The sequence below is a fragment of the Cnephaeus nilssonii genome (assembly GCF_951640355.1).
Source record: "Cnephaeus nilssonii genome assembly, chromosome: 3".
Lineage (NCBI taxonomy): Eukaryota > Metazoa > Chordata > Mammalia > Chiroptera > Vespertilionidae > Cnephaeus > Cnephaeus nilssonii.
The window spans coordinates 52504872-52793229 of record NC_137074.1 but is presented as its reverse complement, the minus strand read 5'-3'; the positions used below and the strand labels follow the sequence as shown (position 1 = coordinate 52793229).

The 288358-nt window shown below is 41.2% G+C and overlaps 8 protein-coding genes and 2 pseudogenes across 16 annotated transcripts; 6 read left to right on the top strand and 4 right to left on the bottom strand.

The window, feature by feature from the left end:
* Positions 1 to 13872: 13872 nt before the first annotated feature.
* NRROS (negative regulator of reactive oxygen species) lies at positions 13873 to 39972 on the top strand (the record flags this gene model as incomplete). 2 transcript variants are annotated; one of them, XM_079766607.1, is made up of 3 exons in its annotated part: positions 13943 to 13980; positions 33801 to 33921; positions 37794 to 39972. In XM_079766607.1, the coding sequence occupies 2 exons, from the start codon at positions 33814 to 33816 to the stop codon at positions 39762 to 39764; spliced, it is 2079 nt and encodes a 692-aa protein (XP_079622733.1). In that variant the 3' UTR covers positions 39765 to 39972. The 2 variants fall into 2 exon arrangements, with proteins under 2 accessions (XP_079622734.1, XP_079622733.1); XM_079766608.1 differs by lacking the exon at positions 33801 to 33921 and having other exon boundaries at positions 13873 to 13980.
* A 30568-nt stretch (positions 39973 to 70540) lies between these two features.
* Positions 70541 to 77421, bottom strand: CEP19 (centrosomal protein 19). 3 transcript variants are annotated; one of them, XM_079765125.1, is made up of 3 exons: positions 77306 to 77421; positions 72999 to 73192; positions 70541 to 71740 (listed from the first exon to the last, which is right to left on the bottom strand). In XM_079765125.1, exons 2-3 carry the CDS (start codon positions 73132 to 73134, stop codon positions 71379 to 71381), a joined length of 498 nt encoding a protein of 165 aa, XP_079621251.1. In that variant the 5' UTR covers positions 73135 to 73192; positions 77306 to 77421; the 3' UTR covers positions 70541 to 71378. The 3 variants fall into 3 exon arrangements, with proteins under 3 accessions (XP_079621251.1, XP_079621252.1, XP_079621253.1); XM_079765126.1 differs by lacking the exon at positions 77306 to 77421 and adding an exon at positions 77095 to 77294; XM_079765127.1 differs by lacking the exon at positions 77306 to 77421 and adding an exon at positions 73890 to 74199.
* LOC307097308 (large ribosomal subunit protein mL42) lies at positions 74502 to 76386 on the bottom strand. Its single transcript, XM_079767305.1, has one exon. It carries the CDS (start codon positions 75653 to 75655, stop codon positions 75335 to 75337), a length of 321 nt encoding a protein of 106 aa, XP_079623431.1. The 5' UTR covers positions 75656 to 76386; the 3' UTR covers positions 74502 to 75334.
* PIGX (phosphatidylinositol glycan anchor biosynthesis class X) lies at positions 75716 to 99857 on the top strand (the record flags this gene model as incomplete). The annotated part of the gene is made up of 7 exons (XM_079766303.1): positions 75716 to 75742; positions 77044 to 77839; positions 81359 to 81422; positions 90814 to 90955; positions 93715 to 93928; positions 97243 to 97343; positions 99653 to 99857. The coding sequence occupies 7 exons, from the start codon at positions 75716 to 75718 to the stop codon at positions 99794 to 99796; spliced, it is 1488 nt and encodes a 495-aa protein (XP_079622429.1). The 3' UTR covers positions 99797 to 99857.
* A 7107-nt stretch (positions 99858 to 106964) lies between these two features.
* Positions 106965 to 209482, top strand: PAK2 (p21 (RAC1) activated kinase 2). Of its 2 annotated transcripts, none has more exons than XM_079766521.1 (15): positions 106965 to 107252; positions 151220 to 151427; positions 173749 to 173849; positions 174596 to 174743; positions 176722 to 176753; positions 177717 to 177824; positions 179522 to 179654; positions 181288 to 181351; positions 183756 to 183804; positions 184301 to 184413; positions 186669 to 186786; positions 190386 to 190485; positions 194869 to 195065; positions 204318 to 204455; positions 207991 to 209482. In XM_079766521.1, the coding sequence occupies exons 2-15, from the start codon at positions 151241 to 151243 to the stop codon at positions 208075 to 208077; spliced, it is 1575 nt and encodes a 524-aa protein (XP_079622647.1). In that variant the 5' UTR covers positions 106965 to 107252; positions 151220 to 151240; the 3' UTR covers positions 208078 to 209482. The 2 variants fall into 2 exon arrangements, with proteins under 2 accessions (XP_079622647.1, XP_079622648.1); XM_079766522.1 differs by lacking the exon at positions 106965 to 107252 and adding an exon at positions 107337 to 107609.
* LOC307096854 (large ribosomal subunit protein eL18-like) lies at positions 185646 to 186653 on the top strand (annotated as a pseudogene). The gene has a single exon. The product of its transcript is annotated as a large ribosomal subunit protein eL18-like (transcript).
* A 13630-nt stretch (positions 209483 to 223112) lies between the features above and the next one.
* Positions 223113 to 279841, top strand: SENP5 (SUMO specific peptidase 5). 2 transcript variants are annotated; one of them, XM_079766519.1, is made up of 10 exons: positions 223113 to 223313; positions 240311 to 241848; positions 251740 to 251845; positions 251988 to 252126; positions 252389 to 252436; positions 254308 to 254385; positions 270712 to 270849; positions 274027 to 274110; positions 275749 to 275799; positions 276657 to 279841. In XM_079766519.1, the coding sequence occupies exons 2-10, from the start codon at positions 240342 to 240344 to the stop codon at positions 276765 to 276767; spliced, it is 2262 nt and encodes a 753-aa protein (XP_079622645.1). In that variant the 5' UTR covers positions 223113 to 223313; positions 240311 to 240341; the 3' UTR covers positions 276768 to 279841. The 2 variants fall into 2 exon arrangements, with proteins under 2 accessions (XP_079622645.1, XP_079622646.1); XM_079766520.1 differs by lacking the exon at positions 254308 to 254385.
* On the bottom strand, positions 260545 to 264557 carry LOC307096855 (nucleophosmin-like; annotated as a pseudogene). Its single transcript has one exon. The product of its transcript is annotated as a nucleophosmin-like (transcript).
* A 685-nt stretch (positions 279842 to 280526) lies between the features above and the next one.
* Positions 280527 to 286882, bottom strand: NCBP2 (nuclear cap binding protein subunit 2). Of its 2 annotated transcripts, none has more exons than XM_079766770.1 (4): positions 286726 to 286882; positions 285610 to 285791; positions 283128 to 283266; positions 280527 to 282569 (listed from the first exon to the last, which is right to left on the bottom strand). In XM_079766770.1, the coding sequence occupies exons 1-4, from the start codon at positions 286801 to 286803 to the stop codon at positions 282498 to 282500; spliced, it is 471 nt and encodes a 156-aa protein (XP_079622896.1). In that variant the 5' UTR covers positions 286804 to 286882; the 3' UTR covers positions 280527 to 282497. The 2 variants fall into 2 exon arrangements, with proteins under 2 accessions (XP_079622896.1, XP_079622897.1); XM_079766771.1 differs by lacking the exon at positions 286726 to 286882 and adding an exon at positions 286427 to 286715.
* A 56-nt stretch (positions 286883 to 286938) lies between these two features.
* On the top strand, positions 286939 to 288062 carry NCBP2AS2 (NCBP2 antisense 2 (head to head)). The gene has a single exon (XM_079766772.1). The coding sequence runs from the start codon at positions 287013 to 287015 to the stop codon at positions 287310 to 287312; it is 300 nt and encodes a 99-aa protein (XP_079622898.1). The 5' UTR covers positions 286939 to 287012; the 3' UTR covers positions 287313 to 288062.
* Positions 288063 to 288358: the final 296 nt, after the last annotated feature.

The following is a 288358-nucleotide window of genomic DNA, read 5'->3' as shown; positions in this document are numbered from 1 at the left end:
GATCAGGCAGGCAGGCAGAGGTGGTTAGGGGCTATCTGGCAGGCAGGCAGGCAGGCAGAGGTGGTTAGGGGTTATCAGGCAGGCAGGTGAGTAGTTAGGGGCAATCAGGCAGGCAGGCAGAGTGGTTAGGGGCAATCAGGCAGGCAGGCAGAGGTGGTTAGGGGCGATCAGGCAGGCAGGTGAGTAGTTACGGGCAATTAGGCAGGCAGGCAGAGTGGTTAGGGGCGATCAGGCAGGCAGGCAGGCAAGCAGTTAGGAGCCAGCAGTCCCAGATTGCGAGAGGGATGTCCGACTGTCAGTTTAGGCCCGATCTTGCAGGGATCCCTGCGGAATTGGGCCTAAACCAGTGGTTGGACATACCCCAAGGGGTCCCGGGTTGTGAGAGGGTGCAGGCCGAGCTGAGGGGACACCCTCCCCCATGTACAAATTTTGTGCACCGGGCCTCTAGTTTATATTTATAAAAGCCTAAGCGACCATTACAACCAAACGACTAGAACGACCAGAACAACCAGCCGACCAGAACACTGACCAGTAGGGGGCAGACGCTCAACGCAGGAGTTGACCCCTGGTGGTCAGTGTGCTCCCACAGCCAACCTCCCTGGCCCCTCCCCTCGGCCGGCCAATGTCCTGCGGCCTCGCCCCTCCCCTCAGCCAGCCAACCTCCTGCAGCCCCTCCTCCTGGCCAGCCAACCTCCCGTGGTCCCTCCCCCTGGCCAGCGGCCCCCCCAATAGGCCTCAATCACTAGCCAGGCCAAGGGACCCCACCCGTGCACAAATGTGTGCACTGGGCCTCTAGTTATATTATAATATATAAATATTATTTAATTTATATTAATAATCTCCTTAGCAACAATCTCCAACATAGAATTAAGGATAATTACATTTTAAGTAAAAAATCTGTATCTTTAAAACATTAAAAAAATTTAAACAGATGTTAAAGGGAGTCCAACAGCAGTGAAATGTTTTTACTTTGAAAATCTAAGTATATATACATGAAGCAACAGCTACAAATAGAAACTACACAAATTCAACAATAAAAATGGTGAAAATGCTATGTCATTCTGGCACTTAGTATGTTTTCAAGCATTATGACCTTGATAGTTGTTCTAATATCCCATCTGCTCTAGATTGCAATAGTTAGGACATGAGATGTTTTACATAAATGTATTTTCCAGAGAGTATCAATTTAAGCAATAACTTTTTCATTCTGACTTTTAAAAAATAGTTAAACAAATTATATACTTTCCTTTCTCACATAAGAAACCGAGTCTACAGATTCTGTTCTTTTTTCCCCCCTCTAGTTTAGGTTTATTTTTATATAGAAGCTTTGTTGAGCTGTAACTCATATTACCAAACACATATGAAGTGTATGATTCTATGTCTTTTTAAGAGCATATTCAGACTTTTGCAACATCACTATATCAATTTTAGAACCATTTCATCACTTCAAAAGGAAACTCCATACCCCTTAGCAGTCTCTTCCTAACTTTCCCCAAACCTCTAGATTAGGTAACCACTTATCTTTTTGTTTCTATTGACTTGTCCCTTCTGGATTCTTCATATAAATAGAATCATATTATATACTAGTGACCCGGTGCATGAAATTCATGCACATTAAAAGGGGATTAATTAGAGGAAATAATTTAATATTGCTATTTGCCCTTTCTCTATAATAGAAGTGTCAGAGATGAAAGAAAATTAGTAAAATGTATATGAAATCCTTCCTCCTGTCAGAGTCTGGGGCTCACCACAGGACCCAGAGTCAAGTCCCGCCCACCCACATGCACCTCAAAATCACGTAAGACCCAGACCCGGCCACCGCCCCCCCCCCCCACCGATTGGGCTAGATCTAGACCCGGCCAGTCCCACCCTTGTCAAGCCCTGCTGGGCAGGGGGCATAGCTCAGGTCCCCTGGCCCAGCGCCAGGATGGGGGGGCGTGGCCAGAGGTCCCCCAGACCGGGGGGAGGGAGGGGCATGCCTTGAGGTCCTCTGTCAAGCCCCGCCAGGTGGGGGACACGGCCTGAGATCCCCTGTCAAGCCCCGCTGGGTGGGGGGCATGGCCTGAGGTCCCCCGTCAAGCCCCGCCAGGCAGGGGGGACACAGCCTCAGGTCTTCTGGCCCAGCACCAGGAGGGGAGCGCAGCTTCAGGTCCCCTGAAAAGCCCCGCTGGGCGGGGGTGCAGCCTGAGTTCCCCCAACCCAGCACTGGGGGTGCACCTTGAGGTCCCCCGTCAAGCCCCTCTGTGTGGGGAGCACGGCCTGAGGTCCCCTGTCAAGCCCAGCCAGGCAGGGGTCGCAGCCTCAGGTCCCCTGGCCCAGTGCTGGGGCGGGGGTGTGGCCTGAAGTCCCCTGTCAAGCCCCACCTGGTTGGGGGAGCAGCCTGAGGTCCCCTAGCCCAGCACCGGGACAGGAAGCACACCTTGAGGTCCCCCATCAAGCCCCGCTGGGTGGGGGCGAGGCCTGAGGTCCCCTGTCAGGCCCTGCTGGGTGGGGGGCGCGGCCTGAAGTCCCCTGTCAAGCCCCACGGGGGTGGGGGAGGTTGTAGCCTCAGGTCCCTGCTGATTGCTTGTTAAGGCTCCTTATGGGAACTTGGTCTCAGCTGTGGGTGCAGCCATCTTTGTGACAGAGTGATGGTCAATTAGCATATCCCCTCTTTATTAGATAGGATGGTCTTTTGTCATGGATTCTTCATCCTACCTAATAAAACAGTAATATGCAAATTGACCGCACCTTCGCTACGCCCAAGCCACGCCTACCAGCCAAAGCCACACCCACCAGCAAATCAGGGCAAGTATGCAAATTACCCAACAAAGATGGCGGTTAATTTGCATACACTGAGGGATGGAGGAGTGAAGACTGAAGACAACTTAGAAGAGGGAGGAAAAGCAGAAAGCAAGGTGGCTGCCAGAGGGAAAGCCCAGGTGGGGCAGGGCGGGGCGGGGTGGGGCGGGGCAGGGCGGGAGGCAGCACCGGCCGCAACGGCGGCGGCAGCGGCAGCACATGCGGCTGCAGCGGCCGCTTGCAGGATTCTTCCTGCAAATGGGCTACTAGTATAAATATAATCATATAACATATGGTCTTTTGTCACAGACTTATTTCACTTAGAATAATGTTTTCAAGATCTCATCATGTTGTAGCATGTATCGGTACTTCATTCTTTTTATGGCTGAAAAACATTCCATTGTTATGTATTTTGTTTATCCATTCATACCCTTAATGGGTATTTGGGTTGTTTCCACTTTGGGCTATCATGAATAATGCTGCTATGAACATTCATGTACAAGTTTTTGTGTGGATATGTTTTCATTTCTTTGGGGTATCCAGGAATAGAATGTCTGGGTCACATGATACCTTCATGTTTAACCTTTTGAAATACTGCCAATACGGTTTTCCAAAGTTTCTGCACCATTTTGGATTCCTGCAATGGTGTATCAATATTTGTTATCTGTCTTTTTTATTGCAGCTGTTCTGTGGGTATGAAGAAGTATCTCACTGTGGTTTTGATTTGCATCTCCCTGATGACAAATTATGTTGAGCACCTATGTCCATTTTTTAATTGGGTTATTTGTCTTTTTACTATTGAGTTATAGGAATCTATATATAAAAACGTCTAAGCGACCTTTGGACCGGTAGCTATGATGTGCACTGACCACAAGCGGGGCAGATGCTCCAACCAGTAGGTTAGCTTGCTGCTGAGGTCCTGCTGGTCAGGACTGAGCGAGATGGGCCGGACACACCCTGGAACCCTCCTGTGGTTCCTCCCAGGCCCCAATTATGCACCAGTGCGAGGGACCCCACCGGTGCACAAATCCATGCACCAGGCTGCTAGTTCTTTATGTTAGTCTATTCTTATGAGCGTCAAGGACTGAGATTTGCTGTGCTACAGTGGAGTGCTCATGGGCTATAGACCCATGCAGGGCTGTCTGCCGTATATTAAAAGGCAACCCGAGCTGTCAGGAAGAACTAAAAAAAAAACAAAACAGTTACAAGAGCCTGTCTTCGTATATTTACATATTTCTTTTTTTCTTACTTTCCCTGCTATCACCCCTTGTTCTCACAGCTCTAAATATTATTACTCTAGGTAGAAGTGGAAGGTGACTCAGCTTACCCCATGAATGAGGTGCGTGGGCTTTGAGACAGCTTTCTGATGTGTTCTGGGTAATTATAGATGCCAGAAATCTGATTCTGAAAGAGTTAGGTGGCATTTTACATAATTAGAGGTAATAAGTTGAATAGGATGGGATTAATTGGGGTAGCTTTGGGAGGTGAGTTTTCAGTGAAATTCCCAAGTGGGAAGTGACAATAACCTGGCAGAGAAGTGGAGATTCCCGTAGAAGGGAATTTTCAAGATGTGTACGGAAATGCATCATTGATTCCACTGATCTTGGTAACTACAGGGAGAAGTGGTGAAAGGTCTAAATGCAGCCTTTGAGCTCATTGCTAGGCTGCTAATAGGTCTGAGAGGTCAATCTTCTTTTGGCTTCCTGATGTGAGAAAAAAGAAGATCACTCCACCCTGTTTCCATCTTACCAGCCTCCCCCCGCTACCGACCCCACCCTGCCCTCGGCTTGTGGCTAAACTGCCCAACTGCCAATTAAAACCCACACTTCCCAGCATGCCTTGCACCACCCAGAAGCCCAGTCCCCACCATTCAGTCTGCTCCCCAGCTGAAAGGGCTCCAGCAAATCACCTTCCAGATTCAGGGCTCCCACTGCAGGGCCCCTCGCTCTTTGGAGGCCTCTCCCCTCCACCTCCCCTGACTGTGGCTGAACTTGCTACCACTTGACAGCAAACCACACTTGACAGGAACAGGAAGGAGGATGGGCCCCACTGCCCCGGGCCTTCTACTAAATCAACAAGGTTGTGCTCACTCTCCTTCCACAGCAGGCTGCTCCGGAGTCTTCCACCCTCTCTCCTCTCTCCCAGGGTCTCAGGAGGCCCAGCAGGGGCTCCTGTGGTGGCCTTATCCTGGACATGCAGAGCTTCTGGGGGTAGATGGATGTGAAATGAACATGGGAGCTTCTGACCTGTGCTTTGTGGTAGTTTGTACCTTGCTCCAAGGCCAAGGCCTCTCTGGTCTTAGTGACCAGCAATTCCTCCTCCCCAGGCACTCCCTCACTTCTAAGGAAATGCTCCTTGTTCTACAGCTGACCTCCAGGCCTGCACCCTTCCCTGTTCAAGGAATCCCACCACTGCTGTTTTCCTTCTTTCACCTCCCTGAGCAGCCAGAATCTTGCCTTGTGGCTATGCCTTTCTGCTGCCATTCTAGACTGTCACAGCTGTTGGGAAAATGGTCAAGCAGTGGGACAAGCCAGCTTCAAGTCCTGACATGAGTCCATAATTCTGAAATCCACAAAGCTCTAAAAACCAAAGGTATTTTTGATGAGTTTGGCATAAACTCATTTGGTTACAAAACCTGACCTGAACTGACAAGAGCCTATTTTGTCCCCTTTTTCTTTTACCCGTTTAATGTGAATATTCATTATTGTTGCCAAAATATTTGTGTGTTGATTTTGGGGCGTGGTTCTAGACTTTGTTTAAGGAATTATGCAATATGGCATATGCATTATATTGCCTTTTTAAAAAAAATATTTTTTTTAATTAATTTCAGAGAGGAAGGGAGAGGAAGAGAGAGATAGAAACATCACTGATGAGAGAGAATCATGGATTGGCTGCCGCCTGCATGCCCAACACCGGTGATCGAGCCCACAACCTGGGCATGTGCCCTGACTGGGAATTGAACCATGACCTCCTGGTTCAACCACTGAGCCATGCTGGTTGGGGGTATGTTGCCTTTTAAACCATGAAAAATTATGATTTTTTAAACACTTCTGGCCCCAAAATTTTAGGGTAAGAAATTTTGGACTTGTACTATAATGCCACACAAAAGAGGACAGGAAAATTAACTATAGACATCCAAGGGACAGAATAATATGAAACTAATCAAAAGCATGTCCATGCCCTGACTGGTTTGGCTCAGTGGATAGAATGTCAGTCTGCAGACCGAAGGGTCCCAGGTTTGATTCTGGTCAAGAGCACATGTCTGGGTTGTGGGCTCGGTCCAATGTGCAGGAGGCAGCCAATCAATGATTCCCTCTCATCATTGATGTTTCTATCTCTCTCTTCCTCTCCCTTCCTCTCTAAAATCAATAAAAATATATTTTAAAAAAAGCATGTCCAAGAAAATTTGACATAGAAAAACAATTCCTATTATTGTCATAAATTATGTATGTAAATTTACAAAAGAGCATATAGAATCTAATCTCCACTTTGTTTAAAAATATATTACATATGGGCCAGCCACAAAAATATATTACATATGGGCCAGTGGTTGAGTGTTGACCTATGAACTAGGAGGTGATGGTTCGATTCCTGGTCAGGGCATATGCCCTTGTTTCAGGCTTGATCCCCAGTGTGGGGTGTACTGGAGGCAGCCAATCAATGATTCTCTCTTATCATTGATGTTCCTATCTCTCTCTCCCTCTTCCTTTCTCTCTGAAACCAAGAAAATATATTTAAATATAAATATACTAGAGGCCTGGTGCACAAATTCATGCATAGATGGGGTCCCTCGGCCTGGACAGAGATCGGGGCCAATTGGGGGGACCAGCCAGCCTGGCAGAGGGGTGGCGGGAGGTTGGCTGGCTGGCTCCCCCAATTGGGGCTGATTGGGGGCCAGTCGGTTGGAGGGAAGGACTGAGGGAGGTTGGCTGTGGGAGCACACTGACCACCAGAGGGCAGCTCCTGCATTGAGTGTCTGCCCCTGGTGGTCAGTGCGTGTCATAGCAACTGGTCATTTGGTCATTTGGTTGTGTAAGCTTTTATATATATAGATATTGCATATGTATAGAAAAAGCTTGGAAGGCAATACGCCACAGTGTTAACAGTGAGTTGTCTCCGTACTGTGGGTCTGTGGTTGATTTTCTTCTTTTTAGACCTTTCAGTGTCTATGTAATCTATATAATAAAAGCCTAAGTGACCATTACGGTGGAAGCACCAGAATGAGCAGTCACTATGATGCACACTGACCACCAGGGGGCAGACACTCAATGCAGGAGCTGTCCCCTGGTGGTCAGTGTGCTCCCACAGGGGGAGCACCGCTTAGCCAGAAGCCGGGCTCACGGTTGGTGAGTGCAGCGGCGGTGGCAGGAGCCTCTCCTGCCTCCGCAGCAGTGCTAAAGAGCAACAAGGAGCAGGTGGGTGGTAAGGAGTGAGGGGTCCCGGACTGTGATAGGGATATCTGACTGCCGGCTTAGGCCTGATCCTAAGCCGGCAGTCAGACATCCCTCAAGGGGTCCCAGACTGTGAGAGGGTGCAGGCTGGGCTGATGGACCCCCCTCCCAGTGCATGAATTTCATGCACTGGACCTCTAGTACTTTTATAATGAGAAAAACATTTTTTAAAACCAGAACTGTTGTTACTAAAAACAAATTGATATTGACACTTTCTACTGTGTGGCCTTGGGCAAAACATGTGATCAATAAGAGCCTGATTTTCTCTCCGGTAAATGGAGACTATTAGTACCTGCTTAATGGAGTTGTTGAGGGGTAATGTATGTACCGTATTTTCCGGCGTATAAGACGACTTTTTAACCCAGGAAAACTTCTCAAAAGTCGGGGGTCGTCTTATACGCCGGGTATCATCTTATAGGGCGGGTATATCCCAAACTCTATATTTTAACTGGAAAAGTTGGGGGTCGTCTTATACGCCCAGTCGTCTTATAAGCCAGAAAATACGGTACTTAGGCTTTCTCCTCTTGCAGGCCTGGCTGCCCAATGTCATACAACAGTGCAGGTCAAGTCCCACACATTCCTGTTGTATTATAAGTGGATCCTTGTAAACAAGGATGACCAACAGTCCTTTCAGCTCTGTCTTTTCCTCACCCTATCACATTGCCTTGACTTCTACCACACACAAAGAGTTTGCCGCTTTGTCAAGGCTAACCCCACGAATGAACTTGATTCCATTTCTACTTACCTCTCCCTGACCTGTTCTGCCAGGGAAAATAGATACATTTACACGGTACTTCACATTTTACAAAAGGTATTCACGTATTGATGACCTCGTGACCTTATATCCTGAACTAGCAGTTGTTTCTCCCTTTGTTTCTTTCTATACACCTGGTCACTAATTAACCAACACCTGACAACCTGACTCCTGACCCTACCACTCTACTGAAAACTGCTCTTTTTAAGATCATTCATTTACTAATGCATAGAGTCCACATAAATTTATAAGTGCCCAGGTTGTATCAGGCTCTGCTCTGGGCACTGGGATAGAGCAGTGCATAAACAAATTTCATTCCCTTAAGAGTGCACAATTTAGTTGGGGAGGCAGACAGTTAGCAAGTAAATATATCATAAGATATCAAGTAGTGACAGGAATAAAAATATTGCGAAGGAAAAGGCAAAAGAAAGTAATAGGCGTGTGCACTATTTTAGATGGTGTGGTCAGGGAAGGTCTCTTTGAGGAGGCAACATTTGAGCAGAGGCCTAAGGGAAGTTATGGAGTGGGCTGTTTCGATATCTGGGAGTTGGGAAAGCATTCTTGGCCTAGAAAAGACCAATGGCAAAAGCCTGCTTAGCTTAAATGAGGAGCTGCTGTTTAAATGAGGACTTCATGCTTTGAGTGGAGTAAGTGAGGAGGAAAGTGATAGGGTATGAAATCAGAGGGAGCAGAGCACTTGAGCTCTTGGTAAGGATTTGTGCTTATATTTGTCAGTTATGAAAAAGGATTTCTCAATGGCCAGCCATGGACTTTTCCCAAGTCCTTAACCTCTTCAATTGCTCTAGAGCAAATGACACTTTATTCATTTAAGAAGCCTTTGCTGGGCACCCTCTACTGCTGGGGATATATGCAATGTGAACAACTCTGAACAAATCATATTCCCGCCCTGCCAAGACTCACTGCCATGGAGGAAAGGCAGAACTATCACCTGTTAACAATGTTGCCCCTTTGGGCAACCTGGACAGAACCATGAACTAAGTCCTAAGGGGACACAAGGAGATGCCATCATCTCTCCCAACGTCTCTTCTCCTTGAAGTGTTTATCTCAATTCATCATCTTCCTTATCTCTTCTTCAGTCATCAACCCCACGCCCAGTCCCAACTCTGAAGATTCATATCAGATGCCACCTCTTCCTAAAAGCTCTTCTTGAAGTCTCCCACCAGTTGTGCTCTCTTCCTCCAGGACTCTCCCAGCACCTCGTTCCTGGTTTTCCAGGATTCCCTTCCATTTTCCCCTGAACGGAACCGTGCTTAGTTGTATGTGCCCCTTCCCCTGGATGTCCCACTGCCAGTCATGCCCTGGCACTGACAGGATATTTCTGTAAGCATCTTGTTATCTTTGCACAGCACCAAATCTTTGATCATATGTTGATTACTGTCAGTGTTTACAGAAAAGGAAGAGGCAGTGTCCCCACAGAGTCACTCACTGGAACTAGCTGCTGCGGGAGGCCATGGGCTCATCCTGGGTGAGCTTTGTGAGCTGCCTGGGCAACAGGGAGCAGGAGCAGCTGCCCTCCGAGACCCAGCTCTTTCCCCCCAGATGGTTAAAGAAGAGGAGTAAAGAGGGCAGGAAGGATCGTTAGCCAAGCCACTCTCACTTGCCCTGCATTCACCCCTCAGTTTTGCCAGGCCTGGCATCACGAGGGGTTGAGTGGTATCAATGTACGTGGTGGCCTCTCCTCTTTCAGTTCTTTGACTTTTGATTCTCAAAAACTACATCCCAAATGAGGGAAATGAAACTACTAAAGACTCTCCCCCAGGAGCCAGCTGACGTGGGGCAAGAGAACAATTCCCAGTTAAGGCCCCAAAGGAAATCCCCTCCCTGTCATGTGCTGAGGCTGGAGAAGTGGGGAAGGCATTAGTTCACTGCTTGGCCAGGCCCAGCCACCAAGGTGAAGGGCCAGGATGGAAGGTCTGCCCTGTCTGTGGCCAGGAACGGAGAACCCGAGGCAGAGTAAGGAACATCACAGGTGACAGTGAGAGGACCAAGATCTCAGACCTAGAGTGAGCTGCAGGTTCCAGAGGTAGACCCTGCCACTCCATTCTAGTGGGGAAGAAAAAGGGGCTACATACTACACCTGACAAGCTCAGGGGAGGCCTGCATGGTGGGCTTATAAACTCAGAGACCGAAAGTAACCACACAGGATGGTATGAACATACAAATTCCCAACTGAAAATGAATCATGGTGGGTAGACACATCTTAGACCTGTAGCTTCCTTGACAAAGGTTAATCTTTACCTTAACTGAGCCTGTCTATGGTCTTTTTGCATCTAAGATAACAAACCTTTGAAATGTCAGAGTAATCCCCTTTTTCTGGACTCCTCGGGGTACGACCTCGCCCCAGAGCATGAGACCACAGAACTCCTCATTGTAATCTTGTTGCCTGAATATCCTCTATGTGCTGTAAATATTCACCGTTAACTGTCCTGTACCCACCAATATAAAAGAAGTACATGTCTCTCTGTTTTACTCTTAATTCAGTCTCAGAGATTTTCTTGATTTGCTTTCTCCCACCCCCTTAATCTACCACCAATGTATAAAATAAGTTGTAAAACTGTTATTCTCTGGAGCATTTTCTCAATCCGTTGAGATTTTGCTTCCTGATAATTGTCATCAGTTTGACTCAAATAAACTCATAAAAGTTCTCTGCAGATTTGTAAGACAGTCCAGTAAACCATGGCTGGCTCTAGGCCAGTGGTTCTCAACCTTTCCAATGCCGCGACCCTTTAATACAGTTCCTCATGTTGTGGTGACCCCCAACCATAAAATTATTTTCGTTGCTACTTCATAACTGTAATTTTGCTACTGTTAATGAATCGTAATGTAAATATCTGTGTTTTCCGATGGTCTTAGGCTCTACAGCAGCGGTTCTCAACCTGTGGGTCACGACCCACAGGTTGAGAAATGCTAGCAGGGTCGCCTAAGACCATCACTGCTCTAGGCAGACCCACTCAGGGCCAGGTGCCCTTTCCCGTAACATCTGGACATTTCTTACATTGACACTGGGTACAGTGGACTGTATCTTCTCTCACAGACCCATCTAGAGGAAGTAAAGTGCCCCTCCCTCTCCCCCCCTCATTTCTCCTTTTGGAGCCTTTGCATACCACCTCCCCCACAACTTGAAATGTCTTCCTTCACAGTCTCTGCTGTAGGTCTCCTCACCCTTCAGTCATGAATAGTTGTTTGCTTATCATCTGAAAAAGCAGTGGGAAGGGAGACAGAAGCACAGTCCCTTTGATCTCTTTGGGAGACTGAGACCTCCTACCAGTGACAAACTATTGTAAAGCTTAGTTTACAAACAAACAAACAAACAAACAAACAAACAAACAAACATCTCAGGCAATACTTAAAGAATCATGGACAAGGTAGGTTTGCTGTCTTCCTTTCTTTTTCCTCCTCCTCCCTCCTTCCTTCTTTGCCTGAGCCCTTTGGAATAACACATGACTCCTCCCCTCAGATGTTTTTAGTGTAATTGGAGAAACCTGACAAAAGTCCTAAAAGTTAAATCACAATACAAGGGATGTCATGAAGCCCCGGCTGGAATGGCTCAGTTGGTTGAGCATCATCCCATGAACTGCAAGGTTGCTGGTTTGATTCCTGGTCAAGACACAAGCCTGGGTTGGGGGCTTGATCCCCAGTAGGGGGCATGGAGGCAGCTGATCAATGTTTCTCTCTCTCTCTCTCTCTCTCTCTCTCTCTCTCAAATCAACAAAAACATATTTTAAAAAATATATATATCATGTTAAAAGAGAGAGAGATGTCATGAAGCCAGTGGATATTGTAGACACTTGATGCTATGTGTTCAGAGGAAGAAGTAGAGGCTTTGCAGAGGTGAGGGAGCCCAAGCCATGCCTTCGGATGGAAAGGGTTGTGGTAGGCAGAAAATAGGCCACTTCAAGCAAGGGAACCCTCTGAGGGAACCCTTTGACAGAGGAAGTACAGCGTGGGGAGGTTTGTTCTGCGTTTAGGGAAACTTGAGCAGATACGAGTAGATGAAACCCACCTGTGGACCACAATGAAACGAGGCTGGAGGCAAGATCAGGCTGGATAAGGCACGTTCTCCTCTAGCTGGGGACTGCTCAACTCCTTGCTTTCACCTCAGATCTCCTCTGAGATCCTGGTGTGCTGCTTGCACTAAACTTGGCTTAAGCAGGGGATGTGTACAAATTTCCCAATACATGGAGCAAGCTCGAAAAAAGAGGGGCACAGTCCCCCAGATGTGCCTTGCAGTGTGCACCGTGGGCTATGTTCCAGAAGAAGTGCCCGCAGCTCTTTTGCCTTGAGCAGCATGGTCCGGTGAAGAAGCACAGCACCCAACCACGCTGGAAAATCCTGAACTGTGCGGCCAGGGTTACAGCCTTGCTGGCACGAGAACCGTTCTGTTTTCAGTTGTAAATCAACATTGGTTTTGGCTGCAAGTCTTAGGTCCTCCCTGCCGAGCCAGCCCGCTGTTAGCAGGCGAGCCGCCGGTGCTCTGTGCCAACAAACTGGCGCGTCCCCACACGTTCATCAAGATAACTGGTTTCCTAAGTTTTTTGTGTGGTTTTTGTTTGTTTGTTTGTTTGTTTGTTTTTTAGGGTAGCAGCTGCCTTTCTCAAAAGAAATTCTATAGAGCCCTAACTGGTTTGGCTCAGTGGATAGAGCATTGGCCTGCGGACTGAAGGGTCCCAGGTTTGATTCTGGTCAAGGGCATGTACCTTGGTTGCGGGCACATCCCCAGTGGGGAGTGTGCAGGAGGCAGCTGATCGATGTTTCCCTCTCGTTGATGTTTCTAGCTCTCTATTCCTCTCTGTAAAAAATCAATAAAATATATATTTTTTAAAAAAAGAAATTCTATAGAGAACCTCAATGAATAAACCATACAAAAGTGGAATTGCTTGTGATAAGGAGGGGATAGAGCAGACAATGTGCTGGATGTTTGGAGCAGGAAGGACTTGCTCCTCTTCTCCTAGGATGGCCATGCCAAGGGTAATAATGCAATAAAGCATCGCAAGTCAACAGGCAGCAAGAGATGCGAACCAACCCTGCAGGACACTTGGACCCCCCAGATCCGATGGGAAAGAGCAGCACTGGAGATCCCTTCTCTGCCGCTCCTAGTACCATCGTCCTCACTCAGCATGCGGCTGAGTGTCCACACGTTACCTTCTCCACTAGATTGTTAGCTCCTAGAGTGTACAAGCTAGGAGATAATGCAAATAAAGTTCTTAGCATAGTGCCTGGCAGCCTTTTTGATGGTAGCTATCATTAATTCGATTTTTTAAAAAATTCTTGGCGAGAGCTGGCAGGGGATTTTGTACACATCAGGCGCACAATTTTATGCAGTCTATGATCAATAAGCTCACGGCCCTCTGACAGTCCACCACAAAGCAGTTTCCATTTCTTTTTCTGTGTTTGGTGTGCTGGACCCATACAGGGAGATTATTAATAAAGATTGGCTGGCTAGATGGCTCTTCCAGGAGGTGGACTTTCTCCCAAGTGGAAAACCTGTGTCCTACCCATTTCCAAAGTCTGCCCCAGCTTGACGCTCGGACGTAACCTCGGAGCAGAGTTTTTTGAGTCAGCCGAGCTCACAGACAGGGGCCCTCCAGCTCACAATCGCTAAGGCAAGAAAGCCCGGGGAGCCTTGGTCAGCACTGCTGGGGGACCTTAACAATACCCGCCCTCCTTCTCCACTAACCCAGCAGGTAGTCCTGGGCCGCCGTTCCCACCGGCCGCCCTCTCTCTCCCTTCCCCCCTCACCACCCACCCGAGGGGGCAGTTCCTTCTCTGATGCCTGATCGCCCTGAGTGCTGAGTTGCAGAGCAGCGCGCTCTCCATGTGACTTCAGTTTCCGTCAGTTCCTTCCGCAAGCGCTAAAATAATCTGATGCTCCCGAGAGAGGAGGCAGCCCAGCCCGGTGTTGGGCTGCTGTCGAGGAGGCCGGAGCCCTGGGAGAGGATGCGCTCGGAGGAGCCGCCTGGGCCTGCGGGAGCCGTGAGTATTTCCTGCGTGGCGGGCTGCCACCCTTTTGGAGGTGGGCGAGCTCGGCCCACAGCTGGGGACTGTCGGGGAGGCGGTGGCTTGCTGCATCCAAGCTCCACCGCTGTTGTGCCCAGTGCAGGGGCTACAGCTCGGGGGTAGGTGGATTTGCGTCCCTAAGGAGCGCTGAGACCTGAGCCAGGTGGTGTGGTGTAGGTAGGGGAACCAACAAGGGCTTCAGGTTCCTGGTGTGAGAGTTTGATGACTGGCCTTGTGAGGAGAATTCCCAAGCCTCAGTTTCTTCATCTGCAAATGGGAGCAAGAATGCTTTCTCCTGGGTTGGATGAATGGATGCAGTAAGACTACTCTGTGAGCACTTCAGCATGTTGAGGTGCTTGGATCTTCTTTCCTGCCCCACAAGTCATAGATGAAGACACTGATACTCACTGACAGCAACACATGCTTATGGATGTCTTCCACCCACAGGCCGGCTCTAGGTGCTGAGAACAGAGCTGTGAAGGACACAGGCAAAGCCCCTTTGCCACATAGTGTTCTCGGGAAATTCACTAGCTAATAAGTCTCAGAGGGAGACCCGATCCCAGGTCTTTCTGATCTTTGCCCAGTGCTCTTCCTCACAGCCTCCATGTGGGCTGGATTCTGGAGGATTCAGCACGTATTCCCATACACTCAGGAGCCGACATACGTGAGGAGCCACTGACTCGGCCCTGGCTCTGTACCGCCTTCAGAATGGGCGCCAGCTCACTTGGCGCCTGAGAGACGGTGACCACGTGCCCAACCGTGGCTGCGACTCAAGGAGGCTGAGGCATGGTCCTGGGGATGGAGCTCACGGATAGGGCTGCTCTGGGGTGGTGCACTTCCAGGAGAAGCGAAGGGAGCCCTTGGGAGGTTTCTTCCGTGATGGGTACAGCCTGTTGGGAGCTTGGACAGTAGAAATATTTTGAATTTATGAAGCTGGTCTTCTGTGCTCCTTTCACCCACTGTCGGCACTGCACAGACTGTTTCTGTGGGTTTCACAGCCCTGAGAATTAGTTATTTGCCTCACACACCCCATAGGTTTTTACAGGTATGTCTGAGAGTTCCTAGAGGGAATTATAGAATTATGGGCCCAGAAAAACAACAACAACAACAACAACACACACACACACACACACACACACACACACACACCAAAACAAAACAAACAAACAAACAAAAACCCCAGCTCAACTCCTGCCTTTAGGTTAAAAACAAAAGAAAAAGAGCCGAAACCGGTTTGGCTCAGTGGGTAGAGCGTCGGCCTGCGGACTGAAAGGTCCCAGGTTTGATTCTGGTCAAGGGCATGTACCTAGGTTGTGGGCACATCCCCAGTAGGAGGTGTGCAGGAGGCAGCTGATCGATGTTTCTCTCTCATCGATGTTTCTAGCTCTCTATCCCTCTCCCTGTCCTTCTCCCTTCCTCTCTGTAAAAAATCAATAAAATATTAAAAAAAAGAAAAGAAAAGAAACAAAAAACCTGTTTCACGAAGAGGGTGCTTTCATCTAATGGGTAACCTCATGAAACTTCATGAAAACCCATAGAAACCTGATCCCACATAGTGTTTCAACCCATCACCCAAGAGCGCAGCCTCCCAAACAGACAGCGGCTCCTCGTGTCTTTGTCCTGGGCCGAGTGAGGAATGCACTGACCTGACTGTCTCTGATCTCTCTTTGTCATGGAAGAGTGAGGCCAGCACTGATTGTAGCCTGCATCCTGGTTACCCCTCAGATCCACATTACAACCACAGAAGTTAGGGGAGGGGAGGCTTTCAACCGTGACTGAAAAACACCGCCTTCCTCAGGGCAGGCTTGCTGTGTGCTCAGCGATGCTCACTGATGTGTCCACACACTAGTGACAAATACTTCTGCCTTTAGTAAAATTTCTTTATTATACTCACTTCCCTCCCCTCCTAAAACTATTCTTCTCAACTTCATCACCGAACAAATTGTCCTGGCTCACTGTGTGGGACGCTCTGGGTTAGGTTAAGTGATGATCTCTGAAAGCTGAGAGAGTTAAGGAGAGGAAAAAAGGACAATGATACTTTTATCTTATCAAGACTCACAAGTAATTGTAAATCTGAGTTTAGGGGTCTTTTAGTTACAAATGACAAAAACCCAATTAGCTTGGCTTCAGAAAAAAAAAAAAAAAAAAGGTAGAAAAAAGTGAACTTATTGTTCCAAATAACCAACAAGTCTGTGGAAAAAAGCTTCAGGCATGGCTAAATCCAGGTGCTTAAACATTGCTAGGAATCCATCTATCTCCATTCCTCAGCATTGCTTTCCTCTGTGTAGGCTTCATTATCAGGCAGGTACTAAAGTTGGTGGCAAAGATGGGTGCCTGCTGCTCCAGGCTTAATTGTCACCAGTTTGGCATCTGAAGTAGGAAGAGAAAGCCTTCTTTCCCAAAAGTCTAGCAACAACCCTTGGATTGCTTCTCATGGGCTTGGCTTCGTGAACCCATTATAAACCAATCACTGTGGTTAGGGAAAAGGAGGCTCTGATGGGCCCAGGCTTGTTCACAGGCCTCTCCTTGGAACCAAGAGTGAAGGTCAAACTCAACTGAACGTGAGCTTCTTCAGAAAATAAGGGGGTTGATTGCATGACAATGTAAATGCACTTAATACTACTGTGCTCTACACCTAAAGTGGTTAAGATGATAAATTTTATGTTATGTCTATTTTACCACAATTAAAAATTAAAATAATAGCCCCAGCTGGTTTGGCTCAGTAGATAGAACGTCAGCCTGCGGGCTGAAGGGTCCTGGGTTCGATTCCAGTCAGGGGCATATACCTGGGTTGCGGGCTCGATCCCCAGTGTGGGGCATTCAGGAGGCAGCTGATCAGTGATTCTCTCTCATCATTGATGTTTCTATCTCTCCCTCTTCCTTCCTCTCTGAAGTTAATAAAAATATATTTTTTAAAAATCAAAATAATAAAGAAACTGGTGATTTCCTCAAAGGGGAGTTAAGGAATTGTTACCAGAAGGAGAAATGAATGTGGGTAGGCAAAACCAACTGATTTCCAGAGCAAATGGAGTCAGGTGCTGAGAGCAGACCACATGTGTCTTCTCACTTTAATGCATGAGAAGTTTCAAGACTGAACAACGGGAATAAAGGAGGAAGTAGAGACTCTGACATGGTTCTCACCATCGAGGTGGGCAAGAAGAGCAGGGCTGGTACCAATAATGGGCTAAATGTGGCTACAAAGCCCTGAGGACACAGGGATTCCACACACAACCTAGAAGGCTGCCTTAGTCAGGTGCTGTGCCATGTGTCTACACTACTTTCTGCTGCCAAGAAAGAAAGAAAAGAATGGGCAGGGGACTTCTCTTCAGGAGATGGCATCTGGGGCTCTAGCTAGTCACCCTGGCTCTTCTCAAGCAGACAGTGAGTGAGGCAGCCCAGCACCCAAAGTGACCAGTAGAAGCTCATCTGAGAGTACACGTCGTGTTCTTCAATAACCTCATGTCACTCCATTTTAAATGTCAGGCTGGACACTGGCTCCTCCTGATCTTTCCTACTGTCCTCTCCTGGGCCAGCCACGATCCCTTAGGTCTCTCCTGCCTTTCTGTGTCTCCTCTCAATGGCCCCACCAGACGCCAAGGCTGAAGTCCCTCCCTCAGCCTGCAGGGTCAATGGCAAATGAGTCTTTCCCTGACTAGCCCTGGGCCACTACTTCAGCCTCAGACATGTTAATGGTCTCCTTATCACTGCCCAGCCTGGTACCCTGTGACGTCCTCATGGGCCTCCCCCAATGACCTTTCTCTTGTTCTAGGTTCTTGCATCCTTCCTCGGGTTCCTAAGCTTCCATTTTGCTAATAATACTGCCTTCTTATTCCCTTCTATATCCTCTGTTTTTTAGGCTTTCTGGTTTCTTTTGCAGAAGCTCTAAAGATCCTCATCTTTGTCATAAGTACAATCCATAGTGTCAATAGGTTGCCTCATCCCCACAGAGATCATGAACCCATGAACACTCAGGGGTGCTACTTAGAATATCAGACACCACATGGTAGAGGCACTGACCAATCAGAATGGACATTATCATTAGAAGCAGGGTCCTGGGTTGCTGGATCATGGTGGGAGCCATGAGAGTTCCAAGACAGTGGCTAGGCTGTTGTGGTGGGATTCATGGGGTAGCTGTTTACCAATAAATACATATCTATGCAATCCAGCCGAACATTCATTCAATGTATAGTCCTCTCAGACAGGTTCACATTGAGCACTTCCTACCTGGGTCAGAACTCAGATTTGGTTTTGGCTTCACTGTCTACAAACTATGTGACTTGAGCAATTCACTTTGGCTTTTTTGAGTCTTGGGTTTCTTATCTGTAAAACGGAGATAATAAGCAGGGACTAGAACATAGATGTTTGTACACTAATGTTCACAGCAGCATTACTTACCATGATCAAAAGGTAGAAACATGCCCAGCTGGCATGGCTCAGTGGTTGAGCGTCGACCTAAGAACCAGCAGATCACAGTTCAATTCTCAGTCAGGGCACATGCCCGGGTTGCAGGCTCGATCCCCAGGGTGGGGCTGCAGGAGGCAGCCGATCAATGATTCTCTCTCATCATTGATGTTTTTATCTCTCCCTAACCTCCCCCTTCCTCTCTGAAATCGATAAAAATAGATATATTTAAAAGGTGGAAACAACCCAACTGTCCATTGATGGAGAATGGATACACAAAATGTGGTGTATACTTACAATGGAATGTTATTCAGCCATAAAAAGGAATGAAATTCTGATACATGTTATACAATGGAGTGACCTTGAAAACATTGTGCTAAATTAAATAAGCCAGACACAAAAGGACAGATGTTACATGATTCCACTTATATGATTCTACTTACATGAGGTACCTAGAATAGGCAAATATATAGCGAAGAAAGCATAGTGGTTACCAGGAGCTGAAGGGAGGGAAGAATGGGGAGTTACATTTAACAGAATTTCAGTTTGGGATGATGAAAACTACTGGAGATGGGTAACGGTGAGGTTGAATGACAATGTGAATTTACTTAATGCTCCTGGAAAGGCATTAAATTGGTAAATTATAAGTATTTTTTACTGCAGTAAAAAAAAAATTAAAAAAAAATGGAGATAGCCTGGGCTGGTGTGGCTCAGTTAGTTGGAGCATTGTCCCATCCACCAGAAGGTGATGTATTTGATTCCTGGTCAGGCTACATACCCAGGTTTTGGGTTTGACCCCAAGTTGGGCATGTGCGGGAGGTAGCCAATCGATGTTTCCCTTTCTCCCTTCCTCTCTAAAATCAATTAAAAATTTTTTTAATGGAGGGAATAATGCCTACTTTGTAGAAGTGTTATGAGTATTACTAGAGGCCCGGTGCATGAAATTCGTGCATGGGGGGGTCCCCTCAGCCCAGCCCTGCACCCTCTCTAATCTGGGACCCCTCAGGGGATGTCCGACTGCCGGTTTAGGCCCGATCCCCGGGGATTGGACCTAAACCGACAGTCAAACATCCCTCTCACAATCCTGGACTGCTGGCTCCTAATCACTCACCTGCCTGCCTGCCTGCCTGCCTGGTCACCCCTTACTGCCCCCCCTGTTGGCCTGGTTGCCCCTAACTTCCCCCCTCTGCCGGCCTGGTCGCCCCTCACGGCCTGGTCGTCCCACATAGTCTGTTGTTCAGTCATTTGGTCGTCCCTCACTAACCCCCCTGCTGCCCTGGTTGCCCCATGCAGCCTGCTTGTTCAGTCATTTGGTTGTCCCTCACTAAACCCCCTGCCGGCCCGGTTGTAGGCAGCCATCTTGTGAGGGCATGATGGTCAATTTGCATATTACCTCTTAATTATATAGGATATGAGATCAAATGTCTGTAAGAAGCCTTTGCAACCTCAAGTGCTATTTTTATTAAGCAATAGCATTAACCTTTTGCACTCGGATGTCGAGTGTGACTCAACACGGTTAGCATTAGAATAAAGGAATCGAGAAAAAAGCAAGCGAGTGCAAAGGGTTAAGTTATAATTCAATTGCCTTGGATTCATTCAAGGATTTCCTAAAAATCATTATTTGGGGGGTAGGAAGGGATATTCCTCTGTGAATTCAAATAAGTTTAAAAAAAAAATCAGCCTTAGAATAGCCACATTGCCAGTATAATTTGAGGGATTTTTGAAAGGGCAAATTTATCTCCCCTACCGTTCTGAAACTATACCATAAAACTTTATTATTTTTCATAATTATTATATAAATAACCATTAAAGTATAATGCATGAAAGAGGATATCAGTCATTTACACTTCAGTATGAACTGCTTTCCTCCTAATTTTGGCTGAAAATAGTAAGATAGTGATTATCAAGTTCTTTTTTTTATAAGACATAAATATTTTTCCCAATAAAATACCTGACTTTGCAATCTCAATTAAGTTGAGATTAAATTAATTATATTGATCCAGAAGATTGAAAACATAGGAATTTTAAAAATTATTTTATTTTATATATATATATATATATATATATATATATATATATATATATATATTGATTTCAAAAAGGAAGGGAGAGGGAGAGAGAGATAGAAACATCAATGATGAGAGAGAATCATTAATCAGCTGCCTCCTGCATGCCCCCTACTAGGGATCAAGCCCGAAACCCAGGCATCTGCCCTTGACTAGAATTGAATCCAGGACCCTTCAATCCACAGGCCAACACTCCATCCACAGAGCCAAACCAGCTAGGGCAGGAACTTTTAAATTAAATCACTTGATATGCATTCTGAACTACTTAGAGGGAAGTGTATTGATGACTGCATTCTATTTTGAAATGCATCAAAAAATAAGATGGATTGAAGGATGGATAAAAGGATAGATGGATAGATGGATAGATATGTGATAAAAACTAGTAAAAAGTTCATAGTAGTCTTGGTTGGTGTGGCTCAGTTGGTTGGAGTATCATCCTGGACACCAAAGGGTGGCGGGTTTGGTTTCTGGTCAGGGCACATGCCTAGGCTGCAGGTTCAATCCCCGGTAGAGTCAAGTATAGGAAACAGCCGATTAATATTTCTCTCTCTCCCTCTCCATTCCTCTCTCTAAAGTCAATAAAATTCTTTTTTAAAAAAATTGAAGAGTAGAATCTAGGTGATGGGTACATGAGTGATCATTGTCAAGTTCTTTCAACTTAGCTAAATGCTAACATTTTTTATAATGAAAAGGAGGAAAGTTAAATTACTGACAGGAGCTGCTCATATTCATTTTCACAAACATAGAAATCAAATAATAATAAAAAATCTTCAAGCTGTGGCTGGGCAGCTCAGTCATCCCAATACACCAAGGTTGTGAGTTCAATCCCTGACCAGAGCACATAAAAGAAGCAATGAATGAATACATCAATAAGTGGAACAACAAATCAATGTTTCTTCCTCCCCTGCCTTTCTCTCTCTAAAAATCAATAGGAACTACATCTATAATATACTAGCATATTATATGCATTATTGAACAATTAGGATGTGATGAGGTAACATATGCACTGGGCCTTGAAGGATGAGTAGGAGTTAGACAGTTGGAGAAGACCAGGTAAAGGGCCTTTTCAACAGAGGAATCAGTGTGTGAAAATGCATGAGTTTTAGTCAAGTATAGCCAGCATCCCAGGGTGGCTGGGGCTTGTGGTATTGAGGTTGAGCTTTGCTGGACTCAACCACAGGCTAAGTTTGAATTGCTGCTTTGACATGCTCTCTAGCTCTATGGCCTAAACCAGTGGTCGGCAAACTCATTAGTCAACAGAGCCAAATATCAACAGTACAATGATTGAAATTTTTTTTGAGAGCCAATTTTTTAAAACTTAAACTTCTTCTATCGCTACTTCTTCAAAATAGACTTGCCCAGGCCGTGGTATTTTGTGGAAGAGCCACACTCAAGGGGCCAAAGAGCCGCATGTGGCTCACGAGCCGCAGTTTGCTGACCACGGGCCTAAACCTTTGCGAGACTCAATTTACCACCTGTAAGATGGGGATGATAAAAATTACCTGCTAGGGTTTTGTGAGGACCCTAATATATGTAAAGCATCGGGCATAGCACTTATCCCAAGATGAGCAGTCCATAAACATTAGCTATTATAATTACGAGCCAGGAAAGCAATCTGGGAGCTTGAATACTATCCCATTTAGCTGGTCAGTAAGCAGGAATACATATCATTTCATTTCCCAGGTGTGCTCTTCCTCAAGAGAACCAAGGTTTAGGGTGTGGGGGTGATAGATTTCCACCTGGGCAATAAGCCTCGGTTATCGCCTAAAACCCCTATCTTGCCCATAGTCTCCCACAGGCTCTGGGTGGTCTCACCCTCTCTGAACACCCCCAGGTCCACATCCTGCAGCTCTGTTTCATTTATATTTCAATACCAGCTCCCGTTTGCACAGAGGATCTCTGCCTTCCCTTTAATTCTGACACTATTTTTCTTACTAATGTAACCCACAACATTTCCTTGTACTGACAAAGCTTTTTCACACACACACCTCTTATTCAGTCTCAGCACGGCCCGGTGAGGTTGGCAAGGCCGGCGTTATTGTCACCAGTGGCCACAACCGGAGAGAAGTGACCAGAGAGAACAAGCCTGTGACACTGAAAGGAAATGACAAGTTTGAAACGAATGCATTATGGGTTGGGTGCCCACCCACAGGTGTTATGTGGGTCTCTCCTAGACAAAGGTGACACGACAGAACTGCCACCAGCCACGTAAAAGCAAGGTGTTACCTCCCCAGGGAAGCAGATGTGCACTTGTAAAGACCTGTGGCCAAATGCAGCCTGTGGCCACGGGACAGAATGAGTCGAATGACCTCTGTTGGTTCTCAGGGCTGACCCTGACCACAGAGGGAAACCAGTTGACTCATTCGGGTAGGGTGGTGCTCTACGGGACACTTCACACATTGGCTACCCAGAGTGGTAGTGGGGAGAGTCCCAGGGGAGAAGAGCTGCTGTGGCCTCCAGCCTCCCTCCAGGAAGAGGCAGCCTCCCTCCAGGAAGAGGCAGCCTCCGCCATTCCCAGATGAGACTCTCCTCATGAGCCCGGGGGGAGCCCTGGCTGACCAGGAATGCTAGGCGTGGGGTGGGAACAGCGCTTGGAGACCCCTACCCGGCGTTCCCTGTGGCACCTTGTTCCTATCATTTCATCTCTCTGGCCTGCGTATGCTCACCTCCGAAACAGTGGTGTGTAGTCCCTTCAGAAATGCTACCGTTCTTCTCAAAAGGATGGTCAGTTACTGCATTTGAATGAGAGGGCATTTGCCAGAAAAGGCATTTGCAACAGAACTGTCCTTTTCTCACACAGGTTCTCAGGGACATACGTTTAATTAGCATTCCAACAAATTTAAAATGATACAACTCCTCACTTGTTTGTCCAGGCGTAGAGGGGATCCAACTTCTAGAGGCAAATGTCAAGGGACCCAGCGGTACAACCAGCCGCTTACAAAGCAGGGAGCTCCCACCCTGGGTGTGTTGAAGCACCTGCTGGGGATGAAGGCGCTGTAATGATGACAAAAACAATTTTTTGAGTGTTGCTTTAAGCCTTATCTGAGTACAAGCTCTATGATTCCCATTTTAGTTGAGTGATGTATCCAAGGTCAGAGCCAGGCTTTGAACCTGCTCTGTCTTTTCCCTTAGCCTGGGCTCTTTCTTTACCTTTTACTGCTGCCTTTCCAGAGGCTGAGAACATGCAACCCCAAATCTAAATCCCTGGACCCTGAAAAAAAGAAAGTAATGTCTATAATAAAATTTATTTTAGTTACTAGTCAATGATATTTTTTCTTCCAATAACTCCAGACATGATCGTTTTAAGCACTCTCACAATAATTTCAACCTAAATACCTATAAGAAATTCTGTTTCAGTAATATTTATTAGGCTCTCATTATGACATATATTTTAAGTAATGAGAGATAGATTCTATTATTTTAAAACTTGTCTTAATACAGTCATTGAAGTGGGTTGTTGGAAAATTAGAAAATATTTCTGTAAAAATACTTTTACATATATTGTAATCCCTTAGGATAAATTCTAGAAGTGTAACTACTGAATCAAAAGTAGCCTATGATGTCAAGATCTTTGATAAATTATGCTAAATAGTCCTTCAGAAAAAGTGTGTAAATTTCCTCTCCCACCTGCAGGATATGAAACAGTTATTGGGAGTCAGGGACTCAAAAGCCATTCTGTTGTCTATATTTTAACAACATCATCATTAAGAGAGAAAGCCAGAGAGGCAAATCATGAGGTCTGAGTGTACACATCACAATTCTAAATGTTCACCTGGCCAGGTGGCTCAGTTGGTTGAGTGTTGTCCCATACATAAAAAAAAAAAAAAAAAAAAAAAAAAGATTGCTGGTTCGATTCCCGATCAGGGTGCATACCTAGGTTGTGGGTTTGATCCCTGGTCAGGACGGGTATGGGAGGTGACCCATCGATGTTTCTCTCATACATCAGGTGTTTCTCTCTCTAAAAATCAATAAAAATATCATCCGGTGAGGATAAATAAATAAATGCTCTGTCACCCCAATCTTCAATTTGCAAGTTCTTTTTTAATGCATCCACCATTTAAATATGATTCTTTGCAAAATATATGAATATATTACTTTGACCAAAGAATAGAACTGGTTCTTTAATTTTATAACTATTTTAAAAATTTTTCTTTTATATGTATTTCCAAAATCATAATTGAAGAAATATTTGGATTTAAATATTTGGATTATACATTTTTGACATTTCTCCAAAAATACATAGAAATGGTCAATAAACGTGAAAAATGCTCAACATTATTACTAATTAGGAAAGTGCAAATCAAAACCACAAAGAGACAGCACTTTATAACCATTAAATGGCTATAATAAACACGACAGAAAAGAGCAAGTGCTGATGAGAATGAAGGGAAATTGGAACATTGGTAATGTTGCAAACAACATGCTCCTTTTCCTCTAAAAAATTCAGTGTATATTTTCTAAGAACAAAGATAGACTCTTACATAACCACATTGCAATGATCAAAATCCAGAAATTTAACATTGACATGATATTATTATTTCATCCATTATCTGTATTCAAATTTTGCCAAATACCCTAGTAAGGCCTCTAATTTGATCATTTGGTTAAAGAGGTGTCTGCCGGTTTTTCCACTTATAAAGCTATTATTTAGAGTGTGCAAGTTTAACACACTATGTTGGCAACTCTTGGGCCAGCTGCTGGGGTGGTGATGGTGGTGAGGTGCTGTCATAAGAAAGCATGGAGCTTGGGAAATGGCCCTGGCCTGTAGAGAGCTGTCAGGAACCCCAAGAGGCCGCCTTGGCGCTTGTTCTCTCCACCCTCTCTTCCAGCTGTGTGGTCCATCCTCTTGTTATCCTTTCATCTTCTCTGATCTCTGCCTTCTGTTCACTATTTCATTATTTTCTTGGTATCTACCTCATAGCTTCTATTCCTCAAGACAAGATCCCTCAAAAATTCAATTCTACTTTCTCTGTGCCTCTTAGCTCCAATTTCCACTGCTAATTCTCTCCCTTGTCTCTATGCACTGGGATCATTCATAGGGTGCATGTAAGAATTGACTTCCCCTGGTGAGGTGCTTGCCCAAAATTCTGCCAGCCAGGTGGAGGTGGAGGTGGAGGTGGAGGTGTTGGTGAGGTCCTGTGCTTCTCCTGAGAGCTACCCCTCCAGAAGGACTGGGAGTGTGAACAGAGCAATTGACCTGGACAGTGGAAGTTACATTAATGCATCCATCATATTTCTTGAACCGCATCAGGACACACAATCTAACCCTTCTGTGCTCCTTTCGGGTATGAGAAACTCTCCAGAGGCTCTAGTTTCAATGTCAAAATGGTAAAAATTCCAGGATATTTTAAAGATTTATGTGTATATGCATTTTTAATTTGAAGTTTACTGAGAATCTTTTTGAAAAGAATATTTGAAAAATGTATATTCCTGGAAATTTTGGGACAAAAGGTTACTATAATTTCCCCTCTCCCTTTAGAAACTCCAACAATTATTTAATTTTCCTCATATTTTTTAATTTTAAAAAGTTTCAAATTTACAGGAAAAAATTAAAAAGTACAATACTAAATTTACCAGTTGGTAATATTTTACTTTTTTTACTCTCCATTTGAAAGTAGGCTACATAAATTGTAGAAATCATGAAATGTCACCCACACTTCCTAAGAATAAGGGCATATTAGTACATAACCAAAACATTATCATACTTAAGATAATTAGTGATAACCTGATAATATAATATAATCTGTACATAATACCATCTGAAAATACCATCAGGGACCACAGAGAATAGATAACAAAAAACAGAAAACACATTATTTAGTACACATGTAAATTTCTCCAATTGTCTCAAATTCTTCTTTTAGAGATTTTTTTAAAACCCCAAAATCCACTCAAGGTACATGCATTCGACTTGGTTATTATGCTTCTTGATCACCTGTAATCACACACACACACACACACACACACACACACACACACACACACACACACACCATTTAGGTTTTCTCGTTTTTTTAGGCTTCAGGGCAAACATTTTTGGCTAGGGTACTACCGAGATGGAGCTCTGTGTTACCCAAGGCATCGCACCTGGAGGCCGAGGATGCAGCTGGTCTCACCATGGGAAATGCTAAGTTTGAACATTGGTGGAGGCTGAGTTCACTTTATTTATTTATTTATTTATTTATTTATTTATTTATTTATTTATTTATTTATGCTAAGAATCAAAGAGACCAAAGCTACTTGCCTGAGGCTTTCAAATACTTCTTGGTGGTAGGGATTGTTTGATGTGGTCACAGACTGGGGTTTCTGTTTTTTGTTATCTATTCTCTGTGGTCCCTGACCAGCTGCCCTTCCCTTTCTCCCAGGGTCCGGGGTAGGATTTGCTCTTTTTCTTTTAAACAAAGCAGCCGCCCTTTCGGTGGAGCCCTCTATCTAGCACCTGTGTGTTTGGTGTCTCCGGTGTCACCCGCACACGTGCACACCCTGCTGCGTGTGGGTACTCTGCTTCTAGAGAGTCCCTCCCCCACAGCAGTGTATAAATATTTGTTTCTAACACCAAACGCCTCTGCGAGTTGCCCACTTTCTGCAAAGACCTCTTTCTTTAAAGCTTTTTCAGCTTACTTTGAGGGGAAAATTCTCAATTACATGCTAATATCTGTATCACACTCGTAACTCTTGCCAAAAAGCCTGTAGCAAAAAGGTTGCTTCCCAGCTCTGGTGGCAGCTGCTGTAGTAGCAGCTGGAGAAGGTGGGGAGGTGAGAGTGGGGAGTGCAGAGGTGATAGTAAGGGTGCCCCTGAATATTAGAAATCCAGCAACCTTTCCTGAAAATGAATCCAAAACCCTAGCAAAACCTAACCAGAACTCAGATCAGAGTTACTTCTTAGTATTCCCATAGTTTGAGTACGAGGACACCTTTTTATAGACAAAAATGCCTGAGATTGGTCCTTACAGCTGATTAAGACATTGCATCACAATAGAAATCTACTTGGAATTAATAATATTTTAAAAAGAAGTTATATTTTATTAATATAGGTAAATCTACACACATTTGGGGGAAAAATACTATGCATATGTGTTTGTCACAGGGCCTAACTGAGGTAAATGGAAGGCTACTGCACTCCTGAACTATTTTGATGGAAATTTCAGGTCTTCAGGGAGCAGAGACCAGTCAAAAGAGTTCACTTAGCTTTCTTCCCTGTCCACTGCAAAAGCTAGTACCACCCACATGTCCCCTGCACTGAAGCCACTCCTTGGCCTGTGTGTGGCCATCTTCTCCCACCCAAGCATCCTGAGCCCATGATGTCATGGGAGGGGTATGGAAGGGTGCCCCATGTTACAGCCAGGCCACCACCAGCAGGATCAGGAAGCTCTTTCCAAAAGGAGCAAATAGTCGCATCCCTTTCATTGTTCCACACAGCCCACAGGCACCAATCAGTCTTCTGTACCTTGCTTGGGTCAATGAAGCAGGAGTTTCTCCCTATTCTTTTGTGAAAATAGAAAAAGCAAACAAGCATAATTTTTAAAACAGAGGAATGTTTGCAGCCAATGTGCATTCTTCTTCCCTCTGTTAGTGTTCTCTTGTTTCAGGATACTGTCTCCATTCATGTTGTTTTTATGAGATGAATCTGTTTTCACCACTTACTTGTTATGACTAGATCTGAGAGAGAAAAGCCAGACAAAAAGCCATATAGTCTTTCTGCCTTAAAAGGGAATACTCTTTATAGATGGACGGAGGTGGGGTTGAATCTCAGGTTTCCATGATAACCAATTAGAATTCATAGTCTCAAGATTAATGGCTACATACGAGATGCAGTTAGCATTTGAGATCCTAATATTTTTAAGAACCAGCAAGAACATTTTGTGATGACTAGACACAAACAGGATAGCTAGAAGATAAACGAAAAACATAAATGATACACTAAGAGGACTTCACTTTGACATGAGGTAGGATTTATAATTTTAATATCTCCAAGTCAAAGTGTTACAGACACAGTACAGAATCTTGTCTCCTGCAGTACCTGGGTCAATGGTATCTTGTTCTTCAAAGCTTTTCACTAATTAGAAGCTCACAGTCTCTAGTGTTATTCATAATCATAATAACCACGAATGGATAAAAGATATAGAGAGGCTTTATAGAAATTGTTAACTGAAAAAAATTTAGGATTTATAGACTGTATATAAAAGAAAATGGGACTGCCTGGCCAGTTTTTCTCAGTGGTTAGAGCATCAGCCCGTGGACCAAAGAGTTGTGGGTTTGAGTCCCAGTCAAGGGCACGTATCTCGGTTGCAGGTTCCCCAGCCCTGTTAGGGGCTCCTTCGGGAGGCAAACAATCAATGTGTCTCTCTCACATCGATGTTTCTCCCTCTCTCCCACCTCACTCCCTCCCTTCCAGTCGCTCTATAAATCAATGGAAAAAGTATCTTTGGGTGAGGATTAAACAAACAAACGAGTCAATAAATGAATACAAAGAAAATGGGACTTACCATTTTCTAGCTCCGCACTTGGAAGGAACTCTTCAACTTGTTTAGCCCACGAAATAGGAACCATTAATCCAGGTCCTTTTAATTAGAATGAGGGGAGGTTCCAGGTTACCTCATTTAAAACTTTAATGCCAAGCTACTCTGTGCACCCTTCATTGTTTATCCTTTCTCCACCAAAAATGTATCTAAGATGAGCAACGCTTGGCTTAAAAAATTGATGTCTTTTTCAGAAGATGTCAGAGAAAGAGGAGTAAAGTAGGACAGGTACTTATTTGTACACTCAAGATTAGACACTCTCAAAGAGCTAGAGATACGGTTGAGTGGTCTTCACCCAACTGAGGTTGCGTGGGTAGAGGGAAGCAGTCCTGTGCACACAGGAGACAGTTCATGAAATTCCCCGAAGAGATTGGCATCCAAACTTTTATCTGAGACTCCTTGCAGTGGTGTGGCTCTAAGGAAGCCTTCTCCAGCTACACACTCCAGGAAGTGTTTCTCAAGCGAAGTGGCTATTATTTGGAGTCTTTTATTTCTTCTCAAAGTCATTCCATACCTTTTTTTGTTTTGTTTAGTACTATTTCAAGCCCATTCTCATTTATATCATTATGTCAGTCACAGTCCAACCAGGAAACAGAAACACACAGATCATCTAAAACAGAGGACATTTAACGCAGGAAATTGGCTACACATGATGGAAGAGGCTGAGATGTCAACCAGGGAACAGAAGTCACCCCAGAGAATAGGAACTTCAGAAGGCTGTGAACTCCTCTGGGTAGGATGATGATAAAGGGAGGAGGGTGTTACCAGAACCTAGGAGTCACCCAAAGAAGCTCAAGGACTTCTCTGTCCAAGGCAGAGAGGGAGAGAAAAACCCTGGATTCTCTCCTTCTTCTAACTTCCCAGTAGTGCCTTCCATTGACCAAATCTGCTGGAGGCCAACTGACACCTGAACTTGGGAAGAGAGCCTTCAAAAGTCAGCCCCTGCAAACCAGAGCAGGGTAGAGAATGGATAAACCGTGGATCTGAGGACAAACAGCTCTCAACCAGCATAGTTCCCGGGATTAGCCTTGTTCTGAAATTTATTAATGTAGAATTTTTAACCCAACCTTCCCTCATATTATTTTAAATTTATTTTATTTCCCCCTCATATTTTTCACACAGTTAATGTGACAGCCAAATTATTCATTATTTTATTTTATTTATGTATTTATTTTGTTAATCCTCACTTGAGGATATTTTTCCATTGATTTTTAGGGAGAGTGGGAAGGAGGGGGAGACAGAGACAAACATCAATGTGAGAGAGATACATTGATTCGTTGCATCCCATAACCCCCCCCCCCCCCCCCGGTAGGGATTGAGCCTGCAACCCAGGTATGTGCCCTTGACTGAAATCAAACTGGGATCCTACCAGTCTGCAGGCTGAGTAAACTCAATGGACACTATCCACTGAGCCAAACCAGCAAGGGCCAAATTATTCATTATTTTTTCTTTTTTGTGTAATTGCTGAATTACATTGGAGGTTGTATCTAGGAATAACGGCCACACACAACCAGCTCACTGGTGTTTTTAACTCATCCTATATAATAAAAGGGTAATATGCAAATTGACCCTAACAGCAGAATGACCAGTCACTATGAGGTGCACTGACCACCTCTCAGTCCCTCCCCCTGGCTGATAGGCTCCGATCATCCGATGGCGAACAGGGAACCAGGGGTGGGTGGTGAGGGATGCGGGCGGCGCCAGGCCAAGGCCCCCACCTTGCGGGTCGCCCCACACACAAAGGGCGACCTGTGACGGGGCGGGGCCGGCAAACGGGCGGGAACGGCTGACCTCTTGGTCTTTTTCCCTGACCGGCCAGCGGCTCTGATTACCTGATGGAAAATGGGGAACTGCAGGTGGGTGGCAGCAGAGGGGCAGGACCGGCTGTGGGCAGCCAGGGAAGATGGCTCTGATCGCAGGCCGGGCCTAGGGACCATACCTGTGCACGAATTGCGTGCACTGGGCCTCTAGTCAATAATAATTATGTTATATAGTTATGTTACCTTCATAGTTAACAAAGCACTTTCACATATGCTATTTGATTCTCATTGAAATCTGAATGGTTATTATTATCTGCATTTTTAGAAGGATTAGCTGAGTCTAGGAGACTGTATGTGAATTGCTCAAGGACAAATAACAAATACTGGAGCCAGAATTCAAATCCTGGTCTGTTTGGTTCTAAATTCCGTAATCTCCCCAGGCTATCTCACGATAGAAGGAGTTGCCCAGAGGGTACAAGAAAAGTTTTTCTGGGCTGTTTGATTGAGTTTAGGAAGAAGGAGAATAGATATTTTAAATTTAAAAATTGTCTTGTTGACCCAGAAATTAAAATTACACTCTGGGCATTAGTGACATGAGGCCTATCTAGCATTCCAGCCTGAGTTACATTCTCCCTGAAGAAATTCCACTCTTTCCCCGAACACCATCTAGATTCAGTATTTCAATATATGGAGCTGGTTGTTCTAGAAGGGTCAATATCACAACAAGTACCATCCCAAATCTGTTTTTTAAAAAATATATTTTCATTGATTTCAAAGAGGAAGAAAGAGAGAGAGAGAGAGAGAGAGAGAGAGAGAGAGAGAGAGAGAGAGAAGCATCAATGATGAGAGAGAATCATTGACTGGCTGCCTCCTGCACGCCCCCTACTGGGAATCGAGTCAGCTATCCAGGTATGTGCCCTGACTGGGAATCAAACTGTGACCTCCTGGTTCATAGCTCATGCTCAACCACTGAGCCACAGCGGCTGGGCTACCCATCCCAAATCTGACAGAGATGGTGAAAGAGGAGAGGAGGGAGCAGGTCCATGGTTCCCAGTCCCTGTCTCTTCTCAATGAAATACAGGACACTCATTGAAATCTGAATGTCAGCCGAAACCGGTTTGGCTCAGTGGATAGAGCGTCGGCCTGCGGACTGAAAGGTCCCGGGTTTGATTCCGGTCAAGGGCATGTACCTTGGTTGCGGGCACATCCCCGGTAGGGGTTGTGCAAGAGGCAGCTGATCGATGTTTCTCTATCATCGATGTTTCTAACTTTCTATCCCTCTCTCTTCCTCTCTGTAAAAAATCAATAAAATATATTTAAAAAAAAAAAAGAAATCTGAATGTCAGATAAACAATGAATTTTCTTTCTTTCTTTATTTCTTTAGTATAAGTATGTCCCAGATATTGCATGGGACATATTTATACGAGAAAGTTGTTTGTTTTTAGTATAATTTGCTAGGTCTAGCAACCTTATTTCAAGGTGAGCAGTGATTCCAAGGTTTCAGGGTTTCAGGTGTGTGTGTGTGTGTGTGTGTGTGTGTGTGTGTGTGTGTGTGTTGGGAAGATACTGAGAACAGGAGCCCATATGGCTCTGTGTTTGCCATCTGTGCCCTGCACACGCCAAGAGGTGATAATTCCTGCACAGGTGCAGAAGCGGAAGGAGAGTCTGGGAAGAGAATCCCCAGTTTTGGGCAAGAACTGATGAATTCTGAATTATTCTGAATTGGAGGTCTCCTCTGTGGTAAGGAGAGCTGACCTGACCTGAAGTGAAGGTTGAAGTTGATTTACCCGGTTTCACTTAGTCTTTCTGTTAGTCTGTTTTCACTAGTGAGTATTCAAATCTAACCAGGAAGTTAAAATTAGCCTTAGAGATTATGTAAACTCATTCAAAGAAAGGAAAAGAGGAAGGGGCCCTAGAGAGCTGAGATGTGTCAGGCAGAAGGGTCCATGGAACAGGTGAGGAGGTTCATGTTAGTGCTGGTGTTGCTGGCCCAAGAGAAGACCTGAGAGCAGACCAGGCGGTCTTTCCCAGGTAGAGGTCAAGGAGAGAATGGGGCAGTTGGAATGCTGGGGCCAGGCACTTGCAAATGCCGAGGTGGGAGGCGATTCCACCCACCGGTCTATAAACTCTTTCAGTTGGAGGGTTCAATCTAACAGCACCTGCAGTGAGAGTAATTAGTCTGGTTTCTCGTCCTGGAGCTCAGGGAAGAGGATCTGCCAGCTGTTACCAGCCGTGCCCTAAGTTGATCTTGAACCTTGAATAAGCCATTATTATTTCTTTGTGTGTTCACCTGTAAAAATGTGATGGTGGAGGATATATTATATTTCCATTAGGTTCCTCTTAGTTCTAAAATTCTGTTGGTATATATGTAATTTTAAGCATTCTCATGACTTCTGTTTTGTGCTCACTGGCATGATAAGAGGGCTGGCAATCATACTTCATCAATAATCCACATTATACTGAAGATTGCTTTTTCATTTTCCCCTTAGCTTTCCCCTTATCCAGGCAAAATATCAAAGTCCTATTTTCAAAGGGCTATATTCAAATGAGTTAACCAATGCGATCTACTCTTTTTTAAAGCCTCATGTCAGCAATTAGTAAGTCTATGGGACCAGAGGCAACAATTAACATTTCAATTCTAGTTCACTGTTCATTCATTCAAAACTTATTTATTGAGCTCAGGTGACACACCTGGCAGATTTGAGCTTTGGGAAGAAAACTTCAACAGAACTAAAAAACATGACAAACTCTAGGTGACCTGAAACCTGGTTCCTCAAATCCTTTGCTTCTCACTTCTGTTGCTGGACTCAGTGTTCAGCCACCTGTCCATCAGATGGTAGGGGCAAAATGCAAGTGAGTCCTTGCAGTAAAAGGTTGAAAGTATTGGTTAACTTGAGGTATGTGAAGTGTCTGTGGGTTTCCACCTGCCTGAAGCTATGGGCTTCCAAGACCAGACGCCACTGGGAACTGGCTCCTTCTCCTGAGAGTGCAAAGCAGCCCTCTGGGACGTCCTTCTCTGACTGTGTTTTCCTTGCCCTCTCTGTCCACAGTGCTGCACTTGAGATGGAGTTATTGCCTCTCTGGCTCTGCCTTGGTTTTCACTTCTTGACAGTGGAATGGAGGACCCGAAGTGGAGTAGCCACAGCTGCTTGCCAAAGGTGCTGCAAGTTGGTGAGTTTTCCTGGGAACTCTGAATTGTCTGTTGTTCCTGTGCTGACAAGGTTTGGTCCATTTGGAAAGCTGATGGATTGTCAATCATGGAGGGCAGGGAATGAATGAATCCGAATCGCTCTTTACCTGCCTAGCATGATGCCACGTGCAACCTGCTCTTTAACCAAAGGTTAAGATGATGCCTAGGAAAGGCTCTGCCCCACCTTTTTCGTACCCACTGAAGGCACGAGGCCTCAGGGACAGGCCTAAGGGAGCCACCGGGAATAAAAGCACCTTGTTAAAAGCTGGATGATTGAGCTCCACTAATGCTATTGGGATCTGATAACTGTGAGGCATATTAAAGTTGAAGAAGCCCTGCCTCAGAGTTTATGTTTGAGTTGATAGCAATTACTTTAAAAGTTGTACTGAAGCCCCGGGCAAGTGGCTCAATTGGTTGGAGTGTTGTCTCATACACCAACAGGATTGTGGGTTCGATTCTGGTCAGGACAGATACCTAAGTTGTGGGTTCAATCCTTGGTGGAGGGGTATATAGGAGGCAACTGATTGATATTTTTCTCTCACACCAATGTGTGTTTTTTTTTCTCTCTCTCTCTTCCTTCCTCTCTGTAAAAAAAAAAAAAAGAAAAGAAAAAAAATCAATAAAAAGATATCCTCAGATGAGGTTTTTAAAAAAATGCTGTACTGAAGAGCATGCTGCCCACGGGCACTGCACAGCAACACCCCTGACCATGCTTAGGTTAAGACAATCCAGGAAGTAGATACCCAAGCTTTTGCGGTCTACTCTCTTCAGGGCTTTCAGCCTGTATGTAGAAACGTAACAACTATGCACATTCCTAGAAATTTCCCCCTTTGCCTGTAACGCAGTGATGTAAAAATATGCCTGAGAAACATACATTTAATAAACATTCCTTGAACTCTATTATAACCCAGGCACTGGGAAGGCTAATTGGATGTCAGGGTTAATACTTATATTAAAAAAATGTGTTCTTAAGGCTGATTAATTTTAAAAACCCAACTGGTCATAGTTCTTAACCACTTTTGGTAACTGCTAACCACTACACCGTAGCATATTCTAGCGTGGGGTAGAGGTTATGAGCCAAATCAGGTTTAAACCCCAGTTCCACCACTTACTAGCTGGTGACATGGGGTCACTCTGCCTCAGTTTCCTCATCTGTAAAAGATGGAGGTGTTAATAATGCCAAGCAATCATACCATAACACTGGGTTGTAATGATGATTAAATGAGTTAATGTAAAGCTCTCAGAACAGTGCCTTGAATGTGGTAAGTGCTATGTATTTTATCCATTATTATTGTTGTTGTTAGTCTCTGCTACACAGACTTCCATTATTCCCTTACGGAGGCGATGAAAGATGAACTTCGCAGTAGCTAATTCAGGAGTTACCAGGCATAGAAAGAGGAGGGAATAAAGTATGAGTTCTTTGACCGTCTTTCAGGGTTCAGGCTAGACTCTCTCTAGCCTGGCGGGAAGAAGTAGGGACTCAGCTCCAGTCCCAGTGAGTTCAAGGAGTGGATTTCCTGTGGCTTTTCTGAATAGGGCTGAGGGTTTGGGAGTCCAGGTGCCCCCCCATTGCCCCTCCTTGCATTAGCCATGTGATGTTATAATAAAACGGAATGAGGAGGTTTTCTTGGGCTCTGACGACCCCGTGGGTCCTTTTGGGCCCCAGGGAATTGCAGGGGTGTGACGCCCATGGCCTCCACAGCTGGGATAAAACAGGGTCTCACACCCTTTGGAAAGCCCCTAACCACAACATTCTCCAGAGAGTCCCTGTGTGGGGGAGACCAACACTTACTCAAATAAAGAAATACATCTTGTTTCTGCATGGGGAGATTTAATTTTACAAAGATGTCAGTTCTTCTCCAAATTCCTCCATGATTGTAATGCAACTCCTATAAAAATTCCAAAGATTTTTGGGGTAAGGGGAGGTGTAGAAAGAACTTCACAAATTCATCTGGAAATGAGAAACAACTCAAATGCTCTATAAAATTAATTGATTAAATAAAACTGATCATTATAGCTAACATTTATTAAGCATTTATGTGCCAAGTTCTATGTTAAATGTTTTACATAAATAATCACAGTGAATACTCATTAAGAAAAAAAAAACCCTATGAGAAAATTACAAGTATAATTTCAATTTTACAGGTGGAGTAACGAAGGTCCCGACTGGTTAGGTAACAAGATCAAGATCATCCATTTGTTAAAAACTAGAACCAAGATGCACTGACTCTTGCTCTTAACCACTGTTCTATTCATGTAACAAACTAATAGACAGTTGCTAAACAGAAGATGATCAAATTTATTTTATTGCCAGGGCAATATGTCTATTACATATTATTGAGGAGACAGTAGATAACTAAACAGTTTGTAGAGTGCAGACTCATTTTAAAACAATTTTTTAAAAGTTTTTATTTAGTTTTTTGTTTGTTTGGTTTTTTTTTGTGTTTTTTTTTTTTAAGAAAAGGTAGATAATATCATTAGGAAAGAGTCCAGAAGGAGAGGTAACAAAAGGTTATTGGTGTTTCTTTGAGGAAGAGGCTGAGGTTACTGATGAGTTTAATTTTCTGTATTTCTATATTATATCAATTTTTAATTATTAGAAGGTTTTATTTTAATAATCAGATAAAGAACTTGGGGCTGTGAGAGGTTAATTCCTTGTCCAGGGCCCAATGCTAACACGTGGCAGAGCTGAGATTCAGACTTGAGTCTGTCATCTCTCCAAACTGGTTCTTCTTCTTCTTCTCTATCAGATTTTTCTCCTTTTTCCATTAGTCCTCTTGCCCCCTGGGATTGGGCCCACTGTTTTAGGCAACCACAGACCTTGTCCTACTGGCCAATCTGCAAAGGAAGGCCATTACTCCCCTTTCTTATCACTTAAAACTTTTTCCCTAGACACCTAATTGACATCTTGTGGCTGATAGTTTTTGCCAATCTTGTAAAACATTGGGCTGAGTTTATCCTGAGGCTTGAGTGACTTCTACAATGAGACCAGGGTCGTCCCATCCCTCCCGCCTCCTTATGCAGCACAAGGTAGAACTGCGTCCAGGAAACGCACTGAATTGGGCATTACAAGCTCTGGACTCCAGTCCCAGCTCTGCCATCGACTCTCCACTTCTCTCCAGACCCCGCTCTGCTTTTCTGTGCAGGTCAGGGTGGCGATGAGCTCTGAAGTCCTTTCAAGCTGAGACATTTATCAAGTCCGCATGTAGAGGAATGTTCAGACAAAACTTCTTTGGTTGAAATGAAGATGCCACAGCACTGCCGGTTGTTAGGCAGTGTCCCTCAGACTCACAGGTGCAATGGTATAGCGATCACAATGCAGTGGTGACAGGTGGCACTAATAGTGCCCGCTGTGTGTCAGGCCCTTGCCATCTCTTGTCTAATCTCACTGCAGTCCTCTGACATAGGTGCCCTCTTTATCTCCGTTTTTCAGAGGAAATGACAGACGTAAGTTAAATTATTTGCCCAAAGCCACATGGAAATAAATGGCAGAGGCAGGATTCAAGTCCAGGTAGAGACCTGGCTCTCAGTTCCTCTCATAGCTAACACCAAAGTGCAAATACAATTGTGACCACTCAGCACCTGATGGACAGGTGCTCAGATCTTCTCTCACATGCGGTGTGTTTTAAACGAGGCCTGGAACTCAGCTCCCAGCTGACTAGTTTAGTGTAAAGGTAAAGGACAAAGAAAAGTTCCCTTTTTTTCTACAGGGTCCGATCCCTTTTTTAAAATTATGATCTCTAGAGCCATTCCTCAAAGTTGCAGGAACAGGCTGATGACTGAACTAAGTTTATGTACCCAAACCTCTGCCTCAGAGGCCTCCTCCTGCTGACCAGTGTGTTTTTGGACCTAGGTGGATGGAGTCGCTGACTGTCGAGAGCAGAATCTGGCTTCGGTGCCCAGCAATCTCCCTCCCCACTCGCAGACGCTCATCCTAGATGCCAACCCTCTCAAGACCCTGCGGAATCATTCCCTCCAGCTTTACCCGCTCCTGGAGAACCTCAGCCTGCACAGCTGTCACCTGGAGCGCATTGGCCGTGACGCCTTCCTGGGGCAGGCCCACCTGCGCAGCCTGGCGCTGCCTGACAATTCCCTCTCGGAGAGCTACAAGGAGACGGCAGCTGCCTTCCACAGCCTGCGGGCCTTGCGGAGGCTGGACTTGTCAGGAAACTCCCTGACGGAAGACATGGCGGCCCTCATGCTCCAGAACCTCTCTTCACTGGAGTCTGTGTCCCTGGCGAGGAACACCATCATGAGGCTGGACGACTCCATCTTTGAGGGCCTGGGCCACCTCCAGGAGCTGGATTTGCAGAGGAACTACATCTTTGAGATCGAGGGTGGAGCCTTCGACGGCTTGACCGGGCTGAGACACCTCAACCTGGCCTATAACAACCTCCCTTGCATTGTGGACTTCAGCCTCACGCAGCTCCAGTCCCTCAACGTCAGCTATAATAACCTGGAGTGGTTCCTGGCATCCGGGGACGAGGCTGCTTTTGAGCTGGAGATGCTGGACCTCTCTCACAATCAGCTGCTGTTTTTCCCACTCCTGCCCCAGTCCAGCAAGCTGCACACCCTCCTGCTGAGGGACAACAACATGGGCTTCTACAGGGACTTGTACAACACCTCATCGCCAAAGGAGATGGTGGCCCAGTTCCTCCTCGTAGATGGCAACATAACCAACATCACCACAGTTAACCTCTGGGAAGAGTTTGACTTCAGTGACCTTGCAGATCTGCGCTTCCTGGATCTGAGCCAGAACCAGTTCCAATACCTGCCTGATGGCTTTCTAAGGAAAATGCCTTCCCTCTCCCACCTGAACCTCAACCAGAATTGCCTGATGACGCTCCACATCGGGGAGCACGAGCCCCCAGGAGCGCTCATGGAGCTGGACCTGAGCCAGAACCAGCTGTCGGAGCTGCACTTGGCTCCCGGGATCCCCGGCTGCCTAAGGAGCCTCCGGTCGTTCAACCTGAGCTCCAACCAGCTCCTGAGTGTCCCGACTGGCCTTTTTGCTGATGCCAGTAACATCACTACAGTTGACATGAGCCACAATCAGATCTCACTTTGCCCCCAGCCAGCTGGCTTAGACGGCGTGGGCCCTCCCAGCTGTGTGGACTTCAGGAACGTGGCATCTTTGAGGAGCCTCTCTCTGGAGGGCTGTGGGCTGGGAGCATTACAAGACTGCTCATTCCAGGGGACTGCCCTCACCCACTTAGACCTTTCTGGAAATTGGGGGGTTCTGAATGGGAGCACTACCCCCCTCCAGAATATTGCCCCCACGTTACAGGTCCTCTCTCTCAGGGATGTGGGCCTCAGTGCCAGCTTCACGGAGCTGGACTTCTCTGGGTTTAGGAATCTGAGGGACTTGGATCTGTCCGGAAATTCTTTGACCAGTTTCCCCAGGTTCAGGGGCAGCCTGGCTCTGCAGACCCTGGATCTCCGCAGGAACTCGCTCACGGCCCTTCCCCAGGGGGCCATGTCTGTGCAGCTCACCACAAGTCTTCGGACCATCTACCTCAGTCAGAATCCGTATGACTGCTGCAGGGTGGAGGGCTGGGGGGCCCTACAGCGTCTGCACACCATCTCCGACTTGGCCATGATCACTTGCAACCTGTCCTCTAAGGTCTATCGCTTGGTGGACCTGCCCAGAGGCATGCCGCAGGACTGTAAGTGGGAAAGGGTGAATATGGACCTGCTGTACCTTGTGCTCATTCTCCCCAGCTGCCTCACCCTGCTGGTGGCCTGCACTATCACCTTTTTCACTTTTAAGAAGCCTCTGCTTCAGGTAATCAAGAGCCGCTGCCACTGGTCCTCCATATACTGACCTGGCTGCGATTCAAGGTCAGAAATCTGGTCTGTGCACGGAAAGACCCATTCTCTGCCAAATTTCAAGATCTGATGCTGCAGGGGACAAGTCTGATGAACTAAGCTTTAAATTAAAGTGCAACATGTTTCCATTCCTTAGTCACTCCAAGCTCTTCCTCTGTCGTTATGATTCATCCTTATCATCCTGGTAAGATATTTATTAATTGACATGCTACACAAATAAAAAACATGTTTCATAAATATTTTTACAATCAAACACAGCTTGCGTTTTTTCTTTCTGTAACGTTTCTTGGTAGTTTCACGTAGGTTATTTTTCAGTGCCCTTTCCTTGGTGGCACCCAAGGAGCTGGTGAGAAAGGGTGGCGATTCAGTGCTACCCCATAGCAAAAATGACTTCAAGAGCATGTCCTGTGGATGGTGAGAGCCAGTGCCCTGGGAGTTCACCAAGAGACAGAATCTCAGAGCCAAGCTGGGGGGTCAGAGATGAGAACTGTCACCTCCTATCTTGGCTTGCATTGCCTCTGCAGGCAGAGCTCATACCTGGAGTTGCTGGCAGGCAAACATGACGCTTCCAAGGAAAAGCTACCAGAACAATAACTGGGCCCTGAGTTTATCTGTGCGGGAAACTGAACACCAGGCACCGTCCTTGTTCTGAGAGGAAGTGAAGAGGAACGCAGAAAGGAGTGAATTCTGTTCATGCGTGGATTACCCCCACTCTTCACACACACACACATACACACACACACACACACACACACACACACACACACAAACCACCCCCAAACAACTTCTTAGCAGTTGTCCTATTCCAGTGATGGGCAACCTTTTGAGCTTGGTGTGTCAAACTTCGCCAAAAAACTGAGCATAACTCGGGTAGTGTGTCACTTTGAGGAAAAAACTAACTCCAAGACTCTAGTCGCAAATGTTTCATCCTCAGGAGCAGCAAATGTTTCATCCTCAGCATGCGGCCGCGTGTCATCAGAAATGGCTACGTGTGTCAGTGCTGACACGCGTGTCATAGGTTCGCCATCACTGTCCTATTCTGTACTCACGACATGCCTTGTTCCCTCTCTCCTTCCCTTCCCTCAGTGAACAGTGAGCGGTTTCTGAGCTCCTCTCTGGGGAAAAGATGTGAAAGAGACGGCCCTTGCTCTTTCGGTAGTTTAGAATTTACACTGTCCTTGCACTTTTTATCCCTGCTTATTAAATCATGAGTGAATTAAAGGCAGTGGTGGTGGTGTGGGAGGAGGATAAAAATCTCACTAACTGATTGCTGTTACCATGAATACTAATGTCAGCAGAAACGTTTAGGCAAATCAAAGCGATAAAATCAATGGTTTTGCTTTGATAAAGCAGAAGCTTCCCTCGGATGCTCCCCGGGATGACAAGGCCAGGTCAGCAAGGCTCCGCACTCAGGGTCAGCCGTGTGAGCTTTGCCCTTATTGCACCTCCACCTTTCCTGTCAACGTGTCTGTCTCCACCCTGCCTTGCCCCAGCCTGGTGCCTTGGATGGCCCTCAGGTTGCTTTGAAGCCATGTCCAATACCCTGCTAGGAAAGTCCCATCAGCCACTATCCATAAGACTAGATTCTCCTTAATTCATCCCCCCATCAACAAAAACTCTTTCCTGGGGTCCTATTGTTCCCCAAGGTGACAATTAACTATTTATGAATCCATCTGCAGCTGATACATTTATGGCTTCTCTTCAGGTAACGTGTCACCTCTTGTATTAGTCGGTGTTCTTAGTTTCTTGCAGCTGAGGATGATTCTGTCTGATGTGAGCAGCATGGGGACTTAGTAAAAGGGTGTTGGGGAGCTCTAGGTTCTCAGGGAAGGCGGAGGGACTCACTTGGGAAATGGGCAGGAACGGGGCATGCTATGCAGCAGCTGGGACCACTGCACAGATCACGCCAGAAACAATAACTGTGACTGCAGACACTCCTTACTGCTGGATGCCACAGTTTGCGCTGCTGCCACTGACAGCTCGGGACAGGGCCACCGCCCCCGGCCACTGCTGCCACTGCAGCCGCCCACTGCTGAAATCAACACTCTCCCAGCTTCTGCTGTCTGACGTCACCAGCTCCCGCTGTGCAGTCTGGAGCACGTGCACCTGGTTGGTCGACCTTAGGTCACGTGCCCCTGTCCTGACTACAAGAGGGGCTGGGACAGCAAATGCTGTACCTCCTGGTGAGGTTTCTACAGTAGAAAATGGGCTCTGCTTCCTAAAAATATTCATAAGGGGTGCAGTTCTCAGAACAGGAAGGGAAGTTTGGTGCTGAGAAGACAAAAGTAAGACAAATGTGCACCACACCCTTCTAGGCAGCATGCGCATTGCAACAGAGGACTCCTCAGCATAAAGGAGTGACTCGGATGGTGGGAATCTCAGGCAGATTCTCAGGCCAGCAAGGGAGATAGTTGGGGTCAGGCAGGCCTTTCGAATCCCTTTATGTAGCTCACCACCCACTCTACCTGCTCTTAGGGCCTAGCCTTGCAGAATGGCATATTGGGAAGACTTAGGACGGAGCCCTACCCTTGCCTGTGGCAGTGACTTCAGAAGGCTGTGGGCTTTTCTTGGTTGGTTAGTCCATCGCTAGGGTCCGAAGACTATTTCCTAGGTTTCTTTCAGTATGGTGAGAAGGATGGAAGGAGCGGGTGGATTTCTGTCTCCAGTCCTGAGCTGTGGTTTCTCCAGCAAATTCTATACCTTTGTCCTGCTTTTCTCAGCCCTACCTCCACCTTCAGGAGAAAAGCACATTCTAATGTCCACTCTGAGAGCTCTGGGGGGTGGGGGGAGAGGACCCACAGAGCCTTTTCCCGAGTTCCCTGCCGGGACCAAAATGGTGTCTGCCTAAGGCTTCCCATACAGCCAGATTGAGCACCAAGCAGTTCTTCCTCATGGGTGGGAAGTGGGGGCCACCCCCGGTTGTCAAATACCAGAACATTCAAAGATAAATCAAACACAAATAATGTCAGAGATTGGACTGTTAATATGAGTAACAATAATTCAGATTTTGAAAATCTAGTTATAAAACAAAAGCTTAAAGTTTTTCTAGTGGCACAAAGTCATTAGGGGTCAACTGATTTCTTAAAGAACCCCAGTTGCAAGAAATTGGATCAATTATAATCCTTGGTTCATATCACTGGTTATCTTTGGTCATCTTAGACCTGCATGGCCCCCTTTATCTATTTAATATGCCATATATCTTCCATTTGCCCCTCTGAATTCACCTTCACCCTCCTCTGTCCTTCCCCAGGAGGTTGACCTTAGTGGGCTCCCTTGCCATCTGCCATCCTTCTGTATTTGCCTAAGGCAGTGGTCAGCAAACCGCGGCTCGCGAGCCACATGCAGCTCTTTGGCCCCTTGAGTGTGGCTCTTCCACAAAATACCACGGCCTGGGCGAGTCTATTTTGAAGAAGTGGCGTTAGAAGAAGTTTAAGTTTAAAAAATTTGGCTCTCAAAAGAAATTTCAATCGTAGTACTGTTGATATTTGGCTCTGTTGACTAATGAGTTTGCCGACCACTGGCCTAAGGAGTTTTGGCAAATCAGAGAGATGAAGGAAAGAGAGATCAGGGTATTTATTCTCCTGACTCCTCCCTGTGGACGTGTCTCAAACTGGTTGCATTACAACAAAGATCACAGTCCTCTCAAGGTGGCCCTTTCTATACAGAACCCCTGCGCCTTAGGGTTCCAGGAACCACTCACACCACAGGCCCCTCCCCTTAGGGACACTTAACAGCTCTGTCATTACCAACCCTGTGTAATTGCATTACCCCTTGTGATGTACCTTTTCCTGCCTGCCCCCCCCCCCCATTTATAAACAGTCCCTTTGTAAACCCTCTCAGTTATCCTTGTTTGAATGGTATTCCCACATTCACCTATCTGGTTCCTGCTGAAACCCCCGGTGATGCGGGGGTTATTTATTTGGTAATACTGATCCAGAGAAATCCCGATACTTGTATCAGAGTCACCGAAGGAAAAGAGTGCAGCCAGATATGAAGGCAAATCCCCTGGAGATGACTGTCCTTATGGGTGAACATGACGAAGAAGCTGGACATGAGTAAGCTGCCACATGTCATCATATTACAAATATATTCTGACTAGAGGCCCAGTGCACGAATTCGTGCACCAGTCAGGTCCAGCTGGCCCGCCCTGATGGAGGCCGATTGGGGGCGGGGCCGGCCTGGGCCAGGGACTGCGGTCGTTACGGTCATTCTGGTCATTCCACTATTCGGTTGCTGGGTTTTTATTATATAGGATGTGACTCAAATTGGAGAGGGAGAAGTTGCCAACCTTGAAGACCTTCTTTAAAAGAGTATGGGTGTTGTGATGGCATGAAGCCAAAGAAAAGACAATGGGGCTAGAAAATGTGTTATAATGAAAAAAAATGAAAAATATTCTTCACTAACTAGTCATCTTCTACTCTGTCCTCATCAAGAATTACCAAGCCCAGCCAGCGTGGCTCAGTGGTTGAGCTTCGACCTATGAACTAGGAGGTCAAGGTGCGATTTCCTGTCAGGGCATAAATCCAGGTTGTGGGCTCCATCCCCAGTGTGGGGCATTTAGAAGGCAGCCGATCAATTATTCTCTCTCATCATCGACGTTTCTATCTCTCTCCCCCTCTCCCTTTCTCTCTGAAATCAATAAAAATATATTTTAAAAAAAGAATTACCAAGAATATGACCTAGCAATCCCACTTCTGGGTACCGTATTTTCCAGCGTATAAGACCCCAGACTTTTGAGAAGATTTTCCTGGGTTAAAAAGTCGTCTTATATGCCAGAAAATACGGTATTTATCAGAGAAATAAAAAACAAACAAACATGAATTCAAAAATATATGCACAACCTTAAGTTTATTGCAGCATTAATTTACAATAGCCAAGATATGGAGGCAATCTAGGTATCCATTGATAGATGATTGGGTAAAAGAAATATAGTATATATATATAATGGAATATTACTCAGCCATAAAAGAATGAAATCTTGCCATTTGTTAGAACGTGGATGGACCTAGAAGGTATTATGCTAAGTGAAATAAGTCAAATGAAAAAAGACTTGTTTTTTTTAAATCCTCACCTGAGAATACGTTTTTCTTAATTTTAGAGAGAGATGGTAGCCAGATAGGTGGAGTTTGACATAAGGGCAAAGAAGATGAAAGGATTAAGAAGAACAAACTGCCGGTTATAAAATTAGTCACAGGGGTCTAATGTACAGCATAGGGAATATAGTCAATATTGTAATAACTATGAAGGTGCTAATGAGAATTAGACTCATTGTGGTGATTACTTCATAAGGTATGTAAATGTTTAATTACTGTGATATACACCTGAATTAAATATAATATCGTATGTCATCTATAATTTTAAATATTTTTAATTGAAAAACTACCAAGCACTCATTTTGTGCTAAGTGCTTTACATAAAAATTTTCACTTAATTCCGGAAAACTCTAGACTGAGAGCTGTTCATATTTGCTCAAGGTCATGCAGAACTGTGGTAAAGATGTTAGCATTAAGCTCTAGAAGAGAAAGGCAGCTGCAGCAACTTGATCATCATTATCAAGTCTATCAAACTGTCAAGCTGTAGGTGGCTAGGGGTTGCTGCTAAACAGCATGTTTGCTGATTAAAAGGCAAACATGAAGAGGTTCATATGGGTATAGGTCAGTGGTCGGCAAACCGCGGCTCGCGAGCCACATGCGGCTCTTTGGCCCCTTAAGTGTGGCTCTTCCACAAAATACCACGGCCTGGGCGAGTCTATTTTGAAGAAGTGACATTAGAAGAAGTTTAAGTTTAAAAAATTTGGCTCTCAAAAGAAATTTCAATCGTTGTACTGTTGATATTTGGCTCTGTTGATTAATGAGTTTGCCGACCACTATACTATAGGTGAAGTCCAGAGCATAGTAGGTCCTCGAATAACGTTGTTCCACTATAACATTGATGAGATACCATAGCAACTTAACTCTTGTTTTCATCAATTAGCCTGCGGTAAAGTTGGTTTTGTTATACATCGTTTTGCTGCAGTTTCAATAACTTATCAACGATGACCTTAAGTGAGGATTTACTGTAGTTAAAGGTCACCCTTCTTTCTGAGCTGTTCTGAAGGCAGCAGCATGGTTTGTGATAACGTGGAGGTAGTTTACAACAGAAGAATCTCTCCCAATTCCTTCCTCTGTCAGCCATGCTCAAAATCAAGACAAAAGGCTGACGCAGGAGGACTCTGATTTTCACCAGGATTTCATTGATTCACTGTGGGTGAAGGGACTGATCAGGGAAACCATCTTGTCAGAAAGGAGATTGTTTCTGGAGTAGCCATCTGACCCAAGTTTTTCAAATGCAGGACTCAACTTTTATAGATGTAATAGCTCTGAGAGGAACGATTAGGTTAACCCTGGCCGGTGTGGTTCAGTGGTTGGAGCATCATCCGGTGTACTGAAAGGTCGCAGGTTTGAATCCCAGTCAGGGCACATAACCAAGTGGTGGGTGCAGTCCCGGTTGGGGTGTGTATGGAAGGCAACCAGTCGATGTTTCTCTCTTACGTCGATCTTTCTCTCATCCCCTCCCTCCCTCTCTCTGAAATCAATAAGAACATATCCTCGCGTGAGGACTAAAAAAAAAGAAAGAAAGAAAGAAAGATTAAGCTAAACATTAATAGAAATAGCACTCACTCACTAGAAATAGACGTATGAGTTGTTAAAACACCGACCCATTCACTCCAGGACCTCTGAGAGCTCAGGCAGACCATGAATGGTAGGTAAGGGTCAGGTAAGTCCAGGAAATACTTAAAGAGGAGGATTGCAGCACACAGACTTTGGCATCCCAGAGGGAGTCTCTCTCAAACTTACTTCTCAGGTCTTTTTAAAAACTGTCATTCGTGACTGCTCCCAAGAGTTGTTTGTGACTTTCATTCATATCCTTGACACGGCTTTTATTTCAATTGTCCCATCTTCATGTCAGTGCGATAACCGTCCTCTGACTGTTCTTGGTCCGGTGGTCATTCCTCAGGCACTCAGTCCTACACTTCTGCCACCTTCAGATCTTTTAATATGAAAAAATTTGGAAAACTAGATTCCAAACTTCTGTTATATTTAAAACTCTTATCCCTGGACACAATGAGTTCGTAATCAATAATCCCTCTTTTTGCTTATTTCACGGGTGTTTAGCTTATAAAGGGCAATACCACACACCATTTTCCATATAAGAGCGTGCATAGCAATACTGATACCAATTGAGTCCAGTCACACTGATTAACCCTTAGTAACTTTAGACAACAGTATCTCACACAATGCTGAGACCAAGAGAAGTTTCTTACAGAATCTTGAAATCTTAAGAGAGGTGGAATTAGCAGATCACAGTTTGAAAACGGTCTTTCTGCACAGATCTCCAAAACACATTATGTAAGAGGAGCGCATGGGAAGGTCATGGCCCAACAAATTTTTTTTTTAATCCTCACCCAAGGATCTATTTATTAACTGAGAGAGAGAGAGAGAGAGACAGAGAGAGAGACAGAGAGAGAGAGATGAGAGAGAAACATTGTTTGGTTGCCTACTGTACATCCCCGAACCAGGATCGAACCCGCAACCTAGGTATGTGCCCTGACTGGAAATTGAACCCACAACTTTTTGGTGTATGGGACAACACTCCAACCAACTGAGCCACCCGGCTGGGGCCAAACAAATTTTAATGAGAATAAAATTGTCTTGAGTACTGGAGTGTCCTGAATTGTGCAACTCCAACAGGGCCTCGGAGGCTGCGAGGAGGAAGTCAGGCCCGCGTGGGGAGGGCAGGGAGAGTGAGGAGGGTCACGCTTTCTGGAGGGAGGGTGTGTTTCTTTTCCGTCTACTGTTATCAATGTGGTGAGCACGTCCCTTCAGCTGAATGCTCTGGAGAGGAAACCCAGCGCTTCCTGTTGTCTTACCAAATGCTGCAAAAGGCAAGTGAGAAATAAAGAAAAAAGGGGAAAAGGGGGGAAAGATGTGAAGCTGCTCTGGCTAGGTCAGGGATGCCAATCTCCAGCTCACTTTTTCCTAGAGATGTAGAGGAAAAGGCACATCCCAGAGGTCAGCTGGTTTTCAATCCATCAGGATCCAAAACATACTCTCTCCATGTAAAAAGGACATTGTTGAGAAACAGCAGAATAGACACCAAAGTTAAAGATCTTGAAAGAAAGAATAAGGGAATGTGTATAGGGACATACTGCCAAAGAAATGCATACATCCCTGCTTAATGCCCTTATTATCCTCTATTTGTGAGGTGTTACTCCACAGTTTTGCAGTGTTGGAAAGAATTCTTCTAATATCAGATTCTGTTTTGTTTTGCTGCTCTGAGCATCTTAGCTACCTGTGAGGTACTTTATGGGATTTAGCTGAAATAACATCCTGGGCCCTGAGGCTGAGTGCACAGGAGGTGCCAACAGGTCACCACATATTTATGTATTTATATATTTATAGCACCATCATCAATATAAATGTATTTATTTACTTACTAGAGGCCCGGTGCACGAAATTTGTGCACAGAGGGGGGCCCCTCAGCCCCGCCTGCACCCTCTGCAATTTGGGACCCCTATACCTTTTTCTTATCTAGCTAACCTCTTCACATTTAAAAAAATTAACTGAAATATCACCTACTCTAGGAAATCCTCTTTGAACAAATGTCTTTACAATCTGTATTAAGTATTTTCATAGTATATCATTCTTTTTCTTTAACAGCTACTTAGAGTGGATGCAATGTGGTTTTCATTCTTGCATCTGAATTTTTTCTTCTTGCTCTTGTAATAGCAAAGCTTATCCAATTTACATTTGCCCTTCAAGAGCTTATATTTGGTTCAGTTTCTAGTTGGCTCCCTGTTGTTGTTGTTTTTTAAGCAATAAATTTGGGTTGTGATAGTAAGCCTCACTTGTAATCAAGCCTGTAGGTCTCCATACCTGAATATTTCTATAATACCTATTACTTTAGCATACCAGAGATTGTGTTCATTTATAGAAAATAACAATAAATGTCACCTGATCAGTTGATCTTCTTGTAATATTTTAGAGCAAGATGTATTATTCTAGTAATTTAACTATTACAAAACTGAGGCGTACAGAAATAAATCACACTGAACAATAAAGAATGACTCAAATATCAAAGCATAGTATACTTAGGGCCTCCCTTGTCCTGTGCCTCAGATATCATAGCATAGTACACATGGAACTCAGCTTCCTTTAAAATAGGAAGGGATGCCATACTCATGAAGCAGCTACTACCACACATATTTTTTTATTTAATTCACAGCCCATACTCTTTGTAATAATGCTTGGAAAATCATCCTAGCAATTGCCTCTGTTCCTCTCTGTATTGTTGCCTTACATTCTGATGTTATTACTGCGCTTTTATCATCCACTTGCTCTAATAAGATTGGGACTTTTTTAAGGGCAGATCATGACTTCAGCTTGTGTTTCTCTGTCATGGTGCCTAGATAAATACTCAAATGCCATCCAGTCCAAATGACTGTGATGAGAGAGGCCCACCGTCGCTGGAGACCTCTGATTTTTATTTAAGGGCCTCACTTGTTCTGCGCCTTTACAGAGGGGTGAGTAGGGGCTGAGGGAATTTGAGGAAACCCAGACAGAATTCTCCTCCTAAAAGATTTTGCTAAGCTAGCACCGGGGACACTGGGCATTTGTCCAATTAAAATCCGAAAACACAGCAATAACAAAGGCACTGGTCTCCTACTGCTAATGTGTGGGAATCAAACCCTAGCCTGCAGGAACTCACCCCCGCAGTCAGGACCAGGCCGCTGGGTAGACCTGGGCTGGTGCTTCTAACTCTGGGAAGAGGGAGACTTCCCGTGGCTGCAGGCTAGAGGCCCCAGACTCCGCACCACGCGCCCCAACAGGTCCCTAGCACAGGTTGGTCAGCGGAGCGGCTTCTTCGCCTGGGATTGTGGGACAGGCCTGTTCGCCGTGTGATTGCGGGGCAGCTCGGTCTGGGCTCACTGCTTTCCACCAGCTGCAGCTTGCCAGTCTCCTATGGGCTTTGGGGAGCCAACCAGTTGAGCCCACAGCATGTGGCAGTGGCTGTGAAGGTCGCCACGGCAACCCAGAACTGACTTCCAGTTGGTCAGCCTTTGGTCGTTACAAGTTACAACCCTGGGCTTTTATTATTAGGATATCACTACATAACTTATCACTTAGCAAAATACTATCCTTGTCTTGCTTTTCAGTGGCCAACATTTTTTCTTCTATTCTTCTGAACGCCAGCTTTATCCCAATTAAAATTTGGTTTGCCCGTGAACCTTCCCGTGTCCTGCTCTCAATGTTTTTTGGAGATCTGGGGGAAAGACTTTTCAAGTTGCAACCCGTTAATGCCACCTCTCCTAAACTTTTGAGCTTCTGTAGAAAACTTCTCTTAAACTTTTCAAGCACACTTCCTTGAACTAGATTTTTTCAAACCCACAGTATCTTCCTCTGGCACCTGTGTTTCACAAGGTAGAACATCCTTCCTTTGAGAGATAACACAAACTGCACTTTGATCATAACGATTGGTTAGAAAAGGAAATTCCCTCCAATTTTATAAGTTTTCATAAATGTGACGCATTCCTCTTGAAATACAAGTAACTTTTGTGTGCTAACTCCATTTCCTGCAGTTTTTTCTAACAGGCAGATGGACTGCCTGCTGACAAAGGCAAACGGGACAAACATCTTTCGCAACAGCATCACCTCAGGTCCTTCATTTGTTATATCCGGCTTTGTTCCTAAAGATGAAGTTTTCTACTTCACTCTTCTTTACCAGACGTACCAACAGTGTTAGAATTACCTTCTGGACTGATTTTTATGAACGATTGTAAAATAATCTGCAATACGTATCGTATCCCAGAGAAAATACCTTACGTATGTGTCCTGTCACACCCTGAGTGCAGGTCTGCAGAGGCAGGTGGTCTGCTCTGCCAGCTGGCTCTTTCTGGGAGAGGGGAGCATTGTAGCATAGATTGAATTGCTTTATTTTCCTTTTTACTGTTGAAAACAACGATCATTAATTGCAAAAATGGTTACAATTCTACTACAGTACTAATCGGAACAAATACAATCCAAGTGTTCATTAAGAAATTAAAGGCTATAGATATAACCTGGGATTTGGAAGCTTAAATGATCATGATGTAAAAAGAGATTTAATATTGACCTGGCCAATGTTGTTTGATGGTTAGTGTCAGCCCGAGGACCGAAGAGTCTTGGGTTTGATTCCTGGTCGAGGGCACATACCTGGGTTGCAGGTTCGGTCCCCGGGCCTGTTTGGGGCACTTGCAGGAGACAACCAATTAATGTGTCTCTCTCAAATTGATGTTTCTTTCTCTCTCTCTCTCCCTCCCCCTCACTTCCACTCTCTCTAAAAATCAATGGGGAAAATCTCCTGGGACAGGATTAACGGGGGGAGGGGGGTGAGAAAGGGTAAGAAAGAGGGATGAGGAGGGAGAGAGAGAGATTGATTTAATATTATGTTGGGTCATCACTAAAGTTATTGGGTGGTAACAATGCAGTATGTGAGGCATGATAAATTGTTAACAAAATCAATCCATTTAATGGATCCAAAGAATGCCTCTGTTCAATGGCTCTAGAGAAGCTAATTGCCCAAGATAAGACAAAGAGACATAGTCCTTTACCTAAGTTCCAGTTTCACATGAAGTTTAATGCCATTTGAATATGTGTGTGTGAGGATAGACTAATGGAGAAATTGCACATAAAATAAAAAGTGTTCAAAAATGGATAGAGAATGAGATATCACCATTTTGTAAATATCCTATCTAATAAAAGAGTAATATGCAAATTGACATCACTCCAACACACAAGATGGCCGCCCCATGTGATCAAAGATGGCTGCCCCCATGTGGACACAAGATGGCCACCACAAGATGGCCAGCAGAGGAGGGCAGTTGGGGGCGATCAGGCTTGCAGGGGAGGACAGTTAGGGGTGACCAGACCAGCAAGGAGGGGGGCAGTTAGGGGCAATCGGGCCAGCAGAGGAGCAGTTAGGTGGCGATCAGGCTGGCAGGGGAGTGGTTAGGGGGTGATCAGGCTGGCAGGCAGAAGCGGTTAGGGGCAATCAGGCAGGCAGGCATGCGAGCGGTTGAGAGCCAGCAGTCCTGGATTGTGAGAGGGGTATCCGACTGCCCTCGAGGGGTCCCAGATTAGAGAGGGTGCAGGCTGGGCTGAGGGACACACACCCTGCCCCCGTGCACGAGTTTCATGCACTGGGCCTCTAGTTAAAGGAATAAAAGTTTAGTAGAACAGGAGAAATGTAAAATGTATAAAAACATGGACTAGTTCAGTGGAGATAATGTCCATAGGGCAAATTAATTATGGGGTGGGGAGGGGGGGAGATAAAAAGATCAAGAAAGTAAAATATTTGAATTTGTAAAGACAGCTGCATTTCAAAATGAGAGAACCATTTGCATAAAGAATGTGTTCACAAACAAGAAATTGATGAACCCTGGAATATCCTGCTCTGTGTGAAAGAAATGAAAGTACAGTCTTTTAAACATGTGCTTTATTTACCTTCAGCTGCGTGCTTTTACTGAGGTTTTCGAGATGAGAAAGGGTTCCCGCAACTACTCAGCTTTCATGGGGTTTTAGGGCTCCCACTTCCCACTCCCTCTCCCCCAGCAGGCAGAACATCTTTGTTTGTGCTTTTTAAGTTTATTCAGACCCATGGTGAAATATTTTAACAATTGGATTTTTTTTTCCTTTTTGATAGTTATTAACTTGAATACTATCCCCTCTTTGGCATTTAAGATCTTGTAAAGAGGTACAATGTTTCTCAGATTTCAAAGGAAGAATATTGCTGATACTTCTTTAATTGAGAAGCTCAGCCTCTGGTGGCATTGAATTCTGTTGGGTTGCCACTAAAGCTATCCTCTTTGATTCATTTAATCTTTTTTTCTCCCCAGTGTGCATCCATTCAGCTTCCCCCTCCTTCTTTTATTTATTAGGTGCTTTCCTTGGATGTGTTTTTGTGAGTTCATGACCAAATTTTACTAATGTGGATCTTTTTGTCCCATAAATGTAAGGCTCTGAACCCTTGCAAATGTTGGAACTTACTGTTTAGTTTTGTATTTTGTTTGTAGTCATCATGACTTAACCCAATGATGGCGAACCTATGACACGTGTGTCAGCACTAACACGCGTAGCCATTTCTGATGACACGCGGCCGCTGAGGCGGCCGCATGCCGAGGATGAAACATTTGCTGCTCCCGAGGATGAAACATTTGCCACTCCTGAGGATGAAACATTTGCGAAATAATGTTTTTTCCTCAAAGTGACACACTACCCGAGTTATGCTCAGTTTTTTGGCGAAGTTTGACACACCAAGCTCAAAAGGTTGCCCATCACTGACTTAACCATTTAGAGAGCTGTATTTCTGTTGCATGGTAACCCAGATAGCGCCTGCCATGGCTTGTTTGTTAAGAATTAACTAGTGCCTGAGCTTTCATGTCTATGAGGTTTGTTCATTCTCAGAGGACAATTTAAGTTTGAGTGGCTAGCCGAAACTACTAGGTTTTCCTATTACTGGGTTTCAATATTAAATTTTAGCGCCTGCTTTCTTTTTTGTGGTGGGTGACGGTGCTCATCGCCTCCTTTGAGATGATTGAGTGTCGCCTCTCTTGGGGGCTTGTAGCAAATGCGGGATGGTTGCTGGTTAGATGGTCCTGCTCCTTTGAGCCCTCAATGGCTAACACTTTCTGTCTTTCATGGGACGTGTTCTGCTTCCCAATTCCAAGCTGCTCCTTTTTACATGTATGATTTTTAAAAAACCACCCATTTAACACGTTTTCCCCTTGTCTGTTCCTGAGCTTTGATAGGTGGGAAGGTAGGACAGTCTTAGGTCTGGCTGTTGAATCTACTCGGAGGTTCCTCAAGGTAGAGGAGCAGCCCTAGGGCCGTGGTCGGCAAACTGCGGCTCGCGAGCCACATGCGGCTCTTTGGCCCCTTGAGTGTGGCTCTTCCACAAAATACCACGGCCTGGGTGAGTCTATTTTGAAGAAGTGGCGTTAGAAGAAGTTTAAGTTTAAAAAATTTGGCTCTCAAAAGAAATTTCAATCTTTGTACTGTCGATATTTGGCTCTGTTGACTAATGAGTTTGCCGACCACTGCGCTAGGGTAACAGAAGAGCCTTATACTGGGAGTTATAGCTGAGGTCATAGTCCCACTTGGCTTCTAACTCGACGTGTACCCTTCAACCAGACATTTGCCTTCCCCACCTACAAAATGAGCAGGTTGAACTGAATAATCTCTTCAGCATCTTGCAAATCTCACATCCCATGACTTGAAGGAACTTTCCGTTCAACTATCTGTGTAAAGTAGGCAAATATTGCAAATATTTATAAATAAGATATTAATTAAAAATAAGCGCTGGCCCATGTGGCTCAGCTGGTTGGGCACCCTCCGGTACACTGAAAAGTTGCTGGTTCGATTTCCGGTCAGGGCACATACCTGCGGAGGGAGCCTGGAGGAGGCAGCTAATCAAGGATTCCCTCCCATCATTGGTGTTTCTATCTCTCTCTCCCTCTCCCTTCCTCTCTGAAATCAATTAAACATATATAAAATTAAATAAAAGTAGGAAGGGTGGGAGGTCAGTTTAGTTAAGAAATGGAGTGACATGGAGATGCCTGGTTTGCTGATGGCCCAAAGGTAATGGTGAAGCCACCTTACCTCTTTCTTGTTACCCTATTTTATCTGATTGTGTAAACCTTGGAGCTTCCAGATTTGTGAGAACACTTACATGGATTTTTTTTTTGTTGTTTATTGTCTGTGAGAGTTATTTCATACCCATTCGTGGCCTCATAGCCCTCCAAGAACTGTGCGTTTCAGCTCTACCCTTCTCGTCAGGGTCTCAGGATCCACCTAAGGATACTGACCAGGAACCTCCCTGTTAATTTCCCTAAAATGGGCTGGAATTCCCCTCTGCCACAAACCAACTGATAGCAACTGGGGAGGATGGGGCAAGAGGAAAGTTAGAGGTTACCGAGCACGACGAGGGGTGCTCTGCTGGAGAACTGCCCACGGGTTTCTTGGTATCAGTCAACTGGAGCTTAAAAAAACAACCAAAAAAAAAAAAACAGCTTCATCATCCTACCCCAACATCCTCAAATTGATGTCATAATCAGGGAATGACAGCTCAGTGTCTTCCCTATGATTTCAACATCATAGATTTTGTTTGTTCGCTTGCTTTTTGTTCATCCTCACTAGAGGATTTTTTCCCCCATTGATTTTAAGAGGGAGTGGAAGGGAGAGTGAGGGGGAGAAAGAGACAAGAGAGATGGATGTGGTGAGTGAGACACATCAATTGGTTGCCTCCTGCTCGTACCCCAAATGGGGCTGGGGATCAAACCTGCAACCTAGATAGGTATGTGCCCTTGACCTGGACTTGAACCTGAGACCCTCTGGTCTGTGGGCTGACACTCTAACCATTGAGCAACACCGGCCAGGGCAACATCATAGATCTTTTAGGTTTAACTTAAGAATATTTATTTATTTGCTTTGAGCCCATTTCAAGTCCAAATGCACAGAAATGTCTTACTCCTTGTTTCATGCCCTTCAGTGTTCTACTGAGGGAACGGGCACAGGTCCCCAAGACAAACATTCATTCAGCAAGTATTTATTGAAACCCTTCGATAGCCCTAGCTGGCTTGGCTCAGTGGATAAAGCATCGGCCTGTGGACTGAAGGGTCCAAGGTTCGATTCCAGTCAAGGGCACATGCCCAGATTTAGGGCTTGATCCCCAGTAGGGGGTGTGCAGGAGGCAGCCGACTGATAATCCTCTCTCATCATTGATGTTTCTCTCTCTCTTCCTCTCTGAAATCAATAAAAATAAAAAAATAATAAAAAAATAAAGGAATCCAGAGAAATTTTTTAAAAAAGAAACTCTTCTAAGTGCCAGATACTAGTTAGCTCTAGGGATACATACAAAGTTAAATTTCTTCTCATAGGTTGTCACTTATAAACTATTTTTCTCCATTTCCATCACTCAGACCCTCCACTGTTCTTGACACTCCTCAGTATCCTTGAAAGCTGAGTACAGAACTACTCTGGTTAATGTAGGGCTGAGGTACTTCTTGCCATATTTGGGCAGTTACAGAAAAGGTAGCACGTGTATTATACACTCTTTTCTGTGTCTTCAGTTTTCTTAATTTAATTTGCTCTTGAGAGAGGAATCAGTTTCTGTTCCTGTGTCAACCATGCATTTGTCAGAAATCTACACAATGGCCCGTTTTCTTGGTTCCAAAGCTGGGTGACACACAACATCGATCCCTCACAGATCTAGTCATCCAAAAGACACTTTAGTCCTGGCTCTGAGCCTCAGAATCTCAAAGAAAAGAGAAAACAAGTTAAGTAATATTGACTTGAGCCCTGGTGCCAATCAACTGCCTGTTTACTTTCATATCCATTCTTTTTTAAAATCCTTACCCAAGGAATGAGGATATTTTTCCCATTGATTTTTAGAGAGAGTGGAAGGGAGGGGGAAGGAAGAGAGAAAGAGAATGAGAGAGAGAAACATGGACGTGAAAGAGACACATTGATTGGTTGCCTCCCGCTCACACCATGACCTGGGTGGGGATTGAATCTGCAATCCAGGTTCTGCCCTTGACCAAGACTCGAACCGGAGACCCTTCAGTTCTTGGGCCAACGCTCTAGCCACTGAGCAAAACTGTCCAGGGCTCATATTCAGTCTTTATACTTCCCTGTTTTGCTCTGCATCCATATAGACATAAAGAAATTACTGAATAAATAAATAGTTGGGAAAGAAGAGACAAATATTCCTTACAGAAGAATTCCAAATAATGAATGTAGATACTTCTCACTCTAGGAGGTAAGCTTAGCCTCCTCTTATCTCCATTGCTTTTTAAAAATTAATTTTTTATTGTTGACAGTATTACAGATGTCCCCCATTTCTCCCTCTTTGCCCCCCCTCGACCCCCTACCCCACTGCAGGCCTTCACCGCACTATTGTCTGAGTCCATGGGCTATGCATACATGCATATATGTTTTTTGGTTAATCTCTTCCCATCTCCCTTCCCTCTGAGGTCTGTCAGTCTTTCAATCCATCCATGCCTCTGGACCTATTTTGCTCATCAGTTTGTTTTGTTCATTAGATTGCACATATAAGTGGGATCATTTGATATTTGTCTCCCCTTTGCTTTTTGAGTGTGGGCTGAACTTAGTAGCTCACTTTCAAAGAATAGAGTATGGAGAGAGAAAAACAGCAACTTTATAGTGGAAAGAACTGGCAGATATTACTTTGACCAAATGATCAAGCTTAACATCACCAGGGGGTGGATATTATATACCCTAAAATGATGTGATGAGCATATCACCTCTGTGGTATTCTTTCTAAAAACCCATATTCCAGTCTAATAATTAGAAAAACCTAAGACAAACCCAATTTGAGGGACATTCTACAAATATCTGACCAGTACTTCTCAAAACTGGCATGAAAAATAAGGAAAGACTAACACCTAAACACAATGTAGTACCCTGGGTTGGATCCTGGAACAGATAAAGGTCATTAATTAAAAGAATCTGATGAAATGTCAGTAAAGTCTGGAGTTTAGTTAATACTAATGTAGCAATGTTGGTTTCTTAATTGTTAAATCTATTGCACAAAGATAGTTATATCATCTTATTATCTTTTTAATGTGTAGAATCTGCAGAGATATTCTTGTTTTCATTCCTGATATTGATAATTTGTGTTTTTTCCTCTTGACCAGTCTTGCTATGAAGTTTTTATTTTATCAAAGTGCAGCAAAGTACATCAATTTAAAATGTACAATTCAGCCCTAGCTGGTTTGGCTCAGTGGATAGAGCACCAGCCTGTGGACTGAAGGGTCCTGGTTTCGATTCCAGGCAAGGGCACATGCCTGGGTTGCAGGCTTGATCCCCAGTGTGGGGTGTGTAGGAGGCAGACGGTCAATGATTGTCTCTCATCATTGATGTTTCTATCTCTCTCTCTCCCTCTTCCTTCCTCTCTTAAATCAATAAAAAACAAAACAAAACAAAAATGGAGGTACATCTACACAAAGGAATACTATGCTGCTGTAAAAAAGAAAGAACTCTTACCATTTGCAAGAGCATGGATAGACATAGAGAGCATTATGCTAAGCGAAATAAGCCAGTCAGAGAAAGATAAATATCAAAAGATCACACTCATTTGTGGAATTTAATGAACAACATAAACTGATGAGCAAAAATGGAGCCAGAGACATAGAAGCATTGAACAGACCGTCAAACTTCAGAAGGAAGGCGGTGTGTGTGTGTGTGTGTGTGTGTGTGTGTGTGAGTGTGTGTGTGTAAGAGATCAACCAAAGAACTTATATGCATGCATATAAGTATAACCAATGGACACAGACACTAGGGGGGTCAGGGCATATGCTGAGGGGTGGGGATGGCCAGGGAGAGGTCAATGGGGAAAAAAGGAGACATATGTAATACTATATGTAATACTTTAAACAATAAATAATTTTTAAAAAATTAAAAAATGCGGGGGGGGACTATTAACATTGAAAAAAAATGTGGAATCATAGCTACAAACTCAGGTAATTTTTTCTTTTCTTTTTCAGGTAATTTCTAAAAGAGCCTGCCAAATGGATTACCAAAACCAGTGTTCCAATCCTACTTCTGCCACTCATATGATGCTAAGCAGCCTATTTTAAAAAAAATATATATATATATATTTTATTGATTTTTTACAAAGAGGAAGGGAGAGGGATAGAGTTAGAAACATCGATGAGAGAGAAACATCAATCAGCTGTCTCCTGCACACCCCCTACTGGGGATGTGCCTGCCACCAAGGTACATGCCCTTGACTGGAATTGAACCCGGGACCCTTCAGTCTGCAGGCCAAACGCTCTATCCACTGAGCCAAACCGGTTAGGGCTAAGCAGCCTATTTACTTCACTCTACCTTAGTTTCTTAATCTGTATAATAGGAACAGTAATTGCTCTGTAAGGAAATTCTCCCAAAGGAAATCCAAACCCAGCAGGTTCAAACATCTGACGTTGGCATACTCCTGCCCCCTGGTGGTGATTTTTAGAATTATGTGGGCAGTGGTAAAAGCAAAAATAAAATGTGGAAATTGTTCAACAAAAATCATGAGATGCCTTCTTTGTAAAGCACACTAGCTTTTTAATCGTTAATATTCTTGCCTCCTTAGTGCCTTTTCCCACCCACTACTGTCATCAGTCCAAACACACTGCAGGAAATGTCCGGAGTCATCAGTTAACCCAGAGGAACTGCAGTATGTTTGTTCTCATTTATATTTTTCCTCCAGGTCACATGGATTTGTGGAGCCTACCCATGTCTTTGTGTCGTTAGCATGACACACCTTTTTAGGAGATGTGACACAAAGTCAAAGTTGTGGGAAGTATACAAAATCCATCTGGAGGTCATTTGATATCTAAAGCTGCTGTAGCACTAGCAGATAGAGCGAATATGAAAGGAATTTAAGATTGAACGAAGCAGTAAAGAGATTAATGGGATTTAATTAAGGAGTGAAGTAATTGAGTTATGGAACTTCACCTATCCTAATTAGGTGATAAAACAGAAAGAAGTTCAAAGAATTAGTAGGGCTTTTTATTATACTCAAGGGAATAGTATGTATTTTCCTGCTTGTCATGACTGTAAATGGGAGTAGGAGTGGGATAGAGGAGCAAAGAGAGAAAGGAGTAGGAGGAAGATCCTAGAAACGTGGGTAGGGTGGGAGCAAAGTCATCGCCTATAGACGCCAAGTCAACTCTCCTTCCTCTGGCTGACTTGGTGGACCTTTTCCCCAGCCTGCGGCTGGCCTTAACATTGTGTTGCCTCTTGGTTGACCAGGGCTCCTGCTCTGTCATTGCACCTGGATACCCATCAGGGGGTCTTGGCCAGGACCCCATCACTACCCTTAACATCCAGGTCTTTCATCTGCTCCACTTTCTTCCACTGATGCTGACTCGGGCCTAACCCTGGGTAGGGTCGTGATGTGCCCGAGGTATCTGGGTGTGAGTCAAGGGTCCTAGAAAGAGAATTAGGAATTTTGGGTTCCAGCTCCAACTTGGTAATTTACTACCTTACAATCTCCTGGAGCCTTGATTTCCTTATCTGTAAAATGGGTATATCAATATTCTCTAGCTTCAAGGAAGGATCAAAGGTGTAAAATACATGAGAAAGAGCTTATAAAAGCCAAGGCTTGAATCACTGTAAAGCTGTGTTATTAAAATAGCTATTAATATGCTATGTACATGAAATATGATAGGTATATGATAATCTGCTGCCTCCACCCTCCCCATGTGAACTCTATAGTGCTCTCAGGCTCTCTCCTTCCTGCCTGTCTTTTCCCATCCCATATCATAATTTGCTCTTTGTATATAATTGCTCTTTACACCTTGGTAGTATTAAATCAGAGAGATATTTGCATATTAAACCGTATCTCTATTTCCATGGTAAAAATGTTTAGCCCTTATTCAAGAAATGTTAACCAGCAGTTTGGATAGGAGAGAGAAGCAAGGTTTTGCTTGTGTTTTGAAACAACTTTTTTCACTCCTAAATTATTTCATCTGAACTAGAATTCAGAGTGAATCTTTGGATCAATGTTTTAAAGAGATAGCTTTAGAGATAGCTTTAAAGAGATACCTTTTTTAATTGGGACCATATTACATTTACAGTTAGCATCCAATGGACCAACATAGTTCACTGAGAGACATAATCCATAATAGCGAGGAGGTTTAGTGCACAAATTCTGGAACCACCTCGGTTCAAATCCCAGCTCTTCCATTTATTACCTGTGTGTCCTCTGTGCTTCAGTTTCTTTGGCTATAAAATGGGGAAAATTGATGATACCAACTTCCATAGGTTTATTGAGAGTATTAAGTAGGTTAATAGGTCTGAAACACTTAGAACAAACAGGGTCTGGAAGTTAGTTAGGACTAGTTAGTATTTATTACAATTACATGTAAAAACTTCAAACCATTCAGAAATTTATTTTTTTAATTTAAAAACATCCCACTTAAGCTCCTCCCCTCTCACTTTAACCTCATTTCCCTCTCCACAGGCAAGTTACTTTGTGATCATCCTTCAAGAGTTTTACCATCATTTTAAATCATAAATTGTAATATACTTACTATTTGGCAACTTGTTTTTCTCACTTAACCATGTATTTAGGAGATATTTCCAGGTCACTAAGTCTACCTCCTTTTTCATATGCGTATCACAAGATACCACAGTATGAATACTCCACAATTTAACAAATGTCTTTTTGATGGATAAAATGGAGTTCTTTGGAAAGTAACCCCATAGGGTAATCTGATCATAAATTCCTAACTGGGCAGGTTGTGGTGGGTAGTCACACCCCAGGACTATAACTTCTTTACTAAAAGGTTTATCTTTACCTTAAGCCAGCCCTGTCCATTGTTTGTATGCATCTAGGTTAGTGCACCTTTGAAATAAATTGTAACCACCCTCAAGAAAGCATATAATCTTGTTGACTATCCTGTAATCCAAGTCCTGCCTTGCTTTCTCCCACCTCCATGTTTCTTTCATAATTTCAAATGCATAAAATAAGATGCAAAACAGTTATTCCCTGGAGCATTTAAATCTTGCTCCCGGGATAAGTTATCATTTTGGCTCAAACAAACTCATAAAAATGCTCTTCAGGTTTGGATGTTTCTTATATTGATAGATATCTGGGTTGTTTCCAATTTTCCACTATTGTGTTCACTTTTTACACATTCTTTTTATTTTGTAATTCCAAACAATCAAGCTGAAGCCTAACAGGGCTTCCTCATTTCACCGTCATTGCTCATTTCCTATTGAGCAAAGCTTCTTCCTCAGGTCGGCTCTTGCCACACCCTGCAGGGGCTGGGGCCTTTTCCACAGAAAGAAGAAGTGGGATTATCTACCCTGGGCCTTCGGAGCAGAGGCCCACGCTGCCTGGCCCACACAGCACTGCCCCTGTGGCTCTAGAGGAGCCGCTGAATCACCTGATGTGGCAAAATCAGCATCCCTTTGCCTCCAGTGAGGTTGACTTGCACTTAATAAGTTACAACAGTTCTGGCAACAGATGCGATGCTTTCCCTTGACATACTTCACCACCTCATTGAAGACATATGTGTTCCAGGGCGAGTCTGTTTCCTCAGGTGATTCCAATATATGTTCCTGTTGTCAGGGGGTCACAGGCAATATGGTTCTGCGGCAGGATAGTAAGAAACTAAAAAAATTCCTGGGCAAGGGGAATGGGGAAACGGAGACAAGGAAATTAAACAAGGCCAAGCAGTTTGGGCAGCTTGCAGCCAGCTTGTAAATCACAAGACCTTATCTTCCCCAACCAAGGACACTTAAGAACAAATGGTTTATAGCTCTCCTCCCTAACCAGAGAATACATAGCTTAAATCACCCTGGCCTGAGAAAATAGAGAACAAAGACCCAATTAATGCCATTTGTGCCAGCTAAACAGATGATATCTGGGGGACAAATAATAAAAACCCCAGAAGCATTTGGATGGTTTCACTTGAGGGGAGAATGTTAGCCAGGACAAATAGCTGCTATGGCAGGAGAAGGGGAAGGGAAAAAAGGAAGAGTTTATCTCACCCATTGAACAAAGAAGTCAGCAGTTTTGAGTCTTGCCAAGATAATATTGGCAGATGCTCTCATAAATTCTGGCAAAAGTCACAACAATGTAAAAAGGGAACCTTGAAATCGAGTCTATCTTTTAGGGGAACCTTGAAATCTAGAGGGAGAAAAGTATAAAACCCTTGAACCCCCACCAGGAGAGGCACTCAGACTAGCTGAGTTGCCCATTTGTGCTTTATGCCAAGTGTATTTTTAATAAATTCACTTGCTTTGCTTCAATACTGCTTTCTGTCACTCATCTGAATTTCTTCTGGTGAGTGTGACAAGAGCTGAGGGGGGAGAGTCAGCCCCCTCTGACTTGGGCGGCTTTCTGGTACAGTTTCCTTTCAGAAATGCTCTTTCCACCTGGCCGGTGTGGCTCAGTGGTTGAGTTTTGACCCATGAACCAGAAGGTCACAGTTCGATTCTCTGTCAGGGCATACATATGTCCAGGTTTTGGGCTTGATTCCTAATAGGGTGCATGCAGGAGGCAGCCAATTAATGATTCTCTCTCATCATTGATGTTTCTATTTCTCTCTCCCTTCCCCTTCCTCTCTGAAATTAATAAAAATATATATCTTTTTAAAAGTCTCAGGAGATGTAAAGCAAGTAAAGAGGGTTCCAGGTGTTGCTCATGCTTTATGTCATTGTCAGCTGCTACAATCTGGACCTGGTGATGGGAAATGGAGGCCCAAATCCAAGTGACACAGGGTCCTTCCCTTTGAGGAAAAAGGGGATACAGTGATTATACCAGATAAGGTGGGCTCAATGTCAAAGTGAGCGGTATAGACCAGAGGTTCCCAAATGGGGTCCCTTGGGGAAGCTTGTCACAACACAGGTTTCTAGATCCCTCCCTGGGAGATTCTGATTCAGGAGATCTGAGGAGAAACTGAGTCTATACCTTTTTTTTTTTTTTTACTGAGTTTATACTTTTAAAAAGCTGCTCACCTTTTTATGGCAACTATAAACATAAGCCTGGTGTGAGAAGCCCTGGTATAAATAAACAGTGGTAATGAGGTTCTGAGTAGGGAGGAGAGAACTCCTCCGTTGCGTAGCTGGAAAACCCTAGCGAGCAGGAAGGGATCCTCCTATCTGGCGAGCTCCCCTCCAGTGTCTCCTCCTACACTGGCCAGGTGTCTCCCGGGGGGCCCGCCGCAGCAGGAGGAGTACAGATGTCCAGGGCTAGAGTTCTGACTGAAACTTGGTCTCAGAGTTCTCTCCCCTTGGATGGAGGAGCAAGCCTTTGCTGTCAGAGGTTGAGAGTGAGGAGGAGGCAGAACAGGAGGAAGGGTGCATGTGAGGAAAGGCTTAAAGGCTAGTGCTATGTATCCACCAAATTGTCAGGCCTTACACGTTCAAGGGCTACTAACCGAAAGACTGACACTGCTTTTTTTGTTTGTTTGTTTTTTAAGGGAAAGGAGGGGACCATTTAGATAGCTCCAGCGGTGATTGAGCTCAGGCAAAGCTAGGACTTGCCTTGCCTGTGCTCCAGAGTGAGGAGGTGTTGGTGAGAAAGTCATCATCTTCAATGGTTTTAAATATTTAATTTTAGTAACAGAGGCCTTAAATATCTCAAGTGGAACCCCAAGAAAGAGAAAACTTAAAAACTAAGAACTGACCTGCTGTGGTTAATCAGGGGTCCGCACAAACATCATGCAGCCAAAGAGTAAGTTGGGATCATAGTACTGGTCTAGTGTTGTCACATTGGACATAATTTACCACTGGCCAGCCTCCAAATTCCCATACAGGAAAAAAAAATAGGGGTCCAGTTCCTCCTTAGTCTCCCTCCTTTCTATCCTCTGGAACAACGACCATTCCCCACCTCGACCCACCCTGGCTCCCTGGGACACCCCTCCATAGAAAGCAGTTTGGAAAACACTGCTCTGATGAACCTTTCGTGGAGTGCCTTGCTAGATTGCTTTCTGGGACAGCCAGATCGCTATTTCACAAAGTCATCTTTCCTATTTCTGGAAACTTTGATCCTCAGAAAGTTCTTCCTTTTATTGACTGAGGGTCGCTCCCTGAAGTTCCACCCACTGTGCCTAGTTTTCCCCTCTGAAAGTACGGCTATATTGTTCTACATGAAAAGTCTTTAAATAAATATTCATTAAGATTAATCTTCGCCGAAGCCGGTTTGGCTCAGTGGATGGAGCGTCGGTCTGCGGACTGGAAGGTCCCAGGTTCGATTCCGGTCAAGGGCATGTACCTTGGTTGCGGGCACATCCCCAGTGGGGAGTGTGCAGGAGGCAGCTGGTCGATGTCTCTCTCTCATCAATGTTTCTAGCTCTCTATCCCTCTTCCTTCCTCTCTGTGAAAAATCAATAAAATATATATATTTTTTAAAAAAGATCAATCTTCTCTTTTCCAGGCAAAAACCTCTTCACGTCTTCCAATAGATTCTCATGTGACATGGCCACTCTCTGCTGGACACACTCCAGTTTGTCAATGTCCCTTTTAAAATTAGGCTCCTGAAAGAGACCATGGCTCCAGACAGCATCTGGCCAAGGCAGCGTACAATGGGCCATTCCTTCTCTTGATCTGGACATTAAACCCTCAATTAGTGCAGAGTGGAATTACATTAGCTTCCTTGGCAGCCACTCCACAGTCTGTTTATAGTGAATCTGCTGTCCATTAAACCCTCTCTGTTTCACATTAATTGCTATGAAATGAATCCTTTTTAAAAAAAATGGATGAGAGAGAGGAGAGAGAGAGAGAGAGAGAGAGAGAGAGAGAGAGAGAGAGAGAGAGAGAGAGATGGACTTGGTGTACCATGTATTTATGCATTCATTGGTTAATGCTTGTATGTGCCCTGGGATCAAACTGCAACCTTGGTATACCGAGAGGATGCTCTAATTCTAACTGAGCTACCTGGCCAGGGCCATTATGAAGTGAATTCTTTTCCATCCTGTGCTCCTGCAGTTGACATTTCTTAATGTAAGTGCTGGACTTTACTTTTATCTTCCTAATATTTCATCCTGTCGGTTTTAGTCCAGTCACTCAAAACATTATAAATTGTCTAACCACTATGCTGTATGCCTGAAATTAACACAAAATAATATTGAATGTAAACTGTAATTGAAAAATAAAAATTTTAAAACATATCATAAGATCTTCAGCCATCTTAAATGGGGTATAAATTTAATAGTTACCTTGAATTTTAGTGTTACTTCTGTACATCTAAAAGACTGATAACATATATCTGGAGCTTAGAAGAGAGACATTTAAAAGGCAAGAGACATTTAAAAAATTTTTCACTTACTGAATACTAATTCCTTGCCAGATACTGTACTATGATACTTATTTAATCTCACACTGCCCTAGTGAAAACAGGTAAGAATACAGGATCTCATTTTACAAATGAGGAAACTGAGAGGAAGGAATGAAGATGAAGGTGTCCTATTCTCTGATGGATCTTTCTCAGCCATCAGTATCAGTGATGACTGAATCTACAGAAGCTCCTAAGCACACAAGCCGTGTAAGTCTTGCCACCTCCCCATGGTCCCAAAGGAAGGTTTTGGCTCACCGGTATCTAAAAGGCTTGGACCAAAAAAGAACAATCAACTACTGGCTCCTTCTCCTTAGGGTAACATCTCATCAGCCTTTTGACGAAAATGAAATCAGGCGTAGGAATGAACAAAAACTGAAAATAGCTAGAGAAAGATGAAGTTTTGGGTTATATGAATAAAGCTTAGCCCTGGCTGGGTAGCTCAGTTGGTTAGAGTGTTGTCCAGATACACCAAGGTTGCAGGTTAGATCCCCGGTCAGAGCACTTACAAGAAGCAACCAATGAATGCATAAACAAGTGGAACAACAAATCCATGTTTCTCTCTCTCTCCCTTCCTCTCTGTCTCTCTCTAAATCAATCAATTAAAAAATTTACAGAAGAAGAAAGCTTATTGGTCATAGAATGCTATAAAATGTGACTTGGTCATATAGGTGTCTTAGTTACATGATCTTGGAATTTGCATTTGTGGCTTTGTCAGGCTGATAGAACGTTTTTCTTTTCTTCCTTTTTAGATTCTACAGGAGGGAATGATGCTTAAGTGAAGGATTTACCCCATATCACTCTACTTAAATTTATCTGTACAGCATGTATGATCATATATTTTCCTCATTTACTTATTTCTCCGCACTGAAATGTGAGCTCCATGAAAGCGGGATCCCGTCTTGTTCTCCTCTGTATCCCTATTACCTAGAATAGTGCTTGGCAAAAATTAAGTGCTTACGCCCTAACCGGTTTGGCTCAGTGGATAGAGCGTCGGCCTGTGGATTGAAGGGTCCCAGGTTTGATTCCGGTCAAGGGCATGTACCTTGGTTGCGGGCACATCCCCAGTAGGAGGTGTGCAGGAGGCAGCTGATCGATGTTTCTAACTCTCTATCCGTCCCCCTTCCTCTCTGTAAAAAAATCAATAAAAAATATTTTTAAAAAATTAAGTGCTTAAAATGAATGAATCTAAGTCTGACACAAAAGACCTACCATTTATAAAGATTATTTAAAAACAATGTAAAGGCTGAGCCGGGTTTACCCCAGCACTCACCTGGATGTGGATGCAGGCACATTGTTTAAATTTTAAGAAAATATTACTAACATCCTTTTAGTGCTGAACCAGAGCTACCTTTTGATAAATTAAAAAAACAAATACTGCCCTCTGATGGTAGTGGGTTTTTTTTTCCTTTTCAATTTTAGTAGCAATAGTTGTTCATCCTCATTCCCCTAAGATCAAACTATGGCTGCAGGTAATGGAGGGACTTTAAGATGGACAATGCTTTGCATCTGCATATTCCAGACAACTTTCCTAGCTACTACCCTTAGCCCCAACCCTGCCAACTAGTTAGCTTCCCCAGCCCTCTTATTCTGGAGTCCTAGTGGTTAACTTGGCAGTGCCAGGGTGGACCTTCCCAAAGGCTTATCAGAAGATAGTGACACAGCTTGCTTGCTTGGGCCAGCTGTGACCCAAAGGGGGAGGGTGACCCCTCATATGGCAATTGTCCTTTATTTGTCTAACTTCTCAACTTGGCCTCTTTCTCTTTTGCCTCAAGCTTTCCGTTCTTTCTGGCTTCCTGTTCCCAGCTCATCTCCTAGGTGAAAATGTCAAAGGTTAAAAGTTTAAAATATGCCAGCCCATTATATCAAAAGCATGTCCCAAAATCTAAAAATATATTATTTTATCAGGGCTATCAGGTATCAAAGTTTAATTCTCAAAATTTTAAAAACATAATTTTCATACCAACATAAAATGAATACATAACTAAGACTTATTAACTCATCGATGAATTACCAATAAAATGATAACACTCGTTCAAAAAGTGGTTAATGTCTGTCCTAGCTGGTTTGGCTGGGTGGATAGATCGTCATCGGACTGAAAGGTCCCAGGTTGATTCTGGTCAAGAGCACATGCCAGGGTTGTGGGCTTGGTCCCCAGTAGGGGGCATACAGGAGGCAGCCGATCAATGATTCTCTCTCATCATTGATGTTTCTATCTCTCTCTCCCTCTGAAATCAATAAAAATATGTTTTTAAAAAAGTGGTTAATGTCTTATAGGCAAATAAACCTACAGGTTATCTTCTCTACTAGACAAAAATTTTCAAATTAACATGGAACTAAATACACAGTGTCTGGGCTCTAATCAAACAGTAAACAAGAAAGTCAAACACAAATACACTGTCCTAGAAAATTAAATAATCCTTGAGAAAATTTTAAAATAATGCTGCAATATAATGTTGAAAAGACATGTGGCCCTCATCTTTTCCCTTATTTGTAAGTTTTAGATAATTTTTCTTAACACAAGTTTAAATATATATATATATATATATATATATATATATATATATATATATATATATATTTATTTATATAAATTATATAGATATATGTTTTACATAAAATATGTATATTTATTCTGTCAGTCTTTACCTGTTTTGGAGTGTGTTAGTACTTCGCAAGTAGTTAACAGTGGACGTGAGAGAGCAAAAACATAAATCTTATTTTGTTACTAGTTGATAACTCTAATTTCAGGGTGAGAGTGTTGGTGTAGAGTGGAGAGAAAAGAGATAAAGTGAAGAAAGAGATTAAAAGATTTGGATAAAATAAACTTTGAGGGTTACATTAAAATTTTAATTTCTCCATTTTATTTCTATGGTTATCAGATATAATGGATACCTCTAAGTTTCTTGTCAGTAGAGAATGCATCTCACCAAATATGTGAAAATTATGTAGTAGCCAGTGTAATAACAGGAAAGAGGGACAATGAAATCAACAACTATTTAATAGTAGTGATGACAGATGCCTGGCTCTGGTTAAAATTTCCTTATTAGTATTGAGGCATGTGGTAATTTTGCTCTCCTAAGTACATAAGGCTACTATTAACAAGGTCAAGATCAAGAAGGAAACCCTAATAGAATTTGTTAACCCAATAGTTTCTACCAGAAACTGAAAAGTTCCTACATCAGGATGGTCATATTGAGGTTGGGAACAAAGAGCATTCATTCAATTTATTTATTTTAATATATTTTATTGATTTTTTACAGAGAGGAAGGGAGAGGGATAGAGAGTTAGAAACATCGATCAGCTGCCTCCTGCACACTCCCTACTGGGGATATGCACGCAACCAAGGTACATGCCCTTGACCGGAATCGAACCTGGGACCCTTCAGTCCGCAGGCCAATGCTCTATCCACTGAGCCAAACCGGCTAGGGCGCATTCATTCAATTTAAAGAATATCCTGTCTGTCTTCAACATGTACTACCAATTTTGTTCGTTGTTTTGCTTTGTTTTTGTTTTTCTTCTTTTGATGGAACATATAAGAACTTTTTTCTGCCCTAGCTGGGTTGTTCAGTGGTTAGAGCACTGGCCTGGAGACTGAAGGGTCTTGGGTTCAATTCCAGTCAAGGGCATGTACCTTGGTTGCAGGCTCGATTGCAGGAGGCAACCAATCAATGTGTCTCTCTCATATCAATGTTTCTCTCCCACATCAATGTTTCTCTCCATATGAAGTGGGAGGGGGATAGAGAAATATTGATGTGAGAAACATCCATCAGTGCCTCCTGTAAGCACCCCAATTGGGGATGGAACTGACAATCTAGACATAAGCCTTGATAGGGAATCAAACTCACAACCTTTTAGTGTACAGGGCAATGTTCCAACTGAGCCGCCTCGCCAGGGCTAAACATCTATTAATTCCATCCCTCTACATTTTCTTCTTCAAATTATTGATGCCATTGCCCAAAACCATAGTAAGCATTTTATACCTACCCAAATGACTTTAGGACCTGGCCGATTTTCTTCTCTTTGCCCCCCATCAGTGTTCCCAGGATCTTTCAATAGCTGAGCTATTGCTCCTCCAGACTCCTTAATCTCAAGACTCCTAACTTTTTTGGTTTTATGGACTGTCTTCTCCATCAGTCTTGGTCTGGAAAGTTCAGATGCTCGATGTTATCACCACCAGGACTTGCTGAACTTCTGAGATCTCTTAACTCAGCACTTCCCTTCTCTGACCCAATTGCTGTAATTGCTCACCAGTCACAACTTGTCAGACCTGGCTTCTGGTGCCACCCCTTCTAGTGCTTTTTATTGCTCAGCCCCTAGATCTTCTCCAGTCTCACTAATCAGGTGGCTCCACCTTGTTCATTAAGAAGACTGAAATCATAAACCTGGTCCCGCCCCGGGCATAACTGGTCTGTCAGTCTTCTCTCTTGTTCTTCCCTCTCCTTTAGAGCTGTCCCTTTTGAAACATCCTGGGGGAGCTTCCATAGAGTAAATACTCAAACAGTGTTTAGTGAATAAATGAATGAATGAATGAGTGAACGAATCTCTTCGGAGGAAAACAGCAATGTTAAAATTTAGAATGCACATACCCAGCAAGTCCCCTCTATACATTATTTACAGTCATGCACATGTGTAAAATAGAGAATGTACAAGGTTATTTGCTGTGGCATTGTTGTAATAGTGAAAGGGGAAAACAACCTAAGGTCAACTTTTAAAATATTTCATCTACATCTATGCAATAGAATACTATATAGATATGAAAGAATCTCCAATTCTGAAAATTCTTTTGCTATCTATGGCAAATATACATGAGTCATGACCATCTTGTTCCTGGTGATGTCACCATAAGAATAATTCTTTTAATGAGGCTTTTAATGGTAAAGAGTAGAAATGGACACGTAAAAAGAATGAAACTGATTTTTACAGTTTTATTTAATGAGTTCCTTGCAGAAAACACAGGATTTCTACCATTTAAATAATATTATCTGTATACATATAACCTTGTCAACAAAAATCTCCTCTTCGTAGATCCAAATTCATAAATAGGCCTAAACTGCAGTACCTACTGTTCATTTATTATGGGTACAGTTCCCATTTTACAAACAAAACTCTTTTTTATGGGAAAAGGTTCAGGGTTTCAGAATGTCTTTGGTGTATACTTCCTGATACCGGAAGGGCAGAATTCTCCTGCTGTCCATCAAATGACATGCACTTGCAGCTGCAGGGCAGTGTGCAGGGGCACTCCAATACTCTAGAATTAAATACTTATGAAACAGAGTTAAATATATGTAAAGACATAATCCATACAGGATAATCCGCTAGTATCTATATATGCCCTCCAATCTTATCAAACTATAATTTGCTTACTGTGCCTCAATGAAAAAAAATTTTTTTTAATCCTTACCCAAGGATATGTTTAGAGAGAGGAGAGGAGAGAAACATCGATGTGAGAGAGACTCTAACATCGATCAGTTGCCTCCTGTATGTGCCCCAATCGGGGATCAAACCAGCAACCTAAGTATGTGCCCTGACCAGGAATCAAACCTGCAGCCTTTTTTGTGTATGGGTCAATGCACCTACAGAGTAGATGCTCTACATGTCCTGTTTTTGAAAAGTAACATGGTCAATCCAAATCTGACCCGACGTGTACATTTAGTGTTCTTTACAGATTTTTCTAGGACTAATCTACATTCTCTGTTTAAACATGGAGTTTCTGCTAGCCCAATAAATTTTTTTGATATCAGAACTCGTCAGCTGACTCTGTGTCCCAGCCACAGGACTGCAGTTGTTCATCCTGTGGGAATTCAACTTCTATGTCATAAACAAAATTTGGATCATCCTTCTTCTTCTGATTTTTCTCAAAAAGTTCATCCATGATGCTCTTCCTTTTGGCAAGTTCCTTATCATCTAGCTTGTTCAGGTCTTCCTCAGGATCAATGGTTGTTTCCCGTTGAATCTGTTCCATTGTTTCCGCTAAACTCTGCCCCCACAAGTAACCTCGTAAAAAACTGAATAACTTCTCCAGCTGTCTCAGTGACACTTGTTCCAGGTAACTCTTGTGTCGTGGATTATTCTTTAATTGTTCAGCAGCTCTGTTGCAATCTAGGAGGGAAGAAACAAAATTATACACCACGCGAAACCTACACACCATAAGCTATTGGTGCACCACAAACTACTGACAGCATTATCTGCCATTATAGCCAAATAGCTTGTGGTTTGTTTGGAACAAATTATTCTGCAGAACTATCCTATCTAATAGTAGAGTAACATGTAAATTACCATCACTCTGCTACGCCCATGATTGGGCGGTGCGAGGCTGGGGGGCGGGACTCGGGGTGGCCTATCCAGCCATTGAGAGGCACGGATCCGCTGCCACTGAGGGGGGCTACCCTGCTGTTGAGAGGCGCAGCGCCTCTCAACAGCAGGGTAGCCCCCCCTCAGTGGCCGCGGACCATCAAAAGCGGGGGAGCTGGGTGCCTGTCTGCTCCGGCACCAGGCCTTTCAGAAGCCTCTGCCCAGCCGGACAGGCACCCAGCGGACAGGCACCCAGCTCCACAGCGAAAAGCGAAAGTGTGTAGGGGACCCTACACGTGCATGATTCAATCATGCACTGGGCCTCTAGTTTCTTTATATGGAGCTTTGAATGGTAGAAGAAAAAGGGATGTATTTTTTTTTTTTTCTTAACTTAATATCATTTTGAGGAGATGTTAAACACTTTCAACTGGAGAAAATGTCGGAGAAGAAAAAGTAGTATTACAGCTTTAGATATTAGCACTGGTACGAAGAAAATGTGGCGACTACAAGTAAAAAACACATTTGGAGGGAGAGAGGGAAATTAATATTACTGAATAATGCTATCTCAGTTAACCTACACAGCTATTCTGAAAGGGCGGGGATTATCAATTTCCTTTTACAGATTAGAAAACTGAAGCTCACTGAGAGTAAGTAATTTAGCCAGGGTCACATATCTACCCTGAGAGACATGATTCGAACCTAGGTCTGTTTAACTCTGAATGCCCTGTCACACCATTACTTAAAACTCAAATTGTTCTTATTTTTGTAATTACTTAAATACTTTAGAGAGTATTTCAGATGAGAAGTGAGATAAAACATGAGGTACCTGAGCTTGGCCGGTGTGGCTCAGTGGTTGACCTGCGACCCAGGAACCAAGAGGTCGCTGGCTTGATTCCGTCAAGGTATATGCCTGGGTTGTGGGCTTGGTCCCCAGTGTGGGGTGTGCAGGAGGCAACTGATCAATGATTCTCTCTCATCATTGATGTTTCTATCTCTCTCTCCTTCTCCCTTCCTCTCTGAAATCAATAAAAATATATTTTAAAAAGATATATAAAACATGAGTTACCTGAAAACTTTGAAAAGTTTCGGACAGGCATGATGCGCTGGCGACTTTTCCCTTTCATTTCATTCTCATAGATTAGGATAATAGCTGGAGGCTGAAACCTAATTCCACATTTCTTGGCAGTGCACGTCATTCTCATATACACTTCAGGGTAAATGAGAGGAAATCTGAAAATGTGTTAGTCACATAATGACTTCCTGCAAAAGAGGGGAAAAAATGAAGTGTTGGATAAATCACATTCCTCCCTATCTCTCCTCCCCAGCAGATTTGGCTCTCATCCAGATCTAGATCAGTTCTAGAGATACATGCTCAGCCTATCAATCTCAATATTTTGAGCATTATCCTGAAAGTTTAGTTTGGCCCTGGGTTAGCCTTAAGACTGTTGGATCCCTGATTCATTGAGGGGTATAGGTATGTTTACACATGAGCTTGGAAATGCAGTTCAGCTTGGCTCTCTTAGTGTACTGTACTTTTAATCAAAGATTATATATGAACCCATGAGTCAGCCCCAAAACTGACTTACAGGATCTTTTTTATTTAACAATTAAACAAGTATATACAAGCACACTCTATGTCAAGGTACTAAGAATTTTTTTAAATCTTAATCATTATGTTTTGAGGTTCACCAGACCAGATCTCTGTTTCCCTTATACTTTTCCAGTCATTTTACACATTGAGTTTTTTGTAATTACTTAATCATTTATCTTCCCTTCTCTTCCATATATTCCATGAGGACAGGGAACATATCCACTGATTACCACAATATCCCAGCACAATACCTGGAATGTAGTAGGCATTCTGTACATACTTGTTTAATTCAATGTATTAAAATAAGCCCCTGTACATCCTGAAAGATTTTACAGTCCAGAAGTCTGACCAAAAAGGCAAACCCACCTAGCCAGTGTGGCTCAGTGGTTGAATGTCGACCCATGAACCAGGAGGTCATGGTTCAATTCCAGGCCTGGGTTTTGGCCTCGATCCCCAGTAGAGGGCATGCAGGTGGCAGCTGAAGGATGATTCTCTCTCATCATTGTTGATTCTTTCGCTCTCATCCTCTGAAATCAATAAAAACATATTTTTTAAAAAGGCAGAGCCACCCTAGCCGGTTTGGCTCAGTGGATAGAGCATAGGCCTGCTGACTGAAGGGTCCAGGGTTCAATTCTGGTTAAGGGCACATACCTCAGTTGCAGGCTCCTCCCTGGACTGGACCCTGGTTGGGGCGTGTACAGGACGCAACCAATTGATGTGTTTCTCTCATATCAATATTTCTCTCTGTCTTTCCCTCTCTCTCTAAAAACCAATGGAAAAATATCCTCAGGTGAGGATTAAAAAAAAAAAAGGCAGAGCCAATGCAGAATCAGCCTATACATATACAAGGCAATAAAGTTTACATGACTTTTAAACTTATTTGTCTCATTACATGATTTTCTTTTCAGTTACAAGGAACACAGCTATTTTTTAGGTTAATACTTTCTATTCCCTCTTCCTTCCCCTGCCCCCAATGCCAAAGTACACTTAATTATAGGGACTGCTTTAGATGTGACTTTAAGACTTTTCCAGTCTTTATTCCCAGGAAATTTTGAAAATATCAAGGAACCTAGAAGTAAATCAGCATAGAGTAATGGTATCTTTTTCTTTTTTGAAGGTATTTTTATTGATTTCAGAGAGGAACGAAGAGGGAGAGATAGAAACATCAATGATGAGAGAAAATCATTGATTGGCTGCTTCCTGCATGCCCCCTACTGGGGATGGAGTTCACAACCCGGGCATGTGCCCTGACTGGGAATCAATGATGATCTGGTTCATAGGTCAATGCTCAACCACTGAACCACTCGGCTGGGCAAGTAATGATATCTTCATAAACTCAGCTCTGTCAGCAAATCACTATAGGCACATAGTTATTTAATAAATGTTCACTGTAGAAAACTGGAGGTGAAGGTGAGACAGGGGGAGGAAGAAACATAAAAAATAATCACCCTTAATTCCTTTCAGTCTTTTTTCTAGGCATATAGTTTTATTTTTTTAAACTACAGTAGCTGGGTGGGTCTACCTTTTTGATCAGGCTTCTAGACTGTAAAAACTTTCAGGAGGTACAGGATGTAGCCTTTTAAATTTAACCACCTATATGATTTTGTCATTAAATGTTCCATCAAAATGCTATCTTTTTTTGTTATTGTTAGAAGAAAAGACATTTTATTATTATTTTACTATATAACATAGTAGTGAATATATCTGATTGCATTTTCTCAAATGGCAAATGAGAACAGGACAGCATTTAACTGAAAACCTCAATATCATCTATCTTTTGGAGGATTCAGTTTCCTACAATGTGTATGATACTATCCATAAGGATACCAACGGTGCTTAGTAGTAAAGAACATTTTGCTAAGTTGTTCTATCGTGGGTCCTTGCTCAAAGTGTTCATCTTTTTCTTCTAATCTGGTTTTCAGTATTTGATCCTGTGTTTGTTCATAATTATGCACAGGATCTGGCCGAGGGATAGGCTTGGTGTGTTCATATGGAATATCCACAGAAGGATGGTAGCAAACTACCGTCCTGCCATCAGATGTCAAAGCAAGTTCTACTTGACAATTATAGTCATCTGGAAGAGAAGAGTATGTGGATTTATGACAAACACAGTATAAAACTCCATTTTGCATTGGAAATAAATGTTTCAAAATAGTTCTGTTTGATATCACCCATTTCACTGCTATATGGCCATGGTGAATCAAGATGCTTATCAGGTGGTATGGAAGAAGATTTGAAGAGAAAATGCTTTTAAAATTTGCTTCTAGGCACACCTATTTTCATCCCTTGACTTCTGCTCACCGCGAGCCCTCCATCTGGCCTCCACAAAATGCTAACTTTTATATTACTGACAAATGTTTGTCCTAAGGATCTATCAAAAATCTCTCTTATCCACCCCTTACTGTCAGATGTAAGAACTTTTACTCTTAGAAAATTAATAATATATAAAGCTTTTTCAAATTTCTGTGGTCTGCCCTTGACTTAATGCAATGATCCCACCCCATTCCCTCTTTCTTCTTCTTTTAACAAATACTATTCCCAGTTCACCTCACTAAAACTTGGTGTATTAGTAAACTTTCTAGGAGATCCTACTGAGCACAATATAAATTCCACACAGTCAAGTAAATAGCTGTACTCATGAAGGACGCATGCAATTGATACTCAATAATACAGTTTAGCCCTAGCTGGTTCGGCTCAGTGGATAGAGCATCGGCCTGCGGACTAAAGGCTCCCGTGTTCGATTCCGGCCAAGGACACATCCCCGGGCTGTGGGCTTGATCCCAGTAAGGGACATACAGGAGGCAGCCGATCTCATCGTTGATGTTTCTCTCTCTCTCTCCCTCCCCTTTCCTCTCTAAGTCAATAAAAATATATTTAAAATAACAACAATACAGTTTAGTAATAAAAAACCCTATTTTTAAAATTTAACTTTCATTTTTACTAAAGTAATGTTTGTATTCTGTTTAAAATGTAAAATAATTCTACGAGGCTTATAACTACTTTCCCTTTCCCGCTCCAGTTCTTTCAAGGGTTTCTTCCAAAATTTATCTCCATAGTTCTTAATAGTGTACAAATACTATTATTTTCAGTTTTATCATCTTCTGACATCTTTCCCCTTGGAGACATCCGTCCCAAAGCCCCTATTCCGCTCCGATCTGCAATGGATGTTCTCTCGGTCTTCTTACGTGTTCAACTCAACTCGTGAGGCCAGGCGGGCGCATTGCCCACCTCTGCTTCTACCGGGGGTCCTCAAACTTTTTAAACAGGGGCCAGTTCACTGTCCCTCAGACTGTTGGAGGGCCGGGCTATAGTTTAAAAAAAACTATGAACAAATTCCTGTGCACACTGCACATATCTTATTTTGAAGTAAAAAAACAAAACGGCAAAAACACCCGCATGTGGCCCGCGGGCCGTAGTTTGAGGGCGCCTGTCAGCAGGACTTCCCCCAGGGATCAGTGACGGCCCTAATCCAGCCAAGCATCCCCCAACCTAAAAGTGTACGGATTTTGCCAACAGGTAGACGATCCTCTCCCTCCTCACGTCCCCAGGAGTGAAAGACCGACTTCTTTACCCTGAGAGAAGTACACAAAGTGCATCTTCCGCCGGCCACCGACGGAAACCTCCGTGCGGGGTTCTCTCCTCCCAACGGCAGGGCACAGAGAAGCCCCGGACTGGACTCGGAGGCCGGGCGGAGCCTGGCGCCGCAGAAAGGCCGCAGCCACAGTCCCGCAGACGTGACTGTGCGGTGAACTCCCCGCAAGGAAGCCCGCATCCACAAATACCTGGAACTGGAGGTGGAGGCCGACACCCGGGCGAGCCCTCGGCTCGGAAGCCAGCGTGCAGCGGTCAGGGTCGGGCTGCGGGCGCCCGAGGCCGTTCCCACGGAAACAGCCCCGGAGCACTCACGGCGCCTGCGCCTCTCCTCGCCCCGCCCCCGACCGGGGCGGTAGGGGGCGGGGCAGCGAGGAAGCGAACCTGGAGCCGGGCCGGCCGCCGCTACCTCCGGAACTTTCGGGGGCCAGGGCTGTGGGAAGTGGGGGTGGGGGACGGCGGGACCGAACGCGTGCGCGCACCGAGGCTTCCGTCTCAGTCACTGACCCCGTGGCAGCGCGCTCTCGGTCGGCGTGAAGCGCACGCAGGCTCCTCCCTCCGCGTTGCATCCAGGCGCGCTCCTCGCCGGCGCGCGTGCTCCGGCGTCCTGGCTGCGCCGGCCGTGGTCGCGGTGGTCCGAGTGGTGGCCTGGCTGCTGCTCTGGGAGGCAGCTGAGCTCACCTGCAAGGCCTCCTCGGCCCTCCCGGCCGCCCACGCCGACGCGGGTAAAGGGGGGCGTGGCTGCGGGAGTGGGGGCGGGATTTGAGGTTGAGGGGTGGGCAGCAGCTCGGACCCCGGGGTCGTCGCCCCTGAGCGGTTTGCGGAGGGACGTCTGTGCACCCCGGCGCCTAGGACTGTGGGGTGAGCTGGAGGAGGTTAAAAACAGAGGCCACGTGCCTCCTCTTCTCTCTGTCTCCGCCTGCCACCCCCATAGCTCTCTGGATTCTGGGGAGTCGGGCTGTGTTGTTCTGGGCACACAATTACTAAAATATTGTGAAGGAAGTATGGCGATGGAGCGTCTTGGGATGCATGGAGCTTCTTACACCAACAAGGAGCCGGCAAGGCCCCCTTGCCCTGTGAAGTGTGAGGACCCCAATCCCGAATACAGAGACTCCGGGGGCGTGGGAAGAGGAGGACGACGAGGATTTTTGTCTTACAAATACTTTTGATAGCAGACTGGATTGCGCTGGGGTTTCTGGAGGACTCCGGTTTAGGCCAGCGCGTGGATGCATTTCTTTGGGCCCCAGTCCGCGGGCTGGAGTGCTGTGCTGTGTGTTGTGGATCCAGCCCTGAGCGGAAAACACACTGCCCCCCCCCCCCCCCCCTCGTGGAGCTTTCAGTGGGTTGGGGGAGACATTCCACTAGTGGTAATTAGATAAAGCGATAACGTTTGATAAGGAAAGAAAGGCAGGGCAAACCACGTGAGTTTCTCCATCTGGAAAATGATATACTAATATCTGTCAATCAGTGCAGTTCTGCTTTTGTGTGTTTACATATTAGGTTACAAATTTATATGAAGAAACGATCATGAGGCCAAAAAGATTTTTTAAACAACTGGTGACTTTAAAGACTCTTCCTGCACTGGCATTTTATGATTAAAAAAATGGGTCAATTTCCAGAGCCAATACAGACCGTAATAACCAAATAAAGTAATACTTAAGAGAAAAAAGATTGAAGGTGAATTCAGATGCAACAAATTCGTTTTGAAAATGGTACTTTTGCCTTAAAGATCATAATTGTCTGGTATTTGCTATACTGTTTGTAAATTAGCCTTTCTACCATCCAAAGATGAATGTGATTTACTATTTGCTAGTGCATGTCTCAACAGAATTTAAATCTATTAATTTGGTCTTTTTTTCTAATATATTGGTATTTAAAAACTTATTCCCTACTTCACCCCCTTTAAAATTAAACATGATGAAGAAACATCTAGATTTGTACAAGAGGTACCCTAAGTTATTTGGAAAAAGATTATATATGCTTTTCCAAAGAAAATAAGGCTTTCTTTAAATAGCTAGGAGAGTAGAAATATATGAGGCTTTAAAATTCAGGCAAATCTTGCCCTAGCAGGATAGGTCAGTTGTTTAGAGTATCATCTGGATATGCCACGGTTGTGGGTTGGATCCCTGTCAGGGCACATACAAGAATCAACCAGTGAATGCATAAATAAGTGGAACAACAAATAGATGTCTCTCTCAGTCACATCAATAAAAAAAAGTTGAAGATATATATAAAAAATAAATGTCAGGCAAATCTTGCTTCTAATCAGTCACTTATTTGTAAGACTCCCAGAGCCAGTTAATAACTTATAAGTCAGAGCTTCCTTCTTTGTACAAATGGCAATAATTTTTTTTTATTAATTCTCACCTGAGGATATTTTTCCATTGATTTTTTAGAGAGAGTAGAAGCGGGGGGTGGGGGGGAGACAGAGAGAGATATCCGTGTGAGAGAGACACATTGGTTGTCTCTGCACATGCCCCAACCAGGGCCAGGGATCAAGCCTGATGGGGAATTGAACCCAAAACCTTTTGGTTTATGGGACAATGCTTCCAACTGACTGAGCCACCCAGCCAGGAAAATGGCAATAATTTTGACTGCCTATTTTGCTAGGTTGTGAAACTCATGTGAAAGTCCCAAGTAAAGGATCTATCATATAGGTATTATTTAATAAATGTTATTTTTTCATACTTTTCCCTTCTGTTGTATATTTCAGATGTTTTAATCTCTATGACATGGTTTTTCAAGTATCTTTTCAGGAATATATATAATGGACCTAGCAACATAGAATACAATATGGTTTTCATGTGTTTATTTTTTTAATATATTTTATTGATTTTTTACAGAGAGGAAGGGAGAGGGATAGAGAGCCAGAAACATCGATGAGAGAGAAACATCAATCAGCTGCCTCCTGCACACCCCCCATTGGGTATGTGGCCAAAACCAAGGTACATGCCCTTGACCGGAATCGAACCTGGGACTTTTCAGTCCGCAGGCCGACGCTCTATCCACTGAGCCAAACCGGTTCCGGCTCATGTGTTTATTTTAATGATTTTCCTACACACTGCCTGCTTTTGAAAATGAAATAAAATTATATAGCAAGGCACTTGGCAGAGTTGGTGATCTGATAATTAGTTATCATGCTCACATTAAGTAATAGTTTTAATGTCTGAATGTCAATGTTCTTAATTCCCATGCTATAGAGTCTGTATAGTGAGATTTCTGGTTATTCTAAATTTATTAAAGAACCTTTTGAAAAGAGGTTTGGCTCAGTGGTCAGAGCATCAGGCCTGTGGACCAGAGGGTCATTTCCCAATCAAGGGCACGTACTACATCGAGGGCACGGTTGGGGCATATGCAGGAAGCAAACAATTGATGTGTCTCTCTCATAGATGTTTATCTCTGTCTCTCTCTTTCCTTCTCCTATCTTCCCTCCTACTCTCTCTAAAAGTCAATGGAGGCCAGGCCGGTATGCTCAGTGGTTGAGCATTGACCTATGAACTAGAAGGTCACGGTTTGATTCCTGGTTGGGGCACATGCCCACGTTGCAGGCTCGATCCCCAGTGTGGGGCTTGCAGGAGGCAGCCGATCAATGATTCTCTCTCATTGTTGATGTTTCTCTCCCTCTCTGAAATCAATAAAGATATATTTAAAAAAAAAAAAGTCAATGGAAAAGATATTCTTGGGTGAAGATTAAAAAAAAAAAGACTCATTTTTATTTTTGTTTTTTTAAACACTTCCAACATATCCACAAAGCAAATGTACTGTCTTCTCAGTTTTATAGGTAGTTAGAATTAAAACAGATTTTCTGCTCTTGCTGGTGTGGCTCGATTGGAGTGTTGTCCCTTACATCAAAAGATCACCTGGATAAAGTAATATTAATAACGAACATAAATAGCACTATATTATAGGACCTATTCTAACTACTTCTTCATATATTAAGTCTCATGACAACTAGCAGAGCAATAAACTATCTTATGTAAAGTCATATAGCTATTAAGTGACAGAAAGGGTTTTGAAGGTAGGCAATCTAATTCCAAAGTCAGTGTTCTTAATTCCCATGTTATACTAGAAGTAGATTTATATGTAGCTCAACTTGCTTGAGTTTTAGAGTTTTTGTTTCATTTTTAGGTTGGTTAGATTCTCCAGGCAAGTAAAGCCTACAAAAACAATTATTTTCTAATTATGTAAGTATTCTTTCATTGAGTTCTTGTTTTATTAAAAATCAAATCTTTTGGTTCTTACAGGCATAAAGGCCAGCTGTTCTGAAATTATTTTGCGGCAAGAAGTTTTGAAAGATGGTTTCCACAGGTAAGTTGTCTGTTGACTTTTACTTGTATCAAAGTACTGTTTCATATATTTTAGAGCAAAAAATCAATAGTTGAAAAATGGATAAAACTGAAAAAGAAAAATCACTTGATTTCTTCCAGTCGTAAGTGGCAGATTTATTATAATGTGGCTACAGTTTGAAATAATGATTAACCCATTGTATGCCATAAGCGTCTGTAGACGCAAGTGGCTGACCTTCTCCACACTCAACACACATCTATTAAAAAAAACCACATGTTTTCCCTAAGTGGCAAACCTGACCAACTTTAGAATCATTTTTCGTGAGAATTTTCAGCTGAAAATATTCAAGAACACCCGAATTGTGAGTAATATATTTGTTTTTATAATATTCATTGCAAATTGATGTTTTTAAGTAAATTCACAATATCATGGCGTGTGGGCATGGTTTCCGTTTTGGATGCATGTTCAATCCCCAAGCCGAATCAATGATTCTCTCTCATCATTGATGTTTCTATCTCTCTCCCTCTCCCTTCTCTGAAATCAATGAAAATATATTTAATTATAAATTAACTGGAGACGAGGGGAAAACAAATGTTTATAAATTAACATATTTAGAAGTTGTATATATGTAATATCCTATTTAATCTTCACAGTGGTTGTGAGATGATACCTTTCTTGTTTTTCAGAGGAGGTAACTAGGGTTCAGAGAATTTAAATAATTTGGCAGTGGGTAGGGTGGTGGGGCTCTGGCTCCAATTTAGGACTATGGTATTCCAAGGCCATGCTCTCAAGTATTAAGATATTATCCCACCCTAAATTACTATTTCTCACTTACAAGACTTGGTTCCAAATGACCAAACTGTTTCCAAGATAGAAATTATCCTCAAAAATGAATATTTGCCAGTATTGAAGATTTTTTTAAAGACCGGTAAAAAGTTATGGAAACTGTTCCATAAGAAAACTTCCCAAACTTTAAAGCTTCTCAAGGTGATTACTTTGAAATGATTCTCAGATATTTGATTTAAAATTCTGATACATTTATTTTTAAAATCACTTCGTTTTATAAGTCACCTCAAGCTAAAATATCTGATTCCCCTAATTCTTCAAGTTAGCCTACATGTGAATGACTAGGAGATGTGGTAGAAAGAACTTGGATACTTTTATGTTGTTTTTTCTTTGAACTCAGACAGATTTAGGCTCAAAAGGTAGCTCCATTATTTAGTATCTGCCTTTGGGAGGGAAGTCACTTCTGAAAGGAGTTTTAGACAGAGTTCCTGACATATTTCAAGCCATGTTAGCGTAATTATGCCAATATTATTAAATATCTCTCGATAAAGTAATTGGATATGTTCTCAAGAAAATTGGGGATAATATATAATGTAAAGATGACAGTGTAACCATAAATTATTCCAATAAGGAAGAAATAGGTATCTGGAGAGGCTAGTGTGAAGGCAAAAGTAGCTGTCCAGACATAAGTACTGCAGGTAAAAAGCAGGACATAAAACCAAGTATGAAGAGTGACAGAACCCACACAGCTTCTGAAACTATAAATCTGTTATTTGAGACCTTCAGAATAGGCCAGTAATCATTGTTTTAAAAAGGCTTTTTAGTTATATGTAGATCAGGTGTAGTCTTGCTGCTAGGGTGGATGAGGAAACATTAACAGATTATAAAAAGTAGAATTTGTTAGCTCCTCCTATTTCTATCTTCTTGGTCAAGAATTACTGCCGGGGTGGGGAGTGGGCTAGAAGGAGTCAATGGGGGGAAAAAGAGGGAAGTATGTAATACTTGCAACAATAAAGATTTAAAATGAAAAAATCAAATTAAAAAAATAATAATTACTTCCACTTTGGGAAGGGTCAAGCAAGTATTGGTAGTAGGAAACTGAAGTGCAGAATATGCAAGGGAAGTATACAAAAGGGCCTTGCTACTATAAATGAGTATAGGATCTGATGAATTATATCTCTTTGTAGTAGGAGAACTTGCTTAAATGATTGCTGAACTTCTGTTTGTAGTCATTGGATAATTTGGAAGTTAGTTGATATAGATTCTGGGCAGAATTCTAGACCAGATTATTAAAAGAATGGTTTGTGCACACAGAGGAAGTGGTGGTCTCTTGGAATTAGTATTAATGTATTACAACTTATTTCCTTTATAGAGTTACTAGATAGGTAGATCAGAGAAATGTTATAGCATTTCCATATAACTTTTGGAATCAACTTGTAGATTTCCTCAAAAAAGCTTCATGAAATTTTGGTTAGGATTCTGTTGAAACTCTCGATCAATTTGTAGAGAACTGATATGTGAACATTAATGAGTGTTCCAATGTATGAATATGGCATCTTCATTCATTTAGGGTTTATTAGTTTAATCTTAACTGTATTGTAACTTTCAGAGTATATGTCTTACATATATTTTGTTAAATTTATTCCTAAGTATTTCATGTTTTTTGATGTAAAGAGTATTGTTTTAAATTTTTCATTTCTACTTGTTTGTTGTTAATAATAGAAATACAGTTGATTTTTGTATGGTGATATGGTACCCTAATTTTTTGTGAAATCACTTATAAATGCCTATAGCTTTTTTTGTAGACTTCTTAGGCTCTTCTACATAAATGGTCATGGGTTTGCAAATAAAGACAATCTGTATGCTTTTTACACCCTTTTCTTCTCTTTTTGACCTTGGGTCTCTAATACAATATTGAATAAAATTGTTGCTATTTACCCAGTCTATCAATCTCTAAATTCTAATTGGAGTGATTAGACCATTTACTTTTAGTAAATATTGGTTTGGTTGGGTTGGCTTAAATTTATCCATCTTGCTACTTTGTAATTTGTTTTTTCTATTTGGCCAATCTAGTTTTTTTTCTCTCTCTTTTCTTGTCTTATTTTGGATAAAGTGAGTATTTTTTAAGCATCTTGTTTTATTCCCATTTTTGGCTTATTAACTATACTTCTCTCTTTTTAATTGGTTACTTTAGAGTTTACAGTGTGCAATTTTAACTTATCACAGTCTACCTTCAAATAATATTATTTCACACCATGAATAATGTATGTCTCTTATATCAGAATAGTTCATTTCCTTCTCCTTTTCTTTATGCTATTGTTGCCATACATTTATTAACTTTACATTTTACTTATATTGTAAACCCGACCATATATTATTATTTTTCCTTTGAAAACTCATATATTTTTACATTATTATTTATTTTAATTGTCGTAAAAACCCCATATCATAAAATTTACCATCTTAACCCTTTTAAAGTGTAAACTTCAATTACATTAAGAACATTTACACTGTTGTATTACCATCACCACCATCCATCTACAGAATTCTTGCAAAACTGAAACTCTGTACCTCTTAAACAATTTACTCCCTTTTCTCCCCTTCTCCCAGCCTCTAGCAACCACCATTCTACTTTCTGTCTTTATAAATTTGACTATTCTAAGTACTTATACAAGTGGAATTATACAGTATTTGTGACTGGCTTATTTCACAAAGCATAATGTCCTAGAGTTTCATTCATATTAATTTCTTGTGTAATTGTCATACTTGTGCTTTTTTTATTTTATTTCATTTTAAATATATTTTTATTGATTTCAGAGAGGGAGAGAGAGAGATAGAAACATCAATGATGGGAGAGAGTCATTGATCAGCTGCCTCCTGCATGCCCCAAACCGGGAGCCAACAACTGGGCATGTGCCCTGACAGGGAATCGAACCGTGACCTCCTGGTTCATAGGTCTACGCTCAACTACTGAGCCATGCCTGCTAAGTATACTGTTTTCAATAGTGACTGCACCATTTTACATTCCCACCAACAATGCTCAGTGCTCCAGTTTCTCTATCAATATTTGAAAACAATTAAAAAATGAGAGAAAATGTTTTTATATTCGCCTATGTATTTACCATTTGCTCTTCTGTCATTTTTTTAATATATGTATTTTTTTATTTCAGAGAGTAAGGGAGAGAGAGAGATAGAAACATCACTGATGAGAGTGAATCATCGATCAGCTGCTTCCTGCACGTCCCCCTAATGGGGATCAAGCTCAAAACCCGGGTGTGTGCCCTGACCAGGAATCAAACCGTGATTTCTTTTTTTTAAATATATTTTATTGATTTTTTACAGAGAGGAAGGGAGAGGGAGAGAGAGTTAGAAACATCAATGAGAGAGAAACATCAATCAGCTACCTCCTGCACACCCCCTACTAGGGATGTGCCCGCAACCAAGCTACATGCCCTTGACCAGAATCGAACCTGGGACCCTTGAGTCCGCAGGCCAACGCTCTATCCACTGAGCCAAACCGGTTAAGGCCAAACCGTGATCTCTTGGTTCATGGGTTGACGCTCAACCACTGAACCACACCAGCTGAGCCTGTCTTTCTAATAGATCCAAGTTTTCTTCAATTTTTTTTTACCAAGCTTTCTTCTGATAAAACTTTTTGACTGCCTAAAGAATTTCCTTTACCATTTATTTCAGGGACAAGTTCTCTTAGTTTGTGTTTGTCTTAATCTTTAATATATACTAGAGGCCCAATGCACAAAATTTCGTGCAAGGGTAGGCCTTCCTTTCCTAGCTGCCAGCACCAGCTTCCCTCTGGCACCTGGGACCCGAGCTGGCTTCCCTTGGGCCACCTGCAGGCATCCAGGACCTGGGCTGTTATCCCTCGGGCCACCCGCAGGCACCCAGGACCCAGGCTGGCATCCCTCAGGCCGCCTGCAGTCACCTGGGACCCGGGCTGGCTTCTCTCAGGCCGCCTGCAGTCACCTGGGACCTGGCTGGCTTCCCTCGGGCCGCCTGCAGTCACCTGGGACCCGGCTGGCTTCCCTCCAGCCCCGGCTTCGTCAGGAAGGACGTTCGGAAGACGTCCGGTCTAATTGGCATATTACCCTTTTATTATTATAGATACCTCCTGGATATATAATTCTAAATTGATAGCTTTTTTCTTTTAATACTTTACATACATCATTCCATTGTCCTCTGGTATATTCTTATCTTTGTTACTCTCTATATAATGTTCATTTTTCCTCTCATTACTTAAAAAATTGTTTTTTTCAGTGACTTGATAATAATATGTCTTGGTGTGGAGTGTGTGTGTGTGTGTGTGTGTGTGTGTGTGTGTGTGTGTGTGTTGATCCTGCTTGGTATTTGTTGAGCTTCTTGGATTTACAAGTTTATAGTTTTCATGAAAATCAGAACAATTTCAGCCATTACATAATCTTCAAATTTCCTTTCTGTTACATTCTCTCCTCTTTTTCTGGGTCTCTTCCTCTCTCACTTTCTCTCTTTTGATATTCTTCACTTGATATTGTTGAAAGATCTCTGAAATTGTTTCCCCTACCCCCATTCTTTTTTCCTCAGTATGCTTCAGTTTGGATGGTTTCTGTTGCTGTGTCTCCAAGTCACTGATCTTTTCTTCTGCAATGTTTAAGTGCTTTTAATCATATCTGGATAGTTTTTATTCCAGAAATATTATTTCTCATCTCTTGAAATTGCATTCAGTTCTTTATATATATATATATACTAGAGGCCTGGTGCACGAAATTTGTGCACTGGGTGGGGGGGTGTCCCTCAGCCCAGCTTGCACCCTCTCCAATCTGGGACTCCTCGGGGGATGTCCGACTGCCGGTTTAGGGATCGGGCCTAAACCGGCAGTTGGACATCCCTCTCACAACCACTCGCCTGCCTGCCTGCCTGATTGGCCCTAAGCATTTCTGCCTGCCAGATTGATAACCCCCTAACCATTTCCCTGCCAGCCCGATTGCCCCCAACTGCCCTTGCCTGTAGGCCCGGTCACCCCCAACTGCCTTCCCCTGCAGGCCTGGTCCACCCCAACTGCCCTTCCCTGCTGGCCATCTTGTGACGACGTGGGGCAGCCATCTTGTGGAAGCCATCTTGTGATGACAGGGCGGCCATCTTATGAGGGTGTGAGGGTCAATGTGCATATTACCTCTTTATTATATAGGGCTAGAGGCCCGGTGCACGAAATTTGTGCACGGGGGGGGGGGGGCTACGGGGGATTCCCCTCAGCCCAGCCTGCATCCTCTCCAATCCGGGACCCCTCAGGGGATGTCTGACTGCCGGTTTAGGCCCGATCCTAGGGATTGGGCCTAAACTGGCAGTCAAAAATCCCTCTCACAATCCAGGACCACTGGCTCCTAACTGCTCACCTGCCTGCCTGCCTGATCACCCCTAACTGCCCCCCCGCCGGCCTGGTCGCCCCCAACTGCCCCCCCTCGGCCTGATTGCCCCTAACTGCTGCCCCCCCCCCCCCCCCGCCAGCCTGGTCATCCCCAACTGCCCCCCGACCCCTGCCGGCCTGGTCACCCCTAACTGCCCCCCCACCGGCCTGGTCGCCCTTGACTGCTCCCACTGCTGGGCTGGTCGCCCCCAACTGCCTCCCCACCAGCCTGGTTGCCCCTCACAGCCCCCCCCTGCCGGCCTGGTCACCCCCAACTGCCTCCCCTACGGGCCTGGTCGCCCCATGTAGCCTGCTGTTCGGTTGTTTCGTCACCCCTCACTAACCCTCCTGCCCGCCTGGTCGCCCCACGCAGCCTGCTGTTCAGTTGTTTGGTCACCCCTCACTAACCCTCTTGCCAACCTGGTCACCCCTCGCAGCCTGTTCAGTTGTCCATTCGGTTGTGATGGTCGCTTAGGCTTTTATTATTATAGACTAGAGGTCCAGTGCACGAAATTTATGCACGAGTAGGGTCCCTAGCGGCTGCCGGCCGGGGCCTCCTTTCCCCAGCTGCCAGCTGCCCGGGCCTTCTTTCATTCTGCGCCGCCCCCTGGTGGTCAGTGCACGTCATAGCAAGCAATTGAACTCCCAATTGATCGAACTCCCGAGGGGACACTTTGCATATTAGGCTTTTATATAAAGAGATATTTCTTCTCTTTCCCTCATAATGTTTGTGTTTTTCTTTAAATTCTTGAATATAATAGATATATTTATAATGACTTAATGTCCTTTGCTAATTTTGTCACTTCTGTCATTTCTAATCTGTTTCTATGAATGATTTTTTTCTTGGTTATTGGTCACATTTCCCTGATTCTTTGCATGTTTTGTAACTTTTGATTGGATATGGAATATTTTGAATGTTGTAGATATGAACCTTTTTGAGTGTGTGGATTTTATCTTCTTTTAAAGGGTGCTGGGTTTATTTTTTCTGTTAGAGTTTTTTAAGTTACTTGTTTATCAACTTGATCCTTTTCACCTTTTTTTGTGTAGGTCTAAAGTTAAAAGTGGCCATTACTGCAAGGCTAATTTAGCTACTAAGGCTTTACCCTATCGGGATTTCAACTGAAAGCTTCAGTTGGTATCACCATTGGGATTTCTATACTTTGGTTGGTTGGAATGCAAATGTCTCCCTACCTTGTGTAAAATTTTAGAATTTCTCATCTTTTAGTTCCCTGGTCATTCTGTGCCCATCTTGTGGAGTTACTCCTTACCCATGCTTATCTTAATATTCAGCAGAAACTCAAGGGAACTCCCCAATTCAGATTTCTAGAGCTCTTTCTACATAGTTTCCTCCTCTCTGGAACTTAGTGCTGTGACTTCCAACCACTTCAGCTTTCCTAATCTTTTATTTTATTTTATTTTATTTTATTTTATTTATTTATTTATTTTTAAATTTCTTTATTGATTAAGGTGTCACATATTTGTCCTCATCCCCCCATTCCCATCCCACACCTCTCCCCACGGATGCCCCCACCCCCCTGTTGTCCTTAACCATTGGTTAGGCTCGTATGCATGCACACAAGTCCTTTGGTTGATCTCTCCCCCCTACCCCCACCCTCTCCTACCCTCCCTCTGAGGCCCGATAGTCTGATCAATGCTTCCTTGTTTCTGGTTCTGTTCTTGTTCATCAGTCTATGTTGTTCATCATTTCCCCTAGATGAGCGAGATCATGTGTCACTAGAGATATACTTATAAGAACTGAATGTGAGACGAGCAATAATAGTTATGCTGACAGGCAAATGAATCAGTCTGTAGTGAGTTTCTTTCTGGACCAACAGTTCTTTTGAGACCCAATGTCAATGTCCACCAGTTCCTTATGTGTACATGTCGGCACTGACTTTTCAGCTCTGGATGGTGGACAAATGGTGGTAATGCAGGTCCAACTCCCTCTGGTTTGGTCTCGGCCGGACCCAGGGGCACGGCTTCACCCGGACTCAGGGGCGCGTGGCCTCACCCGGACCCAGGGGCGCGTGGTCTCACCCGGACCCAGGTGCGCGCGGCCTCACCCGGACCCGGGACCCAGCCTCACCCGGATCCAGGGGCACACGGCCTCACCCGGACCCGGGATCCAGTTACACCTGGTCCCGGGGGCGCGCGGCCTCACCTGGACACAGGGGCGTGCAGCCTCACCCAGACCCGGGGGCATGCGGCTTCACCCGGGCCCGGGACCCAGCCTCATCCGGACCCAGGGGTGCGTGGCCTCTCCTGGACCCAGGGGCGCGACCCCTAATCTTTTATTTTAAATATATTTTTATTGATGTCAGGGAGGGGAGAGAGAGATAGAAACATCCTGCATGCCCCCTACTGGGGATTGAGCACACAACCTTGGGCATGTGCCCTTGACTGGAATCAGACCTGGGACCCTTGAGTCCGCAGGCCGACACTCTATCCACTGAGCCGGCGAGGGCAGCTTTCCTTAACTTTTATTTCTATTTTCTCACCTAAGTGAAAATATCATGCTGTGCTTTGGGTCTCATTCCCTGCACTCGGTCCAAAACGTGCCTCCAGACAGAAAGCTGGGACAATTACACAGTTAGATTTATAGTGTATTTCAAATTAATTTTTGTATATCCAGTTGTTTCAATACCATTTTTTGAAAAGACTATCCTTTCCTCATCAAATTATATTTGAACCTTAATTGAAAATTTGTGTATGTCTATTTTTGGACTTTATCCCTTTCCATTGATCTTTTTCTTTTTTCACACTAATACAACTATTTCCAATCTGTTTCATCTCATGGCACATATAAACTAATTACTAAAATTCTGTGGCACACCAAAATATGTATTTTTGCCAGTCTGACAAAAAATACAGGTATAATTTTGATTCATTCACACGAATGGCTACTGTTGTCATTTTTTTGACAATCTAAGGGAAAATTGGTCAGTGCCCCTAATTAAATAGTCAGGTATTGCATGTTTTAAAAAATCTTGTGGCACAGCAGTGTGCCTTTTGCTGGTTGAAAATCACTGCATTAATATAATACTATGGCTTATGACATGGATTTATGAAAGATCTAATGGGTGGTTCTGACATGAAATAAATATTTCATTTGACTTTATAGTCTCTTTATAATTTTTAAAATACAGTGTTTCTACTAATTTGAATGTAATATTATGCTATCTCATTAACAATTTAACGAAGAGATTTTCTCTGAACATACTTGTCTTACAGAGACCTTATAATGAAAGTGAAATTTGGAGAAAGCATTGAGGACTTACAGACCTGCCGACTCTTAATTAAACAGTACATCCCAACAGGACTTTTTGTGGATCCATATGAGTTGGCTTCATTACGGGAGAGAAACATAACAGAGGTACAACTGTTAGAGGGTTTTTACAACTATTACAGCATTATTTTGAGAGAAATTTTTTTTTAGGAATGCTATAATTTGGATTAAGGCAAAATAGTATGTAAGAAAATACTAGATACATTTTGTAAAAGTGTATCAAGTAACATTTTTTAGATAGTATAGGAGTATTCTTTAATAAGTGAGTGATAGTTGTCATGCTTTTCAGTAGTAAGCCAACTAAACTGAGCTGATTAAATGCTTTTTGGCAGTATGGTTCCCAGTTTAGTGACTAAGAGAATGAACAATTAATAAATACTGTTTCAATAGCAACTTTGTTAAATTAGAGAGACATACCCAACAGCTGTATAATTTGAGTACGGGAGGAGAAGAAATTAGTATTTATTGGATCTCTATATGCCAGGTATTTTCTTTTTTTTTTTTTAAAGAAGCAACGTAAAATAAGCATTAAAGAAAGATTATGCCCCACATCCTTTACATAGATTAATCTTTATAACAACCCTGGAATTATTATCTCCATTTTATAGTTAAGGATACTGAAGCACAAAGAGGCCAAGCTTATCCAGGATCACATGGGCACACGAAAGAAGAGCCAAGAAATGAAGCCAAGGCTGTCTGATTGCAATTGTTGCTCTTTTCAGAAAGGAATCTTACTCCATAGTTAAGGATTTCCCTAACTTCAGTAAGAATCACCTTAGTTAGGGTTTCCCTACCTTCACTAAGAGTCACCTGTTCAATTTAGTAATGACTCGGTTGAGTATCCTCTCATGTACCTTAGGGTTGCCAGTTTGATTCCCGGTTGGGGCACATACCCAGGTTGCGGGTTACCCTGGTCGGGGTGCATATGGGAGGCAAACAATTGATGTTTCTCACTCTCTCTCCCTCTCCTCTCTAAAATCATTTTAAAAAATAAAATATCTGCCTGCTGGCATGGCTCAGTGGTTGAGCATCGACCCATGAACCAAGAGGTCACTGGTTCGATTCCCAGTCAAGGCACATGCCAGGGTTGCGGTCTCGATCCCCAGTGTGGGGCTTGCAGGAGGCAGCTGATCCATGATTCTCTCTCATCACTGATGTTTCTATCTCTTTCTCCCTCTCCTTTCCTCTCTGAAATCAATAAAATATAATTTTAAATAAATAAAATCTCTGTATTACACTTTTATGTTAATAATAGAGAAAAGTGTGTATGTGCGTGTGTGTGTGTGTGTGTGTGTGTGTGTGTGTATGGTGAGGGAGGTATATGGGGAGGCTGTATTTTCTGCTTGTTTTTTTTCTGTAAACCTAAACCTGCTCTAAAAAATACAGTGTATTAATTTTTTAAAATGTTTTTATTGATTCTGGAGAGAGGAAGGGAGAGGGAGAGAGAAACAACAGTGATGAGAGAGAATCATCGATCAGCTGCCTTCTGCACACCCCCTACTGGGGATTGAGCCCACAACCCTGGGCATGTGCCCTAACTGGGAATTGAACCATGACTTCCTGGTTCAGGGGTCAACACTCAACCACTGAGCCACACTGGCTGGGTTAAAGTCTTTATTACTTTTTTAAAAAGAATATATCTATAGCTATATCATACTGAAAAAAGACTGCTAAAAAGCTAATGCAATTTTTGGCTAAGGAAGGAAATATTGCTATTATAATCCCTGAGTATTTTTCCAAAGGCAACTAATGTGATGAATGGTTTGGAAACCAAGTCATGAGAAATGGAGAGAACTGTGAATATTTCTTTGGGGAAGAGAAGATGTGGTGAAGGTGTAGCATGATTGAGGACCTCTGATGTTTGAGGAATCTTAGTGAAATAAGGAACAGATTTATTGAAGACATTGTAAGCACAGATAATTGGTGATTGGTATAGGCCAGAGAATCAAGTTTCTTCTCATAGAAAAGGAATAACCTTTTAACAGTAGATAAAATGAGATGACTCAGTCATTGAAAGTAATCAATTAGTGGCTGGATACTTGAGAAACATACCCTCATTGAGACGGTGGTTTAATTTGATCACCTCTGAGGTTCCTTATGACTCATAAGATTATATAATTTGCCAATAAGTTCAACAACTTGTATATATATGTGTGCTCTTTAATATATCAGTATGTATGCATGCATATATGGATACATAATACATATAACATGTGCATATTATAATGAAGGGTTAATTTCTATCACACGTGCAGTTTTACTTTTGGTGTAGCATACTTATTTTAAAATGGTGTTTACCATATTATTTTTTTAAGGAGTAATTTACTATTTTTTCCATTACCGTTTTATACCCAGTATATAAAGAGTGCTGACCTTTGCTTTGACTTCCTGACCACAGTGATCTATCTCACTACCACCTTACTTGCTTCTCTGAAGAACAGGAAATTACCAGAATGATACCAATCATTTTTACCCAATACTGGGTTAACTGTTTTTTGTCATAGTTTTCATACTTATTGAACAATGCTACACTTATTCAAAAATTTCTCTTTTCTTGGTAACTGTTTTATCACCTAAACAAAGGTTGATAAGGTGATTACATAGAAATAATTTTTATTGTGGGAAAATTTCCTCAGTTTACTTGTAGTAAACAAGCTTTTATTAAACATAGATCACATCTTATGTTTTCTTAACTTGAGGATGGAAGGGGAATGGAAATTGTTTATAAGGGGGATGAATTTTAAAATCTTTTCACCTGTATAGCAGTCTTCTGGTTTAGTTTTGTTTTTTAAATCTTCCTCATTCGTTTTTTTCTCTTGGATTAATATTTGTTTTTGTTTTGACAGGCAGTCATGGTTTCAGAAAATTTTAATATAGAAGCTCCCAATTATTTGTCCAAGGAATCTGAAGTTCTCATTTATGCCAGACAAGATTCACAGTGCATTGATTGTTTCCAAGCTTTTTTACCTGTGCACTACCGCTATCATCGGCCACATAGTAAAGATGGAGAAACCTTTATTGTGGTCAATAACCCTGATTTACTGATGTATTGTGACGAAGGTAAGTGTTGCACATCTTTTCTGAGGGTTGAAAATAAAAATAAAGGTATGGTGGCAGGTCTGAAATCAAGGGATAACAAAAGCATATTTCTTTTTTCTTTCTTTTTAACTTTTTGGTTGTAAAATAGGGCATAGATATAGAAAAACTTCACAAATATGTAGTTTAATGAGTTATTATAAGGCAGATGTCCTTGAAATTACCACGCAGGTCAGAAATAGCACTTTGCCAGCCACTCTAGCAGCAGCTCCATGTATCATGTCTCAAACGTAGCCTCCTCCTTTCTCCTAAGACTAAACCCACTATCCTGACAATTACTTCCTTTTATTTATTTTTTTAAAATATATTTTTATTGATTTCAGAGAGGAAGGGAGAGAGAGATAGAAACATCAATGATGAGAGAGAATCATTGATTGGCTGCCTCCTGCAAGCCCCCTACTGGAGATTGAGTCTGCAACCCAGGCATGTGCCCTTGACCAGAATTGAACCCGGGACCCTTCAGTCTGCAGGCCGACGCTTTATCCACTGAGCCAAACCAGTCGTCAAACTGCGGCTCACGAGCCACATGGTGCTCTTTGGCTCCTTGAATATGGCTCTTCCACAAAATGTCACGTGCGGGCGCGCACGTACAGTGCGATTGAAACTTCGTGGCCCATGTGCAGAAGTCGGTTTTTGGCTCTCAAAAGAAATTTCAATCGTTGTACTGTTGATATTTGGCTCTGTTGACTAATGAGTTTGCCAACCACTGAGCTAGGGCAACCACTTCCTTTTATAGATATAAATTATATATACGTATAAATTATATATATTATATATATAAACATATACACTGAGTGGCCAGATTATTATGATCTCTGAACGCATAATAATCTGGCCACTCTGTGTATATCCTATATAATAAAAGGCTAATATGCAAATTGTCCCCTCAACCAAGAGTTCGACCAGCAGGCAGGCCGGCCAACCACCCATGTCCCCTCCCCCTAGCCAGGCTGGCCGGACCCCACCCATGCACGAATTCATGCACCGGGCCTCTAATATATATATATATATATATATATATATATACATATACGTATACGTATACGTATACGTATATATGTATATACATACACACACACACACACACACACTGAGTGGCCAGATTATTATGTGTTCAGAGATCATAATAATCTGGCCACTCAGTGTTTATATAAACTATACTAGAGGCCCGGTGCATGAATTTGTGCACAGGTAGGGTCCAGCCTCCCGCCCCAATGGGGGCCGATCGGGCCAGGCTGGCAGGGGGGCGGGTGCTGTGGGAGGTTGGGGGGCCAATTGGGGCCCTGATTGGGCTGGTTGGCCACCGCAATGCGCGTCATAGTGACCGGTCATTCCAGTTGTTCCGTTGTTCCAGTCGCTTGGCTTTTATATATATATCCTATATAATAAAAGGCTAATATGCAAATTGTCCCTTCGGGAATTTGACCAACAGGGAGTTCGACTGCTCGCTATGATGTGTGCTGACCGCTAGGGGCGGCATGGAATGAAGGAATGCCCCGGCCGGCAGCCTGGGGAAGGAAGGCCCTGGCCAGCAGTCAGCAGCCAGAAGTCCCCGATCAGTCCTGATCGCCAGCCAGGCCCTACCCGTGCATGAATTTCGTGCACCGGGTCTCTAGTAGATATATAAAAGCCTAAGTGACCGAACAACCGGTTGACCAGTCGCTATGACACGCACTGACCACCAAAGGGCAGACACTCAACCCAGGAACTGCCCCCTGGTGGTCATTGTGCTCCCACAGCCAACCTCCCGTGGCTGGCCAACCACCCACGGTCCCTCTCCCAGGCTGGCCACCCTAATCAGCCTCCATCACCGGCCAGGACAATGGACCCCACCTGTGCACAAATTCGTGCACCGGGCCTCTAGTGTGTGTGTGTGTGTGTGTGTGTGTGTGTGTGTGTGTGTGTATACACACACACGTATTATTTCAGAGAAAGGAAGGGAGAGGGAGAAAGCTAGAAACATCAATGATGAGAGAGAACAATCTGCTGCCTCCTGCATACCCCCTACTGGGCATGAGCCCACAAACCCCACATGTGCCCCGACCAGGAATCGAACTGTGATCTGGTTCATGGATCAACACTCAACCACTGAGCCACACTGGCTGGACCCTTATATTTATTTATACTTTTATCACCCAAGTATTTGGATGATATGACACACTATAGCTTCGTCTTGCCCATTTAACATTTTTCTCAGAGTTGGGGTTTTGGTGATAGTAATCATGCAGTTCATGTGACCTCTTTATTTCCTGGAAATTGGCACCTGGCTCCAGGGGTGTGATTAGATTCAGGTTTGCTTCTTTTGGCAAGTGCTGTGTTCTTTCGTAAGTAGATGTATAATGTTTGGTGTGCTTCTTTGTTCAGCCATTGATCCTCATTGCCCCTTTGCTGCTTTCTGTTTATTCATGCTGATATCACAGTACTTATTGCTGTTGGTGTTTTGTTTACACGTGCATGTATTTGGTGTATGAGGGTACTTTATTACCTAGTTTTCCTATAAATGTAGTCCATGAGTTTGGTTTTGTGAGTAATTGTTCTGTTTTTATGTGTAGATTTGAGTAAATTTTAAAAATTTTGCTTTTACCATTTTCAGTTTTTTTAGAATGAAAACTTTAATTTAAGAAACCCCTTTCAGATTTTTGGTTCTTTGTGCCTCCACAATTGGGCTGATTTGAATGTTTGCAAAAGTTAGTAGCACTGTTACTAAAGACTGGCAGATAGGAAGTTTTTAATTCATACATTTGCTGCCATCATATATTTCATGGTGAAAAAATAAAAAAGTGTTCAACTATGTTAGCTTTGTTCATCCAACCTAGTTTTCTGTTTGTATTAATGATACTGACTTATCTTAAATAAAGTTTGAAAATGTGTTCCCTCCTGAAAGAGCATCTGGGGTTCTGGTGTTATTCGGGTTTTGGTCTGAAAGCTCTTTATGGGTGTGTTTACACCTGGAAATTTATTGAGTTGGATGCTTAAGACTTGTTCACTGTTCTAAATATGTGTTATACTTCAAGAAAAAGTTTAAATTAAAATACTTAAATAGTGGCCTCTAGTATAATGGGATTTGTTAAGTCATGCACAGTCTTTGTAATTTCATAATTTCTTAGGCATTCACTTAAAACAGGCTGTTAAAATAAAACAATAGGTGATAGATGGAGCCAAATCATGTACATTGTGTATTAAAATGTTTGAATACTCATATCCCAACATGACAAATTGGCCTAGCCTCTAGTCCAGATTAAAGTTTTGTGCTATGATCTTCAACCACTTTTTCTCAGAGTTTCCAATTTTGAAGTGCTGGGCTCAGTCAAAAGTGGCAGCTCCTTGTGCTTTGAAGAATAAGGATATTTGCCAATGGAACAATATGAAATATAAATCGGTAAGTTAGTATTTTATATTTTTAGATTGTACTATTTCATTTAAAATTCTTTCTATAATGTTTCTGCACATTTAAGGGATTAGAATTTTATATTTTACCATAGAAAGCTGGGTTTTTTTTGGTAATGTCATTTCTTTGCTGCAGATGACAACAGTGGTTCCTTCTTTATATAGAATCATTTAATTTGGGGGCTGGAGATTTAGTGTTAGTCCCATGCCTCATTGGTCCAGAGCTTAAGTATAGCTGATAGGCGATTTAAAGGTGTGAAATGGCCAAGAAAAACAGTGGTATATCCATAAGGTATAAACTTTACTTTATTTAGAACTTTTTATTAATTTTTGAACAAATAAATTAGTTAATTTCATTGTATTACACAGAATAAGTGAATAAAAAGAATAATAAATCTCAAATTAGTATTATTTCAACTGTGTTAGTTTTTAGACAGTTGTCTAAGAAGTCTACAGTTTTCTTCTTACCTTCTTATGTTAACACTAGAGGCCCGGTGCACGAATTCGTGCACACGTAGGGTCCCTCAGCCTGGCTGGCGATCAAGGCCTATTGGGCTGGCCGGCTGCGGGGAGGGACCATGGGAGGTTGGTGGGCCGCAAGAGGTTGGCTGTGGGAGCACACTGACCACCAAGGGGCAGCTCCTGCATTGAGCGCCTGCCCCCTGGTGGTCAGTGCGCATCATAGCGACTGGTCGATCGGTTGTTCCGGTCATTCAGTCGTAATGGTCGCTTAGGCTTTTATATAGATAGTCTACTTCTTTCCTCTCTTCAGAGTGGTTAAGTTTTTTTCCATTGATTTTTAAAGGAAGTGAGAGGCAGGAGAGGGAGAGAGAAACATCCATGTGAGAGAGACACATGAACTGGTTGCCTCACACATACACCCCTAGTGGAGCCAGGGATCAAACCTGCAACTGAGGTACATGTCCTTGACCTGAAATCGAACTCATGAGTTGATGTTCTAACCAGCCCCTCTCCTCTTCTTGGAGGTCTGGGGTGGGACTGAAAGTTCCAACTCCCTTATCACATGGTTGGCTCCATTGGCAACCAGTCCTCATCCTTAGGTGCTTTCAAAAGCTACTTCACCAACATAAAAGACACCATGCTTACTCTTAACACTTAGGAAATTCTAACCGTTTGGGGAGCTTTGAGCCAGAAAAGGAATGAAAACCAAATATGTATGTCTTATATAAAACACAATATCACACATATGTTACCATAATTTTTTTCAAACTCTAAAATACATCTGGAGAAGTACATTTAAGAGTATGTGAATGAAGAGTATGATTAGTGTTTGTTTATGATTTATTGATTTAAAAATTGGTAGTGTGCATTGCTATAAAATAAGTAATTACCCTGTTAAAATATTTTGAATTCAATTCTCTTTAAGACCATGTAACTTGAAATAAGAAGTCATACTTAAGCTATTTGATTTTTTTTTTCTTTACTTTGAGTTATAGGTGGCCATTACTAAGGTGGTGATCCTTATTAAGGCTTATTTGCTTAAGATGCCATTTTTTTTTTAAGATTATAATTTTCAAATAGCACTTTGTTACAGATTGTGGTGATAAAGTAATCTTTTTTGGATGTGAAGTTATAATCCAGGTATTTATAAAAAGAAGCCAAAAATAAAAATATTCTGAAATTTTAATGTTTTTTAAAAACTTATTTTTTTTAAAACATATTTTATTGATTTTTTTACAGAGAGGAAGGGAGAGGGATAGAGAGTTAGAAACATCGATGAGAGAGAAACATCGATCAGCTGCCTCCTGCACACCCCTCACTGGGGATGTGCCTGCAACCAAGGTACATGCCCTTGACCGGAATCGAACCCGGGACCCTTCAGTCCGCAGGCAGATGCTCTATCCACTGAGCCAAACCGGTCTCGGCTAAAAACTTATTTTTAAACCACAAAATTTCCCAAAGTTTCTAATTGAACCCTTTATCTTCAAAACCAAATAGAAAATAGAAACTAAGTTGAATCTGCAACCTCTTGTACATGGGACAACACTCAACCAACTGAGCCACACCAGCCTGGCTGGCCTGGGTTTTTAAAAAGAATATATTAAATTCTATGTAAAATATAGAAAAAGTAAAAACTAATGACAATTTAAGAATTATTGTGGGAATTGAGTCTGATTTATTTACATTAAATGTTCAATCCAAAAGAATCAGTCAAACAATAATGTTACATGTAGTGTAGAATTGGCTGAAGAATATTTAAAAGCAAAAAAATAAAAATAAAGAAATAGTGGTCTTACTTAGAACATCCATTTTAAATGTCTCTAACTTCTCTCTCCACAGGTGTATAAGAATGTGACTCTACAGGTTCCAGTGGGACTGACTATACATACCACTTTAGTATGTTCTGTAACTCTGCTTATTACCATCCTGTGTTCTACTTTGATTCTTGTGGCTGTTTTCAAATATGGCCATTTCTCCCTATAAGTTTTCTGCAATTAAATGTTTTCCATAAACCTAAATAAGACCCAATCGTTTGTGATTAGAAGCATTCTTCTAGAATTGTCATTACTTTTGTCTTTTGTCTTCATTTTTGGCTAAAATTATGTCTACTGGAGGAAATTTTGGATCATTCTCAACTAATTCCAAAATTGAGTGCTCTGTTGTGTAGACATTTGATAATCTTCAAGCATCTAGTGCTAGTCGAGGAAACTTAATTCTCTTACATTACTATTTATTTTGTGAGAAGTGATTTTTATCCTCATTTGGGTTACAAAAGTGAGTACTTTATATATTAGAGACAAATTATTCTCATTTTGTGAATAGAAACATTTCAGTTTAAGCTAAAAATTGAGAAAATCATTATAAATAAGAATAAAATAAGTTAGATGAATAAGTTTATTTAAATCTTAATTTTATGAGAATATTGAAGTCATCCAGAGTTTTAAAGAAAATATTAAAATAAAATAGCTAAGAAAATATTAATATCAAAATTGATTATTCCTTAAAACATTTCCATTCTTCTTTTATATGTTACATTGCTTAAAAAAAATCAATACTAATAAAAGGGTAATGTGCAAATTTCTCAGGATGCTCTCACAGTCACAACTAAACAGCAGGCTGCGTGGGGCAACAAGGCCAGCAGGGGCGTTAGTGAGGGCGGCCAAATGACCAAACAGCAGGCTTCGTGGGGTGACAAGGCCAGCAGGGGGGTTAGTGAGGGATGACTAAACAACTGAACAGCAGGCTGCGTGGGACGACCATGCCAGCAGGGGGAACAGGGAGGGGCAACCAGGACGGCAGAGGGGGTGGGGTGAGGGGCAACCAGGCCGGCAGGGGAGGCAGTGAGGGGTGACCAGGCCAGCGGGGGGGGGGGGGGCACTTGGGAATGACCAGGCCAGCGGGGGGGGGGGGCAGTTGGGAATGACCAGGCAGGCAGGAGGGCAGTTAGGGGCAACCAGGCCAGCAGAGGGGGGCAATTGGGGGCAATCAGGCAGGCGAACAGTTAGGAGCCAGAGGTCCCGGATTGTGAGAGGGATGTCCTGGATTGGAGACGGTGCAGGTTGGGCTGAGGAGATACCCTCCCCCCCCCCCCGTGCCCGAATTTCGTGCACCGGGCCTCTAGTATATATATATATATATGTTTTTACTGATTTCAGAGAGAGGAACGGAGAGGGAGAGAGAGAGAGAAACATCAAAGTTGAGAGAATCATCCATTGGCGGCTTCCTGCATGCCTCCTACTGGGAATTGAGCCTGCAACCTTGTCATGTCTGCTGACCAGGAGTTGAACCATGACCTTCTGGTTCATAGGTCGATGCTCAACCACTGGGCAACACCAGCCGGGCTATATTGCTTTTGCTTTTTAATATATGAATTGTCAAAGGACTTGATGAAACTAAGTACTAAGATTTAGTTCTGATTTAGTACTGAATTTGTCAGGAAGACAGTTCAGAAAGAGTGTATTAAGTTATACATTTGCAAAAAATCTTTTTGTATCTTCAGGTGATTTTTAAAAAAATAAGAGGTCTTGATTTAGAACCAAAAAGCTATTTTATTAATACAACTATGCTAAAAAGAATAAATTCATACAGTGTATTGTTTGTAAATAGTCTCAGAATTCTGTACATACATATATTTCATTTCTGCATTTTGAATACACCTCACATCAGCTTCTGCATTAAGTTTGTGACAAATTTGTGCTGTTCTTAGAGTATGCAAGACACTTGACTTTACTGTTTTATTCTTATACGTAAAAAGTGAAATATGGACTTATATACAGTCTTTCCTATGTTAGATTTATAAACTGTTTTTTTTAAAAAAACTTCATCCTTTTGCCAAAGTGGTGGAGAATGTAATTGATAAATCATAAATCTTAGTGAATAATGGTGTGATTTAAAGCTGTCACCAGCCCTAACTGATATGCTCAGTGGATAGAGCGTTGGCCTGGGGACTGAAGGGTCCCCGGCATGTACCTCAGTTGCAAGCTCCATCCCCGGAGGGAGGCAACCAATCTATGTGTCTCTCTCACATTGATGTTTCTCTCTGTCTCTCCCCTTCCTACTCTCTAAAAATCAATGGAAAAATATCCTCAGGTGAGGATTAACAAAAAAAATAAAAAATAAAGCTTTACACTAGTATTTTCTTTTGAGACATTAATTTAGTAATTTTATATTGGGGGTAATAAGGGTTTTCAATTTTATTTAATTAGAATCTCTGCCCTCCTGTAATTAAACATTCTGTACCACATCTGTATTAAAAATAACATTGCTGATTTTTTTTGAAAAGTCTTGATTTAGTGTTTTACTTTGGGAAAAAAATTAGAAAATAAAGTAAGTGCCGTAAAGCAAGCATGCCCTTCCATTTATTTAGGGCAATTTTTTTAGGGCAAGTATGTTCCAAAACCAAAACCACTAAAACCATGTTATGTTGGCATTGTTTGTTTTAAATAGATTAAAGGGATATGATATATGTTTTTATATGCTATAACTGATTTCCTAAAACATTCTGGGTTTTTTGTTTGTTTGTTTTTTGTTAATCCTCACATGAGGACATTTTTTTCCCCATTGATTTTTTTTAGAGAGAGGAGGAGAGACACATCCATTGGTTGTGTCTCTCCTGCACTCGCCCCTACTAGGGCTGAGGGAACCTGCAACCGAGGTACATGCCCTTGACAGGAATAGAACCTGTGACCCTTTGGTCTGAGGGCCGACATTCTAACCACTGAGAAAACCGGCCAGGGCAATAGCCTGGTGTTTTTATGGGAATCTTTTATGTTTTGACATGTATGGCTCGACTAGTCATAACATTTCTTTTTGAAGATGTGTTTGAGAATTTAAATATTGAAAAAAGCAACCCAGTGCCATAAAGCAGAAATAGTAGAAGTCTTTAAAATGACTAAAATTTCCACCCTGTCTAAATTGTGGCTTAGAACATGTTTTAGCCATTTACTCATTTATATAGCTATTCAAAAGTATTAAAAAATGTGTATGTCAGTTAAGAAGACTTGGATATGACCATTCTTGCCTACTAAGTGGTTGCAGGTGACATTACTTTAAATATAAATATAAATACACACACACACACACACACACACACACACACACACACACACACACACACGATGTTTTTACTAGAGGCCCGATGCATGAAATTCGTGCAAGGGGCTTGGCCCTTGCACCCCGGCTTCGTCCAGAAGGTCGTTCGGCTGTCCGGTCTAATTAGCATATTATGCTTTTATTATTATAGATTGATTGCAGAGAGAGGAAGGGAGAAGGATAGAGGGATAGAAACATCAATGATGAGAATCACTGATCGGCTGTCTCCTGCATACCCCCTACTGAGGATCAAGCCCAAAATCCAGGCATGTGCCCTGATCAGGAATCAAACTCTGACCTCCTGGTTCATGGGTCGACACAACCACTGAGCCACAGTGGCTGGGCCAAATGACATTACTTTTGATAGAACATTTCTGGTTTTGAACTCTGTATATTCTTTGGATATTTTAAAAATGAATAAGCACTTTATTTTAAAAAATCAGTTTTGTGATTATGTATATCATCTTTTTTTTTTTTAAGGCCAAGAAAAGGGGTACTGTTCTCTTGGTTATTATGATCCAGTATTTGTTTTACTTTTGTGGTTAAAGTATTATGTTATGTTCTTTTGGGTGAAAATGACAGAGATAGGAAACCTCAACTAAGGGGGGAACAGAGATTAGAGTGTGTGTGTGTGTGTGTGTGTGTGTGTGTGTGTGTGTGTGTGTGTTTCTCAGCCACTCTACCAGGAATTGAGATATTTTAGCTATTTTTCATGTTGGATGGTATATACATGGCTTGGGAACTGGAAAAATCTATTGCAGCTCTAATTATTTCAGAATATAATGAGTTTAAGGATTATTCTAGTCAGATATCCTATTCATTTCAAGCTATTCACATATATTTTGGTAATTGATTCTGATTTATATGATATGGAGATAAAGAAATTAGTGTGAGGTGACCAACACCTATCTGTATTATTCCCCATACTCACAAAATATGCTATTGGCAGGTTATTGAATGTAAGAAGGTTTTGGTAGGCTGAGAGACAGTGAAATAATATGGACTAAGTATGCCCTTCAGCATTGTCCTAATCAGTGATAGGATGGTAGGTTTAGCTATCTACCTGATTTTTTGCATCTCAGACCTTACTTCTGGAATCAGTTTCTTCCTGAAGTATATATTTTTAAGGAGTTTCTTTTTCCCCCTTTTTTATTGAATTTATTGGGGTAACATTGGTTTCAGGTGTACAGTTCTATAATACATCATATGTATTGTGTGTTCACCACCCCAAGTCAAGTCTCCTTCCATCACCATTTGTCTCCTATACCCTCTTCTACCTCCCCCACCCCCTTTTCCCTCTGGTAGTCAAGGAGTTCCCTTAGTAGGTCTCTGTTTTGTAACATATCTGTTTTTGTTTGATGATATCTTTATTTTCCCTTCACTCATATGACTAATAATTTAGCTGGGTATACACTTCTAAATTTGGTTATTTTCTCTTGGTACTTTGAAAATATTTTTTCATTGTCAACTGGCAACCCATTGTTACAATTGTTTCTCTACAGGGCATGTCTTTTCTTTCTGGTTGTTTTACCTTTGGTATTTTGCAGTTTCACTTTGATATGTTTGAAGAAGATTTATTTTACTTATCCTGGTGAGTAAAAGAGAAGACGGGAGAAAGAAACATCGATTTGTTGTTCCACTTATTCATGCATTCATCCTTGTATGTACTCTGACCAGGGATTGAGTCCACAATATTGGCATATAGGGACAATGCTCTAACCCTGTGGTCGGCAAACTGCGGCTCGCGAGCCACATGCGGCTCTTTGGCCCCTTGAGTGTGGCTCTTCCACAAAATACCACGGCCTGGGCAAGTCTATTTTGAAGAAGTGGTGTTAGAAGAAGTTTAAATTTAAACAATTTGGCTCTCAAAAGAAATTTCAATCGTTGTACTGTTGATATTTGGCTCTGTTGACTAATGCGTTTGCCGACCACTGCTCTAACCAACTGAGTACCTGGCCAGGGCCAATAATGGGATTGTTTTTAAGGTTATCTAATAATAAATAGCCATATTGCTCTTTAATTCCTTTCTCTTGTACTCTCCATATCAATTGAGTTTTTTTCTCTACACTGTAGATAAGCACAATCTGGTTACTTTTGTCCATTTCTATTGTTATTTTTCTTGTATACGTCATGATTACTGCCTCCCTAGTTCATTTCTCTTCTATTCTTGCATCTCTGTACTCCATTCTCTATGTAGCAATCTAGTGATCTTAAAGTGTAATCCAGATAACATCACCTCTGTGCTTAAATTTAATAGCTTCTTGGAAAAAAGTCCAAAAGTTTTACCATGGCATTCAAGATCCTTCCTGACCTGAATATTGTTTACTCTAATGTTTTCATACTACACTACCCTTCTTGCCCTGAGCTTCATCTAAACAGTCGTTCTGAACTGACCTTAGCAAGCCCCTTTCTTCCTCCTTCTGCTTGGAATACTTTCTCCTGGGTGCTTCTCGTGGCTCTCTCTGTTCTCAGCTTAAATGTCACCTCCTTAAAGATGCTTTCTTTGGTCAAGCTATTCAAAACAATCTCCCCAGTTTTCCTCATACCAGATATCACTATTTTAATTATTGTTTTTTTATATTTGTGAGTGCCACAAAGGCAAAGTGACTCGTACATTCTTATGTCCCTGATGCCTTAACCGTTTCTGGTACATATTAGACACTCAAATATTTGTAGTACTAGGGGACCGGTGCACGAAATTTGTGCACTGGGGAGGGGTCCCTCAGCCCAGCCTGCCCCCTCTCACAGACTGGGAGCCCTCAGGGGATGTCCTACTGATGGCTTAGGCCTGCTCCCCGTTGGGTGCAGACCTAAGCCGCAGTCTGGCCTCCCTTTCCGGGAGGCGACCAGGCTGATCTGGGGAAGGCGCCAGCCCCATCACCCCGCTGCTGCAGCCACTGCCAGTCACTGCAGCCGCCAAGGTATTTTCATCAACACAGACTCCAGTCCCTTCATCAAGAAAAAAATGACAACTTTCTTTAGGCATTTTCAAGATGTGTCTTTCATAGGATATGACATTTCTTTATTTTTCTTTTTATCCTCACCTGAGGATATGTTTCCCTTGATTTTTTTCCCTTCCCTCTGATCCCAGGCTCGGCCCTTTCCTAAGCCTAAAGCCTCCACCCCAGGCTTTAGGCTTGGGAAGGGCCCCCCCACCTCCCGCCCCTCCGATCGCAGGCTCAGCCTCTTCCCAAGCCTAAAGCCTCCGCCCCAGGCTTTAGGCTTGGGAAGTGGGCACCCCTGCCTCTCTGATCGCAGGCTCGGCCCCAGTTGTGGGCTTAATCCCCAGTAAGGGGCATGCAGGAAGCAGCCAATTAATTTGACATATATATATATATATATATATATATATATAGAGAGAGAGAGAGAGAGAGAGAGAGAGAGAGAGAGAGAGAGAGAGAGAGACACTAATATACTAGAGGCCCGGTGCACGAGATTCGTGCACTCGTTGGGTCCCTCAGCCCGGCCTGCGCCCTCTCGCAGCCCGGGAGCTCTCCTAGGCCGTCAGTCGGACATCCTTAGCGCTGCTGCAGAGGCGGGAGAGGCTCCCACCATGGCTTCTGCGCTGGCCAGCTGTGAGCCCAGCTTCTGGCTGAGCGGAGCTCCCCCTGTGGGAGTGCACTGACCACCAGGGGCAGCTTCTGTGGTGAGCGTCTGTCCCCTGGTGGTCAGTGCGCGTCATAGCGACTGGTCCTTCCACCGTTCGGTCAATTTGCATATTACCTTTAATGATATAGGATAGGATTTTTTTTAAGTAAAATGGATAATGGACGAATTCCCAGAAACAAATGTCCTGGAGCAGATTCATATAACAGACTTGTGTCAGCATCTTTGGTGGGCCAGGAACTGAGTGGAAGCAGTGTTGAATCCGGTGAGGGACTGGCTGCCTCTCCCTGAGAAGCGCATCCCACACCCCGAGAGAGAGAAGCTGTGCACATCAACTACAACTCCCGGCAGCTCCCGCCAGAGCCCGCCCATTGGGAGGCGGTGCCCCCCCCCCCCCCCCCCCCCAGCTCCGGGAGGGGCTGTCCCGCCCCTCTCCGCTCCTGCCGCCGCCCTCCCCCAGGGTTGTGGCCACGCGCAGCGGCGGCGGTTGTTCCGCTTCCCCTCCAGCCGGGGCCGTCGCCATTGCCGAAGCCTCCCTGCCCTCCCCTCCCGGCGCCTGCGGGGCTCGGCTGCCGCTCGGCCTAGCGGTAGGGCGGCTGCCTCCGGCGCGGCTCCTCTTCCCGGCCCGCTCCCTCTTCCGTCCCCTCCCCGCCCCGCGCCGCGCGCTTGCCCGGGGCGGCTCCGCAGGCGCCGGGAGCTCGGACGGAGGCGCCCGGCTGGGCGGGGACCGTGCCTCGCCAGGGTAAGTGGGCAGACGGGCCGGGCGCGGGGCCGTCGCTCCCCTTCCTTCTTCCTTCTCCGCGGCCTGGCCGGCGCGGGCGGCCCGGGGCGCCGACCTGCCCCGCGCGGGGCCGGGACCGCCGCCACCTGCGCGCCGGGAGCCGGGCTCCCGGGGCGGCGGCTCATTGTCTGCTCCCCGGGGCTGTTTTCTTCTCCGCGTTCGCCCGAGTGGGGAGCGGGCTGGGCCGGCGAGGGCTCCCTCTTCCTGGACTCGGTCCTCCCCTCTCCCCGTCCCCCTTCCCTCGCCTCCCAGCCTCCCTCTCTCCGTCTGCTTCGCTGTGGGACCCGCGGCTCGGGCTTCTGGACTCTTCCCGTCTCGGTGAGTCCCAGCCCTCCTCGCCGCTTCTCTGGTCCCCGTCCTACTGCTCAGGCGTATTGTCACGATCCTGTCCACGGTCACACCAAAACCCGACCCTTCCACAGTTCGCATCCGTCAAAACGTGGGTTACCGAGGGTTTGAGGGCCTCCGCTTCAAGAACAGAACTTTGGGGTCTTCTTGTGACTTTGTTTGATCTTCAGCCAGGAGGTGATGATTTGCTTCTTTAGGTAATTTAGGTGAAGATTGGCTTTTAACCATGTTTGGCTATCTTTAAAACAGCACCCACCCCCACCCCCCTTCCCCCGATTCCTCGGTGGACTTAACCTTTGGGCTAATTCTTTAAATGTAAAGTTCGTTCAGTAACTGAAGTGTGAAAAGCCATGGTCAGTTGCTGTGTTACTCTTCTCGCATCCTAAATTTGGTGGGAACACTCTGGTGTGACCGTGATTTTGTCTCCTCCATAGATAACGCCAACTCCCATGGACAGAATTGTCTCAGCACTCCTTCACAAGTGACCTGTGGTTTTCTTTTTTAATCTCTGTGAAAAAGACAAATCAAAATGGTTAGACCTAAAATTAGACCACAACGAGCTGTGTTTTGGATCAAGGTTGTGCACGTCACGTTTTTTCCCCTGTTGTGTGCAACTCTTCCGCTCTTATAGGTAGGCAGGATATTGAAATGTGCAAGAATTTGCTCTGGGGTGTGTGTGTGTGTGTGTGTGTGTGTGTGTGTGTGTGTGTGTGTGTGTGTGTGTTGTAGCGTTTATCCAAAAGAATAACATTAAATGAAGTTAGATTGGGATGAAGGCAGTGAATAGTAATTTTTAAAGCAGGTTAGAACTTGTCAACTTTGCCAGATGCTCTGTGGCATTTGTAAAACATACTCATACTCACTTCTATATGTTTTATATAGATGTGAAAAAACTTACATGAAAAGTTTTGCTCCTGTTCTCCTATGTAGGGTATTGATTTAAGGCAGTTTTTGCATCCCTGGTTTTAAAGTCTGATTTACAAAGAACACTGATTTACATTGTGAAAAGTGAACCTCAAAATGTTTTTGACCTGTAATATACGTTAAACCCACTTTCAGGTTTTGGTGAAAGACATTAACCTTAATTCAGTGAACTTGGTGTTTTCACTAAAAAGTCATTGTTACTGATGACTTAGTACTGAGCTTCAGTACTGCCATCATTTGGTCGTGTCAGTTGTCCTCAACTTAAAGGGTTAAGCTTAAGGTATAGGATGTTGGAGTGTAAAACCTGGTCTGTGGTGTCAGCTTCTCTGATAGTTCCTTCCATCAGCAGATACTTTTACTGAGAAAAAGCTCCTAGGTATTCAGTCCACTTCCTTTAGGGCCTTGATTCCTGGTTTACCAGTTATGCACAGAGTTATTCTTCTGGACTTTGTGATATTTAATACCAAATTTATAAAGTTGCAGTAAGTTTGTAGTTGGAGAATATCTACTAAACAAATGAATAGGGGTTTCTATGTTTCTCTGATGTTTGTGATAGGCTGGTTTCCAAGTAGACATGGTTGACAGTGGTGTATATTTCTTTTTCAATTATAAGAGAAAACTTAGAACTTGTTCAGGTAGCTAAGGATAAACGTTCATTTATACTTTTTTTTTAAAAGAGAGAGCTCGTTCAAATAGCTGAGGATAAAATAAGTAGCTACTGTTAAATCCTTCCTATGTTTAATCTGTTAATATTGATTATTCTAATATTCAAGTCTAATGTTTCTTTTGGCTATCTAAATTTTACACTTCTGATGAAACTTGAAACTGGGCCTTGTTTAAGGCTTCAGAGTTCTGATCAATTTGTTTACAAAAGTCTAATTTCAGTGAGAGCGCTAACTAATTTCAGACTAATAAGAGGGAAGTTGTTAAGTTACTGACCCATCTGAGTTGTCCCTTGTATCCTCCTTGTACCTTGGTAAGAAGCAGAGAAGGAAAAAATAGCTCCTATTGCCTTGAAGAAACACTGATTGTTTTCTTCTGTGTTCGGAATTGAGTTTCACTACTTCTTCATTTCAGGATCACTAACCTGATTAACAGTAGACAATCTGAACACTTCATGCAAGATTTGAGTGCTAGCTTATTATCTCTGAGGTGCATTTGTACTTATTCCATATATCGAGGTGCATTTGTACTTATTCCATATATCTCAGGTGGTTAGGAGCTGGAGACCTGGGTTTGAATCCTGGCTTTTCTACTTGATCCTGGCCAAGATGTGCATTCTTTCCAAGACCTGATTTTTTTTTCATCTGTAAACTGGGAATAATAATAACAGTGTCATACAAATTTCATAGGGCAATTTAGAGCAATGCAGGTAAAGAACTTAGCAGATGCAGTGCTTAAGTGCTTAATGTTAGTTAATATTCCATTCTAAAATAGGTTTTACATTTAATTGCTTCTATGTTCTACTCCCAAATGAGTAGAACATTCAAATGTTCTACTCCCAAACTTAGATTTAAGACTGTTTTGTGAAAGAGGTTGGAATCTCAGGACCAAGTTTCTGAGACCATAACTGTTAAATTAAAAATTATTTTTTCAGGAAAAAAAATTAGTTTCACCGCTGAAATAAAATACAGGTGTCTTTTTTTTAATACAGGCTTCTCAGATTAAAAAATATGCATATTTCTCATAGAAAATTTGGAAAGTAGTGAAAATTATTAAGGAACAGGACAAAAATCACTTTATTCTCAGCCCTTAAGGATAACTATCATGACAGGCTAGTGGGTTTTTTTCCTTATTTTAAAATTAAATTCCAGAAGAGGGATGTGCTTATTATAAAAGGTTCAAGTAAATTATTTAGAGTAAAAAGTGAACATTAGTTTTTCCTCACTTTCTAGTCCCATTCCTTAGAGGTACTCACTATTAATAATTTTGTTTTACTTATGCAATTAGAAATAAGTACAGTGTGTATAGTTTTTACCTTAGTTTTATTAAATTACAAAATCGATTATTATATATTATTTTCCTTGTCAATACTTAATAGTTGTATCTCATCATTCAATAGACATGAGGTATTCCATTACATAGTTCTACTTTAATTACTCATGGTCATTTATGTTAGTTTCAATTTTGAGCAACTAAAACTGAAGACCTAATGAACTCCTTATATCTTTGTGCACATGCATATGTATGCAAGTATTTTCATAAAAAGAATTCTTAAATGTACACTTCAAGTTTCAGTAGATGCCAAATCCACTTACTAAAAGGCCCAACCAATCCATACTTTCTTACCTAATTGTATACGCTCCTTATACATAATAGATATGAATCCTTTGCTTTTTATTTAAGATCTTCCCCATTTCATCTTTATCAAAAAAAACATTCTTCGTCCTGGCTGGTTTGGCTCAGTGGATAGAGCACTAGCCTGTGGACTGAAGGGTCCTGGGTTTGATTCCAATCAAGGGCTCATGCCGGGGTTGCGGGCTCGATCCCCAGTAGTGGGCGTGCAGGAGGCAGCCGATCAATGATTCTCATCATTGATGTTTCTATCTCCCACTTTCCAAAATCAATAAAAATATATACAAAAAAAACAAACATTCTTCTATATTGTCTTGTACTTTAAAAAAATATTTTTATTGATTTCAGAAAGGAAGGGAGAGGCAGAGAGAGATAGAAACATCAATGATGATGGAGAATCATTGATCGACTGCCTCCTGCACGCCCCACACTGAGGATCGAGCCTGCAACCCGGGCATGTGCCCTTGATGGGAATTGAACCCGGGACCCTTCAGTCTGCAAGCCTGTGCTCTGTCCACTGAGCCAAACCAGCTAGGGCTTGTCTTGTACGTTTAATAATTGTTGTATTTTAATTTTAATCCTTTTGGACTTTTTTTTGCTTGTGGTGAGGGCAAGTAAGAGAGTTTTAAAAATATAAAATAGCTTGGCTACTGAAATAAAATACAGATATAAAAATGTCTTTAGGAGTTTGACGTTGGTGTGAAAGTTGCATTATAGGGATTCAGAAAATAATAATATAATGGTTTTATTGTAAGCATCACATCTGAAAAAAAAAAAGTGCCCCTTTTGACCTCTCTCTTGTCACCTACTTAATTCATCCTCATCTTTCAAATCTCAGCCTTAGTGTATAGCAAGCATGTCAAACTCAGCCTGTGGGCTGCCTGGGGCCACAACGAATATTTTTGAGGCCCAGCCAATGTAACGGTATGTAAGAAAGGTTTTAATAAAAATTTTGTAACTTAATTTTTACAATATCCTGTTATACATAGTTATTAATAACGAACTACAACGTTTGCTAAGGACTGATTACTATAATCGTGTTGCATTCATTTCCCTTATGCGCCTTACGCACAGGCACACCATTTCTCTCCACTAATACTAGCAGCGAATATTTTAGCAGCCGATGGCCACTACATTAGTCTTGGACTGACTTGTTTGGTGTGCACAACAGGAAATATTTCGCTTTTGGAGAACAAAAAAAATAGGTTTATTTGCGTTACACTAATTAATTTGTGCAATTATTCAGTGTCTGGTAAGTTAATGTTCAAGAAAAATATATTAATTTTTATTAAAATGTTCTATTATTTTATGTTAACGATTACTCATTTATTTCAACCCTTTGTATTCAGCATGTCTCTATCAAAATAAACCTACATTTCTATGAAAATTGAAGCTTTTGTTTTTTTGCGGCCCACATAAACTTAAACCTTGTTTATTTGGCCCATGTTAGCCTTTGAGTTTGACATGGTTGGTGTATAGCTTTCTTTGGGAGGCTTTCCTGATCTTCATTATGATTTTGATATTATTACTGTTCTTACATATTTATCTTAACATGTTAACCTCTAACCTTTATTTCCAATGCGCTGAAAACATGAGTTATTTGGGCACTTTTAATCCGCATCAATATCTTCCTGATCAAGCTATTACATTTGGTAATATTGTTTCATGCAAATGTTTAATAGGTTCTGGAAAGATAGGTTTTATTTTGCATTTATTTATTTATTTATTTATTTATTTAAAAAATATATCTTTATTGATTTCAGAGAGGAAGGGAGAAGGGAGAGAGAGATAGAAACATCAATGATGAGAGAGAATCATTGATTGGCTGCCTCCTGCATGTCCCCTACTGGGGATCAAGCCCACAACCTGGAATTGAACCTGAGACCCTTCAGTCCACAGGTTGATGCTCTATCCACTGAACCAAACCAGCTAGGGTTGCATTTATTTCTTAAGAGCAAAGTGTATTTTAAGATAATCTTAGCTTTTAAAAATTAATTCCTATTCCTTTTAATTTTGAGTTTATTTAGTAATCCGTAGGCTTGTGAATGAAGCAAAATTGTTATATAATAAACACATTAGCAACAGATATGGGGTAAAGCATTTGGATAAAATTTCAGGTGCTCTAAAGAGCAAATTATTAATAAGAACTTACATTGACAGATATAATAGTGGAAATATAGCCAGATGTTTGATAACGTATCTCTGTTGTAAATTTTTTCTAAACTTTTTTTCACCTTCCTAATTAAATATTTGAAAAAAACAAAGTAAACAAAAACACACCGAAAAACTCATTTCTTTTCCTATGGGTAATTACTGTTGATATTTTGGTATGTTATCTGCTAGTACTTTTTCTTCTTTATATATATGTGTGTGTGTGTACATAGTTTACTTTTATAAAATTGGTATCATATTTTGTATAATTTGCTATCTTGCTTTTAAAATAAATATTTTTATTGACTTCAGAGAGGAAGGGAGAGGGAGAGAGAGAGAGAGAGAAACATCAATGATGAGAGAGAATCATTGATCTGCTGCCTCCTGCATGCCCCCTACTGGGAATTGAGCCTGCAACCCTGGCATGTGCCTCCACCGGTAATTCAGCCTGGGGCCCTTCAGTCCGCAGGCCAACGCTCTATCCACTGAGCCAAACCGGCTAGGGTGCTTTCTTTTTTTTACCTAACATTACATCTTGAAAGTTTTCCTTTGTTCTCCTTAAAAATTCTTTTTAAAAATGATTTTTTCTGTTTACTCCTCACCCAAGGATATGTACATTGATTTTAGAGGGAGGAGCAGGAGAGAGACAGAGAGACATCAATGCGAGAAACATTTGTCAGCCCTAACCGGTTTGGCTCAGTGGATAGAGCGTCGGCCTGCAGACTCAAGGGTCCCAGGTTTGATTCTGGTCAAGGGCATGTACCTTCGTTGCAGGCACATCCCCAGTGCAGGGTGTACAGGAGGCAGCTGATCGATGTTTCTCTCTCATCAATGTTTCTAACTCTCTCTCTCTCTCCCTTCCTCTCTGTAAAAAATCAAAAAATATATTAAAAAAAAAAAGAGAGAGAGAAACATTGGTCAGTTGCCTCCCATATGTGCCCCAACCTAGGGATCAAACCTGCAACCTAGGTATGTACCCTGACAGAGAATCGAACCCACAACCTTTTGGTGCATAGGATGACCCTCCAACTAGCTGGCAAGGACTAAAAATGATTTTTTTAATGTTTACCTAACATACCATTGTAGAGCTCTGCCTTAGTTTCATTATTTTCCTATTGCTGAAATATACCAAATGTATATTTCCAATATATATATATTTTTATTGATTTTTTACAGAGAGGAAGGGAGAGGGATAGAGAGCTAGAAACATCGATGAGAGAGAAACAATGATCAACTGCCTCCTGCACATACTGGGAATGTGCCCGCAACCAAGGCACATGCCCCCGACCAGAATCGAACCCGGGACCCTTGAGTCTGCAGACTGACTCTCTATACACTGAGCCAAACCGGCCAGGGCTATTTCCAATATTTTATATGAATAATGCTATGGTGAATATCTTCCTATTCCTGATTATTACTTTAAAATATATTTGTAGAAGTGGAATTACTGAATGAAAAGGTATAGCATTTAAAAGTCTTAAATTGACCCTTCAGAGAGGTTTGATGTTTACTATCACTAGAAATGTGAATCTCGTTTTGTTTCTAATAAATACATAGAAGTAACTAGATTTTTGTGTTCACTGTTATTTTCATTATCTCCCTGGACTTCAATAAAATTTTATTTACTTTTGCTTTCCTGGTTCATTGTGAAAATAATAGCAACTTTTGTCTCCTTTCCAATAGTCAACATATTTATTTCTGTTTTAGCTCTTTATTACATTGGGCAGAATCTCCAAGACATCTACACTAATAAAAGAGAAAGATGCAAATTGACCATACCTTCGTGACTCCCACCAGCCAATCATGAATGAGTATGCAAATTAACCCAACAAAGATGGAGGGTTAATTTGCATATGCAGGTGCTGAGCGGCCAGGGGCAGTGCGGGTTGCCTCTGGGCAGCGTGGGAAGGTGGAATGGCGTCTCCGGGCTGGAGCAAAGGCAGAAAGGCGGCTCTGGGCCGGAGCAAAGGCGGTGCCGGCAGCCAGGGGAAGGAATGCCCATTCTTGCACGAATCTTCGTGCATAGGGCCTCTAGTGGTTAAATAATGAGATGACAATTGTTTTGGAACATCTTTGGTATTTTTACAATTAAGGATGTTGGCAGCTGTTGGTTTTAGAGAGAGATTTTTTTTAAGTTCTTACCCTAGGATATGTTCTTATTGATTTTAGAGAGAGAGAGGAAGGAGAGGGAGAGAGAGGAGAGAGAGAGTGAGAGAAAATATCAATCGGTTGCTTCCCGTACGTGCTGTCACTGGGACCAGGTCTATTTCCATCGAACCTGAAACCTAGGTATGTGCTGTACCAACTGAACCCACCTGGCCAGGGCTAGAGAGAGATTCTTTATTATTTTATTCTGTTTCTACTTTACAGAAAATAGGAATGGCTTCTGAATTTTATCAAATGTTTTTGTGTAACACTTATTTAGGAGATGATCAGGTTTTTCTTTTTTAACTACTGATAAGAGTATCCATATATATAAAAGCCAAGCGACCAGAACGGCAGAACGACGAGTCGCTATGACATGCACTGTGGCGGCCAACCAGCCCGATGGGGGCCCGATCAGCCCCTCCCAACCACCTGCTGCCCCTGTATCCTGGCCGGCCCGGCCCCAATGGGTCCCCTTTACCCTGATTGGGGGCGGGGCCAGCCGGCCAACCTCCCACGTCCTCCCCCTCCCCCCGCTGCCTGGCCCCGATCAGCCCCCATTGGGGTGCTGGCCAGCTGGACCCCACCCATGCACGAATTTGTGCACCGGGCCTCTAATATAATAATAAATATGCTGATAAAGGCATATAAGGAATCAAAACCCTACTTACGTTAGTCACGTGTATGGAACTTATTGAAAGGATAGAGAATATCATAGAAATTTACTAGTAGTTTAATAAGAGTAACAGGCCATATGGTAATGCCTGCAGTTACTTTTGTAGTCTTTTAAGGCATCTTTAGGTATTGATGAGTTAGTTTTGATAATTTCTATTTCCAGGCGGTATATTTTAAGATTTTAAATTTATTATAGAGATGCATGTAATATTTTTTATTAAAATCTGGTATATATTTTCATCTTTTTTTATTTTATTAATCCTCACCTGAGGACATGCTTTTTTTAAAAAAAAAAAATTGATTTCAGAGAGAGAGAAACATATACATGTGAGAGTGAAACATTAATCGATTGCCTTCTGTACACATCCAGACCAGGAATCAAACCTGCAGCCTGGGTATGTGCCCTGACCAGGAATTGAACCCTTGACCTTTCAACCTTTCAGTGTTGCAGATGACACTCCAACCAACTGAGCCACATCGGCCAGGACTACTTCCATCTCTTTTTTGTGATTTCGTTATTTTTCTTGACTTTATTTGCCAAATGTTTGTCTACTTAGTGTTTTTTTTTTTTTAAATAATCAGCTTTGAGATTTATTCTGTTGTTTTCTGATTCCCTGATTTCTACTATTCTCTATTTTGCTCTTCCTGCTTTTCTTCATAATTTTTGTTGTACTTTTTTCTAGCTCATTAAATTCTTAGTTCCTTTGTTTAAAATAATGAAAACATTTAGTGTTCTTAATTTACCTCTGAGTACAGCTTTGGCTGGGCTGCACTCTATAATTTAAATGAATGATATTCTTATACTTACTAAACAAATAGTTGGTAGTTCTAGGTTGATTTTCTCATTGACTCAAGAGCTATTTAGGACAGTTCTATTCACTTTTTTTTTCCTTGTCAGTGACTATAATCTTTTAAAATATCTTAAATTTATTGAGGGTTTCTTTGTGATTTAAAGCATAATCCAATTTGGCAAGTGTTCTATGGAAACTTAAAAAGAATATTTTTTTTTCTGTTTGCAGGATATAGTGTAATATATCTATTAATTAAACTTTATTAAAATTATCTTATTTGACTTATTCCTTTAATAGTTCTTATTAGTTATATGACAATCCTTATTAATTTTTAAAAATTATTTATTGTTTAAAGTATTACATGAGTCTCCTTTTTCCCCCCATTGATCTCTCCCCTGCCACCCCCTCCCCAAGCATAAGCCCTCACCCCCTACTGTCTGTGTCCATTGGTTTTGCTCATATGCATCCATACAAGTCCTTTGGTTGATCTCTTACCTCCTCACCCTCTATATCTCCATAGTTTTGCATTTTCCAGAATGTCATATAGTTGGAATCATATAATATCTAACCTTCTCAACTTGACTTCTTTCACTTAGCCATATTCATTTACGTTTTCTCCGTATCATTTCATGGCTTGATGGCTCATTTCTTTTTAGCACTGAATAACATTTGATTGTCCCAGTGTACCAGTTTGTTCCTTCATTCACCTACAAAAAGCTATCTTGGTTGCTTCCACATTTGGCAATTATGAATAAAGCTGCTATCAACATTTGTGTTTAGGTTTTGTGTGGGCATAAGCTTTAAGCTGATTTAGATGAATACCAAGGGCCATGATTGCTGGATTGTATGGTAAGAGTATATTTAGTTTTATATATAACTGTAAAATTGTATTTCCAAGTGGCTGTACCATTCTGCTTTCTTACCAACAGTTGCTCAACATCCTCACCAGCATTTGGTGGTGTCATTAATGAGATGGATTCAGTGCTCGTTGCCATTTAAGTGTGTAGTGGAATCTCATTGTTTTAATTTATAATTCCCTACTGATGCGTGATGTTAAGCCTCTTTTTGAGTGCTTCTTTGCCATCTTTAATATATATATGTCATCTTTGGTCAGGTATCTCTTCAGATCTTTTACCCATTTTTTTTTAATATATATTTTATTGATTTTTTACAGAGAAGAAGGGAGTGGGATAGAGAGTTAGAAACATCAATGAGAGAGAAACATCGATCAGCGCCTCCTCCTGCACATTCCCCACTGGGTATGTGTCCTCAACCAAGGTACATGACCTTGACCGGAATCTAACCTGGGACCTTTCAGTCCGAAGGCCGACGCTCTATCCACTGAGCCAAACCGGTTAGGGCCTTTTACCCATTTTTTAATTGTGGTGTTCATTTTTCTGTTGTTGAGTTTTAAGAATTCCAGGTCAGGGCACATGCCCCGGTAGGCTCTCTCTCTCCAGTAGGGGGCATGCAGGAGGCAGCCGATAGATGTTTCTCATCCATGTTTCTATCTTTCCCTTCCTCTCTCTGAAATCAATTTTAAAAAACACCCAGCAATCAAAAATAAATTATGTGTAGTTTATTTTTGTTTTAATTCAAAATGAATGTTTAAAACATTTATGAGAAATGTTATAATGAACTCTGTTGGGCGTGTTTCTGTCATTTTATGTAATGCTTACTGGTTTGTGTGTGCATTTGTTTTTAATTGATTTCAGAGAGGAAAAGGGAGCAAGAAATAGAAACATCAATGATGAGAAAGAATCATTGATTGGCTGCTTCCTGCATGCCCCACACTTGGGATCGAGCCCCCAACCTGGGCATGTGCCCTGACTGGGAATAGAACTGTAACTTCCTGGTTCATAGGTCCACCATCAATCACTGAGCCATACTGGCCAGGCTGTGTACATCCTTTTTTTAAAGTGCATTAGTTTATAGTTTAAATAAATTCAAGTATAAATCTAAATTTTAAAAAGTAAACTCCTGATTTGTCAGCATGAAAAAGAAAATTATACTTTGACTTGTCTTATATCTGAAGACTATTATTTTCTCTTAATCCAAACTCACTTTATTCCCTTTTCCCTCTCTAAGGTGAGCTTGGGACCTCAGAATATTGTTAGTATATTTTTGGTACATGTCATGTTTTTAACTTCATCTTTCAGGACTTATCTTGGTAATTACATTCAGTGCTAACACAAATTATTTAGAAGCATTTGAAATTTCGCTTCCTGGCAATTGTCATCAGTCTGGCTCAAATAAACTCATAGAAATTCTCAAAAATTATTTAAACTTTATTGAGATGGATTCAGTGCTCATTGCCATTTTTCTCAATCTTAACCTTTAAGCAGATTCATCATGTATGTCAGGTAGCATAGATTTTTAGCTAAATGTTTTTAGTAGGAATAACTGGAAGACATACTTCAAAATTATTAGATCACTAATGTCCTTAGGAATTCTGTAGATAATCACTCTGTCATCTTGCATTAATCAGTTTGTTTCAGACCTTCCTGTGCCTGATTGTGGTAGGAATTTTCCTTTTTCTTTTTATTGAAATATTTTGACAGATCATGTCTTGTTCATTGATGTTGCCTGATATATTAGCTACTTACATTCTTCAAAATGGGTTCTTTTTTCATTTCCAGAAGTATTTGTGGTTATTTTGGTTTAGTTCTGTTTTTCCCCCTGAAAACACTTGTAATAAGTAGTCTGGCTTATCATTTCTGTCCTCTGTGTAAGCTTCCCAAATGGTTGTCCTTATCACTCATTTTATTTTCTTTTATCACCTATTGAGCTTGATTTCTGCCATTGACATTTTCGTTTCTTTACATCCTTTAAAAACTTACCCTGCTCCCTTTACTTCTTAAATTACTCTATTTCATCTTTGTCTTTTTTCTCCATATGTGCCTGTTTCATCAAGTTTGCCCTGATTGGGAATCAAACCCTTGACACTTCAGTGCATGGGACTACGCTCCAACTGAGCCACACCAGGCAGGGCAGTAATCTTTGATCTTTTTGTTGTTCCCTCCCTGCTTCCCCATTCCCTACCTTACAGGCAGTTTTGAAGCATTTTCTGAGTTTCACTTTTTTTCTTTCTTTTTTTTTTTTTTTGAGTTTCACTTTTTAGTGTAGTGATTGGGTGGAGGCCAATGGGGGAAGAAGAAAAAAAAAGAAGGATCACATTTAGATTACGAAGTTTCTTTGCACACACTGTTTCCTCTATATACAGAGACCTTCCTCTCTTTCTTTGCCTGGCAGATTCCTTCTTATTCTTTAAAAGCCAATCTGATTTCTTTGCCTAATTACTCTCATATAAGGGGGAGCTCTGGGCCCTCTTTTCCATTGCATTCCACTCATCCCTATCAGCTCATCTCAGTTGCGGAGTAGTCCTGTGTTACTATTTTCCCACTCATGGTTTGGTGCTCATAGTGGACTAAACCTTAGTATTTTGATCTCCAGTATGTGACACATTGTACATATGCTAAATAAATATTGGAATTAGGAGAGGCTTATTAGGAGTTTCCTCCTCCCCCTTCATTTCATTTCCCTGTTTCTAGTGTTAAAGTTTCTCTGGAAAGTGGAATTACGAATATTTTAGTTTAGATTTTATTCTGGTTTGAGGGTATTTTTTTAATAATGATTATGTACTATGAGAATTTAAAAAAACCGAAACCTTAAAACTAAATCTCAAATTTCCAGGTTCTCCCTGTGGCCCAGCATCTGTGTCTTTCTGACCCCATTCAGCAGTCTTATTTACTACTACTTGCTACTGTATGCCCTCCTGTCTCCTTGCTGTGTCTCATGAGCTAGGTCATACTTATTGTTCCTGTTACCTAGAACCCATTTTCTGGGTAGGAATATGAGCTGTTGTAAATTGAAAAATACTTGTAATAGAGATTGACTAGTGACAGTTTAGACTATTTAATGTCCTGCTGGTCTTAGTCTGAATATATGGTGGATAAATGGAGCATTTAATTGTAATTAGCTTTCTAAAATAGAGATCTTAAAGAAGATAGAATAGTGGGTGTATCTTCAAATGTTCCTGTGTCTCCCCAGCCTAAAGCTTTCATCACAGATAAACCTTTTCATTGATTCATTTATTCATTAAACAGATAATTACTCATCTCCTAGCCACATGGACTAGACATAGTGCTAGGTGTTAGTGATGTAATGTCAACAAAATTTTCAATGGCTCTATTCTTGTGGAGTTTATACTGTAGAAGACATTTAAAAAGCAAATCCGGCCCTAGCCGGTTTGGCCTACGTACCAAAGGTCTTGGGTTCGATTCCAGTCAGGGGCACGTACTTTGGTTGCAGGCTCCTCTCCGGACGGGCCCTGGTCAGGGCTTGTGCAGGAAGCAACCAATTGATGTGTTCCTCTCACATTGTTGTTTCTCTTACCTTCCCCTCTCTTTCCACTCTCCCTAAAAATCAATGGAAAAATATCCTTGGGTGAAGATTAACAACAACAAGAAAGGCAAATCCAGCCCTAGCCGGTTTGGCTCAGTGGATAGAGCATCCGCCTGTGGACCAAAGGGTCCCGGGTTCAATTCTGGTCAAGGGCCTTGGTTGCAGGCTCCTCCCCGGGCCCTGGTCAGGGCGCATGCAGGAGGCAACTAATCGATGTGTTTCTCTCACATCGATATTTCTATCTTTCCCTCTCCAAAGTCAATGGAAAAATATCCTCGGGTGAGGATTTAAAAAAAGAAAAAAGAAAAGCAAATCCAGTGTGGCTCAGTGATTGAGCATCAACCCATGAACCAGGAGGTCATGGTTCAATTCTCATTCAGGGCACATGCCTGGGTTGCCAGCTCAATCCCCAGTAGGGGGGTGTGCAGGAGGCAGCCGATCGATGATTCTCTCTAATCATTCATGTTTCTATCTCTCTCCCTTCCTCTCTCTGAAATCAATGTGTACTGAAAGGTTGCCTGCCGGTTCGATTCCCAGTCCGGGTTTTGGGATCGATCCTGGTAGGAGGTAGCTGACCAGTGTTCTGCTCTCACATTGATGTTTACTCTCTTTCCTTTTCCCTTTCTTTCTCTCTAACAATAAATAAAAATATTAAAGGAAAAAAAGCAAATTCAGCATGATGAATGCTAAGGCAGAAGGGAATTAAGTAATGTGCATGGTTAGGGAGCAAAGAGGTGTCAGAAGCTTTTCTGAGGAAGTAGTTTTTAGACCAGAACTTGAAGTGTTTGGCAGGTGGAGGTGGTGGACAGAAAGAATGAATGATCCAGTCTGTTTCCCAGGAAAACTCCCTCAGTCACAGGCATATGGAATAATTGGTCACTGAACAGAAGCCTTTCCAGGAAGATCCGAGATGGCTAAGAATGGATCACAAGTTAAATATCATAGAGGGAAAGAGTACAAAGAAATGAGTCTGGAAAGTTAGGGGCCTGATCATGGGTGTACTATTAATGGCTTTATATTAAAACCTGAAGTGATAAATTTTAGTATGTTCTAAATGTGCTCCCTGCAGTGGAAAGAATAGACTGGGAGTGATGAAGAGTGGATTTGGGTGTAATAAGTAACAATTATTAAGTCATAGCTGCAGTGACTTAGAAATTTTGAGGAAGCTGTTTTGAGAGGCATGGATAGTTGTGATAATTGGGTATTATGATAGAAAGACAGGAACAAATGATTTTTTTAATGATTGTTTTCCTCACCCGACTTGTGTGGCTCAGTGGTTGAACATCAACCTAGGAACCAGGAGGTCACAGTTTGATTCCCAGTCAGGGCACATGCCTGGGTTGTGGGCTCTATCCCCAGTGGGGGGCCTGCAGGAGGCAACCTGTCAATCATTCTTTCTCATCATTGATATTTCTATTTTTCCCACTCCTTTCCTCTCTGAAATCAATAAAAATATTTTTTTAAAAAATTGTTTGCTTCCAAGAACATTAATTTCTTTAAAATGGGGAAAAGACGCATTTTCACTCTCATGTTTTTCTATTTATCAGATAGAAATTTTACTAGCAGAATAAATAATCCAGACAGGCAGGGCTGGTTTTTTGCTTGTTGGTTTGTTTGTTTTGTTGTGATGTATCCCCATCTTACAAAGGACGCCTCAAAAGAAAGTCATTTATTAAAAGCCGGCGGCATACGAGGGAGCAAAAGCGCTCCAGACCTCGCAGCCCCGAACAGCTCGCCACCTCTGGCTTATATTGGCAGAATATCACAAAGGTATCGATTACATCTTTGGGTCTGGAATGAGGAACCTGTTTCGCGATTTTACAGAAGTGAAACTGAGCAAGTTAGTTATCTAAAGTATCTATGAATCACTGAATCAACAGAAACACATTATCTGGGACGGACCACCTGGACAATTTAGAATAATAGTGCTGTCCAGATTCTGGGATCACTGAGTCAACAGGAATGCACTATCTGTAGCTACTAAGGCAACTTAGGATAATTGAACTGTCTTGGGTCCCAGGAATGTGCTTTGATGACCAGTGAGATCACAATCAATGGGATATTCAAACCGCCATCAAGGGAGTATTCAATCATACATAAGTTCAGAAAATCAAAATAACTTTCTATTGTTTTAGCAAACAAATAAGTACAGAACCCAAACAGCAGTTTCTACTACCATACTTCAGTTTGTTTTGTGTGTGGTTTTAATTTTTTTTTTTTTTTTTTTTTTTTTAGTGATGAATGTCACCCTGGTCGGGTAGCTCAGTTGGTTAGAAAGTTATCCTGAAATGCCAAGGTTGTGAGTTTGATCTCAGGTCAGGGCACATACAAGAATCAACCAATGTATGCATCAATAGATAGAACAACAAGTTGTTTTCTCTCTCACTCTTTATTAAATAAATAAAAGTTTTTTTTTAAATAATTAATGATGTCTTTTTAAAAAAAGTTAATTTCAGAGAAGAAGGGAGAGGGAGAGATAGAAACATCAGTGATGAGAGAGAATCATTGATTGGCTGCCTTTTGCATGCCCCCCCTCCCCCCCACTGGGGATCAAGCCAGCAACTCTGGCATATGCCCTGATGAGGAATCAAACTGAGACCTCCTGGTTCATAAGTTGATGCTCAACCATTGAGCCACATTAGCTGGGTTAAAAGAAAATTGTTTAAAAAGGTGTTCTAGAGACTTTGGTTCTTTAAAAAAATAAAGGGATGACTATCCACCTTTTTCAGATATGTACACCAGCAACATAGAATGTAGGAGGCATGGCTGTGAAGTTATGCAAGTGATTCTTTTCCTGAACACAGCAAAAACTATAAATAGTTTTGTCACCTTCAGAGTAGTCCTGTTTGAAAGGCTGTGTGATGATTCCAATGTGCTTTCATTCTTCAAGTCACTTTTTAGAACTCTTCTCTTTGAAGTGCTCTAGGAGACTACAGCATATTCTTTAGAGTCTTTCCTCTTCACCAGAGGCAAACCCTCCATCCTTGCCTCTTCCATCAGTCCTTCTTGCTCTCTGTGTCTACATCTGCCACATGGTTTCTTTCTTTTCCTTAAATTTAAAAAAATGAGAGATAATTTATGTAATAAATTCTACCATTAAAAATATTTTTATTTATTTCAGAGAAAGGGAGAGGGAAAGAGAGATAGAAACATCAGTGATGAGAGAATCATTGATTGGCTGCCTCCTGCATGCCCCCCAATGGGGATTGAGTGTGCAACCTGGGCACATGTCCTGACCGGAAATTGAACTGGTTCATAGGTCGATGCTTAATCACTGAGCCATGCCAGTTGGGCCATTAAAGCTTTTTAAAAAAAATTAATTGGAGAGAGAGAGTTCATTGATCAGTTGCCTCCTACATGTGCCCTGACTAGGGATCAAACCTGCAACCTAAGCATATGCCCTGACCAGAACTGGACCTGCCACTCCTTGGTGTATGAAATGACGCTCCAACCAACTGAGCAACACTGGCCAGAACTTTAAAGGTTTTTAAGTGTTTTTTAAAACCATATTTATGCCAAAACCGGTTTGGCTCAGTGGATAGAGCGTCGGCCTGCGGATTTAAGGGTCCCAGGTTCGATTCCGGTCAAGGGCATGTACCTTGGTTGCGGGCACATCCCCAGTAGGGGGTGTGCAAGAGGCAGCTGATCGATGTTTCTCTCTCATCGATGTTTCTAACTCTCTATCCCTCTCTCTTCCTCTCTGTAAAAAATCAATAAAATATATTTTTAAAAAAAACCACATATTTATGAGGTTGTGCAGCCATCAGCACTAATTCCAGAATATTTGCATTACCCCAAAGAGAAATCTTGCACCCAGTAGCAGTCACTAATTTGACCCCAAACTCTGCTCTCTTGCCCCAGGCTACCACTAATTTATTTTCTGTTTCTATAATTTAGTCTAATTCTGGGCACACAAGTAGATTCTATATGTGGGTTTATATAATATGTGGTCTTTTGTGACTCGTTTCTTTCACTTAGCACAGTGTTTTCAAGGTTCATCCATCTTGTAGTACATATGAGTACTTCATTTCCTTTTATGGCCAAATAATATTCCATTGTGTGCGTATACCAGATTTTTTTGTCGATTCATCAGTTGATGGAAATTTGGGTTTCTTTCTTTTGGAGGATTTTTATGAGTTTATTTGAGCCAAGCTGACGATATATGCTGGGGAGCCAGATCTCAAATGCTCCCTTTCATTTTTTTATTGTTATGAATAGTGCTTCTAGGAACATTTGTATATAGGTTTCTGTGTGGACTTCTTTTCATTTCTTTTGGATATATGTATAGGACTGGATTTGCTGAGTTAAATGATAACTCCATGTTTAACCTTTTGAGGAGGAGCAAAGACTATTCCAAAGCTACTTGCACCATTTTGCAATTTCACCAACAGTGTCTGAGGATTCTGATTTCTCCACCCCCTCCTAAACTCATTTTCTGTTTTTTTTATGACAGTTGTCCTAGTGCCGTGGTCAGCAAACTGCGGCTCCCGAGCCACATGCGGCTCTTTGGCTCCTTGAGTGTGGCTCTTCCACAAAATACCACGGCCTGGGCGAGTCTATTTTGAAGAAGTGTTGTTAGAAGAAGTTTCAGTTTAAAATATTTGGCTCTCTTGCCGAAACGGGTTTGGCTCGGTGGATGGGCGTTGGCCTGCGGACTGAAGGGTCCCGGGTTCCGGTCAAGGGCATGTGCCTTGGTTGCGGGCACATCCCCAGTGGGGGGTGTGCAGGAGGCAGCTGATCGATGTTTCTCTCTCATCAATGTTTCTAGCTCTCTCTCTTCCTCTCTGTAAAAAATCAATAAAATATATTTTTTCAAAAATTTGGCTCTCAAAAGAAATTTCAATCGTTGTACTGTTGATATTTGGCTCTGTTGACTAATTAGTTTGCCGACCACTGCCCTAGTGGATTTGAGATGGTATCTCATTGTGGTTTTAATTTGCATTTCCTTGATGGCTAATCTGTTGAGTATCTTCTCATGTGCTTATTGACTATTTGCATATCTATATATTTTTTTGTTAACTCACGAGGATATTTGCCATTGTTTTTTTTAGCGAGAGTGAAAGGGACGGAGGAGAGGGGAGAGGGAGGGGGAGAGAGAGAGAGATGAAGAGAAACACGAAGTGAGAGAGACACACCAATTAGTTTCCTCCTGGGGTTGGGGATTGAACCTGCAGCCTAGGTAAGTGCCCTTGACCGGGCTTTGAGCGCTGCCCCCCCTTCCCCACTTTGGTGCACTGGCTGACGCTCTAACTATTGAGCAACCAGTCAAGGCAACAAATACTACTTCACACAGATCTTATGCAAGCTAGTTATATTTTATTGGGATAAGTTGGAAGGGGTACATTTGAGTAACATGAACAAGCCAAATTGGGCTTGAGGCCAATTTGAAGCTCTCCCAGTTTTTCCTCATGGGAGGTAAAATGAGTGTTGATACTGTGCTTGTTGAAGGGGGCTTTCTGCTAGGTTTTTAGAAGCACTGAGTAGAGACTTGCCATAAAGCTTCTTATACTTTCAACTATGTTACTCTGAAACTCCAACATAATTATTTGTTTGTAAATAAATAATTTGTCGCCTGTCTGTAACATCCTCATTTTGAGCATAATTTCTTATCTTATTGTTCACATTTAGGCAAAAATAAGCATCATTCATGCTCAGCCCCATTCCGACCCCTGTTGCCTTGAACAGTCTGTGAGCATGAGCAGTTCATTATTTCTTGTCTTACAAGGTCTGGGAGGTCTAAGCGTGCAGGCTGGTCTTGACTTTGCAATCGTATAGTCTAGTGGACATTGAGGAATGCATTCTTATGATATCCTGATTATTTATGCTTTTGGTGGTAAAAATTCTGAAATAAAGTGGGTTAGCTGAAACTGGTTTGGCTCAGTGGATAGAGCGTCGTCCTGCAGACTGGAGGGTTCTGGGTTAATTCCGGTCAAGGGCATGTACCTTGGTTGCGGGCACATCCCCAGTGGGGGGTGTGCAGGAGGTGGCTGGTCGATGTTTCTTTCTCATTGATGTTTCTGGCTCTCTGTCCCTCTCCCTTCCTCTCTGTAAAAGATCAATTAAAAAATATATTAAAATAAAAAAAAAGATTTGGCTGAAGGCAAAATATCTTTTAAAAAGTGGGTTATTAAAAAATGTGTTATTTGTTTATAGTGTCCTTAAACTAATGAAAGTATGTAGAGTATGAGTCATTTGAAGTATGTGTTTAAACATTTGTTGGTACTTTTGTATTAACAGCATTATGTCTATGTCAGATAGATACAGAGAAGTATGAAAAGTGTTTCTTGTAGCCAGGAGTTTATAATCTAGTAGAAAGAGAAGTAAAGTTAGAATCCAGCTGACTGAAGTTCAAGGAAGTATGTGTCATATTAATGGATAGGACTGTATCACTCTCGTCTGATCAAGAAAGAAACCACACAGGAATTTGTACATGGAAAGAATTTTTGACTCTTAACAGGAGAATGGAATAATGAGGGATTAGCTTTAATAAGTAAATAAAACCCTTAGAACACATGAATAGCAGAAATAGAAGCCGCTGCTATCCCAGGGCTAAGGTAGGTAGAGCCACAGGCAAGAGCCAGCCTTCTCCCTGGAGCTGGGATCCAGACCTTGTTGGAGAGAGTAGCTGTGGATACTAAACGGCGAGGTCATTGTGATGCTGTGTTGGTGCACCCGTGCTGACATCTGCCCTCTAGGGTGGCAGGGAAAGCTGTTCACAAAGCTGTGCTACAGCACCTCCCACGAAGAGTGTGGGGAAGCCCCTGTAGAAGGGCTAGCCACCTTGCCCTGTAGAAGCCTGGAGCTGGAGGAGCCTGGTGAGCTAGCACACTAGAACCAGAAAGCAAACTTCTGCAATGTCTCTCCTGCGCCCTCTACTGATAAATTTTAACATCGTGCCAGCTGGGAAAGGAAAAATACTTAAAGGTCCCAGATCCATTCTCAGAGTAGGCAAAAAGGATGAATTTGGAATTGAGAGCCACTAAACCAATAGGTGTTAGTGCTGTAGGATCTTAGAGAAAGAGAGATTATATCAGGTTATGACCATTAAGAAGAAGTGCTATTTGAAAGCTCTTGTGAGATGAGTAGGTACCTTTTAATTTACTTATTTTTAAAATATATTTTATTGATTTTTTACAAAGAGGAAGGGAGAGAGAGAGAGTCAGAAACATCGATCAGCTGCCTCCTGCAGGCCCCCTACTGGGGATATGCATGCAACCAAGGTACATGCCCTTGGCCGAAATTGAACCTGGGTCTCTTGAGTCCGCAGGCCAACGCTCTATCCACTGAGCCAAACCGGCTAGGGCGAGTAGATTTCTTTTTAACGAGATGACAACTGCTTTTCCTCCTTACAAAAACAGTACATACTTATTTTAATAAAATTAGAATATAAATCTCTTTGTTTCTTGTTTAGATTCTAGAAACCAAAGGGAAAGGCACTCACGTTATTACCCATAAAGAGAACCAGTGTTAATTGCTTAACAAAATATTACTAGGTAGTAGATATAGTAGAGAGAGAAAGCTTTTTATGATGGTGCTTGCTGCTGCTTTTGTATTTTTTTTTATTTACAGAAAAAATTGGCTGAGATGTAATAATGCTAAATAATATAAACTGCATTTGAGGAACTTTCTACCTTTGGTGTTTATATAAAATTTATTTACATAACTTCTTTAAGAAGTTTGTCAAGTAGATAATCACTAGACATTAATTTGGGAATCTTTAAATGACCATTGGGAGAGGATTTTCTGTTGTAATCACACTGATGGAATGTTGTATTTTAGAAGTTCATCATGCTTTTCTCTCCTTTGCTCAGATATTTTTCATATGAAGTTTTCATGTGAAAAATATGAATGAACCCTCTTAGTAGCAGGGTTCTAGCAGACTTCATCTGGTAAAACAAAATTACAAGCTGAATCTTGCCCTTGTTGAGGTGTAAGGACTAATCTTCCCCCAGATATCAAAGACTACAGGATCCTCATGAAAGAGAAAGACTTTATAATAACCATATCACTGTTTATTGGAGTTTATGCTTTAAAAATTGGACAGTAATTCTGTCCAGTGAAAGAGAAGTAAACAAAGAGATGAAAACAAAGTTCTATAAAAGAGTAATATGGATATTAACCATCACTCCACTACACCCACAAGCCATGCCCACCAGCCAATTAGGAGCGAGTATGCAAATTAACCCAACCAAGATGGCTGCGGCCACGGAGAGAGCAGGAGGTTTGGGTTTCCCCGGCAATGGAGGAAGCCAAGCTTTCTGCACACCCTGGCCAGCCCAGGCCTCCACTTAAGGCTACAAAGTTTCAATTATAGAAGAGAAATAAATCCCAACAAAAATGGCTGCCACCACGGAGCAAGCAGGAGGCTTGGCTCCGCTCAAGGCTACAAAGTTTCAATTATAGAAGATAACTAAATCCCAGATACCAGGGCCTCCCCTTGGGTTTGCAGGGGGCGTGGCCGGCCTGCAAACCACCACAGGCCCCTCACCCAGGCTACCCCACGCCCCAAGGGAACCCCCACCCTGATCCGGGACACCCTTCAGGGCAAATCAGCTGGCCCCCACCCGTGCACCAGGCCTCTATCCTATCCAATAAAAGTAATATGCAAATTAACCATCACTCCAACACAAGATGGCTGCCCGATGTGGTCAAAGATCCTGCCCCCATATGGACACAAGATAGCCAGCAGAGGAGAGCAGTTGGGAGGGATCAGGCCAGCAGAGGAGGGAAGTTGGGGACAACCAGGCTTGCATGGGAGAGCAGTTGGGGGGGACCAGGCCTGCAGGGGAGGGCAGTTAGGCATCAATCAGGCTGGCAGGGGAGTGATGAGGAGGTGATCAGGCTGACAGGCAGAAGCGGTTAGGGGCAATCAGGAAGGCAGGCAGGCAAGCAGTTGGGAGCCAGCAGTCCTGGATTGTGAGAAGGATGTCCGACTGCCCGTTTTGGATCAGGCCTAAATGGGCAGTCGGACATCCCTTGAGGGGTCCCAGATTGGAGAGGGTGCAGGCTGGGCTGAGGGACACCACCCCCACCCCACCCCCCTGTGCACGAATTTCATGCACCGGGCCTCTAGTATATAATAATGTTACACTCCTTTTCAAAGAAGTATTCTGTACTACTAAATTCAGACGAGTACCTTTTGACTTGTCACTCTTTTACCCAAATTGGTAAAGAAGTCAATTGTTTGCTCTCATATTTTAGACAAACTTAAGGGGAAAACGAAAACTTTAGTATAAAGTTTAGTTTCTAAACCTTTTACGTATAGTCTTTGACTTAAAATAACCACTCTTCCTCTGACTGTCTATGAGCAGTTGTACAGAAAGGTTTAGAACAGTGCTGTCCAATATGGTAGCCACTAGTTCATGTGACTACTTAGTACTTGAAATATAACTGTGCGGCTAAGAAATGAAATTTTATTTTTATTTAATTTTAATTAATTTAACTTTAAGTAGCTGTGTATAGCTAGCATGACCACCCATATCAGGTAGCACAGTTTACAGAGTGGTTTATTTATAAGCAAAAAATTGTAAAGAAGACAAATAATTTGAATATTAAGAGTAAATTCTCATTCAGGGTTGGCCTGCCTGCATGATAGCACTTCATTTCCCCAAAATATCTTAATTTGATAGTATGATTTCTTTTTACATCACTGATGTAATTATGAAAATTTGATGAAGATCCATTTCTTCTCTTAAGTTATCTTTTAATGCTTATTCCATGGTGATGTCTGTTTCTATAATTTTATTTACACGCCTAGTCTCAGTTCATTTTAGTGAGCATTTGTTGAGCACACGTGTATCACGTTCTGTACTATGCGCTAGGAGTGCAAATATTAATATAAAATTGCAATTATTAGTTGGGATTAAAGGAGAGGAGGACGGTAGGGATAAAGGGAAACTTGTGTTCATTTTTTTAAAACCTCTATCTGCAATTTGATACTGTTTAGGAATATTCTTAAAACTTTTCTCACTTTAAATTTTTTCTTAAGTCAAGAGAGATAACTTTTTTTTGTTTTTGTTTTGTTTGTTTTGCCTCTGCCTGATTATTTGATTTCATACTCTCCTGTAAGTGGAATGCAGCCTCTGGATTCTTTCCATTACAGCATACAGGATTATGTGGCAGCCAGCTTACTCTGGATCCTTCAGAATAGTTCTGTGAGCTGAAGCCTGCTTGCTCTTTGTGACCTGTAGATAGTTCACGGACTATCCTTACCTCATATTTTATCTGTGGAAACTGTGCTTTATGTCATTTATCAAGTCACAGCCATGCTCTTTCACAAATCATCTTGAAGTGGTGGAAGTGATCTGTACTAATGCATTCATTCAACAGTTGCCTTCCATGTATGTCCCAGACTCTGTTGAACTACGAGGGAAGTAAGGCATGCCGGCTGTAGACTGAGACAGTCAAGAGCCACGTGCTCCCTCAGTCTTTTCCATTTTGGTGGTGACTTGTTAAGATGGTAGAGCTTTAATAAGATAGTGGACCTTTAAGGAGATTTAAGATCCCTAAAGCTCCTTAAGGAGAAGAGAGAACTTCCTCAAGCTTAGTATCTACTACAGGTAAAACCTTTGTTGTGTTAAGCCAGTGGTGGGGAACTGTTTTTCTGCCAAGGGCCATTTGGATATTTATAACATCATTCGAGGGCCATACACAATTATCAACTTAAAAATTAGCCTGCTATATTTGGTCAAACATTTAATTAACTCACCCCTAATGCCTTGGCAGGGCCAGACCAAATGATTTCACAGGCCTAAATATGGCCCATGGGCCGAACATTCCCCACACCTATGTTAAACCATTGAGGTTTGGGCTTATGTTTGTTACCAAAGCATAGTTAGCCTAATATGGAGTTGTTTTCAGTCATTTGCTGTTATGACAAGCGTTACTATGAATATTATAATTTGCACATGTGCAAAGTTTTTGGATTTATATCCACGAGTAAAATTGTTGAGTTTCAGAATATACAGACAGATGATCAACTTTACAAGCTATTACCAAATTGTTTTCTGAAGTAGTTGTAGCAATTTACTCTTCTCCTAGCAGTGTTTAAGAATCTCTTTGCTCTACATCCTTGCCTTCTTAATTTTTGCCAATATGGAAGGTGTAAATGGTATTTGTTAATGGCCTTGATTTACATTTTCACTTTTTCTTATGAGATTGGGCATGTTTCTTGTATTTATTCAATGTAAGTCATCTATGAAGTGAATGTTTGTGTCATTTGCTTGTTATTTATTGGGTTATTTGTTGCTTTGCTCATTTCTTTATAGGAATTCTTTATACTGAATATTTTATAAGTTACCTTTTGTTGCAGAGTTCCTGTTTTGTGACTTGACTGTTTTATGGTGTAGAATGTGTCATATTTATCAATCTTTCCCTTTATAGAGTGCTGTGTCTTAAAGATATTCTCCTATATAATTTTCTAAACATTAGAATTTTGCCTTTCATGTTAAATCTTTAATTCATCTGAAAAAAAAATTTTTTTGTATGATGTAAAGTAAGGATCTTTCTTCATCTGGATTCTCCAGAAGGCAGAGCTTGACGGAAAAGGCTTACTAGTACTAAGTATGTGTCTTTCCATAGAAAGTACATTCCCAGGGAGCAGAAGTGTGAGAAAGGGGAGAAGCACAGAATGAGTCGTAGCCAATATAGAAGTGTAACTGCTTGCTCAGTATCATTGCATTTTCCACTAGGAAGTTATATAAAGTCAGTCACACTATCGTCTAACACAGGATGAGGAAAAGGATCTATTTGGTAAGTTGAGATCCATCACCAATCGTCAGAGTTAACTCTCCTGTACTACTAGGTTGCATGCGTGGGTGCCACAGTAGCCCATGGCAGTGTATAGCTCAGGCATGAAGTGAGGTGTTGTCCTATTGTACCTGCATTTAAAAGTTGGCCACACCCGCTCTTTTCTGTGTTGTTTTTTTTTGCGGCATGAGGAATCATGAGCAGCAAAGTCTTCTGAAAGACCCTCTATGAGACAATGCAGGAAGTTCTGCACAGGGACCAATGCAAGAGCTGCAGATTAGCCTGAAGAACACTGACCCTTAGAAGGACAAATATTTCTCGGTCACTTTCAGGCTTAAGTCCACTCCGGCCCCAAGTGCTCAGTATGTGTTCTGAGAATTGTGATGAGGCCAAGGCCATGAATATTCCCCCATATAGACGTCGAGGCGCTGAAGAAATTCAACAAGGAAAAGAAATCAGTCAAGAAGTGTGGTGTCTTTTTGGCTTCATAGTCTCTAATCAAGCAGAATCCTGGGCCCAGACCTGAATAAGGCTGTCAAGTTCCCTTCCTTGCTGACCCACAATAAGAGCATGGTGGCTAAAGTCAATTCACAAGTTCCAGATGAAGAGAAGGTGTTGTGTAGGGCAGTAGCTGTTGGTCATATGAAGATGACAGATGATGAGCTTGTGCACAACATCCATTTAGCTGTCAATTTCCTGGTGTCATTGCTCAGAAAAGAGCTGGCAGGACATCTGGGCTTTGTACATTAAGGAGGTCACTGGTTCAATTCCCGGTTCAGGGCACATGCCTGGGTTGCAGACTCTATCCCTGGTGGGGGGCTTGCAGAAGATAGCCAATCGATGGTTCTCCTTCTCCATTCCTCTCTCTGAAATGAATAAAAACATATTTAAAAAAAGAAAAGTATCATGGGCAAGCCCCAGCACTTGTACTAAAGCACAGCTTAATAATCCATATTGCTACCATTAAAAATAATAGTAATAATAAAAAAAATAATAAAATAATAATAGTAATAATAATAATTAAAAGTTGGCCACACCCAATATAGAGCTGGTAGCTGGAGTAGCAGCTTGAACAAGAGACAAATGAAGCTAAGAGGATCAGAAAAGATGTGTAACTGGTATGGTATCTGGCATAGAATCCAACTTTTTTAATAAAATTTTTTTTGTGTTAGAGACTATTCACATTATTTTTCTGGAATGTCTTTGCTATTCCTAGGCCTTTGCTCTTTATATAATTTTATAATTAGCTGTCCAATTTTTCACAAAACACTTCTGGGACTTGATTAGGATTCCATTTGAATATACAGATTAGTTTGAGGAAGTTTGTCATCTGTACAATTTTGAGTACTTAAATTTATGAACATTAGTATTTCCATTTATTTAGATCTCCTTAATGTCTGTCTTTCAATACATTTTCCCCTTTATAAAGGTTCTAGGTCCATGGATCTCAAACTGTTCCAAGGCACCCTGGGGTGCCCCTGTGAGCTCAGAGGACCACAGGATATTTTAAATTTTAGAGGGAAATAGTGACCAACATCTGTTGGACACAGTGTGAACTTGTAGCTCCTAGGAAGTTCCAGTTTCAACATTAGGTTATGATACATTTGATAATGTCTACTTTTTCATCTCAGTTGTCTGAGATGAAAAGTATGAAAATCAGTGTGGAACAAAATGTAAGACTGGGCAGTGATGGGCAACCTTTGGAGCTTGGTGTGTCAAACTTCGCCAAAAAAACTGAGTATAACTCGGGTAGTGTGTCACTTTGAGGAAAAAACATTATTTCGCAAATGTTTCATCCTCAGGAACAGCAAACACGTGTCAGTGCTGACACACGTGTCATAGGTTCGCCATCACTGGCTAGGGTTTCAGAGGTTGTGTAATATCTTTGCATTATTAGGAATATACATTATTAGAAAACATCGCCCATCAGGTGAATATTTCTCATGTATAAGCAATTAAGAAATAAATAAAAGTATTTTTTTCAATTTACGTGTATTGCTTTTTAAAATAGTTACTAAGTTTTTAGGACATGAATGAATACTAATGAAGTTGTTTGAACCTAACTACTAAATAAATGAAACTGTTAGTAATTTCTGTTGGCTTGGAGCACTGTGAAATCATTGCTGAGAGTAAGGGAAGTAAGTTTGGAACTTCTGTCCTAGGAACTTCATATTTTTTTATGACATTACTAGTGGCCCGGTGCACAAAATTCGTGAACATTAAAAGGGAATTAATTAGAGGAAATATTTTAATATTGCTATTTACCTTTTCTCTAAAATAGAAGTGTCCAGCCGGCCCCACTCCCATTAGGTGACACCAAGACGCAGCCAACCCCACCCCCATCAAGCCCCGCCGGGCGGGGGACTCAGCCTCACGTCCTGGTGCCGGGGCAGGGGGTGCAGCCTCAGGTCCCCCAGCCCGGCACCAGGGTGGGGGGAGCGGCCTCGGGTCCCCAGTCAAGCCCTGCCGGGGTGGGGGATGTGGCCTCAGGTCCCCCGTCAAGCCCCATCAGGGCAGGGGGTGCGGCTTCAGGTCCCCCGCCCCAGCCCAGTGCCAGGCAGCCTCAGGTCCCTGCTGATCGACGTTGCAGCGTGACGGCCATTTGCATATTAGCCTTTTATTACGATGATAAATGGCATTTTCCCTTTCCCATTTCATTTTCTGTTTACAACACAAAAATACAGTTGAATTTTGTATATTCCTCTTCATTCTGCAAATTTGTGTTTATCTTAATTTATCATAGTTTGTTTGCATTTTGTAGGCAATCAGCACTTGCAATTAATGACCATTGTTTCCTCTAGTATAGCAAAACCATGGAGAAAAAAGTCATAATAGTAAATTGAGATAAAGTTTTTTCAAGCACCTTTCACATCCTGCGGTCTCCCATCCCCACTCACTGTGAGAATAGTAATTCAGGCATTCCAATCAAGGGACTGAAAAGATGAGTGATTTGGCTGTCATTATACAACTTAATTAATGGTAGCAGTTTATTTGTCTAAACAGACTAATATTTTTTATTTATTTACAGAGATCATTTTGCCCAGCCAGCATGGCTCAGTGGTTGAGCATTGGCGTATGAACCAGAAGTCACAGTTTGATTCCTGGTTGGGGCATATGCCTGGGTTGTGGACTCCGTGGGGGATGTTCAGGAGGCAGCCAATTAATGATTCTCTCTCATCATTGATGTTTCTGTCTCTCACCCTCGCCTTTGCTCTCTGAAATCAATAAAAAATGTATTTTTTTAAAAAAGTCAGTATGAAGTGATTATAGGCCTTTATCTATGCATAGGTTTGGCCATAGTGCAGTCTCATACAGGTATAGTGCCATTGAGGACTCAACCAGCATGAGCATGCTTCCTTCGGTGACCTGATATTCCCAATTGTGAATAAACTTCTTGGTAAAACTGAGCAAAACAAAGTACAAGCTCCTCTTGATTACATAGTGGTTGCATACCTGGAAAATTCAGTGTGTTAAAACTGTGTAAAAAATACCTTTTGTAAATACCAGTAGAATCTTGTTTTCATTCCTATGTGTTTATTTTTGCTTTCTCTCTTTGTTTCTTGAATAATTTTGCTAGCAGAATTTTACTCGTTTTATCTAAGACCCAACTTTTAGCCTTATTGATCTTTTCTAAGGTATAATCTTTTATCCAGCAATTTCTGCTTTTATCTTTTTTTTTCTTTTTTTTAATATATTTTATTGATTTTTTACAGAGAGGAAGAGAGAGGGATAGAGAGTTAGAAACATTAATGAGAGAGAAACATCGATCAGCTGCCTCCTGCACTTCCCCCGACTGGGGATGTGCCCATACCCAAGGTACATGCCCCTGACCGGAATCGAACCTGGGACCCTTCAGTCCACAGGTCGATGCTCTATCCACTGAGCCAAACCAGTCAGGGTCTGCTTTTATCTTAATTACTAGAGGCCCAGTGCACGAAATTCATGCACTCGGGGAAGGGGCCCCTCAGCCCAGATTGCAAGAGTGTGCAAGCCAGGCCGAGGGTCCCCACCGGTGTACGATTGGAGCTGGGGAGGGACGCGGGAGGTTGGCCAGCTGGGGAGGGACTGCAAGAGGGCTCCAAGGGGTGTCTGGCCCATCTCGCTCAGTCCCAATTGGTCGGACCCCAGCAGCAAGCTAACCTACCGGTCAGAGTGTCTGCCCCCTGGTGGTCAGTGCACGTCATAGTGACTGGTCAACCGGTTGACTGTCTGCCTCCTGGTGGTCAATGCATGTCATAGCGAGCGGTTGAGTGGTCTTAGCATATCATTAGCATATTACGCTTTGATTGGTTGAACGGACACCCGGCACTTAGCATATTAGGCTTTTATTTGTAGGATTTTCTTTCTACTTCGGGTTTATTTTGCTGTTTTCATTTTGCTTCTTAGATTGGATATTTAACTCATTAATTTTTAGTTCTTTTTTAAATTAAAAGTTTAGAACTAATATGTGTCCTTAAGTACTTTAATTACACCCTGCAAGTTTTGTGTGGTAAAATATACATAACATAAAGTTGACCATTTTAACCATTTTTAGTAATTGGCATTAAGTGTGTTCACAATGTGGAGCAAGCATTACCAATATCTATTTCCAAAACTTTTTCATCATCCCAAGCACAACCTCTGTACCCATTAAACACTAACTCCTCACTCCTACTTTCTGTCTCTGTGAATTGGACCACTCTAGATACCTCATATAAGTGAAATTATACAGTATTTGTCCTTTGTGTCTAACTTATTTTACTTAATGTGGTCAGAGTTCATCCTTGTTAGAGCATGCATCAAATACCATTTTTTTAAAGCTGAATAGTACTCGACATATATATCACGTTTTGTTTATTCAGTCCTGCAAGTTTTGATACATAGTTTTTTTCATTCTCATTCAATTTTAATTATTTTCTAATTTCTATGAACTTAAGTTTTTTAGAGGTCTTTTAAAATTTCCAAACTTGGGAGTTTTTTTCCTAATTATCTTTGTATTACTGATTTTCAACATAATTGACCTTGGTTAAAGAATATACATAGAGTGATTCCAATTTTTTGTAATTTTTTTTGTCTCAAACTGTTATTTCAACCTTATTTTTGAAAGATAGTTTTGTTGAATCTGCAATTTATGTTAGCAGCTTTTTCCTCTCCGTACACTGAGGATATTCCCATGTCTTCTTGATTTCACTGTTGGTAAAGAAGTAAGCTAAAGATCCAGCTGCCACTTCTGTGAAGTTTGCCCTTTTTTCTCCTTTGGCTGATTTTACGAACTCTTTGATCTTCTTCTTCTTTTTTTTTTTTAATGTTTTTTAAATTGACTTTTTAGAGAGAGAGAGAAAGAGAGAGAGAAACATCAATGCATCAACATCAATTGCTGCCTCCTGCTGGGGATTGAGCCCACCACCCGGGTATGTGCCCTGACCAGGAATCAATCTGGAGACCTTTTGGTGAATGGGTTGACGCTCAACCACAGAGCTACTCCGGTGGGGCATCTTGGATGTTCTTAAGTTCACTATAATGTATCTTCACTGTGATGTGCACAGGTTACTTTTTGTCTTGCTTTTTATTCATTAGATTTCTTCAACTTCATCATTTCTAGAAAATTTTCAGCTATTTACCTGGTGAACCATTCTCTCATTTATTCTATCATCTTTTTCTGGAACTCCAAATAGATGTTTCTTAGGTCATTCAACTACTCATCTTCTTTTTCAGATTTTCTGTTTGTCTCTCTCTTCTACATTCTAGAAACTTTTCCAGATACGTCTCCCACTTCACAAATTCTCTCTTCCACTGAATCTTTGCTGCTTTTTAATTCAAATGTTGGGTTTTAATTTTGAGGTATTTTTTTCTTATTGAATGTTCTGTATTTTTTCATATTTGCTTTTTTCCTGCCTGTTTCCCCTGAGCTTCTTAGATATCCTCTGTGTCAGATCATTGCACATTTATATCACCAATCTGTTTGGGCTAGTTATCTCTCATGATACCCTTTTTTGTTTTCTGAATTTTCAACATGAGGTCTTCCTTTCCTTAGAATTTTATCTTTGGGTATTATTTGAGGCCTGTGTTGAAGTTGTTTTCTCCTAGGAAGTCTTTATATTTATATTTGATACTACCATTCACCAGGGAGTGCTACCAGATTCAATTAAACCAATTTGGGATTTTTTTTTAGATGGACTGAATTCAGATCATAAATGTGCATTTTGTTTGCAATTTTTCAGAGATTCTCCCTGCCCCCTTACCACGGGGCTTAATATACTTAAGGTTTTCTTATTTCTCTTTTGCCCAGAAGGATTTATTCCTGATTCACTGTTATATTTATTTTAGCCTTTTAGATCCTAGTTTTATGTGGGAAGTATTCCTATTACATTTTTAAATTTAGGGAGACTGGGTTGATTTTTCACATGTCCTCTGTGAGAGACATCAAAGTGGGAATTTATGGTCTCCAGAGTTTAGTCAAAAATCCCTCAAGAATAACTGGATTAGTAAATCGTTTACTCTCTTATTCCAGGTTTCACTTTGCTTTGGGAGCTCTATGGAAACATTCTTTCATCTTAACTAGCTTACCCATGCATTAAAAAAAAAAATTAATATCCATTATTTTTAAAGATTTGATGTTATCCAGTCCTTTATTTATTTGAATGTGAATCTGAGTTTCTTTTCATTTTTCTTCTTTATTCTTTACCAGTGCCCCAATTTTGTTTTCTACATCTCTTCCCTACTTTTCCTGCTACTTATAATAGGCCTGATGTTGTGAGTATTGCCACCAAATAAAATAATCCTTTCATTCTGATTGGTGAACTTTTGTTTCACTGTGTATGTTGTTTACCTAAGATGATTTGCGATAGTAAAATTTTTTTAATTTGTTTTCTTTGTTGTTGTTTTTCCGGTTTGGGATATTTTTATTGATGTTTTTGCTGTTAAAGGCATTTGAAGCTTTTGAGGAATGAAAGGCCAGTGATGTTGGGGCTCTTGTAGTTTATTGAGAGACTGTTAGATGTCTTAGCAAATAGTGTTGCATTATTACATTCATATGGTATTGAAAATTAAGGTCTATTTGTTTATATAAAATATAAGTAAAAATATAAAGCAAAATTGTGCTTTTATTTTATTTAATTATTTTTAAATTGTGCTTTTAAGTCATGTATTTTAATAGAACATGGTTTGTACTAGTTGATCCTAGTGGATTATAATAAATTTAGTAATTTCTACTAGTTGGACTGATTGGTTCCAGACACCACTCCTTTTTATATTTCTGTTGTATATTTAACTTCCCCTAGTCTCCTTCAGTAGACAATTGAGGTATTGTTTGTCTTTGAGTCAGTCACAATTAAACAATGGGCCTGTTAGAAGAGTACAGTGTGTTTTGGGCATGCTTTTTGTTTCGCCTACTTGTTTTTCACTGAAGAGTAGAAAAAGTAAAAAGTATTTGAACGAATTTGGAGAGAGGCACTACTTATCATTTGTTCTTTTTTTATAAAACATTTTTGAGTAATGATGGAGCAAAATATAGGTAAGTCAGTATTTTATCATGAATTGTTTTTACATTTCTTTATTGTTTCTGGCTAAATGTAGTATGTAAAGAACCTTATCACATCCTCATTTGGCACTTATAGGCAGTTGACAGTAGAAGGAGTATACAAAAAAACAAAACAAACACACACTGCTTTATGGAACAGGATTGAAGATTAAGGCCAAGAACTGGGTGTTAGGGGGAGGCTATAAATCTTTACAAAAATATTTTTGTTAATATAGGGTAGTAGATAATGTTATCTTAGTGAAATGCTCTTTGATAAGAGAGTTAATAAATTAAAGAAGAAGAATATTTCATCTGGGCACAGAGTGTGTACCATAAATTAGTAAAGATTATTGTCTAATACATGCAAGGATCTATGTTAAACATTAATTATAGAAGATAGTAAAATAGTATAGCAGTAGTGGCAGTAGGAGTAGTAATAACAATAGCAGTACTAGTACAATCCCTGCCTTTATTTATTTTTTTGTTGTTAATCCTCACCTGAGGATATTTTTCCATTGATTTTTAGAGATAGTGGAAGGGGGAGAAAGAGAGAATCGATGTGAGAGAGACAAATCGATTGGTTGCCTTCGCACACCCCCTGACCAGGGCCAGGGATCGAGCCTGCAATGGAGATACATGCTCTTGACCGGAATTGAACCTGGAACCCTTCAGTCTGCAGTCTGACACTCTTTCTAGTAAGCTAAACTGGCTAGGACAATCCCTGCCTTTAAATTGCTTGAAGTCTTGGGTAAGAAAGACACCTGAAGTTATAATTAATGATGCAAAGTTATAATTCATTGTCAAAGAATGGTGCAGTATCTATAATAATAAAAGCCTAAGTGACCATCGCAACCAAACGGATGACCGAACAGGCTGTGTGGGTCAACTAGGCCATCAGGGGGATAAGTGAGGGCAACCAAACAACTGAGCAGCAGGCTGCATGGGGGACCAGGCCAGCAGGGGGGTTAGTGAGGGGCGACCAAACGACTGAGCAGCAGGCTGCGTGTGGTGACCAGGCCAGCAGGGGGGTTAGTGAGGGGTGACCAAACAACCGAACAGCAGGCTGCTTGGGGTGTCCAGGCCCACAGGGGTGGCAGTTGGGGGTGACCAGGCCGGCAGAGGGGGGCAGTGAGGGGCGACCAGGCTGGCGAGGGGGGCAGTAAGGGACGGGGGGGGGGGGCAGTAAGGGGCGACCAGGCCAGCAGGGGGGCAGTTAGGGGCGATCAGGCAGGCAGGCAGGTGAGCCAGTGGTCCCGGATTATGAGAGGGATGTCTGACTGCCGGTTTAGGCCTGATCCCCAGGACATCCCCCGAGGGGTCCCGGATTGGAGAGGGTGCAGGATGGGCTGAGGGGACACCCCCCTCCTCCCCGCTCCCCATGCACGAATTTCGTGCACTGGGCCTCTAGTATTAACGTAATTATGAAAGAGTTGTTAGTAAACTTGAATTCCGGTCTTAGTTTTGTTAGTAATTAGATTTGTGTGACTTTAGGCAAACCATTTACTTTTTGGTTCATCAGTTCCTTTACATATAATATAAGGAAGATGGACCAATCAATTCTAATATTTTTCAACTTTAATAGTCCCTGAATTTATTTTCCTGTACAGTTTGCATTCAAAGGATGTGAGGGGTCATTTTAGAAGGTATAGATAGACAGAAATGGCCTTACGTAGGAAATAATTTTTACTGAGCATTGAAAGATTTGGTTGGATAAAGAAAAGGATGAAGAAAATTTGAGAATGGAGAAATATATTCACAAAGATGATTTTGGCCAGGAAGGTCTTTGGTATATTTGGGGAACATGAAGTGTAAGATTTACATGTTATATTCAAATGAGATCAGATTGATTCAGTAGTAAATGGCTTTAACTCCCAGAGTTTAGTACTCAGTCTGTTGGTTATGGATAGCTGTGCGTTTGACCAATTCTGACTTCTTTCTCTAAACAAAAACTGAATGCATAGAAACTCTTTAGGGCCCTGGCTGGGTAGTTTAGTTAGTTAGAGTGTTGTCCTGATAACACCAAGGTTGCAGGTTTAATCCCCAGTCAGGGCTCATAAGAAGAAGCAACCAATGAATGCATGCATACATAAGTGGAACAACAAATCAATGTTTCTCTCTCTCTCTCTCCCATCCAAGTACTAACCAGGCCCGACCCTGCTTAGCTTCCGAGATCAGACGAGATCGGGCGCGTTCAGGGTGGTATGGCCGTAGACTGACTGACTCTCTCTCTCTCTCTCTCCCCCTCCCCCCCCCCTCCTTCCCTCCCTCCCCTCCCCTTCTCTTCCTTCAATAAATAAAAATTAAACAAAAGAAAGGAAAGAATTGGGGGTATAAGGGTGAAGTATAGAGCTGGGATACACTTTAAAGCAGCAATTCTCAAAGTGTAGTCTCTGGTACCCTTGGAGTCTGTTGGGTCAAAACCCATTTTCATAGTAAATACTAACACATTCTTTGCCTTTTACACTTTTAACATTTGCATTGATGGTGCAAAAGCAGTGGTGGGTAAAACTTCCTGTACTTTACAACCCCACAGCCAATGCCTTCATGTTGTTAAAGTACAGGCAGTTTTACCCACGAAGGTATTGGCTATGGGGTTGTAGGGTTTTGTTTTGTTTTTTAAACCAGGTTCACTTAAGGATGTACTTGATGAAACAGTGAAAGTATTTATGTAGCAAATTGGGAAGTAATCAAAAGGCACCTGTGAAACATGATGGGTTGTCTTGCAGAAAACCACTTATGTGATTGAATTAAACTAACCCTTCATGGAAAGCTATATTTATTTGAAAGAATAACTGGCCCACAAACTCTGGTTGTTCTGACTTGGGTATTTGGCAGACATTTTCTTGAAAACGAATGAAGTGATTTAAGCTTTCAAGTGAAAATTAGAATTTTAGAGAACTTGTATATACTTGGTTGAGTTGGACAGTTTCCCAATACTTAAGGCTTTTCTGATTATATCAGTGGTAATATTAATTAATGTGATTTTATTTTTATTGTATAATGAAATGTATATATAGGGTGTATTCATAATTCAGTGAACCAATATTTTCCAAATAATTTCTTTCATTATAAAATTCATACAAGAGTAAAAGATTCATTTGGATTGTAAGAGAAATCAGTGGGTTTAATGTAATACTACAAAATTATTACTGTGGTTTCAGATTCCACAATTAATAACACAATAAATTGAATTCAGAAGCAGATTATGAGCATTCAACTGTCTTCTACTAAGCCAGATTTGCAGAAATGTAAAATAATTCCACTCTTCTCAAATTTATTTTGTTTTATTATTTTTCATAAAAGTGTCATTTATATTAACATGTAATAGGTTTATTTTTTAATAAAATAAATATTTAACTTTTTTAATTTCTCATGTGATAAATATAGACAGATGTAACCCACATAAACAAAAATTATTTGAGATTCTCAAATATTTTAAAGTATTCTAAAGGGATCTTGAGGCCAAAATGTTTTGAGAAGTGCTATTTTGAAGAAACTAAGTGGCTTTTAATATGCATGTGTTGAGAACAGATAGTGATAAAGGGGATGTATATGACCTAACTTAAAATGGGTATGTGTTGGTCCTTTCTACTCTTAGGTAATGAACTCTTTTTATGTTCTCCAACTTCTAACATAGGATCTTACAAATAATAATAATCATGAGAGTAGAAGCAGAACTTTCAATATTTATTAACTCTTTTAATCTTTATGCAGTAAATATTAATTTCTTTTTAAAATTAAGATATAATTTACATAGCTGAAATTTACCATTTTAAAGTATACAATTCAGTGAGTGGTTTTAATGTATTTACAAGATTGTGCAACCATTACCAATGTCTAATTCCATAACATTTTCCTTTCCCCAAAAGAAACTTCATACCCATTAGCTGTCATTTCCCATTCCCCTCACCCCCTAGCAGCCACCAGTCTACTTTCTTTCTCTATGAATTTGCCTGTTCTGGATATTTCATATAAATGGAATAATATAATATATGGTCCTTTTTTCACCTATGTTTACAAGATTCATCATGTTGTTGCATGTATCAGTACTTCCTTACTTTTTATGGCTGAACAATATTCCATTATATGGATATACCATGCTTTGTCTATCTGTTCACCTATTAATGTATATTTTGGTTGTTTCCATCTTTTGGCTGTTAAGAATAATGCTTCTATGAACATTTTGTGTGGACATATGCTTTTAGTTCTCTTAGGTATATACTGGGAGTGGAATTGCTAGGTCATATGGTAGGTAGCATATTTAATTTTTTTTTAGGAACCTAGTAATTCATTTTTTAATATACTTTTTATTTTGGAATAATTTTAGATGTACAAAGAAGTTGCAAAGATAGTAGATTTACTATATAGCTATAACCCATCTCCCCCTAATGTTAACATCACATAAACCATAAAATATACGTCAAAGCAAAGAAGCCAACATTGGCCCTGGATGGCGTGCTCAGTGGTTAGAGTGTCGGCCTGTGGACCAAAGGGTCAAGGGTTTGATTCCCGGTCAAGGGTAACGTTCCTGGGTTGCTGTTTTGTTCCCCTCCCTGGTCAGAGTGCATGCAGGAGGAGGCAACCAACCAATGTGTCTCTCTCACACATTGATGTTTCTCTCTATCTCTCCCTTCCACTCTCTCTCTAAAAAGAAAAGAAGAAGAAGCAGCCAACATTGGTATATTACTATTAACTAAATTTTAGAATTTATTTGGATTTCATCAGTTTTTCCACTAATGTCTTTTTTTCTGTTACAGGATGCCACCACATTGTTGTGTCTCCTTAGACTCCTATTCTGTGACAGTTTCTCAGTCTTTCTTTGTTTCTCATGCCCTTGGTAGTTTTTAGGAAACTGGTGAGGAACTTCGTAGAATGTCCCTCTGTTTTGGTTTGTCTGATATTTTTCCCATAATTAGATTGGGTTACAGGTTTGTGGGAAGAATACCACAGAGGTAAATTATGCTTCTCATCAGATTAGAATTTAGGGTGTTAGCAACATGACTTATCACTGGTGGTGTTAACCTTGATTACTTAGTTAATGCAGTTGTGATGAAAAAAAGAGGTTATTTAGAAACTAACCTCACATGGTGATCCGATCATAAATTCCTAACTAGGCAGGTCATGGTGGGTAGTCATGCCCCAGGCATATAACTTTTTAATTTTTTTTAATTTTTTTAAAATATATTTTATTGATTTTTTACAGAGAGGAAGAGAGAAGGATAGAGAGTTAGAAACATCAATGAGAGAGAAACATTGATCAGCTGCTTCCTGCACACCCCCTACTGGGGATGTGCCCGCAACCAAGGTACATGCCCCTGACCGGAATCGAACCTGGGACCCTTGAGTCCGCAGGCCGACGCTCTATCCACTGAGCCAAACCGGTTTTGGCCATATAACTTTTTTAATAAAAGGTTTGTCTTTGCCTTAAGCCGTATCCCCAAGAGAGCACATACTATTAACTGTCCTGTAATCATATCCCCAAATTGCTTCTTCCCACCTTTATTTAATCTTTGTTTCCTCCTTAATCTCAAATGCATAAAAGAAATTGCAAGTTGTTGTTATCTGCAGCATTTATCTCAGTCTGTTGAGATCCTGTTTCCAGGGGTGTTCTCCTTTTGGCTTAATTGTTATAAACATTCTCTACAGGTTTGGACGTTTCTTATGTCGACACAGTGTTTGTGAGATTTTTCCACTGCGAAGTTATTTTTCCCTTTCCATATTTTTTGGAAATGAGTCACCAAGTCCAGCTTACAATCAAGTGGGGAGGAAAGTTAAACTTTAACTCTTAGAGGGGGGTGTATCTACATATATCATTTGGAAATCTTTTGTAAGGAAGATTTGGTCCCCCATTTTATTTATTCATTTATTTGTATCAATATAAATCTTATATATTTCCTTTTTTTCTTAATAAATTTTTATTGTTTAGATTATTACAGTTGTTCCTCTTTTTCCCCCCCATAGCTCCCCTCCACCCGGTTCCCACCCCACCCTCTGCCCTTACCCCCCACACACACTGTCCTCATGCATAGGTGTACAATTTTTGTCCAGTCTCTTCCCGCACCCCCACACTCCTTTCCCCCCAAGAATTGTCAGTCCACTCCCTTTCTATGCCCCTGATTCTATTATATTCACCATTTTATTCTGTTCATTCATCAGATTTTTTATTCATTTGATTTTTAGATTCACTTGTTGATAGATATGTATTTGTTGTTCATAATTTTTATCTTTACCTTTTTCTTCTTCTTCCTCCTCTTCTTAAAGAATACCCTTCAGCATTTCATATAATACTGGTTTGGCGGTGATGAACTCCTTGAGCCGTCACCATGAACTGAACTTATAATGTCCTGCTTCCTCTGAGCTCCAGCACCAGGGCGAGTCTCTGGGGAACACATACGAGGAGGAACTGGATTGTCTGGCATCGGGGAAGGAACTCGGGGGCAGCTTTCTCCCAGATGGAGGTGCTTGCAGGGATCATTGTTCTTATGCTGGGACCTCTCATGTGCAGGGCTGACTGGCAACCATTTCTGTTTGCTCCATTCTAGTGATTCCCTAAGACCCCACCTCATCCAATTTACAACCCCACCTAAGCTGTGTGTAGTGGCTTTGCATATGAATAGCCTGTCCTTGCTCAGGCTAAAATCTTTCAAACAAGCTGCAGCTGGGTCAGGGAGCCCCAAACCTATCAATAAAAGGCCCAAGACCCAGCACCAGCACCAGCCTGCCTTGCTTCATAGCTGGGCCTCATCTGGGCACTTCCGAACCCCAAACAAAGAGGAGGAATCTGCAGCTCTCTCTGTAGCTCCTGCTGGGTGGCCCCGGGCAGTGGCTGACTTTGCACCTCCCTGGAGCCCCAATAGCCAGTATACCCAGTGGTCAGTGTCAGACCATACTAGATTACAACTCTACACATCCATAAGTGACACACTGAAGGGGCAGATTCAATGAGCACCAAAGCCCCACTGAAGTAAGTCCTGCTCCATAAGGGTGTCTCCTGCACAGCAGCTCTCCCACTGTAGTTGCAGCTGGTCCTCACAGCCAATTGGCCTGGAGGTCAGTTTCTCCCGGTGACACCAACAGCAATCAAGTCTCAACTACAATAAGACTGTGCTCACAGCCCACAAAGTGGTGCACCTACAGTGACTGGGGAGACTGAGCCATGGGCCCTATAGAACACCTACCACACAAGGCCACTCTACCAACTCAAGGAGACATAGCAGCTCTTCCCTGTGTATAGAAACAAACACAGGGAAGCAGCCAAAATGCAGAGCAAAGAAACATGTCACAAATGAAAGAAATGGTAGAAAGCAAACTACTGGATATAGAGTTAAAAACCACAGTTATAAGGTTACTCAAGAATCTTCTAGAAACCTCAAAACAAAAATGGAAAAGGACCCGTCTGAAATTAAGCATACACTGACTGAAATGAAGAATAATATACAGGGATTCAACAATAGAATAGAGAATTCTGAGAATCAAATCAACTTGAAATATGAGGAAGCAAAACAAACCCAACCTGTAGAGCAAAAAGAAAATTGAATCCAAAAATACGAAGATAGTTTAACCTTTAGCACTTGGATGTCGAGTGTGACTCGACATGGTTAGCATTAGAATAAAGGAATTGAGAAAAAAGCAAGCGAGTGCAAAGGGTTAAGGAGCCTCTGGGACAACTTCAAGTGTACCGACATTCGCATAATGGGGGTGCCAGAAGGCGAAGAGAGAGAGCAAGATATTGAAAACCTCTTTGAAGAAATAATGACAAAACTTCCCCTACCTAGTGATAGAAATAGACTTACAAGTTCAGGAAGCACAGAGAGCCCCAAACAAGAGGAACCCCAAAGAGGACCACACTAAGACATCATAATTAAAATGCCAAAGGCTAAAGACAAAGAGAAAATCTTAGAAGCAGCAAGAGAAAAGCAGTTACCTATAAAGGAGTGCCCATATAACTATCAGCTGATTTCTCAACAGAAACTTTGTAGGCCAGAAGAGAGTGGCAAGAAATATTCAAAGTGATGAATAGTAAGGACCTACAACCAAGATTACTCCCCTCAGCAAAGCTATCATTTAGAATTGAAGGTCAGATAAAGAGCTTCACAGACAAGAAAAAGCTAAAGGAGTTCATCACTAAACCAGTATTACATAAAATGTTGAAAGGTATTCTTTAAGAAGAGGGAGAAGAAAAAGAAAAAGATCAAAAATATGAACAACAAAATGGCAACAAGTACATACCTATCAACAATTGAATCTAAAAATCAAAATAAATGAACAAGAAATCTAATAAACTGAATAAAATAGAATCAGAGGCATGGAAATGGAACAGACACAATTCTCAGAGGGAAGGGGGTGGAGGGCAGGAAGAGATTAAACAAAGATCTTATATGCATATATGCATTACCTATGGACACAAGCAATAGGGTGGCGAAGGCCTGGGATGGGGTGGGGTGGGAACTGGATGGAGGGGGACAATAGGGGTGGGGGAAAGTGGGACATCTGTAATTATCTCAACAATAAAGATTAAAAACAAAAAGAAGTCATCAGCTGTCGTGGGACCTGCCAAGATAAAATTGGCAGATGTTCTCATAAATTCTGGAAAAAGCCCCAACATTGTAAAAGGGGAACCTTGAAATCTAGTCTATCCGGCAGGGAAACCTTGAAACCTATAGTGGAAAAAGTGTAAAACCCTTGAACTCCCACCAGGTGGGGCGCTCAGACTAGCTGAGTTGCCTACTTGTGCTTTATGCCAAGTGTATTCTTAATAAATTTGCTTGCTTTGCTTCAATACTGCTTTCTATCACTTATCTGAATTCTTTCTGGACAGTGTGACAAGAAGCTAGGAGGAGAGAGCCCCCTCACACTCAGACGGTTCTCCGGTAACACTCTGATTTTTAAATTTAATGTGCATTAATATAGATGATTTTGGTCACAGCTTAACCAAAATGCATTTGGTCAAAGTGTAACCAGAATGTGATCCTGCTCTTTCTGTTGTCACTGGTGATTAAGATGAAAGTGAGCCCTAACCGGTTTTGCTCAGTGGATAGAGCGTCGGCCTGCGGACTCAAGGGTCCCAGGTTCAGTTCTGGTCAAGGGCATGTACCTTGGTTGTGGGCACATCCCCGGTGGGGGGTGTGCAGGAGGCAGCTGATTGATGTTTCTCTCTCATCGATGTTTCTAACTCTCTCTTCCTCTCCCTTCCTCTCTGTAAAAAATCAATAAAATGGATTTTTTTAAAAAAAAGATGAAAGTGAATTGCTCTAAGGTTAATCTCTTCTACCTTAATCTCTTGTTCCATAAGCGATAAACATCTGTCTTGGTTTATCAAATAATCCTCAAAATATTATTACTAAGCCTTATCTTTCTTCCATTTATAGCAATAGATAAGTGCTTCTGGCAGGGCACACCTGACAGCCCACACTGAAATCAGTCGATCACATCTGCTCATATCCCATCCCAAACAAGCCCCACATGATGTGACCGGCTGGTTTGGAAGGATCATCTCACTATATATCCCCTGCACTGCCTTCTTTGACTTCATCCCCATTTCTGCCTTTGATCACCAGTAGTTTAATTTTACTTCATGCAGTTTTTCTCACACATAAATATAAATCATTTTTTTCCCCTTCTCTCAGTTATTCCCAGAAATGTTGCTTTTTCCCCCCTTTACCTTCTCTCATTCTCCTCCTTATATAGGCTGAAAAATAACTGTCATTATGGCAGATAAAATACACAGTAGTGCTAGTGACATACTCCTATCAAGAAAAACAAAAAGTGTGATTTGAAGTAGAATTAGGTATAATAATCTTCATTCCTCCATCCTGCCCAAATTATACCTATTTTTCTTCAGGTACTAGCATTCAAACTAAATAATTTTATTTTTAATTTTATGTAAATAGAGTTGGCATTCTTTTCATTGTACATATACAAAGTTTTGTTCACTTATATGCATTAAATAACTTTATAATCAGGATCTAATTATCAATCAAAACCTTTAGTGGAGAAATGGGTAGTTTCCTAGAATGTGTAGTTTTGTATCAGAATTCATCTGTAAATTAGGCATCCCCCTTAACGGCTGGTTTTAAATGTGTGTAATCCACTTTTTGAAAGACAAAATATATATGTATATGTAACAAGCTTAAAGTTTCCATTGAATTAGCCACATGGATAAGAGGGTTACTTGACTGCCTGGAAAGGGAATCACAGGCTGGTAGAACCTTGGGATGTGGCCTTACTCTGGTTTTTAGCCAAGCTATGGATATACTTTTGTCAGTGTTCCCAAATGGGTCAAGTTCTATGGCCCTGCCTGCAAAACTCAGAAGGGACTACGGTGTGTAATTAGCATGTCAAATTTTCAGAGAGACCAAATATTGCATCAGTGGGACATTTTCATCCTTTAGGAAAGTTTATATGAAGGATAAGTTGTAGTCACAAGGCTGGTGAGCATGGAATCAGATCCCAGGGTAGGGGGTTTGTTGGTGTATTTACTAGCAAGTGTCATATCTCTGCTGCAGAAATGGAGAGACATATCAGAGATATTTCCTTTGATTGGTTGGTTAGGACATAGTCTTTCTCTTTGGAATTCTCTTTTTTGAAGGGTCCATGTTGTCTGACTTTTTATTGGAACATTTACTCTTAGAATCAATTGATTAGGTGAATCTTTTGATATGTTAGTATCATTATACTTTCCCAAAACTACCATAATCCTCTAAACTTGACATAGCTTTTCAGACATTTCCTCAGCTAACCATTTACTAACTTTGTTAGGGGAGATTGCCATATTTATAGGTGACCAATTTAATCTTTTACTCATTGAGTTTTGTAGATCTCACAAATTTCACTCTAAGTGAGTAACATTTTCTAATGTGAAATTGAGGAGGGGTTAGTTACTGTATTGTGCTTGTCCCTACTATTTTTCACCTTGTTATTAACTATAAGTTTTTTCCTATCTGTTTCAGGACATAGTGTAATTCTGAATCATGTCTGATAACGGAGAACTGGAAGACAAGCCTCCGGCGCCTCCTGTGAGAATGAGCAGTACCATTTTTAGCACTGGAGGCAAAGACCCTTTGTCAGCTAATCACAGTTTGAAACCTTTGCCCTCTGTTCCAGAGGAAAAAAAGCCCAGAAATAAAATCATCTCTATATTCTCAGGCACAGAGAAAGGTAAATAGTACTGTGGCTTCAAGAGTCTGTTATTATTTTGTTACCCATTTGATATCTTTTTAATTAAAGTATAATATGTTGATTTTTTTTTATGGTGTGAACAATAAACATCCAAGAAAACAACTGGTGGTGGTATATAGGCACTATTAGAAAAACTAGTTTATTTTAAACTATGATAGAAAAGAATAAAACTAAAGTTGTTGTTCAACAAACTTGTTATGCCAGTGATTTTCTATACTCATCTCTTTATTTTCAGAGACTTGGGCTATAGTCATGGTTCCCCAACATTAATAAAATCTATGATATTTGAGAAAGACCTACTATTATAAGAATTGTGATATAGTCTACAGTACCATGTTTAAAATCCCTGGAACCAACTTTGTTTTGGAATTGAGAGGTTTTCTGATTTTGAGAGCAGTAGTAATGCTGGTTTTTTTTTTTTTATCATGTGTTCTATAATGCCCTCAGAAGCATCTGAGGCAGCACTCCGCAGTCAATGTATGAACGCATTTTTGGCAAACATGAGTCTAGCCCACAGTTTCTCAACCTCATTACGATTGCACACAGTGAAAGAGTTGTTTCATGAAACTTTGGTTTCAGTGTTGTGTGTACAGGCATACCTTTTTATTGTGTTTCCCAGATACGGTGGTGGTGTTTCTTTATTTAGAAATTGACAGTTTTTGTGTTCGCTCTCTCACGCGCGCTCTCTCTCTCTTTCTCTCTCCCCCCCCCTTTCTCCTCTCCTTCTCCCCCTCTCCCTTTCCCTTTCTCCCTCCCTCCATATTTCCTCTCTCCCCCGTCCCCCTGTTTCCCTCTCTCCCCCTCTTCCTCTCTCCCATTCCCTCTTTCTCTAAAATAAAAAAATAAATTGAAGGTTTGTGGCAACCTTGCATTGAGCCACTCTATCAGCACCATTTTTCCAACATTTGCTCATTCATGTCTATGTGTTACATTTTGGTAATTCTCACAATATTTCTAACTTTTTTATTATTATATTTGTTATAGTAATTTGTGATTGGTGATCTTTGATGTTACTAACGTAATGGTTTCGGGGCACTACAAACCACACTTACAAACCACACCTTTGTAAGATGTCAAACTTAATAGATAAATGTTGTGTGTGTTTTAACTGATCCAATGACTGGTCATTTCCCCATATCTCTCTCCCTCTCCTTGGGCCTCCCTATTTCCTGAGACAACAATCAGGCCAATTAATAACTTTACAATGGCCTCTAAGTGTTCAAATGAAAGGAAGAGTTGCATATCTGTTACTTGAAATCAAAAGCTAGAAATGACTAAGTTTAGTGGGGAAGGCTGAGATAGGAATAAAGCTAGGCCTCCTGCATCAGTTAGCCAAGGTCTTGAAGGAAATTAAAACTGCAATTCCAGTGAATATACAAATGATAAGAAAGCAGAACAGTCTTATTGCTGATATGGAGAAAGTTTTAGTGGTCTGGATAGAAGATCAAACTAGCCACAGCATGTTCTTATGCCAAAGCCTAATCCAGAGCAAGGCTCTAACTCACTTCACTTCTATGAGAGCTGAGAGAGGTGAGGAAGCTGCAGAAGAAAAGTTGGAATCTAGCAGCAGTTGGTTCATGAGAAAGAGGTGTCTCCATAACAAACTGCAAGGTGAAGTAGGAAGTACTGATGTGGAAGCTCCTGAAAATTAATGAAGGTGGCTACACTAAACAACAGATCTTCAATGTAAATGAAACAGCCTTTATATTGGAAGAAGATGCCATCTTAGGACTTTCATAGTAGTGAGAAGTCATTGCCTGCTTCAAAGCTTCAAAGGACAGGCTGACTCTCTTGTTGGGGACTAATGCAGCTAGTGACTTTAAGTTGAAGCCAGTGCTCCCTTACCATTTCACAGTTCCTAGGGTCCTTAAGAATTGTGTGCTCTATAAATGGAACAACAAAGTCTGGATGACAGCACACCTGTTGACAACATGGTTTACTGAATATTTTAAGCCCACTGTTGATACCTACTGCTAAGGAAAAATACCTTTCAAAATACCACTGCTCATTGACAGTACACCTGGTCACCCCAGAGCTCTGATGGAGATGCCCAGCAAGATTAATGTTTTCATGCTCGCTAACACAGCATCCATTCTGCAGCCCATAGATCAAGGAGTAGTTTTGACTTTCAAGTCTTATGCTTTAAGAAATAAAAAATTTTACGAATATAATTTTATAGATTTCAGAGAGGAAGGGAGAGGGAGAAAGAGAGAAGCATCAATGATGAGAGAGAATCATCAATTAGCTGCATCATGCCCCACGCTAGGAATCAATTCTGCAACCCAGGCATGTGCCCTGACCGGGAATTGAACCGTGACCTCCTGGTCCACAGATGGATGCTCAACCACTGAGCCATGCCAGCTGAGCTACAGATAAATTTTGGACAACTGTATCTACCATCGGTAATAAGTCCTCTGATGGATCTGGGCAAATAAATTGAAAACCTTCTGGAAAGGATTCACCATTCTAGATGCCGTTAAGAAAATATGTGATTCATGGGAAGAGGTCAGAATATCAACATTAACAGGAGTTTGGAACAAGTTGATTCCAAACCTCAGGGATGATTTCACTGGAAGCAGTAGCTGCATGTGTGGTAGAAATAGCAGGAGAACTAGAGTTAGAGGTGGAGCCTGAGGATGTGACTCAATTGCTGCAATCTCATGATGAAAATTGAACAGGTAAGGAGTTGTTTATTGATGAACAAAGAAAGTGGTTTCTTAAGATGAAATCTACCCCTGGTGAAGATGCTATGAAAACTGTTGAAATGGCAACAAATAATTTGAAATATACATAAACTTAGTTGATAAAGCAGCAGCAAGGTTTGAGAGAATTGACTCCTACTTTGAAAGAAGGCCTGTGAGTAAAATGCTATCAGACAGCATTGTTTGCCAAAGAGAAATCTTTGGTGAAAGGAAGAGTCAATCCATACAGCAGGCAATATATTTTAATTTAATATGTACATTATATTTTTAGACATAATTCTGTTGGACACGTAACAGACTATAATATAGTGTAAATATGCACTGGAAAACCAAAAAAATCTGTGTGACTCTTTTCATTGTGATATTTATTATTGTAGTCTGGAATGAAACCTGCAGTATGTCTGAGGTATCTTTGTATTGGATCAGGATGGTGTGCGTTCTGGACAAAGATTTAAAGTTTACAGTGAGATACATACTTAGGGGTAAAATTGCTGGACTGCAGGGCATGTTTGACTTAACTAGATTTGACAGATTACTTTCCAAAGTTTTTTTTTATGTTCATTCTCACCTACAGAACATAAATGTTCCCATTGTTGAACATCTAGCAAATCCCTGTTATTACAGGACTTTAATTTTTGCTAAATTGGGAGATGCAAATGGTATCTATCATCTCATTGTGGTTTTAATTTGTATTTCCCTCAGGAAATTGTCTTTTCATATGTTAATTTAGCATCATTTGTGTTTTCTGTGACATTCTTGAATCCTTTCTTCTATTAAGTTTTTTATTTATTGATAAACATTTCTAATAGTCTGCATACTAATCCTATGTAAGTTATATGTTATCCATATATATAAAGGCTAAGCAACCGTCTGACCAACTGACCGGTAGCTATGATGTGCAATGACCACCAAAGGGCAGATGCTCAGCGCAGGAGCTGCCAAGCTTTGGTGACTTGGCAGCAGCAGTTCTCGGGTGATGCACCCGGGAACCAGAGAGGAGGGAGCCCAATTCCAGGGGTGTGTCACCTGAGAACCACCCCCTTGCAATCCGGGACCCCTCGGGGGATGTTGGAGAGCCTGTTTTGGCCCGATCCCTGCAGGCCAGCCGGGGAGGAACTGTGGGAGGTTGGCTCCAGGTCGTGTCCAGCCTATCTTGCCCAGTCCCGCCCCACAGGCCACCTTCTAATTAACTTCCTTTCAATGTGCACTAGTTAAATATAATTTTCTAGGTTATGATTTGCCTTTTCACCCTTTCAGTGGTATTCATTGATGAATAATTTTGGTGGTGTTGAATTGATCAATTTCTTTGCTTTATGGTTGAGCTTTTTGTGTTTTAAGAATTTGTTGCCAAATTAGGGGTCAAAGATATTTTCTTAGGCTTTTCTAAATGTATTACAGTTTGCCTTTATAATGTAAACCTTTGAACTATCTCGATTTGGTTTTTGTGGATCTGTACAGAGATCAATTTTCACTTATTCATTTACTTATTTAAATATATTTTTATTGATTTCAGAGAGGAAGGGAGAGGGAGAGATAGAAAGAAACAGCAATGTTAAGAGAGAACCATCAATCGGCTGCCTCCCACAGGTCCCACACCAGGGATAAGCCCACAACCCGGCATGCACCCTGGCCAGGAATCTTAACTGTGGCCTGCTGGTGCGTAAGTCTATGCTTAACCACTGAGCCGTGCTGACCCGGCCATTTTCACTTTTTTAAACCAGTATTCCAGATCATTTTAAAAATTGTTACCATTTCCGCACTGCCCTGCAACGCTAGCCATTATCTGTCAGGTTTCCATGTGTACCAGGGTCTGTTTCTCTGTTCTCCATTTCATTACATTGGCTTATGTGTCTGTACCTGAGCTAATACTTTACTGCGTTAATTCCTATCTATAGATATAAACAGGGAATATGCTAATTAGCTGGGTGTCACGATTGCTCAGGAGGAGGCTGCATCAAACCGCTCAGGAGGAGCTGCGTGCGCAGATGGGCAGGAGGGGACTGCCTGCCGCCCCCAGCCCCAGCGGCTGGGGGGAGGCTGAGGCTGGGGCTGGGGCGGGACCAGAGTGGAGACACAACACAGGAGCGCCTGCCCCCACCCCAGCAGACACAACGTAGCGGCCGGTGCTGCGCGGTTTCCTGCGGGGTGCCTCGTGCGATTTCATTCGTGCGCTGGGCCTCTAGTAGTTTATAATTCTTAATAGAGCAGATTGCTACCAGGTTCTTCTTCAGGATCTTGTGGCCCTTTACTCTTTATCCTTTTAGAGTATGCTTACCTGTAGGTGTTTTTTTTTAAGCCTCAATTTTTTTGTTACTGTTAATCCTCACCTGAGGATATTTTTTCCATTGATTTTTAGAGAGAGTGGAAGGTGGTGTGAGAAACATCAATGTGAAAGAGAAACAGCAATTGGTTACCTCCCACACGAGCTCCAGTTGGGGCTCAGAATCAAACCTGAAACCCTTCAGTGCCCAAGCCGGTGCTTTAACCACTGAGCTGTACAGACCAGAGCAAGCCTGTTGATTTTTTTGTGTGTGTCTTTTTTCTTGTTTATTAATTAAGGTATTACATAAGTTTCCTTGTACCCCCACTCCCACCCCCGCTCATGCCCCCACCCTCCTGGTGCCTGTGTCCATGGGCTATGCTTATATGCATGCATACAAGTCCTTTGGTTTATCTCTCCCCCTTACTCCCACCCTTCCCTCTGAGGTTTGACGGTATGATCGATGCTTCTCTGTCTCTGGATCTGTTTTTGTTCATCAGTTTATGTTCTTCATTCTATTCCACAAATGAGTGAGATCATGCGATATTTATCTTTCTCTGACTGACTTATTTCGCTTAGCATAATGCTCTCCAGGTCCTTCCATGCTGTTGCAAATGGTAGGTGTTCCTTCCTTTTTACAGCAGCGTAGTATTCCATTGTGTAGATGTACCACAGTTTTTTAATCCACTCATCTGCTGATGGGCACTTAGGCTGTTTCCAAATCTTAGCTATTGTAAATTGTGCTGCTATGAACATAGGGGTGCATATATCCTTTCTGATTGGTGTTTCTAGTTTCTTGGGATATATTCCTAGAAGTCGGATCACTGGGTCAAATGGGAGTTCCATTTTTAGTTTTTTGAGAAAACTATACTGTTTTCCACAGTTTTCGCACCAGTCTGCATTCTATAGCAGTGCAAGAGGGTTCCTTTTTCTCTGCATCCTTGCCAGAATTTGTTTGTTGAATTATTGATGATAGCCATTCTGACAGGTGTGAGATGGTACCTCATTGTTGTTTTGATTTGCATCTCTCGGATGATTAGTGACTTTGAGCATGTTTTCATATGTCTCTTGGCCTTCCTTATGTCCTCTTTCGAAAAGTATCTAGGTCTATTGCCCATTTTTTGATTGGGTTGTTTATCTTCCTTTTGTTAAGTTGTATGAGTTCCCTGTAAATGTTGGAGATTAAGCCCTTATTGGTGATAACATTGGCAAATATGTTCTCCCGTGCAGTGGGCTTTCTTGTTATTTTGTTGATGGTTTCCTTTGCTGTGCAAAAGCTTTTTATTTTGATGTAGTCCCATTTGTTTATTTTCTCTTTAGTTTCCATTGTCCTAGTAGCAGTATCAGTGAAGAAATTGCTTCGGCATATGTCTGAGATTTTGCTGCCTATGGATTCCTCTAGTATTTTTATGGTTTCCCGCCTTACATTTAAGTCCTTTATCCATTTTGAATTTGTTTTTGTGTATGGTGTAAGTTGGTGGTCTAGTTTCATTTTTTTGCATGTATCTGTCCAATTTTCCCAACACCATTTATTGAAGAGACTGTCTTGACTCCATTGTATGTTCTTGCCTCCTTTGTCAAATGTTAATTGATCATAGTGATTTGGGTCGATTTCTGGGTTCTCTATTCTATTCCATTGGTTTATATGTCTGTTCTTGTGCCAGTACCAGGCTGTTTTGAGAACAGTGGCTTGGTAATATAGCTTGATATCTGGTATTGTGATCCCTCCTACTTGGTTCTTCTTGCTCAGGATTGCTGTGGCTATCCAGGGTCTTTTTTTATTCCAGATGAATTTTTGGAGAGTTCATTCTAGGTCTATGAAATATGCTGTTGGTATTTTAATGGGGAGTGCATTGAATCTGTAGATTACTTTGGGTAGTATGGACATTTTAATAATGTTGATTCTACCAATCCATGAACACGGTATGTTCTTCCATTTGTTTATGTCTTCCTCTATCTCTTTTTTCAGTGTCCTGTAGTTTTCTGAGTATAGTTCTTTAACCTCCTTAATTAAGTTTATTCCTAGGTATCTTAACTTTTTTAGTGCAATGGTAAATGGGATTTTTTTAAAATCTCTCTTTCTGTAAATTTACTATTGGTGTATAAAAATGCCATAGATTTCTGGGCATTAATTTTGTATCCTGCTACATTGCTGAATTCATTTATTAAGTCTAATAATTTTTTGATGGAGTCTTTGGGGTTTTCTATGTAGAGTACATGTCATCTGCGAATAATGACAGTTTTACATTTTCTTTTCCAATTTGGATGCCTTTTATTTCTTCTTCTTGTCTAATTGCTATTGATGTTTTGATTAGAATTGTATTACATTTGTTGGGTAAGTTCAAGAGAATTGCATTTGGCTTTGTAGTTGAGACTACAGAATGTGCGGAGTCTCCCTTTGTAGCTTGTTTGGAGGAAGATTTAGAAGCACAGTCATTTTTTTGTTAAAGGGAGAGGGAATATTTGGAGGGTTGTGTGCTCTTATTTCCTGAGACTCTTTCCCTCCATTTCCAACCCTATCTCTCCGACTTACTGTTCCTTCCTGACACAACTGTGGCCTGAAGCTTTGAGGATTAGGAATGAGGGAAACCCGCCAAAACCAGTTTGGCTCAGTGGATAGAGCGTCGGCCTGCGGACTGAAAGGTCCCAGGTTCGATTCTGGTCAAGGGTATGTACATTGGTTGCGGGCACATCCCCAGTAGGGGGTGTGCAGGAGGCAGCTGGTCGATGTTTCTCTCTCATCGATGTTTCTAGCTCTCTGTCCCTCTCCTTTCCTCTCTGTAAAAAAAAATCAATAAAATATATTTTTAAAAAAAAGGAATGAGGGAAACCCTATGTGTGTATGCACATTCATGCTTATAAGAACACAGTAATCTACCTGCTTAACCACTACCAACATTTATGCAGTAGCACTCTCCTGCCTAAATCCCGAGCTGCTGTTTTTCTTTTTAGTTTTGTCCTAATTTATTTCTGGGACATTCCTCATAAATTTTGTTTCATGGTAAAGAGATTTGATGTAGAAAGGGAAGGTTACAATATCTGCTTAGTCTGTCATCTTGAAACAGAAGTCTGGAAGGGGAAAAATGGAATCATTTTAATAGATATTTATTTCAGAGAGGAAAGGAAAGGGAGAGATGAAACATCAATGAGAAGAGAGAATCATTGATTGGCTGCCTCCTGCATGTCCCCTGCTGGGGATTGAGCTCACAACCCAGGCATGTGCCCCAACTGGGAATCGAACTGTGACTTCCTGATAGCTCAACGCTCGACCACTGAGCCACACTGGCCGGACTGTATCATTTTTTATTTTTTTTTCTGATTGTATCATTATTTTAAAAGTCAAAATGGCCCAGCCGGTCTCATCATTAATGTTTCTCTCTCTCCTTCTTTCTCTCTGAAATGAATAAAAACATTTTTTAAAAAATCAAAATGACTGAAAGATTGTTGCTATCTCTAATGTAAAGCCCGATCTATAGATATTTATTTTATTCTACTCAAATTTACACTCCTTTGTGCTGTTCTTGTTAACAAACATCTAACATTTTCATTTAAAAAGAAAAAAGAATGACTTTGGAGTATCTTCAGTTATTCATTATTGGTTTTAATTAGTGTCATTGTAAAAATTAAGAAAACAAGAAATTACACCTTTTATAAAATTTATTTTTATTCATTTCAGAGAGGAGTGGGAGAGAAAGATAGAAAGAGAGAGAATAATTGATTGGCTGCCTTCTGCACTCTCCGCACTGGGGAATTGAGCCTGCAATCCGGGCATGTGCCCTGACTGGGAATCAAACCATAATCTCCTGGTTCATAGGTCGACGCTCAACCATCTGAGCCTCGCCAGCCGGACAGTATGCCTTTTATGGCAACTTAATTGAACAAATCATTTTCACATCCCTGCTAATATGTATCATATGCACCCTGTGAGTCATCAGAGACACAGTGATAGGCAAAGCAGATGGTGTCCCTGCCCTCGTGGCACCACTGATCAAAAACTACAGCATAGCCCTGACCTGTGTGGCTCAGCTGGTTGGAGCATTGTCCCATATACTGAAAGGTGGCGGGTTCCATCCCTGGCCCGGGCTGGCGCGAGTCTGTCTCTGTATCTCTCTTCCCCCTTCTTCCCCTTCTCTCTAAAAAACAAAAAAGAACTGCAGCACATAATTATAAACTGAACCATGATAGTAGAGATAGTGTAAGATATCTATCCTATCTGGGAAGGCTTCCTAAGGAAATGACACTTAAGTTGAAGGTTAAAGGATGAGTAAGTGAATATAGTTAGGAGGATTTTGATAGTTAAAACGTGTTTTCAATGCCTAGAGAAGAATTTCAGTGCCACAGACACAGGAGGGATCATAGCATATTCATGGAGCTAAGTACAGTCCTGCAAGATGTGAAAGCAGAGAGGGAGAGAGAATTGTATAGCAATAGAGGCCTGATGCACGGAATTAATGCAAGAGTAGCCTTTCTTCCCCCGGCTGCCAGCACCAGCTTCCCTCTGGCACCCGGGACCCGGGCTTCCCTCTGGCCGCCGGCAGGCACCCGGGACCCGGGCTTCCCTCTGGCACCTGGAACCCGGGCTTCCCTCGCAGCCCCGGCTTCGTCCGGAAAGATGCCCGGTCTAATTAGCATATTACGCTTTTATTATTATAGATAATGTAGGAAACTACAGACAGCAGAAGGGGCTGGGCTGGAGAGGTGAGGTAGGCAGGGAACAGGTCATAAAGGGCCTTGTATTCCATGCTACAGAGCTCAGATTTTATTCTGTTTCCTGGGGAACCATTACAGAATTTTAAACAGGAAAGACCTGGTCACATTTCTGTCTCAAGTAGAGACTGGTAGTTGTATAGAAAATAGATTTTGTTAGTGAAGATGGTAATGCTCAATTATCTTGGCTTATATTTAAAAGCTCTGTTTTTGTTAGCTAGTGTTAAGTGTTATAGTATATATAAACTAAAGCAGTTTTCACATCTAATTATTTAGCCTATAAGCAAGCACCTTCACGTCTGGTTGGTTATGAAAATGATAGAGTTAGAATTATAAATATCCCTTTTGGTCTAAAAATTTAATTCTAAGATTAATAATAGTAGCCCATACACCTCTGTCTTTTTCCTAAAGAATATCCTTCTGTGGGATGGAACAAGTTTAGTTTCACCAATTTGAAGCTGTTCTGGGTCAAAAGAACAAAGGGGTAATCACTGGTTTTATTTTATTTTTTTGTATTTATATACATAAGTTTATTATAAATGTTACTGATGATAAAGCTGGAAAATAATACACAATTTACAAATGTTAAATATATACTTATAAATACTAAAATATGCTGTGCTCTTTATTGTAATGCTACAGCATCAATTGCTGTTTGAATTGATTCCTTTGATTTTTGCTAATCCTTATATTTGTAGCCAGCTGGTGGTTGCAATGTATCCAGGATTTTTTTAAAATTAAATCTTTATTGTTGAAAGTATTACATATGTTCACTCCCCCCCCCCCGTTCCCCCCCCCCTCCCCTTCTCATTGACCAATTCTAGCCTGCCCCGCCATAGGCCTTTACCACCCTATTGTCTGTATCCATGGGTTATGCATATATGTTCTTTGGTTGATCTCTTCCCCACCTTCCCCCGCCTTCCCTCTGAAATTCCACAGACTGTTCTATGCTTCTGTCTCTCTGAATATTTTTTTCTTTTTTCTTTGTGTGTATGTGTGTGTGTGATTCAGTAGTTATTCCCCAGAACTTTCCTGGTGCTTTATTTATTTTTAAAAGTTTTATTATTGAAAGTATTACATATATTCCCCCCCCCCCCCCCATTGACCCCTTCTAGCCCGCACCTTCCCCCCAGGCCTTCACCACTCTATTGTGTGTATCCATACGTTATGCATATATGCATACAAGTTTTTCGGTTGATAACTTCCCATCTACCAACCCATCCTCCTCGCACCTTCCCTCTGAGATGCCGTAGTCTCTTCTATGTATGCTACTATGACTCTGGATCTATTTTGCTCATCGATTTATTTTGTTCATTAGATTCCCCATATGAGTGAGATCATATGATACTTGTCTTTGTCTGGCTTATTTCGCTTAGCACAACACTCTCCAGGTCCTTTCATGCTATCTCAAAGGGTAAGACATCCTTCTTTTTTACTGCTGCATAGTATTCCATGGTGTATAAATGTACCACAGCTTTTTTATTTTTAAAAAAATATATTTTATTGATTTTTCACAGAGAGGAAGAGAGAGGGATAGAGAGTTAGAAACATCGATGATAGAGGATCATCGACCAGCTGCCTCTTGCACAACCCCCACTGGGGATGTGCCCGCAACCAAGGTACATGCCCTTGACCGGAATCGAACCTGGGACCCCTCAGTCCGCAGGCCGACGCTCTATCCACTGAGCCAAACCGGTTTCGGCAACCACCACCACAGCTTTTTTATCCACTCATCTACCAATGGGCACTTGTGCTGTTTCCAGAGGTTAGCTATTGTAAATTATACTGCTATGATCATAGGGGTGCATACATTCTTTCTGATTGGCGTTTCTGTTTTCTTGGGATATATTCCTAGAAATGGGATCACTGGGTCAAATGGCAGTTCCATATTTAATTTTTTTAGGAAACTCCACACTGTTTTCCATAATGCTGCACCAGTCTGCATTCCCTCCAGCAGTGTACTAGGGTTCCCTTTTCTCCACATTCTTGCCAGTACTTGTCATTTGTTGCTGATGGTAGCCATTCTGACAGGTGTGAGGTGATATCTCATTTTAATTTGCATCTCTCTGATGATCAGTGACTTTGAGCATTTTTTTATATGTCTCTTGGCTTTCTGTATGTCTATTTAGGTATTTTGCCCATTTTTTAATTGAATTGTTTGTCTTCCTTCTGTTAAGTTGTATGAGTTCCTTATTTTTTTGGCTATTAACCCTTTATCAGATGTTTTATTGCCAAATACGTTCTCCCATACAGTGGGCTCTCTTGTTGTTTTGTTGATGGTTTCTTTTGCTGTGCAGAAGCTTTTTATTTTGATGTAGTCCCATTTGTTTATTTTCTCCTTAGTTTCCTTTGCCCTAGGAGATGTATCCATAAAAATATTGCTAGCAATGAGAGATGTCTGAGATTTTGCTGGCTATGGTTTCTCCTAGAACTTTTATGGTTTCACGACTTATATTTGAGTCTTTCATGCATTTTGAGTTTATTCTTGTGTATGATATAAGTTAATGGTCTAGTTTCATTTATTTGCATGTATCCAATTTTCCCAATACCATTTATTGAAGAGACTGTCTTGACTCCATTGTATGTTCTTGCCTCCTTTGTCAAATATTAATTGAGTGTAATTACTTAGGTCGATTTCTGGGTTCTCTGTTCTTTTCCATTGATCTACTAGTATATGTCTGTTCTTGTGCCATACCAGGCTGTTTTGATTACAGTGGCTTTGTAGTATAACTTCATATCAGGTGGTGTGATCCCTCCAACTTTGTTGTTCTTTCTCAAGATTGCTGCAGCTATTCAAGGTCTTCTTTGGTTCAATATAAATTCTTGGAGTATCTGTTCTTAATCTGTGAAATATGCTGTTGCTATTTTAATAGGGATTGTATTAAATCTGTAGATTGCTTTGAGTAGCATGGATATTTTAATGATGTTAATTCTACCAATCCATGAACATGGCGTATTCTTCCACTTGTTTATATCTTCCTCTACCTCTCTTTCAACATTCTGTAGTTTTCCGAGTGCAAGTCTTTTATCTCCTTGGCTAAGTTTATTCCTAAGTATCTTAATTTTTTGTTGCAAATGGTAAATGGGATTGTTTAGTTTCTCTTCTGAGAATTCATTATTGGTGTATAAAAATGATTTCTGGGTGTTAATTTTGTATCCTGCTACATTGCCAAATTCATTTATTAAATCTGGTAGTTTTTTGGTGGAGTCTTCAGGGTTTTCTATGTACAATATCATGTCATCTGTGAATAATGACAGTTTTACTTCCTCCTTTCCAATTTGGATGCCTTTTATTTCTTCTTCTTGTCTGATCGCTATGGCTAGCACTTCCAGTACTATGTTGAACAGGAGTGGTGAAAGCGTTGTTCCTGTTCGTAGGGGAAATGGTTTTAGTTTTTGCCCATTAAGTATGATGTCAGCTGTAGATTTGTCATATATGGTCTTTATCATGTTGAAGAATGACCCCTGTATTCCCACTTTGCTGAGAGTTTTTATCAACAATGGGTGTTGGATTTTGTTGAATGCTTTTTCTGCATCAATTAATATGATCATGTGATTTTTGCCTTTTTTATTTATTTATGTGATGGATCACATTTATTGACTTAATAAATCCCACTTGGTCATGGTGTATGATCTTTTTAATATATTGCTGGATGCGATTTGCTAATATTTTGTTGAGGATTTTAGCATCTATGTTCATCAGGGATATTGGCTTGTAATTCTCTTTCTTTGTAGTATCTTTATCTGGTTTTGGAATTAGGATAATGCTGGCCTCATAAAAAGAGTTTGGAAGTGTTCCTTCCTCTTGGATTTTCTGAAATAGTTTGAGGAGTATATGTGTTAGTTCTTCTTTGAATGATGTTTGGTAAAACTCTGCTGTGAAGCCATATGGACCAAGGCTTTTGTGTTCTGGGAGTCTTTTGATTACGACTTTTATTTCATCAGTTGTTGTTGGCCTATTCAGGTTTTCTGATTCTTCCTGATTCAGTTTTGGAAGATTGTAATTTTTCTAGGAATTTGTCCATTTCATCCACACTGTCCATCTTGTTGGCATTTAGTTGTTCATAGTATTTTCTTACAATCCTTTGTATTTCTGTGGTGTCAGTGATTACTTCTCCGCTTTCATTTCTGATTATATTTATTTGGGTCCTCTGTCTTTGTTTCTAGATTAGTCTGGCTAAAGGGTCATCAATCTTATTTATCTTTTCAGAAAACCAGCTCGTGGTTTCATTGAAATTTTTTATGTTTTTGTTTTTTGGTTTTTTTTTTTTGGTTTTTTTTTTTGTCTCTATGGCATTTATTTCTGATCTCATCTTTATTTCCTTCCTTCTACTTACTCTGGGCTTTTCTCATTGTCCTCTTTCTAATTCTTTAAGATGTAGGGTTAAATACTGTATTTTCCGGCGTATAAGACGACTTTTTAACCCAGGAAAATCTTCTATACGCCCAGTCGTCTTATATGCCGGAAAATACGGTAGTTTATTATTGATTTTTCTTGTTTTTTGAGGTAGGCCTGTAGTGCTATGAACTTTCCTCTCAGGACTGCTTTTGCTGTGTCCCAGAGATTTGGGGTTGTTGTGTGTTCATTTTTATTTGTTTCCAGGAAGTTTTTATTTATTTCTTGATCTCATTGGTAACCCATACATTGTTTAATAACATGCCATTTAGCCACCATGTGTTTGAATGTTTTGGGGTGTTTTTATTATAGTTGATTTCTAATTTCATTCCACTGTGACCTGAGAAGATGCTCCATATGATTTCAGTCTTCTTGAACTTTATGTCCTAACATGGTCTATCTTTGTGAATGACCCATGTGCACTTGAAAACAACATATATTCTGCAGCTTTGGGGTGAAATATTCTATAAATGTCAGTTAAATACATCTGACCCAGTGTGTCCTTTAGAGTCACTGTTTCCTTCTTAATTTTTTGTCTGGAAGATCTAAACAGTGAAGTGAGGAAGGTGTTAAAGTCCCCTACTATGACTGTCTTGTTGATCTCTCCCTTAAAGTCCTCTAGAAGTTTTTTCATATATTAAGGTGCTCCTATGTTGGGTGAATTTATGTTTATCAGTGTTATATTCTCTTATTGGATCGATCCCTTTGGTTTTATGTAGTGACCTTTCTTGTCTCTTGTGATTTACCTTCATTTTGAAGTCTATTTTGTCAGATGAGTATTGCTACCTCAGCGTTTTTTTTCTTTTCTCTTTGCATAGAAAATATTTTTCCATCCCTTCACTCTCATTCTCTGTGTCTTTTGTTCTGAGGTGGGTCTCTTGTAGACAGCATATAGTTTGGTCATATTTTTGTATCCATTCAGCTCCCCTATGTCTTTTGATTGGAGCATTTAATTCATTTACATTTAAGGTTATTATTGATAGGTACTTATTTATTGCCGTTTTAATTCTGTATGCCTAGGTTTCTCTCTCTCTTCTAATTATTACAGCCTTCCTTAAGCATTTCTTGTAATGCGGGCTTGGTGCTGATGTACTCCTTTAGCCTTTTTTTTTTTCCCTTTTTTTTTTTTTTTTTTTTGATCTGGGAAGCTCTTTATTTCACTGTTCATTTTGAATGATAGCTTTGCTGGATATAGTAATCTCAGTTTCAGATTCTTGCTTTCCATTATCTTGAGTACTTAATATCATTCCCTCCTGGCCTGTAGAGTTTCTGATGAGAAATTGGGTGTCAGCCTTATGGAAGCTCCTTTGTAGGTAACAGTTTGCTTTACTCTTGCTGCCTTTAAGATTCTCTCTTTGTCTTTAATGTTTGGCATTTTAATTATGATGTGTCTGGGTATTGGCCTGTTTGGGTTCTTCTTGCTTGGGACTCTGTGCCTCCTGGACTTGTGTGACTTATTCCTTCATCAGGTTAGGGAAGTTTTCTGACATTATTTCTTCAAAACATTCTCTGTCCTCTGCTCCTTTTCTTCCCCTTCTGGTACACCTACTATTTGAATATTGTTATGTTTCATGTTGTCCCACGGCTCCCTTAAGCTATCCTCCTGTTTTTTAATTGTTTTTCCTATTTGGTTCTCTAATTGAGTGATTTTTTTCTACCCTGTCTTCTAATTCACTGACCAATCCTCAGCTTCTCCTAATCTGCTGTTTATTCCTTCGAAAGTGTTCTTTATTAGTGCTATGTCATTCTTTATTTCCAACTGGTCTTTTTTCATAGTTACTATATCTTTTCTCATGCTGTTGAGCATCTTTACCATCATTATTATCAACTCTGTATCAGATAAATTTCTTATCTCCATTTCATTTATCTCTTCTTCTGGAGAATTCTCTCGTTCTTTTGTTGTGGGTTTGTTTTGTTTTGTTTTGTCTCCCCATTTGGCTGCCTGTTGGGTTTGTGACTATGTATGGTTTGTGACTCAGTCTCTAGTGTAGGACAGACAGTGTCAAATGCTGTTTCTGACTAATTAGGTCAGGTAAATACTAAAAGCCTTTAGAGATCCACCGCTGCCTGTTGACTGATTGGTTTCAGTTTTGAGTAGCCCTCAGGCAATCATCCACAGGTGTGGTGAGAGGTTTTCCAATAGGCTGGGGCAATTGCTTCTGCCTAGAGGCTATTTGTTATTCTCAGTCTGTTAATGGGCCTCAGAAACGCTGCACCATTTCCAATAGAGTGGGTCAACTGCCTTCCCCCCCAGGCAAAAACTGCCTCGATTGCAGAGGTCTGCCTGAGAAAGATGACCTCTGCTGCTTGAGGGAATGACTCAGCACAGGAAACCACGGTGGCTGCCTTCTGAGCTCCAACCCCAGAGCCCCTACCCCTGGCTTCTGCTCCAGTCCACTCTGTCCTCCCTCTGCTGGAGCCCAGGGTGAGTGGCAGCATACTAAATTTTGTGTGTTGGCCCTTTAAGAGGGTGCCTGCATTTTCAGCCATCTCTCCCTGGCAGACAGCAACCCTGCTGCTTTTCACAGCCAGATGTTATGTGGGCACCTTTCTCAGTTCTGGTGCTCTGTGTTGGAGAGCCCAAGCTTGGGTTTAGACCCCAGAGTTCTTAGTGGAAACCCCCCCCCCCCCCCACAGCTGAGATATCCCTCGGGACCTTCAGCTTCTGGCTGTGGGAGGCTGGCCAGCCCTTTCTCGTCTCTGTACTTCCTACCAGTCTCCACGTGGTCTCCACTTTCCGTCCTCGGTTCTCAGGGTTCTCTCTCGCTAGTCTTCAGTTGATTTTTCAGGGTAGGTTTTCCGTATTTTAATTGTATTTTCAGTTTGGGCCTGGGAGAGTGGCCGTGTAGCTTCTACTTACTCTGCCGCCATTTTAAAGCCCCATCACTGGTTGTTTTTTTTTGTTTGTTTGTTTTTTTGTGTTTTTTTTTTAATTTCTTTATTGATGAAGGTATCACATATTTGTCCTCGTCCCCCCATTCCCATCCCACACCCCTCCCCACACATGCCCCCACCCCCCTGTTGTCCTTAACCGCTGGTTAGGCTCATATGCCTGCGCGCAAGTCCTTTGGTTGGTCTCCCCCTTTACCCCCACCCTTCCCTACCCTCCCCCTGAGGCCCGACAGTCTGATCCATGCCTCCTTGTTTCTGGGTCTGTTCTTGTTCATCAGTCTATGTTGTTCATTATTTCCCCTAGATGAGTGAGATCATGTGCTATTAGAAATACACTTATAAGAACCGAAAATGAGACAAGCAATAATGGTTATGGTGACAGGCAAATGAATCAGTGTGTAGTGAGTTTCTTTCTGGGCCAACAGTTCTTTTGAGACCCAATTTCAATGTCCAACAGTTCCTTATGTGTACATGTCAGCACTGACATTTCAGTTCTGGATGGTGGACAAATGGTGGTAATGCAGGTCCGACTCTGTCCGGTTTGGTCCTGGGCAATCTGCAGTGATGCACAGCTGCTAACTGCTAGTATGGGAAGGCCACATCAGCGTCTTCCGTTTCTGGACTGCTTCTCTTCTGTCTTCATGGCTCACTGGTTGTTTTAGATTAGAGGCAGAAGAGTCTCCCTTTAAAGACATGGGTGTTTTTTTTTTTTCAATTAAATTTTTATTGATTTCATAAAGGAAGGGAGAGGAAGAAAGAGACATCAATGTTGAGAGAGAATCATTTATTGGCTGCCTCCTGCCCTGACTGGGAATTGAACTATGACCTCCTGGTTCATAGGTCGATGATGAACCACGGAGCCATGCCGGGTGGGCAAGAGATGCGTATTTTTTTACCCTTACATTCTAGGTAGCCTAAAAGGTGGTGGCCTTAAAGCAGGAGTGGGGAACGTCTGGCCCGCAGGCTGAATAAGGCCCACGAAATCATTTAGTCTGGCCCTGTCTAGGGGTGAGTTAATGAAATGTTTGACCTAAATAGCAGGCTAATTTTTAAGTTGATTTTAAGAATCATTTTCCCCCTAGTTTACTTACAAGTTGTGCATTTTATTAAAGGAAAACTGGATCTATTAAGTGATATCTACATCTTGTAGATAAGCAATGGTGGATATTTTGTTGTTGCTGGTCCTTGCAGTTCTTGGCTTCCAGAGTTATAAAGCAGTGATTCTTTTTCTTTTTTCTTTTAAAGCAGTGATTCTTTTTATATAGCTGTATCCTTCCAGCACATTGTTCGATTTGAGACTAGTGACCTGGTACACAAAATTCATGCACATTAAAAGGGGATTAATTAGAGGAAATAATTTAATATTGCTATTTGCCCTTTCTCTATAATAGAAGTGTCAGAGATGAAAGAAAATTAGTAAAATGTATATGAAAACCTTCCTCCTGTCAGAGTCTGGGGCACACCATGGGACCCAGATTCAAGTCACCGCCCACCCACATGCACCTCAAAATTGCGTGAGACCCAGACCCAGCCGCGCGCCCCCCCCCCCCCCCCAATTGGGCTAGATCCAGACCCGGCCAGTCCCACCCTTGTCAAGCCCTGCCGGGCAGGGGGCATAGCCTCAGGTCCCCTGGCCCAGTGCCAGGTCGGGGGGCGTGCCTTGAGGTCCTCCATCAAGCCCTGCCAGGTGGGGGACACGGCCCAAGATCCCCTGTCAAGCCCCGCTGGGTGGGGGGCATGGCCTGAGGTCCCCCGTCAAGCCCCGCCAAGTGGGGGGGGGGCTCAGCCTCAGGTCCCCCGGCCCAGCACCAGGAGGGGGCACAGCCTCAGGTCCCTGTCAAGCCCCACTGGGCGGGGCCGCGGTCTGAGTGCCCCTGACCCAGCACTGGGGGTGCACCTTGAGGTCCCCCGTCAAGCCCCGCTGGGTGGGGGGCATGGCCTGAGGTCCCCTGTCAAGGCCCGTTGGACGGGGGTTGCGGTCTGAGGTCCCCCGGCCTGGTGCCGGGGTGGGGGGCACGGCCTGAATTCCCCTGTCAAGCCCCACCTGGTAGGGGTCGCGGTCTGAGGTCCCCCGGCCTGGTGCTGGGGCGGGGAGAGCAGCCTGAGGTCCCCTTGCCCAGCACCAGGACAGGAAGCGCACCTTGAGGTCCCCCGTCAAGCCCCATCGGGTGGGGGGCGTGGCCTCAGGTCCCCTGGCCTGGCACTGGGGTAGGGGGTGGGGCCTGAGGTCCCCTGTCAAGCCCCACCGGGGCGGGGGAGGGCATAGCCCAGGTCCCTGCTGATTGCTTGTTAAGGCTCCTTAAGGGAACTTGGCCTCAGCTGTGGGTGCAGCCATCTTTGTATGGAGTGATGGTCAATTAGCATATTCCCTCTTTAGTAGATAGGTTACTTTTTAAAATATTTTCACCTCCTACTGGGACTACTAAAATACAGGACAATATGTGTGTTATATAAAATGAAATAGAATTAAATAGATTTTTAGGATAAGGCGTCCTTTTACATGGACTAATGTTTGTAAATATGTTTCAAGTTCTGCTTAATTATTTTCTGCTTCTTTCCTTTGACTCTTTATAATCCTAACATATGAAACTTTCTTTAATATATGTCTCTAAACTTAACATTCCCACATTGAAAAATAAGGCTGGGCCTTTGACACAACAGGAACTAGAATTGTTTCTCTGTGTGTTAGGAAATATAGCCTGCAACAGTTACTGGGTGTTATTTCTTATAACTTTATTCACCTGTGAGAGACTGATTCTGGTTTAGTTTAGGTATTCACTGAACTATAATGGAAGGGGGGTTCTATGGTTAACCTGGCTTGAAATAGATGCCTACCTTGGACCAGTCATCTGTTATAGGGTCATATCAGAAGTGGGATCCTGAGCAGTTGTTTCTTTTTAAAGAAGAAATAATCACTCTTATATTATACAAAATTGTTTTTCTGTAAGCAGTTCAGAACTTTCTAAAGAGTAAATTAGCCCTGACTGGTTTGGCTCAGTGGATAGAGCATCGGCCTGCGGACTGAAAGGTCCCAGGTACGATTCTGGTCAAGGGCATGTACCTTGGTTGCGGGCACATCCCTAGTGGGAGGTGTGCAGGAGGTGTGAATCAGTTGATCGATGATTCTCTCTCATCGATGTTTCTAACTCTCTATCCCTCTCCCTTCCTCTCTGTAAAAAAAATCAATAAAAATATATTTTAAAAAAATAAAGAGTAAACTAGTAGCTTATAGTTTTTTAATAATTATTTTCTCTAATGCAAGATACTGAGTTAGAAGCCAGGAGACATAAAGAGAAGTAGAAGGTGTCTTCAGATTGCTTAAATTCCAGTGGAAAATGAGAGATTGTTTATGATAGGTGTAATGGTGCATTTCAGTAAAGATAGCAAAATTTATACTAGACTTAACCATTGCATTTTCTGCTCCTCCTTTTTATGACCAGTGTGCCCTGCCCCCTCACCATAGCTAGGTCTCTTGTAAATAAATATTATATGTGCCTGGGAGACCTAGAGAGGAGATGGACATTTGAGCACAAATGTATCATCACTTGCCAAAAAAATAATATGCCAATGCTCTTTTATATTAGGAGAACCTTCTGGTTGAACACAGCAGGTTGATCATATGCCTCTATTGTCTCTTCCTCCCCAGACCCAACTAAAATGACATGTAAAAAAAGAAAAGAATTTATTTCGCAAGGGCAAAGTGAATGGGAGAGGAAACAGTAAGGCACAAGAGATTTCAATACGTATTTGGAAGGTTGAAGTTGTGGAGAAGTGAGAACTGACTAAGCAAATCAGAGGAAGACATATCCTAAGCATTTGCAGAGAGGAATGTCTAAGAAGTAAACTAGTTTTCCTTGAAAAAATGTTAGAGGTTCGGGAGTTAGAGGCACACAATTGTGTGTGTGTGTGATAATAAACAGGCTGAAAAGAGGGGGATTAGTTGAAAATCTATATAGGAAGTGTCAAAGGACCTCTACTCTACCCAGCCATGAAATATAACACATCCTCTGGGACAGCTAAAGACCAAACAAACATGTTTACATTTATTTGAGGAGAAATTAAACCCAAGAGGCTCCTTATTCTTGTCAAGGGAGTCAGGAAAAGGTGTGGCACCAGAATAAAAAAAAGTGGATTCAGTGGAAGTCAATATACTAAACTGCTTTCCTCTGCCCTGCTTTCAGAACACTTGTAGCTTTACTCAAAGTCCTCAGACAAGGAATGGGAAGATTTTTCTCTGGATAAACAGAATACCCTGGGGGGAAAATACTTTAGATACTACACCCCCATCTTTAAATATATATATATGTAATTTCAGAGAAGAAGGGAGAGGGAGAGAGAGAAACATCAGTGATGAGAAAGAATCATTGATCGGCTGCCTGCTGCACCCCCTGCCCCCTGGCGATCAAGCTCGCAACCCAGGCATGTGCCCCGACTGGGAATCAAATTATGCCTTGGTTCACAGGTCGATGCTCAACCAGTGAGCCACACTGTCCGGGCTCCACCCCATCTTTAATGAAAAGGCTAACTTATCTCCCAGTTAAATTTTTTTTATGACTTGAGGATACGTTTTTATTGATTTTTAAAGGGGGGCGAGGAGAGAGAGAGAGAGAGAGAGAGAGAGAGAACAAGAGAACATTGGATCGGTTGTGTCCTGTATGAGCCCCATCTGGGGATCAAACCCACAACATAGGTATGCCCTGACCGAGAATCGAACCCTTGACCTTTTAGTGTATGGACAACTCTCCAACTAACTGAGCCACTGGCTAGGGCGTCCAGTTAACTTTTATACTTTTATATATGAGTAGACAGTGAAGGATAGTTGGATACTTGACAACCCTTAAATAAGAGAGGCCAAAACAATGGGGTAAAAAAGGAATGTAGAAGAAACAATGTAGGGAGAAAAAACCCAACCTACACACACACAAACCATATAATAAAGAAGATAAATTGCATCCATGAAACAAGAAAAGTATTCTTAGAAAAAGAATGATCAGAGAACAATGAGAAATAATTCTTGGAAAGCCATCATTTAGGATAACTAAAACAAACAAAATATGTCAATAGGTGAAGAGTAGAAGATCATTAATAAAATTTTCCCAGATCATTAAACTGTAATGCAAAGATAAAAAATATGACACTGTTTGATTGTCTCTACCCCTAATTTATGACAAGATTAGTTACTGTACTTCATTTATCAGTTTTCTATCAGTCATTGTCTTTAAGAGAAATCTTTTTCTAAAATAACTTTGTTTCTAATATGTCTTAGGAAAAATATAAACTTGATTATGAGTACCTTTTTAAATTTTGTTTAATAGGTTGATTCTTTTTTTTAATACCCTTTAGGAAGTAGGAAGAAAGAGAAGGAACGGCCAGAAATTTCTCCTCCTTCTGATTTTGAGCACACCATCCATGTTGGCTTTGATGCTGTTACTGGAGAATTCACTGTAAGTTTACATAGTTGGGACTCATTTTTATATCATCACTCAAGCTTTTCCATTCAGTAGTAAGTTTGAAGTTAGCATTCCTATCCACATATTAACTATGAATTCTTAGTGCTTTTCTCTTCTTCTAGAACAGTGGTTCTCAACCTTTCTAATGCCGCGACCCTTTAATACAGTTCCTCATGTTGTGGTGACCCCCAACCATAAAATTATTTTCGTTGCTACTTCATAACTGTAATTTTGCTACTGTTAATGAATCGTAATGTAGATATCTGTGTTTTCTGATGGTCTTAGGCTCTACAGCCGCGCTTCTCAACCTGTGGGTCGCGACAGGTTGAGAACCACTAGCAGGGTTGCCTAAGACCATTGGAAAACACAGATATTTACATTACTATTCATAACAGTAGCAAAATTACAGTTATGAAGTAGCAACGAAAATAATTTTATGGTTGGGGGTCACCACAACATGAGGAACTGTATTAAAGGGTCGCAGCATTAGAAAGGTTGAGAACCATTGTTCTAGAAGGATTTGTGAATGGATGTATCCTTTTCCTAGGGAACTGCAACTATTAATTGTAATTATGCAAAACAGATTTAGATAAATAGACCTTTAGAAAACTAGGCTTTTTAGGATTTGGTCAAACCTATAGTTAATATAGATTAATTTATGTATTTCATCATTCACCTCTGGAAATTGATTTTATTAGAGCAGCTCTAAACAGCTAATTCCTAACTGTCTTGTTTTTTAGGGCATGCCAGAACAGTGGGCTCGATTATTACAGACTTCCAATATCACCAAACTAGAGCAAAAGAAGAATCCTCAGGCTGTGCTGGACGTCTTAAAGTTCTATGATTCCAACACAGTGAAGCAGAAATATCTGAGCTTTACTCCTCCAGGTAAGATACCAATTCTAATTTACATGAGATTGCAGAGTTGTGAAGCTCCTCTAAATAAAAAGATTGCTTCTGGAAAAAAAACCTAAGCTGTAGTTTTTGTCCCCACTTTTTCCCTTGCATAGATCTACCATTTATTTGTTTGTTTGTTTGTTTGTTTGTTTATTTATATTTCAGAGAGGAAGGGAGAGGGAGAGAGAGATAGAAACATCAATGATGAAAGAGAATCATTGATTGGCTGCCTCCTGCACACCCCACACTGAGGATCGAGCCGGGCATACGCCCTGACCAGGAATTGAACTGGTGACTTCCTGGTTTGTAGGCAATACTCAACTACTGAGTATCGAGTTTATAAAAGCTAGATCTAGCTTTTATAAACTGAATGGAGCAGCTCTTATGCATAATCTCTTAGCTTTGACAAAAGTGGATATTTTGGCCTTTTGTTTGTTTTTCTCTTTACTTCTTTTGAATGACTTCCAGCATTAGAAGGGAAAAATGCTGATTTATAGTTAGTGGGATAGGAGAAGGGTTATTTTACTATATAAATGCACAGACTTTGAGGTAAAAAATGTTTAAGTCCACTCAAAAATTGAACCATCAAATATACAAAAACAAGCATTAGACTATAAGAAGTAATTCCTCAAAATTGAAATATCATCAGGCAAGAACTAGAATAATAGTGGATTTTTTAAAAAAATAGTTTGTTTGAATCATTATTGGAATCAAGTTCATACATTGTAGTTGATTGCTATATCTCTTGAATCTTTTTTGATATTTAGGCTTCCCCTCCCTCATTCTGATTCTCATGGACTCTTTTCCTTGTAATTTATTTGTTAAACAAACGAGATCATTTGTCTTGTTTCCCTAATATGGATTTTACTGATTACATCCCAAGGTGTCATTTAATGTGTTTCTCTGTCCTCTGAAGTCATATGTGTAGTTTTTGCAAACAATGTGATTGAGCTAAAATCATGTAGTATTGTACTTAATTTGATTGCATCATTGCAGAAATAGAGACCACTTGGCAAATGATTTTAATTTTTTTTACTTAGTCTAGTACATCCTTAGCAAAAGGTTGGACTTGTCCTTGAACTTTTCTGTCAACTAGTAAGTCTGTGTAAATTAGTAATCTTTTTAAAAATCATGTTTGACCAGAAAATTATGTATTTCATAGATATTATATATGAATCTTAAAAAGAAAACCAAAACAAAACTTACTCTTCTAAATTGCAGAATGAGTATTTTATTTATTTATTTTTTAAAATACATTTTTATTGATTTCAGAGAGGAATGGAGAGGGATAGAGAGATAGAAACATCAATGATGAGAGAGAATCATTGACCACTGCCTCCTGCATGCCCCCTACTAGGGATCAAGCCCACAATCCGGGCATGTGCCCTTGACTGGAATCGAACCCAGGACCCTTCAGTCTGCAGACTAACGCTCTATCCATTGAGCCAAACCAGCTAGGGCCAGAAAGAGTGTTTTAATATTTAATCTTTATGAATTAGTTTTGCCTTCAGGGATTTGCTTTTATACTGATCACAACTTACATCAAGCATTGCCCTTTGCACGTTTTGTCTGCATGGTTGGTTGCTTTAAGTTCCTCAATAGGCAATTTTCTGGAGAAAGTATCATTGTGAATAAACTTCTGTTTTGTTTAATAAATACAGATTGACAGGTATAGTTTCAAATAAATTTTAATAACTTTATTAAAGTATAATTTATATGCTATAAAATTCACCCACTTAAAGGATACAATTCAGTGATTTTAGTAAATTTACATTAAGATTGGAGATTTGTCGACTGAATCTTACATAAATTCTTGTTTGAATACAGATATTGTCAGTTTTCTCAAGACTTAACTCAGGTTAAAATCAGTCTAAACATTTTACTTGCTCTGCTTTCTATTATCTTTTATTTTTTACGCGTTTTATTTTTTGAAATGTTAACTTAGCATTATTTCCTGTTTTATATTCAGAGAAAGATGGCTTCGCTTCTGGAACACCAGCAGTGAGTTCATATGTTATTTCTTATAGCTCTTGTTCTAATTTAAGTTTCCCAAAACAAATTTCAGTTTTTATTTTGCTTTTTAAAATAAATTTACAGCCATCAGAAATAAATAACTACTTAATATATGTTATAGCTAGCCACTTAATTAGTTGAGGAAGCCATGTTAAACCAATAGAATATCCTTGATATGATACTCAAACTGCTAAAACTTGTTATGATAAAGAGCAGTTTAACTACTTTTGGTAATGTTTCTGTACATAAAACATGAATGCAAAGAACCGCTAGCTTTTTCCTCTGGCAGCATTCTACTGAATATAGCCTGTGGAAACATACTGAACAACAAAGAAGCCTGTCAGTCTTCAGAGCTGACTGAAACTTTGTAAGTTATCATGCAAGCAGTTACCTCCTGCAGAGTCACTGTTTTGGTTTCAATTCCTCAATTAGAGGAAATAGTCTCCTGGGGTTAATGTGAAGATTAACTGGGGTAACATGTAAAGTACCTATCTAGCACATACCTGGCACATAATAATCTCTGTATAAAGGTTAATATATTCCTCTTTTGCTTCATTAGCCATCATTTTTTCTGGTGAATGTAGCTCTTTTAAATGACTGAAAATGAATCAGACTTACACAAAGCCTAGAGGATTCTTGTTTTTGGTCTTAACAAATAAAGTGATTGTTTACTAAAGGATTTGTTAAAGGGTATAAAATTCTCTATATAAAAGGTATACATTCTTTTTTAAGAATGCTTTATATTTATCACATATTTATTTCATAAACTTACTTTACTTACAGAATTGCCTCCATGTTTTAAGTGATTAAATTAGAGTAAGGGGGGTTTACTGTTTTGAAATGAACTATTAAAAAATAAATATTTAAAAAAATATGTTAAAAGAGATTCATATTTTAGCATATTGTTATATTTGACATGTCTTCCTTACCTTTGCTCGCTGATAAATACAGTTAAATACCAAGGGATCAGAAACATCAGCAGTGGTAACAGAGGAAGACGATGATGATGAAGAGGCTGCCCCTCCTGTGATTGCTCCACGACCTGATCATACAAAATCAGTAAGTGTCTTATTACTGAACTGGGCTGTGCATGTGTGCATGTGTGTTTTAAAAAGCAGTCTGTATTTGACTTACATTGATCAATTTTAAAAAACCCTCATGCTTAAAATATTTTAGTGTGGGGAAATTTGATTAGGAGATCTTTACCTAAAGACCAATCATCAGAAACTAGCTTTTTTTTAAAAAAAAAAATTATTTTTATTGATTTCAGAGAGGAAGGAAGAAGGAGAGGGAGAGATAGAAACATCAATGATGAGAATCATTGATTGGCTGCCTCCTGCATGCCTCCCACTGGGGATGGAACCAGCAACCCTGGCATGTGCCCTTGACCGGAATCGAACCCAGGACCCTTCAGTCCTCAGGCTGACGCTCTATCCACTGAGCCAAACCGCTAGGGCAAAAACTAGCTTTTTATATATATGTTTGTATTGATGTCAGAGAGGAAGGCGGGGGGGGAGATAGAAACATCATTGATGGGCTGCCTCCTACACGCCCCCCTACTGGGGATCGAGCCCGCAACCCAGGCATGTGCCTTTGATCGGAATCAAACTTGGGACCCTTCAGTCCATAGGTCGACGCTCTATCCACTGAGCCAAATTGGCTAGGGCAAAAAAACTAGCTTTTTTAAAAATTAAAATCAAATGAATTCTTTAAAAGTTAAAATACAAATACTTATTGTTTTTTCTTTTTTATTGAATTTATTGGGGTGACATTGGTTACATATTTTATCTCCCATTTTACAATCCTCTCAAAGCCTTAATGTCATTCAAGGGGCTTCTAAGAGTGAATTCCTAACCAGATATAGGAGAACTTTAACAATAATGACCTTAGATAGAGATAAAAAGAGTCCTGTCCCTCAGTGGCATCAGGGAGTGGTGGTACACTGGCAGGTAAAGCTCTGAGGACTGCCAGTGCATCCTGATCTAATGTTGCGGGCTCTATTTCCTTATATCCTAGAACTGGCTGTTGGAAATGAAAGGGTAGAAATCATCTTTGTCCAAAAATTTGGGGGGATATTAATAGTTATTTTTAACATCAAGGTTTCTATTATTTTGTTCTTTATTTCTCTTTTGTGGTAAAGACATGATTTTAAACTTTTGCTTCATTACTAGCATATCATTTTGTTTTATTTTTTGTTAATTCTCAAATTCTCACCTGAAGATATTTTTCCTTTTTTTTTTTTTTTTTTTTTTTTTGAGAGAGCAGAAGGGAGTGGGAGAGACAGAGAAAGAATCGATGGATGTGGGAGAGACACATTGATTAGTTTCCTCCCACACATTCCCCGACCAGGGCTGGGATTGAGCTGCAATCTAGGTACATGCCCTTGACCAGAATCGAACCCAGACCCTTCAGTCCACTGGCCAATGCTCTATTCACTGAGCCAAACTGCCTAGGGCTCTAGCATATCATTTTAGATCTGGTTACATTTAAATTTCATTCAAGGATCTTCTCTTTTGCTAGAAAAATTTAAAAGAAAGACATGATGTACGAAATAAAATGGTTTCACATTTATTCTTAGTTACAAGTCGTCTTTTTTTTCTACAAGTTTTTTAAAGACAGATCTGAAAATATTCTCATTCTTTAGAACACTGGAGACAACTTAGTTTTGGATAAAATAAAAAAAGTGAATAGTGTGCCAGTAAAAATACATAAAAACATTTTCCCTCAAGTCTCAGTAATTAACTATCCCTTTGCAGATTTATACACGGTCTGTAATTGACCCTATTCCTGCACCAGTTGGTGATTCTAATGTTGATGGTGGTGCCAAGTCTTCTGACAAACAGAAAAAGAAGACCAAAATGACAGATGAAGAAATTATGGAGAAATTAAGTAGGTTTCCTACATTTTACATTATTCTGAAATTGTTGACAGCTCTTGAAACATTTGGCCCAGATGGATATGTATGTATGTATGTATGTATGTATGTATGTATGTATTTTTAAACGCTCCAAATAGCTGTTTATTTAATTTATTTTTTTAAATCCTCACCTGAGGATATTTTCCCATTGATTTTTAGAAAGAGTGGAAGGGAGAGAGAGAAGACAGAAAGAAACAGCGATGTGAGAGAGACACATCGATTGGTTGCCTCCCACAAGCCCCTAACAGGGCCGGGAATCTGCAACTGAGGTATATGCCCTTGACCGGAATTGAACCTAGGACCTTTCAGTCTGCAGGCTGACGTTCTATCCACTGAGCCAAACCATCGAGGGCTGGCCCAGATCGACTTTAATTTATACCCTATATTTTAGCTTAAGACATAAAGAATAAATTGTTGACTTCCAGGAACAACTTCAATTAAAATCTGAAAAAGCCCCCAAAATATTCTTCTTTGCTTATTTATTATTATGTGTTTTCTAGTGAGCAACTTCTCTCTAATAGTTTAGTACCTTTGAGAGCAACACTTTTTCCCAAAGGGCCAAATGTAAGATTCACAGTTGGAAACTTTATCAAAGGAAGTTTGTATATATTTATACATACCTATAGCTTCTCAGTATGAGAATATAAAATGACCATAAGAACTGAACAAAGTGGCCTTCCTGTATGGATATATTTGTAAACATAAAATGGATTTTTTTTTTCATCCATCAACTCTCATTGGCCTGGATCAAGCATTGGAAATAATTTACATAGTGCCAGGGAGAGAGTAATGATAATGTCTGATTTGCAGGTCTACAGCAACTATAGTTATAATGAACACCTACATGGAGGGATTAAGGAAAAATACTATAATTATAGTGGCTGTAGACTTGTGGGTTATATGTGAGTTTCCTTGCTATATTCCTGTCTTCTTTCACCTTGAGCAAGTGAAAAAAAATTTAAATATGTTTTTATTGATTTCAGAGAGGAAGGGGGAGAGAGAGATATAGAAACATCAATGATGAAAAAGAATCATTGATCGGCTGCTTCCTGCACATCCCCTACTGGGGATCGAGCCTGCAACTTGGGCATGTGCCCTTTACCAGAATCAAACTTGGGACCCTTCAGTTCTCAAGCCCATACTCTATCCACTGAGCGAGCAAGTGAAAATTTAATGTGGTTTTCTCATGTTTTCACTTACTGGTAATAAGAATATAAGTTATAGTTTTATGTCCAACAGCCTAGTTCTAAAACCTTTTTCTTAGTTGTAACTTTGTGACCTTTCCTAAAACAGATGTGTGCTTAGCTCATATTAGAGTAGTTTTTATACTGATAAGTAGTTTTCTAAATACATTTTAAGATCAAAGATATAGTTGTCTAGTCAGAAAAGCCAATTAGGGTGATTCATTTGGATATTACTTATATATTTAAATTTTTTTAGTATTTTTAGTTGAAACACAGTATTTTGAGATTTAATGTAATGTTTGAAAACCACTATTCTAAAACCAGTGGAGTTTATTAAAAGGAATAATGATATCAGAATTAATTTACAATCTAAAAATGCTTGACTGAGCTTATAATTTTTTATTGTTTTTATTTAAAATAGGAACTATTGTGAGCATAGGTGACCCTAAGAAAAAATATACAAGATATGAAAAAATTGGGCAGGGGTAAGTATTTGTGACTGATTATCACTATATTTAATACTTATTAGATGTACAGCATGATATCTCTTTTGCTTGCTGACATTGAGCACTTATAATATTCTCTGAGTGATGTCCTTAGATTTGTGTAAATATGTATTTCTTTTTAGATGCTATGAAAAAATGTATTATTTAGCAACAACTGTACATTGTTTTGTTTTTTATTTTTATTGATTTTAGAGAGAGAGAAGAGGGAAAAAGAAGCAAACATCAATTTGTTGTTCCACTTATTTATGCATTTATTGGTTGATTCTTGTATGTACTCTACCCAGATCGAACCTTCAACCTTGGCATATCAGGATGATGCTCTAACCAAGTGAGCTACCTGGCTAGGGCACAAGTATACATTGTTTCTTCTTAAATGGTATTTCCCAATGGTAATAAGAGATTAGATGGGTGGGAAAATTGTCCATCAAATATATTTAAAAGACTGTAGAAACATTTACTACAATATTATAGGCAATAAAAACATCCATTTTAATTACATCTATTGACTATCTTTTAATCTACTGATTATTTGATTTTGTGCAGTAATTTGTATTTTTAAACTATATTAACTAAACACTTTTCCTGTTGCTTGGGAAGAGATGAACATCTGGAATTTTTAATGTTATTAATCTCTGGAAAATGTTCTGTGAATTTAGAAAGAGAGCTTATGTTATTTTTGAAAGTTTCTTTATGAATTTCTTTTTAAAAACTAAATTTAATTGCAGCACTGGTTTAATAACAAATTAAGAATCACATTTTAAGCATGATAGTGGATAAATTGTAATACTAGTATATGGAATGATACAGGTTGGAGCAAACGTAGGTTTATAGTTGTTTGTATGGAAAAAACAATAATTAATAAATAATAATACGAGAATGAACTGTGTTTCGCATATTCACAACTGTAAACCTACTTTTGCCCCACCTTGTCTACCTAATAAAAGAGTAACATGCTAATTGACTGTACCTTCGCGACACCCACCAGCCAATCAGGAGTGAGTATGCACATTAACCCAACAAAGGTGGTGGGTTAATTTGCATACACAGGTGCCGAGCGGCTGGGGAGGGGGCGGGACGCAGGCGTTTCACACTACCCCAGCTGCTCCAGGCTTCTGGGCAGCATGGGAAGGCAGAAAGGCGGCTCCAGCCAGAGCGAAGGTGGTGCAGGCAGCCAGGGGAACGAAGGACGAAGGCCCATTTTTGCACAAATCTTCATTTGTGCATCAGGCCACTAGTATATGTAATAATAATAATTATGAGTGAACAAGAATGATATCTAACAAAAAGCAAAGGGGGGGGGGAGAACAAGAAAGAATAAAATCTATTTCAATGACCACAAGTTCAATGTTGAATTATAAGAGAAAATTGCAGAAAAAATACATAAATCATTTTTATGAAGTTTAAAAATTATGTTAATCTTGGCCCATGTAGCTTGGTTGAGCATTGTCCTGTGCACAAAAGGGTTGCTGGTTCGATTCCTAATCAGGGCACATGCCCAGGTTTCAGGTTCAGTCCCCATTTGGGGTGCATGCTGGAGGCAGCTGATTGATGTTTCTCTTTCCTCTCTCTCTCTCTCTTTCTCTCTCCATTCCCCCCCCCCTTTTCCTTCCTCTCTTTCTAAAATCAATTTTAATTTTAAAAAACTACATATATTCTGTAGAGATACATATCTATGATCTTTGTAGATAAAGTATAGAGAAATGCATTGGAACTGACATACATCAAATACAAAATGAACACAAATGCAGATTACTTTGGGGAGGAAAGAGGATGCCTTTGGAAAGGGCACACAAAAACCTTCAGATTTATTTGTAGTTCTTTGTTGTTGTTTAAATATATTTTTATTAATTTCAGAGAGGGAGTGGGGGGAAGAGAAAGAGATAGAAACATCAGTGATGAGAAAAAATCATTGATTGGCTGCCTCCTGCACACCCCCTACTGAGGGTCGAGCTCACAACCTATATAAGGGCATATACCCTTACCCGGAATCGAACCCTGACCTCCTGGTTCATAGGTCGATGCTCAGCCACTGAGCCAAACAGGCGGGCTAGTTCTTAGTTTTTTAATTAGGGAAGTAGATCCATGGGTACATTTCGCTTTTTTTTTTTTTTCTTCATCTTTTTTCTTCATTTTTGTAGATATGAAATTTGTGACAAATTTCTAACCTAAGTTTTGGCCACAGGGATTGCCACTCTTTTTCTTATTTTTCCCCCTTTTTATTTTTACTTTTGTTTTACTTTATTTTTATTTTATTTTTACTCTTGTTAAAGATGTTAAGTCTTAAATGTTTAATCCTTTTTCACTTCTAAGTATAAAGTCTTTGGATGTTATAAATGCTAGTGATTTAGAAACCTTAAATCTGGTTGTGTGTTTTTCCTCCTAGGGCTTCTGGTACAGTTTTCACAGCTACTGATGTGGCACTGGGACAAGAGGTAGCGACTTTTTCATTGTTCTGGGTGTTACCATTCGGTTTTAGTACAGGAGGAAATTGGATGAACCTGTGAATAATCAATAAAAATACCTTTTACAGTTGGATATGTTGAAAGAATTATTCCACATATTTTATTTTCTATGTAATTTTATAGCACTTTATTATGGGGGGGGGAATTAATGCATTGTTTCATAAATAAACAAATATTTAAAAAATTACTTTCCCAGCTTGGAATGAGCTGACCTTGGGTTGGTTAATCAGCTTTAAGAGAAATCTAAAAATATCTGGGCTCTATGTATTACAAAGCTTTGTGCATAGGCAGTGTGGAAATGAAAGTACTACCTAATTATAAATTATAATTATAATAACTAATTATAATTTCATTATATAATATACTAGTATACAATAAATTAAATTATTAACTGATTGGTATTTGTAATTTTGTAAGAGAATTAGGAAACTTTTCTAATTTTTTAAAAATTCTATTGCCATTATAGGTTGCTATCAAACAGATTAATTTACAGAAACAGCCAAAGAAGGAATTGATCATTAATGAGATTCTGGTGATGAAAGAATTAAAGAATCCCAACATAGTTAACTTCTTGGACAGGTAAATATGAATATTTCTTAAGCATTGGGACAGAAATGTGGAAATTTTAAGTCTCATGGTTTTGGGGGTTAGTCACTTTAGTTAGACCTCAGTAGAATGCCAATGCTGAAAAGTAAGGTTGAAGGAAGAGAAGGTAAAAATAGCACATTTGCAGCTTAACATAGATACCACTTGGCAAATGAGAGAAGACAGTTAAATGAAAGACATTGCTGCTGGTGCTAATATTAGTTATAAATCTTCAGAAGCAAAAACATTAACTGAAGGTGATTCATATGTTGACCAACAGAGGTGACAGGCCACATAGTTGAATTTTTATTTCAAATGCTTTCATGAGCAAATAGTATGTCTATCAAAACCTCATTTAGCCGAAACCGGTTTGGCTCAGTGGATAGAGTGTCGGCCTGCGGACTGAAAGGTCCTAGGTTCGATTCCGGTCAAGGGCATGTACCTTGGTTGCGGGCACATCCCCAGTAGGGGGTGTGCAAGAGGCAGCTGATCGATGTTTCTCTCTCACCGATGTTTCTAACTCTCTATCCCTCTCCCTTCCTCTCTGTAAAAAATCAATAAAAATATATTTACAAAAAAAAACACACAACCTCATTTAATTTAGGAATTGATGTTTAAAAAACATATCTTAAAAATATTGTGCATTTTTTTATTTTATTACTATTTTTTTGTTGTTAATCCTCACCTGAGAATATTTTTTCCATTGCTTTTTAGAGAAAGTGGAAGGGAGGGTAGGGGAGAGAGGGAAAGGGAGAAAAAGAGAGAGAAACATTGATGTGAGAGAGACATATCTATTGGTTGCCTCCCACACATGCCCCATCCAGGGCCAGGGATTGAACCTGCAACCCAGGTACGTGCCCTTGACTGGGACCCGAACCCACAAGTAGGCTGTCGCTCTAACCATTGAGCAATAGCCAGTCAGGGCACAGCTATTGTGTGTTTTTTAAAAGCAGTTACATATATGTGAATGTAAGAAGAGTAATAGAAAAGTAATGGAAATTATAGTAGAGATTATATTGGAAATAGGGGATTATAGGTGATTTTCTTATTTCCACATTTAAATTTATTTTGAATGAATTTTTAGACTTTAGCCCTAGTAATGAGGAACATGTTCATAGAAATAAACTTACCATATACATTTAAACATAGTATTTTAAGTTGGTGTATAATGGTGGTTAAGAAAAGCCATAAAGCTTTCCGGACCTGGTGGAGCAGAAGGTGCCCTCATGGGAGTTGACATCTGCCACAACAAAAACCAAAGGTTTGGTGTAAGGAGCCCAAGAGCCAGAACATCTACCCAAGCCTGTTGATCAAGCTGTACAGGTTTCTGGCGAGACAAACCAACCCCACCTTCAACCAAATGGTGCTGAAGAGGTTGTTCATGAGTCCACCAACTGGCCACCTGGGTCCCTTTCCCGAATGATGCAGAAGAGGAAGCTTCCCGGCCAGAGGACAAAACCACTGTGGTTATTATTTTTTTGTTGTGGTTATAGGGACTATAACTGATGACATACGTGTCCAGGAGGTGCCCAACCTGAAGGTTGTATGCACTTCGTGTGAACAGCCGTCCCCCGAGCCACATCCTCAAGGCTAGGGGCTAGATCCACACCTTCAAGCAGCTGGCCCTGGGCTCCCCCAAGGGCTGTGGCTCCATGTTGCTTTCTGGTCCTCGCAAGGACTGAGGCATGTACAGGAATTTGGCCAGGAACCTCCCAGTCACACCAAACCCTATGTACCATCCAAGGGCCGGAAGTTTGAGCACGCAAGAGGCTGATGGTCCAGTCCCAGCTACAAAAACTAACCCAGATCCTACTAGTTATTAAAAAGATTTTGGGATGCTGGGAGGGGCGGGGGGCAGGGGAAGAAAAGCCATAAGCTTTGCAATCACTTCACACATGGCTTCAGTTTCTGGTTTTGTCACTTACTAGCTATGTTACCTTAAATGAGTTACTTAACCTCTCCAAGCTTCTGTCTGTTCATCTGTCAAACAGGATGAATAAGTCTACCTATGCACTCAAGTTACAATTGTGGTCAAACTTTAATATGATTCAGGAAAATCATAATAACCCTCAGTTATTTTTCTGTGCTGTTCCATAGCAGCTTTCCAGTTGTCTTCCTAGCTCTCAAAGCTATCAGCTTTCTAGTTTTGTTATGAAGATGCCTAAACTTTGAATTCTTCAACATTCAAGAGTACCATGTGTTTAGAAAATATAAAAATGTGAGTGTATTTTGTGTGTGTGTTTTTTTAGTTACCTGGTGGGAGACGAATTGTTTGTAGTGATGGAGTACCTTGCTGGGGGATCACTTACTGATGTTGTAACAGAAACCTGCATGGATGAGGCACAGATTGCTGCTGTGTGCAGAGAGGTGAGTTTGCTCCCATTTCGGTAAGTTATGGTGATATGCGGTTAGCAGGAGATGAAAAAAGGGAAAGTTTTGAGTGTAATCCTTTCTCTGTACACATTCTCTGCATGTTTTTTCCATACCATTTCATCCTACTTGAGAGTTTCAGCCCTTTCCTTCATGTGTAAGATAATTCTGCAATGAAGCATGGACCTTTGAAGAGCGAAACTCACAGGTGAATTTCAGTGGGGTCATTATAATTCATCATCTAAACAGGATGCTTTTGAGAGTGAAAGGGGAAGCCATTAAAAATACACCATTCACCCTGGCCAAGTGTGGCTCAGTTGGTTGGAGCATCCCATGCACTATATGGTGGCAGATTCCATTCATGGTCAGGGCACATACCCATGTTTCGGGTTTGATCCCCAGTCCGGGTATGTATGGGAGGTGGGCTGTTGATAGTTCTCTCTCAAATCAATGTTTCTCTCTTTCTCTTTATAAAAACCAATTAAAAAAAAATACACCATTCAACAGAGGAAACAAACCCTCCTTCGGGAAAAGCAGGACATATGTTCACCTTAAGTGTTAATACATCTGCTTCTGGCTTTATTAATCTTACTGTAAGTAAAGAAACTAATTGTTTCTTGATATTTATTATGAACTAGAGGCCTAATGCACGAATCTTCCTGCAAGAGTAGGCCTTCCTTCCCCCGGCTGCCAGCACCGGCTTTCCTCCTGCCGCCCGCAGGCACCCGGGACCGGGCTTCCCTCGCAGCCCCAGCTTTGTCCGGTCTAATTAGCATATTATGCTTTTATTATTATAGATTACTAGACATACTCTCTGATTTTAAATCATAAGTTCTGCCAAATTGTCTAAGTTAAGTCAAAACAGGAGCCTTCCTTCTTCCAGCTAACTTTTCCTACAGATGAGACTTAGGTTAATGATTTGCTTATTGTCACTGAAACTGATACTACTTTTGAATATCATAGGAATCATTATTTCAGTGGATAAAATCGTAAAAGTTCTTAAGACTTGTGTTTTTAAGGGTTTTTTTAATGCTCACCCAAAGATATATTTTATTGATTATTTAGAGAGAGGGGAAGGGAGGGAGGGGGAGAGAGAGAGAGAGAGAGAGAGAGAGAGAGAGAGAGAGAGAGAGAGAGAGAAAACATAGATGTGCCAGAGAAACATTGATAGGTTGCCTGATGTATGCGTATCCCAACCTATGTACACCCCAACTGGGGATCACACCCACAACCTAGGTATGTGCCCTGACCAGGAATCAAACCCGCACTCCAAACAATTGAACCACACCAGCTAGGGCTTCTTTGAAATTTTTAATTGTTCTCCATGTAAAGGGGGGTAGCTTCTTTGGTTGTTTGAGTGGGGAAGGAAGGAAGAATTTTTTAGTGAGTATGATAGTTTAATAGCATATCTCTTAACCAAAAAATGTTAGTTATTTAAAAGCTGATAAAAACTTAACAAGAATTTATACTTAATTTGTTTTTCTAATAGTTTTTCATAATTGATATAAAATTATTTTAGGAGTTCCTTTAATTGTGACAAATTTATTCCTATTTGTGCAAGTATTTTTCTGGGAATTTGTTCTTTTCAGGAGTCTGCTTAAATGCTTGGTAAATGTAGTGTAATAATACACATAGTTTATCTATTTTTTCCTTGAATGAATAATACAAGATTTTCACCCTGACTGGTGTAGTTCAGTTGGTTAGAGTGTCGTCCCATACACTGAAAAGTTGCGGGTTCAATTTCTGGCCAGGGCACATTCCTAGGTTATGGGTTTGATCCCTGGTCGGGGCACCTGTGGGAGGCAACTGATTGATGTTTCTCTCTCTCTTACATCTATGTTTCTCTCTCTCTCTCTCTCTCTCTCTCTCTCTCTCTCTCTCTCTCTCTCCCCCCTAAAAATCAATTAAAATTTTTATTTATTTATTTATTTTAAAATATATTTTTATTGATTTCAAAAAGTAAGGGAGAGGGCGGGAGAGATAGAAGCATCAATAATGAGAGAGAATCATTTATCGGCTGCTTCCTGCACACCCTCTACTGGGGATTGAGCCTGTAATCTGGGCATATGCCCTGACAGGGAATTGAACAGGTGACTTCCTGGTGCATAGGATGATGCTCAACCTACTAGGCCACATTGACTGGACTCTAATCTCATTCTTGTATTTAAGGAAGCAGGGAGAAATTTTTCATTGCTTTGGACTCATTCTGCTTTCTGAAACATTAGCAAAAGAAGAAAGTTATTCTTTTATCATTGGTGTCTAGGTTGTGGATATTAGCTTTATGTAAAATTCACCATAGAAGAAATGAAGAAAACATCTTACATCACATTGATGAACAGCTAAATGGAACCATACCGGCCATAATCTTACCCACTTTTCATGGCACATTGATTAGACTTGAGTATCTGAGATTCATGTGGGAATAATCACAATTTTATCCTTTACTATTGAAGTGATTTCTAAAGAGCCTTGTGCATGTTGGCAGGTGCTATATACCTTTAAGCACTTAAACCTGAAAAGGCCTAGAAATTATATAGACTCACCTATCTACATATATATAAAAAGCCAGCAACCGTAATGGCCATAACTACCCTAACGACCAGTCGCTATAATGCCCACTGTGACCAGCGAACCAGTCCGATCAGGGGGTGGGATCAGCTGGTCAACCTTGCAGCCCTTCCCCCCTGCCAGCTCCCCCCCCCCCCCCATCTGTCTCTCCCACCCCGATCAAGAGCAGGCTGCCGGCCAAACAACCCTCCCTTCCCCCCGGCCAGCCCCGCCCCCGATCAGCCTGCCCCAGCACGATAGGCCTGCAGTCCTTCCCCCCGGCCAGCTGCCCCTCATTGCACCCCCCCTACCCCAATAGGGGGTGGAGTGGCCAACCTCCTACAGCCCCTTCCCCTGGCTGCCCCACCCCTGATCGCACCCCCAACCCAACAGGGGGTTGGGCTGGCCGGCCAATCTCCTGCAGCCCCTCTCCCTGCCTAGCCCCACCCCAGATTGGCTCCCCCACCCCAATCAGGGGCAGGACAGGCCAGTCAACCAACCATGGCCCCTCCCCCAGGCCACTGGCCCCCCCCATTGGCACCCCCCCACCCCATTTGTGAGGCAGGGCTGGCCGGCCCACAGACCCTCCCCATGGCCGGCCCCACCCCCAATGGGCCCCCAACCCCAATTGGGGGCAGGACCCGCCGGCCAATCACCTGCAGTCCCTTCCCCCAGTTGCCCGGCCCTGATCTCTTCCTCCCGACAGGCCCAGCCCAATCCAGCTGGACCCCACCTGTGCATGAATTCGTGCACTGGGTCTCTAGTCATTTTATAAATGAAAATATTGAACACAGAATGTTAGGACTAGATAAGACATCATTTAATAATTGTTTCTGGGTTAGACCAGCAGGTGGGAGATAAGGGTTCTAATTAATTGTCTTATTTTTATAATTTTGCACATGAAAGGATGTTTTTTCTTTATAAATATAAGTATTGCAGTGTCTTCTGCTGGATACTAGAAGCGATGCCCTGGCCATAAGTACTGTATGTAAACCTCCCTTAGGCTTTTCAGAGACTGTTTTATTAATTGCTTTTGTTCTTCTGTTCAGTGTTTACAGGCATTGGAGTTTTTACATGCTAATCAAGTGATCCATAGAGACATAAAAAGTGACAACGTGCTTTTGGGGATGGAAGGATCAGTTAAACTTAGTGAGTAACAAATGAACAAATAACATTTATTTGTTATTTATTATAATTTTTTGCCTTTTATTTAAGTAAAAACCTCTTATGCTATTAATATTGTATGACTTAATGCCAAAACCGGTTTGGCTCAGTGGATAGAGCGTCGGCCTGTGGACTGAAAGGTCCCAGGTTCGATTCCGGTCAATGGCATGTACCTTGGTTGCGGGCACATCCCCAGTAGGGGGTGTGCAGGAGGCAGCTGATTGATGTTTCTCTCTCATTGATGTTTCTAACTCTCTATCCCTCTCCCTTCCTCTCTGTAAAAAATCAATAAAATATATTTTAAAAAATATATTGTATGACTTAATATATGGAGAGGGAGGTGAGAATAGTGGTAAAGAATATGGACTCTCAACAGGACAGCCTGTGTTTAAATAGCAGAGCTGCTATACTTGCTGAATAATTTTAGGTGAGTTACTTAATCTCTTTGTGTTTTTCTCATTTATATAATATGGAAAATAATAATATCTATCTCAAAGAATTCTTCTGGAGATTAAAACACTAAGGAACAGTACCTAGTACTGTCATAATGTTGGTGCTATCTTCCAAAGATGAACTTGAATTTGTTTCTGCAATATATATATATATATATTTTTAATTCAGAGAGGAAGAGAGGGAAAGAGAGATAGAACATCAGCGATGAGAGAGAATCATTGATTGGCTGCCTCCTGCTCGCCCCCTACTGGTAATCCAGCCTTCAACCCAGGCATGTGCCCTGACGGGGATCCAACTGTGACCTCCTGGCTCTTAGGTTGATGCTCAACCCCTAAGCCACATCGGCTGGGCTCTGCTATCTTCTAGGTCATGCTGTTCAATTTGCATTGGACTTGGCAATGTGGCCTAATCATTCGAAGGCCTATGTGACCCTGACCTTGGAAATGATAAGGGAAAAAAACTCTTATAACCCTCTTTTCATATATATCTTCTGTATCAGGCATAGTAGAGTCATGGGGGGAAATAATCATAGGTTCTTTTTCCTCTGCTAGTTATAATGTCTCACTTCCAACCATGCCCTCTCTAGGATTTAAGAACTTTTTTTTTTTTTTTTTAATAAAAAAGAACTTTTACTGAGGTTTCTCCAACTATGCAAAACTCAAGGCATTTCTTGGATGAAGAAACCAAAAACTTTTTCTTCTGTTCTGTTCGAGTTTCACTGCTTTTTCAACATCTCCCTATGAGACATCCTTCAAAAATTATTCAACCACAAGAAAAGGGGTCTAGGTTCTATCAGATGGTCAAAATATAAAATTACTAACCTTAATCTTAGTGGGCAAGTTAAAAATTGACAGTTTCATGCATTTTTAGTGAATACATACGTAAACTGAATTGGACTTTTTTGGATATTTAATCCTAGCTCTTCTGCTTACTAGATGAATAATCTTGGATAAGTTATCTAAAAATACATGTGTCTCTTTCCCCATTTGTAAAATGAGTATAATAGTAATGTACCTGTCTAATAGAGTTATCATGAGGATCAGATATGTTAATTCTTATAAGGTACTGGGAACAATATCTGTTTTTTTGTTTTGTTTTGTTTTTATATCTTTTTTTTAATAAGCTCTCATTTTAGCTATAGATAGTATGATTTGACCTAACAATTGTTCTTTCAGGATTCACTCCTATAGAATTACTAAACATATACACAATTACAAGAAGTTCTCTGCAGCATTGTAAGGAAAAACCAAAATATGTTAAATGTCTAGCAGTACAGGAATGGTTAAATGTTTTGAAATTTTTATATTCTTTTGTCTTGTTTGTGTATATTCTTTAGTATTGTATAGTTATAATAATGAGGTAGTTCAATGTATTAATATGGAAAGATCTCTAAAAATAGTTTTTTAAAAGTTTACAGAATATTTTAATTAGCTAGAATGAATCAAGTGGTTCATAGATATTTGTATGTATATAAATGCGTAACAAAAAGTCTAAGTTCACTTACATTTATATTCAACTATAGTAGTGTTTTAAAATAAAGAATAAACAAATATAAAAGCCCTGGAAATATTTTTTTAGAGGAGGATAAAAGTAAAGATTGCAAACATAAACATTAACAGTAGTTACATATGGAACAGAATGGGAGGGAGGAAAAAATTCTAGATTCTCATCCTGACTTTGCCAGTAAACTAGGCATTCTGCTCCTTTTTTATTATAAAACTAGAGGCCTGGTGCACAAAATTTGTGCACTTGCGGGGGGTGAGGTGTGGTCCCTCAGCCCGGCCTGCACCCTCTCGCAGTTCTGGACCCCTCGCTCCTTACCGCCCACCTGCTCACTGCTCCTTACCACTCGGCTCGCTGCTCCTTAGTGCTTCCTAGGAGGCGGGAGAGGCTCCTGCCACTGCTGCTGCACTCGCCAGCCGTGAGCCCAGCTTCTGACTGAGCGGTGCTCCCCCTGTGGGAGCGCATTGACCACCAGGGGGCAGCTCCTGCATTGAGCATCTGCCCCCTGGTGGTCAGTGCGCATCATAGCGACCAGTTGTTCTAGTCATTCCACTGTAATGATCGCTTGGCTTTTATATATATAGACTAGAGGCCCAGTGCATGATTAAATCATGCACGTGTAGGGTCCCCTACACACTTTCGCTTTCGATTGCGGGGAGCTGGGTGCCTGTCCGCTGGTGCACCAGGCCTTTCAGAAGCCTCCGGCACACCAGGCCTGGTGCCGGAGTGGACAGGCACCCAGCTCCCCCACTTTTGATGGTCTGCTGCGGGATGTGAGCTCGCTGCCCCAGAGGCCCCTTCTGTGCCGCAGCACAGCCACGGCGCCGCCGCTGGCAACGCGAGCTCAGCGACCTGCCGGCCCAATGGGCCACCCCAGCCACCCCGAGTCCCGCCCCCCCGCACCGCCTGGCTAATCGTGGGCATGGCGAAGGTACAGTCAATTTGCATATTTGTCTATTATTAGGTAGGACTAGAGGCCCAGGCAGGGAGAGGGGTCCTCAGCCTGGCCTGCACCCTCTCCAACCTGGGACCCCTCAGGGGATGTCTGACTGCCGGTTTAGGCCTGATCCTGCAGCAATCCGGACCTCTGGCTCCTAACCACTCACCTGCCTGCCTGATAGCCCTTAACCCGTCTGCCTGCCTGCCTGATGCCCCTAACTGCTCCCCTGCCTGCCTGATCCCCCTAACTGCTCTTCCTGCCGACCTGATCCCCCTAACGGCTCTCCCCTGCCGGCCTGATCTCCCTAACTGCTCTCCCCTGCTGGCCTGATCACCCCTAGCCGCCTCTGCCTCAGCCCCGACACCATGGCTTTGTCCAGAAGACGTCCGGTTTACCCGGTCTAATTAGCTATTACCCTTTTATTAGTATAGATAAGGAGGCTGGAGTATTGCTGATGAGCACATTGTAGGTACAGTTATAGTTAAAGATGCTCTTTTTCTAGACTCTGCTATCAACCGTGTAGTTAATAGCTTCTGTTTATTTTCATCAAAAGTAGTTACCATTTCCTGACTTTTGCCTGTTTGGTGACTTTTTCTTCTTGACTTTATTCAACTTTATTAAAATCTTAAGGGTAGAATTAACTTCAACTTTATTAAAATCTTTAGGGTAGAATTAACTTTTTCATTGAATTTATTGGAGTGACATTGCTTAATAAAATTATATAGGTTTCAGGGGTACAATTCTATAATACATCATCTGTACATTGTATTGTTTGTTACCATCCCAAGTCAAGTCTCTTTCCATCACCATTTATTCCCACTTTATTCTCTTCTACCTCTCCCGACCCCCCCTTTTTCTCTGGTTAGAATTAATTATTTAGAATAAAAGACCTCCTGATAATTTGTCCTCTGCTTGTGGGAAGTTAAAGTGAAAAAGTGAGAGTATGTAACATCATCAAAATATTTGTAAACCCATCCTAGTTGACTTTATTAATACAGTCTTAAAAAACAAGTGGGTGCCCTAACTGGTTTGACTCATTGGATAGAGCGTCGGCCTGTGGACTGAAAGGTCCCAGGTTCGATTCCGGTCAAGGGCATGTACCTTGGTTGCGGGCACATCCCCAGTAGGAGGTGTGCAGGAGGCAGCTGATCGATGTTTCTAACTCTCTATCCCTCTCCTTTCCTCTCTGTGAAAAATCAATAAAATATATTTTAAAAAACAACAAGTGGGTGAATAGTCAAATGTAATTAATTAAGTTACCTGTCCTGGCCAGTTCAATTCCCAGTTAAGGACATGTTCCTGGGTTGCAAGCTCGGTCCCTGGTAGGGGACCTGCAGGAAGCAGCCAATCAATGTCATGCTCTCACATCAATGCTCTTCCTCTCCTTCTCCCTCTCTTGTGTCATCTAAATGAATCTAGATAAAACCATCCATGGACACCATTAACTTTGGATGTTTTGTTTTGTTTTATAGCTGACTTTGGTTTCTGTGCCCAGATCACCCCTGAGCAGAGCAAGCGAAGTACCATGGTTGGCACACCATACTGGATGGCACCGGAGGTGGTCACACGGAAGGCTTATGGCCCTAAGGTGGACATATGGTCTCTGGGTATCATGGCTATTGAAATGGTAGAAGGAGAGCCTCCATACCTCAATGAAAATCCCTTGAGGGTAAGACAAACACCAGCCTTATTTTAAGAAAAATACTTTTATTTAAAACATTTAGGTAGTACCTGTTCCAGGCACTGGCCAAGAATTTAGGATGCAAAGTTGATAAAACCTAGTTGTTTCCTTCACTCTGCATCTAAAAAATCATTTGCTTCTGGGTTGAATTGAATGTGTTAGGTAAAGAGTTTGTAGAGTTTTAGTAAGTTTAATGCTTTCTAATTTTGTATATAAGTAAGAATTTCCTCACTTTTCTACAGAGTTAAGAGCTCCTAGACCAGGGGTCCTCAAACTTTTTAAACAGGGGTCCAGTTCACTGTCCCTCAGACCGTTGGAGGGCTGGACTATAGTTTAAAAAAAACTATGAACAAATTTCTATGCACACTGCACATATCTTATTTTGAAGTAAGAAAACAAAACGGCAAAAACACCCGCATATGGCCCGCGGGCCGTAGTTTGAGGACGCCTTCCCTAGACATACCCTTCAGGTTATCAACTTTGAACCTTGGCCTCTGGTACCCCTAGGTACAGAGAAGAGGAAAGCAAGATCACATCTGTGAGAAAGCTGTATAGATGGCAATGTTAAAGCCTGTATTCAAACAAAAGAGTGAGGGCCCTGAGATACAGATGAGGTCAGTAGACTTTAAACAAATATTTAGCAGCTGAGGGTGGAGAGTTTTGGCGTTCCTTCCTTCCTATCTCCCTCCCTCCCTGCCTGCCTGCCTTTCTTTATTTTTTTCTTCTACTTCCACTTTTAAATTACCATATATGGCTCAATATCATACCACTTCACATCTACAAGAATGACTATAATAAAAAAAGTTGAAGAATAGTAAGTGTTGGTGAGAATGTGGAGAAATTGGAACCGTTATACTTTGCTAGTGGAAAGGTAAATGGTGCATGTAGCCCTTTGAATGTTAACTTTCACAGTTCCTCTAAAAGTTAACATTGAGTAACATATAACCCAGCAATTCTAGTGCTATATATTCCCAAGAGAATTAAAAGCTTACATCCACTCAAAACCTTTACACAAATGTTGATAGCAGCATTCATACGAGCCAAAAGGTAGAAACAGCCCAAATTTCTATCACCTGGTGATTGAATAAACAAAAGTGGTATAAGCATATAATGGAATATATTTTAGTCATAATAAAGGAATGGAATATAGATACATAAACATTGAACCTTGAAAGCATTATGCTAAATGAAAGAAGTCAAGCACAAAAATCGTATATTATATGATTCCATTTACATTCGATTCTTATTCATGGTGGTTAAGTTCTACAAAGCTGCAAACACTGAATAATGAAAGCGGAACCATTGCTTCTAGGGGAAATACTGGGTTAGGTTCCTAAAGCCCCTGGTCACAACATTTTGATAAACAGCTGATCAACTAATTGATATATAGCCTTGCCTTTATGTGTGTTTCTGTTTAAAGATACTCTACCATGTATTGTTGATTGAGTAACATTGAACTCACAGCCAACAGCACTATAACTCATGCCTGAATGAAGATTTATCAAAGATGTATATTCTCCACAAGGCACATCACAACCTTCTTGTACTTAGGAACACTAGACAGCTCTTCAGCACTGTGCTTCTCACCTCTGCACATATCCATGAATGACCACAAAGGCACTGAGAGTATTGATTTTGGAGTTTCAAATAAATTTTAGTGAGTAGGTGAATTCTCATGTGTGGAATCTGTACATAATGGGGATTGGCTGCATACATTTTATAGATTTCTGTAGAGACAAGAAATTAGTGGTTTCTGGGGACTCAGGAAAGGAGGGGAGAAACCTTTGCAGAGACAAGGTTCAAGATTTGTAGAAAATCCCCATTGAACATTCAACAGAGGTTGGCACACCTGTATGAATACTCTGCCCAGGGCCGGGGATATAGCCATCTGCTAAGATTGGAGAGGATGGTGCCCAGTGCTCTCATAGGGCTTGGAATAGTGCCTGCTTCTGTCAGCAATAGTAAACCTTATATTTCACAGGATGTTGAGTAGAGGACTCAACAGTCTTGCCTCAGTGATATGAAATAATTACCCTAGACCCGTGCTCGGCAAACTGCGGCTCGCGAGCCACATGCGGCTCTTTGGCCCCTTGAGTGTGGCTCTTCCACAAAATACCACGGCCTGGGTGAGTCTATTTTGAAGAAGAGGCGTTAGAAGAAGTTTAAGTTTAAAAAATTTGGCTCTCAAAAGAAATTTCAATCGTACTGTTGATATTTGGCTCTGTTGACTAATGAGTTTGCCAACCACTGCCCTAGACTATATGCTGCTGTAGTCTAACAAATCTTATTCTAAAACAAGACCCAAAGGGGTCTGTTCCCAAGTAATTGTGTCCCAGGATAAAGCTCAAGAATATTTGTGAGTACAGATATATCCAGCACCCAAATATCCAGTCAAAGTTTACCAGAAAGGCAAAAGAGCAGGAAAATTATAACCCATAACAAGGAGACAAATTGACCCAGAACTGATACAGATAAAAGAATTGGCACACAAGGGCATTAAAACAATTTTTATAACTGCAGATGTTAAGTAGAGACATTTGGAAGGTACTTTTAAAATTTATTGATTTTAGAGGGAGCAATTTGTTGTCCACTTATTTATGAATTCATTGGTTGATTCTTGTATGTGCTCCGACTGGGAATCAAACCTTGACAAATTGGGACAATGCTCTACTGAGTTACCCAACCTGGACTTGGAGGTACATTTTTAAAAAAAATTAAACTTACAGATACAAACTACAGTGTTTGAGATTGGATTAATGGCAGATTATACATTGCAGGGAAGTGATTGATTTAATAATCATATACATAGTAATAGAAACTATCCAAGGGAAACATAGGGACAGAAATGAATTTTTTAAAAAAATGAAATAGCATCAGTGAGCTGTGAGACAACTTCAGGTGTAATATAAGTTTTGAAAGAAAATAAAAACAATTCTACAACAAATATCTTTTAAAAACCAAGGCTAAATGAAGATTTTGTAAAATGTACAAACATTGAAAGAATTTATCACCAGCAGATCTACACTACAAGAAATATTAAAGGAAGCTCAGCAGAAAGAACATGGTAATGTGGCTTCATACAAAGAAATGAAGAACACTAGAAATAGTAACTTAATTGGTAAATGTATAAGATTTTCTTACATAAATATCTTTAAAAGATAAAACTGTTTAAGTAAAAATAATACTGATGAGGGTAGAAAAAGAACATGTGTAACTAAAATGACAAACATAATGCTGAGAGAGAGAATTGTAAGATTATACTCCATGAAGTGGTATAATGTGATGCTTGTGATCATTGAAAGCTGTATGCTATATAAACCCTTAAACAAACATTAAAATAATGAAAGAAAGGGTTACACCTACTCAACCTCAACCAGGAAGATAAAATGGAATCATCACACTGGCCTGCCCCACCGGCGGGGATGGCCGAGGAATTGTGCTGCAACGCCCTGCACTCCTGCCAGTGGGGTGCTGTGAGCCTCTGTGCCACCGCCACGCCTGCCTGGGCCCTAGGGCCTGAGGGCGGGTGCCATCAGGACACTGTGCACTGGCCCCGTTCTGTTCCAGGAGTGTAAATTCACGAAGAAGCATGAATAGATAACAACAGAAAATGGTCTTGGAACAGTGGGAATCAGCATTTTTGCACAGGAAGCTTTGGGAGATGTTTACTGCAGTCTGCCTGAAATTGGGACAGAATTGAACAAACAAGATGAGTTTGGTGCTTTGAAAAGTTGCAGAAAATCCAGGACTTGTCAACAGATCTTGTTATGAAGACAGTTGGCTGATCAAGATGACACTGACTAATCCTTCAGAACTAGATGGACTAGTGAGTGAAGAAGCATATGAGAAGTACATAAAATCTAAGGAGTAAAAATGGAACCTCCTAAACAAAGTAGGATGAAACAACTTAATCTGGCATAGCTGTCTTAAATTAGTGGTGGATAGAAGATTTAAAATAGCAACTTTTAGTAATACCAATGGAAAAAGAAACTACAGCAATGCTATTGGAAGAAAATTCTCCTTAACTTTCTAATGAATGCAGATAAGCACAGTATGCATATTTTTCACAACACCCTATGATTTTTAGGCTAGACTACAGTTAGGATATTCAGAATTTCTGAAATTATAAAAAGTATGTAATTCAAGGGTAGCATTGTTATATTAAGCCTTTTATAATAACTAGAGGCCCAGTGCACGAAATTCCTGCACATGGGGATGTGTCCCTCAGCCTAGCCTGCACCCTCTCCAATCTGGGACCCCTCGAGGGATGTCTGACTGCCCGTTTAGGCCTGATCCTACCAGGCAGTCAGACATCCCTCTCACAATCCAGGACTGCTGGCTCCCAACAGCTTTTGCCTGCCAGCCTGACCACCCCCTAACCACTCCCCTACCAGCCTGATTGATGCCTAACTGCTCCCCTGCCAGCCTTTTTGCCCCTAACTGCCCTCCCCTGCAGGCCTGGTCACCCCTAACTGCCCTCCCCTGCAGGCCTGGTCACACCTAACTGCCCTTCCCTTCAGGCCCAGTCGCCCCCAACTTCCCTCCTCTGCTAGCCTGGTCACCCCTAACTGCCCTCCCTTGCACGCTTGATTGCCCCCAACTGCCCTCCCTTGCAGGCCTGGTCCCTCCCAATTGCACTCCTCTGCTGGCCATCTTGTGGTGGCCATCATGTGTCCACATGGGGGCAGTCATGTGTGTTGGAGTGACAGTCAATTTGCATATTCTTTTATTATATAGGATAGAGGCCTGGTGCATGGGTTGGGGCTGGCTGGTTTGCCCTGAAGGGTGTCCCGGATCAGGGTGGGGGTTCCCTTGGGGTGTGGGGTGGCCTGGGCGAGGGGCCTGTGGTGGTTTGCAGGCCGGCCACGCCCTCCGGCCACCCAAGCGCAGGCCCTGGTATCTGGGATTTATTTCTCTTCTATAATTGAAACTTTGTAGCCTTGAGCGGAGCCAAGCCTCCTGTTTGATCCGTGGCTGCAGCCATTTTTGTTGAGATTTATTTATCTTCTATAATTGAGACTTTGTTGCCTTGAGTGGGGCCAAGGCAGGCCAGGGCAGGAGGAAAGCTTGACTTCCTCCATCGCGGGGGGCAACTCAAGCCTCCTACTCTCTCCAGCTCCATGGCTGCCGCCATTTTTTTTGGTATTTATTTATCTTTTATAATTGAAACTTTGTAGCCTTGAGTGGAGGCCTGGGCTGGCCAGGGCAGGCGGAAAGCTTGGCTCCCTCCATTGCCGGGGAAACCCAAGCCTCCTGCTCGCTCCATGGCCGTAGCCATCTTGGTTGGGTTAATTTGCATACTCACTCCTGATTGGCTGGTGGGTTGGTGAAGGTGCAGTCAATTTGCATATTACTCTTAGATAGGATGTAACTTACTTATATCTCTCTGGATTTGGTTCAAAATTATTAATCTTTCCATTGGAAATAATTAGCAGTGGAGAAAAGTTATTGTTATTACAGTGTCAGATGATGAACAATATCTAAATTTTGCAATATACTGTGTTTGCTGGTGTTATTTTTATACAGTGAAGTGGCAACCTTGAAGGAAAACAAGGAAGTTTAACAATAACACATTCAATTTCTTGCCTGGCCAGTTTGGCTAAGTGGTTACAGTGTCAGCCCAAGGATGGAAGGGTTGCAGGTTCAATCCCCAGCCTGGGTTCAGGCATGAGCAGGAGCAACCAATTGATATGTCTCTCTCACGTTGATGTTTCTGTCTCTCCAACTCCCCCCTCTCTTCCACTCTCTAAAAATCAATGGAAAAAATATCCTCACTTGGGGATATAAAAATAATAATAGTAAAACATTCAACTTGTTTTTTTAAAAAAGAATAATAAATAAATAAATAAATGACATTGAGTTAAAGAATAAAGCCATACTGTTGGGAGCATCTCAAAGAGGCACAGGAGCCAAGCTGAAAGAGCTCTAGTGGCCAACGTGCAACAATTTGAACAACTAAGTAGTATGGGATTATAACCCCAAGTATAATATGTATGAGCCCATACTGATAGAAATAAAATGATTAAATAAATAAATAAACAAGGCGGAAGAGACAGATCTCCCATGCAGAAGAATTCCAAATATTTATGGAGATGTTCCACCCTGAAGGAGGTGAGGCATAATGCCCACTTCTTAAGTGTAGGCTGCACATAGTGACTTCCTTCCAAAGAGCACAGTATGGAAAGGGGAGAAAAAAGTAACTTTACAGTAGAGAAACCTGACAAACACTACCTCAGCCAGGTGATGAGGTGAACATGAACAGTCCTCAGTCCTGTTGATAGTATGTACCTTTAATATTGATGCAGTGAAAATGGACTCTAACTCTGTTACCTTCCTCTCCCAAACCCATAGTCTCTAACCATGAGAAAAACATCAAATCCCAAGGACAGCCTACACTATAATACCTGATCAGTACTCCTTCTGTCAGGGTCATCCAAAGGAAATGAAAGTCAGAAATTGCCACAGTCAGGAGGACCCAACAGAAATGTGACAAAAACAGAAATAGGAGGTGGAAGAGTGAATGAAACCTAGTGTGAATGCTGGAAGCACTAGGGGCCCCATAAGTGATGCCAGTCATCAGGGATATATCCTTTTCTTTCACCATACTTAGCTGCACAGGTACAGGCAAGGAGTAGGCAGAGTTTAAACTGTATTTAGCCACTGAGTGCTCTAAAGTGCACGAGGGTCAAAGAAGTGATTATGTGGGAAAAATGATGGACACTGGAAGATCAGTAGGATTTATTCGGGTCTAGTGAAGTCACAGGTTCACTGGTATGAGGGTAGTGAGAATAAAAAGATAGGAGGTGTAGTGCAATGGAGATTTAAGAGTTATAGTTATTGATACTCTTAAGATACAGGATATAACCATGGGTGTGTGTGGCTGAGGTAGGCTAAAGGACAAGAGCATCAGAGAAGAGATCAGAGAATTGTAACCAGCATCTTCATAGCTGTTGGAATTGTGGTGAATTATGAATAATGTTAGACTCGATAACAGCATTTTGTAGGTGTTTGAATCAAAGAATGGTAGATAGGAGTTTGAAAGCCCAGGAGTGACAAGAGGTCTGAAAAGAGGCTATAAGGAGCCAGAAGAACACTCCATCCTCAGGGCCATGAAAAGGTGGGAGAGAAAAAGCTACCACTAGAGAATGCTACGGATGAGGCAGATTGCTGCTCATGGGAGAGCCAGGCCTCAATAAATTAAGGAAAATGTTTGAGGAGGGGATGGGAAGTGGGTATGAAAAGATTAAGGCTAGAAAGAAGGTGCAGAGGCACATTGGCATTAGAATGGAGAGGCTGAGGGAATGATTGGGAGTCATGGGTTGCTTATAATCACTAACATAAATAAAGGTAGAGTGTAGTAAGGTTTATCCCAAAGTAGAGAAAAGGTTAAGTGTTTGGTTAAGTACTTATTTTTATAGAGTTCCCTATTAATCCATTCCAATGGAAGAGTTGAAGCTCACAACAGTCACATGATCTTAACTTGAAATTGCTATCTCAGGGATAATTTCTTGCAATGAAATTTTTTAAAAAAATACTGAGTTCAGAGAGGAAGGAGAGAGAGAGAGAGAGAGAGAGAGAGAGAGAGATCAGTGATGAGAGAGAATCATTGATTGGCTGTCTCCTGCATGTCCCCCTCATTGAGGATCGAGCCTACAACCCAGGCAAGTGCCCTGACTGAGAATTAAACTGACCTCCTGGTTCATGGGTCGATGCTCAACCACTGAGCCACGCCAGTCAGGCACAATGAAATTTTTTATTGAAAGTTTTGGGGGAAATGTCATATAAAGAGAAATGAACTTAAGTGACAGGGAAATGAGCACCTTGGTATATTGATGGTACAAGTGTCAGTTGGTATCTTTTTTTGATGGCAGAAACTTTAAATGAGGCTATATGTTCACTTTTTTATACAGTGTATTTATACATTATCAACATCCCTCATCAGAGCTTACATTTTTTTTAACTATTTCTGTTTTTATTTTTTTTATTGTTATTATTATTTAAGAGATTTTAGAGAGAGGATGGGAGAGAGAGAGAGAAACATTGATCAGTTGCCTCCTGTGCACTTGCCCTGACCAGGGTTCATGCTTGGGGTGGTGTACATTCTGTGGGTTTAGACCAGTGGTTCTCAACCTTTCTAATGCCGTGACCCTTTCATACAGTTCCTCATGTTGTGGTGACCCCCAACCATAAAATTATTTTCATTGCTACTTCATAACTATAATTTTGCTACTATTATGAATCGTAATGTAAATATCTGTGTTTTCCGATGGTCTTAGGCTGTACAGCAGCGGTTCTCAACCTGTGGGTCGCTAGCAGGGTCACCTAAGACTATCGGAAAACACAGATATTTACATTACGATTCATAACAGTAGCAAAATTACAGTTATGAAGTAGCAACGAAAATAATTTTATGGTTGGGGGTCACCACAACATGAGGAACTGTATTAAAGGGTCGCAGCATTAGAAAGGTTGAGAACCACTGGTTTAGACAAATGTATAATGGATAGCATGTGTTCATCATTTAGTATACAGAGTATTTTCACTGTCTTAAAAATCCTCTGTGCTCTGTCTGCCTCTTCATCTGTAGCTACATAGATATAACTTTTGTGTGTGTTTTTTTTTAAAAAAAAAAAGGTTTCAATAAACTACATTGTTTTGAAATGTAGTGTGACTTGAATAAAGCTTGAGAAAGGTAAATGGGATTCTATATGTTAATGGTAGGATTGTGGTCATTTTCTTTATACCCTTACATATTATATTTCTTTTTTTTTTAATATATATTTTTATGGATTTCAGAGAAGAAGGGAGAGAGAGAGAGAAACATCAATGATGAGAATCATTGACTCGCTACCTCCTGCACGCCCCCTACTGAGGATCAAGCTCGCAACCCCGGCATGTGCCCTTGACTGGAATCAAACCCAGTCAAGGTCAGTCCACAGGCTACGCTCTATCCACTGAGCCAAACCAGCTAGGGCCATATTATATTTCTTTTATCAATATGTATTGTATTTATAACCTCCACCCTACACACACACACACAAAAAAGAAGCTAATTTTTGAAACATCTAAAATAAAGGAAAAATATCTAATCCAAGAGGATAGAAATAATACTAACCTCATTTTAGTATTTATGGTGATTGTCTTTACAGAGGTAAAAGGTCCATAAACTTTATATCAAGTGCTTTCTTACTTTGTTGAGTTACTACCTTAAGAATATAAAAGATGTTCTTTTTTTTTTAGGCCTTGTACCTGATAGCCACTAACGGAACGCCAGAACTTCAGAACCCAGAGAAACTTTCCCCAATATTTCGGGATTTCTTAAATCGATGTTTGGAGATGGATGTGGAGAAAAGGGGTTCAGCCAAAGAATTGTTACAGGTGAGTTTGGAAATGATACTATTTTTGGAAAAAGTTGGCTTTTTGAGTAACAAACAGAAAGTTTACATAGGTCTATTAGTTACATTTTATTGCTCATTCGTCACTAGAAGCATGGCAGCTGCCGCAGTTTAAGATTTTATTTGCTGGAAATAAAATGTCCATCTTTAATAATAAAAGCGTAATATGCAAATCAACTGAACAACCGAATAGCAGGACGACCACGCTAGGACATGCACTGGTGCCGAGCCAGCCAAGGCGGGTGCGATGCCATCGCCCCACAATCACCCCGCAGAGGGAGGCCCAGGCCACCGGCCAGTGGGGCAATCGATGGAGGGGGGCTCCATGATCGCCCCAAAGGGAGAGGCCCAGAGGAGAAACGAAGATGGTGGCATAGGTAAACACCTGAACTGCTGCCTTGCACAACAATTTCAAAACTACAACTAAAAGACAAAACGGACATCATCCAGAACCACAGGAAGGCTGGCTGAGTGGAAATTCTACAACTAGAAGGAAAGAGAAAAGCACACTGAGACTCACAGGAGCTGCGGAAGGCAGAGGTACAAAGGCACGCGCGCGGAAAGGGCTGGCAACTGAGTGTGCGGCTGACTTTCTCAATCGAGAGGGAGACAAAAGCTCTCAACTGCTCTGAACTCCAGTTCCGGGCGAGACTCTGGGGACCCAGACTCATACAAGGAGAAACTGGACTATCTGGCAACGGGCGAAACTCAAGGGCGGCTTTCTCTCAGAGGTGCTTGCAGCGATTACCACGGAACACTGAGACCCAGGGGCCTCTTAGGGCAAGGCTGACAGGAAGCCATTGCTGTTTGCTCAGCCCTGAGATCCTGCCCCATGAAGCCATTGCTCTTTGCTCTGCCCTGAGACTCCGCCCCATCCAAGCTATACGCAGAAGCTTTTGCGTATGAATGGCCTGGTTCTTTGAATTCTAAAGTTACCTAACAAACTGCAGCTGAGTCAGTGAGACCCAGAACATCCAAAAGAAGGCCCATGGCCCCACAGCAGCTTGCATTGCTTCACAGCTGGGCCTCATCTGGGCACCTCCAAAAGCCAAACAAAGAAAAGGAATCTGCAGATCTCTCCGTAGCTCCTGCTGGGTGGCCTCAGGCAGAGGCTAAATTAGCACCTCCTTGGAGATCCAAGAGCCAGTGTACTCAGGGGTCAGAGTAGGACCATCCAGATTACAACTCCTCATGTCCATAAGGGACACACTCAGTGGGCAGACTCAGTGAGCACCAAAGCCCCACTGAAGCAAGTCTTGTCTCATAAGGGTGTCTTCAGCACAGAAGTTCTCTCATCGTAGGCATAGCTGATCCTCACAGCCAATTGGCCTGGAGGTCAATTCCTCCCAGTGATACCAACAACAATCAAGACTTAACTACAACAAGACTGTGCACACAGCCCACAAAGGGGTGTACCAAGAGTGTCCACCTCAGGTAACTGGGGAGGCTGAGCCACTGGGCCCTGTAGGACACCTAGCACACAAAGCCACTCTGTCAACTCAGGGAAGTAGCCAAAATGCGGAGACAGAAACAGGTCACAAATGAAAGAAATGGAGGAAAGCAAACGACTGGATATAGAGTTCAAAACCACAGTTATAAGGTTTTTCAAGAATTTTCTAGAAAAGGCCGATAAATTTAGTGAGACCCTCGAGGATATGAAAAAAGACCAACTAGAAATTAAGCATACACTGACTGAAATAAAAAATAATATAAAGAGATCCAACAGCAGACTAGAGGATGGCAAGAATCAAGTCAAAGATTTGAAATACAAAGAAGCAAAAAACACCCAACCAGAAAAGCAAAAAGAATCCAAAAATATGAAAATAGTGTAAGGAGCCTCTGGGACAACTTCAAGTGTACCAACATCCGAATTATGGAGGTGCCAGAAGAAGAGAGAGAGCAAGATACTGAAAACCTATTTGAAGAAATAATGACAGAAAACTTCCCCCACCTGGGGAAAGAAATAGACTTAAAAGTCCAGAAAGCGCAAAGAACCCCAAACAAAAGGAATCCAAAGAGGACCACACCAAGACACATCATAATTAAAATGCCAAGAAAAGACAAAGAGAGAATATTAAAAGCAGCAAGAGAAAAACAGTTACCTACAAGGGAGCACCCATACGACTATCAGCTGATTTCTCAACAGAAACTATGCAGGCCAGATGGGAGTGGCAAGAAATATTCAAAGTGATGAATAGCAAGAACCTACAACCAGATTACCCAGCAAAGCTATCATTCAAAATTGAAGGTCAGATAAAGAGCTTCACAGATAAGAAAAAGCTAAAGGAATTCATCACCTCCAAACCAGTATTATATGAAATGCTGAAAGGTATTCTTTAAGAAGAGGAAGAAGAAGAAAAAGGTAAAGATAAAAATTATGAACAACAAATACATATCTATCAACAAGTGAATCTAAAAATCAAGTGAATAAAACATCTGAGGAACAGAATAAACTGGTGAATATAATAGAACCAGGGGCATAGAAAGGGAGTGGACTGACAATCCTCGGGGGAAAGGGGTGTGGGGGTGCGGGAAGAGACTGGACAAAAATCGTACACCTATGGATGAGGACGAGGGGGGGGCGGGGGGGAACCGGGTGGAGGGGAGCTATGGGGGGAAAAAAGAGGAACAATTGTAATAACCTGAACAATAAAAATTTATTTTTTAAAAAAAAGGGAGAGGCCCAGGCCACTCTCTGCGCGGCTATCAATCACGGAGCCCCGACGGGGGGCCACAGAGGGAGGCCCAGGCCACCAGGCCGGCGGCGCTGCGGCGGGTGCGTGGGGCCTCCCTCTGTGGGGCAATCGATCTGGGGACCCTGTGATCAATCACCCCACAGAGATAGGCCCAGCTCACCATCCAGTGACGCTGCGGCAGATGTGCGGGGCTGGCCAGTGATCACCCTGCAGAGGGAGGCCCAGGCCAGCCAAGTGATCGCACCCCACGCCTGTTGCCCGCAGAGGGAGGCGACCGGTGGCGGGGGACGGGGGCAGCACCACACAGATGGCAAACAGTGGCAGCCGGGGGAAGGAAAGCTCCAATAGGCCCTTATCACCTGCCAGGCCTAGGGACCATACCCGAGGGGTACTAGATTGCGAGAGGGAGAGGGCGCAGGCCAGGCTGAGGGACACCACCACCACCACCACCACCACCACCACCACACACACACACACACACACACACACACACACACACGTGCACGAATTTCATGCACTGGGCCTCGAGTTATAATAAGTATATGAGTTTTTGCATGTTATTAATTTTCAGGCCAGTTCTTTGCTAGCATGGGTATCTGGGACATTTAACTGAGATTTTGTAATATTAGAAAAACTAAAAAGACTATGCTTTCAACTATAAAAGAAATGTATTGGTTATGCTGATTTTATGCAGGTATGAAATATGTGTTTATTAAATAAATTATAGCCCATTAAAATCTTTGGATCTTTAATTGAAAGGAAATATTTAGCTTCTAAACTGGTGAAATTTATACTTTTTTTTTTCTCCCCTCTTTCTGGCAGCATCCCTTCCTGAAACTGGCCAAACCATTATCTAGCTTGACACCATTGATTATGGCAGCTAAAGAAGCAATGAAGAGTAATCGTTAACATCATTGCCATGGCCTCATATTCTTTTTCCATTTTCTAAAAGAAGTCTTTTAATATATGAAAATTATTACTCTTTTGGGGTTTAAGGAAATGGCCTGCATAACATGGAGGAAAAAGCAAACTACTACTTCCTGAAGACAACCAAGAGAAAATTACAAAACAGAATGACAACTTTCTATTGAATCCCTTCTTTAGGGTCCAAAAGGAATTGTGGACTGAATCACTAGCCTTACTTCTTTCAGCAGACAGCCCATCAGGGCCATTTATCATGCTAGAGATTTGCCTTTTATTTTGTTGAGTTCATTGTAATAGATCACATTCATTGTCCCTTTGGGGGTATTTTCAGTACTTGAATAGTAGATTCGAGTTTTTCAGAGTATTTGTTCCATTTGCTAGTCTTCTTTTCTCTCTTTGTAGCTTTCTTTTTCCTTGACTTGCTCCTTTTGAGTTGCTTTGAGAGGTTTTTCTTAGGCCTAAATTTGAGGCAATTTTGATAGAAATTATGTAGCTCCTTATATTGGCAAAGGAGCTTGATAATGGTTTAACTTTGTATAGAAGTTAGAACCAGCTATTGTACATGTAATATTTCAGTTCAGAATTTGAACTGGGGGAAGGGAAGAAAAGTATGTGATTTTTACCTTTTTTAACAAATGTGAAAGTCAGTTTTAGAAATTTCATGGTAGTGAAATGTTTGGCATTTGTTACATGTATAGAGAGAAGACTAATAATCTATATTTATAACTAAATCATTAAGACAGAGAAAGAATCCCGTAGACTCTACATCTTTACAGTTTTGTTTCCTTTTTGACTGTTTCCTCTTCAGATACGGCTTCTGGAACCAGAGTGATTTGTTCTTGTTCCAACTTTTGTTAGTGCCGCTACTTTCCCCTTCCTCTACTTCCCCTTCATTTTGGAAATAAGTTTCTGTATATGTTGTAATTTTAGTTTGTTTGTTTAATTAACCCTCTGTCACCCTACTGCCCCCGCCCCCAAGGTAAATACTGTAATAACCATTGACTTTTCAGATTTTAAAAATTAACTCTTTTTTTCCATTTAAAGGAGAAAAATATTTGGAGCCAGTAAAGACAAAGTGAGAGACTTGAACCTTGGTGAGCTCTAACATAATTAGCTGAGAGTACATTGACGAAAGAGAATTGTCAGTACATAGAGATGGAACTACTGACCAGTAAACTACAGATCTGTTATAAACATTGTTGCCAAACCATTACCAACATTGTTCTGTCTGAGAACTTAAGTGATAAAGTATTTCTTGATAAATTCATGTATCATTTAAGATGTTGAGTTACTTTGGATTTTTTTCAAATAAGGAAATAATATTCATGTAAAAAAAACTGGAGAAAGGAAGAAAAATGAAATGTTCTTGTTGATAGCAATACTTTTTTTTTTTAAATTTTAAAGATTTTAAAAGGTCTGTGACCTGTAGCACTAATTATTAGAGTGCCCTCTCTTCTCCCCTCTCTGTCTCTTCTTCCTCTCCTCTTCCTCTCATTCTTTTTCCAATTGTTTTGCATTTGGATGCAGTATTGTTCCTTCTGGCATGCCAAGGGCCACATAAAAGAGAAACATCTGTGGTTTGGTTCTGGAACATGGGAATGTTCCCACCATTCTCCTGACTAAGTTCATACCTACTTGCCATTGTGTAATAGTACAAATCATGAATAAAAATGATTTTGATGCTTTGGAGTACATTGGGGGGAACTAATACCGTTTTATTTCCTATCATTCCCATCATCTGTGTATAAGATGTAGGTATAAGGATAGAAATGGCTGTTCTTTATTGATAGCACAGGAAGGTTGTTTTTTTAAAAAAAAAAGATAAAATAGTTCATGAAACTTTTATCTAGAGCACTTAATGGTCTCTGTTTTCAATTCGATTTTTTATTTCAGATTTCTCTGGATTATATTGGCCTTCTATAGTTACTATTAAATTACAGATACAAGTCAGTTTACTTCCGGTGGAAAGCAACATTGCCTTTGAATTCCAGATTTGAACATTCTTTGTAAATAGTCTGGATGGATTATGGTAAAGAAGATGCTACCAATGAAAAACAACTCGATGATAAGACTGTGATCATCATGACCACTCTAGATGGCACTTCCATACATAAGTCGTAAAGACCATATTCATTGAATATAGTGCCAATGCCCCATTTTTATTTCTATGACTCAACAAAGGTCTTTTCAATTTATAAGAGCAGTTTGGGATTTGTATTTACAACTTTTGATGGTTACCTGCATGTCCATTGCTGGCAACGGACTTTGTCATTATAACCTGACTCCTAGGTTAAGGGAGCTACACTGTGGTTTATTCTTTACTTACTTGGATAAACTAACTAACTTGTAATAGAAATATACTTTGGTTAATTCTGAAATGTGTCATTTTTAAACAGAATAATCTTAAAAGCAATATGGAATTGTGATTTATTAGTTAATTATAAATTAAAGTGTTTAGATCTTGTTGAAAGAAAAATTATATCTGAATTCATGTTTTTCTAAATACCTGCCTTTTGTATTCACCCATTTTGTCATCACTTTAGAAAGAAAATTCCCATTGAAATCTAAAAGTTACTTTAGTCCTCATGTTACTAGGACAGTATTACTGTTGTACTTATTTATTATATTTTAGACTCTAGCATTCTTAAAGTTTCCTTCTCCTTTTGATCCTTTTGCTGCTTTGGAGGACAGTTAAAACTGGGACACCATGAAAATATTGAGTATTTTATCCTACCTAGGTTAGTAAACAAGCAGAGAAATTGTGATAGCATCAGAAACAAAGACTAACACAACTCTCTCTTCATGTGTTGACTGCCTGGCACACAGTATGAATTCTCTTTCCTTCCATATATAAATATGAAGCTGCTTATCTAGTTACCCTTGTCCTAAATGAACCTGTGCCTTTAATAAGCAATTTAAAACCTGTGAGTATTTCTTTTAGGGCTCACATAAGCACATTTGTTTAAATATACTGTATTCTAGCCAGAATAATACTAGATCTGATCAAGCAGTAGCTATAGTTAGAAAAAAATGAGTGCTTAAAGAATTTGCATCAGTTTTTTAATCTAAAAGTTTTAAAATATACTGAGGTCCATATAGAGTGAAATGTCAAAAAATCAGTTCTAGAATATAGCCAAAATTCAGATTAGTACTCATTTTGGGGGGTTTTGATAGTGTAATTCCATAGTAATATAAAAAAAGATTGTCTTCCTTGTCTGTTGCTCCCACAAAAGATATTTAAACAATTAAAATCAGTTTTTCCACAGTGCATGTATATGCATGTGTATAAGAAAGGAACAAAAACACACACACAGACATATGCTTTTTTTCCCCTCAACACATTTATTGACCACTTGGGCAAAGACACTGTGGTAGATATTGTGGGAATTACAAAGGAGAATCAAGCACTGGTCTGGCCTTGAGAGAACTGAAGTCTCTCATTCACAATTCTAGAAAGTTGCCAAATGAGAGGGAGAAAGAAATGCTTAACAAATTTTCATTCTGTATTAAGAAAAGCAGAGAATTACATATTACATATTTGGAATTGAACATTTTTTGTTGCTTTTTTTTTTCCGGTCTTGGTAAATAGAAATGTAATTAAGTGAAAGTAGCTTTGCTGTTTTGTCTTCAAATTTTATATTGACTTATTTTTAATTTAATCCCATTCAATTATTTAATTGTTTTATTGACATTAACTGCTGTATTTGATGACTTTGTTCAATAATTTTGTTCTTTCAGGGCTAGAAATAAACTTTTCTATGTTTATTTTTCCCTTTCCTAAACTTCTTTAAATTAGAATACCTTAAAAGAATAAATGTAATAGGTTTTCAAGAACATTCTAATATTTTTAAGGATAAATGTTTTTTTAAACATGTTATGGCACCATTTTTAATGTATTACAAAGTCCATATTAGAAAGGCTTCTAGAATTATAGGTAGTAAGCATGAGCCTTCCCTCTTCTAAACCAGGTTCCAAATAAATTTCTTAGAAATGTTCTGGCTATCAGACCCAGTTAAAACACTTCTGATCTATTAGATACCTCCAGTAACTTGGCCTGAAATTCTAATGCTTACCTGACTGAAGTAATAAGAATCATACTAGCATTTCTGTGTTAAATGCACCAAGAGAACTTTGAAAGTACAATACTTTAAGGTATCGCTTTTTTATAGGCAGGCAGTGAAGTAGGAATGTCTGATACCCTGACATGGAGAACAGCTTCAGTATGGAGAGTTCACTATCAAAAAGCAAAATTAGCCCTAGCTGGGTTGGCCCAGTGGATGGAGCATCGGCCTGCAGACTGAAGGGTCGGGCTCCATTCCGGCCAAAGGCACATGCCCGACTTGCTGACTTGCTGACTTGCGAGCTCGATCCCCAGTAGGGGGTGTGCAGGAGGCAGCCAGTCAATGATTCTCATCATTAATGTTTCTTAACTCCCTTTCCCTTTCTCTCTGAAATCAATAAAAAATATATTTAAAAGAACAACTAAGATTATACTTTTTAAAAAATATATTTTATTGATTTTTTTTTTTTACAGAGAGGAAGGGAGAGGGATAGAGAGTTAGAAACATAGATGAGAGAGAAACATCAATCAGCTGCCTCCTGTACACCCCCCACTGGGTATGTGCCCACAACCAAGTTACATGCCCTTGACCGGAATTGAACCTGGGACCCTTGAGTCCACAGGCTGACGCTCTATCCACTGAGCCAAACTGGTTAGGGCTATACTTTTTTTTCTTTTTTTTTTTAGCATGGAATAGAGGGTATAGGCAATGACTACTTAAAATATATTTTTTACATTGTCAAGCTGTTCAGTGCTATTACATTTGTATTTAATTATAGCAGATATTTAAAAATTTGCCTACAAAAAGTCCTGTATGATTGATTTGAAAAGCATTATTTACATGAGCTTAATGCATGTTTTACTGCAATTTTAATATTTGTAGCATTTTTTTATTTAGGAAATTATTTTTTATGCTAAATTATTTAATAACTTTTATCTTTGAAAGAGCAGAAGGAGTAAAACAACAAACAGAAAGGTCTTTTTAGGCTTAGTTATTTTAGGTTTTTAACAAAGTAATGTACATAGATTAAAAATTAATACTAATCCGCCCTGGCTGGTGTGGCTCAGTTGTTAGGGTGCTGCCCGGTGCACCAAAGGGTTGCCGGTTTGATTCCTGGTCAGGTTACCACTCGATCCCTGGTAGGAGGCGTGCAAGAGGCAGCCGATCGATGTTTCACTCTCACATCCATGTATCTTTCCCTCTCCCTTTCTCTCTCTAAAAAGCAATAAAAAAATTTTTTTAACCCTTTTAAAAAATTAATACTGATCTTAAAGGACTTGTAATAAACAGTGTTAGTTCCATGCTTTAAACTTCCCCACTGTCAAGTCTTACTCCACAGAAGCACCTATTTTTAAATTTGAGCTGTTTTTAGCATGCATTAATCTTCACATTTTTTTAAAAAATATTTTTTTATTGATTTCAGAGAGCAAGAGAAATATAAGAGAAAAATCATTGATTAGCTGCCTCCTGCATGCCCCTTACTGGGGATCGAGACTGCAACCAGGACATGTGCCCTGAAAACCCTGATCTCCTGATTCATGGGTTGGTGCTCAACCACTGAGCAATATCGGCCAGGCAATCTTCACCTTTCTAAGTTATATACTTAAACATGTATTTCTTGACATTTCTAAATTTTACTTTAGTTATGACGGTTGAGAATTTGAGTGCTATCATACCATCCTCCCATTTCTACTCTTTAGTCTCCCACTTGTGAGAGATGGCAATTTTTGTTAATTTCTTTTAAGATATATTTTTATTGATTTCAGAGAGGAAAGGAGAGAGAGAAACATCAATGTTGGGAGAGAATCATTGATCGGCTGCCTCTTGCATACTCCACACGGGATCAAGCCCTCAACCTGGGCATGTGCCCTGAGCTGGAATCAAACTGACTTCCTGGTTCATGGATCGATGATCAACTACTGAGCCACACTGGGCTGGCAAGAGATACGGTAATTTTTAATTCAATTATAGTTTTTACCTCATGACTATCTAGGTGTTTTGTTCACCATTACATGTCATTTCTTTCACAATTTGCTTTTCTTGTCTTTTTTGTTTACTTTGAAAATTTCTGTTTCTATCACTAAGTTTTCCCAAAATCATCACAAAATTACAAATGCATTCTGAAGACTATTTTCTATACAGTCTCAGATAGTGCACCTCCTTCTTTCCGGGAACTTGACTGGGGCTGTAGGCTGGACTACTGCTCTCCAGGCCTTTTGCCCCTCAGGCATCTGAAACTCAGCTTCACTTTTCTCCTGAGTTAAAGCCTTTGTTTCCTGAATACCATATCTAATTGCTTGGTTTATTCCCTTATTTTGGAGAAGTGCCTCTTTGACTAGCTTTCTGAGAAAGGATAGATATAGGTAAGATTTTAAAGAAAATGTTTCATATTTAACTGATAATACAGGATTTTAGGTTGTAAATCATCTTCCTTGAGAATTTTGAAGTCACTACTTCTTTTAACCTGCCATTTCTGATAACATCTTTGTTTGTAACCCATTTTTCTACCTCAGGAAATTTTGTTCTAAAATTTTACCATGAAGTGCCTTGGTGCAGGTGCATATGTTTTAATTAGCTCCAGGCATTTGGTTGGCTGTCTTAGTCACAGACTCATTTCCTTCAATTCTGGGCAATTCTTGTTTTATTTTATAATCACCACACTCTTCCCCCTTCCCCCTAGTATTTCTTTCTGGAATTCCAGCATTAATCTTCTGTCTTTCTTACCTTATTCTCCTGCTTACCATCTCTTTGCCTTTTGTTTTTAACTTTCTGAGAGAATTTTCTTGATTTGACCTCTGATCCTTTTTTGAACGTATGTCAAGCATCACATTTTTTAATTTTCAAAAGCTCATTCTTGTTTTCTGATCTCCCTTTTTACAGCCTTCTGTTCTTATTTCACAAATTCAATATCTTTCCTGAGGTATTTATGGTAAGAGTTTTTTCTTGGTCAGTTCAGGCTGCCATAACAAAATACCATAGGCCAAGTGGTTTAATCAACAGAAATTTATTTCTCACAGTTCAGGGGCTCAAGTTCAAGATCAAGATGCCAGCAAGGTAGGTTTTATTCTGAAGCCTCTTGGTGTGTATAGGCTGCCACCATCTTGCTGTGTGTTTAGAGGACCCCCTCACTATATGTACACATAGGGACAGAGCAATCTCTCTGGTGTCTCATAAGGACAGTAACCAATCGTGAGGCCCCATCCTCATGACCTCACCTAATGCTAATTACCGCCCAAAGGCCCCATCTTCAAATCTCAATACAGAACTTGAACATATAAATTTTGGGAGACGTAAACAATCAAGCCGTAATAGGACATTTTTTTAAGTGTTGTTTTTTTTCCCCCCAGTCTCAAATTTGTATTTTTTTTCTTTTATTTGTTTTTAACTCACATAAAGGTTTTTTTTTACAGATGTCTAATGAATGCCCCAGATTAATGATGTTTCTGTAACACTAGTTTAGCACTGTCTGGCACTGCACTAAAGTACTGACACATTTACACATTGATTATTTCTCAGTTCTCAGCTGGGCTCTTGGTGCTATTTTGCTCCTAGGATTTTTCCCCTCCCTTTTTCTCCAGGCTCTCTCTCATGACTCCCAACTCCTTTATTCTACCATCTCAACACCTTCTACCCTATCGCCAGAATTTTCTCTTTTTGCCTCCTTCCTTTTGGTCACAATGGAAGATGTTCATCTCAGCGGCTAACCCCACGAAAGATCTGTTCTCCATCTTTCACCACCTTCCGTGTCCTCAGGCCACTCTCACGTATCCCAGCTCACCCTTCACTCCTCTCTCTCAACCTCAACAAAACAAGCATGTCTTCCTTTTAAAACAGACTTCCTCTGACTTTTCTTATCCTGTCTGTCCTCAACATGTCATTGAAACTACCCTTACCAACATCACCAATGTCTGCTGAATTTCCAGGTGATTCTCAAACCATCGAAAAGATGATTCCCTGAACTGCTAGCCAGTGTGTTCACTGGTGTTTTTGAGAATTCCTGAGGTTCTGCTTGTTATGAGACTTCACTGTGAAATAGAACCCATTTATTCCTAGCTTTTTAAAAAATTCTATGACCAGGCATTTATTTGAGCTAAGGTTCAGAATGTGATTTGTAGGTATCAATTTGGTAAGCTTTTAGTAGGATTCTGCTTTCACCATTGAATATACAATATGCAAGCAACTATTGGTGAACTTAGCAATTGGAGGGGGAAAATGGTGACAAGGTCAAATTCTTAAAAAGTTCTTCACAGTTTGTAATGTACAGTGAATAACAGATTTGCCTTCCTGGTAATTTTGTTTAATCTTAAAGTGTTTTCGTTCTTTGAGCTTGTTAGCATGGACACCCAAAGGAGAAAGGCTTGTCTAGGAATGTGCTAAGTAGCAGAGAAAGCCAGTTTGGCCTTAAAAAACAAATGTAGATTCTTGGTCAGAAATTAAGAGTTGTTGATTACCTATGTCTTTATAAAGAGATTTTTATCACCTCTATAATCCTGATTATAACAGTTTTACTTATATATCTTTTAGGGAAAGAGACTAAAAATACTGTATTTCTAGAAAAATATGTTCATTAAATAAGTTATATGTAAATATCACTATTTATATATTCTTTTTTTTTTTTTAATTCCCCACCTGAGGGTATTTTTCCATTGATTTTCAGAAAGAGTGGAGAGGGAAAGGCAGAGAGAAATATCGATGTGAGAGAAACACATCAATTGGTTGCCTCCTGCACACGCCCTAATCTGGGCCCAGGCTGGGGAGCAGCCTGCAACCGAGATACATGCCCTTGACCGGAATCAAACCTGAGACCCTTTGGTCTGCAGGCCGACGCTCTACCCCCTAAGCCAAACCAACTAGGGCTATATATTCTTTATATATAAGTTTGTAACTCAGGGGTTGATTATTTTGAAAGGAACAACACTCATATGGATATATAATTTCAGTTATACTTGTTAAGAGCTACCTATCACATTGCCTTATATCCATCCATCCAGTTTGTGTCCTTTAGCAGTTGAAAACATCTTGTTCTAGTTGTGTTGCCTTTTTTTTTAAACAATCAAAATGGAGTAATAGTACCATATACATTTATCTTTCATTCTTAGATCTGTACATATACACAGCATCATGAAAGCATTGCCAAAAAAAGTTTTTCTTTTAATGAATTACTTCACTTTGATTTCTCCTATATTTAAAAACAGAAATGTACCATTTTCACAAACTATTTTATCTGAGCCATAAGGTTAAGGAATGTATAACAGTGCAATCTGATTCCAATTGCTTTATTGTCATTAAAATCTTTAAGGAGGTTTTAGTTGAAACTAAAACACATTTTAATCACATTCAATATTCCTTACACTTCAGGATACTTTAAGTTTTTCTGCTAATAACTGTTGAAGAGCTTTGTTTTTCAATAAACTAAAAACACCTCAACCATATGAGTTTCTACAAGGCATTGTCACTATTTTGATCGCACTCTTTTTCTTGTCCAAGACTAAGGTGTCACTGAAAAATAAGTTTAGACCATGGACTGGGAAATATACACTTCTCTTTCATCAGCCACTTTCATGTTACTTGCATTGTCCGCCAAGTAAATACTTTCCCTCTTTCTTTCATCTATGCATATCTTACTACTGATACACTCTATTGTGTGCCTACTCTGTCCTGTTTCAGTATGTCTTTTTTAATGACAAAGTACAGCTGATCCAAGGTATTATCTCAAGAAGTTGAGTACTTGAGTTCTTGCTGCACATTTCTTCATCAGTAAGCATTGCAAGAATTTCTTTTTTTTTTTTTTTTGCTTGGTTTTATCATATAGTCAGTTTGAACCTGGGGGTTTCTTCTAAATAAAAATAGGCTGTATAATTTAAAATTTTGCTGCCAGTGAGAGGACCAGTTATACTTTCAGTAACCATGCTATTTTAATAGGATGTACTAAAAATTGAAATTGTTACTATGAATTGGTTATTTTTTGTTTCTTTTGGAGGAGTGATAAAAGAGCCTACATCATAGGGTATTTTTTAGGGTCAAATGAATTAATTTCACATAAAATGTTTAGAATGGTGCCTAGCACATAGTAAAGCATTTGATAAATGTGATCTATCATTGCTTACCTTTATCGTTTACTATACCCATTGGACAGTCCTTTATGATAATACAGTAGCAGATGGAGAACCAAGAATGCTGCACAGAGCTATTTGCCCTTTTTTCCCACCTCTCATCTTTTTAAAAATGTATTCATAATTTATCTTAAGGAAGTATATTGCAAATACTATATTAAGAAGGCCCCAATACATTCTTGTTCAGTAACATGAATTTGCATATTTTATAGTATTATATATCATGCATAACTTGAAATGTGAGACACTGTGCATTATATATTTTTTATTTTTTTTAAAATATATTTTATTGATTTTTTACAGAGAGGAAGAGAGAGGGATAGAGAGTTAGAAACATCAATGAGAGAGAAACATCGATCAGCTGCCTCCTGCACACCCCCTACTGGGGATGTGCCCACAACTAAGGTACATGCCCCTGACCGGAATCGAACCTGGGACCCTTGAGTCCGCAGGCCGACGCTCTATCCACTGAGCCAAACCGGTTTCGGCTATATATTTTTTAAATATGGAACTCTTCACGAACCTGTGTATCATCCTTGTGCGGGAACCATGTAATCTTCTCTATATTGTTCCAACTTCAGTCTATGTGCTGCAGAAGTGAGCAACATTATAGTTTAATCATTTTCCTGAAGGGGATTTAAAAAGAAAAATATACTTGGGTATTGGTTTATATATTCAGGGGATGGCAAAAGGAGGTTTATTGTTATTATTTCATATCACTTATCTTTTAGGTGATGACGGCTGGTAATTTAACCAATGAAAGTGGGTACTTAAACAATACCCAAAGTGAGTACTTTGCCCACCCCTGTATATTAATAAGTTTGATGTAACCGGTACCCAAAAGAGACTGTAATCAAACGGGACTTATTTAACTCACACAAAAAGGAAGTCCAGTGTAGTCAATCTAGGCTTGTCATGAACTAAGTTTGTTTTTTCACTCTATCATTCTTAGCATATAGGCCTATCTTGATGCTTGTTACCACAAGATGCAAGATCGCTGCTCCACCTCCATCCTCATGTCCAGTTGCAGGCAGGAAGAAGAGAGGATGATTAAAAGGCAAAAAGGAAAGCAGGAGTAATGTTTACATTAAGAAAGTATGAGTTTTCCCAAAAACCCTCAACTTCGTTGGTCAGAACTGCCATTTGGTGCCTTCCCAGACAAAAATCAGACTTGTTAGTAAAGAAGGGGGAATGGGTGCATAGTCTATAACAGTGGTCACCATAGTTTGCATGTGAAAACTGCACAATCTCAATTTCTATAGCTCTTCCCGTCTTACTCCATTTGTGCTGTTATTACAGAACTAGAAGCCCGATGCACGAAGATTCGTGCTAGAATGGGCTTTCCTTTCCCTGGCTGCCGGCACCGCCTTTCCACTCCAGCCCAGCCCCTTTCTGCTCAGGCCCCGGAGCTGCCTCTTTCCACTCCAGGAGCCGCCTCTTTCCCTCTTTCCACTCTGGCCCCGCCTTCCCACGCTGCCCAGAGGCCCTGAGAGACTAGGGATGGGGCAGAACACCTGTGTTGTCGCCATGGCAACGACGCAAGCATCCTGCCCCGGTCACTCAGTGCCTGTGTATGCAAATTAACTGCCATCTTTGTTGGGTTAATTTGCATGTCCGTCCTGATTGGGTGGTGGCGTAGCAGAGGTACGGTCAACTTACATGTTTGTCTGTTCTTAGGTAAGATGCCATATACTGTGTGGCTTATAAACAACAGAAAGTGATTTTTTGCCGTGTTGAGACTAAGAAGGCCAAGATCAAGAAGCTGGCAAGATTTGGTGTCTGGTGAGGGCCTGCTTCCTGGCTGTAGGCTGCTGTGTTCTCACATGGTGGAAGGGCAAGGAGCTCTCTAAGGCACCCTCTTGACATAATCATCTCCCAAAGGCCCCCTCTCCATACTATCACATAGGGAGTAGGTCTCAATATAGGAATATTGGGGGAGATAAAAACATCTATGGTATCCCCTGATATTTCTACAGGGCTTTCACATCTGTTGTCTCCTTCGATACTGCATCACTGATGGACTAATGTGCTCCTTTTTAGAAGGGAGGAAAAAGGCCAGGGAGGTTAAGTAATTTGCTCAACATTACCCAGCTAGAAATTCAGCCTTTTTCATTACTCAGCTCTTCTGAGTTAACTGGAAACAACTTTCAGTTTTGTAGGCCTGTAGCTGATTTTGAAGGAATGTTTACATAGCTTATGAAAACAAATGCAATGTAAATATAGCTGCATTGTTGCACACTTAGTAATCCATCGGTGGGAAGAGCCTGCTATAAATACTTGATGGAGTGATTTAGCTTAACGGGGGAGGCAGCCACCTAGAGCAAGAAAAGAAACGACCCACTTCACCAGAGCAAATGACCTTTCATGGCTTCTAGCCCGGGTTCCCTCTAGAGGACACTGCTGCCACTAATAGTCTCAAAGATCCAGGTGAAGGTGAAAAGTGAAAAAGAAACCCAATTATTGCCACTACCTTGCTATATTTAGGTTTAAACCACCATTCTGGAAGAATTTAGATAAAACAATCTGTTTAGAAATATCTGACCCCTAGCTCTTGAGTCAGATTTGGTATCAGCAAAGCCACATTCTTATAGGGAGAAAAAAAGGTTAGGTATCTTCCCAACTTCCAAGTGCTCCAGAAGGCCCATCTCCCTGTAATCATTTTTATTCTATAAAATTTTCTTCAAGTACACAAGAATGCATTCTCATTTTATTAATTTCAGCAATTCAGATAAAAAGTATTCTCAACCCAAGTCCCTTTCCCAAAAGAAAACTTACCTTTTTCTATTACACCTAGATATTGATAGTTATGAAAACCAAGCAGTTCTTGAAAGGTGTATAAAAATAAGTGATAATTAAAAGCAAGCCACACTGTAGTCAGTTTTACTATTTTGATCTTCTTTATAGTCAATGCACACCCTTATTGCCTGCACCTGGGGCACAAGGCTCCTAGCACCCAACCCTTGGTATTCCATTGTATCTATCTCCACTCTATTTATAATCGAGTATGTCCAAAATTGAATTTATTTTCCACCATAAATCTGCTAATGTATTTCCTAGCTGTCAGGATGTTGCATTATGTTATTTGTCACTTTCCCCACAATTAGACGGAGGTCTTGCTAGAGAAAGAGTACTGGTATGTCTGCATTCCAAAACGGTTCAGCCCTGGCTGGTGTGACTCAGTTGATTGGAGCACCAACCATGCACCAATTTGATTCCAGATCTGGGCACATACCCAGGTTAGAGGTTTGATCCCTGCATGCGGGATGTAAACGATGGATGTTTCTTTCTCATATGGATGTTTCTCTCTCCCCTTCCCTTCCAATCTCTCTTAAATCAATACAAACATATCCCGGCATGAGGATTAAAAAATGTTCAATGAGCTCTCTTCCTCTGGGGAGCAGGCCAGCGCCTTTCCCATCCCGTTACCTTTGGCCCCTTCTTTTGCCTCTGTGCTTTGTTTCCTGAGCCCATTTCTTCTACAGCTCAATTCTACCGCTGCCTTTACAAATATTGATATATATCTATGTACAGATATATATCTATATGTAGATGTAGATATATAGATACTGATTTCAGAGAGAGAGAGAGATGATACATCAATGAGAATCACTGATTGACTGCCTCTTGCACTCCCCCTACAGGGGACCAAGCTTGTGCCCTGATGGGGAATCAACGGTGACCTGGTTCATAGGTCAACATTCAACCACTGAGCCACACCAACCGTGCGGCTACCTCTGACTTTCTAAATAAACTAGAGGCCCGGTGCATGAAAATTCATGCACTGGAGCAGGGGGTCCCTCAGCCCGGCCTGCCCCCTCTCACAGTCCAGGAGCCCTGAGGGGCAGGAGGCAACCCGGCAATCAGGGGAAGGCGACGCCCCTTCACACCTCTGCTGCTGCCACTGCCAGCAGTGCAAGCCTCGGCTGGCCCTGGTTGCCTGAGCCTCGGGCAGCCGGGCAGTTGCCATCTGAGGCTTGCCTGCACCTTGGGTGTCAGCTGGGCAGCTACCATCCAAGCCTTGCCTGTGCCTCAGGCCAGCCCTGGGCGGCTGGGGGGCTGAGGGGACTGGGGGACTCCGGAGGCAGGTTCACGGAGCGGCTGGGCCCGCCTGCCGCCCCGGCGGGGCTGAGGGGACGGTGCCACCATCTTGTGGCTGTGGGCACCACCATCTTTGAGGGCATGGCAGTCAATGAGCATATTCCCTCCTTATTGGCTGTGGGCGCCGCCATCTTTGTGACAGCGTGAGGATCCGTTAGCATATTCCCTCTTTATTAGATAGGATTTTCTCTAATGGGGGGGGGGGACGTTCAATGAATAGTGCTTCTACATATGAGGCTGATGTCACTTTCTCATCTGAAAGAGCAACAGATTGACTTAGCACAGACTTAGCACTTGTAGCTCAGTCACTATTTGGTTCGGGGGCTACTGCAGTGAATACATCCGGGCTCTGTCCTCCGGTGACATTGTTCTCAGTTGAGGAGAGGCCGTGCCATGGGAGAACCAGAGAAGAAAAGCCTGGGAGCAGGAATGTCTTGAGTTTAGCAAAAGGGATTAGTGGAGGGAGGGACCACAGAGTAGTGGCGGTCGGCCCTCGCCCTTTTAAGGTAAAATCTCAGAGGGGGCTGAACAGACGTCTCAACCCGGCTTTGTAGAGCCCCTGCAATTTCCAAATCTCAGTTTCTACAAGTCCTCCCGCTCTCGGAAGGGGGCGCCGCGCTGCCGCCGAGCGTCCCGGGGTAGGGGCGCGCACGCCGCCGGAAGCGGAGGGAGGCGGAGCCACGCCCCCCGCGCCGACGTCACCGCCCCCACCGCACGCTGCGCAGGCGGCGCTGAGGCGAGGCGGAAGGGCAAGGAAGGAGGTGACGATGAAAGTGAGCGCCGGCACCAGCAGCGGTTCCGAGGGAAGCTCAGCGGCCGTGGGCGCTGGGAACAGGCCGGACACCTCGCTGACGGGCTGACCCCGGAGCTGACGAGGGCGGGGCCGCAGAGCGAGCTGCCGCAGTGTCTGCGCCCGCGGCGGGCCCGGTGAGGACTGCGAGGGACGGAGGTAAGCGGGAGCCGGGGTGTCAGTGCGGCCGAATGACAGCCCCCTGGCCGTTCCCGCGCCAGTGCGCGCCAGCTCAGCACCCCGGCCTGGAGGCCTCAGCGCTGCCCTCCTCCCACGTCCGCCACGGAGGCAGCGGATCTCCTGGGGCCGCTGCTGTACCTTTCTCGGGGCGGGGGGGCGGGGGGGGAGCTCGTCCCCAGGGACCGCTGTCCTCTGTTTCTCTCCAGTTCGAGCTGTTGGACGCAGAAGCAGAAAAAGCTAGCGCCCCCGGCAGCCCCTCATGAGGGTAGGGAAAGCGTTGAGGGAAAGAATTGCTGTTAGAGGACCTCCAGCCCCTGCCGTCTTGAAAGTCAAGGGTTTTTATTTATTCGGACAGGTCTTCTTTCCTGCCTTTGCGTCCGTCCCCGCACCCCCCTCCGCACCCCCCCCCCCCCCCCCCCACACACACACACACATTCCTGGGACCCTGTTGTAGTGAACGTGCTTGGCACCATTGAATACTAGGGCGGTGGGAACGGGGTTTTCTAGTCCGCCTTTGCTGGGCAATAGCCACCCCAGTGCCGCTGCACGGCCACGCTGTGGGGAGTGGAGGGATGCGGAAGAGGATGTGAGAGGCGTTTTCGATTTGGAGTCAGAAGAGCTGGGTGGAAATCCTAGCCTGCCGTTTGGTGGTGGTTTTAATCTCGTGCTAGACACTTAGGCCTTTTTGACTACATGGGAAGTGGAGCTTTCTTATGCCTGTATAAATTCGTAGTGAGAATTAAACGAAATGAAGAAAGGAGAGCGTTAAATTCATAATGAAATGTTTGGGGAATCTGGTTAAACTCGGTTTAAGAATATCCGGGACATAAAGGTAGGTTCCTAATTATGCCTTTTATCCGGAAGAACTAAGCTTAGGATGAAGAGGGGTGCCAGAGGAGATACTAGGATCTTGTATCGGTAGAAACTGCTTTGGGTTGGCCAGCATTAGGAAGAAGTCAAGAGCCCCCTAGTCACCCAGATGCCTCATGCTTATTCATGAAACATTATTAGTATATGAAGAATGACCCAAACCACTTTTGCCCCTTACTCACTGCCCACTGGGCTCTTTCTAGGAGGAAACTGGAAGGGGTTTCATTTCGGAGGAATTCTTTGCACGTATTTCAGAGGATCCCTCACTCTGCCCCCTAAAACATTTCATGTTAATTGAAAATGTTGCAGATAATAAATACAGGAATTTGAATCCTTTGAGTGCCTGGGCATTACAGTTCTAAGTCAGTCTGGGGAGATGCCCTTGCCTGTATTGGAGAGAAGAACATTCACTACTGTGAAATTTAATAGACCCTAAGTTAGAGAAGCATTTGGGAGGCGGGATGGGAGATCCAGTCAGTGACTTGAGTGAGTAGTCCCTGTTCTTACAATTGCTTGCTCAGACAAATTAAGAACGCTTTCTTTTCCTGGTGGGATGTGATGATGGCTGCTGTGCAGTATGTAACCAAGTGCTGTCTTCAGTGCTTTTGACAGAATTGTCAATTTGGAACTTTAAGACATGGATAGGAAGTGGACATTGAGGGTCATCAATCCAGTGGTTCCAAAACCTGGCTGGACATCAGAGACAGTCGGGAATTAAAACCAAACCCCAGATGCCTGGACATTGCTACTTCAGTGGATCTGAAGAGGAACCTGGGCATTCGTAGTTTTTAAAAAGCTTCTCAGGTGACTCAGGGTTTGAAAACACAGATGTAGATCAGGTTTCACACTTTAGTTTATAAACAGACTCAAAGATGAGTGTCATGCCCAAATAATTTGTTGCCTTCTTAATATTTTTCTCTTTCTCTTCCTTTGCTTAACAAATGATCTCACTTGAATCAATAGTACTATTTCAGGTTTTGTAGTGCCTTGAGCCCAGAACTTAAAAACAAGTTATTTAAGTCAGTATGTGTAATTTAGTTTTTATAGCTTTCTGTGCAGTTAGATTCCTTAATAGTCTTTGATGAAAGTAAATTTTACAGTAAAATTTCTTACTAAATGTTTAGGTTTGTTTGTTGGAAGAATAATTTGAATCAAATTTTTAATAGGTTTTTGTGCCAGCCTTCATAAACCATGAGAAAATTCCAATTTATGAATATTTTGCTGTTGTATTGGCTTATCGATGGTAAACCCAATGCACTATATGCAGACTCCCTCCCTCCCCCCATTCTGGTATGCATGACCACTTAACTTTATGTCACTAGCCAGCTTCCTAAGAGGAACTCAGTTTGAGAATTGAGCTCTATATTGCCTTGTAAACACCTGATTTAACTAAAGGCTTTCACTATTTGCTTTAAGCTTGTCCTTGAATTTTTAGTCACTTTCTTTTCTTGGTTAAATTGTACTGTGCTACTGATTTTAAAATTTTGATAGATGTCAGGAAAGCATTAGCTGATGAGGTGGTAACAGTGCCTCAATTTTTCTTATCCATTATAGTGAAAAGCTTATGACTTTTTTGGGGGGTAGGGGGATGGTTAATATTTAAAGAATTATTAAGGTAATAGGCCATCAGGAAAATATATTCACCCTCAAATTATTCTTTGATAGCCTTCTCATTACTCCAGTAATTCCTATTCTTTGTTAGTAGTAAAGTCAGAAATGAACATTATGTCACAAATCCTCTAAAGCAGAGGTGGGGAACATCGGGCCTGCAGGCCGAATACGACCCACAAAATCATTTGGTCTGGCCCTGTGAAGGCATTAGCGGTGAGTTAGTTAAATGTTTGACCAAAGATAGTACAGTAATTTTTTAAGTTGATAATTTTTTATGTCCCTCAAATGATGTTATAAATATCCAAATAGCCCTTGGCAGAAAAACGGTTCCCCACCCCTGCTCTAAAGGAAGATGCTGAATTATTTTCTTTCTAAAAATGACCCAGTTTTTAGCATATTAACTTCCTACAGCCAGATGACAAAGGGCATTCTAAATTCGCTGATTAAAAAAGCCATGTTAGCCCAGTCAGTGTGGCTCAGTGGTTGAGCATCAAACCAAGCGGTCACTGGTTTGATTCCCAGTCAGGGCACATGCCTGGGTTTCGGGCTTGATCCCCAGTTGGGGGCATTCAGGAAGCAGCCGATCGATGATGTTTCTCTCTCATCCATGTTTCTATCTTCTATCCCCCTCCCTTCTCTCTAAAAATTAATAAAAACATATTTTTTTAAAAGCCGTGTTAGCAGGTAGTCTATGAATTCATAACCTAGAGAAACATATGGTATGTGACTCATGAAAAACCAAGCTGCTGAGTCTCTAAATTTTTTATTTTTGTGAGTTTGAAATATTTTAATTTTGAAGTTTTAAAAATTGTTGAATTTCAGATTCTGATAGAGTTAACTTTTTAAGTAGAGGTATTTATAAATGATAAATATGAACCCAGGGTCACAATTTTAATCTAAACTGATATTAAAGTGGGGAAGGAGTGAGTGGAGTTGGAAGAGGGCAGAGGGGATAAATGGTGAAGGGAAAAATTTTTTTTTAAAGAGAATTTAAAAGACCTTATATTAAAGAGTTAACATAGAAACAAAGGCAGGGTTAATATAACAACTTGAAGTTTCAGTGAGAAGTGGAGTTTAGAAGTCCACTTTTCACTGGTCCTTGAATTAATCTTCTGTGTCTGTAAGGACTTGAGACTGAAATTGGATACTTAACCTTTTGCACTCAGATGTCGAGTGTGACTCGACACGGTTAGCATTAGAATAAAGGAATCAAGAAAAAAGCAAGCGAGTGCAAAGGGTTAATCCACTTTGTAATCTGGTGGCTGAATGTGAAGAAAGTATCATCTGTAAGTACCATAAATGTACAAGTCTCCAATTCTCAGGCTTGATCTTTTTTATGATTTATTCATACCCTCTGATGCCAATCCTAACTAATAAAGAGGTAATATGCAAATTGACCATCACTCCAACACACAAGATGGCCGCCCCCATGTGGTCAAAGATGGCTGTCCTCATGTGGACACAAGATGGCCAGCAGGGGAGGGCAGTTGTGGGCAATCAGTCCAGCAGGGGAGGGCAGTTGGGAGGGACCAGGCCTGCAGGGGAGGGCAGTTGGGGGCAACCAGGCCAGCAGGGGAGGGCAGTTGGGTGGGACCAGGCCTGCAGGGGAGGGCAGTTGGGGGCAACCAGACCTGCAGGGGAGGGCAGTTGGGGGGGGGACCAGGACTGCAAGGGAGGGCAGTTGGGGGGGACCAAGCCAGCAGGAAAGGGCAGTTGGGGGTGACCAGGCCTGCAGGGGAGGACAGTAAGGGGGAGACCAAGCCTGCAGGGGAAGGCAGTTGGGGGCAACCAGACCGGCAGGGGAGGGCATTTGCGGGGGGAGGACCAGGCCTGCAGGGGAGGGCAGTTGGGGGTGACCAGGCCAGCAGGGGAGGGCAGTTGGGGGAACCAGGCCTGCAGAGGAGGGCATTTGGGGGGGGACCAGGCCTGCAGGGGAGGACAGTTGCGGGGGGACCAGGCCTGCAGGGGAGGGCAGTTGGGGGCAACCATACCGGCAGGGGAGGGCAGTTGGGGGGGGACAAGGCCTGCAGGAGAGGGCGGTTGGGGGAACCAGGCCTGCAGAGGAGGGCAGTTGGGGGGGACCAGGCCTGCAAGGGAAGGCAGTTGGGGGCGACCAGGCCAGAAGGGAACGGCAGTTAGGGGTGACCAGGCCTGCAGGGGAGGGCAGTTGGGGGCAACAAGGCTGGCAAGGGAGGGCAGTTAGGGGTGACTGGGCCAGCAGGGGAGGACAGTTGGGGGCAACCAGGCTTGCAGGGGAGGGCAGTTAGGGGCAATCAGGCTGGCAGGGGAGCAGTTAGGTGTCAATCGGGCTGGCAGGGGGGTGGTTAGGGGGTGATCAGGCTGGCAGGCAGGCAAGCGGTTGGGATCCAGCAGTGTTGGATTGCGAGAGGGATGTCCGACTGCCTGTTTAGGCCCGATGTCACTGGGATTGTGCCTAAACAGGCAGTCGGACATCCCTTGAGGGGTCCCAGATTGGAGAGGGTGCAGGCTGGGCTGTGGGACACTCCTTCCCCACCCCCGTGCATGAATTTCATGCACCGGGCCTCTAGTTGGAAATATTTGTTTTGTTTTTAATCTTGTTTCCTACTGCAAACCATTTATTCTGTCTCATTTTTCTGAGGTGGGTAATCCCACTCCTGTTTATTTACAACACAACAACTATTCTCATTACTGTCTTTTTACCTCTAAAAGAAAATAATTTTTCATAGTAATGCTTCAGTTAACCTGTCCAGTAGCTGCCCTTAAAATTTCTACCCAGCCCTAGCTGGTTTGGCTCAGTGGATAAGAGCGTCAGACTCCGGACTGAAGGGTCCCAGGTTTGATTCTGGCCAAGGGCACATGCCTAGGTTTCGGGCTCCATCCCCAGTAGGGGGCGTGCAGGAGGCAGCCTATCAATGATTCTCTCTCATCATTGATGTTTCTATCTCTCTATCCCTCTCCTTTCCTCTCTAAAAATCAATAAAAATATATTTTTTAAAAAAAGTTTAAAAAAAATTTCTACCCAAATATTGGGCCCCTTAAAGATTATTCAGAATTTGGGCTGTGTTAGGGTCAGTGAGTACCTAATAAGAGTTGAAAGCTCACTTCTGTTTTCCTTGTGTGTGTGTGTGTGTGTTATCTTTCAAGGAATGTTGTTATTTGGTGAACATGAACACATAAAACATGGCTGAGAATACAGGTGCAGAAATGTAAAGGGACCTCATGGGGAGTTGCTATTAATTTTAATTACATGTGCTCTGAGTGCACGCTTGGGATTTGTCAGTCTTAGGGTGCAGTTGCTAGAGTCTTTATTAGAGAACCTTCAGTAGCAGTATTGTTGTCTTATTTCTTGAGCTGGTTAGGTTTCCCAAAGAAGAATCTTCAAATCTCCGGCTTAGACCTTATAAACTGGGCTCCCAGCAGTCTGGTAGCTACATTGGGGATAAGGGCAGAAGCCTTAGCATTCAGTATGTAAGCCCTCACTTAGGTTCATTTAAACTCAACTATTTTTAATATGATACCCTCATTCTCAACTGTACTAGATGTTTTCCAGTCCAGGAATCTTTTGTTTTACCCTCTAGAGCTGCATTGTCTAATAGCCGCAAGCCACATGTAGCAACTTAAATAATTGAAATTAAATAAAATTAAAGATTTAGTTCCTCGGTGGCACTGGACACATTTTCAGTGGTTAATAACCATGTGTTCAGAGGCTACCATATTAGACAAGGCAGATGTAGGATAGTTTTGTCAGTGCAAAATTTTATTGCACAGTGCTGTTCTAGCCTAGAAAATAATGCTCCAAGCTTCTGCAAAGATGGTGAAGGGGCAGTAGGCTGGTTTTGAGGAAAGAAGGAGGGTATCTAAGTGATTTGACCAATCCTCTTGTTTTTAACACCATATTTACCAACCCCCTCTTATAGAACATGCTGCTGCCAATTCCTGACCTGGTTTGAGGTATTGTTGTATATAAATTGGATTGTTTTCCTCATTGCAAGCTTGATATTTAACTGTCTTAGATCTTTAAATCAATAGTCCAACTTCCAAAAGGTTCTGTTGTCCTCTCTTCCATTTTGTGTGCATATCTTTAAATAAACACAAATAAATAACAAAACAAGCCCTTAAGATCTGTGCATTTCACTATATGTAAATTATATCTTTTAAAAAGTAGTTTAATACATTTTTTAAAAATTTCATTGATTTTAGAGAGACAGAAGAAGGGAGCGAGAGAGAGAAACATCAATTTGTTGTTCACTTTATTTATGCATTCATTAGTTGCTTCTATGTACCCTGACAGGAAATCGGATCCACAACCTTGATGTATCGGATGACACTTTAACCAACTGAGCTACCCAGCCACGGCTAAGAAATTCTTTATTCTCATATTAATGGGGTTTTAGAAGGAAGTGAAAGTAAAATATATCTGTCTGTTAAGTCTGCCATCTTTATCCATAATAAAGTACTTCATCAACATTTAAACATGTACACCTCTCTCCTTTAAAAAGAATATAGCTTGATTTAATTTGAAACTGAACTATCCTGCACTGGTAGTTTGTGAGGTGCTTGACAGATAAAGAATATCAGTTTTCCCCTTTAATTTGGAATCCTATATAATAAAAGCCCAGCGACCATAATGGCATAAGGACCAGAACGACTGCTTGACCAGTCGCTATGAGGTGCATTGACCACCTATCGGTCCCTTCCCCGCCTCCCCCGCCCCCCGGCCTGCAGGAACCGGGGTGGGTGGCGGCGGGGCGGGACTGGGGACTGGTGAGCAGGCAGAACAGCCAACCTCTTGGTCCCTCCCCCCAGCCCGCAGGCCCCAATAGCAGGATGGTGAACAGGGAACCTCGGGGAACCGGGGTGGGTGGCGGCGGGGCGGGACTGGGAACTGGTGAGCAGGCGGAAGATGGCCCTGATCACAGGCTAGGCCTAGGGACCCTACCCGCACATGATTTCATGCGCTGGGCCTCTAGTATCTTATAACATTCCCGTAAGTTGACTGCAGAATCTCAGGGTGCCTTGGCACACAGTTTAAGAACTGTGGATGTAAACTATAATGGTTTGGTGTATATTCTTTTAGACATTTGTCCCCTGTAAATATTCAAATATACTTACATTTTTTTCTTTCATCACAGTAGGCTCATAACAACTTGGGGTTTGGTTTATTTTCATTCAACAATATGTTGTAAAGATATTGGAATGATAATACACATTTAATTCCACTTCAGCCTGAGAAGTCCATTAAAACGGGAGAGAAGTATGTGGGTTTTTTAGAACCCAAATGACAAAGAATAGGAGCAGTGAGAATAACAAAATTCTGGAAGCTGGAAAGCAGAATAGCAGAATGGATTAGCAGACTTGAGAAAGCCAACATGTAGTCATTTTTGTTTCAGAGCCTTTAAAAATTTCCAAGATTAGTGGTGTCATGTACTGTAAAGGTGAAGGTGGGGCAAAAAATATAATCAATTGTGTGACAGTCTGTTTAAGAAAAATACTTTCAGATAGATATGACCTTTTTGTCCCATACATGGTAACTAGAGATTTAGTATCTGGATGGAGAGGGTAAAACAATCTTTGGATTTGGTGGATGCACAGCTGAGGGTGGGGTATAGGCAGAAACATCTAGCCTTCTTTCCCGACTTAGTTTGCAGGGTCCTGCCCCTTTCCACCATTACCCATTCACCAAAGGCAGCCCTTTTCAAGTCTGTAAGATATTTTTTGCTATAAACAGCAGATCTCTGAATTACCTTTTTTTTTAATTACCTATTTATAATGTTACTTTTGATTTCCTCTGTTTAGGCTTTATATATTGACTATGGAAAATAAATGAAGATTTAGTTCTCTTCTTCTCCTCACTTCTATATATACATGTACACTTCTTATTTATTCTCTCACCCATCCTCCCAGTATAGTGATATCATAATTTTGGCTAGAATCCAGTTTCTGTCATTTTGGATGAGACAGTTCTTCATTATCTTGTCCATTACATGTTATTAGCATTCCTGGACTCCGGGCATTAAATATCAATAACAACCTGATTTACCCACAACCATGAATTTCCCACATATTTCCAAATGTTGGATCGGTGTGTGGGATAGGGTATCTGGTTGAGAACCATTGGGTTAGATCAGTGTTTACATTATTACAATTACGTAAATGGTAGTCACAGCTAAGCTGCGTAGTTTACTATGATGTGCAATTACTATTTTTCCTTTCTTATACAAGTTTTTGTTGTCCCTGAAATTAATAATTGTCTTTTTTTGTTTGGTGTTATCTGTACTTATTACTAATTTATCTTTACGCTCTCTTCTAGTAGTCTATCTATATCTCTATTTTTGCATTCAGACACTTTAGAAATTCTATCAGTTTTACATTTTTAAAGTCATCTCTTCCAAAGCCTTCTGTTCCCTTCCTTCTAGATTGGTGGCTCTCTAGGTCTAAGGCACAGTTGTCACTCTGTGATCTTTACCATTTTCTTTAGTATTCCTCTTGCCTGTCTCTTGTTTCAGATCTCATTTCCTGGTTCTTAGTTTTCTTTTTTGACTCACTCCCTCATTTTGTCAGAGTTATTCCTCTTGTGACTCCCTGAGAAAAAGGATGCATGGATATTTTGAAAACATATCTCTGAAAACCTTTTATCTATCCAAAATTTTGGTCAGTTATTTGACTGTATAAAATTCTATGGTCAAAATAATTTTCCCTCTGAACTTTGAAAACATTACTACATTTTCTTCTAATTTTCAATCTTGCTATTAAGTCCATTGCCATTCTTTTTTTAAAAAAAATATATTTTATTGATTTTCACAGAGAGGAAGGGAGAGGGAAGAGAGTTAGAAACATCTATGAGAGAGAAACATCGATCAGCTGCCTCCTGCACACCCCTCACCGGGGATGTGCCTGCAACCAAGGTACACGCCCTTGACCGGAATCGAACCTGGGACCCTTCAGTCTGCAGGTCGATGCTCTATCCACTGAGCCAAACCAGTTAGGGCCCATTGCCATTATTATTCCTGATTTTTAAAATATATATTTATGTGTTGTATATTTATATTTTATATATTTAGTATATGATATATGTGTATATATATATATATCTGTGTGTGTGTGTGTACATATATGTATACACACACACACACACACACACACACACACTAGCGGTCCGGTGCATGAAATTTGTGCATGGGTAGGGTCCCTAGGCCTGGCCGGCAATGAGGGCCGATTTGCAGGGTGATTGGGGGGCCCCCCGCTGGCACCTGCCTTGGCTGGCCTGGGGCCTGCGGGCTGGGGGCAGCTCCTGCATTGAATGTCTGTCCCCTGGTGGTCAGTGCGCGTCATAGCAACCTGTTGTTCCACCGTTCAGTTGACTTGCATATTAGGCTTTTATTATATAGGATTTTTATTTACCTCACCCCCTCCCCAAACTTATAGAGGGTTGTTTTTGACCCCAGTGTTCTGGGATTGGTCTGTTTTCATTCATTGATGGGTTCTTTCCATGTAAAAAATCAAGCCCTTTAATTCTGAGAATTTTATTGAGTTATGTATTTGACACCTCCCTTCTCCTGTACTTTCTTAGTTTACTTTCTGAAACTTTTATGTGGATATTTAATCTCCTGGCCTGATCCTTTCATTTTCTTATCTTCCTCCATTATTTTCAGTCATTTTGTGCTACTTTCTGGGAGAGTTCTTCAAAAATTTAAATGTTTAAGGGGAAAAAATGTAACTTTTTACTTTGAAATAACTTAAATTTTACAAAAATATAAAAAATTTATATACTCTTCACCCCCCTTTCCCCCATTGTTGTATTATGCAACTATAGTATATTATCAAAACTGGGAAATTAACATTAAGATAATACTGTTAGCTGATGTGTAAGTCTTACTCAGATTTTGTCAGTTGTCCCACCAATTTCCCTTTCTGAGCTAGGACCCAATCCAGAATTTCATGTTGCATTAGTTGTCCTTTCTTTCTCCTTAGTTTTAAGTCCTTTAATCTGATACAGTTCCTCAGTTTGTTTTTTCTTTCAGGATCTTGATTGACACATTTGAAGTATATTGACCAGATATCCTATAGTGACCCTCAGTGTGGGGTTTGTTGTTTCTCCTTATGATTAAATTCAGGTGGTGTGTGTGTGTGTGTGTGTGTGTGTGTGTGTGTGTGTGTATTTTTTAATATGTTCTTATTGATTTTTTAGAGAGAGCAATATTGATGAGACACACATCAATATTGATCGGTTGCCTCCTGCACTCCCCCTGCTGGGGATTGAGCCTGAAACCCCTGCAAGTGCCCTGACCTGGACTTGAACTATGACCTCCTGATTCATAGGTTGATGCTCAACCAATGAGCCACCGCGTCTGGGAAGGTTATATATTTTTTACAATAATACCACATAAGGGACATTGTGCCACATTAGGAGGCACATGATGTCCATATGTCTCATTGCTAGTGGTGTTAACATTGATTGTTGCCTGATTAAGGCCAGGTTTTTCCATTAAAAGTCACAATTTTTCCCTTTGTAATTTTAACTATCTTGTGGGAGATATTTTGAGACTATATAAATAGTTTGTTTTTCATTGTACATTTGTCCTCTAATTTTAACTTCCATTGATGATTCTTGCTTGACTCAGTTATTTCTGAGAGGAGTTACAAATGGTAATTTTTCTATTTCCATCACTTCTTCTATATTTACTAGAGGCCCAGTGCACGAAATTCGTGCACGGGGGGAGGGTTACCTCAGCCCAACCTGCACCCTCTCCAATCTGGGACGCCTTAACCTTTTGCACTCGGATGTCGAGTGTGACTCGACATGGTTAGCATCGGTAGCAGCTCTTTTTATACTCTTTGAATGTATCAATAATTTGAAATATAAAAAAATCCAAATAAATAAGTTTGTATGAAAAGAAACTCCAGTTTTTTATTCTACTGCTGCGCTTTGTAAAATCTGGGGTATTTAAAAAATTAAATCCCAAGTAGAATAAAGGAATCGAGAAAAAAGCAAGCGAGTGCAAAGGATTAAGGCAGTGATGGCGAACCTATGACACGCGTGTCAGCACTGACATGCGTAGCCATTTCTGATGACACGCGGCCGCATGCCGAGGATGAAACATTTGCTGCTCCTGAGGATGAAACATTTGCGAAATAATATTTTTCCCTTAAAGTGACACACTACCCGAGTTATGCTCAGTTTTTTGGCGAAGTTTGACACACCAAGCTCAAAAGGTTGCCCATCACTGCCTTAAGGGATGTCCGACTGCCCTAAATGGGCAGTTGGACATCCCTCTCACAATCCAGGACTGCTGGCTCCCAACTGCTCGCCTGCCTGCCTTCCTGATTGCCCCTAACCGCTTCTTCCTGCCAGCCTGATCACTCCCTAACTACTCCCCTGCCAGCCTGATTGATGCCTAACTGTTCCCCTGCCAGCCTGTTTGCCCCTAACTGCCCTCCCCTGCAGGCTTGGTCATCCCTAACTGCCCTCCCCTGCAGGCCTGGTTCCCCCTGAACTGCCCTTCCCTGCAGGCCCAGTCACTCCCAACTTCCCTCCTCTGCCGGCCTGGTCACCCCTAACTGCCCTCTCCTGCAGGCTTGATAGCCCCCAACTGCCCTACCTTGCAGGCCTGGTTCCTCCCAACTGCCCTCCCCTGCTGGCCATCTTGTAGTGGCCATCTTGTGTCCACGTGGGGGCATCCATTTGTGTGTTGGAGTGATGGTCAATTTGAATATTACTCTTTTCTTAGATAGGATTAATTTGAAATTAATATGTAAGGAAGAGCTGTCCCTTTTCCCTGTTTATTTAGTCAGTTATTTATATCACTGTAGACTCAGGATATTTATTCATGGGTTACAATCCATAACTATCATTTAAAATCCTATCTAATAAAAGAGAAACATGCAAATTGACCATACCCCCGCTATGCCCACAAGCCACACCCACCAGCCAGTCAGGAGTGAGTATGCAAATTAACCCGACAAATATGGCAGCAGCCACGGAGCTGGAGCAAGCAGGAGGCTTGGATTGCCCCCAGTGATGGAGGAAGCCAAGCTTCCTGACCTCCCTGGCTGGCCCTGGCCTCCACTCAAGGCTACAAAGTTTTAATTATAGAAGATAAATAAATCTCAACAAAAATGGCGGCAGCCACGGAGCTAGAGAGAGCAGGAGGCTTGGGTTGCCCCCGGCAATGGAGGAAGCCAAGCTTCCCGCCCACCCTGGCCGGCCCTGGCCTCCGCTCAAGGCAATAAAGTTTCAATTATAGAAGATAAATAAATCCCAGATACCAGGGCCCCCGTTTGGGTCACCGGGGGGTGTGGCCGGCCTGCAAACCACCACAGGCCTCTTGCCCAGACCACCCCACGCCCCAAGGGAACCCCCACCCTGATCCGGAACACCCTTCAGGGCAAACCAGCTGGCCCCCACCCATGCACCAGGCCTCTAATCTATCTAATAAAGGAGTAATATGCAAATTGACCATCACTCCAACACACAAGATGGCTGCCCCCATGTGGTCAAAGATGGCTGCCCTCATGTGGACACAAGATGGCCTCCACAAGATGGCCAGCAGGGGAGGGCAGTTGGGAGGGACCAGGCCTGCAAGGTAGGGCAGTTGGGGGCGATCAAGCCTGCAGGGGAGGGCAGTTAGGGGTGACCAGGCCGGCAGAGGAGGGAAGTTGGGGGCGACCAGGCCTGCAGGGAAGGGCAGTTGGGGGGGACCCAGGCCTTCAGGGGAGGGCAGTTAGGGGCAATCAGGCTGGCAGGGGAGCAGTTAGGCATCAATCAGGCTGGCAGGGGCGTGGTTAGGGGGTGATCAGGCTGGCAGGCAGAAGTGGTTAGGGGCAATCAGGAAGGCAGGCAGACGAGCAGTTGGGAGCCCGCAGTCCTGGATTGTGAGAGGGATGTCCCAGATTGGAGAGGGTGCAGGCTGGGCTGAGGGACACCCCCCCTCCGTGCACGAATTTCGTGCAGCGGGCCTCTATTATGTATGTGTGTGTGTGTGTGTGTGTGTGTGTGTGTGTGTCTGTGTGTGTGTGTGTTTGTGTGTGTTTGTGTGTATCACCATCAGTTCATACAAATACCTCTGGTTTCTGTCTGTCACTACGGATTCAAAGCTGTCTCACTTTGTCTCTCTCATTCTTGTAACTTCACCAACAGTGTGAAACCTAGCTCTAGTTACCCACAACATATGTACTTATTTGATTAATCCTGTATAATAAAGAGGGAATATGCAAATTGACCATCACTCCATCACAAAGATGGCTGCACCCACAGCTAAGGCCAGGTTCCCATAAGGAGCCTTAAGCAATCAGCAGGGACCTAAGGCTACGCCCTCCCCCACCCCCGTGGGGCTTGACAGGGGACCTCAGGCCATGTCCCTCACCCAGCAGGGCTTGACAGGGGACCTCAGGCCGCGCCCTCCACCCTGGTGTCCGGCTGGGGGACCTCAGGCCACACCCCCTGCCCGGCGGGGCTTGACGAGGGACCTCAAGGTGCGCTTCCCGTCCTGATGCTGGACTAGGGGACCTCAGGCTGCTCCCCCCATCCCAGCGCCAGGCCGGGGGACCTCAGGCCGCACCCCCACCCCAGCACCAGGCCGAGGGACCTCAGACCGCACTCCCAGCCTGCTGCTGGGGTGGGGCTTGACAGGGGACCTCAGGCTGCACCCCCACCCCAGCAGCAGGCCAGGGGATCTGAGGCTATGCCCCCTGCCCAGCAGGGCTTGACAAGGATGGGACTGGCCAGGTCTGGATCTAGCCCAATGCAGGGGGGCCGGCCGGGTCTGGGTCTCACGCGATTTTGAGGTGCATGTGGGTGGGCGGGGGACTTGACTCTGGGTCCCGTGGTGAGCCCCAGACTCTGACAGGAGGAAGGTTTTCATATACATTTTACTAATTTTCTTTCATCTCTGAGACTTCTATTATAGAGAAAGGGCAAATAGCATTATTAAATTATTTCCTTTAATTAATTCCCTTTTAATGTGCATGAATTTCGTGCACTGGGTCACTAGTTTTAGAATAAAGACAAAGCAATTTCAGAATTTCATCCCTCTGTTAAAAATTCAATAACTAAAGTATAGTATTTGTATAGTTCTTTTGTTTCTCATCTTACACAGTTAAAATAATGTTTTCCAAATTTACTTTGGCTAATTCTTTTGTGGTCTACTCCTTTCATTCTGGTTATGTTGATTATTTGTAATACAGTCAGGTTCATTTATTATTGTTTGTATTTATTTCAGTTTAGATTTACTGTACAGTAAACCCTCAATTTTGTGGACCTCAATTTAATGGACTCCCCAGAAAGTAAAACTTTGGTTATCCGCCAGGGTAGGAGAAGGAATCTTAGGGTTTGTTTTTTATTCAGACTTTGAACCAGTTCTTCATTTTTCCACTCCCCTCCTACCCTGATAGGTATTATTGCTTTCAATTCTTAAGCCTTTCTGAGGTCTTGTAGCTTGCCTCTTGGCTTCCGCTACTGCTGGCTTAATTTCTGCTCTTTTGGCCTTCTAAGTCTGTTAATACTCATTCATCTGCTTTCTCCTTTCAAAAATAGTATTGCTCTCATCTCCTTTTTCATATTCTTTGTCCTTGAGTGTTTTTACCGTTTTAAAACCCATGTTGTCATCTTAATGGGATTTAGGGAGGGAACTGAGGTAAACATGTATTTAGTCCCTGCATATTGGGAAATGATTCTTAAAACTTATTTTATTGTGGGCAGGTATAGCAAACAGGGTCATGTTAGAGTACGCATGACTTTCTCCTCAACTTTCACTGTGGGGAATTCCTTGATCATGTAGGATTTCATTATGTCTGATAGTCTAAGTTGAACTTTATGTGCTCTCTTTATTCATTTTTCTAATTTATATTTCTGTGAATATATCTCTATAATCTATATTTATTTAAAGACTTTTTTACAGTTTTTTTTTTTTTTTTAAATTTCTTTATTGATTAAGGTGTCACATATTTGTCCTCATCCCCCCATTCCCATCCCACACCCCTCCCCATGGATGCCCCAACCCTCTGTTGAACTTAAGCATTGGTTAGGCTCTTATGCATGCACACAAGACCTTTGGTTGATCTCTCCCTTCTCCCCCCACCCTCCCCTATCCTCCCTCTGAGGCCCGATAGTCCGATCGATGCCTCCTTGTTTCTGGTTCTGTTCTTGTTCATCAGTCTATGTTGTTCATCATTTCCCCTAGATGAGCGAAATCATGTGTCACTAGAGATATACTTATAAGAATTGAATGTGCGACGAGCAATAATAGTTATGCTGACAGGCAAATGAATCAGTCTGTAGTGAGTTTCTTTCTGGTCCAACAGTTCTTTTGAGACCCAATATCAATGTCCACCAGTTCCTTATGAGTACATGTCGGCACTGACCCCTCAGCTCTGGATGGTGGACAAATGGTGGTAATGCAGGTCCGACTCCCTCTGGTTTGGTCTCGGCCGGATCCAGGGGCACGGCTTCACCCGGATCCAGGGGCCCACGGCCTCACCCGGACCCGGGATCCAGCCTCACCCGGATCTAGGGGCACACGGCCTCGCCCAGACCCAGGATTCAGCTTCATCCGGACCCAGGGGCGCGTGGCCTCTCCCGGACCCAGGGTCGCGTGGCCTCACCCGGATCCAGGGGCCCACGGCCTCACCCGGACCCGGGACCCAGGCTCACCCGGATCCAGGGGCCCACGGCCTCACCCGGACCCGGGGCCAGGCTCACACGGATCCAGGGGCCCACGGCCTCACCCGGACCCGGGGCCAGGCTCACACGGATCCAGGGGCCCACGGCCTCACCCGGACCCGGGGCCAGGCTCACCCGGATCCAGGGGCCCACGGCCTCACCCGGACCCGGGGCCAGGCTCACCCGGATCCAGGGGCCCACGGCCTCACCTGGACCCGGGACCCAGGCTCACCCGGATCCAGGGGCCCACGGCCTCACCCGGACCCGGGGCCAGGCTCACCCGGATCCAGGGGCCCACGGCCTCACCCGGACCCGGGGCCATGCTCACCCGGATCCAGGGGCCCACGGCCTCACCCGGACCCGGGGCCAGGCTCACCCGGATCCAGGGGCCCACGGCCTCACCCGGACCCGGGGTTTTTTACAGTTTTTTAGAGAGAGGAAGGAAGAGGTAGAGAGAGCAAAACATTGATGTGAGAGTGGCGCATCAATCAACTGCCTCCTGCATGCCCCCTACCTGGGATCAAGCTCACAACCTGGGCATGTGCCATGACCTGGAATTGAACTGGCAACCTTTCAGTGCACAGGATGACACCCAACCAAGCCATACTGGCCAGGCTTGACCTAAATTTTTTTTATTGATTTTTTCAGAGAGAGAGAAAGGAAGGGAAAAACAGAGAGAATCATCAATTTGTTATTCCACCTATTTTGGCTGATTTTGTATGTGTCCTGACTAGGGATCGAACCTGCAGCCTTAGTGTATCTGGATGATGCTCTAACCAACCAAGCTACCCAGCCAGGGCTCTTTATGACCTAATTTTTAGAGTAGAAATGTAACTTTTCTTTTTCTTCTTTACAGCTACATCCAGATCTCATTATGCATCAGAAAGATGAAAAAACAGAGGAAAATTCTATGGAGGAAAGGAATCCACTTAGCCTTTTCTGAGAAATGGAATACTGGGTTTGGAGGTTTTAAGAAGTTCTACTTTCACCAGCACTTGTGCATTCTGAAAGCAAAGTTGGGAAGGCCAGTTACTTGGAGCAGGCAGTTGAGGCATTTCCAGTGCAGAAAGAAGGCCCTTCAAATCCAGCAAACTTGGATCCAGGATGAACCCCTTTTTGCTAAGACAAAGTCGAATGTGGCTGCTGAAAATGTTAGTACTCTGTCCTCTAAAGTGAAAAGAAACAGCACTAAACATTTAGTTTCCTCCTCAAGGACCCTCCTGAAACTCCAAGCAGAGAAGTTGCTGTCAGCAAAGAACTGTGACCATGAGGACCACGGAGAGAAAAATCTCTTGCAGGCAGTTGCTGACTTACCAGCAAATAGTGTTTTAGATCAGGCTATTGGTCACAGACCTAGGACAGAGCTGCAAGCTTCTGACTTTCCCATGAAGTTCAATGGGGAGAGCCAAAGTTCAGGTGAGAGTGGCACAGTTGTGGTCACCTTGAGCAACCATAAGAGAAAGCGCTTTTGTTATGGCTGCTACCGAGGACTGGAGCACCACAGGAATAGGGGACCTCTGACTCCAAAAAAGTTCCAACTTAACCAACATAGAAGAATAAAAGTATCTCCTCTTATGATGTATGAGAAATTATCCATGATTAGATTTCGGTACAGGATTCTCAGATCCCAGCACTTCAGAACAAAAAGCAAAGTTTGCAAGCTAAAAAAAGCCCAGCGAAGCTGGGTAAAGGTCACTGGGGACCATCAGGAGACCCTTAGGGAGAACAGTGAGGGTGGCAATTGCAGCCCATTCCCTTCCCCAGAACTTAAAGACCCTTCTTGTCGGCATCAACCACACTTCCCAGATATGGACAGCAGTGCTGTGATGAAGGGAAAGAACTCTCATATGCCTGATGGCTGCACTAAAGGAAGCCCTTTCTTGGGCAAGGAGCTTAGTTTAGCTGAAGCATTCCCTGACCAACAGAATGGCAATGCCACATACACCTGGGACCAGTCACCCTCTTCCCCTCCTAAGTGGGAGTTTCCAGAGCTAATTCATGACATCCCCTTACCAGACCATCATTCTAGTAACGTGTTTATCTCAGAAACCGAAAGAGAAACTATGACTCTTGGTCAGGAAAATCGGACAAGTACTGTCAATGATGACACAGTAAAATTGTCAGTGTCTGGGGCAGATCAATCTGTAAGTAATGTAGATGGGCCTATGTCCGAAGAGACTGTTCAGAAAGAGAGCTCGTACCAGATGGATGAGGATGGATCTCTCAAGCAGAACATTCTTAGTTCTAAGTTGCTGGACCACCCTTATTGTAAAAGTCCGCTGGAGGCTCCTCTGATGTGCAGTGGAGTCACACTAGAAAATCAAGTGGGAGGTGGGAAGAACAGTCAAAAAGCATCTCCAGTGGATGATGAACAGCTGTCAGTCTGCCTTTCTGGTATGCACTCTTCCTTTATTCTCCCCCAACCTCCAGCCCACACTTGCTGTCCATTATCCTTTCTAGGATAGTGTTTTTCCCTTCCACACATGGATTTCCCTTTAAACAATTAGACATTCTTCTTGACATTTGTCTTTTATATTGCTTTATTATATAGAAGTCCCATAGTTTAGTTCTTGATTGATGGACACTTGTGGTGCTTCCAGTTGTTTTCTTCTATAAACAATGGTACAATGAAACTACTTCTTTATAATTAGCAGGTGTTTCTGTAAGTTAAATTCCTAGTAGTAGAATTGATGGTGGAAGAATATATTAAAAATTTTAAGAGAATTGTTACATTAGCGTTCAAAAAGTTGAACCAGTTTACACTTGTTAAATTTTGTCAGTCTTACGGATCATGAGAATTTTTCGCTTTAATTTGCCTTTTTTTTTAATGTTCAGTTTTTATTTATTTTTTATTAAACATTTTTTAATACTATTGAATTTCTTGGTGTGACATTGGTAAATAAAATTAGATAGGCTTCAGGGGTACAATTCTGTAATACCCTTGGGGTACATCATCAGGGATACATCATCTGTATATTGTATTGTGTGTTTACCACCCCAAGTCATAATTTGCGTTTTTGAGTTTAAAGTTTGAACATTTTTATCTATATTTGTTGGCCATTTTTTGTTTGTATATAACTTTTCTTTGCCTATTTTTCTATTGGGTTATTTATATTTTATTTATTTAATTACAAGAAGCTCTTATGTACCAGGCAATGTGACAGTTCTAAGACTGTAGCACTAAATATTCTGTGAGGGTAGGATACACTGATTCTTACCTCCATAGACCTTATCATCATTCTAGTTTTAAAGATGTTAAATTAAATTTTAATTATAAATATTATAAGAGTTTGTTTTTCTCTCCCAAAAGATAAAAGCCTCGACTTTGTATATGATATTTTTGCTTAACAGAAATTTTCAGTTCTTTCATAGTAAAATGTATCTGTCTTTACTTTATGGCCTCAGGTTACTGTGTCATGTTTTAAAGTCTAATTGTTAAAATCTACCCCACAAAATCAGTTGGCATAAACATTTTTGGAAGACACTATGGTAGAGTGTCTAACATGTATTCCCCTTATTGCAATTTATCCAAAATCTAAAAGAGTACAAATATATTTGTACAGGGACATTACTTAAGACAATAAATGTTTCTGTGAAAGTATATGTTATGGCACATCCAAGCAATAGTATACTATGAAACTGTTAAGGAATAAATTTTATCTGTATTTTGATACTGAAAGCTGTCTATATAAAGTGAAAAAGCAAGTTGTAAAACGATGCCATTTTGTTAAATGATACATATGCACATATGTAGGATAAGTATATGTATATATGTGTCCACATATATTTGTTTAAGATATATCTGGACAGATATATCAAATTTTTATAAATGGCTTTTTCTGGGGAGTTAGGAAAGTTACTTCTTGGTGGTTTAAACAATTCTGAACACTTTGTTTGGCCAACAATTAAATCTATATAAAAAGTTCCCAGACACACATGCAAAAACCTCTTCAAAGTACAGAGTCCTAGCAAATCTTTAAAAAACCTATTTTTGTCATTTATACTGTCCAGAAGAAAGACAAATTTCCCTACCATGAGGTTAGCAGAACCATAATACACAAACCTAAAATAGTTAATATTTACTCACAAATACCAAATAATTTAAACATATAGATGTAGCACTTCCAAAAACAATAGATACATTGAATATGGCATATAGTAAACCCTGTAGCATGATGTGAGGAAGTAGGAATTTTTATAGAATTCATGTATATTCACATTAGTGATCTGTATTGTAATGCATGAAAAGTATGTTAAAAACACATGTGTCTCTCCATACTCAAAACTAGGAGGAGAGTTTGGGGAAATCAGAAACTGAGAAACTCCCAAAAGGCAGAAAGTAGAGGGAAGGTCCAGAGGGTAGCCCCAGTAGCAGAAGGAAGATTAGTGCAGGAAAATGATGCAATACCAAGTGAGTCCCATTTCTGGAGATGGTAGAGGTAGAGAGGAAAGGGGAGACCTATGATAAAAGACTGAGTAGAGGAATCTCAACAAAAGTATCTTTCCCTGCCTGTGCCACATATCAGCAAGAAGGATATCTGCTCTCAAGCTGCAATCCTCACCCCCTTGGCATACAGCATTGATATTCTAACAACAAGAGATTGATGGGGAGAGAGGACATTTCCCATCCTCCCTGCTCCAATACTTGTAACACTTGGCAAGAATGAGGAGCAGTCATTTCCAAAACAGTTTTTGGAGTTCTTAGCTTCTGCACCACATTGAAAATAGTTCAAGGCAGCCTTAGCCGGTTTGGCTCAGTGGATAGAGCGTCGGCCTGGGGACTGAGGGGTCCCGGGTTCGGTTCCGGTCAAGGGCATGTACCTTGGTTGCGGCCACATCCCCAGTGGGGGGCGTGCGGGAGACAGCTGATCAATGCTTCTCTCTCATCGATGTTTCTATCTCTCTATCCCTCTCCCTTCCTCTCTGTAAAAAAATCAATAAAATATATATTTTTTTAAAAATAGTTCAAGGCAGAGAAACAACTACTGCTCATCACAGCCTTCCCTCCACCCAAGTTACCCAAGTAGACATGAGCCCAGAATCTATCACCAAACATCCGAAGAAAGCCAACACAATGAAAGAGACAGATTCAACAAATAAAAGAACTAAACCTGAGTAATCAGGATTAATGGAGCCATTAGAATAAGACCCAATGTAGGATAGTTAGTACAGGCAGTCCTCGGGTTACATCGGATGCGACGTACGTACGTCATTTCGTGGTTACGTCGCTATCTCCCATTTATTTACAAAAAAAAAAAAAAGTTCCGTCATTTCGACGTATGTACATATGTGCTTTATGTTTTTTATTATCTATTTACCACAAGTAAAGGTCAAGAATTGTTATCTTTAAAATTTTTTTTTTTTTTTTACTGTTTCACTTCATTACTGCTGTGTATGTGCTCCATGTGAGTGACGTAGGTGCTTATGAAGGTGGGTTTATGAAGGTGGGTTCCGACTTACAGTGAAAATCGTGTTAGGTCGTGCGGTAGGAACGGATCTCCGACGTAACCCGAGGACCTACTCATAGTAGATGCTCCCTTCACTGACTTCTATAGCATTAGCCAATGTTAAATCCCATGGTATGCTGAATGCTGCCTCTTCTAATATAACTGTACATTATGCTCATTGCAGTGGGCTTACATATTTATCAACAGCTGTACTTACTTCAATATACTTACTGTTTCATAATTTTATTCATTAGTTTAAGTGAAATATGAGTGTAAAGAGAAAGTTACTCCCTTCAAAACCAAGTTGGATGCATTGCAATGATAGCTGTGAGTTGCTGAAAAAAATTAATATTGACTTTTGCTTATACAAGATAACTTTTTAAAAATATGTTTTTATTGTTTTTTTTAGAGAGGGGGCTAGAAATAGAAACATTGATGAGAGAGAAAAAAACGTGTACTTTAAAAGACTTGGAGGATATGAAAATCTAGGATTCTGTATTCAGATTAGTTAATGTTTTGGAAGGAAAGAAATAGATTCCTATGTCACAACATTCTAGATGGACTAAAAATTTAATTAGAAACAAGTAAATACATAAAAACTTGTACACAATGTTCATAGCATCATTATTCATAATAGTCAAGAAGTGGAAACAGCCTAAATGTTTATTAACTGATGAATGGATAAATAGAATTTGGTATATCTACACAGTGAATTATTGTGTCAGAAATAGAAATGGAATACTGATATATGTTTCAGTGTGGATGAATTGAAAGTATGCTAAGTGAAAGATGCCAAACAAAAAGGCCACATACTGTAGGATTCTATTGATTTGACATGTCCAGAGTAGGCAAATATGTGGAGATAAAAAGTAGATTAATGTTTGTCAGGGGCTGGGGAGAGAGAGGAATGAGGAGTGACTACTAATAAGTTTCTCTGTGGGTTAATGCAAATGTTCTGGAATTAAGTAGTGATAATGGTTGCACAATTCTGAATATATAAAATCATTGAATTGTTCACTTTAAGAGGTTGAATTTTGTGGTGTGTGAATCATAGTTCAATAAAACTGTTAAAAAATAAGTACAAGGAACTATTTTAATAATCAAGCATGATGGGAAACTCAAGCAATAAAAATATACCAATCTAACTTCATAAACATTAAAAACTTGTATAACAAAACTCATAGGTGAAAGTTAAAGTTTTAGACATGCAGTTGTCCTTTGATCCAGAAATTTGACTGTTCTGGCAACCAATAGAACAAAGATATGTGAAAGGTTTTAATTATTTAGAGAGCTAAAAATTAACTTTTAAATGGTCATCAATAAGGAGTTGGTTAAAATATGGCAAAAAGCAGATTCAAGAAGAGTAAATATAGTGTACTGTTTGTATGTTTAAGAAAAACATGTTCATAAGGGCGTAAAGTTCTAAAGTAATTACAGGGTAATTGCCACTTTATTTTAAAATGTTTATTGTCATAAGTTAGAAAAAAACCTTAAAATTAAAGCTTCTTCCTGTTTCAATACTATAAAAATATTCATTCCTACTTTCTTCTAGACCATTAATGGGTTATTTTTACATTTAGCCATTTGGAAAAAAGTAAAATGGATCCCTACCTCATTCTTTGCACCAAGATGAATTCCAACTGTGAATAAAATATTTGGTCACTGGTTCTAGTACCATTTATTGATTGATTCATCTTTTCCCCAGGGTCATGAGATGCCACCTGCCATTGGGTCTGTTTCTGTGCTAGCACTGTTCTGCTATAATTGCTACTTAGTTTTATAATTTGATGGGACTAGGCTCTCTGTTTCTTCTCTTGCCCCTTATTCGCTGCTCCCTTTTAATCCTTAAAAGTTTATAGAAATTTCTCACATTTTTGTCTCAAGAGGAATTTTGGATTTTTTAAAATTAAAAACAAACCATGGCTTTTAATTGGTATTGTATTACATTTATAGATTAATTTAGGGAAAATTGCATTGATTACAATATTTGTGTTTTCCTGTCTAAAAACAAAAGAATTCCATTTATTGATCTATGTCAGTGATGGCGAACCTATGACACGCGTGTCAGCACTGATGACACGCGGCCGCTGAGGCGGCCGCATGCTGAGGATGAAACATTTGCTGCTCCTGAGGATGAAACATTTGCGAAATAATGTTTTTTCCTCAAAGTGACACACTACCCGAGTTATGCTCAGTTTTTTGGCAAAGTTTGACACACCAAGCTCAAAAGGTTGCCCATCACTGTTCCTTATAGAATTTTATAATGCTTTTTACTTAGATTTTGCACAGTCCTTAAGTTTATCCTTATATTTCATTATTTAAAAATTTTTAAATTGAATTTGATAGGGTGATATTGATTAACAAGCGTACATAAGTTTCAGGCATATACAATACATCAGTACCTTCCTTTTGATTTCTGGCATGTGTATTATATTTTTTTGGAGAACCAAGGGGTTACATTTCTTACGTGCATAACACAATCAACCTTTTTCCACTTTTAGGATGGAATGCTGTTTCAAGAAAAAACTGTCCAATTTAACTTCTAAAATAATACCTCAGGTTTTATTTTTTTTAATTATTACCTTTTGTACTTGCAGGATGGACTATAATTTGAACTGTAGTTTTGTTATTTTTTTCCCCTAACATTTTGTCCTTTGCTTCTTGGTCACATTGAAATTTTAGTACTTTTGAAGTAAAAGAAATTGTATTCCAAATGCACTTTTCCTTTTTGGTTCATTAGTTTGGTGATAGCAAGTGGGTAAAGGATAATAGACCTGGCCAGTGTGGCTCAGTTGGTTAGAATGTCATCCCCTACACCAGTGGTCGGCAAACTGCGGCTCGCGAGCCACATGTGGCTCTTTGGCCCCTTGAGTGTGGTTTTTCCACAAAATACCACGTGCGGGCACGGCCGTACAGTGGGATTGAAACTTCATGGCCCATGCGCAGAAGTCGGTTTTCGGCTCTCAAAAGAAATGTCAATCGTTGTACTGTTGATATTTGGCTTTGTTGACTAATGAGTTTGCCGACCACTGCCCTAGACTGAAAGATTGCTGGTTCCATTCCTGGTCAGGGCACATGCCCAGGTGGCAGGCTTGATCCCTGGTAGGGAGTGTGTAGGAGGCAGCCAATTGACATTTCGCTCTCACATCGTTTCTCTCTCTCTCTCTCTCTCTCTCTCTCTCTAAAAATCAATAAAAAGTATATTTTTAAGAAGTCCTCAATTTAAAAAAGGAATAATGGATTTAACTCTTATTTTAAATCTGTTTTCTGGGTAATTCTTGGCCCACCCGTGTTAAAAGGGGAAGGGGAAGTGAACACAAGTTGTAGGGAAAAGATAGGTAGTTATTGTTTTGGAGGTGGCATAGCATAAGAGCTAACTGCTCAGTGTCTGGTCGCTTGACCTACAATCAGTCTTAGTTCTGACATATGCTAGTTAGGGATCCTTGGGAAAGTTACTTAACCACCCTAAGCTTCCGGTTTCCATTTGTAAAATAGGGATACTGTCTAACATATAGGGTGTTTACAAGGATGAAGTGAGATAATGCCAGTGCTTGGCTTATGATCCCACTGAGTAAATGGTATGTATGCATCAGTGAGACATTGTCATCTAAGATTCTCCTTGAAGATTCAGGTAGGGCCTTCCTATGCATTAGGAATCCATATTTATAATCTGAAAGTGAAAACAAAAGTACAAATAAGAGCAAAAAAATATAACAATATCTCCCAAAATACTACCATCCAGAAATAACAGTGTTAACAAGGACACCTCTTTGCCATGGTACTCGTTTAACATTGGAGTCCATATGCCCATAGATGAGCCTGCTTTCTTATTTGAGAAGTTTCAATTAAGGTAGCTGGGCCTAAACTGTAATCTTTTGTTATTAGGTGAATTATTTTTATACTAGAGGCCCAGTGCCTCAGCCTGGTCTGCACCCTCTCGCAGTCTGGGACCCCTCGGGGGATGTCTGACTGCTGGCTTGCAGTCCGGGACTCTCGCAGTCCGCGACCCCTTGATCCTTACCGCCCGCCTGCAGCAGAGGTGGGAGAGGCTCCTGCCACTGCTGCTGGGCTTGCCAGCTGAGCCCAGTTTCTGGCTGAGTGGCTCTCCCCCTGTGGGAGCGCACTGACCACCAGGGGGCAGTTCCTGTGTTGAGCATCTGCCCCCGGTGGTCAGTGCGCATCATAGTGATCGGTGGTCAGTGCGCATCATAGTGATCGGTCGTCCGACATTTGGTCCATTTGCATATTACGCTTTTATTATATAGGATAAAATGTCTTCCTTAAATGCAATTTCCCAGATGTTGGGATTCTTTATCTTCTGTTTGGACCCATTCTCCCTTGTATATACAAGGCTATGGTTAGATAACTGTAAGATATGACATAGTAAATGTTGTAGGTAAATATATGCTCTATTCCTTCTTAGAAGCCCCAAATCTCTATCTCCTACTCTGATTAATCTGGATCATGGGACCTCCTTTTTTTCTCTTCTGTATGCCTAAAGCCTAGATCAGGACCAGGCATAAGCAAACAACTCTTTGCTGTTTACTATACCTTGACCTTTGCTCTTGTCTTAAGCCTTACCAATTGGGAGCCACTCCGATGAGAGACTAACAGGAAGAAAAATGGGTTTTTCACACCCTTTCTTGCCCCTCCCCTATACAAAACACTCCATTCCTAAGACAGTCACTCTGTTGTCCTTCCTGTTCATTTTGTGTTGATGTGTAGCAGGGGCCATTCTTAAAGTTAGAAAGGGAGCTGAGTAAAATACATGTCTATTGTCCTTATTTTCCCCTTGTTAACCTAGTAGACTTAACTGTCAGACTGATGGTTAGCGAGGCTGTTGCTCTCCCCATTCAGCATCAGTGAATAGCACAAGTCACGTCTGCACTTTTGTGAGCCTCTCAGCCTTTCCTCAGCTTCTTTGTATTTACTTAGAATATGTCCTGGTTTTATTTCCTAGGGCCTTTTTAGGTATATTCAGTGGGTCATTTTGGAAGCCATTAAAATGCATATACATATTACCTAAATTAACCTGAAGACTATTCTATATTCTGGCCAAGAAGTCATCCTTAATTCTGTTTCCCTTCTTAAAATATGCTACCTGCTGTTATCCAGTTAAGCTTACCTCATAGTGTTATTCAGAGTATAATAACGCTATCAAATTATATATTTAAAATGCCTTCGAATTTGTCCCTTTCTTTGAGATGAGAAATTACACACCTTTACCAAATGATAGTTTGACAGCAGTCTCAACAGTACATTCCCTCTAATTGTGATTTAAATATAACTATTATATTTATGTTATATTTAACATATATGTGTATGTGTGTATATATATATGTATATATATATATATATATAAGTTTTTATTGATTTTTAGAGAAGAAGGGGGAGAGAGACAGAAACATTGATCAGCTGTCTCCTGCTTGCCCCCTGTTGGGGATCGAGCCTGAAACCCAGGCATGTGCCTTGACCAGGAATTGAACCAAGGACCTCTGGGTGCATGGAACAATGTTCAACCAACTGAGCCACACTGGCCAGGGCTCTAATTGTGATTTTTTTAAAAATAATTCCTTCAGTTACCAAATGTGATAGACACATTTAATCAGGTAATTAAGCCCTTTACTAGTATATTTTACTGTTTCAGAGATAGGATTCTACTGCAAGATTAAACTACTGAAAGATGTCTGTCTTTAGTTTTAGCTAGCCATTTCCTCTCTAACAGTACATTGCTAGCTTAGAAATCCAATGTGAAATGTCTTAGAACATTTCTCTATGTAGTGAGGCCGTGATTCATTTTATTTTTTTCACAAAACATAACTTTTAAAAGATTTTGTTGCCCTAGCTGGTTTGGCTCAGTGGATAGAGCATCAGCTTGCGGACCAAAGGGTCCCGGGTTCAATTCTGGTCAAGAGCACATACCTTGGTTGCAGGCTCTTGCCCGGCCCAGGCCCTGGTCGGGGCTCGTGCAGGAGGCAACCAATCGATGTGATTTTCTCACATCGATGTTTCTGTCTTTCCCTCTCTTTCATGCTCCCTAAAAATCAATGGAAAAATATCGTCAGGTGAGGATTAACAAAAAACAAACAATCTCTTCTGCCAGCATCAACCTATGAATCAGGAGGTCACTGTTCTATTACCAGTCCAGGCACATGCCTGAGTTGCAGTAAAAGGCGTGCAGGAGGAAGCCGATCAGTGATTCTCTCTCATCATTGATGTTTCTCTCTCTCTCTCTCTCTCTCTCTCTCTCTCTCTCTCTCTCTCTCTCTCTTCATCTCTGAAATCAGTAAAAATATATATTTTAAAAGGTTTTGTTGTTAATCTTCACCCAAGGGGCGGGGTGGGGGAGGAGGAGAGACATCTAGGTGAGAGAGATACATTGATTGCTTGCCTCCTGCACTTACCTGCAACCCAGGTATATGCCCTTGACCAGGAATTGAACCCTCAACCCTTTGGTACATGGGCCGATGCTCTAACTCAGTGGTCGGCAAACTGCGGCTCGCGAGCTACATGCGGCTCTTTGGCCCCTTGAGTGTGGCTCTTCCACAAAATACCACATGCGGGCGCGCACGTACAGTGCGATTGAAACTTCGTGGCCCATGCGCAGAAGTCGGTTTTCGGCTCAAGAAGAAATTTAAATTGTTGTACTGTTGATATTTGGCTTTGTTGACTAATGAGTTTGCCGACCACTGCTCTAACCAATAAGACACACCAGCCAGAGCAAAGATTTTTTAATAGTATGACATATGTAGTACGATAGGTTAAATATAGGTTAAGTATTGGGAGAATGACTGCTGAAAATGGTTTTTCCACCTTAATCTTTCTTTCTTTATTTAAGGATTCCTAGATGAGGTTATGAAGAAGTATGGCAGTTTGGTTCCACTCAGTGAAAAAGATGTCCTTGGAAGATTAAAAGATGTCTTTAATGAAGACTTTTCTAATAGGTTTGTCAATGATGCTTAAGTTAAGCCCTTGACAATAAAATTTGGCATATATAACTTTTTCTTGATTAAAATAAAATACTTAGTAATAAATTGAGTAGAACTCATGTTTTTAATCTTCTATTTCAAAATCTTTCTGTTTCAGAAAACCATTTATCAATAGGGAAATAACAAACTATCGGGCCAGACATCAAAAATGCAACTTCCGTGTCTTCTACAATAAGCACATGCTGGATATGGATGATCTGGCAACACTGGATGGTCAGAATTGGCTGAATGACCAGGTTAGTGTATTGTAGCTTCTCATCATGGAAAAGTTGCAGAGGATGTTGGACAACAAAATATAATTAATAAATCCTGGGTTGGCCTCACAGTTATCTTTTGGAATCAAGAATTCTTTATTCCTTATTGAAGTGACTCATTCTCTAACCCCACTGTCCGAAAGGTTTGATTACTGTTAGCAGTATCAATGTATTATTCATTCTGAGTGGGATGTTCTAAATTGTATAGGGTTAGTAAGCTGCTTTTATGTTGGCTTCTTTATAGGTCATTAATATGTATGGTGAGCTGATAATGGATGCAGTCCCAGACAAAGTAAGTGAAAACTTACTCTTCTTTAGGAGCAAGAGTCCCTGTATATTAAAAAGAAGTAGTGTTTTTTAGAAAAACAAACACTTTATATAATTATTTGATATTGCTTGGATTTTTTAAAAAGGATTAATTTTGACTTGATCAGATGCTAGGTTTGGGCTTATGTTCTACAAAATCACTTCTGCATAAGAAAGTCATGATGCTGGTGTTTTCCTGCTTATTTGTTTCAAAGTAGATATAATTGTTGCTATCTTTTTATTTTTAATCCTCACCACAGAGGATATTTTTCCATTGATTTTTAGGGTAAGTAGAAGAGAGAGGGAAAGACAGAGAGAAATATTGATGTGAGAGAAACACACCGATTGGTTGCCTCTTGCACGAGCCCTAACCAGGGCCCAGGCCAGGGAGGAACCTGCAACCGAGGTACATGCACTTGATTGGAATCGAACCTAAGACCTTCAGTCCACAGGCCGATGCTCTATCCACTGAGCCAAACCAGCTAGGTCTGGTTGTTGATATCTTGAGAAGGCTTTTTCTTAGTGGAAGATGCACAAAAGGGACTATTTAAGCTTTTAAATTTAACTTAGTTTTACTATCTTTTAAAAAGTGGTAAAGTAGTATTTAGCTTCCCTTTATTTTGGATTAATCTTTGATACTCAGTTCAAATACAAACTAAATTATAAAATTTCCTTAAGAGCTTAGTTACATATTAAAACTATTCTTAAAATGTAATATATTAATTTTTTTCTGAGTACTCAAATTGCTTAGTGAGCAGCCTTTGATTTCAACAAGCAAAACTTTTCGAAGTACTTTGTAAACTTTTGTAAGTCTAATAGTTTAGACAGGTAATGTAATGAATCTCAGATTCTAACACTATTTATGAATATAGACAAAATGTCATAATTTTCCACTTAAAATCACAAATATGTTATGTCATGAGGCTAATCTGTCAGATTGCATTCCAGATTCTGATACATACAAAGTTTGAGACTCACTGCTCTAGAAATAGCTACTGTAAGCTCTTTTAAAAACCTGTATCTTAAGCTACATGGTTCTCAACATAAATGTGCATCAGAATCCTCTGAATGGTTTATAAAACCAGATTGCTGAGCCTCAACCTCAGAGTTTGTGCTTCAGTAGGTCTAGGGTAGAGTCTCAGAATTGCATTTTGGCAAGTTCCCAGGTGATGCTGATAATGCTTGTGTTCTGGTGACCACATCCTGAGAACCTCAACAGGAAGAGAACAGTTTTATCATTTCAAGTGAGTCAAAGTTACTGAGGAAACACTTAAGACCACAATGGTTTACTATCTCAGGTGGGCTGATATTAATTTAGAAGCCAGAACTTTGAAGCCATGGATGCAGGACATGATACTCCATATGACTAGAATAATTCTTTCAGTGCTAGAAATGATTAAGCTATGGCCTTTTTATAGTTATGACAACATAACTGTAGAATTTCCAAATTCACATTCTTCATAGGAGGTTAGTTTTGTAATCCATACCCTTTAGTTCAAGGTAATTATTACCTCATTCTTTCATAGCCTCTTTCAACTTTATCACCTGATTTGGAGAAATCTGTCAGGTTGCTTATCTACTTGATTGGATTCAGGTAATCTATTTACTGTCCATTCCAGTTCTAACTATAGACCACAGCTGTAAGGTCATTCTAATGAAAATTTGGAATAAAATCTTCTGAGAACCATGCAGTGTATTTTTTATATTTTGGTTATTTTAAAGAAGAAACTTCCCCTCACCTTTTTGTTTATCTTATATTCAAGGATTTTTAAATTTCCTTTTTTTTTTTTTTTTTTTTAGTTAAACCTGGGCACAGTCTAATATAATCTGGGTGCTTGTATTTGATGTCTCTTCTAGGTTCACTTCTTCAACAGCTTTTTTCATAGACAGCTGGTAACCAAAGGATATAATGGAGTAAAGAGATGGACTAAAAAGGTATTCTCTTTATTCTAAATTTGAAATGCAGATGATAATCCACTTTGAGTGGAAGTATACAAACTTTATTACCATGTGATGTTAATTAGAAACAGACTTTTTTTTTTTAATTGATTTTTTTTACAGAGAGGAAGGGAGAGGGCTAGAGAGTTAGAAACATCGATGAGAGAGAAACATCGATCAGCTGCCTCTTGCACACTGGGGATGTGCCTGCAACCAAGGTACATGCCCTTGACCGGAATCGAACCTGGGACCCTTCAGTCCACAGGCCGACGCTCTATCCACTGAGCCAAACTGGTTAGGGCTAGAAACAGACTCTTTAATGTGCAAGTTTTTTATTGTTTCTTTTAAATCTTGTTTAAAAGATAAGATGCTAGTAAAATTGAGTCTGTCCACTTGATTGGAATGTGCTATAACAAAGCACTGGGCAAAAAGTTAATGGTTTGCACTACTATTAGCTTAATGTGCAACTTGGACAAGACAGTTTGGGCTATAGATTGCTTATTTGTCAAAATGATAAATCAGAGTAGTCCCTAAAATCACTTAATCTTTTTAAAAAAATATATTTTTTTATTGATTTCAGAGAGGAAGGGAGAGGGAGAGTTAGAAACATCAATGATGAGAATCATTGATCAGTTGCCTCCTGCACACCGCCTACTGGGCATAAAGCCCGCAACCCTGGCATGTGCCCTGACTAGGAATCGAACTGGCAACCTTTTGATGCAAGGTACGACATCCAACCAACTGAGTCACACTGACCACGGCTATTTTTTGATATTTTGACAAAATTACCAGCAAGTTCAAATTTCATAGTCATAAGGCTAGAGCAACAATTTTCAACCTTTTTCATCTCATGGCACACATAAACTAATTACTAAAATTCTGTAGCACACTGAAGAATATGTTATATTTTTTGCCGATCTGATTTTAAAAATAGCTATAATTTTGATTCATTAACACCAGATGGCTATTGTTGTATTGGCTGTTGTCATTTTTTTTAATTTAACAATCTAAGGGAAAAGAAGTCATTGCCCTGACTAGTAGGTATTGCATGTTTTAAAAATTCTTGTAGCACACTAATTGAAAATAGCTGGTCTAGAGATTTTATAACTTTTTACTTTTTGTTGTTGTTAATCCTCACCCAAGGATATTTTTTCCATTGATTTTTAGAGAGAGTGGGAGGGAGAGAGAGAGAGAGAGAGAAACATCAATGTGAAAGAGACACATCAGTTGGTTGCCTCCTGCACATGCTCTGACCTGGCCTTGGATCAGGCCTACAACCCAGGTACTTGCCCTTGACCAGGAATTGAACCCAGACCCTTTGGTTCTCTAGCCGACGCTCTAACCACTGAGAAAACCAGCCAGGGCATATAACTTTTTACTTTTTATACTGAATGGGTTAGAGAAATTAAGAGTAAGTCTTAAGAGTAGATGGAAATAACTTTTTGCAAAGTACAAAAACACCTGATTGAACAATGCTATTCAAGGCATCATTAGTAGTGCCAACATAAATGAAATGTGGTTGAAGAGTGCAAGTCTGAGGAAATAGATATAATGAATTCAGAAATCAGATCTGGGTTCAGATCCTAGTTTAGCCACTTAGCTAGTTGTAAGACCTCGGGCAAATTACTTAATTTTAAAAAATTTATTGATTAATTTGAGAGAGAAAGGGAGAAACATTGATTTGTTGATTGAATTTATTCATTCATTCATTCATTCATTCATTCATTGATTCTTGTATTTGCCCTGACTGGGATCGAGCCCGCAACCCTGGTGTATCAGGATGATGCTTTAACCAACAGAGCTACCCGGCCAGAGTAAATTATTTAATTTTTATAAGCTTCAGTTTCCTTATCTGTAAAAAAGGAATATGAATAGTATTTACCTTGTTGTGAGGATAAATGAGATAACGCATATAAACCACCAGGTACATGGTAAACACACAGATAGTCATTATGTATAATAATATAAGGGTAATATGCTAATTAGACTAGACATCATTTCAGATGTCCTTCCTGACGAAGCCAGGGCCGGAGGGAAGCCGACCTGGGTCCCGGGTACCCGCAGGTGGCTGGAGGAGGGAAGCCTGGGTCCTGGGTGCCAGAGGGAAGCCGATGCTGGCAGCCGGGGGAAGGAAGGCCTACTTTTGCACGAATTTTTTTACATTGGGCCTCTAGTCTTTAATAATAAAAGCGTAATATGCTAATTAGACCTGACAGCCGAACGACCTTCTGGATGTCATTCCGAACATCTGGACGAAGCCATGGCAGCAGGGGCCAAGGCAGAGGTGGTTAGGGGCGATCAGGCAGGCAGGCAAGTAGTTAGGGGCGATCAGGCGGGCAGGCAAGCAGGGGAGATCAGGCAGGCAGGCAAGTGGTTAGGGGCAATCAGGCAGGCAGGCGAGCAGTTAGGGGCAATCAGGCAGGCAGGTAGAGTGGTTAGGGGTGATCAGGCCGGCAGGCGAGTGGTTGGGGGTGATGAGGCAGGCAGGCAGGTGAGTAACGGTTATGAGCCAGTGGTCCCGGATTGCAAGAGGGTACAGGCTGGGCTGAGGGACACCCTCTTCCCCCTCTCTCCCCCCAACTCCGTGTACTAATTTCATGCACCGGGCCTCTAGTTGTATTATAATGGTGGAAGCACAGGAGAAAGCTAGTGTAGCTGGAATGCAGAGAACAAAGAAAAGAGTGGCATGAAGTGAATCTGATCCAGAGATGTAGGGCCTTGAGTCTGTGTTTTGAAATTTACCCTAAATGTATAGGAATCTATAGAAGGGTTTTAGGTGGGACATCTTCCAGTTTGTAGTCTAGCAGCACTGATGAATATGGATGAATGTGGGAGCAAAGTTGATGTGGGTAGAACAGCAGGCCATTGCAGATTGATGGTATTTTTTTAAAATACATTTTTATTGATTTCAGAGAGGAAGAGAAAGGGAGAGAGATAGAAACATCAATGATGAGAGAGAATCATTGATTGAATGATTCTCTAGGGATTGAACCTGCAACCCAAGCATGTGCTCTTGACCAGAATCGAACCTGGGACCCTTTGATCTGCAGGCCGACGCTCTATCCACTGAGTCAAACTAGCTAGGGCTTGATGGTACTTTGGGATAGAATAGTAGCAGGAGAGATGGGAGATGTACACAAATATACATGTGATCTAGGAAGTAAAATTAACGGGATTTGGTGAAGGATTGGTTTTGGGGATGGAGGAGAAGGAAATGTGGAAGATGACTTCCAAGGATGTGGCTTATACCCCTGGAATGGGCTATGGTGGTATTTAAGTTAGAAAAAATTGAGGACAACTAATTAATAGGGGATTGGTCAAATAAAAAAATATACATCCATTTAATAGGATGCTACTTAACCAGGAAAAGTTATATAGATAAGGAAAAATGTGGAATAGAGAAAGGTTATAAATAGCATGGAAAAATAAAGATATACCCTGGAGATATTGTGGGTTCAATTCCAGACCACTGCAATAAAGTGAATATCATGATAAAGTGATTCACACTAATTTTGGGGTTTCCCCGTGCCTGTAAAAGTTATGTTCACATTATACTGTAGTCTATTAAGTGTGCAATAGCATATGTCTAAGAAAACAGTGTACATGCCTTAATTAGAAAACACTTCATTGCTAAAAAATGCTAACCATTCAGGCCTGTTGGGAAATGGCACCAATAGACTTGCTCAATGCAAGGTTGCCACAAGCCTTCAATTTCTAAAAAAAAATGCAATATCTGCAAAGCACAGTAAAGTGAAGAGCAATAAAATGAAGTATGCCTGTACACTCATGGAAAATTAAACACGAGAGAAAAGGACTAAAATCAAGTATGCAAGTCATTTCATTAAATAGAATGAATTAAATTATTCTGTCCTCTGGATCCTTTCAGACTGGATTAAGTCACTAAATTCATCTATATGTTGTATATAAGAAATAAAATAATATGAAAAAGAAAGGTAGAAAATAAAGCAACAATTAAAGAGGTAGTAGGCAAATGCAAACCAGAAGAAGGAAGTCACAGAAAAAAACCACACACACAAAAAAAGACTAGCATTATTAATAACATTTGAGGTAGAATTTAAGGTGAAAAGTAAATTATGATAATTTCAATATATAGAAGCGTAAATATTGCTAAAATAATGATAGCGGGAGACTTCTCTCATAGTTGGACAAATCTAATAGATTAAAAAAAAGATCATAAATAAAAATTAAAGAATACAACCAATTCATTTGGTTTAATAGATATATACTAGATCTTTATACCCCTCAAAAAGAAAATATACATTTATTCCTTTAAGAAACATTTGTAAAAATTGATTGTATACTTGGCTACAAAGTACATATATTATTTCTTGATCACAATTCAATCTAATTAAAATAAATAACAAAAGGTGGTTTAAATCTTAATAATTTGAAGATTTTATAGATGCACACATTACTAGATATAACCCTGGGGTTCAAAAAAATAAAAAAGTAACTTATATACAAACTGTCTAGAAAGGGATGGAAAGGGAAGTACATCTTACCTACTACTATGAAAAGCTATTTTGAGGAGAAAGTTAGTGGCCACAAATGCCTTTATTATTAAGGAAAAAGTGAAAAATAGAAGAATTAAGTAAAATTAAATTACAGAATGACTAAGGATTTAAATGCAACAAAAATGAAATAGTGAAAGTAAGAAGAGAATCCCTAAGAGATCTTTTAAAAAACAATGTCAGGATAGTGAAGTCTATTCTCTATACAACTTAAAACTCAGATGCTATAAACAAAATTAATTCAATTACATAAAAAGAAAAATAATGTTGCATTTAAAAATAGGAGCAATGTAAAAGGACAAATAAACTGGGACAAATATTTGTAACTCATATCACAGAACTAATTTTTTTCTCTTTATTTATTGATAGAGAGGAAAGGGAAGGGAAAGAGAGATAGATTTGTTCTACTTATTTATGCATTCATTGGTTGATTCTTGTATGTGCCCTGACCAAAGATCAAACCCTCAACCTTGGCATATTGGGATGATGCTCTAACCAACTAAGCTACCTGGCCAAGGCCACAGAACTAATTTGCTTAATGTATACAGGGCTTTTTCTACAAATGAATAAGAAAAAGACCCCACAAACAGTAGAAATATGGATGAATTATATAATTGAAAGTTTTAAAGTAAAGAAAAGCTTATTATTGGGTTCTGGATATAAGTCTTCTGTCAGATCTATGTTTTGTGATTGTTTTCTTTTAGTCTATGACTTTTTTACTTATTTTCTTAACCATGTCTTTTGATGAACAGAGATTATAAATGTTGATGAAACCTAATTTACCATACTTTTTCTTTTATAGTTCTTGCTATGTATAACCAGTCTAAAAAAAATACTTGCCTCTGATGTTTTCTTTTGATAGCTTTATAGTTTTTAGGTTTTATATTTACATCTCTGATATATCTACATTTTTGTGTAAAACATGAGGTAGAGATCAAGGTTCTTTCCACCCCCCCCCACCTTCACCCCCATATGAATATGAAAAAGAAAGGTAGTTGTTCCAATGTCATTTGCTGAAAAGACTTCTCTTTCCCAGTTTAATTGCTTTGGCAACTTTGTAGAAAATCAATTGATTATATATGTGTGGTCTATTTCTGGACTTTATGTTCTCTTACATTGATCTCTTTATTTGTTCTTATGTGGGGTATTCCTCAGCCCAGCCTATGCCCTCTCCAATCTGGGACCCCTCAAAGGATGTCCTACTGCCGGTTTATAGGGATCGGGCCTAAACCGGCAGTCAGACATCCCTCTCACAATCCGGGACTGCTGGCTCCAGCCGCTCACCTGCCTGCCTGCCTTCCTGATTTCCCCTAACCACTCTGCCTGCCAGCCTGCTCACCCCCAACTGCCCCCTGCCGCTGGCCTGCTCGCCCCCAAATGCCCCCCCTGCCAGCCTGATCACCCCCAACTGCCTCCCGTGCCAGCCTGCTCACTCCTAACTGCCCCCCCAGCTGGCCTGCTCACTCCAAACTGCCCCCCGCACTGTCCTGATCACACCTCCAACTGACCCCCACTGACGGCCTACTCACCCCCAACTGGCCCCTCTGCTGGTCTGCTTACCCCCCCAACGGCCTCTGCCGTCCCATCCTGGCCTGATCACACCCCCCCCCCCGCCCCCGGTGACCCAAGGTCCCAGCCCCTCCTTTTTTTCTTTTTCTTGTTTTTTTTTCAGCGCCTCCTTGAGCGGAGGCCAGGGCCAGCTGGAAGCAAGTATCTAGGATTTATTTATCTTCTATAATTGAAACTTTATTGCCTTGAGCAGAGGCCAGGGCTGGCAGGAAGCTTGGCTTCCTCCATTGCCGGGGGAAACCCAAGCCTCCGGCTGGCTCCAGCTCTGTGGCCACCACCATTTTTGTTGGGATTTATTTATCTTCTATAATTGAAACTTTGTAGCCTTGAGCGGAGGCCAGGGCTGGCCAGGGCAGGCGGGAAGCTTGGCTTCCTCCATTGCTGGGGCAACCCAGGCCTCCTGCTTGCTCCAGCTCTGTGGCTGGCCGCCATCTTGGTTGGGTTAATTTGCATACTTGCTCCTGATTGGCTTGTGGGCGTGGCTTGTGGGCGTAGCAGATTGATGGGTAATTTGCATGTTTCTCTTTTATTAGTATAGATCATACTAACATGATCACTGTATGTTAAAAGTATGTCTTGAAATCATTTTAAGTTGGCCAGCTTTATCCTTCTTTTTCCAGATTGTTTTGGCAATTCAGGTTCTTTGCATTTTCATATAAATATTAGAATCAGTTTGTCAACCTCTGTTTTTGGTGTGTGTGTTTTTAATTTGCTGAGTTGTTATTGGTATTGTATTTAATTTGTATGTTCATTTGTGGAGAATGGCTACCTTGACAATATCAAATCTTCCAATCCATGAACTGGCATAGTTTTCATTTGTTTGTGACTTTAATTTTTCTCAGCAATATTTAGTAATTATTATTATTATTTATTTAATTCTCTCCTGAGGATATGTATATATGTTTTGATGATATATTTTTATTGATGAGAGAGAGAGAACGAGAGACATACCTAAGAGAGAGAAACATCGATTCGTTGCCTCCCATATGCGAGGGTATCGAACCAGCAACCTGGTTATGTGCCCTGGACCTTTTGGTGTATAGGATGATGCTCCAACCAACTGAGCCAAACTGCTATAAACAGAATTTTAAAATTTTTATCTTTCAATTGTGTGCTGTTAGTATGCAGAAAAACAGTTGATTTCTATATGTTGAGCTTATATGCAGTGACCTTGCCAAATTCACTCACTGGTTCTAGGAAGTGTTTTTGTGGATTCTGTGGGATGTTCATAGGAAGTAATGTTTGTAAGTAGTGACTTTTCTTTCTTCCTTTCCAAACTGTATGTCATTTTTTTCTTGCCTTATTGCTAGGACTTCTAGGACACTGTTGAATCGAAGTAATGAAAGAGGACATCTTTGCCTTGTTCTCAATCTTAGGAGGAAAGCATTGAGTCATCTACTAATAGTTATGATGTCAGCTGTAGGTATTTTTGTAGGTGCTCTTTATTAAGATAAGGAAGTTTTCTTCAATTCTTAGTTTGCTGACAGTTTTTAATCATAAAATGGATGTGGAGTTTTATCAAATGGTTTTCCTGTATCTGAAGAGAGAATTTTATGGTGTCTTGTCTTTATTTTTTCAAAATACACACATATATACCTCTTTAATGTGGTTCATATATATTTAGACTCTTTTCTATGTACATGGATGCATCTATTTTTTTAATGGGACTCAGACTGAAGGAGCAGCACTTAATCTTAAGACATTCCAATCTCAGGGCCACATGATAGTTCTTGAAGCTTCAGCTTGGTCGTGACATAACTTCAGTTCTGTTTACAGTAGATTGATTAAAGCAAATCACATAACAGGAATACATTTCTCCCCCTGGGAGGGTCGCTTGAAGCCACATGGCAATAGGCAGTTCTGTATAATTCTTTTATAGGGAGGACTACAAATAATTGGGATCAATACAATCTAGGGAGACAAAAATATACACATGAAATAAACTCAGTGTTTTATTATTTTTTTAAAATATATTTTTGGGATCAATACAATCTGCCACACACATTTTAAAATATATATAGTTGGCATACAATATATTTGTTTCAGGTGTACAACATAGTGATTCAATATTTATATACCTTATGAAGTGATCACCATGATAAATCTAGTAAACATCTGTTGCTTTACTTAGTTATTATGGTATTATTGACTCTATTCTCTGTGCTATACATTATACACCTGTGGCTTATTTTATAACTGGCAATTTGTACTTCTTAATCCCCTTCACCTTTTTTGCTCATCCCTCTACCCCCATCCCATCCTCCCGCCCTCCTCTGGAAACCATCAGTTTATTCTCTGTATCTGTGAGTTTGTTTAGTTTTTGTTTCTTCATTTGTTTTATTTTTTAAAGTCCCCATATAAGTGTAATCACACAGTATTTTTCATTTTCTGTCCAGCTTATTTCATTTAGCATACCCTCTAGATTCAAATATGTTATCATAAATGGTAAGATTTCTTTTCCTTTTTCTTTATCTTTTTCTGTGGCTGAATAACATTCCAGTGTGTGTATATGTGTGTATGTTTCACATCATCTTTATTGATGGACACCTAGGTTGCTTCCATATTTTGCCTATTATAAGTAATGCAGCAGTGAACATAGGTGTCTTTTTGAATTAGTGTTTTCAGTTTCTTTAGATCAATTGCCATAAGTGGAATTGTTGGGTCACATGGTGGTTCCATTTTTAAATGTTTGCGGAATTTCTATACTATTTTCTATAGTGGCTGTATCAGATTTCAATCCCTCTAACAGTGCACTAGGGTTCCCTTTTATCTACATCCTCATCAACATTTAGTCTTTTCTTTTTTACTTTATTAAAATACTGAGTTTAGCCCTTGCTGGTTTGGCTTAGGGATAGAGCATCAGCCTACAGACTGAAGATACACAGTTCAATTCTGGTCAAGAGCACATGCCTGGGTTGCTGGCTTGATCCCCAGTAGGGAGTGTGCAGGAGGCAGCTGATCAATGATTCTCTCTCATCATTGATGTTTCTATCTCTCTCCCTCTCCCTTCCTCTCTGAAATCAATAAAAATATATTTTTAAAAAAATAAAATACTGAGTTTATTTCATGTATATATTTTTGTCTCCCCACCATTTCCATTTGTCTGACCTTCACTGCTACTATGTCCTATTGTAACACTTCATACATAGTTAAAACCACGCAAAGGGTGGAGTTTCACTTTAAAACGAATCAGGCAGTTTGGACAATACATTCTTGGCAATGGAACCTGGACAGGAAAGTTCTCACTCTGCATTATGAAAAGGACAGCCAGATATCAACTGTTACAGAAATGAAATAAGATGGAAAAGTTTAACAAACTGTTTAAACTATTCTCTTAAAGAAACTTCCCCCACTGCCAGAGACCTTGACTAGACTCCTGGTTAGTCATCTGGAAGCAATTCACATCCCTGATGCACTTGGCTTCCACTTTGGGAAGAGAACCACCTTTTTCTATTTGCTCGTATTTTTACTTTAATATCATCTACAGAAGTCAGTCTTTTTAGTGTTTTAGGATTTTTTCCTATTTTTTTGAAGGATTCTTGACCTTTTGATCTTGGTGTTGATGGTTTTAAGTCTTTTTCATTATCGTTTGATTTTTGGCTGGAGTATCTCATATAGATTTCTTTACTGGATTTTTTTCTTCAGCTTCCTCATCCTCAAAATCATCCTCTTCCTCTTAGTCATCCTCATCATCTTCAGCAGCAGCAACTTTTACCTTTTTTCTGTGGAACTTTGCTACCACTTCCAGGGGCAGAACGCTTAGCAGACACACTTAGGAGTTTCATTTCCTCCTCTCATCTTCTGACTCTGCGTCTTCCTCCACAGCTACTAAGTGCTCTCCACTAATATGCATAGGCCCTGAACCACACTTCAACCATAAAACAACAGGTGGCATTATTTCAAAGCCACAGACATTTTCAAAGTTGCCAGTGTTACTTTAATTGGACTGCCTTCATAATTCATTCTCTGCTTCAACAATGTGCAATTCATCCTTTGCACCAGCCCCTAAACTGACTGTTCTTAAAGATACAGTTACTCATTTTTATCATTCTCCATCTTGAAATGATAATCTTTGTTGGTGTTTTTTAAATTTTATTTTAAAAATTGACTTTAGAGAGAGAGGAAGGGAGAGGGAGAGAGAGAGAAAAACATCATTGTGAGAGAGAAACATCGATGAGTTGCCTCCCATATGCACCCCAACCAGAGATTGTACCCACAACCTGGGTATGTGCCCTACCAGGAATGAACTGGCAACCGTTCAGTGCACAAGACAACACTCAACCAACTGAGCCACACCAGCCAGGGCTCTTTGTCGGTCTTTAGTTAAAAACTGAAAAGATAGTCCTGGGGCTCAGGGGGCTTATGGCCATGTCCATTGAATCCTCCATGGGGTGGTGGCACGCAATTAGGTGGGAGAAAAGGCGGATGGACGGATAGAAACAACTACTTCCCTGCAGAATGAATGTGCAGGACAGAATCGCACCAGGGAAAAGCAACACACACTCTGTTGTCTTTTTTATAATAGTCATTCTAACAGGTATGAGGTGTTATTTCATGGTTTTGATTTGGGTTTCCCTGTAGAGTGATGTGGAGCATCTTTCCATGTGTCTGTTGGCCATCTGCATATCATCTTTGGAGAACTGTCTATTCAGATCCTCTGCCTATTTTAAATTGGATTATTTGTGTTTTTTTATGTTAAATTGTATAAGTTTTTTTATATATATTTTGGATATTAATCCCTTATTAGACATATCATTTGAAAATTATCTTCTCCCATTCAGTAGGTTGCCTTTTGGTTTTGTTGGTTTCTTTTGCTCTGTCAAACCTTTTTAGTTTAATGTAGTCCCATTTGTTTATTTTTGCTGCTATTGTTTGCCTAAGGAGACATATCCAAAAAAATATTGCTAAGATTATATCCAAAAAAATATTGCTAAGACTGATGTCAAAGAGTTTATTGCTTATGCTTTTTTCTAGGAGTTTTATAGTTTCAGGTCTTACATGTAAGTCTTTAATCTATTTTGAGTTTATTTTTACATATATAGTGTAAAAAAGTGGTCTAGTTTTCAATTTTTGCAAGTATCTATTCAGTTCTCCAACATCATTTATTGAAGAGACTGTTATTTCCCCATAGTATATTCTCCTTTGTCATAGATTAATTGGCCATATATGTGTGAATTTATTTCTGGGCTCTCTGTTATATTCCATTGACCTATGTATCTGTTTTTGTGCCAGTACATACTATTTTGATTATTGTAACTTTGTGGTATAGTTGAAATCAAGGAGCATGATACCTCTAATTTTGTTTTTCTTCCTCGAGATTTCTTTGGCTATTCAAGGTCTTTGTGATATAAAATTTAATATTATTTGTTCTAGTTCTATGAAAAATGCATTGGTATTTTTAAAATATATTGATATCAGAGAGGAAGGGGGAGAGAGAGAAATAGAACCATCAGTGATGAGAGAGATTCATTGATCAGCTGCCTCCTGCATGCCCCCACTAGGGATTGAGCCCACAACCCAGGCATATGCCCTGACTGTGAATTGAACCCTGACCTCCTGATTCATAGGTCGATGCTCAACCACTGAGCCACACCAGCCAAGCAATTTATTTATTTTTAAAGAACTAGTTCTTAGTTTCATTAATCTTTCTACTGTTTTTTAAGTCTCTATTTTATTTATTTCCACTCTGGTCTTTATTATTTCCTTTCTCCCACTTTGTCTTAGTTTGCTCTTATTTTTCTAGATCCTTCAGATGTAAGGTTAGATTGTTTGAGATTTTTCTTGTTTCTTGAGGTAGGCCTATATAAGTATAAACTTTCTTCTTAGAACTGCCTTTGCTATATTCCTGCCTTTGCTATATTCATAGATTTTGGAATGTGTGTTTCCATTTTCATTTGTCTCAAGATATATTTTTAATTCCTCTTTAATTTATTTTTTTACTCATTGGTGGTTTAATGGCATTTTAAAAAATATTTTTTTATTGATTTCAGAGAGGAAAGGAGAGGGAGAGAGAGAAACATCAATGATGAGAGAGAATCATTGATCAACTGCCTCCTGCATGCCCCCTACTGGGGACCAGCCCACAACCCGGGCATGTGCTCCCACTGGGAATTGAACTGTGACCCCTGGTTCATAGGTCGACACTCAACCACTGAGCCACACCAGCCAGGCTAATAGCATGTTTTTTAGCCTCCAGGTGTTTATGTGTTTTTTCCAGTTTTTGTCTTATAACTGTTTTTTATATCCATAGCATTATGATAGAAAACAGTGCTTGATATGATTTCAGTCTTAAATTTATTGAGACTTTTTGTGGACTAACATGTGATCTATCCTGGAGAGTGTTCCCTGTGCACTTGGAAAGAATGTGTATTCTGTTGTTTTTAGATGTAATGTTTTGTATATATTTATTAATTCATGTGGTATAATGTGACATTTAAGGCCAGAGTTTCCTTGTTAGTTCTTTTTATTTTTATTTTTTAAATTATGGTTGTGTGTTGTTGTTTTTTTAGATAGAGAGGAAGGGAGAGGGCAAGAGAGAGAAACATCGATGAGAGAGAAACATGGATTGGCTGCCTCCTGCACACAACCTACTGGGGATCAAGCCCACAATCCGGGCATGTGCCCTGTCCAAGAATCAAACCAGTGACCTCTTGATTCATAGGACGGTGCTCAATCTATTGAGCCACACTGGCCAGGCTCCTTATTTTTTCTATTCATTGTTGTAAGTGAGGTGTTAAAGTCCCTACCATTGCTATTATATTACTGTCAATCTCTCCCTTTATTCTAGTTAATATTTGCTTTATGTATTAGGTGTTCCTATTTGGGGTTCATTGATGTTTACAAGTGCCATATCATCTTGTTGGATTGATCCCTTTATCATTATATAATGCCCTTCTTTGTTTAAAGTTTATTTTGTCTAATATTAGTATTGCTACTCTAGCTTTCTATTCATTTTCATTTTCATGAAATATTTTTTTCAGTCCCTTCATGATGTGTGTCTTTAGTTCTGAAGTGGGTGTTTTGTAGGCAGCATAGATATGGTTCTTACTTCACTCTTTTTTTTTAATCCTCAGCAGAGGATATATTTTTAGTGATTTTAGAGAGAGAGGAAAGGAGAAAGAGAGAGAAACATCCATGTGAGAGAGAAACATCGATTGGTTGCCTCCTGTATGTGCACCGATGGAGGATTTAACCCGCAACCTAGGTATTTGCCCTGACCTGGAATCGAACCTGCATTCTTTTGGTAAATGGGATGACGCTCCAACCAACTGAGCCACCCGGCCAGGGCCATCACTTTTAATTATATGTGTAAAACTGTGTGTGTGTGTGTGTGTGTGTGTGTGTGTGTGTGTGTGTATGTGTGTGTGTAAATTAATATATTAGAAAAAAGAAGAAAAAGATCTGGAAAGATACACACTGAAGTTTTATATTTTTATCTGTAATTTTCTAATTTTATTTTTTAAATTTATTTGAGAGCGAGGAAGGAAGAGGGAGGGTGAGGGGAGGGGGAGAAGGAGAGAGAGAGAGAGAGAGAGAGAGAGAGAGAGAGAGAGAGAGAGATTGAGAGAGATTGGTTTGCCTCCCACATGTGCCTCCACTAGGAATGGAACCGGCAACCTGGATATGCCCTGACTGGGAATGAAACCCACAATTCTTCAGTGTACGGGAACGACGCTGCTACCGAGCCACCCCGGCCAGGGCTAATTCTTATGTTAAATATTGTTTCTATAATTTAAAAAGTTTGGTGTTTTTCCCCTCTTATTTTTTTATTGAGGGAAAATTGGTATATAACTATGTAAGTTTCAGGTGTACAATATAATTTGATATCTATATATACTACAAAATGATTGCCATCAAAAATGTAGTAACTATCCATCACCACACAATTGACCTCTTCACTCATATTGCCCACCCCGAACCCTCTTCCAATCTAGTAATCACCAATCTGTTCTCTGTATTTCTGAGGTTGATCATATGTTTGGGGTTTTCTTTTAGATTCCACATATAAGTGAAATCATGTGGTATTTGTCTTTCTTCATCTGACTTATTTCACTTGGCATAATACCCTCTAACTCCATTCAGGTTGTTGCAAAGGGCAAGATTTTATTCTTTCCTGTGGCTGAATAATATTCCAATCTATTTATACACCACATCTTCTTTATCCGTTCATCCATTTATGGACATTAGGTTGCTTCCATATCTTGGCTGTTGTAAATAATGTCGCAATATACGGGGATGAATACCCAGAAGTGGAACAGCTAGATCATATGGTAGTTCCCTTCTTAATATTTTGAGGGATCACCTTACTGTTTTCCAAAAATCTTACTACTTTTTAATCATGAAAAGCTTATAAAGCCTTTCTGGTTAGGTTCTCTCCAGCCATGTATTATAGATGTCGTGAACCTTGGTGGTCCAGCTTTTGGAGCTTCTGAGTTGTATGATTCAGTGTTTGGGAGGATCAGGTTGGTCCAGAGAATTTCTGGAGGGTCTTAATGCCTGGCCCTTTCTTTCTGTTGGTTGTGGTTACCCAACACAGGGTATTTGGGAACCTCAGACAGCATGCCATACCACTCCTGGCTAGGATGGAATGAATATGTTCTCCAGTCTGCAAACAACTGACCTTTAAAAGGCCAGCTGGGGAACACTGCAGGGCCACTCTCATTCACCTGTTTCCCAGATTCATATGCTGAAATGTTTCCATTATCTCACAGTTTCCATGCTCAGGAATCCAGGCGTGGCTTAACTGCATCCTCTGCTCAGGGTCTCAATAGGCTGCAATCGAGGATTCAGCCAGACTCCATTCTCATCTTCCAACCTCATTCAGGTTGTTGGCAGAATTCAGTTCCTTGTCATGGCAGGACTGGAGCCCTCAGCTTCCAGAGGCTACCTCTCTGTAGGGAGCTTCAGCATGGCTGTACATTCCTCCCCAAAAAAGTTTCTTTTTGAGAAGAATAGAAATTTGGTGTAATTGAATACTATATTTTAAATGATTCCTTGTTTTAGAAACTCAAAATTTTTGAGCTGGAAAGAACCAGTTATCAGTCCTTTCTAATATTTCCTTCTATCTACCTCCCAGGTTTGTGGATGCAAAAACTGAAAAGCAGAAGTGCTAAAGTGCTTTGCTCTGAGGTCATGTAGACTAGCAGAAAATTCATCTAGAGCAGGACATTATCTGAATATCAGAAAGCAAGGAAGGCTTGAGATCATTGCTAAGAATCTGGTTGTCGGGGGAGGAGAGGGGGGTAAATGGTGATGTAAGGAGACTTGACTTCCTGTATAATTTTGTTAACCAGTATCACCCTAATAAATTAAAAAATAAAAAGAATCTGATGTAGTTTAAAATAGCCTTGTAATAGTTTTAACCCAAGGAATATCTAAAATAATCCTTAAAAATACCTGAAAAAAGAAATCTATTAACTCTCTTACAAATGTTTATTAAACACCGACTACTTATCATCCACACTAGGATTTTGAGTGGAATAGCAAATATCCCTAGATTGCAAAGGACATATTGGGATATAAAAGATGAATTAGAATGTATAAGATATTTGAAGTATTATCAGGGATATTTTTCTCAATTTTGACACCTGGGAGACCTGAGGTAGTAATAATGGTAATAGCTAAGATTTATTAGCTACATATAATGTGTTAAGCATTTTACATTTATTATAACTCTCAAGAACATTATAAGGTAGGTGCTATTGTTATCTGTGTTTTATATTAAAGAAATCAAAGCACAAGAAGCTATGAAAATTGCCAGTTATCTAGCCTGTAAGCAGAAGAGCCACAATTTGAACTTGACCAGACTTACTTCAGAGCCCACAATCTTAACTACTGTACTGAGTCTGTAGAAAGATAAAAACCGTATAGCCATATTTTCTAATACCATGACTCCTTCCTAAATAAGAACTGAGTCGAGGTTAAATATGAACACAAGAAGCATAAAAATAAGGGGCCAGATCATATCTGGCAGTTGATAAGCACAGCTTTAGCAGGTTAAATGGAAAATGGTGCTTTCTATATTATCAGTTTTCTTATTGTGTATTATAGCTTACTAGTTACAATATGTGCTTCAGACTAAGACCTGGGTTCAAATTCTGGCTTCACCACTTCCTAGTTTTATGACTTTGGGCAAGTCAGAGGTCAGGAAATTGAAGCAGCTGTTTATTATTGTTGATTTGGATAGCCTGTGGTGATGGCATCTTTTTCTTTTCTTGATCAGGTGGATTTATTTAAAAAGAGTCTTCTGTTGATTCCTATTCACCTGGAAGTTCACTGGTCTCTCATTACTGTGACACTTTCTAACCGAATTATTTCATTTTATGATTCGCAAGGCATTCATTTTAAGTTTTGTGTAGAGGTAAGTTAATATAATGCCCATTTCCCCCCCTTTATCTTGTGATTGACCAAATATTATCTTAGCACTAGAAACAATACCACAGAGGATCAAGTTCTCTCATAAAACCCCTCTGAAATGTTGGCAGAGAAAAGGATTGCCAGAGGACTCTCCAAGTGAGGACAGGTGGCTGTCTATATTCTGGATCCCTCTCAGATTCTTTGGATTTTATCCCATTTCATTATGCCTTTCCCTTAATACTTTATTTTGAATGTGGATAGAAATCATTCTCTTTAGAGCTGAAATTTGCCTGTATCTTCAAAATAACTTCTTTAGAATGAATTATAACCAAGAGAATCAACTGGCAAATATGAGAGTTCAACAAGATGGTGGGATACAAAGCAAGAAAATTCAGCAGGTTTCTTAATTTTTCTGCACTAGCAAGAACCAGTTAGAAAATGTGTCTGAAAACAGAAAGATTCCATTTTCAAAAGCAACAAAGACATAAATTACCCAGGAATATACCCTAGCAAAAAAATGTAGACATTTTTAAAGATGAAAAAAGTATTTAAAGGAAATCTGAATAGATGGAAAGATAGACACACTCAATATTGGAAAGAGATCAGTTCTCCCCAAACTAATATATACCAATTTCTGTCCTAGTTACTTTCCCATCAGGATTTTGAAATAAACCTAATCAGCTTGTCATGGAATTCATATTTCAGAATTCACGTGCATGAACAGCTAAAATAGTTTTGAAGTAGAATAGTGAAGAAAGGATTACTTGGTCTACTACATGTCAAACTACATCATAAATTTTTTTCTTTAAATTAAAATTTAAAAATATTTATTGATTTTGGAGAGAGAAAAACATGGATTTGTTGTTCCACCCATCTGTGCATTCATTGGTTGATTCTTGTATATGCCCTGACTGGGGATCAAACCTGCAACCTTGGCATATCAGGATGATGCTCTAACCAACTGAGCTACCCGGCCAGAGCTGTATCATAAAGTTTTAATAATGAAAACTATGTTTATATTTATTTAGGAATAGATGAGTAAACTGGTGGTACAGCATAAAGAATCTAGAAACAACTGATGTATATGTGGGAACGTAGTGTATGATAAAGTTGGGAAAGGACAGGCTATTCAGTATATGCCATTGGGAAAATTAGCTATCTTTTTGGAAAAATAAAATATAGATCTTTACTTCATACTATTTAGAAAAACAAATTTCAGATGGAATAATGACCTAAACATAAAACTGTAAAAGTCAGAATAAAATACAGAAAATGTTATGTTCTTAGAGTAGGAAGGCATTCTTACGCAGAACCAAAAGAGCAAAAGATATAAAGGAACAGTAGACTTGAAGAAAGTGTTGGTGACATATAATAGTCACTGTCCAGAATATATAAAGTACTTCTACAAATGATTAAGAAAAAGAAGGATCTAATAGAAATAGACAAAGGATAAAATAAGTAGTTTTTAGGAAAAATGCAGATAACCATTAAATGCATGGAGAGATGCTCAGCCTTACAGGAAATACAGGGAATGCAAACACAGTTCCATTTTTTGCCTGTTATATCAGGAAAAATTTATCTCCAGTTGGTAATATGGGTGTAAGGAAACAGACATTCTCATATTTTCTGGTGGAATGTATATTTAAACAGATGCAATTCTAATCAGTTCTAAATACCTTATAAATTATTGCATACCAATTCTATTTCTTGGTATCTACTCCATAAAAATATGTATTTATATACAAGAATGGGGCATTCACCAGGATGTTTGTTGCAGCGTTATTGCTAATAGTGAAAAATCCAAACAACCTAAATCTAGCTCTGCCAACAGATTAGCTAAATATGTATATTATAGTCATACTGCTAAACTGACCATTGCAGTTAAAAACAATATAGTAAATCTCCACATTCTAACATGGAAAGATCTCCAAGACATAATTGAATTTAAAAAAGCAAGTTGCAGGAATGATACAGTATAACATGTTTATGGCAATAAAAAAATATATGCATAATATATGTATGTATACTAGTATATGTGTATATATATACAAACACACACTTATGTATACATACATATATCTACTCTGCCTTTAGGGGGGTTAATTTAATTCATGAAACCTCTGCACCCTTTTTTCTTCCCCTTAAGCCATGGTCGGCAAACTGCGGATCGCAAGCCACATGCGGCTTTTTGGCCCCTTGAGTGTGGCTCTTCCACAAAATACCATGGCTTGAACGAGTCTATTTTGAAGAAGTGGCGTTAGAAGTTTAAGTTTAAAAAATTTGGCTCTCAAAAGAAATTTCAATCGTTGTACTGTTGATATTTGGTTCTGTTGACTAATGAGTTTGCCGACCACTGCCCTAAAGGAAGATAAATTACTTTATTTTTTAATATCTGTATTGATTTTTAGAGAGAAAGGAAGGGAGAGGGAGAAAGAGAAACATTGATAGGAGAGCTGAACATTAATCAGCTGCCGGCTGCACACCCTCCACCAGGGATTGAGCCTGCAATCCAGGCATTTTCCCTGACCAGGAATCAAACCAGCAACCTTTTGGTGTACAAGATGATGTCCAACCAACTGAGCCACACTGGCCAGGGCCAACTTTACTCTTAGAAGAGATACAAAGAGAGAGAGACATGAAGAGGTTGAGGGCATGAGGGAAAATTTGAAACTTCAGTAGGCTTCATCTTGGTAGAAATTTCAGGATTCTGACTCTATTTAGTATTTGGAATGGGCTTAATTATAACTTGACAAATTGAATGATACCTTTATGTGCAGTTCTCAAAAATATGGAAATAGGAATGTTTTTCATTGAGTTTCAGTTATTAATTATTTCTGCCATGAGTTCCTTCCATTTATTGATCTTTGGCAGTAATTTTTAACTTTCAAATTCAGCAGGTTAACTTACTGCTGAAAAAGGCTGACCATCTCATTAAAAGTTCTTATTAAACATATATCAGTGTCCACAGTCTAAGTGCATACCTGAGTACAGGGGGTCAGAGCCTTCTTAATACTACAGAGTGAAAGGTCTGAAATAAAGTCCGGCTTTGAACTTGTTCATGCATACTCTGCCCGGTGGTGGGGCCACAGTCTCCTCTTTTGCTTCTGTGTGCTGTGGGCAGGTTCCATTCTTCACCAACTGATGGAACATAGCATCTGTGTTGTGGTTTCTTTTTAACCAGAATATAAGAAAGTATTTGCTGACTGAAGCCAGAGAAAAAAATAGACCCGAATTTCTTCAGGGTTGGCAGACTGCTGTTACAAAGGTAAGTATGTGATAAATATGAAAACCCAGGCATATCAAGGGGATGGAATTATCAGAGGGGTAGGACTCTTTAAAAGCATTTTTAGACTGGTGATGAAGACCCTGGAAGCTGCAGAGAGGCAGCTCAAAACCTTAGTGTTCATCTCACTGCTGTTTCCCAGTGCTTGCTAAGAACAAATAAGGTTAGTAATTTCATCCCTGGGGCAACTGCTAATGATATGGTTATACTATTTTTATAATGATATGATTATTAAAAAAAAATTTTTGGTGGAACCTGCCTTTGCCGCATAGCTCTTATTTCCAGGAGATTCATATAGACCCAGAGAAAATACTGAAACAACTGTTTGGATCTACTAAAGGGAGCAGGTGCACTGAGCTACTTTCCAGGCAGCTGGGGAAGACAGTGGCCTGGGGGTTCCAGTTTGAGCACAGTCTGGAAGCAGCACTGTTTGGCCCATAGACACTTAAAGCTGGATATGGGCACAGCTAGGCAGAGCTCTCAGCCCTGTTACATGTACCAGTGTCTTACAGTTGACGGTCACTGCTTTCATGTTTTCAAAGTGTTTTTGCTTGTGTGATCTCATTTGGTGATCCTTACAGCCTGTGAGGTAAGTGGGTCATTTAGGGATAAGTGTCCTCTTTATTCTATAGATGAGAAAACTGAAGCCTGGGTGTGACCTTCCCCAAAGCCACCACAGCTATTGGTAGGGCCAGGATCTTGAACTCATGTCTGTCTGGGTCACAGACACGTTATGAAGGCAGGGTTTTGGAACAAATCTTTAACCCAAACCCAGATAGATGAGACTTATTTGTTCATCGTTGAACTGAACCAAGTGCTAAATGTTTTAAATAACTTAGTATATTAGTTCAAACTAGAATTGAACTTGTAAATTTTCTGAATTTACCCAACTAGAATAGTTATTCTCTTAAATTTAGTCATAGACATGATCTTTCATATTCCCACTTTAGACAGGATGCAGTAACCAGTTCTTTTGAAAACATATTATTTACCTTTACAGTTTCTTTTGAAGAACAGGGCTGAGTTGTGTAATATGAGATGAAAAGTGAAGACTGCTAAGCAGGATTGTTACTGTCTAAGTATTCAGAGTCTGGGCACATGTTCTCTGATCCACAATTCCATTGTCAGGGTATTCATAGCAAAACTATCCAAATGGAAGTTTTTAAATAGTATTTTATTTTGTTTCCTATTGTTCATATCTAGGCAAAATATTGTTCTATAAATTGTGGTTCATAGCTTTTTTCATGTGGTCAGATGCCTCCATAAAGTCAAACACTTTATTTATTTATTTTAAATACGTTTTCATTTATTTGAGAGAGAAACATCGATTAGTTGCCTCCTCCTGTATGCACCTCACCTGGAGATTGAACCCACAATCTGGGCATGTGCCATGACCAGGAATTGAACCAGCGACCTTTCGGTGCATGGGATGATGCTCAACCAACTGAGCCACACCAGGCAGGGCTAAAATCAAACACTTTAAAAACCAGTGATATACACCAGCTGTCCTGGATAGAGATACATTTCTTGTCTCGCTTATTTTTTTATAAAAATAAATTTTCTTATCTGAAAAGTATTATTTGGTCTTATTTTAATGATAATTTTGTTTTTCCCCCACAGTGTATTCCACAACAGAAAAATGACAGTGACTGTGGAGTCTTTGTGCTCCAGGTAAGAAAAAAATAATAATTTTTTTTCTAGAATTTACAATGTGTGGATTAAATTTTTGGGTTTAGAGAGGAAAGATTGAGTCCCCCTGATGTGTACATGGTACTAGCTACAGTTAACAGGGTACTTTTCCTTCCTCCCTTCCTTTCTTGTTAAGAAGCAGGAGTTTCTGTATTTTCAGATTTTATCATTTGGAAGAACCATCTTTGAAGACTAAGAATGAATAATTGCTAACATACATGTCTTATCAGAGGTTATTAGTTATTAGTGAGCCACAGTGGACACTGATCTGAATTTGTCTATATCATGGACCCTTGGCATTTGAAGAATTAACTATATATTTTTAACCATTGGCAAGTGGTCTTTAGCTATAGAGTAAGAACTATTTAGATTTTAAATAAGGGCCGCGTTCAAAGCTGTGCTTTCTCATACTGTAGATTCCCTTAGTGATCAGAAGGCTATTGAAAATTTTGTTACACATTATATATGTGAAGGAGATGATGGTATACCATCCATGAATTTAGAGAACTGCCAAGATCTTGGAAGATGGGCTCATTCATATGACTCATGAATGTCTGGGATTTGAAAACAAATTCAAGTTCTCAGTTACAGGCCGTGTGAGGTCTGGTTGTACCTGGAGAAGAAACGGAGCCTCTTATCAGTCTCCCCTTTTCATAGCATTATGTGGGGATGGGGGGACATCCCAGGCCATGTACTTACATGGAAGGTTAACTTTATAACAAGTTTAAACAAATGTTAAAATGCCGCCTTAGACTACTTGATTAGGTCTGCATCTGATAAAATACCTTGGGCTGGTACTAACCCCACAGGCCATTTAAATGTTTCTGGGTCCTTTGCAGTACTGCAAGTGCCTCGCCTTAGATCAGCCTTTCCAGTTTTCCCAAGAAGACATGCCCCGAGTACGGAAGAGGATTTACAAGGAGTTGTGTGAATGCCGGCTCATGGACTAAAACCCAGCAAGGCTGGGAAGTCTGACCAAGTTGGAGCAGATGATTTGTTACTTGAATCTCCAAACACTTATTTGAATTCTAACAGATATTTCACATCGGTGGTATTGGGCCACTATTGTTACCTCAAGTTTATTTTTAGCCCTTATTCATTTCTCTAACTACAATGTACTATTTTTTAATGTTCAGATTGGTTTCAGTTTTAACTTTATGAATTCCACATGTTCTCCCCACCCCATATTTAATATTTATTATCCAAACGCATGCATATAGACAGAGCATGCAGTGCAGAGTATTAAAAAACACACAAAAAACCTAGATTTGGTACAGCTTTGAAACTTAGATATGAACTGAACATAGGTTTCAAATATAATCCCAAAACCTAAAAAAGGTGGGATGTTTTTCATACAACATAACTCTGAGAGTATTAGGTGTTCCCTGGGCATAGAGGATAGCTAGTTGTTTCGAAAAAGCAAGTCCTGTCTTACTTTTACCAGCAGTACCTTTCACTGACTTCCCTCTCTGGGTCTTGGAACGTGAGTTGCATTCCTTTTGAAGGGTGAGAAGGAAGTGGCCAAAAACTAAGTGGTGTGTTCTCTTCCTGGAGGCACATGTGAGAAGAATTACAATAAATGCCTAAGTCTTATAAAGGCTTTTGCTGGAACATTGAATTCCCTGGATTTTTGTTTTTGACCCATTAAAAAACTTAGTATCTATCAAACAAGTGGTCAAACAAATGAGAATTCAGCCTAGAGTAATTTACAAGTTGACACTTCCCTTGTATTATCTCCCATAAGAAACTAGGATTTGCCAGATACCTTTCTATTTCAAGGGTATTTAAAATATAAACACTTAAAACTGAAGACTGGCTTCAGGTCTTTTTCAGGTGGGTTGGGGGAAGAGGAATGGTAATAGAGAAGACTTGGTTCCTCAGGAGTACAGCAAGTGTTTTTTTCCCCCTTTTAGCTCTTTAGTGATCTCAGCAACGTTCAGGGCCCCTCATTTGGCCTCTGCTTGACCAAGGAGTCTTTTTTTTTTTTTTGGCTTCTATGAACCTCATCTTCTGGAGAAAGGCAGAAATGGCCCTGTTCTTACACTTGGCTGCATTAGGATTAATATAATGGATCTTGCATCTTCAATCTAGCTATTTGTGGTATTTGAAAGGAAATAAAAAAATGCATGTTAAACTACCCAATTATCTGTTCTGAACTGGGCAGGAAAAACAACAGATGTGTATGTAAGAAACTTAGAAGTTTGTACAGAAAAATACCAAGAAAATGGCAGAAGACACTTGGGATCGATGCCTAGTTAGGTGTTGAAAATAAAAAGCTAAAATGTGCAGTTTCACTTGGCCATAAGGTAAGGCTGACTGCCAGCAGTTGAGGGTGGAGTCAGACATGTTTACATGCAGGGTTCCCTCCCCAGACAGACCAGCACCAACACCAGTGTTTACAGTGTAAACAGTCCCAGCACTTTCCTAAGTCCCCCAAGACTCCAACTCTTTAGTATAAAACCAGGTCAGTATTTCTTACTGTGCTTCAAGTCTTTAAAAAGACTGCGATTAGAGGCACTTTATGCTGCTATAGATAGGGTTGTGTCGGCATTAGAAAAAATTACAATTGAAAATGGGGAGGACATCTTGAGATTTTCAGTTTTCAGACAAAGTATGCAAAATGAGATTTTTCAAATTTGTATGTGATACATTTACCTTTTTTTGTAGCTGTAAAAAGTAGCCAATAACTAGGCTATTGATTCAAAACATCTTATACTTTAGAGCTCCATATCTCACTTCCTTACTGACAGAATTCGGCATGCAGAATCTTAATTAGTGCCCAAAGCCTGAGTTGCCATTTCCTCCAATCTGAGAAACTGCCATCATCTCCACATTGAGGCTTGCAGGGATGTTCACGGAGAACCTAAAGTGAGCTGTCCCAAGTCATTTCTCATTCACTTCCAGCTTTATGGGACACCTTGAGATGCATTGCTCATCATGCTTAAGCCTAAATTACAAATATTTTAAGTCTGGTTAAAATGTTTCTCTGCATTCATGAAACTTGGTTTTAGCACACATAGTCACTTTTCCCCCTCTTGTGATTAGTTATAAACCTCTATTTAGCCCAAGAATGGCCTTTTTTCTTGATGTTTGCAATAATTGCTTCCTTGCAACAAAGACATTTTTTAAATATAGTTTGGGCTGTTGGTGGAAGGGACGGGCATTGTTTTTACTGTCACTAACTTGTCCCTGAATTGTTGCCCACGAGGTGGGTAGACCTTATGCTTTTGGGGTTGAGTGCAGGCCTTGTATAAACTAAAAGCTACTTATGATACATCTTCAACAAGCTGCCCAGTTTTCTCCATCAGCAAACTTACCAGTCTGTAGCCTGTGCTTCCCAGTGATTTTTTTTCTTTTGTTAAATGTATAGCAATGAATGTAGATTTAATTCTTTTAGTTTAGCTCTCGCAAGAATTGTAGAGAACCAACCTTCTCTTAAGGAAAGGAACCTTCTAAAGGAAAAAGAAGCACTTGCTCCTCAGTCCCCAAATCCCGTTTTTAGCTTTGCATTGTATTTTCTATTTATCATTAAAGACGAGTTAACATTGGTCATCTTGAATTCATCGTTGGAACAAAACAAGAACAGCCAGCACTAGTCTAAGTTGAGCTGCCCTTTCTCTTTGCAATTGTAGTTCATTGGTTTAAAAGAGATAACTGGGAGTTCTGGGTGGATCAGAACCATCAGGCGAGAAACAGTGTATTTATAGTGTGAATTAGACATATTGACTACCTGCTCTGCTTACTGATGTTATGAAACCAAACTAATCTGCAATTATAAAGCACATACTTTATGTGCTGGGCCCTGCCTCCTGGCCAGTAGATAATTAAGAAGGCCTAGGGAATACCATCAGAGAAGTGCTAATTGTATTGGGGTTTTACAAAAGCAGACCTATACAAGCTGTTCTCTTAAGAAGTACCTTTTCGTCAGAAAAAAGAATTTATTTAAAGGTTGTGATAATGTAAAATGACTCAAACCTTCTAGCAAAAATATTTTTTTGAAAAATAAATGAAATGCCTTTATAAATGTGTGTTCTCTTGTATTGAATAACATGTACTGTTTGGTGAGTAGGAATTTTTCCAAGTGACATTTCAGTCATGACTACTCATTTATGAATATGACCGGTGTACGCTCCAAGAGGCCTACCCTTAAAAAGCACAGTCCAATAGAATTGTCTGCAGTGATGGAATCTTTATGTATAATCTATATACATAAAAGACTAATATGCAAAGTGTCCCCTCGGGAGTTCGACCAGAGACTAGTAGGAGTTCGATTGCTTGCTTTGATGTGCGCTGACCACCGGGGGTAGGGGTGGCACGGAAGGAAGGAAGGCCCTGGTCAGCAGTCAGCAGCCAGAAGGAAGGCCCTGACCGGCCCTGATCGCTGGCCAGGCCTAGGGACTCTACCAGTGCATGAATTTCATGCACCAGGTCTCTAGTGTTCTATATTTGCATCCATTACAATAGCCACTAACCACATGTGGCTATTGAGCATTTGAATTGTGGCTAGTGTAAATGAGGAACTGAATGTTTTAATTTAATTAGCTACATGTGGCTAATGACTACCATACTAGATAACTGTCACATCAAAATGGGCAAGCAAGTTCTGCACATTATTCATAGATTCCCGCCCAAACGTAATCATAAATATTCCAGAGTAAGACGGTTCCACTGTCCCTCTTTATAGGTGAGGAAATGGGCACAGACAAGGATAAGTTGGTCCAACTTTATTGAAATCTGTTACAGAAGTCACAGTTCCATGTAGAACCACTGTCTGTGGTTTTATGGTCTGTAGAAATCTGAGTTACGCTTTACTAAAAAAAGAATATAAAATACATTAAACTCAAACGATAGTGTAAAAAAATTTTTTTAAAGTCAATAGTATGTCCTCACAAAATTAAAATATCTGCAAATGTTTTTTTCTTAAGCGCAAGTAGTTATAGCTTTTATAAAAATTCAAGTAACCGGCTTCAATTTAATGAGAAAACCTATACTTACCTATTGTCAAAGATGTTCACATTTGAGATACTTCAGCCCCAAGTTTCACAAACTACAAGAAGTTTGGAGATACTTTGTTGCTAGATGAAAAAATCTCACTTATGTCAGGAAAAATTATACTAGATTAGCAGTTTTAAATGAACAACAGAGACAACCAAAGTGTCCTGCGATAGAGGACTGGATAAAGAAGATGTGGTACATACACACAATGGAATACTACTCAGCCATTAAAAAACCCCAAAATACTGCCATTTGTGACAACACAGATGGATCTAGAGAATATTATGCTAAGTGCAATAAGCCAGTCAGAAAAAGCTAAGAACCATATGGTTTCATTCATATGTGGGATATAAAACCGAAACTCATGGACACGAATAGTAGTGTAGTGGTTGCCAAAGGGAATGGGAGGGGTGGGGGATGAAGGGGACCTAAGATTTGACTTTGGGAGGCGGGCACACAATACAATATACAGATCTTGTATTGTAGAAATCTACACCTGAAACCTATATGATCCTATTAAACAATGTCACCCCAATAAATTAAAAAAGAACAACAGTTCAACATACTATTAGAGAGAAATCACCTCTTGCCTTACAAATGCAAAGTAAATACTCTAGACTCCCCTCTCTGTGGAGACCGTTGCTATCAAGGCTCTGAAACTCAGTAAGCACAATTAGTAAAAAAACAAGACAGACTTCAACATGACAACTGGCCAAAACATATTTCCTGAGGAAAGCATTTCTGATCGTTTTTCATTAGGCTCTTGTTTTTAGACCTATTCTATTCCCAAGACCACTCTGAAAACAAAAACAATAAATCTGATGGCCCTCACAGCAACCTTCAACGTTTCAAGACCATGTTTTAACTAGTGTCCTCTGATATTTCATCCCATTTCCTACTGACAATGTCCCCCACTTCCCTTCGAGTATTTGAGGTTCTTCATAATACAAACCAACCTTGGCTTTTTTTTTTTTTTTTTTTTAGCTTTAGGTAAAACACACTTTTTAAAAATGTACTTAGTAAATACCTTCCAAGTCCTGTACCTAATTTCCTGACATATAAAGCATGTGAGCAGGTTAGATACCCTGGGACTGTCTAAGGCTTACTTTTGCACCAACTCTTTAGGAAGTTCTCTTAACTTCCTAAATTTGCCTTTAGAGATTAGCATTCAACATAGGGAAAAATTCAGTTGTCAAACATCTGTTCCTAATTTAGAGCAAAGATATACAATATCACAAAACTCCATTTATTCAACTTTATCTCAAGGCAACTTAAAAAATTTTTAAATAGTAATTACAGGCCCCAATGTGTAGAACATGAACCTGCTTACACACAAACACAGTAAACAAAATTGTAAACTTTTCCAATTTTCCTAAAAGACGTGTGGTGTTTTTGGCTGATAAATCAACATTATAGATAAACTCCGTTGCCAAGGAACACGATTTTTGACCTGGTAAGACAATCATTCCAGTAACCTTACACATGCCCAATATTCTAAGACTAGAATTAAAGGCATTCTTTTGGCTTCTGTCCTTTAATAATTTTCAGAGGAAAGCCATGAAGTGGTGTCTGGCTCAGCAGAGACATTGATCAAATATTTGTAAAAATGGCAGGTTTGCAGACCTTAGGTAATGTACATCAAATTCAGCAGGCCAAAGGAGTGAGTTTTTCATGATGGTTTTTGCTCACTGGTTTTGGGCCAGTTTTCCATAGCCTCCTCTCCCAGCATCATATTCCTGTCGATACTCATCTCGTACCTTAATGAAAAAGAACACAGGTTACAATATAGAGAAGATTGGTGTAATAAATATGCCTACCACAAATATGCCAAACAGCTAAGCCTTTTCAGATATAATGTGAATGAACATTCATGCAGAATATAATTTTCTAAAGCAACTGCCTTGCAGAATTATCTCAGACTACCTAATAGTTTGGTCTTTTTGTTTTGTTTCTTACCAAACATCAGGTGTATACTCATTCACCACCATTCAAAAATAGCTCATTGCAAGGTACTTAAATTAGGCTATTTTTAAGTAAAAACAAAATGCATTTCAGTGCATTATGCTTTTGTTCTAGACACTTTTGCAGGTGGAAAATATCTAACCCCTAGCAAAAGTCCAGCAATGTACAGAATATACCACTGCATTAGTTAAGAAAGTAATTTACTAATCTCAATGGGTGATTTGAGATTCACTTCAAGCCAAAGTTATAGGCACAAAGTTATTTTCAAAAGAGCAAATACAAATAGACAAAACACTTGTCATTAGGACTGGAATCCCAGGTAAAGGCTGAGCCCAGAGAACCTTCCTGCTTACCTGGCCTCCAGACCGGCCACGGCCATACTGCCTGCCCTCCTTAAAGCCTGCATCCCAGTCTGTGCGAATGATCCGGTCATCCAGACGAGTTCCATTTATGTACCGCATGGCATTTTCTGCATCTGCTCTTGAGTAGTATCTTAAGTATAAGTATTAAGGAACACTATATAGCATTTCTCCAAACCTTTTTGGAACTACAAAAACTCAACTAGACGGAGTTTAAAGACATAGGTTTGCAAAGGCCTGTTTGAGATTGGTCCAGAAGCACTAGAGTCAAATATGACGGACACTTATCCATGGCTACATTGATCATGATTTCCTGAATAATCCTGTTAATAACTATTTGGTCCCATTCTCTCCGTATTTTGATTGCAAAATATGTATGTTCAGGGCAGGTCTATGCCACAAAATACACTCATTCAAGGAAACAATGCCATCCTTATCTGGAGCTGTATATTCAAGAACAACCTTAAGAGAGGTCACAGTGGATATGGAATTGCCATTGTATTTCATTAGAAGGAAAGACTCAGAAATGCTGATCTAGACATTTTTTTCCTTGTCTTTAATTACACAGGGAAACACTTGCTGAAATTCCAGTGTCCTGCACCCAGTAATTTGTTGGATGAATGGAATGCATGCTAACAGGGCAAACAGAAAAACAACACTGCCAATGCAGACTCTCTCTTGGGTATTTGCCATTATGATTATTGATCTTTGACTTACAAGAAAAATGCAAAAATACCACAGTTCTCAGAGACTATTATCTTTGAGGAGGATTTTGTCTTTTGTGTTTTCATTGTTCTCCCTGTCCCCTGTGAACTATTGTTACCAGAGGCAAAAGCAAAACATGGACACTCTGGTCCCTTTCATCTGAAGGGAGAATGGAAGGAAGAAGCTTGCAGAGCCCAGAAATTAGACACAAAAGTTAAAAGTGGGGCTTCTGGTTCGAGCTGATAGTGAGCACATTTCCCTCCTTTCCTTTTCAAGACCCTCATTTAAATTAGGAAAAAAACATACACCCAGAAAAGAAAAGATGCTAGCAGCAGACTAATGATTCAACAAAAGCCGATGGGAGAGTGTTCATGGATGAAACAAAGTTAGTCTGAAATATTCTGAAGGAGCTTAAGAAGGGGACAGTAAACCCAGGCGGCTCTTACCAAAGTTGAATAAAAAGTGAAGCTGCAGAAAGGGTCAACAGTCTCTACGTGGGAAGACTTGCTAGCAGGAAAGAATTTAATCCCAGGCAAATACAAATCAAATGATAGGGTTCTGAACAAACTGTCTGGAGAAACTAGGGCACTGTCTTTATGTTAGCTGACCAAAATACAATCCCCTTTTTTTCGGGCATTTGGTAAACCCACATATCCAAAGGTAAGGCAACAACTGGAGACAGCAGCTCTGCTTGGGTCCACAAAATCACCCTTCTTTCCCCTAGTTCTGATTGCAAACCCAAGGATCACCAGACCTTTATGGAAAATTTACAGCATAAATACAACCAAAAGAAACAGATGATTCAGGACAAGGAAAAAATTTCAAGACATGTTAGATCATGTTTTAAATTTCTCAGAATATAAAACAAAATGACCAAAGAAAGAAAAATATTAGGAAAAGGATAAATCCAGAAGTTTCAATATTTAGTTTCCAGGGAGAGAATAAAAGATTATAAATACAGTTTTGGTTTTTATCTATAAACATCAAGCTATATATATCTAATATAATGAGTATACCTAATATAATTATATACATCTAATATAATGAGATACATACTATAGAGCCATTTTAAAAAGAGGTAGACCTACATGTGCTGATATGGAACAATCACTAAGAGGACTGTAGTACACTGCTACACATGCACAGGTTTTTTCTGGAGTTACCCGAGACTGGTAACTGTCTCTGGGCTTAGAATGATACTATTCCTTTGACTTTTAAAAATTTATTATTATTATTGATTTAAGAGAGGGAGAGAAGAAATACCAACTTGTTGTTCCACTCATTTTATGAATTCAATGGTTGATTCTTGTATGTGCTCTCGACTGGGGATCAAACCCACAACCTTGGCCTATTGGGATGATGCTCCAACCAACTGAGCTATCAAGTTAGGATTCATGTGAGAGAAACATTGATATCTCTCTCTCTCTCTCTCTCCCCCTCCCCCCCCCCCCCCCCCCCCGGTCTCTCTCCCCCTTCCTCTTTCTGTAAAATCAATAAAAAGATATCTTTGGGTGAGGATTAAAAAAAAAAAAGAAGAATTAACTATAAACAAAGCATGGATTTCAAGAACAAAATGTAAATGTTACCAGCTTTCACAATGTAAGAGTGTACACATACTGGACAGAAGGTAAGAAGTAGATGAAAGAAGAGAGACAGAGATATGTGTAGGAAGGCTAATTAGCAAATATCCTCACAAATTTTTTTTAAACAGGTGACTAACCACTCAGGTCCCACCCTCGTCCAACAGCTACCTAAGACACAGGAAGGATACTCCACAAAGCAGAAACCACATGCTGTTTTCTTCATTTTATCCAGGCCCATAATGATTTTCTTTATGTCTCCACTTTTGCTGAAGAGTTCATAGATTTGTTCTTCAGTTGTATAAAAGGAAAGATTTCCAACATACAATGTACAGCTTTTCTTCAGTAATTTTTCCTGTTCTTCATTGTCACCCTGAATTTCAAATAGAGAAAAAGTTAAGCAACACAATCAAAGAACAGCCCTGCTTAAATAGTATTCCTATTATAAATTCTGCTTTGGGAATCAGCTTCTCTCATCATTCCAATCTACCACAAATTCTCTGCCGGGGCTTGGGGGGCGGAGAGGGGGAGAAGGAGGGGGAGGGAGAAAGAGGGAGGGAGGGAGGGAGATGTTCACAATCTATGAAGCAAGGTCCAGATTGCTTTTAGTAGAGGGTCATGGCTTGAAGGTTACATTGCATATAGCCCTCCTTCTGTACCATGCTGTCATACAAGTGGCATGCCTTTTCCCTGCACACTCCGTATTCTCAGCACTGGATCCTTCTCTAATGGTCCCGGTTTAATTTCCAGACCCTGAACCAATTTATTATAAGGGGGCTTTTTATCCTTTGTAGTGAAAAAATACATGGATTTGCAGAGACAGGGTACCCCTGTAATACTCCCATAGAAAATGTTCAAAATAACTGCTTGGATAGTTTACATGATCACAGATTTTTCACTACAACAAAATAAAAAGTAAAAAGCCCCGGTATCTGAGTCAGGGAGGCGCCTCCATGTACTCCAGGTGTCCAAAGGACACCCCTTGCCCTCATCACAAAGTCACCTTACCGAGGCACAGCCCGGGAAAACGGGAGCCACCACTACCGCCGCTCGAACGCCTCTGCACTGGGCCAGGCACCGGGGGCGGCTTCCGGGGAATGGGAGGGCGAGCCTCCCATTCCCTTTCTATGAGAGAAGGGGATTCTGTGACAGCCCCACGCCCTCGGCATCCATTCCCCAGCAGGCACCGGGGCCTCACTTTGGGTTTCGGGAAACCAGAGAATGGGGGACGACAATGAGACAGGAGAAAACCAGGTCGCAGGGTTCTGGGCCAGGGCCTTCCCTTCCCGCGGTCCGGCTCTCCTTACCCGGAAGTGCTGGTCCCGGTACTGGCTCAGCTCCACATAGGAGTCGCTGCGCAGCGCCTTCAGGAGGCCGCTGGACATAGTGCAGAGGTCGACGAGGACGCCGCCACTACGGGAAGAACCAGCGGACGCGGAGGTGGCGGAAGCGGAAACGCGAGAGGCGGGTGCTGCCGACCAATCCCAGCGCGGCAGTGTCGTCACCCGGCGGCGCGGGCTCAGACGTGGTCCGATGCCTGGCGCGTCCGGTCAGAAGCCAGAGCGAGGCACTCGGGTTCCGGGTCGCTCCAACGATGGTTCTAAGGCGGCTGCTGGGCGTCTTGCTGCACAGCCCGCAGCTGGTGGAGCGCCTGTCCGAGTCGCGGCCTATCCGGCGTGCGGCGCAGCTCACCGCCTTCGCCCTGCTGCAGGCTCAGCTGCGCGGCCAGGACGCGGCCCGGCGTCTGCGAGGCCTCGGGGCCGGGCCCGCGGGTTCCCTGGGCCGCCGCGCTGCCCGCTTCAGAGACACCTTCACTCAGGAGCTCCGCCGCGGCCTTCGGGAGCGCCCCGGGCCACCACCAGGTAGCCAGCGGGGCCCGGGAGCAAACCCCTAATCCGGGCCGAGATCACCCCTCTCCCTTCTGGCTGGACACGGGCCTCGGCGCTAAGGAGTCATCCCCAGCCCTGCGCATGGCTTCTACTCCTGACTCCTGTCAGCCTGCAGAGGTCCACGCATCAGAGAGCCCAGGCCAGACGGACATACCCGGTGAGTCCTGTGATCGGACAGGGCGCAGTGTGTGAAGAAAGCCCCGAAGCCTAACAGAAATGAAGATAAGCGAGGCCCTGACCCATCACCACCTACAGAGAGCCGTGGACCATGCCACAGCCCGAAGGAGAACCTGGCCTCTGCGTATGAGACTGAAACTCCTGATAGATGCTGCTACCTCTGCACGGATGTAGTAGGGCACTGCTTCCAGCGGAGATCATGGATGGAAAGACAGCCCAGTAGATGCCAAAATCCTCTGATTAAATGTGTGAGCTGAGAAATGGGTCTGAGTGTGGTACTTCTCTGGCAAGATGGATTAGGGTTCCTCGGGACTGTAGGCCCATGGGAGTACTAGTTAACACATACGGAGTGCTTACTCTGTGTTGGCACTTGCCAATTGAATGGGTTATCTCACGTAATCCTTACCATTTATGGGCAAGTGTAGGCTACTTCTTAAGTTGCCCATGGCCTTACAGAGCCGGATGTGAATACAGGTGCTTAATTCCAGGTCTTAAGTCCATAATCAGCTTTCCATAGCATTTACCAGGCCTGATCGTCAATGCCTGCCTTCCCACTCCTTACTGTCACCACTGAGTGTTAGGACTACTGCCTCCCAAGGAACAAGCTACCTGGATTCCTGTTTCCCATTTTAGAGGGTCAGGTCATTTGAGGCTTCTGACTGAATTTCTGATCACCTCTGATTAGGCTACACAGTGATTCCATCAGAAAGCCACAGAAGAAGCTTTTGACTGGCTGGTAACCAAACAGAATTTATACTCTGGCTTTTCTGGTAGTCACAGGAAGCTGGATAGGGCTGGAGACCTACCCTGGGGATGGAGGAGCTAAAGTAGCTTGTCCTCCATTTTCCTTATGGTCAGACTTCTGATTTGGCAT

Bases quoted from the DNA above. Each gene is read 5' to 3' on its own strand.
- SENP5 (XM_079766519.1), top strand. From the start codon at position 240,342: ATGAAAAAACAGAGGAAAATTCTATGGAGGAAAGGAATCCACTTAGCC. The intron at 251,846-251,987 runs GTTTGTCAATGA...TTTCTGTTTCAG, and splicing joins AATGAAGACTTTTCTAATAG to AAAACCATTTATCAATAGGG. The intron at 275,800-276,656 runs GTAAGAAAAAAA...GGTCCTTTGCAG, and splicing joins GTGGAGTCTTTGTGCTCCAG to TACTGCAAGTGCCTCGCCTT.
- LOC307097308 (XM_079767305.1), bottom strand. From the start codon at position 75,655: ATGCAAAATGGAGTTTTATACTGTGTTTGTCATAAATCCACATACTCT.
- NCBP2AS2 (XM_079766772.1), top strand. From the start codon at position 287,013: ATGGTTCTAAGGCGGCTGCTGGGCGTCTTGCTGCACAGCCCGCAGCTG.
- CEP19 (XM_079765125.1), bottom strand. From the start codon at position 73,134: ATGAGAATGACGTGCACTGCCAAGAAATGTGGAATTAGGTTTCAGCCT. The intron at 71,741-72,998 runs GTAACTCATGTT...CTTCCCTCCTAG, and splicing joins AAACTTTTCAAAGTTTTCAG to ATTGCAACAGAGCTGCTGAA.
- NCBP2 (XM_079766770.1), bottom strand. From the start codon at position 286,803: ATGTCCAGCGGCCTCCTGAAGGCGCTGCGCAGCGACTCCTATGTGGAG. The intron at 285,792-286,725 runs GTAAGGAGAGCC...TTTGAAATTCAG, and splicing joins ACCGGGACCAGCACTTCCGG to GGTGACAATGAAGAACAGGA. The intron at 283,267-285,609 runs GTATCCTTCCTG...CTTATACTTAAG, and splicing joins TGTGGTTTCTGCTTTGTGGA to ATACTACTCAAGAGCAGATG.
- PAK2 (XM_079766521.1), top strand. From the start codon at position 151,241: ATGTCTGATAACGGAGAACTGGAAGACAAGCCTCCGGCGCCTCCTGTG. The intron at 184,414-186,668 runs GTAAATATGAAT...GTGTTTTTTTAG, and splicing joins ATAGTTAACTTCTTGGACAG to TTACCTGGTGGGAGACGAAT. The intron at 195,066-204,317 runs GTAAGACAAACA...TTTTTTTTTTAG, and splicing joins TCAATGAAAATCCCTTGAGG to GCCTTGTACCTGATAGCCAC.